Source organism: Diadema antillarum, unplaced genomic scaffold (genome assembly GCF_040938485.1).
Source record: "Diadema antillarum isolate AM-2024a unplaced genomic scaffold, OU_Dant_1.0 scf00000136, whole genome shotgun sequence".
Lineage (NCBI taxonomy): Eukaryota > Metazoa > Echinodermata > Echinoidea > Diadematoida > Diadematidae > Diadema > Diadema antillarum.
The window spans coordinates 680,048-957,787 of NW_027271025.1; the positions used below are offsets into that span (position 1 = coordinate 680,048).

At 39.2% G+C, this 277,740-nt stretch overlaps 5 protein-coding genes across 8 annotated transcripts; 4 read left to right on the plus strand and 1 right to left on the minus strand.

Moving 5' to 3' along the window:
* The first annotated feature begins 26,183 nt into the window (after positions 1–26,183).
* On the plus strand, positions 26,184–103,763 carry LOC139721022 (transcriptional regulator Erg-like). 3 transcript variants are annotated; one of them, XM_071632351.1, is made up of 10 exons: positions 26,184–26,757; positions 35,938–36,138; positions 42,017–42,094; positions 43,122–43,211; positions 43,991–44,062; positions 74,556–74,630; positions 87,502–87,597; positions 92,724–92,771; positions 93,762–93,821; positions 100,366–103,763. In XM_071632351.1, the coding sequence occupies exons 1-10, from the start codon at positions 26,208–26,210 to the stop codon at positions 100,887–100,889; spliced, it is 1,794 nt and encodes a 597-aa protein (XP_071488452.1). In that variant the 5' UTR covers positions 26,184–26,207; the 3' UTR covers positions 100,890–103,763. The 3 variants fall into 3 exon arrangements, with proteins under 3 accessions (XP_071488452.1, XP_071488453.1, XP_071488454.1); XM_071632352.1 differs by lacking the exon at positions 93,762–93,821; XM_071632353.1 differs by lacking the exon at positions 42,017–42,094.
* Positions 103,764–125,536: 21,773 nt separating this feature from the next.
* LOC139720978 (uncharacterized) lies at positions 125,537–146,163 on the minus strand. Its single transcript, XM_071632309.1, has 11 exons — positions 145,992–146,163; positions 143,846–143,953; positions 141,216–141,311; positions 140,252–140,675; positions 139,129–139,266; positions 136,189–136,307; positions 134,740–134,944; positions 133,691–133,852; positions 132,513–132,636; positions 129,906–130,018; positions 125,537–128,105 (listed from the first exon to the last, which is right to left on the minus strand). Exons 1-11 carry the CDS (start codon positions 146,027–146,029, stop codon positions 128,013–128,015), a joined length of 1,620 nt encoding a protein of 539 aa, XP_071488410.1. The 5' UTR covers positions 146,030–146,163; the 3' UTR covers positions 125,537–128,012.
* A 20,091-nt stretch (positions 146,164–166,254) lies between these two features.
* On the plus strand, positions 166,255–169,455 carry LOC139720993 (uncharacterized). The gene is made up of 2 exons (XM_071632324.1): positions 166,255–166,629; positions 166,900–169,455. The coding sequence occupies exons 1-2, from the start codon at positions 166,255–166,257 to the stop codon at positions 169,453–169,455; spliced, it is 2,931 nt and encodes a 976-aa protein (XP_071488425.1).
* A 13,755-nt stretch (positions 169,456–183,210) lies between these two features.
* LOC139721024 (PR domain zinc finger protein 10-like) lies at positions 183,211–200,771 on the plus strand. Its single transcript, XM_071632354.1, has 8 exons — positions 183,211–183,348; positions 186,991–187,132; positions 188,800–188,991; positions 189,390–189,581; positions 190,280–190,426; positions 195,007–195,110; positions 195,696–195,948; positions 197,269–200,771. Exons 1-8 carry the CDS (start codon positions 183,211–183,213, stop codon positions 200,334–200,336), a joined length of 4,236 nt encoding a protein of 1,411 aa, XP_071488455.1. The 3' UTR covers positions 200,337–200,771.
* Positions 200,772–208,383: 7,612 nt separating this feature from the next.
* Positions 208,384–251,408, plus strand: LOC139721025 (uncharacterized). Of its 2 annotated transcripts, none has more exons than XM_071632355.1 (7): positions 208,384–208,492; positions 226,501–226,627; positions 238,110–238,400; positions 244,705–244,785; positions 245,145–245,410; positions 246,172–246,424; positions 248,756–251,408. In XM_071632355.1, exons 2-7 carry the CDS (start codon positions 226,525–226,527, stop codon positions 251,203–251,205), a joined length of 3,444 nt encoding a protein of 1,147 aa, XP_071488456.1. In that variant the 5' UTR covers positions 208,384–208,492; positions 226,501–226,524; the 3' UTR covers positions 251,206–251,408. The 2 variants fall into 2 exon arrangements, with proteins under 2 accessions (XP_071488456.1, XP_071488457.1); XM_071632356.1 differs by having other exon boundaries at positions 208,434–208,472.
* Positions 251,409–277,740: the final 26,332 nt, after the last annotated feature.

Consider the following 277,740-nt stretch of genomic DNA (forward strand, 5'->3'; position numbering starts at 1 on the left):
AATTGTCATTTTGCAAAAATTCTGATAGATCACCTCTTAAAAGAAATTGTGGGATCATTTCGAAACCGTCTAACGGTTGATCACAGTGGCTAGTATTTTCGTCAAATTTTCTATGTGCTTGTAAATATCTGTAAATAAATTGTATTATATTGTAAATAGCACCAGTCTGCAAGAATCTTCAGTCTATTGAAGGAGGCAGACTTAATCAGAAGAAGAAGAAGAAGTTGTATCTCATTTAAGTGTTCTAAAAGATCGAGTTGTTTTGGGGGATAATGCACATGTATTGGAAACAGAAAATAACCCAACATCTCTTTTACCTTGGAAATACCCATCTGTAAGATCTGTCACATATAATTGTCTGTCACCAATCTGACCTTATTCAACCCCTTACCAAATTGACCAACCTTTATTTCATCATTTCTTTAACAATCCTCTGTATTTTCCATGCCTATAAATATCGGCTCATATTTGTAGTCACCACTGTAGTATTTTGATCAACCGTAGGGCCTTGTCACATTAAAAGCATAATGAGCCAACAAATGCCCAACAAATGTAAAAATTTCAATATATGTTTGCATTTGTTGCTCATGTTAGAAAAGTTTGTAACATGTTCTAAGATCTTACATGTAATTTATTAGCTATTCAGAAGGATTCACAGAGATACACTGGATCAGATTTTTTTGTACATGTCCAAATGTTATTTGTTTTACTAATTCACAACGTGTACAACATTCATTTGTCTTTTGCTTACTTTTTGCTTAGATTGAAGCAGGCATCATATTTGTTTTATTCAGTCCTAAACTGGATATGCCAGCAGTTAAGCATCGTTCTTTGATAGCAAACTAGTAATTACAATCAGAAGAATATAAAAAGTAAATAGAAAGGAGTCCAGATGTTCCAATGAAAATCAGGTTTGTTCATTCTTATGACATTTTGGTTGACAAAAATTGTATTTTGTAACCCTGGGAATCACTGTCTGGTAGATCTTATTTGATGTAGGTTTGATTTCTGCATATTTTCAAACCAACAAATATCCTCACAATCATGATAGAAAAATATGGTTCAGTTCAGTGGCATGAAAGATAAATAATTGTGTGAGGCTGAGCATAGATTAATAAATTTGTACAAAACCTACTCCAATCTTGAAAAAGCGGGAACTATAATTCATTGACAAAGTTTTAAAAAATGTAGGAGACTTCTATTCATAACTTCAACTTGATATGAATGGGGGCTGCATTGATACACTAACAAGTGAGATAATGGATGAGTGCTACTGTATCTAAACTAGGAAAGATACACCCGAGAAAGTAGTGGAATAGTTTTAGAGAATAGTTAATGAAAATGAATTGTGATTGGTTTAATGGGAAAATCAAATGCAACATGTGATTGATTGCAAGTGAGAATTACGAAAATACCCAAGTTGGATTTACCCAAGTCATTTGATCCAATTTCTGATGCCTCACTTGCCATTTCTGCAAATGAAAGGCGTTTCTGCTATAAACCTGATGCAGTAGTGGATATCTGATGGGAACTCTTTATTCAGCTTACAATACAGAACAGTTCTTACTACAAGCAATGACAGAAATGATTAATGAGTAGTCACAGTCTCTTTAAAAGAGAAATATAATTTTTATGAATGTGTAATCTTTCTTTCTCTTGTTTACTGGTATTTAGGCTTGAGGGTGCTCTCACAGCCTAACACAGTGCTGACCACGGTTGATGGGGCAAGAGATTTTGAGATGTCCTGCCCTGTGGCAGATGTAGCAGGACAAGTCATCTTCACTTGGAAGTATTCACCTGCCAAGCACCTCACACCTGGAAATACAGTAGGTTATTAACAATGGTTTGCAACAAGAATGAGAGGACTGTTGTCACCTTCAACTACTATTATGCATTTCATTGTCATGGTCCTATAGGGACATCTATAGATCTATAGTTGTTGGTACCTTCATCTGTCAGGTTATCTGTGTGTACCTGTCTGTCATTGCACAGAGATCAGAAATATGTGTACCGAAAAAATTAGAAATATTTGAGGCATGAATTTTTTGTGAATTGCCAATGGCATACCAGTTACCATAGCAACATTTCTAGTTCATGGATGTTTGCTTTTGTCTTTCAGATTACCGAGTCTCTTAAATACAGTCTGAGGTCAGATGTACTTGTCATCAATAAAGTGGATAAAACTGATGCTGGTCTCTACACAGCCAGCGTCACAGATACCTCCAGAAGGATTGTCAGGTGCACATTTGAAGTTACTGTGGAGTGTAAGTTGTCTGTGATACTATTTGCATTTTGAATTATTAAAGAATATAGTATTAGCAGCCAAAGCCCTTCATAGTTCATGCTGTTTCTCAATTACTACGGCATTAGTGGAGATGGTTGCCTGCTTCCAAAAATGACCCTGAACCTAGTCATCCCAAATTGGACATTTTGTCTTTTCAGTGGGCTTATTTGTCGGAAATTAGTGATTAGTGTTAAAGGGGCATTCCAGATGATTTTCACAATTTCACATCATGTAGTACATAAATCAACAGCTTCATGTATAGATTCGTAATTATATTTATTGTGGTCCTTGAGCAGAGAAACCAATAAACTGAAAATCTTAAACAAATTACACTGAACAGTGTTGATGACATGGAGCCTCACATATTTCAGAAATGTTGCAGTGTAATTCTATTACAATACTACTTGCTCAACAAGTTCACCTGTGAAGAATTTATGCATGCCTTCTTTTGTTCTGCTTCCTTGAGCCGCCAACTCATGCATTCCTATGGTGAGGCTGCCATGTCATTATCCTTGTTCATTGCAATTTGTTATAGATTTTTGAAAACATTCTCATTCCTCATCCTAATCACTATAAATTCTGAAAGTCTCTACTCAGTTTAACTGATATATAGTTGTTCAAATGTAAAAGTCTGAAAATCATCCGGAGGTCCCCTTTAAGAACACTACCCAAAACAGGAAACTTTTTTGAACACCATAACTGAGTGGTAACGCTTTTGCTCAGGAATGCTACACACAGCAATGGACTGGGTGAGGAGGGCTCATTATAACTGCATTGCTGTGGTATACTTGTCTTTCTTGGTTCCTCTATACAGGTTAGCACTGTATTAACTTCTTGAGTTTACTAAACTGTGCATTATATTTTGTCACTTTCATGGAGTTCCCAACAGGAGGAGATGATCAATCTGATGTTTATTGCAGTCCCCCTCAGAAAAATGCTGAGATGATTGATACTTAAATGTGGAAGATCAAGAATTGTTCATACTTTCTGACAATAAACCACCTTGGAGTTTGTACACAGAGGGCATGGTGCTGCTCGACACTTCATAATGCTGCATTTCAAGCCAGTAAACTTGTTTTACCTCTGGTTTTCAAAATATCAAGAACGTCAGCATGTCAGACAAACGTAAGTGGCAAATACAGAGGCCTCTTTAATAAAGGCAAGTTGTTAGTATTCAAATGATGTACCATGGTACAATACACAGGGTATTAATAGATGGATGAATTCACTGAAGCCGGACCATGTAATGTGCAGTATTTGTTTCAGAAAATGGTTTCATTATTTAAGATATGTGGCAGGTACTTTAGTAAGATTTCCAGGCCAGCTCAAGCTCCAAGCTAAAGGAACTACACACACAAAGAGTTGCTATGGGCAATTCCGCGGTTAGTAACGTTACATTTGAACAAATTTAGATATTTGTTTTTACTACTAAATTACCATTTATTCATTTCAAGCCAAAATTATGTCAAAAACATGTTCACCACTCCCAGGTGTATGATACAGAAAAGAATAAATACAATCCAAGAAATAATAGCATTGCTATGGCAACTTAAAGGGCTGGTTAGTAACGTTACGAAAAAAGGACATGACAAAAAAATCAATGTCTTGTAACAAAAAGTGTGCAAAAATTCAAGTTACTTCAAACAAAGTGTTGCATTAATTTTAATTATTGCATCATGACAAATGTTCACACAATGTTTTTTAGCAGTTCGACCAATAATTTCTTAGCTAGACCCCCAAAAGCATGGTTAGTAACGTTACGGTTAGTAACGTTACATTTGTCCAGAGTAATTCCGCAGGTCATTTCACCCTTTTGTAATTGACAAAATGTCACATGACTTCTGGAGTATTTAAATGTATATATCTTTTACCCTTTAGCAAAACTTTGAGGAAAAGATTTCAAAGGAACCCACTGCAATTTGCATTTAAGTGAATTTCAGCATCCCCAGTCCCACATGTACATTTTAAATGATGGTTTTAGATCTCGCGAAATCAATCAATAAGAAAGATAAAATCTACTGAATTTGAAAGACCTTAATGATTGGTGAACATCCATGGCATTAGTTGATACCTAGATTAAAGAGTAAGATAAAGAGGCACATTTCTTTTATCCATGTCATGTCCACCTAACTGCGGAATTGCCCCTATGCATTTTTAATTCACAGGCAGTGCAGCTGAGTACAGATGATTATTCATGATTAGTGCCAGTCATTAATTAAACTGTGGGAAAAATTGATTATAAGATTAAGGGTTTTATGTAAATAATAAAGTGTGTGTTGTAGTAGTGAAGGTCAGAAGGTTAACATAAAATCACAACTTCAATCACACAAACAAAAGGCGTGCTCAATCAATCTCCCTTTTTTTTTTATGATCCACCTGGAGAGCAGTTCACACAAATGATTGAAATGAGTCAAGTATTCCCTTTTCTGTTTTTATTACAAACTATTTAGCTCTGGTAGGTATGTTCACATCAAAATTAGAGGTCTATTGCACAAATCAAAAGAGTGTAATTTGACATTGTGAAAACACTCAAAATCAAGAAATGTGAAAGTTCACACGTACGACATGCATGATGTAGAATGTAGTATTATGTAGTGCTACAGAGTACAATACACAATCAATATAAAAATGGGGACATACCAACTAAATGAAAGTCAGCGTACATGAAGTCCAGATAAAAACAAGTGTGTGGCGGATTAGTGTCCACAGTTCACGGTCTATACAAACAAAGCGATTTAAGCGTGCCTACTGGTTAAGGTAAGCGAATCGCTGTAGCAGAAGACCAAAATGCAGAACTGGAACGGTGACAGACAAAGGGGCTCGACGAACGGGATCCTGCGGAGCTGAGCGGACGCGATGCGATGAAGAGCTCGATGCGGGGATCGTTCGGAGACTTGATGCGACACTCCGTCGTACGGGGCTGAAGAGCCAAACGGAGGTTGAGATGGAATGCTGCTCTCTACCAGCGCGGTGAGTCGGGCGTCGGCAGGAGGCTGAAGAAAACAGTTCGACAGGACAGTGAGTCGCCTGGAACGATGGTAGACATAAATGATGGTGCTCAGCCGGACAGCGGGTCGTCCATGGCGGGAGCGATATCTGGTGTGCGGTCACTCGACGACAATATCAATGAAACGTGTCGGAGGACGAATAATGAAAGTTCTGTGTCGGAGGCAACAAAATTGCGAAGCTCCATCCCCGAATCTCTGGTACGGTGCGCAGAGAGGACAGCGGCCGGGTAGAAACTTTAAACAGCCAGCGGGCCCATAAAACATAGAAGGTGGAAGGTGACTCTACCGCAGGACAGGTCCGGAGGTCGTTCCTCAACGGCGGTTGAAGCGGGAGTGTCTCGATGCCGCGAAGGATCGTGTGACATCTCGCACATGCAATGGGTGACGCGCGAAGAAAGGTCGTGATTGGTCAAAAGTAGCGTTAATGATAATAATTACGCACTTAATACGCACTAAAATCTACAGTGATTGGATTAACACTACATCATGAATAATTAATCTACGTAACGTGTGCTACATCATTGCGACACGACATGACCGTGAACCGGTCTGAACCAGATTGGAAGGTCATGGAGCTACATGCATGGAAATTTCCACTAGCTATGCTAGGCTGGGGAAATCTTACCGACATTCATAATAAACAGTGACAAATTAAACTAGCCAAAACACAGGGTAGCTACACACAAAATAATGAGCGGCTAATCGAGCCACTACAAAACTATTTTAAAAGAAAAAAAAGCCTGGTTAAAAGTAAATTTTGACCTACAGGCAAAATAGAAGACTGGGCACATGATAGCTCACAACTAATCTTTTTTTCTAAAGTGCATAGTTCAACATTCTATAAAGTACAGTGTGCTGGGCAGTATTTTTACCAGCGTGATGGAATATTCAAATGGCACCATGCCCCCAGCTCTCAAAGTTGCCCCCGCCCCTAGTTTCCAACGTTCTCAGAAGAGTCTGCAAGAATGCATGGAAGGTGAACTTGCGATACTCGGGTGAGCCCGAGACCCCTGGGTCTCTTGTGTAATTCTTTATGTCAGTGGCATTTCCTCCAGCATCACAACAGCAACTAATATGCAGCAAATAAAACACTATGGCCCGAATTCACGAAGGTGGTACAAATGAAACCATGGTTTAAACCATGGACAAAAACCATGGAGCGCCAAGTGTCGCATGGAATATTTCGTTACAAAATCTGTCATTTCATCGATGAAATGATTATTTTGTAACGAAATGACAACATTTTGTAACTAAATGAACATTTCCTCCACGAAATTATAATTTGGTTAACAAAACGGTAATTTTGTCAACGAAATGACCAATTTCGTAACGAAATATTCCGTGCGACACTTGGCGCTCCATGGTTTTTGTCCATGGTTTCATTTGTACCACCTTCGTGAATACGGGCCATTGTTTGTACATGAAGAAAAAAAAATGCACAGGTGGGTGGGTGTGTGCAAATTGCCTATAGCCACAGTACAGTAAAAGCGTTTCGACTCAATTCCTATCACGTATTGCTTGCATTTTATATGGTGATTGACTTGTATCAGGGCAATTAGCCCCCAAGGACAATTACCTCCCAACAAAATACTGGTTAGTGATAAGGTTAGAGTAAAGATTAGGATTAGGGTGAGATTTAGGGATAGAGTTTGGGTTAGGGTTAGGATAAGCTTCAGGATTAGGATTAGGGGCCAGGGGAAGGGTCCAGGGTAATTGCTCAGGGGGTAATTTCCCTTGACCTGATTGACTATCAAGTGTTATTCCCTACTGGGCTTTCGAGTAAATTTAAAATCATGTTGTTGTTTTGTGTTCAAAAGTCTTGCCTCTACAATAATGTGGCTACTGATCATTTAATAGAAAAACAATCATCGATTTGTCGTACAATTTACATCATAGCAAAGCCTAACATTTTCTCTACAACTTTTGTTTATTACATGTCAAGGATTACAAAAATATACAAAAGTTAGATTTGAGAAACAAAATGCTTTCCCCCTTTGAAGCATGGATACGTTGCTGTCTCACCAGAATAATGTGGCACACAGAGGGTTTACACCATGGCACGTCTAGAGTTAAAGATGTGGAACATAAAGATGTTTTATGGTAGAGGTGGGCCACAAGAGACCAAACTTTGTAAATTGTTCATCTCCAGATCCAATACTATGCAGCCACATCATATAGCTATATACTACTTGACATCTTAAATCTACTTTTTAAAGCACATTTAGGAGCAGCAAAGTGAAATGAGTTTTTGTATGTCATATAAAATGAATGCATGATCTGATTGTTTGTTGATGGCAAGAAAGTGAATCTAAAAATCTAAAAACAGGGAGGTTTTTAATCCAAAGCCTGAAGAATTCCCTGCACCTTTTTGTTGTGAGCAGATTTTGTTTTGTGTTTAGTGTGAAATTCAGCATCTCCATATTGAGGCTTTTGATTGATAGACGCAATAAGCACCATGCATCCAGATACTCTGAATGCCAGACACTTTAAATGCCATCAGAATTTCCCAAGAGGAAGAAGTCTGCTCTTGTAGGAAGAATATGGATCCCTGGGACGGAAGGCGTGGTCCAAGTCTGGGATTCAGCCAAGGGGGGCTTTAGATATGAAAGGACAAGTCACTGCCCCATTTAAATGTCTCTCACCATGGGGTCTGTAGGCTGGTTTGGATTGATGCTTACTGGCCAAGTGGGGGATGGGGGGTTGATTGTTGGATTGATTCAAATTCCATTTATATACAATAAAACCAGGTATAGATACCACAATGTAATGTATTGTAAAAGTATACATTTTTTGCATGATTTTTTTTTTTTTTTTTGCACTCAGGTAAAATGAAAAGCACATGTATTTAATTCCATGTAATCAAAGACATTCAGATATTATTACGTATAACAAGCAAAACTATTCATGCACTCTTTAAAATATCACATTGGTCCATTATAAGTAATCTTAGGGCAAGTCATGGAAAGTTCAATAACAGTAGAAACATCCTCACAACATCAGCTAGTGGGCCTTCATAACACAGTTTCATTGAGGTATTGGGTGAGCTTGATCCCAAGTAAGGCCCTTTGAGCATAGAATAATGTCCAGCAGTAACCCCCCCCCCCCCAAAAAAAAAAAAAAAAAAAAAAGAACACAAAAACACAAACACAAAAACAATAAACACAAAACAAGCACCCCAAGTGCACTCACATTGCAGGCAGCAGGGCTGACTTACATGATAAGAATACTTGTTCTTTTGGTCTGTTAACTTTTGATGAAGCAGGAGAAAATGCCAATGGCAGTTTGTTGAACTAAGAGTGAGCAGTGGCATTGTGAAGGGTTGCTGCTATAAGAATCACTATCAATGTTATCCATAGCTTTACCTGCCATGATGACTACTGATACAATGGCCCCAACTTGCTGGGGAGGGATTAGGAAACAAGTTTTTCACCTGTTTAAGTGGGCATCGTGCTTATGCCATATCCGCAGGTCGCATAATGCAGTTTGTAAGCTGTTGGTGCAGGAGTCTACTAGTATATTATGCACATTCACTCAGCTGTGCTCTCTCATCTTTTTAAATTGATGTCACTAACTTATGAGAAGAAAAGTATAGAAACTTGCAAGTATACATATATTGATTAAAAGAAAAAGTAATGGCCTTTAATATGAGATGTAAACTATAGTCCACTGATGAATTATGTTATGTGATTTGATATAAATATTTACTTATGAAATTTCTGAAACTTAGGAAACTTATGAAACAGTTTTTTAAGGGATGGACTATCATTGAAATTGTCACAGTGAAAGCTTTCCCATATATGTGCACAAATTTCCACTTATACAGTACTCATAGGGTTCAATACCTGCAAATATGAAAATTACATTGAATGGAAACTGATAGATACAATGTAGCTGTGGACTAGTGTGGTTTAACTCATAAAACTATGGATGGGACTATGGACAGTAAAGTATGTATGGGTACGACATTGTTCTATCTCACATAGATATTATAAACCTATTCTGTTTGCTGTAAATTTCAAAAGTGAATGCCAATCCACATCACTGATATCTCTAGTGACAGGAAGCAAAGCAAGAGACTATATAAATATGTTAGGTCAGAGTACACCGGCTATAAAAAGCTCTGTAGATGATGTCATCATCCAGGTCAATTTCTGCTATGGATTGTTCCATAGATAGATGATTACAGCATTCGTGCTACGAGATATCCCGTAGATCGGCAGATATGGGTTAAACGGTAGCTTACTTAGTATATTGACTCGTACAAATCACCCCACACAAAACCAAGTATACATGTTACACTAACCATACTTCTCAACCTTTTTCAACATGAGGCCCACTTTGGCTCCTACAAATTCGTTCATGGTATAGTCCAGTAGACCAAGTATAATTTGGTTTTTGTTTGTTTGTTGGTGTTTTTTGCTGTCATCATGGCCCACCAGTTGAGAAGCATGGCACTAAACCATGCACTGAAAACTAATGGCAACAGATACACAAGTGCTACAGCACCAACAGACTGACAGACAATAAGAAATGAAGTTCATTTTTAAGTGGAAGCTGATGGTGCTTGATATCACCACCAGCGCAGTGCCACTCCATTGTTTAGTAGGATTGTTTTGGAAAATAAATATTTTGGTGAGGAAATTATTTGTGACTATTTATTTTGATTTCATTGCCATATTTAGACATTAATGATGAACAATGAAATTGTTTCAACCAAAATTAAGCAGGTTGTGTGTTGTTGTTTTTTTTATATACCATGAAAACAACACTTTGCAATGTTGATTATTAACATTGAATTTCACTGCCATTTCACTGCATGTGAATAATTACAGTGTCAAATTCATCTTGATAATCACAGTTGTCCCCAAAGTATTTCATCATATTTTTTGGGAGCATTGTTGTGCCTCTGCCATGAAGTGTCGCCGGAGGCATTATGTTTTTTGGTTGTCCATCCTTTCGTCCGTCGGTAATGAATTTTGTGGACAGCTTAACTAAAAAACCGGTTGAGATATCCTAATGAGATTTGATATTCATATATGCATTGGTGGGGGAACTTGTGCCTAGATATCAACTTTTGGGTGCACATGCTCAAGGTCAAAGGTCAAGTTCAAATGCTCAAAATTTCACTATTTCACCTATATCTATGCTATGACTGAAGCTATTTTCTTGAAAGTTAGTGCATACATGTACGTATAACCCAAGAAAGATTCTTTCGAGAAAGTTTTAGGATGTAAGGTCAAAGGTCATGTGAAAGTGCTAAAATTTCACTTTTTCTGCATATGTGGGAAATGGTCCAAGGTATCCTCATGGAATTTAGAACATGTGCATGTACTTCCTGATAATGATTTTCTTGGGAATTTTGGGGTCACGGGTCAAAGGTCAAGGTCAACTCCTTAAAATTCACTATTTCCCTCATAAACATGCAATGCCTGGAGGATTTTCAGTGTATACATGTATTACCAAATAGAAATTCTCTGGGAAAGTTTTTTGCTAAAAGGTCAAAGGTCAAAAGGTTAAAGGTCTAGTGAAAAGGCTACATTTACTTCTTCCTCCATATCTCGGAAGTTGCTCAAAGGTAGCGTCATGAAACTTCATACATAGCTATGCATGTGCTGCCTGTTGGTGATTCCCTGGGTAATTTTAGGGTCATGGGGTCAAAGTTCAAGGGTCAAAGGCCAGGTTAAAATGCTGATTTTTTTTACTATTTGATGCTAAAATTACATTTAAAATGTCTGGGAGGGAGCCTAGCTTACTTTTCAGTCTCGTCCCGTCACTCCTAATCACATCAATTAGGCTCGTTCGTTAAAAGGCATTTGGGAGGTCAGCTGTAAGAGAAGTCGCGTTATTACCGAGTTAGTCGCTCGCGCTGAATGATATTTAATCGCGCAAACAACACAAATCTAGAATATTATCCGGCCGTGGGCGATCGAGTGAATCAAAACATCGTCAAACTTTAGATGAGTGCAAAGATACAAACTGTTGCAATCAAATTCCAGTGAATGTAGGCAAACATGTAGAATAAAGCGTAAGAAAAGTGAGAGATATATTTATGAAAATGTCACTACACTTTCAAGGTAGAAACACAATAAATTAACAAGAAAACGGCTATGGGAATAGAGCTGACGCTTTACCTGTTAGATAATTAGGTTTAAATCATTTTAGCTTACTAGTTCAAACATTATCTACATGCTCCTCTTGTAATGATATTTGTCATCTATTTCAAACGACTTTTGAAATCCAACCCTTCATATACTGGCGTATTGCGATGGAAGTATGTCGGATTTCACAACCGGGATTATGGGGATGTTATTTTTCAGCTATTATCGTCACTTTCCCTAATCCATGCTTCTCATCACCGATGGAGGAATAGCAAAAAATTGCTGAGCAAGAGTGGTGGAAATAATGATTTAATACCCCGATTTGGGAGTCTGTTGACTGAGGGTGAGTAACGGGAGAGGGCTGGGGTCGTTGACGTAGATTCCGCTGGATGTTGTTCGGCAGTATTCTGCGACGACCCGCAGCAAACTCTACTCACCGGAATTTGACGTCCTCGAGCCGCCGAAGTCTAAGGGAGGGGAAAATACACGATACGGTTTCAATCAAAGCAGCGCTAGACTTACCAGTGCGCTGATGAATGTACGGGCAGTAAAAACATTACTTTAGTGTTAAGAGTTTTTCCTGAGGGAAGAGACACTCTACAAAATATTTGCCGAAATCAAAGTTTTTCATCGTCGATTAAAAGAGAATGAGGAAGATTAATTCTTAGACGTTGTGCTTATAATCTTCATTGTATGGCAGGTAATGTTGACGCTCAGTTTAAACGTGTGTTTGTAATTATTGCTGCTGCTCTGTAAGTCGCATCGTTCAGCAATAAGCAAAAGATGTACAAATCTTGGGGTTACAAGCCCTCCAAATTCTTTTTGCCAGAAAACATAGCGCGATAGGAATCAGAAAGATCTCAAATGTTAATACAGAATTTCAAAGGCAAGTCAGAACACTCAAATATCTTCACACCCTGCTTGAAACATATATGTAAAATCTAATGACACTAATACATGGTTTGTTTTGTTGTTGTTTTTTATGCACCGGGGGTTATGTTCCTCATTTTATCATTGCCCCCCCCCCCCCCAAAAAAAAAGAAAAATATATATACCTATTATACATATAATAGTCGTGTATTATTCATGTCATTAGTATCTTTAAATATTAGAAATAATTAAATGTTATTTAGATTTTTTAGATATTAGTAGTACTCTCAAATCTGGAATTTTGAATCTAGATGTCAATTTCTCAATATTTCGCGATAACTTTGACAGGCCAGAAAACAGTGAAGAGTACATTATCTTTCTGTCATTATTTGGGGCGTATGTTACCGTATTTCTATATTCGTGATAAAATGGAGTATAATTTGGTAATAATTTTATGTAGAATGGAAAATATGCCAAGTTTAGACAAACTATGAGGTGAGGATCAATAATCTGCTCTAATTATGTCCCTGCCTGGAGGAAAAGGAGGACTTTCTCTTCCACTCTTTTTTAGAGGTGAAACTTAGTCGGAAATTTAGCTAAGCTGAACATCCTGGCTTAGAGAGACGGTGAGCTTCGTCTTAAGACGGGGTTAGTACCCGGCTCCACTGGCTTACAGGTGCAGGTGTGAGGAGAGGTGCTGGCTTCGTAGACTCTGCCTTTTCTGCTGTTCCTTTCTCTCTTCAGCATCTCTTTAACTCGCCTTTTAACTCCTCAAACTCGCAAAGAAAGATAAAAATCGGTTACAGTTGATCCATGCATTGACCGAATCGGTACAAGCTATTATGTCTGAACGTGGAGTTACGCTCCGTCGTCTGAACAATCCTACATGCTACGCATTCCTGAAGACGAATGATTTAATTCTTGTTTTCTGCAGTTGTCATGTAAGAAACCTGATAACACTTTGTCCGCCATATCAAATTGCACCATAGTCCACTGATGTAAACATCTAAATTGCAATAATTTGAAGCGATTTTGATTTGCGTTTCAAGAAGAATGATCCAGTGATAAATTCGGTTTCACTTTATTTACATTCCCGTTTAGGTATCCCTTGACCAATGATTAACCAGGTCAACGTCTCTTGTCATTTGATGGTCCTATGAAGCTTTAGATCCTACATAATTAAGGATCATTGTTACAGTAAACGCGCTGCATTACAGAATATACGAATCATTTATTTACAAACTTCACCTTCCCTGACATCCACGCTTTCCAGACACAAATCTAAGAATGACAACATCTCATTCCAACAAACAACTCAGCTGTGAATGCTTCTCTTGATCACATAGAAACTGATGTTAAATGTATGCAACACTCGGAGAAAATGTTGATGAACTAGTGTAATTCAGTAACAATAACTGCAGCGATTTTGCCGCTTTGCCATTACATTTAATGCACTGAAACGATGTGTACTTGTTTGTCCGCTGTGGTAGGTTTTAAAAAGTTCTTTCGTACGGAGGGTTGACATTTTCTCCCAGTATGTCATTGCTATATAAAAACCTGAATATGTGCATCCAAAAAATAAGATGACACTGTCTGTCCACTCTCTCTTTAATTTGTCAGTCGGGAATCCGCAAGTTTGCCTTGCCGTTTTCACCTGCCCGCCTTTTGTTTGGCGCGCAAATCGGGATGAATAGCGCGCCAGCAATGCACCTGCGTCGTGGGCGAGTTGTTGGGAGAAACGAACTATATTTGTTAACGAACTGTACTTCATATTCATGGCGAAGCCAAATTTAGAGAGGTTTGCCGTGCTAGGCCTTAAAGGGAATGGTCAGAACTGTCAGAACTGGCCGCTTGCATGCACACGAATTGAAAATTTATTTGGACAGATCTTAAATCTAGATGAGTTAAGCGGACTTACTCACTAAAGACTTTTGCCAATCTATTACCTGTAAAAAAAATGAGATACTAGTAAGCGTTTGAGTAGGTCGTGAGAAAAATACCAATGCAGTGCACCTATGCAGTGCACCTATATCCACTTTTATTTGCTTTGTTTCACCTGAAAAACAAAAATGTACAAGCATAGATGACGCGTCATTAGAAAAAGCAGAAAGAAGGAAAGAAAGAAATGAAGAGGAAGGAAGAGGAAGGAAAAGGATGCAACTTACAACTGACGATAATCTATAGGATTTCACGACATTATACAAACTGCTATGGAACGATGAAGTTTCTTATATCAAACTTTGTCTTCTCTAGTGTGGTATTATTCGATCATAATCTATCCTCCCGGTTTTTCCTTTTGTACTTTCTGTGATTTTGAGTTCAAAGGAACCTTCCTCTTTCATTTGCTAACATCGCTCTTTGAATCATGGACTGCACACACCACATATAGCTTGAAATAAAACAAGCGAATGTAAAGCTAAACAACAGTGAATTCAGTTTATCATCCACGACAGAAACGTCGTTACATCATTCCTTTTCAATCTGAGTTCGCCCCCCCCCCCTCTCTCTCTCTCTTTCTCTCTCTCTCAATCTTGCCCTTGCCAAAAACTTCAGACACTTTTGCACATTTTGTCCATCTCGTCACACTGGTCAAACTGGTCGAGGTATCGATACTTTTTATCGATAAGTTTCTCGATTCTTCAGTCCGAAAGATCTTCTTTACCCAAGATCTCTTACCCCCATCCCCCTCCCCCTCCTCCTCCTCACTCCACTTACCCCCCTTCTCCTCCCCCCCCCCCCCCCCCGTGTACACCTAAACAGGGATAATACGTCATTTGCCATGTAGCTTCCTGTTGCAGTCGAGAAACGCTGCTCGCCCTGATAAGAAGTGACGATTTCCGCCGTTGTCCCTCCGCGGTCCAGAGTCAGGGCGACCCAAAAAGGGGGAAAACGACAACAACGGATAGCAAGGAAAACCAGCAGAGACTCTTTCCTTGAAAAGGAGGGGCAGGGACAAAAATTCGAGAGACGTCAAGGAGAGAATGAAAAACAGTGAATGAGCAGCAGAGAAAGAAGAAAAAGAAAGAAGAATGGTATGGAAGGGCTTAGGGTACTCGACAGTGGCGGTAGACAGTGTCAAATTTGAACTTCGACTTAACAACTTGTTGCAGTCAGTGTCCTTTTTAGAAACGTGTGACAAGCTTTTATCTGTGCGCACGCCGTTGTGAGAACTTCACTTCGCACGCGCGCTTATTTTAAGACAACCGGGGACGCTACACACCCCGCCGTCCACTTAAGGCGCGTCCGGTCAAAATACACCGAGAGAGGTAACGCGTTTCTTTCTTTTTTGTTTCTTTTGTTTTGAGTGACTGCTTGATTGTGAACTTCGGACTTGGTTCAAACTTTCCCGTCGTAAACGGTTTGTCCGTTGGAGGGGGTTCCCGTCTGTGGAGGTCGAATCGGCTGTCATACGTGTGGCCGCCGGGGTGTGTGCAATATTTCGTCTACAAGCTGCGTGGGCTGTCCGTCAGAGTAGTGCCTTGTGATTACTTATGCAATATTTATGGATTTTTTATGCGTCTGCATTGGAGCATTCACAAAGGAGGGGTGAGTGGAAACCTGTTTCTTCATGTGCCATGGAATCAGTAGCCGTTCACTTACGATGGTGTAAGCACGCGATCAAATGTGTGTTTGTACATAGTACACCTTTTGCTTGTTTTCATTTTCGAATGGCATCATATCGCACCATATCTTTTTTCGATACGATCAGGATTTGGATAACACAAGAGCCAACAATTACCTCATTAAGTACTAAAGTACTAAATCTTATTTTGTTCATAAAGAAAATTAGATGTCTTAAGCTAAGATCCGTTGATCTGATGTTTCTGTGGATAAATTAAGAACAAAATAATGGCACAATATTGCCACTGTTTTAGCAAGCTCTTCCAAAATACTCATTTTTTTATCTCCCCCATCCTTACTTAAGATCTTCGATCTTACTCCAGCATTTGCTTTATTCTCGTTCAGGTAAGACAAAAGAATCTCTGCGCATTTAATGTATAATTACTTGCTTCAATTCTAATCACAAGTGGAAGGATAACGGCGTCTCTATTCGAGTTCATTTTCCATGGAAACCGAATGCGCTAACTGAACGTGCACGGAGCAGGTGTATTAGTGTGCCATTTACTTTGCGTGTGTCGCACAGCGAGCCTAAGTATTGTATACCTCCCATGCGTGCCCTACGATATCGGCTATAGTTTATAATCATTTCAGGTTACTGCCTCGAGAATTTTGCTTACTGACTGTTACACCCTGTGGAATTTTAGGGAAACTGTAACGGATTACTTAACAAGCAAAACACACATACCCATACATATACAATCGGCATCAGAAGAGAATGGGTGTGCATAGAATTAAGACATTATCATGTAATTAGTCTGCGTGTTTGACGTTAGCACGTCGATGCATATTCCCCATGATCATAGTACAATGGTATTGAATATTGGTCTTGACCAGATTTAATCAGAATCTTTCATCAGCAGTTCTGTCAAGATTTGACGCTTTAGTTGGTTCCATGACATTTGCTCCTGCGACAATTGCTCCCATGAAATATCTGCACGCTAAGCCAAACATAAGTTCTACCCACAGACAAAACTCTAACCTTAGTTCTAATCCTCACATCAAACTAAACCTAAAACCCTCTCACAGCCCTAACCCTAAGTCCTTGGAGAAAATAAGAGCAATTGTCGCGAGAGTGAATGGTCACCCTTTAGCTATGTATACTGAAAGCGTTGACCATTATAGGGCCACTTATCCGTCCTTATCAAGGTTAGTCAACTCATAGTGAAAATTATATTGTGGTTTTATCCACAATCGATCGTTGAGATTACAGTTACTATTTCAGTCATGAAGTCAAACATAAAGAAGAGAAAATTACAAAGATTTTAACTAGGGTGAATCGCAACGTTAAGAAAACTCGTTACTTCTTAATTTACCGTAATATATGTTTTGATAAACATGGTAACTGAATACCGATAGATACACTATTATAATCAGCACGCAAGTTGCTGCAGGGATGTATTTCGAAAAATTACATTTGTGTGTGTATCTGTTTCCAGTATTTAACACAAAATAACTTGTTGCTTGGTAACGAGATGTCACAAAGAACTACAAGTGTATTTGATTACGCTGATTTGAATTCAAAATATTACATTCGCTGGTCCTTATATAGTTTACAATCATAATAATCATACATAAGTAAACACAGAGTGCGCAATGTATACCGAGTGAAACATGTTCTTTTTTCCTCTCACTTTTTTCGATTTGAATTTCCGATTGTGTTTTAAAAGAATAAGTCATCTGGCTCGGAGTATGTGAGCAGGGTTTTGTTACTTAAAATTGTTGTTTGCACCATCCTGGCAAATACCTACTTCCTTTGTTTCTCATTCCCCTAAAACTGAGACATCCGGGCCGGACTTATTAATTGAGTATAAATGACCGGAAGTGCCATTTTCAGGTGTCAATTATCAGGTTGAAGGTCTACGAGCGAGGCAACATTCCTCGCACACTCGTAGCGTCGTCAAGTCACGCAGGTGATGACGTGCTGCACTAAGCTATAGTCTGCGTACCGTGCACAGTTTACTGGGACCTGTGCTGTAGAAACTCATCCAGTGCGGAGAAGTAATCAGCCTCTACCCTATCACGGTCTTGCGTGCTGTGGAATGCATAAATGATGGCACATGAAATTGAAATGATTACAGGATCATACTATTATATCAATGGAATCAAAGTCCAAGGCGTTTGGCGGTAAATATTCCAATCTTCTAGCAAGGGGAAAATGAGGGGGCACCTTCCCGAATAGAAATGGGGAGGGATTAGATTGATGTTAACATGGTACCATGATGACAATAGGAAGTTGTGTGTATATATGAACAAATTAATAAACAAAATCATTGAACTAGATAGAATTATAAAACTATAACACGGATGCATCACTGACGTCACTTTCTCTCAGAGCATCTTCCAGTTAGCATCGATACACAGTGTTTGCAGAGTATAGGAATCCAAATGACATTCAAATAACATGATACATTACGGAATTTATAACAGATTTCAATTCATTTATATTTCATTTCCATCCGACAAAAGGTAATGCATAATATAAGGTATACATTTGACAACTTGTATTGTTTTAACAATTTGTAAGAAGTACACGTCATAAAGTATAATACAAAATATATGTAGCCTCGTGGTAGTGTCGCTGCCCGGAAAGCAGTAGGCCCTAGATGACAGGTTCGATTCTCGCTTGCTCCTTTTTCTGACAAGTTCGCTAAAATGTCGATCAGCAGTTGCGATCTTACAGATTTCATTTGTACAGAGGGAGACAAATTGAAGAAAGTAATATAATATCTTCGCCCCTCTGATTAGTTATTTCTTACTTTCATAAAATGTATGTGCAAATGAATGCATCATGGGAGAAACAATGTATACATTGCAAGGATGACAGCAAAGTTGATATAGCGGTGGAAAAGAGTTATCCGAAAAGTGGAGCTTGTAAGATGCGGAAGATGAGTATGTTAATATTCAAATAACGTACAAATGAAGTTGAAATGATTTCGTGCTAGATCCTTTGAAACAGAGCAGATGATTACGTATCTTTTTGGTAACTATCATTTCAGCAGGCATGTAAGAAGCGTTATTGTGCGAGCATTAAAACCAACGAGTATTTAATCTCCCAAAAGATTTAATTTTGATTACAAATTCAAATAAAACAAAGCATCAAAACGGACGTATTAGACCCAGAGTGCGCTGTCACATTTAGATGATTCGTAACCTGTTAATAATTGAGTATATGAATACAAGAACGACCCAAGTCCATGGAAGATCATTTCGAGTAAACTAAAAAAAATCTTCATATCTTTTTTATTTGTCCAATAATATTCTATTTAACTGTGATGGGAAGGCAACATTGTATATACAAATTAGAACATATATTATTATGACAATTAACATTTACATTAATTGTGGAGAGGCCATTTTGTGTGGTGGACTTGGGTCGTTCTTTGATTCATATGGACTTGGGTCGTTCTTTGATTCATATACATGATATTCTGCTATAGAGATGGGAGAAGGATGAGAGAGGGCGCTATTATATGAATGTAAGAATGACCCAAGTCCTTCATTCTTACATTAATATAAGATTCAACTCATTCATTTCAGGCACTTCCGGGGGTAATTAGGATTTATCATTTACACACAAGATGAGTCCATGCATAAGCTACAATTTCCCATGTCAAACTGAATTTGGCCAAAAATTGGACTTGGGTCGTTCTTATATTCATATACTCAATTCCCTCTGACTCACGACACGGGTTACACAATCTATTTGTACACCACGAACAGTCAATAATTTCTGACATACATGGTTGTATCATTTTATGCAAGTATTATCATTTTACCATTTGTTGAAATGCGTTCATTATTGTACCAGCTCATGCAATAATCCACAAAATAGTATTCACGAACTTCGACATGATAATTATCTTGCATTACCTGTATTTTTCCAAGACTCCTGGTGGATTAAATGAACTCCAAGAATATTTGATTATTTTTCTCATTGTCATGGCTAAAATCACTGGAAAGTTTAAGACCACAAAACCACCAAGACAAAGCAAATTACATCTACAATGAACATAGATAAGATTTGCATTTGATCTACGTGTGAAACACGTGATGGCGATACATTTGACTCCTGTCCTTGATGATATTAAAGCGATCATCGAGAAAAGTGATATGATGGAAAAATTACACTTTGATACATTCATTTAATTCCCATCTCCAAAAGAAACAAGTAAATGTGATTTTGCTACTGAAAATAAGTATTATATATAATATAATAGATATATGTCATATACATTTACTTTTACAGAAAATAATTGTATACAACTTCGTTCCCGTACGATCCCTGTATTATAGGAGTACCTGCTAAACGAGACCAGTGTATCCTGGAATTGATGAGGAATTATCAATTTCTCACGTTGATAATAACATATACGTATTGTGTTTATAAATCTAAGATGAGTGTGATGGGGTAGTGTCTGGCTAACTCAAGATTTGTTCGTCATTCGGACGTGTTACTTTTACTTGTCTGAAATGTCTATCATTATTGTAAAAATTGCGTGATATCGTTTCATTCATTATCTTGTAGATGAAAGCCATCAATCTTCTGGCAAGGTGGGATTTATAAAAAAAAAACTTATAAGCAGTTCAACGTCTTTTGTTAGTATCTTTCCAGCACATGTAAATAATGAGTTAAGATTCGTTTCCAGTAATTCTGACGACTGGTTAAGGACAACTCGACGTGAGTTGTGTTTATTGCTAGAAGGTAGCCGCACTCTACCATACCACAAGCTGTCTGATACGATGTCATGGCTGTGCTAAATACAGCATGTCTGTATGGCTGGCCGAGGGAGACAATAGGAACGGAAACAAAGACATCAATCAGAGGCCGTACCATCAATCCGTACTGACGTGGACAGGTGCGATGATCGCGCCTGTTGCAAACCAGTCGTCTAATTCGAACTGTTACCCGCTAATCCTCAAACATCCTCCGGGCGTTGATCTGGATTAAGGGGATCAATCTATCCGCAACTGCTTATCTGTACCCTTTACTTTATCCACGTTCTGCTCGTAATTGATAGACTCTGATATTCAAACAATTGCTGATAATACAGAGGCTACGAGTCTTCTGACAGACAGGTTGACTAAATGTATTCTCAAATGCCAGGCTTTTTGCTGGCTAGTCGCCTAACCAATGAATGAAAAGATAGATAAATAATAATCGATTTAAATTGGCCCGCAAAATATCAATGAAAAGAAAACAAGAAAAAACAAAGAAAGTGAAGAGAAGCCGATTGACGTTTGTAGGGGTGAAACAACTCTACTTTTGGAAATCACTATTAGTGAAAAATAGAACCGGAAGGATGGTAGACATGAATAGATAGCTTTCTCAAAGGCAGAATTGGTTTTCTGAAACTTAAGTTTAGTCACAGGTATAAAATTCATACCTTTATTGTCTTGTACAAGACCAGTCATGCGTTTATGTGAAATTATTGCACCGAATCCTCATTGATCAGATTCCTCAATATACTGTAAGTTTTCATGTATTCTGTAAACTTAAGATACTTTCGAAGAATTTTATTCATGATTTTTACATGATATCTTTCCATCACTTGTTCAAAACATTTAGTAGGCCTATATCAAGGTTTCGCATTTCCCATTTTTATATCGCGCATATCACCAAAGGAAAAAAATGTTTGAACGTCTCTTTACACATTAAAGGAGGGAAATATAAAAGTAAAGGAATAAGGGAGAGAAGAGGAGACAAGTTGAGAATAAAAGTGACGAAATTTTGACATACAGCGCAAAGCTTAATCCACTGACATGTTACAGAAATACGTTTTCAAAAGATTCTTAAATTCATTTACCGTATAGTGAAGGAGAGACGATTACCAGAAAACCCATACGTGCACACACAAATTACAGAAAAGTCAAGTTTTCTTGGATTAGATTCAACCTCACTACGTCATAAATTCCCCTTTTCCTGACCACAGCTCACAAAAGACATTTACCACCCAAGGGGATCTAAGCTTGGAGTAATTCTTGAGACGGATGTTACAGTTTTTAATACTAGAAGCAGAATGTTTCTATACAACAACAGCATGACGGTTTCAGCAACAATGAGATTACATCCACTGAGTCTTAATGGCGACATGAAAACAGTGACGATGGTTTTCCTAGTAATGATAAGAAAATAATATAACTATGATTCTACTACGAATAGTGGTAATGATAATGATAATGATGATAATAACCATAACAATAATTAGTTGTAATTGAAACACTAATGATAATGATGATAGTAATGATAATAATGATAATTATTATCATAACAATAATAATAAGAATGATGATAACAACTATCATTTTTATTATTGTTGTTGTTATTATCATGTTGTTGTTGTTACTATCATTATTAGCATAGAAGTAACAAGAAGAACAATACAATAATAATAATTTCATAAGCATGTTTAAGGAATATAACAAAATAAACAATTAGAAAGGAAGAAGTTTTACTGAAGTCGAAATAAGGAAGAGACTGCAGAAAATGGAAGTTCAGCAGATTTCATGAGACAGCCGACATTGGTCAAACTCACTTCTCACTTAATATAAGATGAGATGAGATGATGACGTCACTGCCTCACAAGTTTCTCTTTTCCTGCATTCAAATCTCGCAAAACTGTCTCTCTTCTGTAGTCCCTTCAAATACGAGAACACACATTGTACCCTTCTCTTCAAATCATTTTAATGTTACAAAGTTTTCGTGATGATATTCTTGATAGCAAACAGCAATTAAGTTAAAGCAACTGTCATCTACAGAAACATTCAAATCCAAACTTAAAAAGTATTTGTTTCTTTCACACTGAGGACTATAACTGCACTCTATAATCTTCGGAACAATTGTCTTCTTTATCTGGTATGTGTTTTTTTTTTTTTTTGCCATTTTCTTCTCTGTTGTCATGTTTGTACATTTACACTGTATGTATATATCTATCTTTTCATTTTGTTGAAGTGCCATGAGCACCGAAAGGTGGACCTGTGCGCTACACGAGTAGCCACTGTTTTTATTATTATCATCATTATTATTACCAGGTATTGTTATCAATATTATTATTATTATTATTATTATTATTATTACTATTATTATTATTATTATCATCATTATTATTATTATTATTGTTATTATTGTTATCATTATTATTATTATTATTATTATTATTATTATTATTATTATTATTATTATCATCATCATTGTTATCATTACTATTATTATCATTATCATCATCTTCATCATCATCGTCATCATCATCATCATTTAAACGGTCTTCTTAATCCAGGGTGGCCTCTTCAGTGTTGCTACTGCTCTACCAGAGAGCCCTGCCGTTGTCATTACCCTGTATAGCGTTGTCAGATACCCAGTGGCGGATCCAGAGGGGGCGCATCGGGCGCGCACCCCCTCTTTATCTTTTGTTAAAACAAAAGCTATAAAACAAAAGAAATAAAAAGAAAAATGGGGGAAAGCGTGCGCCCCCCTTTAATTTTGTAAAGGCGCCTCCCCTTTACGGAATTCCTGGATCCGTTCCTGCATTTACCCATTTATACACCTTGCCCAAGGATTCAGGCACTTCACAGGATTCGAACTGGGGACCTCCAGATGAAAGTTGAGAATCTTATCCACTATACCTTAGTGCCCCCACTGATTACGATTTTCATACGGGCCTTGTTGCTAGATATTTGTATCAAGCAAAGGGAGAATAGGGAGGTAATTCACTTTAAGTCTATATGGTGATGACACATCACTCACCAGAACGTTACTATGTGTCGAGTTCCACTATTCGTTTATTATATTCAGATTGTCGAAACCATTGCCAACAATGGGTCTGAAGCTGCCCATAAGTCTCCTCGATGTTTCTCGCCCAAAATAAAGTAAAAAAGTCTCCTGTCTGATGCATCTTAAGGTTTATTGAGGAGACGAATGTGGGCTTTGACATGACAGTAATGGCTGGCATGAATTTTAGCCGAATTCGGTAATGTTAAACACTGCGCGTCAAACAGGAAAAGTAAACCAGAAAGAACATGAGAGAGATAGAGACAGAAAGGGGGAGAACTAGGAGAGAGAAAAAAAAATCGAGTCTGCCACGGAATGTTAGACTCCCCTTTGATTTTATTTCTTTCTTTTTTTTCTGAGGTTCGTCTTGGCCTCGCTCTGTACACCAATTCCCAGGTCGCGTGCCGACTTTATGATAGTTTTCCGGCCTGATTTGTTTTCGCGAAATCTGCTATGGTTTGCGGGACCTCTGTCATCGATTCCACGGACTAAAGCTTTAGCAGAACTCAAATGGTACACGTTGATTCTATCCAACCATATGGAACTTTGAACCAGTGTTTTGGCATCTCCCTCCCCCCCCCCCCCCCAAAAAAAAAAGGCGCATATTTTTTTCATCATGTTCATGAAATGTATCCCGTGTTTCGTTTACTTGTTAACGATTTTAGGGTTTCACGTAAACTCTGAATTTGCTATAGTTTGAGAATGATATGATGGTTTATGGTAGGCTACTTACAGACTTATTGAAACTAACGAGGGAAATTGTTTTGTGTCATCGCATACATTCTATAAAGATTGCTTGAAAGGATTCAGAAAGAGTGCGAGTAGAAAAAAAAAACAGCGAAAAGCTCAAAATGAAATATGAAATTAACATATCAAAATATTTAATAGACTTCGAATAGACTGACATTTCGTTGTCTTGAAGCTGTTTTATTTCTTTATTTCTGAGATTACATGATAGCTTTGATAGTTTGATATTTTGATGTCTTTCTTATCATAAATACTTTAGATATTGTATTTTGATATGGTAAAACCCAATACGTAATAGTGTACTACTATTTTCCTGTTGAAGGTTATGTAAGCTATATTTTTTTTCCGAGCGTATAATCAGCATTCGAGATAAGGAGCAAAAGTTATAATGATCTAGGGGAAAAGGCCAAACGTATATTAATAGGGTTGTATATAGACAAGTCTATTTTATCGTTTTCATGTACAATGATTCAGAAGAGAAAATAATGGATATAATATCAATCGCATCAAATGAAACAAAAGGAAAAGTAATGACACAGATGACTACATACAGACACGTTTTGGGGTTTGTTTTTTCTTGGGCTTATGCGGTTTTCCTCTCTACCGAGAAATGGAGAATAAAGTTTGTTGGGTACTAAAGGAAAACTCGACCAACTTTCTGTGATAAATAATGTGATATTAGGAGGAAGAGATTGCACAGATCGATAAAAATGCAATTATCTATCTTTACACGCCCCTTCGAAGGAGGAACTTTTGCCTCTAACACAGATTATGGTAGCAGGCAGCGGAGTGTGGAGGAAATAAAGTGACATGTTTAACTTCCGTCTAGCGGCATATCTCCAGTATCGTGGTCTGTGTATATGCACCATTGAACACAGTCATGTGGATGTTTGGCACACATTCACACACACACACACGCAAAAAGATGCGTATTAAAGGGTGGAATCAGTTGATTGGGCCCATTATAAATGGGAAATTCAAACTGCAAACAACTTAACTCGTTTCATATAGGCCACAGGCCGGATCCTTACGCGACTCAATATCTTTTCGAGAATCCCTTGTGGTAGCAGGACGTCACGGTTTTCTGGAGCATTGTGATTTGAAATTACCTTGACATTAGTCATTTGTGGATTTTTACGGAAAACATGCTGTCTTTACTATTTGGTCATCCCAACAGCATAGCAGACTGCTGCAACAGCGAGACTTGTTTTATTGTAAGCCTTGCTTTAGGTGTTGAACGAGTAGATGTGTTTTCTATAATGGCATAACCTGAAGCATTGAAATATTTCTATACATTTCAATACTGTTCAACATGCCATTGTAGTGTCTTTCCTCGGAAGCCAAAACTGAATAACCATCATGACCACAGGGCCCTATCCTTCCACTGTTTGCCATGCGCACAAACCAAAATGGTTTTACCTAAATTCATTCTATGCGCATGTTGCACTGCACAAAACTATTTTCATCGAGCTATGCATTCAGCCAGTCACCAAGAAAGTTTGATAATTTTGGTGCCGAAAGATCTAGCACATGATTTTGTGTGAGATTCACTGTCGGTTGCTGCGGTGCAAGGTAGCCCACTTATGTCTGACGTCACGTCTCAAGTCGAGCTAATTTAACCCGGAAGCGGTTACTGCAGTCTCGCCTTGCCTTACTCCGCGAGGAATTAGTGGGGTCATTTGGATCAAGTATACAAAGGTTGCATTCACAAGAACAATTTGGAAATCAGTCTTATTTTACAATTCTTTGGAAACAGGGATTATTCGCCGAATAATTAGATTTCGTTTGTGATTTCTGGTCTTTATCTTGACACCATGCAAATATTAATGTTTTCTTTTTGTTTGTGTTTATGTATGCAGGAAGCACTCAACGTAGTCTCGGATGACCAGTCGATGTTTGATAACACGTACGTGACAAAGACAAACACAATCGTTGCTTCACCGCCGACCAGCAGCATCCTCGTAACGTCTGGTCAGAAGCCTAAACACGCCGTCATCGCGTCTCCGACCAACGAGGCCCCCATCTGGAGTTCGTGTGTGCAGGAACAGAGAATGAAGCAGGAGATCGAGCAGCCATCGGCAGGCGGCCACGACGGGCTGCCCGCACCACAGGTCACCCGGGGTGAGCCCGAATCCCCTTTGGACTGTAGTGTGGCCAAGCCACGCCAACCACCTCACGGTGGTGCAGCTGGCGCCATCAATGCAGAACCATCTCAGGCTGCTCCGCCGTACCCATGTCCTCCTCAACCATATATTGGTACCACGGGTTCCACACCTGAGGAACGGTCGGCGTCGGCGGGTACCACGGGACGCTCCCCGCCACCAAACGTCACCACCAGTGAAAAAAGAGTAATCGTACCTGCAGGTGAGCCGGAAAAAAAAACACGCCTTGTCTCATTGACCCCTGTGTGTTCTCATAAATACCAGCATCATAAATGATTTGACACAAGAGTTTTTTGTCCTTAATTCCTCACGCCAGCTGCCAAGATCCAAGGTGACCAGCTGGCTGTGGAATTGGTAATGACAACCAGTAAAATCCTGCCATTGCCCATGATAATTTGTTAGTCGCAGACACAAATTCTGGGAGGGTATAGAAGTTGTCATGGATACATCGCTCCACGGACAATCAACTCTTGGTGGGAAAAGATTAGGAAAGTCGAATCGACAGAGGGCAGAACGGTTTTATTGTAGGAGTGAGACAGAGACTACACGGCTACTAGGAATGTTGACAACACGCTATCGTAACAAGGTGACAAACTATCATGCTGACCATTTCATAAAGAGAAGACTGTAAGATACAAAGAGGACGAGTTATTGAACCATTTCCAAATCCATGCCCCAGACATAATTATCATAATTATTATCTTATTTTCATGGTTAATAGTGTTGTTACTTCATGATATTTACTTACTTACTTCCACTTCATCTACTTCTACTATCATTATTATCATATTATTATTACTACTATTACTACTACTACTACTACTACTGACAGTAGTAATTATGTTAGTGAAATCTTTTTTGTTTCATAATTTTTTTGGATATCATTATTACTATTATCATTACTATTCATTATTTTACTATCTACTAGTATTATAAACGCCATAGCTGGTTCTGGTAAAGCATGTTTCCACTGTTAATACGGGGTAGTTAGCTCTTTACAACATCTTTATTACGTCAGTTGTTAGAATCAAAGCTGCAAAGGCTGCAACTTTAGTCCACTTCCAGTTATTTACAATTAACCTGACGGACTGATCAAGACTCGCAATGGATCTTTTTGTTGGTAGTCGATTGCTTTAATCTCACTTAGCTCAGGAAATACAGTGTTCTAGCCATAAGAAAATGATCAAACATTGACTTGCGCCTTTGTCTCTCAACCGATTGTCCGTGTTAGAAGTTTTTGACATTCTATCCCAGTCAATGCTTTGGGATGTTTGCTTCTCAGTATGTTATCATCATGTAGACCCTTAGAATTACATAGTGTTATGTCGACTTTCGTCTTTTAATAACATGGCGCGCTCGATCAGGATCGATCAATGATGAACGACGCTTGAATGGTCGTCTTCCTTTACAGATTGCCGATTTGACATCACGCCATAATCATGTCACTCAAATGCATCTCTCTTCAAAACCGCAAAAAGCCCGCCTGATCTCGGAATGAGCGTTCCACGACATACTCTCATTACAGCATCGCTTAATACCACGGTCTATGAATGATAAGGGGGAAGGGAAATGTTTAATTAGCTCATCGCTACCTGATAGAAGACCAGAAACCCTTCTCGGCATCCTTCGCCGGCAGCAAGGGACTCTTGAAGGAGGAGAGAGGACAGACTAGGGAGAGAAGAGGAAGATTCATTCATCGACTAATTAGATGAAATCGCATCACCTTCAAATTAAACCATCAATGATAACAATGGTGTCAATTAGTTAGGCAGATCGCGATGTTATTCGATTATCTCCGAATACCACTCTCAAGAATGATATCATAGTCAGACGCTTGGAGGAAGATATGAGAAAAGATCTAGACTTATTCAGCGTGAGGCACTTCATGCCATGTAAACAGATACGACTGTTCGGCATAAGCATTTCACATTACTGGCTGGAATGCCGTAATGTCAAGTTGAATAGACTGTGATTTAATCAAACTGCATGTTTGCATGTAACTGAAAGCACTAAAAAAAAATCGTTCTCATTTGGTTTTCAGTCAATAATGTATATCAAAAAGTTTAGGTGGCTTGACGAAAGATTATGTTATATATTCATTTGCATGCCCGTGGGACTGCAGGAATTTAATAGTCAGAAAGTAACGAGTGAGTTGGACATTGTTTGGGGATTCTCAGCTATATTGACACGCCGTCTAATATTTTCAAATACTGAATAATGAAAACTCATAACTTACTGTGCAGACTGAATGTCCTGCTATGTGAGTGATATTACCTGATGTCTCAGTCGACTTAATGTCTTCTTATTCAAAAGTTCAAACACTATACAAACTTTGTAAGTATGTCCGTAACGTCCGGGCTGCACTTTGTCGCCTCTTTTGTTAAATAAGAATAGATAGAAGAATTTCAAGTACAGATGAGCTTCTACCCTAAGAATTGATAAAAAAAATTTTAAAACCTTGATATCCTACTAAATATATTATTGCACTTCAGTGGCATGTGTATCGATTTAGGAATCGTTACTTTAAAACAAACGAAAAAGTTACTCAATTAATTGATCATTATATTAAAAGACCGGGTAGGGGAGGTGTCAGCTGGGTTTACCTGACAATGATTAGCAACATCGTGCCAGGGTGACTGAGGAGTAGATGACGACTAATGATTTAATGTCACAGAGTATCGTAAGTATCAAGTTTTTTATATATGTATTTTCAAACATAAATGAGCAAGTACTCTCTCATCATTTATGTAAAATGTCAACCTGCGCAAGAAATGATCTCGCCACATTATTATTTCTTTACATTAGTATTTGTTTGCTTTACTTTTTTCCAAGTAAATGACACTGAAATATCTTCAGTGAGTACTTTTATCGCACTATGATTACCGTTAAATAACTTTTAACGACAGACATCATGTACAGAAGCTAAACGCGCAACAGAAAGCAGGTTGACAAAATTAACAAATTTGATTTCATTTTATTTTTTGCGTCAATTTTGTACAACAGGAGTCAGATATACATACTGTACACAGTCTGCCGCTAGAGTAGATTGTACTAACTTCGAACAGAGACTTAACTTGACAATGAGGGTGGAGAGAAGCATGTTGTGTTGCCAGGAGACACAGCCTTTCTCATAACACTTGGAAATTTAGCCAGAGACACACCCATATCTCCTAAACAGCTTGTCTACAAAGTGATAGGACTTCCATCCCAGCAGGGCGTAAATCATATCCTCGTGCCACAGCTGCAAAGACTAACACAATCAGCATTTTTGAATCTTTCTCCTGAGTATGATCTCTTAGGCAGTAGTTAATCATGTTTGTCGTTTGATGCAGAGAAAATACAATAGGGAAAGAAAGCAAATAGCGCTCTGTAACTTACTGAGTACATGCAGAAAGTATGATCTAAATCTGGAGACCATGCATGAGAACTTTCGAGATGATTAATCAATTTCGGAAACTTTCCGGGTAGCGAAATGGCGTTGAGATGGTCCCGATATAATCTCGCCAAACAGTTGATTGTCTTGGGATGGTCTTTTAATAGCCACCTCCCACTCATATAAACCTCCATAGCGTCATTACAGTCTGACGGGAATTTTAGAACACACAATAATGTGCTGGTCATCTAGCTGGTGTCCACTTAACTTAAATACAAATCGAAGTGGGGCTAGCGGAATATCTGCAACGTAAATGTCCGTGCTTATTACTATTTTCAATCTTATTCTTTCATTACTATCTGTAATCTATGACGTGAGTCTATTCTCTCTTTTCCTGTTACTGTATACATGTAGACTCATTATGTGTATGATTCACGTCAGTCGTCAGTTTTTCCTCCAGAACTTTGTATATCCACTAACCCGAGGTTTATTGTAGCAATGTACGTATGAGCATATTATATGTAAATATGAATATGTCTACATAATCATATTATTCGTTAATATATACTTGAAATTCATTTCACAGTTATTCAACAGCTTTTAGTGCTTTAAAAAGATGTAACACTTGAAGAGATTTAGGACAGCTTTACATTGTGCACGTAATATTGTCATTTTTACGCGACAGAATGTGATTTTTAATAAAGAATAATGTTGGGGAGACATATACTGTACAGTATTCCCTGCTGGCTCTATATAGGCACTTCTTATAGTCGATCCGATGGCTCAGCAGCGGCTGTGGAGGGAGAGTGTTACTCTCTTTCCACCAAGTTATAGCACGGCATCGATTGGAAATCTGTCAGATTTGACTCGTGGAGAAACGAACAAAGGGAAAGGATCGTTAGCTTGGGAGACGGTGGCGTAGAGAGATGAAGTCACGTGACACGAGGGTGTTGGTATGTCGGGTAAAACACCTGCTCCGTGTAAAGTATTATTGTTGCTGGGTTGGGAGAAAGTGGCGCCTCCGAGAACGTCAAGCTCGCTCGACACACGCTGTGTACTTTACGCACAATATGAGACACATTGCAGTGTGACCATGTCTTCATCCTGGGTATTTTTGTACTCACAATATTCCTGCGGTTGTTGTAAACACGTGGCGTTCAATGCAGTCAAATTAACACTGTTAACACATCGCGTCACCGTTTTTGTTTCTTTACATTACGCTTAATCATTCCTACCTGTCTCCCGCAAATCTGTCAAATTTTTCTACTCGCTCTGTCCTCCTGACAGAGGAGCTAAAACTAAATTCTCTCATCTGGTACAGTATATCCGTCATAGTACCGAATAGTTTGTTTCTTTCCTCAATACAATGTGTCATGACACTTTGGTTCTTCAATTATTGTTAACGAAGGAATTAAGATCAATACAAAAGTTGCAGATTATGTTCGTGTATCCTTTTTTCGAATTGGCTCTGAACCATAGCCTTTAAAACATATAAAGTAAACTTTAGAAGGGAAAATGTTGAACATAACTGCTTTGTAGGTTTGATCTTTTGGGAGGAGTGCTGACAAGCCAACCAGTATTGAGTGTATTGCACTCTGACTGAATCAAAACATACAGTGTGACGTCTGATGGAGAATGATGTAGACTCCCACGGGTTACTGTTCGTAGCTCCTTCTGTTTAGTGTTAATGGGGTCTTGTCATGATCACCATGTACTAATTCGTCTTCTCTCTCCCCGCACGTATCAGTTTGTTCTCTCTTTTTGTGTCAAGAGAAAGTCGTTTACCTCCCTAATAAAATGGCCTTTGCCAGATTCTGCCGGGCCAGGGCTGGCCCGTATGTCTGGGCGCTGAGGCCTATTCGATGTGACGCGAACGGGAAACGGCTAGCCCCCAGTCGCTTAGATAAGCATCAGGCCCGAGAAGAGGGAGCTCGCCAGCGGAAACCCACTAATAAGATATATGAAATACTATCTTCCTTCGAAGCCGCGACGAGGTGCCTGCGCTAGCCAGGCCGCTGGAGCACGGTCAAAGGGATTGACGAGAGTAACTCTGAGAGCCCCGTATTCACGGTGGCTTTAAAGTTGTACGAGAAAGAAAGAGTTCGCCGGTGATGTACATCAAAAGTCGAAATACTTTACTCTGTTTGGGCAGACGTCTAAACAAACCCTAACACCCCCGTCCTTAGTGCCTAAGTGCTAAGCCCAATCGGTGTTTTGCCTAATACTTGGCCTTGGGGATTTGTCTCAATAATTTAGAGACGAGTTAAGTACAGATTTATCCAGCACAGCTTTATATCGCTTTTGGATTGATCTTCGCTGTCCTCGTTATCATTTCAACTTGAAGTTTTCCATTTTTGGGGATGAAAGAAAAAATGACCAACACTTTTTTCATCCGATATACGGGTTGAAATGGCAGCGACCTAACAGCCAAGTTTCATTGCCACAGAGTCGAAACCAACATTTAAACGTATTAATAAGTTCACAATCTGTTTTCTCTTTCTTGGTTCCATGGATGTTTTTTTTTTTCCTCTCTCTCACTCACTTTCCGCCTGGGGCCCGGTTTTCTGGTCGGGGAAATAGGAAATGGAGCATCCAGTTCGGTGCCTAGACGTATTCTGCGATGTGATAAAACGAGATGAAATAGAATTGAGGATTGACGCAACGAGCAGATGCATTAGAAGCAATGCTGGTACTTTTGCGAGAAGATGAAGATGAATTATCACTTTTTCATTATACGCTGCAATGGTTTAGGCAATACTTAATTCCGTTCCCTTTCTAGTGTCTCCGTTAATCCGTCCTGAAATTAACTTGACTCCTGGTATTTGATACCCACCACACTGACCTAGGTAACCTGAGGTAACGACAAACATGATTTAAAACACTACACCTGCGTTTGATTTCCAAGACTATCACGATGGACAGACCTCAGAAAAAGCAACTCACGAACAAACAAACAACAGCTACGCTCAAGCTCGTACAATGCAATATATAGATCTGAAGCGTCACTTCATCAAGACTTTTTTTGAGTTTGCTTCCTTCATCGTCTGACCGGTTCGGCTCTGTTTCTTTATCCTTTTCATGTCTTTCGAAAGTTATTTTTTATCTAATAAATTTAGGACTACACACGTGAATAATTCTAAATCCATAGTACACCACCCAATAAGAGTAGCGACACAACTTTATTTCATTGATAAAAAGATACTGTCAGATATGTCAGATATGTAATCGGACTGCACTTTTTCACGAAGTCTACAAGTTGTTATCATCCACTAAATCAAAGAAGAAAAAAAGTTTGTTTGTCTTCTTCTCTTCTTTTTTTTTTTTGACTCTCAGCCTAACTTGAAATTCTATTGCCATTCGTGTATCTCACTATGAAAAAGAAATCGCGTAGTGCAGTAGGCAGACTATGTTTGTCACAGCCGAGTTTCCAGGGGGCGACGTGCCCTATCAAACAGGGTAACTCCCCCGGGCCGTCACGGGTTATAAATAGGATGTCAGCGTCAGCCCCGAAAAGACAAAATGTAAACACGGAGGCTGAGCTCGCAACCTATTCTCGGCAGTTCAATCTCACTCCCTCTCTCCCTCTCCCTCACTTTCTATCAATCCCTGCCTATCTGCATAATCTATCTATCTTATATATACTATCCCATTTATTCATTTATTTATCAATCTATCTTTCTACCATTATCTAGCGATCAATGTATTTATTTATCTACCTATTAATCTATCAATCTACATGTGTCATTTCCGATTTATAGATACAGTTTAGTATTTTTTGAGTTAAAGTCTGTCTGCTATGCATCTTACAGATAACATTAAATCAGATTTTGAATTCACACCAGCAATCAAATCAATATAGAACGCACAATGATTTTGCTCACAATTTGTATCCTATAGTATCAATGTTTCATAATTGTCGCGCCGATATTGCTTTATACGCCTTTTTCATTTTCTCAAGTTATATCTGTTGTATGAATAATTCAAAACTTGCGTCACAGACATGGGAAATGTATGTCTTTACTCCAAAATCTTTGGACAGTATACAAGCCTTGCAAGATGTAGAGCTCAGCTAGGACTTACTCCAGGGACTCATTCACAAATTAGCTCGAAAATTAGTCGTGGCAGAGAATTATCATGTGACAGACTCGGGCGATGAATGATTTATGCTGTTTCCATGGCTACCAGGTGGTTCTACACTGTCACGTGACCACGTCAGCTAAATCAGCTTCGTCCGTTTCTACTCAATATTGATTGAAGAACCCGAAGCGTACCTTTTGATATCGTAGTGAATAAGAGCAGACAACATATTTTTTGAATCAGGGGAATTAGATCGAATTATGAAATTCGGCAATAAAATTAGGAGCGGGTATCGGGTTACATGTTGGCCAGTCTTCTCTTGGGAGGCGCGGTATAATTCTTAATAGGACTATCATTCGTGAACTCGAGAAGCATGACTTGGGTAATGAAGTCTGCCTAAATTAGACTGTTTTTGTGCGTACATGGCATGTATGACCACAAACCAATAACGTATATGTTATTGTAGCCAAGGCTTGAGTAGGACAATAACAACCGTTTCCTCCGTCGCATTCTAAAGACATTCTTTGTTTACTTCTGAATTCATTTATTTTTGTGGCTACGTAGATATACTGAGCTGACGATGGGAGATAATAATCAAGCATATTATCATCTGCTCTCCTAAAAGTGTCTGTATGATGAGTGTCAACAAGGACCGTGTGTATGACGCAGCAGTTTACCATTATTATGTCTTTTCCAAATAGGACACACACATACTAACATAAATTTTATCTTCAGAACTTAACACTCATGATGACGAAAGCAAAGAAATATGTTACAGCAAACTAATTAATTAACAAGCTGAGAGATAATAAAGATCGAACAAACGAATACTATAGAACGTGATATTAATTACAAAGCGATCAGCTGGTAGGGACTATTGATATTAGATGGTAACACGATACACATTAATGAGTTTCTACATTTGATATGCTTTTCACTCTAACTGCTGTAACGGTAAAAGTTTAAAAAAGAAGAAGCACGTTAATTGGCGTTGTGTGTCGCAGAGTCGAGTCCACTTGCGTCGTTAATCACTATAGAAATAGCAAAAACATTAACATCACGAAGAGTATATTAATAACCAATAGCCAATAACTACGATAACACACCATCATGAACAAGGACTTTCAAGAATGACGAAAGAGGTTCTCTTCTTTATCTGTAATATCATCACAAGATGGTCGTTTTAAACTCTTCCAATCTAAATACACTGCGACCTGTGTCCTGATGAGCGACAAGCGTTCGACGGAAATCAGAATCAATTGTTGAGCATGTCTTCTTTGTGTGCCGAGTTGGGAGTTGTGTGCACGGGCGAACATTATGAGGGTAGCCTCGCACGATGCCCTGCGTGCACTTCTCAACGGAGGAATACCGACGCCTTGCCGGTGCGATAGTAACTCGTGTTGCAAGAATGTGCTCTTTCGCATCACTTGCTTTCCAACCACCTTGATAGCTCTTAGAATCAAATTGCTCGTCATGTTTGTTGACATTGATATTTTCCCCTGGTATTAGAATAGCAAAGAGTTCTGGTGAAGATCCGACACGGTTTTATCGCTGATTTTGTTTCTTCTTTGTAAATGCTGTAGAATCGGCGCAAAGGAATACGCTGCGATATGTCGCGGAATTGCTCATTTAGAAACAATGTATGGTTATAATCTTTTTTTTACAAAGCAAGTTTTTCAGCGGTTGCGAAGGGATACAGTCGTACGAGTAGTTAAACTGGGTAAACATGATAAACCTTTCCGTGTTAATAGTTGTCATAATTTTATTTTGTCTTCCGTTCAGTCAAATAACGTCATGCTTAATTCATATATTTGTGCATGAATGTCTTAAACTTTCATTAACTGTGTTAAATCATTGTAAAGTGACATAACTGACGATAAATGTAGATGGACCACAGTTAATTTTGGGGTTTGGTACATCTTTCCTCATCAGATCCTAACATGTGGACAGCGGAACATGTTCAACAGTGGGTGCAGTGGGCAGTGCGGGAATACAACCTTCAAGATGTCCAGGTCTCTCGCTTCAACATGGACGGCAAGCACCTCTGTAAGATGACGCGGGAAGATTTCGGTCGGCTGACCAACAACTTCAACGTGGATGTACTCATCTCTCACCTCAACTTCCTCAAACAATGTGAGAAACGATGACATTTGTTTCCTTTCTCTCTCTCTCTATCTCTCTCTAGTGACAAACATAGGTCTTGCAAACATGGCACCTAGTGCAAGGTGTAGGCTGTTTGAGTTTGTTTCAGTCATCTGAAGTGGAAATTTCCAAACTTAGATCAGGAAAATGTTAATGTACGGTATGATATTAAGTCAAAAAATGATAAACGAAAATTAAGGCAGATTATAACTAATGGTAACAAATCCAACGGCATTACGTTGTAAGCCTTTATTCTCAGGTAGCTTGGGGCATTTATCTCCAAGGATAAAAGACAGTTCAAGATGCACTCCAGAATCTACCAGGACTGCTTCCTTCCCCTTGATGCTATCAAATCATCGCAGCGCATTAATAAGCTTTCTTACACATTATACTAAGAACTAAAAATCCAAGAAACCAAGCGTTGTCGGTTGAGTACTATTACGTAACAATCGTAATACTTAGTGCATCCTCACAGAGTCCCTCATGAAAAAGGAGGTCAAAAGATATTTGATGCTTCTACAAATTTCCGTAGTCAGTCTGGAAATGAATTCAATAGGATTTTGGAGAGCTAATAATATAGCTTAGTGAATTAGACAACGGACTCTCAATCTTGAGTTTCTAAGTCATATTCCGTTGACAGCAATTAGGTGAGCCCTCCGGCAAAACACGTGCTCCTATTTGACTAAGTTCATCAGTAGGGGGACGTAAAACATTAGTCCCGTGGTTGCTTTCTTCTTCGAAATTGTCTCTTTTCTAGTTTCCAAAGGAAGCAAATACCAACTCCAAGTCAAAGTCCAAAAGTGTTGATAAATCGGGATATCGAGGATCTTTACTCCTACGCGGGGACAAGCACTGAGGTGATAACGCCCTCTATTGTTCCCCTCAGAGAAGGATAAATGGTTGCTACGTCGTTACCAAAATTTGCGAGGCAGTGATAATATGTCACTCATTGTGGTTTTGTCTCAATATCGACGGTATTTAATGCCAGCATATTCATATTTTTTTTAAAATCGCTATTCATACGTTTGCCTCTTAAATATCTGATAAGTTGAGCTTTGAAGTAAATGCGATATTGATTACAAGTGATTAGAGCTAAAACTGAATGGGAATGGTAAGAAGTATACGGACAAGTCCTGATCTACCCTTAAAGACCTTCTGTCGTCCAAAATAGGGGAAAATGTAATGATTATCAATGTTACAGAGTCGGGGGGATGAATGCATTGGTGACAAAAAGTCATGCCCATTGTATAAACGTGGTCATCCGGTACAAAGGATTTACCGTAAAGTTTTGTCATGTTTTTGATTTGCTTTCTTTTTTCGTATTTTGGCCTGTATATAGATTTATCTCCTCTTGAATAAAATTTTTGCACCACGCATACCAATTGTAGGCAGTATGGTTATAACAAGAAAGAAAAAAGTCTTCTATTAACTTATCTAAATATTGCCAAGTAATTAGTCAACATAGATCATACTGCGCTATATAAATTTTTCATATTGTTATCATCATTATCATTTGTACATGTATATTATGATATCGAGGTACCTATAAGCCACAAAATGGCTACCAACTTAAACTGGCTCATTACTATTCCCCTAATCTGCCTCACACGACTGCCTTTCGAGGCTTGATATGATGGCAATGAGGGGGGAGGGAATCTCATTGAGGGGAACGCGAGGGGGATCCGGGACCTGTTTTTCACCTGTTCGCTCTTTCAAAGTTACAAGAGCCGTATAATTGGGGCGATAGCTTGTGAATGGTTAATTAGGAAGTCGCTAATCGGAAAGCACGTAATTGCCCTGAAACCCGTTGGACGTGTCTCAAGAACACGAAGAAAAGTGGAACGGATCTTCGCCTCACTCCATGCGTCTTTGTTTTCCTCTATTCCTCCTCTATTCCTGTCTATTTTCTCTCTTACCCAATATAAACCCCAAACCAACCACTGATCCCCTCTTATCTAACCTAATATCGTGTTAAGTATTAAATACTAAGATTTGTAGTTAACCCGTTTGGTACCTCTAAGTTTTTCAGTCCCAGCTATTCCGGTCATCACGAAGTTTGTTCACTTTCACGGAAGTCAAACTTTAGCTCTCCTTTCCGTTGTTTTATATAAACGATTTTCTAGATCTTATGCCGTCGAACATTTTCGATATAGCATAGACTCTTTTAATTCATTGTACTTTGGACACAAGAACATTAATGATTGATAATATCTTCCAATCTCTTCACTTTATTCATTTTTTTTATATACTGAGGATACTTACTTCCCCCACACTTTGCTTCAGACTTTCTTCTTAAACCATTCCTGTTTTCGTTTTCGTTTTCGTTTTCTATTTTCCTTTCCTCGTTGTACCCAAGAACCGTTCGTATGTTTCCTGTTTTTCGTACTTTTAATGACCTACTTAAGATTTATAAACTAATGCGTTAAACTTTGGTGAATTTTGGTTCTGAAGATTGATTTAATTCTATCATTTCCTTGTAGAAGGTCAAAATTATTAATTTTCCGTTACAACGTAATCATAAATGATCTTTATATCTGCTATATCTTTATTCTTCGTAACGTCAAATAATTACAGACGTGATTCAAGTTTAACTATTAGAGTGCATGTCCCGAAGTACCAGAATGTCAGCGTTGCATCAAATAAAATCGTAGGCAAAATAGATGTGCGTCTGTACTAAAATACTAGAAACGGGCGTGAAAGTTGTATTTGTATTCTACTGTGGAAAGTTAAGGAGGTTTAAGACATACGCGTTGTAACATGACTTCAGAATAAAGTAGAAAAATGAAAACAAGATGGCAGCATCCGGAAGTACATTATCTATCGACATTTACGTCTGAGCCGAATCCCCCGGCCTAACACTGAGTGCCAGTACCGCAGTACAGGCAGGGATACAACCCAGTTACATACATAGAGAAACCATGCTAACGAGGCACTTCCCTTGAGTCTCTGACGAGAGATGCTCGTTCGATAGCTTGAGATCTTCCACTGACATACTTTGAGCTCCACATCGACTTTGGTTTACTCTTCAAAGAACCATCATGTAGTGATCGCGCTATGCATAATTCTTTGCTCGAAGCATTCTCATTCCAGCGAATGTCTACATAGTGCAGTGCCACTACTTCTTGAAATTGAAGTAAATAAAGAGAGTAACATCAAACAAGCCACGCAAGTTTCATTCAAATAAGAATTTAGAATTGCCAAATTGTGAAATGTCATATCTTTACCTGTTTCGTGGAACAGAGACTTCGTTCGGAATCTCATATGTCAATATCAAGACCCACTTTCTCCCACTTCCCAGTTCCCATGACAGTACCACTGAGCATTGTTGGCTTGTTATAGAACAAAAGAGGGCGCAAGTACATTTTTAAATTCCAGTGTACCAGACGTTCCATGTACACGCCTCCGTAAACGTAGTCTGGTTTCCAGACCCTTTACCAACTGGACTCCGCGGCGACGAAGTCGCCGCCTTTGCCGAAGGCAAACAAAACTATACCAGTTTTCGACGTTGAGGGCGTTAATATCCTGAATAGCGAAAATAGTACGAGCAGAGGGTCTGGAAGCCAGACTACCGTAAATGTGGCTTTTCCTTTACATTCATGAATAGATTAAGTTTGGTCGCTTAAACGCAATCATGCTTCAGTCTCAAATATTGGACATCTGACTTCTCTTTATTTCAGAGTTACTCAGCCAATAACATTACGTTTTACACTTTTTAAATAGAAGAACTGAAATTCAGCACATTGTTTAGTACACGATCAACGAAAAATTGTGGGATGATGACATCACCAGCACACTCAATTGCACAGTCATTAATCATCAACTCTTCGAGAACTGTTTTGCAAAGATTAGCAAATCTTTGAATGTCATAACTTCCTAACTTTTTATCCGATTTTGACCAAATTTTCACTATTGTGCTTGTAAAATGCTACTATCAAAATGTTACTCCATAGGTATTTCAAATTAGATAATTTTTCACTGGTCTATAATTCTCGTTCAACGAGTCATAATTGTCATTTTAAAAAAAGTCAATTTCGAAACACCTTTGCTGAGGTTAAAGAATAAACGGTACACTAGAAATAAACTTCTTGTAAGAAGTATATTGATCTATCAAAACTGCCTTAATTCATCCTGTTTCGCGAGAAATTGGGTGGGTTCCTATTGACTCCTGAATGCACTTGCCAATATCGAGGAATAGTAACAGGTGTGATGGTTTTTACTTTTAAAGCAAAGTTCCACCGATAAATAGGTAGATCAAGTAATTGATAGTAATGAGAAGAGATGTTACAAAATCTGTTTTCTCTCATCAGCTCTTTGCCTCCGTTCTTGGTTGGGATAAGGTTGAGAAGGTATATGCCCTTTCCATTTCCATGTACTTTGATGCACAGTCGTGCGTTTTGGTATAGTCATTCTGACCACTAGAGGGCAGTGCTTCCCTATACGAGCGAGATCAATATTCACGGATTTGGACTACATGTAGCACGAAAATACACACACACACAGGAGGTTACATTGAAACACAGACAAGCCGGCTCTGGGAATTATGTTGTGGTACATTTTTTTTATAATGTTTTTATTGATTAATCACAAGAATTAAAAACATCTGTCATATCATAGTAAAGTGGTCAATTATATTCCTTCGAGCTTCACTTAAGATAATGCACTCATTACAAACATGACCAGGCGAGTTATATCAGCAATTCATTAACAGAGTGAGGTTCTGTTAACAAGATAACTTCTCTCAATGTGGATAGTTAAATAAGCATGGTAAGCCGTCGTTGTCCCTGGCTCTTGGAATTGAAGAATTTGCAACATGCTGCATCGTCTGCGTGGAAGAAAGAACACGCCGTATTGTGATGCCGACAAGTGGCAATGGTCATTAGAGCGGGACTTTGCCCCCAATCTCCGCCTATGCCAGCCGACCGGCACTTGGCGAAGTGACGGTGATTTCAGGCGTTACGTATTAATCATGATCATAGAGAAGTACTTGAGTCGGGCAGCAATCGACGACTTTCTGCTGCTCTACGTGGTTAGAAATTAATTGATATTACTTTCATCAGAATCTCCTCTCTACCCCAATAAAACTGGGCTGAGTAAATCTGGGAGGACGAAAGTCGAGAACTCGCGGAATAATCCATCTCAAGCGAACCTAAACTTGGCTCATGTCGGCCTCGTTATTCTAGTTATTCTTGATTCCGTGTCGTTGAAGGAACACGCAATCTATGTTTTGAGAGTCGTAAGAGTGCAATTTCCTCTGCTTTCGAGGAGCAAAGATGTCACGCTGCCTGTGTTGTAATATCGTACAGCAGCGAAATGACATGCGCTATGTTCTAATTTATCAAACACTGCTTGAATGTTAACGGCCGATACTCTTCGGCAGCTGGGCACCGCAGCATTACTGGGAGAAAAGAGAAAGATGGACCCCATCAGGGAAAAAAGGTGCTAACTCTCATGAAAGAATTCTTTGCCGCTGCAAGGATGGATGGGGGAGGGAGGGGTTGAAGAAATTGTAGGCCGGAGAAGACAAAAACTAAAGATAATGAATTTCAAAGGTTTGCAATATGAATATCACCATATTAGATTGTTGCGAACAATATCCACTAACAGACACTGTTTTTTTACTTTCATTCTGTTTACAACAAAAGCGTTGATACGTCTTGCATAAGTATAACGTCGATACAAAAAGCAGGCTCGTAAGCTCCCCTGGGGTGTTAGAGTCCACTTTGTCATACGGGATGATAGGATGGTCATCACATTATACTGAGCATGTAAAGATAGAAAGTTCCTTTGCAAATGACGCTGCTCTCACCAAAGGAAGTTACGTAGGCATAACTAAACCCGAGTGAATTTTCTCCGTTTGAATTTTCTGCAGCTCCACTGCCCAACCTAACCTCCGATGATATAGACAAAGCTCTGCAGCCATCACCTCGGCACCCACCCTCCTCGCAAGGTACGTAGGTCATTGCACATGCGCAGTAGCGGACTTTTCATAATCGGGAGGGGGAGAGAAAAGGTGACATTTGCAATAGGAAATAGCTATCATACATGTAAACGCATGATCGTTCCACAACATACCTTGAGCAACAAGAATACATACGTGTCTTCCAATAGGAAACGTCATATTTTGGATCTGTTTTATTAGCCCTTGGATCGCTTCTCTCTTTTCTTCCTGTCTCTGGTTCAATTTTGCACCTTGATCTCGTCTTTGTCCTTGTTGCCTCAGATGCTGTCAACAGAGTCAGTTTGAATCTGTACAAAATCTTTCGTGGTTGTACTCTCCAAGCGCGGGACATTCTTTTTTATCATATAGCGGTTAAAAAATATCGAAATAAAACAAAATTTGCAATTGCAAAGTTCATTATCAACGGCTGACAAATAGATATGATATATCATTTCCTCACATGTTATGATTTGGAGTGCAGACTAACATACATACCAAGAGAAGGACCTATGCCAGTGGTTAGATTTTTGTACCTTTTCAGCAGTCATACCACCTCGGTTTATCATCCTCGTTAATAAAAGTTTGGTAACTTGTTTTCTTATTCTATAGATACTATCAACCATTATCTACGCCAGTCTAACTATAACATTGTATCACCTTCTTTTTGTCTCCCCCCCCCCTCTCTGTCTATCTCTTTATCTTATACATACACACATAAATACATACATACATACACACACACACAACCAATCCTGTTCATTGTTTAACTCGACAACTTATCAAAAACCCATCCAAATTGTTATAAACACATTCCCATCTGACCTCGAATAATATCATTGGACCATGCCTTCCTGATGATCCATTACATATTCTAATGTCACACATACACCTCTCTACCATAAAAACTTGAAATTCCCACTCATCTTGCCCACCTGCTATGTTAACTCTTCCTTACACTCGTGAATATAAACACTTAACACCTCCAAACCGTCCCCAAATCCTCTAATCACATTTCCACCCCCTACACACTATGCAGGCTACACACCCGGTGCGAAAAGCAACCTCGGAGATAGCGGGAAATACAACACGGCTGAACACCAGACGACACTGGATTCCAGCCAATCAGGTATGACAGGCGCCCTCTTGAGTTCACAATTATACATTGGTGATCTCCCCGAACAACGCCACACTGCAGTTACTCCCCGCTGAGAAGTGATTGAATATGATATAAAAAATACATTATGAAATGGCCATAATGAAGTATAACTTATCCGGTTTATTACGTCTTTTTTTTCCGAAATTCATACAATAAAGAGGTCTGTCTACAAACAATGTACAACATAACCGGCGGAGTGACATATATTATTGCGTGTTTATCTGTCGTTCGCCTGCCATTTTCTAAATGTGAATTTTATGGTAATAATTTGTCATGTCGCCTTAATCACTTGTCGATGACCTTGATGTTAGCAATATTTATATTCGTTCTGATGAATAATGGGACTTCTTCCAACGGAGAAATTAGTTTTGATACCTGTAAAATTAATGATTGATAAATTACACTTTCATCATGATAATGATGATCATTATCCCCATGTCAGATGACTTTCCCTTGATAAAAAATGCAAAGAGACAGTCGCAAGAAAAATAAAAAAAAATCAGAGATTTGATGTAAAATGACAAAAAGAATTTGTCAAGTTATCAACCGTTCCTTTCTTCATTGATCTTGTGTGCACGTGTATGTGTGTGTGTGTGTGTGTGTGTGTGTGTACTATGGAAGACGTCATCTTATCGGGTGTCAAACAAGGTAACAATGAAACACTGTGCACGCTGATTGAAAGCATAGGTACTAGCATGACCTCGATTGTCAGTCACTCATATAGTTGTCATGGCTACCATTCTCCACAGGTGGATCTGCCTTCCCGTACCCTCCATCAACTACTTCCGCTGTCGACAGCGCTCCCAGAATGCCCCGCACGGGTATGTGATCTAAAATATCATTTTTGATTCTTTGAGCTCTAGGTGAGATTTGTTTGCTAACTGTCACAGGAATTGTCTAAACACGTCCTTGGCCATCGTGACCTTCTCTTGTTTGGAAATGAGGACCGCAAATGGAAAGGTCTTCCTAAGAAAAATCAGAATCATATTGTCCGGAAAAAAAAAAAGTCTTTTTAGCTCTTGTACCACACTCTTCGTCATTGTTGTGACATTGCTGATTGGCTGCTGTGTGTACTCAGTATGTATCATGATGAGATTTTCTCCACATCCAGGCGTGATTGCAGGAGAGCGTGAAGGGGAAAGAGTGAGCGACTCGACGTCAATTAAAAGAAATTATCCCGCTACTCCTGAAAGTCTACCCTTTTAAAACTTCAGACAGGAAACTAATAAGAATGAACTCTTTAGTTTAGATTGGACTGTGTGGATAGCTCGCTCTGTCCTCAGTGCTTTAGTCTCACTCATGACACGTGCGCCATCCATGTTTGTTGTGATTATTAAAAGTTTGGCGAGTCGGAAGTAAGTCGTTTCAGTGGCTTTGCGTTGAGAGAAAAGAAGAGGAAAAGAGAAGGCGAGCTTGTGAATAGGATTGAAGAGTTTTAGCTTTGTCGATCGAGGTGGGGATTTGGCCACTATTATGTTTTTGTAGGGCCAAACAGCGCTTGGTATTGTAGCGGCCACGCGCCGCGTTAATTGGCCGGCGTAGTCCCGTGCGTTTCCACGAGCCCTCCGCGCTGGAGAGAGAACGCAGTGCAAATACTAATAAAGGCGACAACTCGGGCACGATCATGCCCAGAGAGGCGTAGAAATGGGTTTCAGTTAATATCGGCTCGTGACAAGGAAGCCGGTAGAATCGCAGCTACTTCATTAGCTGACCGTCACACTCCATACTATATTCATAGCATCACTGAAGCTAACACTATGTAAGCCTATGTCACTCGCAGAAAACAAGAGGCAGGGAATGAGAGGGAGGGAGAGAGAGATGGGGGGGGGGGGGTTGTTGTTGTTGTTGTTGTCCATTTTCCATCTGTGAAGATGGCTGGATAGCCCATATTCAGCTACACTAAGCTGGTCTTCCATGGGGTCCAGTTGGATGTGGGGTGGGACCACTTCACCGGGTTAGACACCCTGCTCTTTGCGATGAATGAATGAAGCGGGATCTTTTACGTGCATGAGCTGTGACTCTCTCAACGAGGAGAGAGGGGAAAGCTAAAAAACAAACAAAATCAAGCCTGATTTCTGAAGCTGACGAACCGAATGCAAGGTGAGCGATCATTTAATATTAGTAGATCCGGGCTGACCCTGCATGGGCCCTGGCTTGTCACTCGGAGGAAAAAAAAAAGTTCATTTCTATAATTATTGAATTTGAGTGAAGTTATACATTCCCGTATATATATATATCGATTCGTCGGTCTAGAAGCAAAATGGCTTTAAAACTAATCAAATCTTTGAAGCTGAGTATTTTCTGCTCCTCAGCCGATGTTAATGTATTATGCTACTATTGAAATCTTTATATTAGGTAATACTGAGGATATCATTCAAGAACAGAGTCTGGTTCTCTCAAACCTATAATCCCCTCCTTCACTTCAGCGAACACTGAAGAGTGTGATGATGCTGACTCATATTTTTTTCAGTACTCATTTTTGGGAAAATACACCAAATTTACGCACTGTCAGATGAGAATCGTAGAGTGTTTGTGTTTATTCCGAATGCCTCTTGAAACGTTTTGAGGAGGAGCCAATCTTTTAGACGAACTTCTTGTTTTACCACAACATGTAGCTCATCTATGCCCAAATGAGTAGAATGAAAAAGCAAACAAAGTAGGCACGTTCGATTTCAATTTTGTCAACAAATTTCCTCTTTGAGGGTCAGTCTATGTAGTAGTTTATATGCGGAAATGACGGAAAGTGATTAAAAAATCAGAGAAGTCTCTATACACATCTAAATTGTATCTGCGATGAAATCCAAAAGAACTGGGGTTAATTCTCCAGTGACAGGTAAACCATGTAATTATAACTACTTCTACTTTAAAAGTTCTGATGAAAACATAACATTTAAAATGGAAGCTCTGATCCAAATACACTAAAGGCACTCCGATGCAGAATGTTAGACAAGGCTGAAAAATCTCATCGACTATTGCCGGCATTTGACAGACTATATCATAGTCTTAGGCCTGCCTGAATATAAAGAAACAATTAAAAGTGGCACGGATATAGAGTAGGAAGGGGTGGCTGACTGCTTGGGATGCATCGCTCTGCTGACAATGGGTATCTCCTTCCAGAGGAGACCAGGAGAGGGAGATTGGTGCGACAAAAATCTATTATGAAGTGTGCGACGGTGTCTAGGGTTACGCAGAAGACGTACCGCCGGAAATAGCCGCGATTTGGCGGGGCGATGCGATGTCCATAGTTCCCTCTACTTCTTTTAGTGAAGTCAAAGAAAGAAAGTGAAAAGAGAAAATTATGATATATATATACATATATATATATATATATATATATATATATATATATGCTGATATTTTATGCTTGGATCTTGATTAGCGATTTTCGTTTCGAAGTCGATCTTCTCGTTTGAAAATATGACTTTGGTTTGTGAATGTTAGACATTTATTAACCACAATGAATTGTACACTCAATTATGCCAGGATGATTAAAGCTCCATTGATTCGCTGAAGACACGATTGACATAGACTCTTTCCCCAATGTGTCGTCACGAGTTCGATATCCCGACGTCAGAGTGTCATGAATACATCCTACTACCGTGAGGTGACAGCGGCTTCCCAAGACGCTCCGCGCCGAGTTGCCGGGGTAAATCGAAGAGGATGAAGAAGTGGTGTTCAGGGGACGACTTCGGGGACAAGATTTGAGGAAGGAAACTCCCCTTTAAGAATTGATTGCGGAAAATTTGAGCACTTTCAAGTTCCTTCCCTTTTGCCGGTTCGATATAATGAGAGAACTAATTTGACTTCGGGCGGACGGGGTAGGGGTGGGGCAGGATGGAGTGCATGGATTAAAACTCGCAGCGTGCAATCGCGCAATGGCTATGGGCAAGTGAGAGAAAGGCAGGCGCGGAAAACAATGTCGAGATATTACAGCATTGATTGAAAATGATTGAACAACGCGCTATGGGAAATATGCAAGAAAAAAAGGTGGAAAAGGCGCATAAAAAGGTGGAATCTAAAGACAAAGAGGCAAAGATCAGAATGGAAAGATAAAAGGGGAGAGTAGGAGAGGACGAGATTGAGATGGGTAAGGGGGAGAAAAAAAGTGTCGGGCGTATATTTCGATCGGGTGGTGTTTGTACTGCGATAGAGTTACCGAAGAGACGTAGTTTGCGCGCGTCTTGTCGAGTATTTGTCGTGTTGTTCGGGCACGGCTAATAGCTGTACTAATGGAAAACTAGACGGTCCGCTAGACGACCTAGTCAGACAAACTGCCTTGATGTCGAATTTGCAAGTCAAAATTGAGTCCCGTAAGTAGACGGGGGTCGGCCTTAAGACCTCAGAACAAATAGAGGGTATTGGATGAAGAGAACTGGGTGAAACACAGAGGCAGGGAGAACGAGAGAGATCGAGAGAGAACGAAAAAACGGGAGAGGGAAAAGAGGAGGTTTATTGATTGCCGCGCCGAACTGAAGTCCCGCAGCGGGAGCCGTGCGCGTAAGCGTTACTCACCGCCCAACTTACGTGCCTTTTAAGGTTTCATGAACGCTCTTAAAAATAAAAACAAGTATAAAGGGGAAAGGGATGGAGAGGGGAAAAGGAGAGAAGAAGGAACCTACGTGTTGACATGGCAAGACACTGCATCATGACAGTCAATGATTACTTTGTTGTCCCTTTCCAAAACGGCGATGGGCGAGGGACAGTGTGTGTGTGTGTCGGGGGGGGGGGGGGGGGGGGTGAAGATAGACTTCGGCTCGGTCGGGGAGGAAAGGAGGGGGTTGGTGGGAGAAAAACAAAGCGAGAGATTGGACTGTCATTGCGACGTGAGATCTTGTGATGGATGACAAAATACACTGAGTTTAGATATGTGTGAGAGACCGAGTTGTTTCACAGTGGAGGCGAATGATGAATTAGCTAAATACGTGACCTGCTACGAGACTTAAAAACAGTTTAATGAGCACGGTAGATACCTCTTTTACGAGTAAGGCAGTGGCTCTTTTTCTGAGGAAAATACTTGTCTTTAAAAATTGTAAAACGTGATATTCGACAGATGTCAGTATCATCGCGTAACTGTCCGTTCGTGGCAGCACACACAGAAGAAGTTAGGTTTAAGACAATCCACTAGTAAGATATACATCATTTAATATATCAATGGAAATCTGCCGTTTTGTGCTCAGAATTTGCAAAAAAAAAGAATTAACAAATTATATCACGAGCGGAAGAGTTTCAGACAGCATGTAAATATAATTACAGAAATTTACCTTAGAGAAAGATTGTTACGACTAAAACCAACAGGAAAAAAATAGTTCGTCAAGTCTTGAACAAAAATAATGGCGTCATTTTGAAATCGGAATCCTTTGGCGACATGGGAAAGCTGTCTTAGTCACGTGACAATGTCGTCACTACAATAAATTCCACATTCTGTACCAAACAAAAATATCACTTGTTGTTTTTCCTTGTTCTGGTGCATCCATCTCTCAACAGATTTTTTAACCAATGAAAAGACAGAAACATGCGGAGTTGTGTAACAAGAATATCTGTCGAGAGAAAATAGTTTCAAAATATTTTCAGGACAGAACAAACGTTTAGTATCAAACTATTCTCATGTGACCAAAATTAATAATTCCCTCAAAAAGTCCGTCTGATAGTAATTTTGCGTGTCAGAAATATCTTAAAGGCATAATTTACCATTTGCAGATGAAACAAAAACCCAGCATTAGTGCTTAAAAATAGTTCTAAAATGTGAGTTAGGGATAGAAACAACCAATGTAAAAATTTGAACCAGTATAATCAATGTTAAGTATTGTTAAATATACAAAATGTGAACAATCGTTATAATAAAAATGTTTTCAGACTAAACAGTCTACAGTTATGGTTTAATGAGAAAAATAGTGTTATCTCCTTATATTTTAGGCTTTATTGCAAAAATTTCATATGGTTGGAAGTTTTGTGATACAACTGACCTACACATGCATCAAAATGTGATGTATCTTGAAAATTTTTAAAATCACTGCTCCCAAAGGTAGTTGTTCAGTTTCAGTTCTTGTGATACATTACTTTAATGTCGCCTATAGACTCTTCCTTGGATGCACCGCCGTTCACAGAAAATACATTTCTCATCGGGACACAATGTTTCTCCTTTCATGTTCGAATCATGCTTGTTGTGCAGGCCAGTCATATCAGTAGAAAATCAAAGAACAGATAAACACATGTCGATAGGTAGGTCTATCGTTGACTGTAACCAGGAAGAATTAGATGGAACTTCCTGATTTACTACTTTATCAGCCTAGTCACTATTTTTAGTCAACATGGCTACCTCCAAGGGCTCCCGTCTGAACGTAACTATTAGTTACGTTCAGACGGGAGCCCTTAACCTCGAAGTTTCCTAACTTCGAGGTTAGAGCTTGTAGTTAGGGACCGTGAAGACGCACTCGTAGTTAGCAAACCTCGAGGTTTGCTCGATGTTTCGAGCCACGAGAAATCTTATGGTTAGCGCTCTAACCACGAGCCGCGGGGGGTCTCCACTCGTAGTTAAGCACCGTGTGGACACAAAAAACAACGAACTCGAAGTTAAGAGTGACCTCGCCGTAAACTCCAGCCCACCACAATTTCCCTCTGCTTCCGGGTCAACCTCCCAAACGTACACCACAAATACACTACACGTGAAAAACCTATGACGCACGACACAACAACATCATCTTTTCTTCCCATGCGCTTGATCTCTGAAATTGAACACGTCGAACTCGCTACTGTATTCTATATTCTTCTCCGACGCTAAAAAAGAAATGTTTTCTACGAATATCTTCATAAAGGCATAAAGTCATCAGTGCAGTGCTATCTCTGCATATTATGACAGAGAAAAAGAGTACCGGTACCTGTAAGCGAGTCCGACAGGGTTGGACTAAGGAATAAATAGACGCCTTGTTAGCAGTGTGGGCTTAAACTTCCGGTTTTGTGGTTTTAACATCGAGTGGGACCCATTCGTAGTTACGGGGGGCAGAAGCTTAACCTCGAAGTTTCGTAACCTCGAGGTTACGATTCGTCGTGTGGACACACGTCGTAGTTAGGGGGCAAGAGCTAAACCTCGAGGTTTCCTAACCTCGAGGTTAGGGCCTGCCGTCTGAACGTAACTTATGTAACCTCTCTCTTTATCTTTTATTTTATCAGCTTCACCACAAACGATTGTCGCAGACTTTATCAAACTATGCTGATATTCTAGATAGACTCTAATAAAAGAACGGGACAAATGCACTGACGTTTAGAAGAGTTCATGCTGGTATATTTTTTTGAAGATGTTGAAGATAAGATAAACAGCACTTGAAATGAAAGGGGCTGATATAAACAGCAAATAACACTGCAAACATATGATACAACATTATCATTAGCTGTGTGGGCGTGGACTTATGGGGGACTACCTTAAGAAATGAAAGATGTAATGCAAAACAAAATAATGTAAAAGAAAACATAAATACGACAGTAGGAGAACGCTAGATTTGACAGCAGATATTAGCAATCGCGGGGCCATGCCAGGAAATACAAGACGGGGAACATGGATACTTGGGCTATGCTTCTAATATTGGAAATCTAGGTAACCTAAATACTTGTTCACCTGATATAGGACTGGCCTAGCTTTATTCGAGTTATGAGAAGGCGGTGGATAGCCAGCTGTCATGATTATGGCTTATTGTTGTCTTAACCCTTCACATACCACCACACTCTCTGGCTTTGACTTAGCTTGTCTCAAAATCGTTTTGACGGAACGATGATTTGTACATTAAATGTGCCAGTAAGTCGGTAAAGTCGTTGCCCACAGGACTGTCATAGATGCGACCATTCGACAGAAGTGAGCTGTCTATTCCTCCCCTGCTGGCTAGTCGACATGCCTCCCCTCCCTATTACCTGTTCATTTAACATTCATAACCATTCATTTATCTCTATGATGCCGGGATGCAACCAACTGCCCACATATTATATGGCACGTTGGAACTCTTAGCCGTCTGTTCATCAATTTGTCCCTCTGCCGCGTTTCCCAGCCTCGGTCGCGAGCCCCAGATTCTCGGGCCCGCCGATCTGGCGGTTACCCCTCAACCCCAATTGTTAGTCATAGCTCTCATTAGCCGGGCGTTTCCCCGATACGGTCTATGGCTTGAGCTAACATGGGAACGCGTGGTGCAAGCTCCAGCTCGCGAGTTATGACGGCGAAGACTTGCCCACTTCTCCCCGAGTCGCAAGGGAGATCCCAAACCATCGCCTCGCTGGAGTCCTCTCCTTCTCTCCGGCCTGCCGTAAGCGGCTAATGTAATGCTATCCCATTCTCCCAGTCAGGCAGTCGTTACTCAGCATATGTTGGCAATCTTGTCCCGCTGACAGGGCGGATGGCACTAGAGCAGGCGACAGCGACTGGGGGTAGAAGGAGCCTGATAACCGCTAGACGATGAGGCTGAATCTCAAGTACCATGTTTATCGTGTATTAAGCAAACATAAAATCGACCCCTCACCATATGGGAAGGTCTTTCCATCAATCGCGCTCATTATTTTTTTATCTTACTCACTGTACACAATTTATGAACCACTTCCTGATTTATTGTAAATTACAATTTTAGCTAGACAAAACTTGCATCAGTCATAACGATGATTACGACGTTATGAACAAAAACCTCAGTGTTCATTTCAACGTTTAAGTGCTGATCATAATGTCAAATAATATTGAGAGATTTCATCCCTTTTTTAAGAGGAAAAGAAAAAAAATCCTTTGTAAATTGCTGCTGTGTTTTAAAGGAAGAAGAAAGAGAGAAAAAATGGGGGCCTATACAAAAGGAATTTATTGTAAATAAATGTGGAATTTATTGTAAATTGGTGGCTATACAAAACAAACAAACCCCAGAAAGAGACGATGTCCCTTATGTCTTGTGAAATGAAGATGCTAAGGCTAACTGATACCGGTATCACAACCACAATAACTCTGTCAAACAATTTTATTATGGATAACGTCAAAAAGTCACCATCAGCTACCAGACACCTCTGTTAACGTGTGTGACATGTACATTAAGATTCAACATATATAACGAATCGGTGCAACTCCTTGGTAAATAATATGGCACTTTGCAGAGGTGCAACGCTTTAAATGTTCGAAAGTCACATGACCTCCCACAACCAAGTCTAACTGACCCCCTGATGGTCCTTGAAGTGGCTTATTTCCAGTCCTACATGCACAAATCGCATTAGAGGCGTGGCGCCGTGGGACGGCATACGTCAATAGTGTAGCCAGGGTTTCGGAGATTATCCATGTGACTGAATCAAAATTAATAAAGAACATCACCAATTATTTTCTAGTCGCACACTGTAGGCAATATTACCATGTCTATTGACACCATTTCAGGCACATATTCAACTTTTATGATTGATATTTGAGCTATAGATGCCTGTTGGACTGTGTTCCGTAGGGAGCGGTACATTGGGAAGTTAGGTATCTTAATGATCTCCTGAAATATAAGGCATCAGTAGGATAACCACTCAACATGGCCTGTAATGAGTCCTTTAACGTATCTATGGACTCCTTACTGTGTAGAGTTAGACACGTTCACGAGATCAGCTTTCGTAGATAGCCAGACACGGTGCTATTCTAGAGATTGTTGAAGTGATACAAACAATCGCCGCTCGAGTACACAGAGCTTAATCTTATTCAATGAAGGCATGACATGGATCAATGGGTAAATTCATAAAGAATTCTCCAAGATATCCTAGTGATATCTTTAGGATAAAACTTGTAAGCGAGTGGAACGAGAGAGTCACGTTTTTTTTTTCCGAGTGATCTGCCATGTTGTTAGAGCTGCATGGTTTTACTATTATTTTAGGTCTGAAACGCCCTTCATAACTGCCCACAGGGTGAGAAAATATGCTGTATATACTTCATCAAACAATAATATGCTTACATGTACAACTATGCCAAATTCTAGGAACAATTACATTGAAGAGTAACTATTACCTGGCTGTCATGAAAATGATAGCAACTGTAACCCGAACACAGCGAAGTGAAAAGTAATGGAAAAATCGTACTTGTAATGTCCATTTCGTTCGTTCACTCATTCACAAGACATAGGTAGGTTACTAATCTGGACTTTTTTTTTCTTGATTTAGTTGGTTTGATCCTGATTACGCTTTTGGCCAGCTTGATCCAACTTTTGGGCAGTGGTCTAAAAGCAGTTCACCAGGCCGAAGCCAAAGAATTGCTTCTTTGTCGCGGTGGCTTCCCAAAATGTCAGGTCGCTTCCTTTCACTCTTTTCACTGTTACAAGTCTCTTCGCACAGATTTAGGACCTCGCGCTCCTCCACCAGTTCAAGAAAAATGTTGCACTGTTTTGTTTTGTTTTTTGTTTTTATAATATTACATTTTTCAAAGTCGTCTGGCACGATACGTCGCAGAACGTACGTACATCTAATATCAAGTACAGATAAAGAAAGCTCTCTTAAACACGCGCACACAGACATAAACATAACAGTGAAGATCTTACCATTTTACCTCACGAAAATGTCTCACTTATTGACATTGTCCAACGCACATGCTCACATAAGTCATAATTGTAAATGATGTAAGGAGTATACTAGTACCTGGTTTTCAAGAATTCTTTTCTAATATATATACATATATATATATATATATATATATATATATATATATATATATATATATATATAGAGAGAGAGAGAGAGAGAGAGAGAGAGAGAGAGAGGGAGGGAAGGAGATATCACTCTTTCCACACTTTTGTCAGATTTGTGTCTTTCTGTTTCACTACTGATTTTATTGTATTTGTTTTAATTTGATTTCGTTTGATTTATTGTCTGCATGGCATTGTTTCGCAATTGTATCAATCTTTAGCAATTTCATTAACAGTGTAGGCTATGTGCGAATATGACATTACACAGTATGGCTATTCAGTACAATTTCAACAATTTTTGTTACACACATACACACATACACACACACACGCACACATGCATACACACATGTGTATAATCACATGCGTTCTATCTTAGTTTTTCATAAAGAACGATTGCGTAGAATAAGCACAAAGTTTAACTGTTTGGCAACCGATAATGCATAACATTAGTACAATGGAACAATGGAGTCCAACATATTTAATATTCGTGGAAGAGAGGGGGGGGAGAAAAGATGACATTTCGACATTTCTCCTATTTCATGTGATCTGGATGGATTTTATCATTTAGAATACACTTTATAGTCCATACATTTCCAGTAGGCCAGTCCACCTGTTGTTGGTATTGACACCTGCTCAAGCCGGTGTTTATCACGCACCACACGACTCTCACTCATTTTTTATTACACAGGGACGACACTGACCTGTCTAGTGGGACTCCTTTCAATAGGACAGTCCCTGCATGATGTGATATACGGTTGGGAGAAGCGCCACGCATGCGGAACATTGCTTTCCAACAATCGCAAAACTTCTCGCTCTGGTAACTTCTAACAAGTTTGAGCGCCCACCTAAAATCTCCCTTGTCCATCACATTCATCTCTATTATTTCCTCTCCATTTTTTATTTCGCTATCCAAACTCCACGGTGCATTTATCAAGCGCGTCACTGTCATGTTAAAGGGGCAGGTATATGGAAAGCCATTCTGGAATAGAATACGCTCTACTCGTTTCTTGTTTGCCTTTTTTTCTGTCCTTTTGAGTTCACTGATTTCATTGTCAACAGCGATTAATTTTTTTTTTTCTTATGAACTCGGTGCGCGCGCTGTTCATTGTTCGAGCGGGCGCGTGGCGGCCATGCCTGAGTGACTAATCGCATCTTTTGTCTTTAAATCTATGTTGAGCCGGTCCGGCGCGTGCCTTCATAACTGTTCGTGAATTTAGATGAGTGGCCTCTATTGTACAAGCGTACGTTGCGGCCCATGATAAATAAGAAGGAAAAAGTAATATACTTATATATCCTCTCTCACTCACTAGCTCGCTCTTTTATATTCCCTCTCCCACTGTAAGTATCTCCCTCAACTCCTGCAGAGACTTTGAAATGAATGATTTTTCTCCGAAAGTTACCATGTCAATATGCATACTACATGGGAGAGGAATGTAGTTGTACCCTCGCAGAGTCTATATACACTGGTAACACGACATCCTCTTTGTGCACTTGTCATTACTTAGTGTGGAATGTCATGTATTGCAATGGCGTTGGTCATTCTTCATTCCCAAAGCCCCAGAGATCTCAGCCCCCTTTGCCTTACCCTAAGTTCTGCCAACAGATAATGGGTAAAAATGTTCGTTGTCAATGTGACATTAGTAAATACATTCAGCGAAAGGAAATCAATATACAGTTGTTGTTTTTTAATGCTTTTCTTCCCACCACCCGGAGACACATACTTTACACACTAATTTTGTCTTGTCTTTTATATCATTAACTAAAAAACTTACAAATTCAGATGAATCTAAATTATTCTTTAAAATATTAGCGCTACAATATTTTGTTTTAATCTTTATTTCGCATGTTGAATGTGAAATTATTATACAAGCATCTTAACACTACGGTTCACCAAGACGCCATCCTTCAAATCCAGTGGACAGACTCTACTGTAGCACACTGTACACCTGACATCGTACTAAGACAGCCCATAAAGCCCCTTCATTTTACCCAGTCCCTCTGTACCTCAATACCCTTGTCTACTGGAGGTCAGGGGTACTTTCTCCCTCTCCCTATTCATAAAATCACCTGCTACCTTACTCTCTTCATGATCGAGTGCCCTGGCTCGCCCGGCCGCCCGCCTCATTCTCTTCAAGCTCGTATTCCACGGCTCTGGCGAAACTCGGGACTATCTGTTTTTGCTCCTCAACTGCAATTTACCCTCATCGACTTTTGCTTCCCCATTCACGTACTTTGTCTTTTCACCTTCGATACTCTCTCGCCCCACCCCTCCCCCATCTCTCTCCCTCTCTCTCTCTCTCTCTCTCTCTCTCTCTCTCTCTCTCTGCATTTCTCTAATTAAGTCTCGGTATTTTAATGGTAACTGCGCCTCTGATGCATCTGATACTATACGTAGTTCCCCCTTTCATCTGCACACTCCATCTAATATAGTAGTGTATATACACGTGTCTCCGTCGTGGAGTTGGTGCTATTTGATTTGTTTGATTAATAATATTTGTCTATTTTCTTGAAACTATCTAGCTCTGCCTTAAAAGCCAGTATCAGTATGCTTTATAAATTGAGACCAACTAAAGACCTCCTGAAAATCATTGGTACCCTCAGCAATGTGCAGTGCTGTTACTTTGCATTCCTCTTCATCACTTTCAAAACAAATAAAATGCATCATTCTTTCGGGATTTTTGCTTTTTCTGGAAAGTTTTGTCCGGTCATCTCTTCCTGACACTCTCCATTCCCCTCTCACCCGATGGTCCTGTCTAATTTGATCTTTTGTTAAGTGTGTACAGATATTAATACTGTATGTCTCATAGTTCATCCATTGAATGTATGCTGGTGATGACGTCAGCGGAAGTTGTGTCGTTCATCTCAATGCCATTGACAGCTCCACAGTGAATATTGTTCGCTGCTTCCGCTCTCACAAAGATGAAGCTACCTTTGTTTAAGGAGAGAGAGAGTGAGGGGGGGGGGGAGTAGAGCATCACCCCATATCTATGGATATGTCCCTTTTAATTACCAACGCTACCCGTGGTCACAAAATAAGAAAGAACAGTCAGCGGTACTCTTACAAACCTGGCGTTTCATTCTGCGCAGAATAATGAGTACTTTTTAATGAACCATAAAAATAGTCTTGAACAAGATGTCCCCGTCAACATTTGCGTCATATCTGATGTATGGTTGCAGACTTCTCCCGACGTTGATCGATTTGATGATGTGAATATCATTTCAGAATGAATTATGATCTATTTCCTTTTCAAGGTGTGGGGATGGTTTTGTATCATTGGTGCTTGCACATGTACTTTGTAATATAGAGACAAGTTTTCAGAATTAAGGGTTTCCTTTAGTTTGCTAGGTGGATGGGCTACAAGCTATATAGTGGCAACCAGTTTCATTGGGAAGAAATGCTACCACGAGTCTATTCTCGAATATTATCCTAACCACAGTGGTGTCGATTTTGGGCAAGATTTATATGTTTTCAATGATGCAAACTTTTTTGTGAAATCCAAAAATTGCTTTCATCGTTTAATCTTGTCAGAAGTGATTTTCATGTAATTAAGATTGTTGGATACTGGAAAGAATGAGTTGACATTGATCTGGTAGAAGACGATAGTTGATGTAATTTGGTAGATAAGAATGTCGACGTATAAAAAGAAGTAGGGCCTTGTGTCTTCTGTACTAGGTTTGCGATGACGTTCGAAGGGAACACGAAGACAGTGTGGTATAATCACGTGATATGCAATTTCTATTGATACAAAGAATCCATCCGCTCTCAACCAGTCGCTTCGTCAGAAGAGCTATTCCGCTTATTACTGCTAAATTTTCCAAACTACTAAACCTAAACCTCTCATCAGGTACATCGATTTTCTTTTCATCACATTGTATAGGTTTCTCACGTGACCTTGGAATGAGCGCACAGAGTAGAGAGTGATCTTTGCTTCTCCCATCTATAACGCTTCATTTCTCTCAGTATGCGGCCATGCGCGTTAAAGACCATCATTCCGCGTCATTATTGCCGTGCATAATACGAGCGGTCGTGATTTCATCTCAGTTCGATTCTTGCAAGCAGGCACCACAAAGGTCATCGTTCCACATTGCACGACATCAAGATAGCAGATGTTTATATCTTTCCTGTTCATGGGTTGGATTACATTGCACATACAGTACTGTTTATATGCACAAATTATATTGATATTGGCAATTTTCCTCTTACATCAATCAGAACCGCTCCTAGGAAATGACATTGAACAGTTTACTTTTAACAGGGCAAAGTGTATCACTGTGATCAAAGCTAGCTGGCAGCAACACACCAAGAATTTCGACAAGGGAATACTCTCATGGGAGCAACATTGGAACTGGTGTCACTTTGCTCCAAAGTTAATTATACCAAGGGTCGGTGGTGACCCTTTAAATCAAAGTACGCTCTCTACGGTATGTTGGAGAGGCAGGTGCGATTACGATACACTGAGGTCTTATCGATTTATTGATCGGAATCACAGGACGTCTCTGGAAGAATTACACGGCGGCATGCCGCGCATGTTCCGTTGCTATTCTTCTGAATCTCTCTCTCCCCCTCTCTCTCTCTTTGGAGAGCGTGTTTTTTCATTTCTTTATATACCTCTCCGTCTTTCCCATCTTTCTCTTTCTCACTTTCTCTTAAATGAAAAAAAAAATCCAGTTGCTTGCAGTCAGTTAATTTCCGTTTACCTTTTGTATTCCGTAATATATATCGCGACCCCAGTTGTGTCACATTTCCAGAGCGTGTTTTTCATCTTGAGCAGTTTATTTGAATGCCAGCAATGCTCTTTAGAGAGAGTAAGAAGAAGAAGAAGAGAGAGAAGGAGAGAGAGAGAGGAAGAGAAGAGAGAGGATTACGAGAGAAAAGATTTAAAATGCGATCGATAGCTGTCTGGTAAACATCACCCAGGGAAACATGCGCCATTCGTAATACCGCCCGCCTTTAAATGGGTCTCGAGAGTTAATAGTAATGACGTTGTTCGTCACTACGATTTACATGTCTCCCACAATCCTATGAACACAATGGAATTTTTCATATCATCCAGTTAACGTGACAGAAAATATACAATCCAAGACCTCAGAATAAATGACACCGTAACTCCCTATCACAAAACAGGGAAGGAAGGCGTTCCTCGATGTATTTTATACGATGTAAAAGGGCTTAGATAATTAGATATATTAGAACTACGCGAAAGTCATATTTTTGTCCTGATCATATTACTTTTGGTTTAAATGATACGAATTTTCCCATGAAATACAGCGTAAAAAAACAATGATAATCTTTGTCTATATACTTGCTAATGATTTGTTAACTATATCTATAATTTCTCCCATTAACAACTGCTATATCTATATGTAAGTTATAAAAGAAATATATTACCTGCTAATGATATATTAACTATATAGTTTCCCCTTTAACAACTGCAATATGTAGTGTAAGTAATAGAAGAAATATATATTATAACACGGTGCTCCACAGTGTGCAGCACAATGTGACACACAGTGCGAACACATTGTGAACACATTGTGAACACAGTGTGAAATCTCGTCACACTGTCAAATTCGAGCGTTTTAACATTGGGAACACGTTGTAAATCGTCATTTCACAGTGTGAAACAGAACATTACTATATTATGTGAACTCTCTGTGAAAAAAAAAAAAAACACATCACAGTGTGAAATCATCTTCACTCTGTTGAATTCGAGCGTTTTCACAAAGTCGACTATGTAAACACATTGTAAACACACTGTGGGACACTGTGTTCTTTCCAGCTGGGCGATTTACTTATTGCTCATAGAATAAGCTATTACAACACACAATTGACACTTTACAGCTGATACCAACCATCGTGTGGAGAGTAACACAGACATAATGTGAAGACTGCTATACTCTTACCCTGCAGTTTCAAGCGGGATCTACTTGCTCTGTCATTAAGTCTACAACGCATAGATTACTGTTCCGGAGCTGTATTATATCATCATAGAAAACATCGGCTTTTGTCGGCATCTCGTGTGAATATCCGAGAGGGGGAGAGCTTTGAAAACAATCAGTTATCATTAATAGGTTGCACATTATTGACTAAAACAAGCACTACACATTTGTTTATACGTAATATCATCGCCTCGTCAGGTAAAGTTTCATAGCTTTCATTTGAAAGCTTTACCGCAACTAGAATGCTGAATCCCATGCATTTCAGGTGTAATTAACTAAAACCCAGAAAGGATATCTACGTGGCACAGAAAAGCGACTTCAGTCTTACACCGGTGCTGTTTACTGCTCAGACATGTGATTTCTGTATCATGAAGAATATTATGTACGTCTCTAAATTGAGCTCTCTTTCATCCATACTCTTCCCTTTAAGCCCAATTCTGTTAAGGCATCATTCAGCATGGATTTCCAGAAATTCTGCGTGACGTTTTCTTCCGTTCCGATGCCATTAGAGAATCTCTTGTCATTTCAAGCTTAAGGTCTCTGTATGAGTGACTCTCAGTCTTACGTGGAAAATAAGATGGACGGTCCTGGGCATTTTTCAAATTAGTGAGTTCATGATCCCCTCTCTCCACCCTTCTCTCCTTCATCCCTCTGTGTTTCACCTGCTCTGTTTTCTCCTCTCCATCTCACAGCCTTAGTGAAAAGGAAACTATCAAACTGGTTGCAGTGATGCAGTCGTTCCCAGGAAAGACCATAGCTTCACATTTTCAGCTTCATTCTCTGTATTCCGTTTTCCTTTGGTAGCGTCCGCAAATTTTAAACTTTCCTTTTGTAAATAGTTCATCTTTCATTGTCTTATCAGCTCATTATTCTGTCTCTGTCTTCGTCTGTCTGTTTCTCCCTCTCTCTCTCTTTCTCTTTCTTTCTTTCTCTTTGGCCTCTTTCTCTTTATTCTTCATTTCTCACACATCATGCACGCAAGGCAAGTCCAATGACTAAAGGCTAAAAGGTCCATCCAAGAATCAAGTCGTTGGAAGACATGGATGATGCCTGACCATCGGGGTTGATTTAGCTCGATGTTTGGCAGCCTTTGTCTCCTTCCCATCCTCCTCATCCTCCTCCTCCTCCCTCATCCCCCCATTAGGCGCATCTCCTCTCGTTAGATCAATCTCGTGCGCATCGCGTTCAGCTGACAACCCTGGTTATCTCGCCTTGTTTACTCGCCCGCTTGCCTCCTTCCATCACCTACCCAGTTACCGCCTCTTCCTCCTCCCTTCCCTCCTCTTTCTCCTCATCCTCCGCAAATATCAGCCTAGGGCCATCGTCTCCTCATCCCTCTAGCCATCTTTCTAATTAAGCTCACATCCCCACTCGCTGTATGTGGAAGTCGATACCATGTTACTGTCTTAATGCGCACGGTGACCCAAAATCATTGAGGTTCTCGTGGTTGTGCTCTAAATTCACAAATTTAAGTCATCAAAGCAAAACAACACACAGCACAAGTGTGTCTCAGTTTACCGTCTAATAATGTTATTTGAAATTCTTGTGTTCGTAAATTATCGCAGGTTTAACTCAGTAAAAAGGAGGGAGATAATCGTAATAATTCTTGATTTGACGGTCTTGGTCTATTTATATGGGATTGATGTTAGTTATATCTTCACATCATTAATATTATCAGTCTGTCGCTGTCTGTCCATCAATTTAGTGAAACGCTTGGTGAACCTAAAAACAATTAAGATTACTCCAAGGTTCAAATTTTATACTTTGAAACACAAACCAAAACAAAACAAAACTATGCTCGGCTCTACTATTGTATTAAAGATATATGTCATAAATCAAAGCAGCGTCCATTCGTTCCGCAATGATAGACACAGCTACTTGTCTACAAAGAATTATAAGGCAGCATGATACCAATACTCGTGATATTATCGATATCACCATGAGAATTCAAGGCGATAGTGAAGGGGAAAAAAGAAGGAAGAAAAGCAACCGAAGGCAAAATCAAAATTGTCCAGCGCGGAAAATCGACCTCATTTGCGAAGCACGTTTACAATGTTTATTTCTCTTCCTCAATAGACTTGACAATAAAGACTGGGTAGAAGAGATATTTCTACAAAGGATCCCAGCCCAGGCCTGCTTACAACAATGCCATTATTAGTTTCGTTAATTGAACGTTAAAGGTCACGTGATTAGAGCTTCATTAAAAGACGACCATCTTTTCTCTTCGTGTGTGTGTGTGTGTGTGTGCGTGTGTATGTATGTGTGTGATTGAGTGAGTACACAAGACGTTGGTCTGAGGCATGCAGGGTTTAGAAGTTATTGGCTGCTTGCTTTTCGATCTTAATGAATCCTCGCCCAACCATCAGGGCCGCCACAACCACGGGTTGATGAAAATATGCACTCTGCATTGTTGGTAATAAATGGCTTCTTACCCTGAAACATCTTTGATTGTTGTCTCGTGTACTTCTAATGGTATCTCTTTTCAACCACTTTGTACGTAGAATTCTTTCCCTTGTTTCTTAAAACGTTAATAATCATAGTCACAACATAATCATCCCTCCCTCTTTTCAATCTCTCAGCAGAAAACTTTGTTTCTCATATTAACCCTTATAGTGCTGTATTTTCCTATTTAAACAGTTCTTTATAGCGTCTTTCGCATATTGATATGTGAATACATTTATCATATTTCTCTTCATTTCCTCTTCAACAAGACTTTTTTTCGAGTGCTCATCTCAGGGCAAGGTAATATCATATTTGACCTTTGGTCACGTCTCTCATTTCGTTGCTTTCGTGCCAAACTCCACTCTACTCAGTCATGCTAAACAGGTTACAGTAGATGTTAAGCTTGGTCTGATCACTCTTATATCTTCTGGGTCTCCACTGGGTCGTACTCAACACGTCTTGACATAGACGCCATGGCCTTATTCCAACCATACCCTTCTTTCCGTTACTGCACGCTTCATTTCGTAATACATACACGACCCTTCTGCGGTAGCTTACGAGAGGAGGGAAAAATCCATCAAATCGTGAGCGAGATTATTACCAATTTCCAAATATCACTGATTTTGTGCCAAGTCGCTCGAATCAGCCTACATGAGGGGATACAATTTTTATCCTTTTATTAGCAAGAACGCGGCGGATAATGCTTGCTTGAACCTCGAGTCGTAAAGCTTCCAGCGACTTAATAAAGAGCTCTTCAAAAGCGCGGGGAATAAAATCAATCAGGCCCCTTCTTACTCACTCATTTTCATCTCGATTTTGTGTTTGATTTATCTCTGCTGTTTTATTAACTCTAGCCCACTTTATTGGCGCGCTGCGCTGACATTTTCCTTGCAAAGTGGATGATAATAGATTGCCTGTCTTCGTCATCGCCAAACCCAATTTCTTCTCCACCAAAAGATCTCCCTATTTTCTCTCCATCTCTCGCCTCCGGCCTGTACTTTCATGCTAGGAGAGTGCGTGTTAGGGACGAATCCCGCCAATAAGGACCCATTTTAACAGCAGACGAGAAAGGAGTGAAAAGGCAAAAGACAAATATAAAATGGCTGCTGGCGAACTATTAGAGGAAGGAAATTCTTTGAAATGATCGATTTCCTCAGCTTCTTTTTCCCGCGCGCGGGAAACTTCCTGGGGTATTAAATAAGTCTTCGTCAAGCACGAACCATTAAGGATATCCTCCGCGACAAAGGCGTTTTCCTCTTCTTGTTTCCGAGACGGAAAGTTACGTAATGTCATTTTCAAGACGTTAATTGAGTGTAGAGGAGAGGCGATAGAGAGAGAGATGAAGCTGTCCTGACATTTCCCACCGGCCTAAGCGAGATATTTTTTTAAATTCCTTTTTTTATATATAAATATACTGTTTTGAGAAACTTTGCCCTCATTTCGATATATTCAGGCGCCACAAAGTATGTTGTTTATGATGTATATTCCTTTAAACATTGCTACAAGAGAGGAGTGAAAAATCTGTTGTGTTCAGAAATATGGCGATCAAGCTCTTTTCAGTTTAATGCTAGACAGGATTCCTTTTTAAAATCTCAAATGTTCATCATTCAGCAAGTGCTCGCAATGGCTGTCTTCACTGAGCGCACGTATACATATATATGATATATATGTATATGTATATATGTATGTATATATATATATATATATATATATATATATTCCTTCCATGAAAGTAGTAATAACGTAAAACATATTTATTTACTCTCCCTCTCCCCCCCCCCCCTCTCTCTCTCTCCTTAAAAAGCTATCTCCCCATTACGCTTGGAAATAGTGCCATTAAGTTATGAGTTTGCTTACAAATACCCATATCTGAGGTTTTTTAATTCCTTTACCTCCCTGAAGTTGAAAATTATTTTTGTACCATACGGCATCGATAGAGATATTTAGACTATGGCCTAGTTTTCTTGCAGAAATTGGCACATAGCTCTGTTATAATGAAAAATAAAGCAGCCCCAATGTTTTGACTCAGTGTGTGGGGCGTATTAGTTCCATCTCTTCGTGTAAGCTGAACGTCCCGTGCGGGAATCTCCTTCAATGCGCCGCAACTCTCACGTAAAGTTTTCTCAAATAAAGCGCCGCACGTGCGCAGGGAAGCCGTGTCATTGAGACTAATACTGCGGCTGTCCTCCGGGAGCGAAGAGTGCGGTGAACCGGCGAAATCCTACACGCCCACCGTGGGACTCCAACCACGACAAGCCTCTTTCATTGACTCGCAAAGACTGCTCATGATCCATAAAGCGGCCATTTACAGGCAGGAGCGACTTCCTGTGCTGCCGGCCTAGCAAACCATACGCAATATGAGGGCTTGAAAGACCAACGTTGTCACGGGACATTTGTCCCATGCAAGGTGTGCATTGTTTTCCTTACAACCGGCTACAGCAAAAAGAAGAAAAAAGAAAAGAAAAAAGAAGATGGTTATGTGCTTTACGCGCGCGTCTTTAATATTGAGCGGATCCGTGCGTCTCTAGTAACCCCGCGAGATTTGACGCTGTGAGGTACGAGTAGCTATCGGGCGAGATGGCCACGACTCCCTTTTATTTGTTGGTGCGTATGCAAATGTGATGTTTTGTTGGCTGGCGACTCAAAGCCGCTATCGAGACATCCAAGCTGTAACCCTGCAGCAGTCCGGCGGGAGAGTAGCCCGGTTGGTGTCGCTTGAAATCAGGCATACTGTCATCAATACTCCTAATCTTGCTCACAGTTCGTCAGGCCGAGCCAGCTAGGAGAAGAAGAAACCGTCTTCGTCTCGCTAATTGAGGCGAAAGTCATGAAATACGTATATCAGGCAGTCTTTCAATAACAGCTAATAACTGCGAAGTGATTGCCAGATAAAGAGAGATATGAAGAGAGATGTAGAGCGGCCGTTCGACCGATCAATTAATTTTGACGCGCTTTAAGCTACCATACTATATACATAATGATAAATGCTTGAATGGCCTCATCCATTTCAGCCTATTTAGAGACACCATCACTTCGCAGTCAACATTTCAGATCTGTTTTCAAGTATCATCCATTCCGCTCATGCCACGTGCCCCCCCCCCCCCCCCCTCCACCACCGCCACCTACTTCACTCTGACGTAATGAAGAAAGAAACAGGAAGGATGATGAGGGAAAATATGACGGATTCGCGCTGCCTGCTAATTTTTTTGGTAGTAGATGACTTTGAGCGAAACATTTTAGCATCCATTCGTCTTCTCCACCTTCAGCCATTTTGGATTCCTTAATGCAGCGAGATTTCTCTGTGGGTAGGACTCACCTTTTCAACTCAAAGATCGTCTTTTATCAATATCTTGTTTCTGGCTCGTATGTATTCGATTTCTATCATCCGAAACAGCCCGGAATGGTTATTCGATGGTGTTTTTTTCTTTTTTATTCAACCACAAGGACGACGATAGAAAGGTCCAGAATAGCATATATAGATAAGAGAGAGTACAGTATTTTTTTTTCACTATAGATCTCATGTCGGAACATTACCAGTGACATTGTACTGTGTGCAGTGTATCATATTAGATACCCTTATAAGGACGGTAAACAGCTTCTTAAACAAAGTATTGGTGGTAATAACAGTATAGTGGTGGTCTTTAACAATAATCCCTGCAACAACGATACAAGCAAATATATCAGATGTGTATAGGAGACATAGCCTATACACATTTAGACATAATAATGTGGTGATCCACATTAAATGGTTCCTTTTAACACTGTTTATCTAACTGGTATGTGTTTCATGATGTATAATCACTGCCTTTTTCAGTCCCCTTCTCTCTCTCTCCTCATCTCTCTCTCTCTCTCTCTCCTTTCACTCTTTCATTCTTATCTTTTCATTTCCTAGAATAGAATGCAAACCTCATACACACATGGAATAAAAATATGATTGTATAGCGTGTTGATTCCATTCTTTTTAATGTGATGTATTTAAGAGATAAGTTGCTTGAAAAAGACAAATAAAATGATGAGAAAATCTTAAATTTTCGAATCATAACTTCACGAATAATTCCTTGTTATAACATGTGCGGTATCTTTGGAAAGATGTTATTTCGCTCTCTCCGACAGTGGACTACTTCGCTTTCTCTCTGACAGTGGACTACTAGAGTACTTCAAAATGTTTACAAATGAGGCTTAACTCGTTTTGATTCCTGCTTATTTCTTTATTCCCTTTGTCCTTCTCCTCCTCAAGGTTCCTCTTGTAAATACCCTTGATTTCCTAGTTTCAATCATTTTGTTTTATTTTGTACCAAATAAGAGAGGGTTCGCTCTATTGCACTTAATTTCTTTCATTCTCTCATTCCTCTGAGTTCTCTCCCTCTTTCCTTCTTTTTTCACTCTTTCTTTTCTCCGTATTCTCTGATTATTACTGGAAGGTGGAATTGCTACTTTTATAACACACTATTCTGATGATAAATCGGGAGGGGAAAAATCAAAAGGATAGAAAGAGGAACCTATATTTTGACAGCGACATCGTACTTTTCTCCTTCACTCCCTGACCCGACCATGCCCGTGAATCGATCAGGGAGTCGTTGCTGGAATGTAATAAAGCGATGTTTGCAAGTCGCGAGTGCCGCTACAGGAGGCAAAATTGAAATGAGTCTTCAATTTTATCATTCTAGACACTGGCCTTCGACGACATTTCGCATTTTTTAAGTCAAATTGCCGAAGAGGGGGAGATTGGTTTCAAACCTCTTCTCCTCGGTTTCCAAGTCAGAGAATTGTCCCTTTCTCTGCGCTGAGGGACTTTGTGTCAAGGCAAACCTGAGTGTGTTGCGATGCTGGACATAGTTGCTTCATGCTTTAGGTTGGATATTAATGTTTATCATGACATGAGTTATCAATTAATATCTTGTGTGTTTTGAGGCTACGTCGCTGTTTTTGAAATCTTTTACGTACTTTGTAGATATGTTTTCCTTGCACGATGCATGTAGATTAATTCATCGATTGAATGATTGTCTAAATCTTGTTTGTCCAAGCTTCAAATACAGCTCCGCGTTTCATTAAAAAAAAAAAAAAAACTTCACAAGTGCAACGTGGAAAAGCAAGCAACCTGCACCGATCTCTCAGTATCTAGAGAGCATTATCTTTGTGGCTGAAATGACTGCCGTTATTCGGACTTACAGTGTTTGCAAATCTCTTAATGAAAAGGGTCTGACATGAAAAATTCTGGTTTCTAGTATTTGTGTGTAGCCTGTCGCTATATTTTTTCTGTTTGTGAGAAATTCACTCTTAGTCATAAATTTTCATCCTGAAAAGTTGCATTTTGCGAAATGTAAAAGAACAACAAAATTCATGATGAATCAGTGTAAGCGCGAAAGTGGCGTCAGAAAGCACAAGGGATAGAGAGTTCGAAAGAAAGAGAATGAAACATCGAATGACGGCAGAAAATGGAACAAAAAATAACAACAAAAGCTGTGGTAAAGGAGACAGCGCAAATGAAATACAAAAATATAGAACTTTACAAATACGTTTATCCATATTCTGAGACAATATATTGTTATATCCTTTACTCATATATAAACACAGTTATGGTGTTTCATTTTAAGCAATACTTATTTATTCCTATCCCTCCATTCCTGGGGACGATGCCGCATCTACAGTAATGATACATTATTGTCGGATCAGATTGAAGGCTTTTTAACGACACCGAAACTAAAATGGAAATTCCCAGCGAACAATGTTGGGGAGCAAAATGTAATAATATCTGCATTAGGGAGCATTATCACGTTTGGAGCATTTTTTTCTCTTCTCTCCGGCGCTGTGACCTCAGAGAGCGCAGGAAAAGTGCATTTACACCATCAGACAAAAATTGTTGTAAATTGAATAAAAGTCCGGGGGATTTTGATCTACTTTGCATCATAATGACTCTAATAGTATGCATGCCTGTTGGAGCTAGATTTGTGCGCAGGGGAGGCGAAGTTTATCTATGCATGTGTACTACGCTAATTACTGTATCCAAAATAGAGAGACAGGGAAAAAAAATGGGTTTATCTACGTGCTGCTGAATTCATTACAGAGACACAAAGAATGATAAATTTGCATGTTAAATCAAATGTGTCATTTAGAAGGCAATTTCCACCATAGTTTCACTTGTTTAAGGCTGAGACTCTTGTAGCTACTTCAAAGTGTGTTCAGACTACAAGTAGGTACATTCTTGCGAAGTAATGCAAATGCTTTCCTAGACAGACGACGTTTCCTTTGTATTGTTTCAAGCCTTTAACACTCTTCAATGAAAATTTCTCTCGTTTCGTCCTCACTGCAAATTGTATACGCCTGGAAGAGGTGTACATACTGCAACATGAATTTGTTATCTTGAAGCTCTGATGATGATATGAAATATGATGAAGAGATATGTGAATTATCATATTGATGATAGGCCTATTACGAAGTATCAAACACCCTGTCAGAGGATTTTGTTTCAACTCAACACTTGCGAAATTTACTGTCTTAGCTAGATGCTGATTGAATTTGCACCAAGAGCAAAGCACAGTTGCAAATAAAATGACTCAATAAAACTACTAACACACATCTCAACGTTTGCGTGTTTTTTTTATTCCAGCAAATAACTTCATGCCTCGATTCTTTTTCCAATTTATCTGTCATTTTCTATTTCTTATGACATTCTTCTCTTTATTCGTCTCCTCTGATCCTCCTTCCCATGACAGTTTGCACTGTGCAGCTTTCCGCGCTAAAAATTTCATCACCGAGGAATGTTTCTTTCTTTCAGTGTAATACCTCGCAAGTGTCAAATGGCAAGTTCTTGTCGACTAGATTTTTAAATTCTTTCAGTTGCATTTTTGGACATTCTCCATCCTTTTTCTCCATTGTCTTACAATCATCCAATACGTCTCCTTTTCGCCCATGTCGTCTCCTCATGGATTTCTGTTTAATGATGTTCATCACCTTCATGATTACCTACCCATTCCTGTAAAAGATTTGGCGAGAAATCGTTATCCAGATAAATATGCGAAATTCTGGTAAAAGTCTTTAGAAGTTCTTGATTCATCAAAAGACAAAGATTACTCCAATTCTTCTCCTTTTATTCAGACGTTATTCTTAATTCGTGTGGTTTCTCTGGTGTAATTCAAACTTCCTTTTGTTGAAATAGTCACTCCAATCTCGATGTTCTTATAGTTCCCGCTCCATACCTACCCCCCCCCCCATCTCTCTCCCTCCCCTTCATCTCTCCCCTCCCTCTCTCCATTCCTCTCTCCCTCTCCCCCTCATTCTTCCCTTCCCACTTTTTTATTCCCAGTTGGGCACAGCAATCATCAGGGTTCTCCTGGCCTCCAAGTTCCCCTTCGCTCTGATACTCCGTTGTTTGGTTACGGAAACGCAGAAATGTCGCTTCTATTTCCACCTCTCTTTCTCGCCAGAAATCGCAATTTACATTCACATTTCCAGCCATTATGATGTCAAAATGAAGCTTTCGTGATATTAAAAAGTTCGCCCCACGAGATTTATTTTCCTTTGTATACATCTCTCTGGTGTTTGTTTAAGCCGTTTCTATATCTCTATTGATTGGTGTTGTCCAATCTTCCACAGCAAGGGGCTGTCTGTTTCACTGCTTGTTCATTTCAATGGCGAGCAAGCACGGGTCGCCTCATGTCATTTATATGCCATTGGTGATAATGTTACAGCACTCATCCATCCACTTATTACTAAAACTCGTCTACAGTAATTAGAATCCTCCTATCACAAAACTAACCCGTGCTTTCCCTCGCCCTTCTACGAAAGGGACGCGAATTGATGATGGAAATCCAAAGCCTAAATTTGGAAGCAAACAGCATTGCTCTCCCCGTACTATCACTGATTTCATTGTTTAAACTCCTGCAGGCTTACCTCGAAGGTATTTTCATCGCCTGGCTGGAGGCAAGAAAGCGTCATATACAGTGTGCGGACGACTTGTCCAATGCGTTCCTAAACGATCTCGCGCCCGCGTTATGTCTCGAGTTGGGGGTATTCACCAACCCATATGCCCGCCCCACAGCCTGGGGGCAAAACTTAGTAAGCCCTGCACTAGACCCTGACGCGCTGTTCATGACACAGTATATTGGCATGTCAAGAAGAATAATACTGCCATCTCAACTAAATAAAAGGAGGACGAAAATCACTTTCTCCGCTCATCATTCCGTCTCCCTCCTTTTCTTATTCTATATTTATTTTTTACTCTTCGAAGCGAGACTCAGCATGATTATCAGTGCATGAACGACTCACTTAGCTGGCAGGCAATTGTCTTGTCTGTGTAAGCTTCCAACAAGTTGAATTAATTGCATTTCTAAGCTCTGCTCTGCGCCCTTCGAGCGATGCATTGACTTATGAAATGATAACACAAGTCGCATGTCAGTGGTGTATTAAGTTACCCGTGATTTCCCCTTGGAGTCTGCTCGACAAGGCTCGCGCTTTAAATGATGTCGTGGATGACGACCATCATGACTTCGAGCACGCTCTGTGATGACGTCGTTCATGCCACTATTATGATGATATATATCTACATGAAATCTCAGTCATTTGGTTTCTTTAGGACTATTTTAAGTTCGCGACACAGCGAGCAATTAATCGGCCGACAAATATAACACGCTGTACCAAGAATCCTTGATCGGTTACCATGGCAACTCCTGCATCATGCATCTTGCCTTGACTGTTTACCGTTCTTATTAAAGAAGTGAACACCTGTTAGATTATCTGAGGAAGCAGAACTTTATGTTGAATACGACGCTGATTTACTCCTTTGCTGGCCTGCTGGAGGAATACATCAGTTTTTATTTTCAGCATAAGATGTCACCTAGAGTTTCAGACATCGACAAGGAAATACCACATACCACGGGGCTTTCTCTCTCCTGACCCGCTCAAACATCAAACATAAATGGACAGTAAATGAGATTTGCTGCTATTGCATTACACTTTAATGTAAGACTAAAGATTAGGGTCGAATTAAGTTAAGATATGCATGATTTCAATCGCAAACGCACAATGTTTCGGCTAAATTATGCTACGCTATTGTAATTTGGCTATTTCACGCCAGGCTAAAAAAAAAAATTAAAGAATGGAAGGATCTTATTGACACGTAGTGTTGACACGTAGTGTAACAAAATAAGAATTTAAGATTCAATGCTGGGAGAAAGGGAACAAAAGAACAATTATAAAAATGAACGCAACAGAAAGTGACAGAGAAAAAAACTGCGACTACATACATTTTTTTTCGTGAAGATGCTTGGAGTAGGCATGAAATCAAAATTATTGCTTATGACGTCATGATCTAAACAAGATGTTTACTTGGTAAGTATTGTGTGTCTCTTCTGAGGTAAATATACAATCAATACAAAAGGAAGGAAGGTATTTCAGTGAGTTTGGAGGAAATAGCCAAAGTGTGCTCAGAGTAGATTCGGATCAAGAGGTTGCTAAGGAGGAACTGTGAGAGACAATCCTATCAACCCGTTTCCCCTGTTCGCGTGTCTGTGGTAGCATTCCGCACGCCATTATTTGCATAAGAAAAGAAAGTTACTCCTGCGTGAAAAAGGCAAGGGTTGGCTACGCGTGCGCACCCGATTCACGGAACGTGAATGGCTAGCGAGGCCATGGAAGCGCCGCGCTCACTGCAAGTAAACGTTACTAGAGAGAAACAGAAAAAGAAGCGAAAATGGCTTCATGACTTCAGCCCTGCCATGATTGGCTGGATCCCCTCATCAAAATTCATTCTCACTTCTGTCTTTCCCTCTCTCTTTTTTTTTTTCATCACGAAAAGGGGGAACCATTAAGACCAAGGAACCAATGGGAAATGAAATCAAAGATGAAGGATCTTTTAAGGGGATGTAAACAGAGCTAAGTTTGACACCCTTGATAACAGTCGCGTAGTATCGTCCATGGTTGCAGTCACCAGGCTCGGAGGAAAGACAAGTGAGAAAGTGAGAGAAAGAGCGAGGGAGGAAGAGTAAAGACAAGCCGGGGTGCTGGAAGAGAGCCTAATATATGAACGTGTTGCCAATGAAGTTTGATTCATCTAGCGATTCATTCACCGGGCGAACGTTCATTTCTTAAAACTTCCTTTGCTCACATGGCCCGGATCCTTAGCTAACGAGACAGCGAGAGGTGATGTCAAGTGGTCGACGGCACGACTCCCGAAAGCTCGCCTCACTAGCCGCGCTTGGTGAAGAGATCGCGAGGCTGAATAATTAGCTCCGCCAAGCACTGATTTGCCGCTCTTCCGGACTTACTTTGAAAGTATACACTGGCCTTCATCACGGTAATCACAGCGCGCCATTTTTAAGGAAACGGCCCTCCGCTGATTTCATCATGTTTTTAACTGGTACGTATGTCCTCTCTACTCTCTAAAAAGCCTCTTTCCCAAAATGCCATTCCAAATCAGCGCCCACTAAGCATAATTTTCCTTGCTCAGGAAAAATAGGGGGTATTTGTGAGTTTCCCCGAGCAAATTGGTTTTGTTATTCGTCTTTTCCTTTCCCCGACGAGGGTAATTTCCGTGATCGGGGGCCCAGGCGTTTAGGTCGGTTTCCTGCCGCGACCTAATCGCGAGGTCTCGCTGGTCGTCTGGCGAGCCACGCACCAACCGAGCGGAAGGAAGGAAGGAAAGGGGGAGCGTCTTCATGCCTTTTCAAGTGGCTCTCCCTTAGTCCCGTGCACAAGAATGAAGAGGGGATTCAGTGGCTAAACCTCTCTTCTCTCTTTTGCCATCAAGGGATTCCGCTATCACTAGCTTGAGAGACGTGGCGTGACGGTGTTTGACTTATTACTAATGGATAAAATGAACTCATTGACACCGATTCCGTGGCAGGTTGTGATGCATTAATGTTGTTTCGGCTAGTCATGTTTGTGCTCAGACTGGATTGGAACCAGGAGAGTGACTGGGAGTATACCAAAGGACTATAGTGGTCTTGAGGTTTCTTTGTCTTGTTCTCATGTTACGCAGACGATGCATACCTGTGGTCTATAACGCAACTGAATGGTTTTTGCATCCTTATCTTGTGTGTGGAAACAAGGAGCAGCAAGCGTTTTGCCGTATTTTCTTCCTTGTGATTTAAAATGCTTTTTTAACTATGGCATCATAGCTTGCATTATCCACCTTGGTGTATGGACGAAGTTGAAACAACATGTATCTTTTTTCTCATTACTGCACAATGTATTTATATTTTTTTGAGATATTTAACAAGTGTTATCAGTCATGAAAGCACCAAGTTAATTCTGTTTGTTATGAAAATGACGCAATTCAAACCACGATTGTCTTTCATCTGTGACGTTATATCTATGACTGCAAGTGTGTAGATGCATGTTATTGTGTATTTTGATAACGAAGTCGCCCTTTCTTCTTCTCTTGTTGTGATATCAATAACCTACTACGCCAGTCCTCCACCATTCCGAAGATTTTTGTTGCCATTGTAATATGTGACAATAATCAGTCTGCAGACGATGAGACCCACGGACCCCCTTTTGCTACCCCATTTGGTTCGCTTTTCACCTTGCAAGGGATAGGAGGATTCCGGCAAACCAAAAGATGTTACCAGCAGTCTGTAGCCCATTACCTTACAGAGAATCTCTCGGGGTTTTATTCACCTTTCCTTGTGTCACATGATCATGTAATGTCATGCTTCTTGTGCTGATATGAATGATAACGTCAAAATCCCGCTGTCATCTCATTTTAACACATGTGAAAACCGTTGTCAAAAAACATTGACAATTCACTTCTGTTTTGGCGGCTCCCGTTTTTATGTCTTAGCTTGCTTCCTAGAATAACTGTTTTCAAAACTCAAAACTCAGAAATGTAGAGTTTATTGCTGATATTACTATCGCAGCCTTTGCCTGTCATTTCACCTGTATTCATAATATACGAAATACAAGCGTTGGACTTTTTGTTTTACTTTGATATTTATCTTTTGTGGAGAATTGAAGGAATTTGAGGGTAAATTGATATAATAACATGAAACGTGAGTGGTTGGCATTGATATTTCTTATCTCAATCATATTTTCTTAGACCCGTCAAACGGAAGGAGATCACAAAACACTCATTTCTTTACAAGGCCTACAGGCCATTACTTTAGAAGAATTCCTTTATAGTTTCACCTGTGCTATTTCCTATCACACTTTCCCCCAGTAATTTTGAACACCACATGAATCTATGATCGACTTATGTATCCTATATTGATTTACAAGCTAGCAGTAGGAAGTTGTCCGGCTGACACACAGTCTAAATGTGTTTTCTTTTCGCTCCTAGAACCATCTTGCGAGAGTCTGGTCCGTGGGAGACCCAATGCCTGGACTACGCCCGTCCCCTCCGCCGTTGCTAAGGGTAAGCATTCCCCTCTATTTCCTCTTGTTGTCATCCACGTACAAATTATACTCGTGAGGCGGGAACCTTTGGACGTCCATAAGATAGGTGTCGGTGTGAAGAGATTCCACCTTGTACGCCATATTCTCATCGGCGCGCCCGCCATTTTACCACACAGCTACTACACTGGTTTTTATCTCGCTTTTGTTGTTCTCTTTCACACACATACCAACTTACCTGAAGACAATGCATATATGCACAAAAATATGGGCACATAGTCACAAACACTATAATATCGGCACTTGTGCAATGTATAGGGTATTTTAGATACTTACAAACACAATACGTCTCTTGGTTTAGAATAATCTTTTCATCTCTTCATGACTGCTACTGTTTCTTCAATTTCCTGGTCTCCTACACGTCTTAATTCCCCTTTCTCTTCCTCCCCTTTCTCTCTTTCTTTCTTCACAATAAATACTTCCGTTCTCTTTGTATCTTCTTTGTCATTAATTCATTAATCCACTCTTTGTTGTCACTGGTTGCCAACCAACATCCTAATGTAACACCATGCTTCTAAAGCAATATAGATATGACAGCAGGCCGTGTTTTACACTTATATATTTCATTTGGTGTCCGATGTCTAATACGCATTTTATTACAAAACAGAACCAAACCCAGACAGAATATGATGTTTCAGATAATCAGAAAGATATTTTTGTGTACTTAAGATTTAACCAGAAGAATTCCACGTTTACAATTTTGACACTGAAGACTCTGACATCTCCTGGAATGAGAAACACGAAGATAGATGATCCTGTAATAGTTTTATATTTGATAAGATTTCTAGATCACTGAATTCTGGGTGTTGCTATATCTGTAAATGTAATATACACCTTAAAAGAAACTGGGGCTGTAATTGTAAGAATATCATATACATTTCCATCTCACTAGCAGAAAGTATGCTTCTAGAGTTATTATACAAAGTGAAAGTCTTACATACTATTGTCTAAATGTGATTGAATGCATCTTCATCCTGGGTATAGTTTTGATTACTGTTCTGATTAATGTTTTCAGCATGTCGGTAGCAAGAAATACCGGAGTGATGTGATATACAGGCAAGATAAACGGCCTGCGGCGGAGGGGAAATAATCAGTTTTGATCGCAAAACATTGGCCTCTCACAGAAGAGAAGATGCAACAGTTATTACCATTATTTCATTGTGAAAGCAAACGAAAACGGCGGGAAAAAATCCAATAAGATTTCCCAGCGCGTAGGCGCACTCGTGTTTCGCACGGAGATTAGCCGGCAAGCAGGCCCACTGTGTTTCTCAGGGCGAGCTGGAGCGCCACAGGACACGCGACCGAGTACTTACCCTGCGCTCAATCACTGCTTGCATTTTCTTTCATTGGGCGCCATTATAGCGGGCAAAGTAATCAACGATGACTCTCAACACGTAGAAACCACGACACTGAGGTAAACTGTATTTGCAAACATAATCTGCGATAAAGGGATTTATTCGACCTAAGAGTGAAACATGCATATTGGAGGCAGAAATGGGTATGTGTTTCAAGGAGATATGTCACCTTGACATAACGGTCTTCTTCTCTAAAGAGCTGTCTTCATAAAATTTGAAGAAATAGAGAGAAGAGGAGAGGAGAGAGAGAAGGAGAGAGAGAGAGAGAGAAGGAGACAGAGCAGTCGCTTTGTAACCAATTACTGTCAAACCAGCAATCAGTCCATGGTTTGACTGTGTACCAAGCAATATGGTCGCTAGGCTAGGCAAACATGGATTTTTTTTTCTCGAGCTAATTTCATTATCACTGAATTACACGGTGGAGGAATCAACTCAGATTCGCCATTTATCATGTCGCATTACGCACGCCACTCTGCAAGCATGAATTAGGAAGGTGGCATTTTTCCGTCTCCCAGGAAAGGTGTTGCGTGCGGAAACCGCCCCGTAAGCCTCGTCATCCGATCCACCGATGCCTATGCATTCGTTAAGCCATCCCCAAAACCTAGGGCGTGCCCCACCGCAAAACCCGCCAATATTCAGCCCACCACAGGCCTAGCACTCTCTCGTAATGACTGATCAAATATCACATTACAGGAAGGTGACAATATCGGCAATGATAATAGATTCTAACAGCAAAGTTGAATAAAGATCACTTTTTTTCTTGTACTCTCGAATGAGGTAATGGATTTATATTTACTGAGGGCCTTGAATAAAGATTAAGAAGACATGATTTACGACGCCAAATTTCTTTCAAAATACCAGTTTATTAGTTTGTTAGGAAAAAGCTAATCTCTCAAAATCTTTAATTTGACATGGTTGATGTCTTCTCTCTCTCGAAATAACTTAGCAGATGACAGTGAATAGGTCTGTTGCTGTTTATAAGTAAAAAGGAATTTGTTTGTTGTTGTTGTTATTATCAATTTGAGAGTTGCTGTTAACCGAAGCAAATATGTACATTGGTAGGTAATAAAACACATCCTTCTATTCGTAGGGAAGTATGCCTTTGTGTAATCCACGAAGTGGGGAAAATTTTTGTCTTTTCATGATAAACGTATTATGGGAGTGATCGATTGACTATGAAAGTGAATACCCGAGTTGCATTCATGCGTAGTGAGGAGACTAACACTTGATGATGCGTCTTCTTTGAGAGACTGTAGCCGTGTAAACGAGTTTAGAACAGATAAAACGCCAATTCTGAGATCGGTTTTGGGATAGGTAATCAGGGAAAATTTCATGTATCTGAATGTTGTCGACAAAATCTTGTAAAATGTAACTAATTTTCTCATCTCTGTATCACTCATTATTAATTAAATAAAAACAAATCACGATCAGGCTACCATAGATGGGAGAGCGGTAGTTTTGATTACCAGGAATAACAACGTTATATCCTGTACATCAGGAATGAATCTATTTTTACCAACCTATTATATCACTTTTTACCAACACGAAATGCATGTGTGCGTGCTTCAGGTAGTCAAATTTGAGAAATGTCTACCTTCGTTACAATGTTTACCTGGGTATTTATAATAAGTATCTTTCTGGAAACATTTTAATACCTTAGAGGAGTACATCCGATCGAAGAATTTACATGCAGAAGAGACATGAATTAATGAATTGATGTCTTTGTGTGTTTTGCTTATAAAGATATTCATGAAGACTGCTCATATATTTCTGCAAAAGCCTCCTTTTCAGCCATTGAGAACGATGGCATAATATCAAACACTAATAGGTGGTGTGTCTACAAAAACACTCATTTTTCATTAAGTCATTAATTCGTCAGTCAGTGCTGAAATTTGAAGTCCCTCTTTACCGTTATCGAAAACACGGCATAGCGGAAGCCAAAATCATGTAAGTGGGTGATATATTATGTAGTACAATGAAATGCGGTATTTATGGGGTTGAGCGTTCTTTTAATCAGAGAGCAGCGCAGATATTGGGACGTACAATGAGCGAAGGAAACTCGCTTCTAATGACGGATAACCATGGGCGTAAAAACAGGCCCGGTTTCCAATGTCAAAACAGAAGCTAAAACCGTGTAATTGTAGGGGCTTGTGTCTCGCCGTTAGATCATCTCTTGATGCTATCTACGGGACATCAGACACCGGCCAGGTTTGTTTCCCACGGGGCCTACAGCCGCGATTATTTTCATTACGTCGTGACGAGTCTGACATTGATCATATCAATGTCCCTTCTAATTCCCAAAACGAACCTAACCTCCTCCGTCAAAGGCTTTGCACGCATAGAACCAGACAGGGATAATTAAGTCCCGAATAACATAGCGCGGCTGCTTAAAGAGCGACTTCAATATGAAAACATGGAGAAAGGAGACACTACTCTACAGTGGCTGTGTTGGACACACTGGGAGAAAAGAATAAAAAGAGTCTGCACTACATTTATCCACCATTTGCCTGCAAGGAAGAAGTAGTGGGGTGACGTATAATCTTTGACTTTTGATACTACTGGTCACCATGAATTATATTGTACGAAACGCAAAGCACAACACGGATAATGTCGAATCCTCCTCTTCTGCTGCATACAGTTTCAGTTCACATGGACAACGCACGCGTTGATTTCATTCTGAACTGTAATAATTGATCGCCAGTCCCCATCCTAATTTGCCGGTGACCGTCTTACAAAAAGGCACATCGTCCATTCCATGGCCTCTTGTCCCTCAGGGACAGAGTGAGCAGCTAACTCGGTCTTTCCAGTGTTTACTCTACCAATTCAAGCCGTATTCCTCACGTGCATACACGATGCGGGTTTAGACGTACATCCAAGTAATACATCTCACTCAAACGTGAACGTACGCATTTGATCCCTTAACAAACTTTAAAGTATCAAGTCATGAAGTGTCAAGTGTTGTGTCGCGGTAACACCGTCTTTTCATCTATGAGTCCACGGGCTTACATAGAACACAGTCAGGGTGTGAGCTCTTTCGATTCGCGAGTTTTCTACCATGTCTTGTCATTGATATGGTTACATAATGTCACTAAAAATACTGAATGTATACACATAGGATACTGATGCGATTCAGAGAGCTGAAAAGAATTTGACTCTGAAAAGAGAAACACATCAGAATGGATCAGATATTAGTCTTACTTCACTACCTGGTGATGTCGTTACGCATTTTTAGCGGCAAAATCGAGCACATGTCATTAACATACGTACTAGTACTTGTGACCAAATAATGGACACTTTAACATAAATTACAAGTTTGTATTGGTAATCTTTCTTCATTTACGGGATATTGCGAAAGTATACATTCAAAGCACCCAGTGGTAAAAGATTCTTGATGTTTGAAAAAAAAAGAACTTAAACAATCAATCAGAATAGCATAAGTTTATACAAAATAATTTGCAATATATGTGATTGTCAATCATTTTAGGGGAATATTCTTAGTTTCACACGAATGTTATTAACCGGATTCGAGATTTTGATGCCGTTTCAGAAATGGAGAGACATGGTGTAGAATGTTAATATACCATATCTCTGTTTATCAAAGCAGCAGCAAAATCATGTTTACCACCGGTATTCGTGTTGCGAGTTCAATTAGACCATAACAGTTGTGGCTTTTATTGGAGTCAATGAGTGGTTGGTAAACTTTCCTTAGAGGGCGCCCCGTTTCATGAATACAATAAGTTGGTCATGTGGTCTATACTCTTCAAGCCTTGTTTACGGATGGCAATAGAAATACTAACGAAGATATTACCGAAATCATTACTGTAGATACAGAATGATCCAGATGATGCGTAAACTTCCAATTGTGGACAACAGAGACGTATTATGTTAACTACTGCAATAGTAGGCCTATATGATTTAACTTCTTATAGTCCAAGTGACTTATGCATTTTTTTCTTTCTTTTTGCTTCAGCTATGTACGGTATATACTTTCAGATCACCTTGTGTCTGTTGTTGTTGTTTTTTTTTTGGTAATATTCTCTGGGATTATCTCCACTTCGTTGCCAGGTTTACAGAAAGATTTCCAAGTTTGCAAACGTTGGCGTCATCTTGTAACTTGTCATTCTTGACGGTTTTCACTTTGATTTGTTTCAGTGGATGACGTGATATTCGAAAACTCGTGTTTGGAAACATTCTTTCAGAGATTCCAAGAAAGCTAGCTTCCTATGATTCGTGGACGTTCATTAGAGGCATTTATCTCTCTCCCTTCACATAAGATTTTAATTTCCATTGTCAGTTAGAAAAGCCGAGTAGTGGCATTCAAAGGGCTTCATGTCCTATGACCCTAGTAACAGAGCAGTCCTGCCTATGTAATTTCGAAAGTTTGCTACGACAAGAAGACATTGTGAAGCAACAGGTGGGTAATTTCAACTCACAACAAATCTACTAACTATCATAGTGCATTTCTTGTGATAACATGTCACTTTTTTGTATTGAGGTTGAGAAGTGGGGTTAAAAGATATAATGACTGTTCCTGAGGGGAAACCGATATGTTCAGATGTATGGTATTATTTGCAGCTTAAAGTCATCATTAGAAATAAGAATATCTTTAGAACACTTTGACTCGGTGAATTTCTATTTCAAGAATTATCAGCAAATCACATGGACATAATTTTCTTTTTGTGGCATAACAACATTTGAGCTACCTATATTTCCGATGGAAACTTATGAAAACAGATAAGAGCTATACAAGGAGTTGAAATATCGTTCTGTTTATATTTTTCTCTTGGTGTATTTGTGTACGATTATTGTTTTTCTTCTGTATTCAAAGACTATACTTAAAAATAGATAAAAAACTAAATTTCTCTCTAAAAGAACATAACAAAGAGCATAATCATCCTCCTACGTGGAAAATGTATACAGGGAGATATATCTAACGTTCTGATTTGTTTTATTTCTTTTTTGTATAGTCATTAATCTTTTTACTCAAATTATTGTAGTACTCGAGGATTGGCATTTCCCTTGGGTAAAAAGTTAGCTTTTTTCCTTTACCCAAGAATGACATTTTGCAATGTTGATGGTATGATATTACACATAAGAAAGGTCCCAATTTGACTTCCCATTAATAATCACAACATCTTCAGTTTTTCGCGGTAGAGAATATTGCGAATCGCAACAAGACTTTTCCTCCTTTCCTAGTTCTCCTGTCTCTTTCACCTCTCAGCCAACTTCTCAGTGTGACATGAGATAGCCTCTTCTGCTTCGAGTTGGCAAAATATTATCTTAGCAAATGGCCGCGTTTAGCATCTACTGAGGAGCACTCCCCGGCGAATAGGCGAGGACTCGCCGCCGAACGACGTCAACCACGCCATGTGACGAATGGAAAACTTCTTGCTCCCCTGAACAGTGATTCATTTCAGTAAATGTTTTATTCAGCCCAATTTAGCAGACAGAAGATCCGACCTTTTATGGCGGTCTTTAGCCGAGCGAGGTAGGGATTACACATACCGGCACTCAGGCTGTCTGCTTTCAGCAGTCCAACGAATTTGACAGTGCCACTTAACAACGACATGCCCTTGTCTCACGCACGGGACCGTGCTGATCAAATCAAAATGTATTCCCCTATCGAAGATTAATTTCACATATGTTCTCTTCTCATTTGTTTTCATTTATGCACTTGCTAATTCACGCGGTAAATTTGTAATGAAATGTCAGTTATGAAGGGAAAAAATCACATTTCCCCTGGAGATGTTTTTTAACGGACAGGAAAATTCGACAACAAATATCGGCATTAAGCTTTGCTTTTTGATACAACATTGAGTGTTATCAAAGTTTGGTTGTTTTTTATGAAAGAAAAATGATACGTCTGGTCTACGAAGCACATATTTATGAAAACGTTTCCATAAATGTAAAGGCATACAAAACATACGTCTTTATGTATATAATGTTGCCGGATATCACTGTCTATCGGGGGTAATAATACTGGAAAACTAACATCTTGCTCATAGTTGAAATAAAACAAACCTTCAGGCATGTCAGGACATTTATATCGCCACATTGAACTTAACAATTACTCCAAGGTAGATTGGCCTTTGTCAGTTACAAGCATTTCACATAGAAAGAGTGAACATATTTTACACACAGTGTAAAACAGTATCAGATGTTGGAAGAAAACGATATACCGGGGATAGTATTCAGTCTTTATCAATATATCTGTGTTATCGATGATATAATTATGTATTCTAGCACGGTGGAAAGCGTTGGGCCCATTGACCTGTACAACTAAGAAGAGCAGAGCGTTCAAAGAGCCACTGCAAGCAGTAAATAAGGCGAAGACCGTAAATGAGATGTACAGCCGAGCCAGTGACTCTTAACGATTTCTAATCCCAGAATGCGACACGTGACATGGTGGAAAGGGGGGGGGGGGGGGGGGTGAGGGGATTGCATGAGGCGGCGAATGCTGACAATGGGAGTGTGTATTAAGACATCTAATATTCTGCATCCCAACGCTTCATGCGCCACGAATTAGCATTGAAACGATATTCAGAGCACGATCGCCTACATCCGGGAGTTTAAAATGGAGACATCATTCATCGAAGCGAGTGGTCGCTCTGAAAGCACCTGGTCAATATTGAGATTTGCGGTTTAAAGAGGGAGAACTGGAGTATACACTGACTTTCTGGACAGAATTGGGCAGAGTCAGGAGGGGACAGTGAAATGGCTATAGCAGAGAGTCTATAGTTTATTGTGGGATTTATACAAATTTACAATATAAAGGACTCAGGTGGGATTTAGACAGGAAAGGGTTTACAAAATGATGTCAACTATAGATAGAAAAGTTGACACCATTGATAAGAAAAATAGGATCAGAAGTCATTGGCATTGCTCAAAATTCACCTAGAGCATTTATTTGTACCATCTACCCGAAAGGAGTATGTGTTTTCATATAGAATTATATTATCTGATGTAAATGCAGACAACGAGACTGAATTGTCTAGTCATTATTCATGTATTAGAGAGTAAGATAAAAGTCGGCTTGCCGACTATTTCATAATATCTTCCTTGTCTAATCGCTTTAACATCTGCAAGACATTCGATTACGCACTAAAGATCAGTAAATTAGAAAATAGACAAATCTGCATAAAATGTTTGATTCGAAATATCGTTGATAGAATGTGTCCATATCATGCAGATACATTGATATAATTGATATAATGGCATCATGACGTATAGCTTGTTTATCTTTTCAATGGACTAATCAATCTTTAGCCAAATTTGGATGTGACATTTTGGACGATGGAAGTAAATTAATTAATAAATCAACGATATCATGAGTCTAAGCAAGAAACTTGGTTTGATATAACATTCATTCGTGACATACGTGAATTTGCAAGATCCATTCATAAGACTGATGAAGTGTGTCGTACCGCCATACATGCACTTTTTGCCATTCATCCACAGCGTGTACGCGTACTTTTCATTCACACAATACGGCAAAGTTAGCATTAGTGAGTATTAATACGCGCAAATCGGACGGTGCATTGTAGCGAAAGGGGAGAGTGATTGGAGTCATATTACCTACGCATCCACGGTGAATAACCAGCTAGATCAGGCTTAATGCCAAGGTTAACGAGCCAGCCTCTGCCATTCCATTACCCAAATCATGTCCCGATTTCCTCTCTGATTAGCGAAACACAGATTTGCACTATCCACTGTGTGGTATACTCCCTCTTTTCGCCTCCTTTGCGCACATAGGTAAACCCATTTTACATATACCGTGTGAGCAATCATGTTGTGGAACCTCTAAGTCAACACAGACGTCAAGACGAGGACGGCATCAGCTTGTTGCTTTTGTTGTTTCGGGAAGTCGGTGTCCTTTTTTGTTCTAATTATAATCGGAGAGATTATACGTACAGATCGAGCCATACCCGCTCTTAATCAAATTAGATTGTCATCGTACTGGAAAAAGGGCACCCCTTTGACTGCTTGTATGTTATTTTTTCCAGGATTATCTTTTCGATAAACATTAAATGTTGCTACGTTTGTATTCTTTGGGGTGATAAGGTACGTGCTGCCCCACTGTTTTTTTTTTTCAAGAAACTGTATAACAGAATGGGAAAATAATGAAAATAACATCTCTTATGTGTCGAGTCCATACCTATATCCTACATTGCTGACTTCGAAAAAGAAATTCACTGGCGCTTCCGTTCATCAACCCCTCCTGAAGTCGGAATTCACAGCTTGGTATCACTGTCTGTCATCTAGTCGTGAAACCATCGAGAACATCGCGGTGAGCACAGAGGCTTCCTTCGGCCACGAAGATCCTCATATCTCGGCATCATGCTCGAGGACCGGGAATCTGGAATGCATGTGAAGAAACCAATGTATTAGAGAAAGATAAAAAAAAGGAGAGAAATCAGATAACGAGCATTAAAGCTGGCATTATCGTGGAGAGATGTGTAACAAGAAAACTTGGATATGAGTGTGTCATGTAGCTGACAATATTTAGATAATCATGCAATTTATGGGAATGATAAGGAGAAACACGCATCAGAAATCTATAGCATCGTAAAAGTAGGAAAGCTTTATCTGTTTTTCTTTTCAATGGAAGGTTGGTCTATCAGCAATAGCTTGCTGGCAATTAATCATTTTCCTTGCAAGAAGGACAGGATGATTTCTGCTTTTGTGTCATTGACTTCAAATTGACATCAGTTGTAGCAATGTCATTGCTATCAAGAACAGCTAGCAGTATGATCTAAAATTTACGCGAGGATGATGCCTAATAATATATAATTATAAAAACTTAGTAGAAAGAGAAAAGCTCGAAAATGAATATAACGCTTTGTGGAGTTAATGATTCCCGGAAAACGTCTCTGCTGTACTTGATTTTCCCTGTACGACCCAGAGCTTCGACAATCAAAGATTGGAAGATTGATTTATTCTTACCTTCACGACATAAGTGTAGGTGACAGTTGTGAAGATCGATCAAACGTGAAAACACTAAATAAAACTTGAAGTGAAGGTCCGTAACGCGTCTACAGAAGTTTTTTTTTTGTCTATGTTTTATTTTCTTGCGCTACAGGACATCCATCGTCCATCCGCAGATCTCGTGGGATATTTCGTTCTCTCCAAATTGCGTTCACATTTTATTATATCTAGTTTTAAGAGGGTGAGGGGATGGGAAAAAAAATCACCTCATGAACGAATACCTTTCGAATTTTGGGTTTATTTCCCCTTTCAGCTTTGAGAGGCTGGCAATAAAGAGGGACAAAAGAGAAGGAGTCAAGAATGAAATGACGCTCGCCGCGATGTTTCATATATCTGCCAAGCTCAATTTCGCCTTTGATGGGAGCTGGCAAAAGGCCCATGTTGTATATCAGTGGCGGAGACGCGCTGTTTTCATAAAGCTTCTCATCATTTGCCTGTTAGTATTCCATGGGGACGGGCTCGGCTGTTCGGACTAGTATAATGTTGCCTTGATTAAATCACTGCCTTTATTAGGTCGTGTATTTACACTTCGCTGCTGCGTTTAGCGGACTGGGGTTAACATCGTTCCCGCGCATTCCCGAGGGTATTCGGTGCTTCCTGACAAAAACCAACTGCCATTTTGCCACGCTCTTGCCCCTGACGCATATTTGGCCCAATGTGGGAGTGTGGGTTTTTGCCTTTCTGGCAACGAATGCCGCGCTTCACAATAAGCCTAAGCAGTACCTTTCAATCCGATACAACTCATCATTCAACTCCAGCGGCGCTGGGGAATTGGCAGCGATTTGACGCCGCAATAAGCAGTCTCTCGCACCGTTACTCCGTATTCTACAAAGTCGAGCTGAAGTAGCGAAGCATCACCAATATTGCTTTTTGTTAACAAACATGCCGTGCGCCTCGGGGAATTCATGAGTCTTATAAACTAAATCTAAGCACCTAATTGAGACATTCTTTTGTCTCTGTAGCTCACGAACACTCCTACAGTGTTTCCTTTTTCTGAAGAAAGAAACGACTCTTTCAAATTTATCTCTTTTTTGATACAAGCAAAGCGTTGTTATATGGTGCCGTGTTTTCAATCATCTCAGACATAAAATGAAATACAAAAACACGAATAGGAATAAATACCCGTTTCAACATTCATTTATTGGCCAAAAAAGTAAAGTTTTTCCGTTGTTTTTTTCTGCCTGTCCGAAAATTGAGACTGTCGGGAGGGAGCAAGAGAGATATTTCATACTGTCGAGACAAGAATTGTTCACGTCTGTAGTCTCTTATACTCTGGAATCTCTTCAGAGAGGTTGAATAGTGGTAGCATGAGAAAAAAAGAAGAAGGATGAGGAGACACAAAATGACTCCTGACTCAACGTAATATCTCTCCTCCATATAATGGCAGCTACGTTTGTTGGTTTTAGATGTTGATTGTAAATTTCACGTCTATTAAATTGACCAAGGGACAAACAACTGACATATAAAAAACAACAACGAGGCACACCAATATAAATATTCACATACACTCACGTGTATTACATATTACACATATTATGTATGTATGAATGTATATACGCACTCACACACACACACAATATATATATATATATATATATATATATATATATATATATATATATGTTTGTGTGTGTGTGTGTATTTGCTTGTTTATGTAAAGATTTGAAGTATCTTTTGCACGTTAAACTTGATTATTGAGTACGTATTGCAATATTAAGATAGACTGTTTCTACATCTACCGTAGATCAGACAAAAATGTTTCTTTCAATACGTGTAGTTAGTAGTTATAGAATACGTAGAGCAAATTGCACCATTCTTATTTATAGTTCTTTCTCGATGAATATGACTTGTCAAATATGACGATGTCTGTATTTAAAAAGTGAACTGAATATTTGACAACAAAGTCTGTATTTGCAAAAACATAGATCATTTTTCAGAAATGTTGAATATTGTCTCATTTGTTCCGTCATCATGTAAGTTACACACACACACACGCGGCGCGCGCGCACTCCATAATTGTATGTTTATCTATATATATGTGTGTGTGTGTGTGTTTGTTTGTTTGTTTGTGTCTGTGTATATGTACAAATACATTGATATATATATATACATGTATATATATATATAATATATATATAATATATATATGAAGAGCTTGCAACCAAAAGGCGCTAAATCCATTGAAAAATGTTTTTTTTTTTATCATTAATGGTATCTTTATTCAACAAATCACTGATCGCAGCCAGAGGCTGAATTACAAATGATTTTACGAAAATGAAAAATATACATACACAGTATTACATAAATATAAAAATGTAAATTTTCAAAATCAAGATAACACGCAGGCTCATACAAAATGATGGATTTAGCGCCTTTCGGAAGCAAGTTCTTGATATGTAGACATATGCTAATTCATCTATTTTGCATGATTCTTGCTTAACGCGTCATGATGACGTCATGCCTCTTCTAATAATACTGTTTTACGTGTCGCAGGTTTTACACAAACGTCTCCCACATTACCCAAGCCGGGTATTGACTCCTCGCAAATACGATCTTCGGGAAGAACACCATACGGACCCAGTGAATTCGGTAAGCTGCACCTTTACCAACTGCTTTCCCCGTGCTCTCTTCTTTTCATCCATTTAGTTCTCACCTTATGCATGACTAGTTTGACATGAATAATTCTCACATATTACGACGGACTTAGATTTAAAAGAATTAGTCATTTAAGGTTCATTATATTTCTTGGCCCATTTAGGAACAGCCAGTCGAATGACGACCGAATGACAATAAAAAACATTCTTTACTTATTTTGAATGAACGATTAGGTCGTTTTCTAACAAACAAAAATATGATTAGATGGTTAGATTACGGAATACTAGGTAATGACAGATCCTGACTACTTTGTGTGAAATCGTCACAACTTAAGTGATTGATTACAATCCTTTCTTCTCTTATGCCTAACTCTCCTTTACATGTCATATTCAACCTGACCAATGACCTCCCACTGAGTGTAATCTCAGAGACCTGATTGGCCAGAGATTGATACAGTGTTCATGTTTTTCCGCCTTTTGAATTCATCGATTCATGAAGATGTCGTTATTTCCGGTAGACACAATACAAGGCTTAAACACTCACATTATCACGCATGTCAAACAAGGAAAAGAATATTCAGAGGCAAGGTGGACTGGGCGTTGGAATGCCCCCCCCCCCCCCACTTCTGTTTGAGTTTGTACGTAGAAAACACGCTTTGTAGACGGGATGTAAGTTACTTGCTATCGTTATCAATTGGGGATGTAAAGTTTGTGAAAATAGCTCGTCACGGATTGTATGAAGGAGAAGAAAAAAGAAATAGAAGAGTTATTTTAATGAACCACTAAGTCTTGATTACGTATTAAACACATGTTTCTCTGTTTTATCGATCTTTATGATAATGTTGTCTTTATTAGATGCATACGGTAATTTCTACTCAAGTTAATCCACATCAAATCTAATAATTTTCAGCAATGGACCATCATGATCTAAGATGTCAGGTTTTTTTTCAATCTGAATATCTGAAAAAAATCCTTAAATTCAATCAGAAGCGGTAATGTTTTAAAAGGCATGTCAAAATCCTCTATTTGAAGGCTCTTTTCCCTCACAATTTTGTACAGGTATTTAGATTCATCATAGGAGGCAAGACATCATATGCAAATAATGTCATCATATTTCACTGATAGGAGTAAAATGTTTTACCACAAACTCTTTGATCAGCACGATTGGAAAGAGGTACTGACCAACCGTCAAGTATCATTACAGCTTCAATCCGTTTTCATCACTTGCTATATCCGAAAATCTGCGCTGATCCCAATGTGCAGTACACCGACTGCATTTGAGAGGAGAGATCAATGCAGACACACCGGGTTTAATTGCGAGTCTCGTTATAAAATGCGAGCTAGACTGACCCGACAATGTACAAGGCGGTTGTATGCTCTTAATTATTCGGAAATGCGCTTTAATTAAAGTCAAACCCGTCGCATTGTGTGCAGGTGGTTACTGACTGTTCGCTTTTGTTCGCTCGAGAGGCATCCCTGCCCGGTCCGGATGGGATGAAAATAGCATTGACTCGGAAGCGACCTCAACACCATCACACTTTATGAGGGAGAGATCTAATGAGTGGCGACATGGTGGTGAAATGATGATGATGGCTTAATGTTCGATGATGTAGTATTATTCTCTCGCAGGATAAAAAGAGTCAGATCCTGTATCATGACACGAACATGTTTGCAAACGAGATGAGTAATGTTATGAGTGCAAGTTGGAGAGCGGTTCTCATTGTCTTTCAAAACTGCATGCTCCTTGTGGTCTTTAAGACGTAGAATACTGCCGCACTCGAACCGAGGTTGACCCTTCTAGATCGTGACAGCAAATCACAAGTACATAGCAATACAGTTAAATCGTCTTGGATGGCACGTTCCAAAATTCCTACTTGACATGGGTGTCTGAAGAGTAAATGATTATTTGAAAAGAACTACTTTTACACGAGTGCGTGTCTTGGTATCCTGCACTTCACAGAGTGATTTCAGGGCGAATTACGCAACTTTTCCCCAAAGACCTTCCATTAGAAGATAACTATTCTTTTTGAATGAACCTGTGAGATATACGTGTTTATAAGTTGTTTTTTTAATGACTGGTTGAATTATGAACCTTCGTAACTTGAGCTAAAAGGCACGTTCATTGGTTATAATGTGTGTATATCAAGTGAATGATTTCGGCAAAAGTACAAAAAGGGTAAACAGCAGCAAAATGTGAAAGCACAGCCAACTGCCATGAGGTGCATACGTTGTTAAAATGGAAATTTTATCAACTTGTGTATAACATGTATAATATTCATGACAATTAGTCGCTTATCAACTGTATTAACGGCTGGTATCAAACCTTTAAAAGAAGAGTTGCAAGTTTTACGGCTAGTTTATCTTTTTTATCATTACGATATACTATTAACATGACTAGTGCTTCATTAAAAATTTCAATGTACTTGCATTTCGTTCATTGGGAAGGTTAAATGCAGGATTATAAGGCGACAATCATTTCAAGTAAATAGTAATGCTCTTTACCAAACTGCGATCATCTCTATTAATTGGATGTACGATGTGTTTATCTTAAAGCAATTTACAAGCTTAAAAGTAACTTACAAGCTCAAAAGTAACATTTCACATGTATTCTTTTGGGTTCAAAGTGACGTCAGAATGACATTTTCAGTTTTCATACAGCCTATGCAGACATTGATTATGGAGGAATCAAATTATTTCTTTTCACCAAACTTCAGCAGATATTGATAAGATATCAAAGATTGCCATATGATAGGTATAGTCTTATATCACTGAGAAGCGATGGTGTCAAGATTTCAAATCAAAACTGACACGGTAATACCTTGTTAAGTTTCAAGGGGGCCGTACGTTGGCTATCACAGTGAAAGAGATAGAGGGAGAGATAGAGAGGGGAGAGAGAGAGAGGGAGAGAGAGAATGAGAGAGAGAGAGAATGCACCAAGTTTTTTGGATGTTGCACGATATGATAAGGAAGCTGTCAAGATCGTTGTTTAGGCGTCACTGCTCACGGGTATGCATGGATCTCGTACTGAAATGCCGGGTCGCTGTTATTTTCTTTCGTCTCGACGCCATCTCCCTGCTTTCACTATTCACTAAAACACCTGCCTGGGAAATGAACCAAATAACAAGCACAAGAGGCCTAGATGGCATCGTAGCCAACAGGATTTGTAATCGTATTAAGGTTTTCTTTCCCCTTTCACCTTCAAGATGTGGTATGGAGAGGAGAGAAAACAGTGGGGTATCTGTACACTGTGGAGTCGCTGCTGTAAAAAGGCGCTTTCCTGGCTCACGATCGATAACTAAATCTTTTTTCCGATGTCAGCGAGAATTATCTCTCGCGTTTGTTCAAGCGATTAAGGGAGAGAGCGCGAAAGAGAGAGAGGGAAGGAAAAGAGGGAGGGAGAGCCAGAATAGAGGGGAAAGAACACTCGCTTAGCCCTTTGAGCGAGATCACAATCTTTGCCTATTTATGACCACCGTATTGTCTAGCGCTAAATTGTCCCCGGCTTTTCCACACGCGCACAATAATTAGCCCTAGTCCATATTTATTAGGCAACCATGGCTTATTCGCGTTTGGCTTTCCAGCCGGCGCGGACCAATCAGCGAGCGCTGTTTCACCGGGCTGCCGTCAAACCATTTCAACAAGAACAACACTCCCGAGTCCGACCCGCAGCTCTGGCCTACAGATCCGGGTCGACAAAATCGATACACAATAAGACGGGGACGGACAAAAAAAAATGTCTCAAAACGATATCATACTTTCTTTACAAATGCAATCTAGCATGAAATAGCAGAAAAACTAACATTTTCTGTCGTTTTTAACTTTTCATAAGTACAACAGATATATGCAAAGTCTGGAGTAATCATACAATATTCTCAGGGAGTGAAGAAGCAAGGATAATTATGGTTAACAACATTAAATACCGCATCGAAACGAGTACATTTTTTAGCAGGACTTTCATGATAAATTTATTTCATCACAGTCATCAACTCAGATTTAAAAGCTTAATTGAGGATATGTTTTAGCGCAAAATGCAAAAGTTGAAAGTGAAGGCTGCAAAAGCATTATATAGTTTGTATTAGATGCCATGAGATTTTCCATTTCGATCCATTTCTACAGTTTCCCTTTCATGCACAAGGCATCATCAGAAATTGTTAATGTCCTCATTAAGAAAATCTATTCGAAATGGGAACATAGCATGTTAATGATCAAAGCACAGAGAAAATAACGAAACACGATGATTTATAGTACAGATCTCTACTCCGTCTCCGAGAGTAATTCCCAAACGAGCGGCATTTTCATGCAGTTTGACATTGTCAATGAATAACAGTTCCCCCATAGTGTTTTTAGTAAATTAGCAATATTAGGGCCTTTCTTGCTCCCTACATTCGATCATTTTCTTTTTAATTAGCCTTACAAATTCAGGTAAAATATTGAAGCTCTGCGTAGATTTGAATTCTTGTGTGATTATTGGAAATGCGCAAAAACGGGAAGTAAATTTATTGGCAGAATAGTTGAAATGAAATAGATCAAACTTTATAGGAAAGCGACAGGTAAAACGGGTAATTCAAATATTACTATATGAAAATGAAAGCATCACAATGAATACATAGAAAAAAAACCCCAATGTTTTCATTATTTGATTGAAAATCCATACCCCTTCCCTCCTGTGACATTCAGGCTCGCTCTGTTAGTGAATCAGTTTGTACCAATATACAGTGTGGGCGCTGCAGACACCGTGAAATTATGTCTTGTTTTGGAACACATTCTACCCCTCTGAGCATCATTTAAGGGTACCACGGAGTAATATCTTTGCATCAATTCCCGATTAATAACCATCATTGAGCGGCATTCCGATCAAAGGGCGAGTCCTAAATGGCGAACCGACGCTTTTCCAAGATGACATTAAGTCGGACTTCGCAGTACACACGGGTGGTATCCACCCCGACATTGTATTAGAACGCAGCATCCGCCAGTACAGTCATTCGGTATTCATTTTCACTGAGCCGCCGGACGGGTAATAGCGAAGTTGTTGCTAGGTTTGCTGCAGATGTCTAAGAGTCGCTCTCAACATGGTGTCTGTCATAAATCCACACTGTTCTTTTCTCTCACATCCTAACCCAGATCCCTACCAAGTCTTCGGTGCTACGAGTAGGACCCTAGCAAATCCTGGTAAGTTATCAATTCAAACACTTTTTTTTTCCAACACCATGATTTTTCTCTTTTCCAACAATCGCAATAGATGTATCGTATTATATGGATGTGTCATAGTTTTAGTAGTTAATTCATGAGAAGAACCGAGTAGAAAATATATAATCATCCTGTTTCTTTTAGACACATATTGCATGATTCTAACATCTTAAAGTTTCAGTTGTTTCCGTTTAAGGTCAAAATTAAAGAAAAATGGCGGCCCCCATTTAGGAAGAGTCATGCTGGACGTACGCTTTAAACTACTCATTGTCAAAATATTCCACTAACAATGTTCCTGCGTAGTCCACGATGACAAGATAAGTAAATCATTTGACAGAACCACACTTTATGCATATTGTTTGTTAGGTTCAACTGAATACAGTAGTTCAAACATGTTGTGATGTTGGTTAGCTACTCTTGTTGTGTGTCTGGCTCTATTCGCGTTTCTTTATGCTACCATCGCACATCGCTTTCGCATCCATTTCTCCCCTTCCTTCACCCAGCGCGATGCCATGAGAATAGGTCTACTTCTCCATTCCGCCCTGCGTTACACTTTCCATTTAAAATACTAGCAAACACCACTCATGTAACTTTAACAGAAAACATAAATGTATCACCGAAATAAAGTTAGCTATTGGGTTTCGCTTTCGAGCATTTCATTTGAACTCTCTCTAAACTAACAATCGATATTGACCATGCTATATAACGGGTATGATTATTATGTCCTAATATTATACGCGGAAGAAAATACCATTTCAGTGCATTTACCCATGCAACCTCATGTTATGTACTTTACATATCACGGTAAAGATAATGTTTGCAAATCATTCCATGAAATCATTCCTCGTTCATTTTCATCCTTTCATGATTTTATTTTTCCGAAGCTTGCGAAATTATTTTGGTTTTCCTTACTCCATCGATTTGCAACAGATTTCTCACATTGGTACCTCTCTGTTGTCATTTTCTCGCCAGTTATTCCCAGTGATTGGCAAAACCTGCAATCCGTGATATTAGCACTGAGGCATAACAAAGGTACGACCTCATTCCAATTCTATCCTTATGATCCAGAGAATTAAGCATCTGCCTTGTGCTAGTTTTGTTTTGTCGTTGATTTTGACTTGAGCCCGGCTGCATTGGTGCACCTGATATACCGTAATAATTGATAGAAAGCATTCATAAGATGAGTTTGCATGGAGTATTGGAATTTAATCAATGTTCAGTTCTTGCTCGAAGCATATGAATTTAGAAATGAAGAACAGATAAATGCCCGAAGATTGTTTGAGTGCATGGTTTGTGCATTGTCCCATGCTATGTCTTGCATGTGTCCTGTCAGTCCAAAATGCCTGCTAAGTGACGGTTCTCATTTTACCAATACGCAACACAGCAATGTGTTGTAAGGAATGTTTCGCATCCTGGTGGAAAATTGTAAAACATCGAGGCAATGCTGTCATTTTAGTATTAGGCCTACACTGTTTGAAGAAGGAAATAAAGACAAACGAGGGGAAAAGATTTTGAAGTCGTTTTGTCATCTCAGGATGAGGGCTGATTTGTGTTTTTTTTTTTCTTATTGTCCATTACACGATGTCAGAGATACTAGGTTTAATAGTTTTCGTCTTTTTTATGCGCGTGCGTTTGGTATGAAGAACAAAAATGCATAAAGTTCTATTTTCATCTCTTTCTTTGAGGGAGAAGGACTGGGTAAGATTTTGCGTCGTCATTTGCACTTAGTAAATTGAACAATGAATGGCTATAGATTTCTTCGCCCATGAAAGTCTGTAGATATTAAGCTGGAAATAAAAATGAGAATGGGAAAATCCGATCCTTCTCTGTCTCGGTCTTTCTTGGCTTTTCGACTTTTCACCCCTTCAATTTCCCGAGAGCGTGGCGGCCGATCCGGCGTCGCCGCGTCTCCCTGCTATCGTCGGGAAAGTTCCCCGCGTGTCTCAAGTTACCACTCCGTAGATCATTCAGCTACTTATGGCATCGGTGCGTGACGCGTAAGAGATGCGCTCGCGACCCGCCAGCGCTCTCTCGTCCCCAGCCAGCGCAGCCCCGTAGCCTGAGGCGGCAATACAAGCCTATCTCCGGTAAGCGTAGAAGACAATTCGGCCGAGTTCGCTGGATATCAGAAAACATGGGCAGAAAGAAAAAAGGGGAGGACTTGAGGATAAGAAGAGAGAAAAAGGCAGAAATCACTTTGGGTGTAGGGCAGCGACTGGAGCGCACAAAGTTCTGTGTAGGGTTTTTCTGGATGGAGAGGCCGATCCAGTTCCGCGGCAAAGAGGCCTTCGAGGAGCCTCTTCACTCTGGAGTTTGTCGTCCCGGAGAAAGAAGATGCAGATTTGTCGATGTCGATACCTTGAGGCTGTACTGGCTTTACACCGACTCCACATTATCTCTCATTGCTTTCTAATTATACAGAGAGGGTCAGATTCGAGCGCGTATTACTCGAGCTCGACGCGGAGGAAGATTGTTTTCGGCTCTTTCACGGCGGTTTTGCTGTTACCACACGAGTGCTACATGGCAGCTATACTTCCCTTCCCTCTTTCCTGTTAGTTTTGCGCGAAATCTCAGCACAAGGCGGTAAACACACCAGTGACGTAACCCAGATTGTGACGTCATCTCCAAGTTCTATTTTCAGAAAATACTTCACAAGCACGTTATATAGCGAATATATGATCTTTGATATTATCTATGTACATTGATATTGTTATCTTATTTAGCTCTCTCGCCTTACTGGTCTATTTATAACTGTGTTTGTCAGACGGTGTTAAGTGGGGAATCTTTTGCAGTCTGAAAGCATTTTGTGACACGATTCACTGAAATACTTGGTAGGGCGGAGTATAACTTTAAGAAGAATGGTTGATTCGTATCATGGATTGCATGATCCTGCTGCATGTCAGTCTTCTTAATGAAAAAACATTGCATTTTTTTTTTGTTCAGAAAATCATGGTAAAAAGTAGAAAACTAGCTTTGTGCTGTGCATGACGTTAATCAGAAGAAAAGTTATAAAGTGGTCAATAAATAGCTGGAGGCTGTTTACAAACAAAAAAGGGGATCTCACCTTATGCTCATCAAACTTTTTTCTCCTTCTTACTATGTGCTGAAAACTAATGTATGGTTAAAACAGTAAATAAAAGAATAGCAAATAATATGTTTATCAAAACGAGCATGCCGATGGTAGGGTGTAATTGACAAAATGACGATGTGCGAGGATACCACAATGCCAAATGCACAAGCGTATACTCGTTTATAAAAGAAGGTGAATCGGGTTGTTTGATTATCCACTACTAGTATACTGCCAGTGCGGCAGAGTTGTAGAAGCGATATCATGATGACGTCACCATTCACTTATTAAACAGAAAAGAGAAAGGATAAAACTTCATCGGCGGCCACAGCCGGCGACTGTATCGCGCATGCGCAATGACTGCTGGCGTTGAAAGCGCGCGGGAAGACAGGGAGAGGAAGCTAGCGGAAAGCATAGTAATCAGACGTGTTTAAGCAGATGTGGCTGACCAAATAGCCAGCCGTCCTAATCGTGCAGCTGAATTTACCGTCGATCACCCGATGGCTGGCAGCTGAGTCGCACTGTGGACAACGATAGGAGATGCAACAGGTTTTCGTCTTGCAGACAGGGCGAGAAGACGGAAATAGACATTAAAATCTCTATTCATATCATTAAAACAGAATTATACAAATCGCGTTGATAATTTCAGAAAAAAGGAGTCAGATACGAAGAATTTAATTGGAACGCTCGATTAATTAAAGGAGGCAGTTGAATATCCTGAATTATGTTGAATCAAGACCGAATAACAACAAGGATACATCAACTGGAATACTAGAGCGGCCATGATGAGGGGAAAAAGGAGCACCTCGCGAAGTGATATAAAAAGCATCAGTGATCAGGTCAAGTAGTGACAGGTATAGACTATAAGCCTAAACAAAATACTGTATCAACAATCAAACTCTGTAAACCATAACTTATCTACATCAGGGCTTAACTGAATCTTCCACTGGAAATATGAATATATAAAAAAGAAATCAACTATCAAAATCTCGGCTTAAACTGAAAAAAATGCCAGAAACACACACAAACCATAATGACACAGAGGATATTCCAGGAGCGTTACTGAAAAAAAAGTGTTCAATTCAGCGATATATTGCAGCGAACTTAAACCCAGATAAGACAAAGAGTGTCAACGTATTTAGTGATCTCAAACCTTAAAGATAGTATAAAAATGAATCTAGTGGCTGGCATGATTTCAGCTTTTGGTCGACCAGAAGGGAAAAACACACAAAACATGAGGGTGGGTGGAGGAAGGAGAGAGACGGAAGGAGACAGACAGTGGAGGTTGATGGGAGAAACTCGACGGGTGTGGTTTAGCTCTTTAATGAGTATGAGCTTTTATTGGCGCGTGAATAAACTCGGGCCGTCTGATTTCGGTTGTCATTAGTTTGCTTTCCTAACGGCCTCATCGACTTTCTGTCACAAGATTAGATCCGGCATCTTCTGAGTGCCAATCATTGTCGTGTCCTCTCAGAACTCAGCTAAGATCGAAATTTTGCCCACGTGTTTGTCGACATTTTCATTTCAGGGAAGAACTAAAGACTTTCAATATTTCGAGTGAAGGTCCACCGCGAACCAAATATTTTCAAACAAGCTGCAATCTTTGGAAATAAGACTACAGATTATACCTTTATAAAGCATTTCCCAAGAATCACCGGACGCAACATAAACATGAAGCTTTATAAATGTTGAAATAAATTCTCGAAATTACTTATTTTTATTTTGATAAAAATGGTTTCAATACGTTTCTAAAATCGACATTCTATTTTATTAAGCTCTAAAAAGCCCCAGCTCTGGGTCTTTCTTGCTTTTATATTAGAAGAATTACTTTAGGTGTACTGATGCAACTTGAATCCCAAATAGACATCTAATCTACATTTCATGAAACACTGTTATGTGAGAACGTTATGTTACAAAGGTCCCAAAACTTTTGCACCACAATATTGTTGTGTATCTCGGAATGTATTTTCTCAAATTGAAGGGTTTTTTTTTTTCTTCAAACAAACCGATTCTAACATTTTGAAGGGAAGGGGTTTCCGCGTAAAATACCGATGATTTCAACTCATCGTGTCTGAATCGAGATAGAATTGTCGACATAATGAAGAGATTACACGTCATGAAACAGCTATGTGTATACCACAGATAGGGAGAAAACACACACACATACACACACACAAGCACATTATGTACTTATTCGAGACTCAGAAAATCATTGCCAACACGACCACGAACGGTGGCTCGCTAGAAAAGACTCGTGTTAGATTTTATTGACTTTCCGAATCAGTGAAACAGTACGGCGGGAAAAATCCCAAGAAACGAGTACGTTCTCTTGGCAGGCTTTCTTCACTGCTATCCTTTACCTCAACAACAGTTTCCATCTCTGACTGTGCTTGTCTAAGCAGGGAATCACTGACTTCGAGAAGCAAAGCCTTTCCATTCTCTCTCTTCTCTACATCCTACATAGCAAATATAGATAGTGCCGGGTTTTGATTACCAAAATCTTTTTTAAAAGTCCATACTTCTACAGCTATACAGCATCCAACGAACTTCTTAGCAGAAGTGGTACGAAAGTTTGCTATTCTATGTTATTTAGAATTATTTTTAATTCTATAGGTTGACAAGCGATAGCGCAATCTAAATATCAACACAGTCAATGTCAAGTATTTTACTATTCCCATTACTTTAAGAATAATAAAATCATCTCAGTTCATTTTCTACACTCGGACAGGCATTGCATTATTTCCCTTTTGTGTGTGTCATACGTTCCCTTTAAATTCTTTGCGAGACACCTTTCTAACGCAGGATGAGATATAATAAACCAACTCAGGACAAACCACAGACATTGGCATTGCAAAGAATCTTCGTTTCTGGTCCGCGAAGGACGGTATACCACTGAGATGTTCACAAACAAATATTTTGGACACGAGAAAATAAAGAGACACACGGAGCGAGCATGTAAGTATGCGTGTGTGTAAGTGATTGTGTAGGGGAGTGGAATGGGCAAAAAACAAAATATTGGTTGATCTTGATTTTTGGCGCCATTGCAAATATCGCGAATGATTCAGGCTGATCGTCTGAGAATACCCTCTCCTAAGAACACGCTTGTGTGCTTCCTCAAGGCCCACTCCTTTCCATCGAGCGCTGCGGGGCACGCAGCGCCGACAATGGCTGCTTCCAGCTTAGCACAACATCCCAACATATTCACGCTACGTCTCAACAATCCTGTTAATAAACGGGGATGCGAGCAAAATCACGCTTCCTTAAATCATTCAGAAATGTCATGAGAGAGCTGCATTATGCTTATGAATGAACTCAGGTATTTAATAACGCCTTGCGAGTGACGACGAGCCGACAATCAGGCCAGAGTTTGTGCAGAGTTGTAGCGCGAGCAGTTGCCAAGAGGGAGGAAGGTCAACTGATTCAACTGAATTCCTTGAATCGGCTTTTCTCAGTCCATTTGATTCCAAGCCTGGAAGGAAGGGGGGGGGGGGGTGGTGGGTGCAAGAAATTGTCGCAGCGAAAGGAATCACGTTCCGTGGTGAATAATTCTTCCGTGTGTACATCTACTCAAAAAACGTCAACATCGTCGCTTGAAAGATTCTTTTAGGCCGCAAAGGCGAAGCAGGCAAAATAGTTTTTCAAGGACTTGAGGTTTATTTCAATGACAAGCCTAGCCTTGCAAATCTACCTACGAGCTGCTTCAGCTAAAGGGGGACCTCAGGAGCAATTCAAAGCCTTTTGTCTTTTCACGGCTCCTAGCGCGGCACGGTTGAGCTTCAATTTTTTCCTAGCTCAAAGATATAGAATTCACACTGTCTTAGTTTAAAACGGGCTTTGTAGAATGATCTTGACGCCGAGAGGATAGAATGGAAATGGAAAACTGTCATAGCGACCACGCAGCCTTATTATCGACGTTATTCCATTAACTCTCCTTATTAAGAGAGTAGCTTTGTCTTGGCTTTCTGTATCCTGCGTGCTAGCATCCGGTACACATCCCAAGTCGCGGGGCGAGAGGCGCATGACAGTGCGAGAGTGTATAAAAGAACAAAATAATAATGTGCACGTGAAGAAGTAAAACTCAGAATTGCAACAAAAATTGAATTAGTTACTTCGGAAAGTTTGTGTGTTTGTCGAACCTAACATCTGTCAAAATACCAATGAAGGACGCTTCCTGGGGTGATGAAATACTTAATTCCATTTGACTAAAAAATGACGTCCAATTGCTAGGGAAAGTATTATGACAGACACAGATAATAAATGACTTGTGAAAATACCATAGATTGCTATTATCACTATATTCTAAATGCAGTGCTCCAAATGACTAAACTGATTTTCTTTCATTCTCTCACTTTTCTCCCACTTGTCCCTTCTCGTCATCTTTTCATTCTTCACTCTTTATGATTTTTCCTTTCTTATCCTCTTTCTAAACTTATCCTCACGTGAAACACACTGCTTTATTTCCCCTCCTCTCCTTCCCTTTCTTCATCTTCTTTCATTCTGTCTCTCCAGGGAGTGGTCAGATCCAGCTGTGGCAGTTCCTATTGGAACTCCTGTCTGACAGCTCCAATGCAAACTGCATCACTTGGGAAGGGACGAACGGCGAGTTTAAGATGACCGACCCGGATGAAGTGGCGCGGAGATGGGGTGAGAGGAAGAGCAAGCCTAACATGAACTACGACAAACTTAGCAGAGCGCTGAGATATTACTATGACAAGAACATCATGACCAAAGTTCACGGTAAACGCTACGCCTACAAGTTCGACTTCGCAGGGTTGGCGCAGGCGATGCAACCCGTCCAGGCTGATCCAAGCATGTATCGGTACCAGTCGGACCTATCGTATCTCCAGGGCTACCATCATCCAACAAAGCTTAATTTCGTGGGCACACCCATCCCGTCAACCAATGCTAGCCTCTTCAGCCCGCACAGTTCTTACTGGTCATCCCCGAGTGCGGCCAACATCTACCCAAGTGGCCACGTGACACACCCCCATGCTGGTCACATGTCTTCACACATAGGGACTTACTACGGATAACATTAAGTGTCCTTCGATCCCACATCGAACTCTTGTACAACATAGACTCTTTTTATGAAGTGCCATCTCTTGTTTTGTATTGTGTAAGGGAAATCCGACAAAACATGATGATCCTCTATTGATCGCGATCTTATTAAAAAAAATACACACACAAGAAACTGAAAAGATCGACACAGTGATTACCTCTGCACCGAGTGGTGAGTGATCCGATCGCCATCTATCGATCATCAAAGACTTACAACGCGAGGATTGCTAAAGACAGTGAATCTCTCCTTATCGTAGCCTTGAAAGAAATCCAAAATACTAAGAAATTGTATCGACGTGGACCGTCACCGGGTGAATGACCTTTGTTAGACAGTGCAGCAGTGCTCCTCTAGAGCAGGGTCAACACTAGAGGGCGTATTTCATTATAGCAGAAGATATCTATCATGGAATAAAGAAATTCTGAATATATCGTTGATTTATATAATGCTTGAATCAAGTGAATTAGTTTTAGCCCATCCATTGACTTAGTTAGCTGCATGATACTCAGAAACTATATTACATGTTTTAAGATGTCTTTCGTTTTTCTTGTTTGAATATGTACACGAAACTTATTTCTCAAGGACTCTTTGCAATTGCATTTTATGATTTTGTAAAAATCGTTATTTCATTTTGTATATGTATTTACTTGATGTCTTATTTTAGGATCGTCTCCTAATTTGATCCACTACTCTGAAGATAAAATATTTACTGAGTCCTGTAGCTCACATGACAATTACGGTGATATGTCCATACGTTCTATATCCGCAGTATTATATACGTAGTTGTTTCGGTCAAAATACAGGCATGTCCTCCAGCACTCCAATGAGACAAACGGACACCATTGCTGACGGTGTAGTGACACATTATCACGTCATGACTGAACTATGCTTTTGTTCCACCGTGTAAACCATTAATGAATTGGCAAATCCTGATGAGCAAACAGTCATCAGATTTTTGCTTTTTTTAGAGTAATTCACAGTCATCAATATCAATTGACCACTGAGACAGTGCAATGTCAGTACTTCGATTTATTTTCCTTTTTCAGTTCGTTTCATTGACTGTTCCAGACTTTCGTTCTTTGGTACGGGTATGATACAGCAGCAGATATATGATCTAGATCTTATCTTTTATGTTCAGTAGTGTTTTCGATATTTTGCTCATAGAATGATCCCAATAAATTAACTACAAACGTTGCCTATATTTTCTTACGTACTTTCTTACGTATTTCTTGTCTTCAAGAAGACATTCCACTCTCCTGTGTTGTTCCAAACCCATAAACGTTAGCCGCTCTATGCTCGCAGCGTGGATTAGCTTTTTTGAAAAGATAATAACATTTCTCTGTGCCATCTAATCGATGTCAACATTTCAAATTGACGAATAAATTACCGTACTTGAAAAAGCTTAAAAGCGCCCTCTACACAATTATCCTCTATTTGAATCCACTGCCAATTTGGGAAATGAAAGTCTGTTCAGCAATATTCTCTGTAAAGAGAACGTTCCGAGAAGAAGGGTTTTGTGTGTAATGTCACAGTCTACCTTATTTTGACAAATGTCATTTTGCAGTTTGTATCAGAGATCAAACTCAATTCATTAACTGGCATTTAATGTTCATGTCCGTGTTTTCAGTTTGCTTCAAAGCTTGTGATTTGTAAACCACGAGCTTTAATTCATTCTGTTAGTTGCAGCATGTTTAGGTAACAACCGTTTCGCAGCGCCTCGTTTTGTTCTAATAATTTAAAGGAGGTTGTCTTCGGACATAGTCCTATTCATTTAACACAATATTTGGTTTATGCCATTACTTGCTTATTGCTTGATACTGTGAAAACATTTGTTTTTTTTTTCTGTTTGCTTTTGGGTAGGTTTGGATAGTATACAGGCTTGTCGTAAATCTTGTCTCTGTCTAAAGCTTGCCAAGAGACGTGTTGCAATCTAAGTGTGTATAATGCAGCTTATTGCATCTCATCTTGCTCAGTTATCAGTGGACTGTGAAAACACCAACTCCATGCCTGACTGAAGACACCATCAGTCGTAGGCCAAGGTTTGGTGGTTTCTAAGCAATACGAAGGTGCGTGCTCGGAGATAAAACACAAGTTTCCTTTAGCTCTGAATGTGCTCTACTCTAAAGGTGGTTATAAAACGTGCAATAAAGAGTGTTGCAAATCATTTTATTTTCTGTTTTAAAAGCAGGCTCAAAGCATTTGTGATAACTTATGTTCGACGCACATTCCATTTCTTTTCTTTTTACTTTGCAATTATGGTCAGGAATTTTCCTTCTGCTATTTTACTTTGTTCTCGCTGCAATCTACAAGTCTTGATTTTATATTTGATGAACTTGCGTAGTGCAGTGCAAGCTTTGTTGGGATTGTTTGATAGTCTCCTGTCAGTGTAATGTATACACTATATAAAAAAAAAATCTTTACTGATGTTTATTTCACAACTCATGATGTAGAGCAAGCTTCTACTTAATTCTTTTCTCTTGTCGATCCGATTACTCTTCCTTCTATTAAAAAAAAAGATAGATATCACACCTTCAGTGAAGCGGTGAGTTTTATTTTGTCCACAAATATCGAAAGAGAGCAGGGAAATCCGTTTTCACATTCTGAAACGATCTTGCCAACATTTCAGTGTGTTTATAAACTAAAAGAATGTTTATAAACAATATGTGCACAATTGATTATATGTATGATATTATGACCAGAAATCCAAGTAGTATTATGTACTTAAATGTAGAATATACCGCGCAATACAAAGTTGAAACTATAAATGACTTTTAATGAATTTTATGTTGATAATGTATATGTTTTTACTGACGTTGACGTAATAAAAGTTTGTATTTTGCGCATGTACAAAAGCAAGGAAAATAAAGATCAGTTTTTGATTTATTAACATCTGACTGCCAATATTTTCCTTGACAGAATGATAACTGCACTACACATCTAATGTGAGAGAGGAAGAGGCTTCGAAGCAAAATATGCCGAACATCGTAACAAATGAGAAGACAGATCAAACAGAATGAAAACGTATGGTGTTAATTATAACAGTAACAAATGGCTATGAAAACATGAGCAAGTTTATGATGATGTCCTTCGCAAACTCAGTAATATCTTTCAGAAATGTGTCAGGAAGGTCACAGAGCGGGAAAGACTGGCATCGTTGTAAACACAACAATAAGACATAACGACCTCTAAATAACACTGAATTCATCAAATCTGTGATTACATAAGATTACGATATGGTACACAAAAAGACTGTCGCTTACCTTGGAACGCAACTCTATATTCTTAGCAATTTTTATGTTCATAATTGTATTTCAAAACGACCAATGTTCAATCAATTTGATTCAAGTATATTTCAAAGAATCGTAAATTATGGCAGCCTACTTGTTTGCATATTATATTATGTAAATGTGTGAGGCCTATAGTAGGTACTATGGTAGCTTTCACACATACGAAATGTAGAAGACATTTCGATAGACAGTGTGAAGAGCATTCCAGTGTATGCCGTTACTTTAAAGGAAAATATATTCCTTTATTTTCTTTAGATTAAAAACAGTGATAATTGAAGAAGACACAGAGGTCACATTAGTAGAAAGCAGAGATAGACGGACAAATAAGAAAAAATGAAAAGCAAGACAGAAAAGTAAAAGGAAGAGAAAGAGGAAAGATCATTGTATGCCTTCGTGTGTGTATAATATGTGTGTATGTGTGTGGGTGTGTATGTGTATGTGTATGTGTGTGCATGCGTTCATGTTGGAGTCTGGATTAGTATTTGTGTTTATGCCTTCGCATTTACTTTGTCTGCACCACTATTACATACATCACACAAGTAGGTCTTCCACGCTCCTCCCCTAAAAACAAAAAAAACAAAACAAAAAAAACAAAACAATAGATTTTCTTATGGTGTCATTCGAATTGTTTCCCCTTTGGTTGTTTGCGAGATCACAGCCAAAAGCTAGCATGTTAGTTACCACTGGACAATGCATATAGGGAGTCATATAGGTGTCCCTTTCACACTGTGCCACTGCACGACATTTGCCCCCATGTGTGATGTGTCGAGGGTCGGTTTGTCCACGTATTTCCATCGCGCTTATACAAACAATCAAGCGGACATCGAACTATCTTCAGACTCTTTCGTATGACAATATTCGGCATGTTTGTGGCTTTTGTTGGTTTTAAGGAGGAAATTGCTATGTTTCTGCCCAGAATAAACACTGCACAACATGAGAGGTTCATTTCCCAGGAGCATAATGGAAGAGGGCGGCAATCCCGAGGCTATGGGCGAAAATGACGAGATGCCTTGAATTGCAAACTTGATGAAGAGAAAAGGTCCATTTCCGTCTCCTCGAGTCGTGTGCCCGAGCCCGTCAGGTAACTGTGACGTGTACACGATCTGTATGAGTACACGCGAGAGCGCGGCACGCGTCACCACGTGCAAATGCGCTAGCTTGCGGGCGGAGAAAGAAGGAGCAGGGTTAATGAAAAAAAAAAAAAATCTTGGATGCCTCTCTCTCTCTCTCTATTCAGAGGTAAATCAGTGGGGAACAATAGGCAGCTATACAGAGTTGGGAAAATTCTTCGAATGGATTTTTCACACCCCGCAGGGAAGTACAGCCCGTCAAACAATGGCAGGGAAAGTTGTAGCACCGGACCTTCCCCCATCCTGTTAGTCTTATGTCTGCCTTTGTTTTATGGTGTGTGTACACGAGTGGAGAGGGGAGAGAGAGTGAAATGTGTGCATGGAATTAGGATGAAAAGATGTGTTATTTGTTCTGTGAACGAGCTGACTACACGTGCTGCAGACCTTGTACGAGCTAGCTGTGAGCGCCATGCGTGCCCACGAGCTGGAGCGTGGATGCGCTGCCTCGACCAACCCTCCCGGGGCGATGGCGCAAAGCGTGCCGCTAAGCTTGACAACTCCTAATCGAACGTTCTGATTTTTGCACGTGCAAAATGACTTTTCTGCCAACCTTAAATCTCCTCTCTCCACTTCTACTTTTTTGAATACTTGACTCAACGTCTATCTCCCTCTCTCCCTTCCTCCCTCTCCCTCTCCCTCTCTCTCTCAATTTTTCTTTCGTCTGCTCTCTATAATTCTCGATAAAGCCCATTTCCCCGTCTGAATTGAGTCTGAATTGGTGACCAACCGAGCGAATGTTTATACCATTTATTATGTAATATTGACACTTTCTTTTGACTTTACTAAAGGCGTATTTACTTTTCCTTCTTCTTCAAAGAACAACGTTTTGCGACTTTCATGTTTTCAGTATCTTTGATCTCTTATTACACGAGGGTTCCTAGTTTACAATTAGTTTTCACTTCCCTTTGTTCATCCTTTTCATCTCAATCTATAGTTTCAACCTCTGCTGGTTTTTTCGTCTTCCTCTAATCCACATACCGGAGATGCTAATATGGGCCAGCATGGGGGCCAGTTTCACGTTTTTCATCCGGTCTATCTGTCTGATTTTACACCAGCAACGATAACCTAATTATTTTACTGTCTACTTAATCCATTCCTGCACTTTGAATACATTGTTTATGTGTGATATATCTTTATCCTCGTCTTAACTCCTCTCCCTTTTTCATCCTCCCATATCAGTGAACATTCATCCTTCCATCTCTGATATATCTTTTCCTTCCTTGTCCCTCCTTCCTCTCCTCCTCCTCCTCCTCCTCCTCCTCTTCCTCCTCCTCCTCCTACCACCGTGTCCTCAGTCCTCCCAGCTGCCTCCATCCCTGTTCCCATTTCTCATCTATTTGGGGCGTGTCTGGACGCCGCACAAGCCCGAGACCGTGTTTCCAGACCAAGGCCACCTCTCAACCGCCGGAAATGTTTTGTCCTCCACCTGATTTCCTTAGTTTTCCCCCGAAAGTTCCAGTTCTCTAGGAGGTCATCGTGAAAAGCATCCCCCTTTCTCATTAGCGCCATCGATTTCAAACCGCCTTGGTCATTCAGGACGAAAGAGGATGGGGTACTTTGCACGATGGCGAACTTGCGAAGTGAAATGTAACTTGAATTCCACTGGACAATGCGCTAAATATGGAACGAAAATTAAAATGGAGTAAGATGATCGACGGGTGAAGGACTAATTATGTAACAGCTTTTGTCCCGATTTCGATTCCGTGCGCATACCCCCCCCCCCCCAGTCATTGTGACCATTTAGCTCCAGTCATACCCAAATGTACACATGATATAATATAATATGATATAATATAATATAATATAATATAATATGATAAGATATAATATGATATAATATGATATGATGTAATATAATATAATATAGTATGATATAATATAATATGATATAATATAATATAATATCATATAATATCATATCATATAATATGATATGATATAATACAATATAATACAATATGATATAATATACACTTTGTGAAGTACAGTGTTCGATGTAACATCAATTAATGTGTGATATTGCTGTTACGCTAAAAAGCTCATTACACTGCACCGTTGTATTACAAATGTTATCAATTGCCTGATGATTGCACCTCCTGTTGGTTGCATAAAACTCGGACTAGCAATAAAGAACTGATGAACCTCTCGTCAACTACCTGTGTGAATACAGGTATATACGTACATACATACATACAACATATGGCATACATCTATACACACATACGTACACACATATATACACACATACATGCTTACAAACATACATATTTATGATCCATGAAAGGGAAGCTTTTCCTGATGCGGTAAAAACTTTCTCTCTTGTTTTGTCTTGTGATTTCTTTCCTTCTTCAGGCAATAGGAAAGAATGATACCATTCAAAAGAACAATTTAGTCTTTGCTTTGTGGCCTGCATGTTCACGTCATCTTCAAAGGTTACAGACCTCGTTTATGTGCCGACGTCAGGATCTCGAAATGTGGGGTACCATGGCAAATATTCATCTTTTATATTGATATGATATTCAAGTCATGCTCTTCCTATAATGATCCCACTAACATTTAAGCGTTTTTTTTTTTTTTTTTTTGGCCTTAAGGCTACTGCATTATTCCATATGTGTTGAAAGAAAAATGAAAAAGATTTGCTTGGAGAAGAAAAAAACTCTTCCTTTTTTATATTATCCAAAGTTACGGTCAATAGTTCTTTCTTATTGGGTTGTCAACTCTATGTAGAATTTTGAGTACACGCACCGAAATCAGATAAATTGCATTTAACTGTTCCTTGCAATGAAAAATGTCATATTTTATGGTTTCTCCTTGTGTGACAGACAAGATCGTAAACTTGGCTATTATTTTTCCAATATATGCGTCATGTACTCCAACGCACAAGCGTTTATCCACTCACCGACGAAGAATCATAAGTGATTTTCCCTCTACAAGAAAAGCACCATAAAGTCCGTTTTGCGGAAAAATTATTCACTTGATTTGAAATTTGAATTGGATATGCAAGCCAGGGTGATCACCGTCCATGATTCGCATCATAAAGAGAGACATTGGCCGGGAACAATGGAGGTTCAGCGAAGGTAATTACGGCTTGATGCACGTGTGGAAATCGAGTGGGCATTTGATTCTAGCGGACCGGTGCCATTGCTATCATTCAATTAGACGGCTAGGCCCGGCCAATGAGTCTATCAATCATCCGACATCGCACTGGGCGAAACGATGACACGCACCGTGGCAGGGAATCACAAGACTGAAAGTGAATAAGAGAGAAAGAGAGGGAAAGAGAAAGGGAGAGAGGAGAGGACGGATAAAGGGGGAGGGGGGATGGAGATAGTGGATTAATGATAGACCTCGTTGAATGCGAGGAAATATCATTGAACTGGAGGAAGGCGGAGTGAAAATGATAACTGGCGGGGGGGGGGGGGGGGGGACAAACCGAAAACTATATCAATACAGTGAAGACAATTTGAAATGAGAGAAATGGTTCGAGAAAGAGAGAGAGAGAAAAAAGAGAGAGATGAAGGACTGTGAATTCTTTGCAAAGATTGCAATACAGGGATTGAACATTAATGTTACATGAAATAGGAGGAATGCAGATAATCATGCAATAGAAAAAATGTTTCAAATAAATGGAAACTGTGCAAACTTCAAATTCGGAGACGAATGGAGGCCAGGAGAGAAAGAGATATTTGAGGTCGATTAAGTCGTCCTGCTTCATTTCAAGCAACATGGAGTTCATAAACTCAAAGTAAAGAACTCATTTCAAAGCAATGAGCACACCCTCGCTGGAAATGTGGGGTATAGGTTATGTTTCGATGGATGTGAAGTCGAATACCAAACAACGGTAGCTCCATATAAACGGAAATGCTATAACATATCGTTCCCACTCTTCGATGGAAATCAAACATCTATATACCTCCTTTCTGACAGCATCACATTGAATGATTGATGACAACATTGTAAGCGAATCTAACATGGCTGGTGAAATTGAGCATGCTCTCCTAGCAGCGCTCCATTGGCAATAATAGAATGGTAAAAATTCTGTTCCTTTTAGAAAGATTACGTTTTGTATTATTTGAACATACTATAACTTAATTTAATCAAGTTATAGATGTTCAAATAATCTAGTAATAATTCCTTAAACAATCAAAATGCGAGCAGAAAGGATAACAATGGATTAGATTCATATCTCACACTTGTCAAGAGTCACATTACCCTGATTACATACCGCGATGGAGAGTGTGGTCGGTGGAAAATAAAGACATTGCCCGGTATAGTTTCTGAGATATGATGGGGAAATATAGGGAGATTGTACAATGTTGCGCGCCTTACACATCAAGGGAAGATTGGAGGAGCTAATTTTGAACGAAGGGAAACATACACAAATGCATACCAACATAGGCTTACGAGTGGTGTCGATCATGAAGGTAAGTCGTCCCAAAACTCAGAAACAACTGCGATCCCTGTTAGGGATTACTAATTCATAGGCCTACCACCGAAAAATTCAACCAGAGTTATGTGGCCATAGCGGCACCTATTACGGACAAGACGACAAAGGGTGTAGCCAAGCAAATTGGGTAGGGGATCCCCTCAAGAAGGTTTCTTTCGATGTTTTGTTTTTTGTTTTGTTTTGTTTTGTTTTTAAGTTTGATACACATTAGCGGACCAATCCTCCAACTATACCAGACCTGAGGCTTTTGTTTGTGCTAGGAACAGACGCCTCGGATATCGATGTGGGTGTGGTCCTGGTCTAGGTCATCACGGCCAAGTTTCCTGTGACTTACACTGCACTAGTAGGGAACTCCTAATCAGGGAAAGGAACTACTCAACTATCAAGACCAATGTCTAGATTGTTCGGGCGGAGAGGAAACCAGAACCACAACTATTATGGCAATGGATTTGTGCGGGAAACTGACCACCACTCTCTAACCTATACATGCAGAGCGAAACGGTAATCAATGAACGAATCAATGGACGGACTTTTGCGCAACACAACCTTAAAGATTCAGAATGGAAGCAATCAAGGATAGTGATAATGATGGGGGCGGATTTCCAGAGTTGATAACAGTCTCTATGAAGAAGTAAACAAGAGACTAGGCTTGAAATATGAGTGCGTCTCTTGGTGGGGGACTAAAATGTCACAGTGGAAATATGTTTTGCTTTTATGCTGTTTAGAGCTTTGAGGCCCTCCTTTTTTTTTCTTTAGTTAAGCAATGATGTTTTCAGGGGAGCGGCGGCTGTGTGTGTAGAAAACAAAACAACCAAAAGGGAAAGGAAAACGGTTGCATTTGCTGGTAGCAGGACTCGATGTCCTACAAAATAAAGAGTACACCGTTATGTATTTTCTTCCCGATGCAGATAGCTGCTGGAAGGAATGCCAATAGGGAGCATGAATAAGATTCCACAGGTGCCAGATTCCACGAGTGAGCCATCTATGATATGCTGTCGTACCAGGGAGGTGACCTCCCTGGTAGTACTAGTTTTATCAAGGAGGTTTTATACATGAAGTTCCAACTGGCTGTAATTTATTCAAACAGTTGTCAGATTTCTATTGATGTACACAAAAAAAATTCCACAGGTGCAATTGTGCCTTTGATGAACGATGTTCCGAGCCGCCGGCTTGCTGAGCAATCTGAAGATTCATTTTGAACGTTATCATAATGTTGGCGATATTTTGCTTATCTATTTATCAAATGAAGTGAAATTTCACTTAATAATAAAGCATGTAAAACAAAAGTCAATTCCGTTAAGAAATTTGCGCAAAAGTGTAAATCAGAGCTGTATCATGTGAAAATGTTTAAAACTGTACCATCCTGGAAAGCTGGTTTTATCACTTTTCGACTTAATTTCCCCAAATGAAACTAACATGTAATAATCTTCAAGTATAATTCTTTATTAATAGATATATCAGATTAGTGCCCGCGTATGTCCAGTCGAGTAATTTTCATTTTCATTTCAGCATTTTTCCTCAATTTCTGTTCGCGCATCCTCGTGTCTGTACCACCTAGCTTTTATAAGAAGGGATATCGAAAAGTAATTACCATCACAAAGACATATCTTCCTTTGAAAAGCCATGTTCAGACGTATTTCTAGTCGGAGTAAAGTTTTATGGCGCAGCAGTTAAAATTAAAATTTATACTTATCTTACCACGACCCTGTGTCCATACGACGGTCGTGGGAAGAAACTCCGACCAATTTACCACGACCTTCTCGGGGATCAACGTGGAGGGTCGGTGTAACTTCCGGAAGTGATAGCGCCGCGAACGTCAACCATACAACTGAGTATCTGAATATAAGAACGACCCAAGTCCATGGAACACCATTTTGAGTAAACTTAAAAAAAACTTCATATCTTTTTTATTTGTCCAATGATATTCTATTTAACTGTGATGGGAAGGCAACAATGTATATACAAATTAGAACATATATCATGACAATTAACATTTACATTAATTGTGGAGAGGTCATTTTGTGTGATGGACTTGGGTCGTTCTTTGAATCATATGGAATTGGGTCGTTCTTTGATTCATATACATGATATTCTGCTATAGAGATGAGAGAAGGATGAGAGAGGGCACTATAATATGAATGTAAGAATGACCCAAGTCCTTCATTCCTACATTCATATAAGATTTAAGTCATTCATTTCAGGCACTTCCGGGGGTAATTAGGATTTATCATTTATACACAAGATGAGTCCATGCATAAGCTACAATTTCCCATGTCAAACTGAATTTGGCCAAAAATTGGACTTGGGTCGTTCTTATATTCAGGTCTTCAATTGTTGTTACCAGCGACATTTGTCATCTCCTTTCTTGTTGATGGAAATTTCTGAGCAATAGCTTCTTTGTCGCGATCGACTAGGTTAGAATTGCACTACACGCGCACGTGTACTCGCAAAATGTCAACATTTCGATTTAACCCGGAAGTTTTACCTAGGTCGTAGGGTATGTAAGTTCAGAGATACTCCGAGGGCTTGTCCGCACGGGCAATTTACTCCGACCGGCTAGTCGTGGTAGCGAGATACTCCTGAGAAAACTCAGGAGTATCTTGGTCGGAGGAAGAGGTCGTGGTTAAGTTCCTCCGACCGGAGGAAGTTACCACGACCTTGTTCAGACGGGCACTACTCCGACCTTTCCTCCGAAGTTACTCCGACCAAGCTTCCTTCGACCCTTCCTCCGAAGTTACTCCGACCAAAACTGCCCCGTCTAAACACAGCTATGTGGCTGGTGATTATGCAATGAGATACGAGTGAATTATCTTCGTATCGGCCTGTTTGGCACATGCTTCAAATATTTTTGAGCGGCGGCTTCGAACATAGATCAAAGGGAATAACTCTGTTGTTACTCCATCTCTTCAACCTCCTTGGTTTTATATAGTGTACACGTTTAGGTGTGACATACTGAGCGGGTATAATATAGCAGATGTAGGAGCTAAACACCTCTCCACCCAGTATTTTGGAAGCCGGCCTGTGCCAAGCTTTCGGTGCCATTTGAAGCAAAGCTTTCTTCCCTTTCACGGAGGTACATGCTCTCCCACCACTGCAGTAAGTAGGCCTACTCTTGTCTCTTTCAAAATGTTTCATGTGGTTGACCATGATAATCTTATGTAGTGGGTCTCGTTGCTTTTCGCCTCCAGTGTGAGATGGGATATCGGCGTGAGGCTGTTGAGACATCGTGACTATGTTAATGTGATAATTTTGAATCATTAGTGTACAATACTGATACAATACCTCCTTTCGTTTGGATTGAATATCATATTTCATTGTTGAAATTGGTGTGTGTGTGTGTGTGTGTGCGGGTGTGTGTGTGTGTGTGTGTATGAAGCGAAAGCTGTGTAGACGTCTTGCTAGTTTGTAAGTCATTATTGTGTGAATAATTAGTAGTAAATAGGTCTATACAGGGATGTCACGCTCATGTCAATGGTACCGAAACTTGGACGTCTGGCATGCTCGTTGAGCCATGCACCGGGCCATGAGTGAACTCTTATTGCAGTAAACCTATGTGTAAAAGTCCGTCCTCGGGAGATGCATGCAGTAAGACCTAGAAACCGACTCACACCAGCTCGATTAACAACGTGAATACTTCCTGAGTATTGGTGATGTGTACAGTAAACGTTACCAGCATTTCCTGATTTAAACAATGGATGGCACTCACAAAAAACGCGCATAAGTACAAGGGAGCTGTCACGGGGGAGCGGATTAGACCACGCAGAAGACCTCGCTCCCTCCCATGCACGTACGAGGTTCGAATCCCAGCTCGACTGTAGTGCCTTTTGGCGAGGCACTTCATCATTATTGCCAAGTCTTTTGGAGGAGATGTAAAGTCTCCGACCCCGTATGTAGGGGAGATATATACCTCGCCAACCTTACCTTACCTCACCCTCTGTGTTATAAGCTATGTTCTGTTTTGTTCATGATTTGAATTTCTCAACCACGTAAGGTGTGAGATATGTTGTGTTTTTTGATTATATAATGATAATGATAATGAATAACATTTATATAGCGCTTAATACTGATGTTTCTAAGCGCGTCAAATCGGGGAAAAATTATATAACGTAAAAACAAAATACAGCATATATACCCGCAAATACGCCATGTGCATGTTATTACAAGGGACTATCCGTGCATCGATGTGTTTGCAACAATAGATTAAAAAAACGTTCAATGTATCGTACAAACTCGAGCTGCTGCGAACAAAGTCAAGTTGAAGGCAATGGTGACACAACCTCAAGACAAGTGTAGACCATATACAATAAACATTACATTTTAACCTTTCTGCCAAAGATATGGACCCAATACAACAGCAAGAAAATCATGACATAAAGAAGGCTATGGTCAATATGCGACTGAATATCGACCAACTTCCAGAGAAATTTGCTTGGAATATCTGTGACTATCCCTTAAAGGGATGGTACAGTATTGGTGGAGATGAGAATTGGGCTTTTAACTTTTTGCTAGATACCAAGAATACACATATGATATAGTACAGAGCATACCGTTTTAAGAGGAATTCAAAGTTTATTTGATGAAAATCGGGTTTGGAATGACTAAAACATCCAAAAACAAAGTAAAACAAAGGGATCGTAATAAAGTGTGGGTCCCACACTTTATTAGAATCGCTCTTTTTTGGATATCTCAGCCATTTCAAAACCAATTTTCATCAAATGAATGTTGAATTCCTCATAGAATTACATGCTCTTTCATATTTCTTAAGAGGTTTCTCATTATCTCACCAAAAATTGTTAGAAAACTGAAATTAGGTCTCAACCAAAACTATACGATCCCTTTAACATCTGTAATAATATCCTTTACTGCAAGACACAGGATAATCTCGGTATAGGCTTCAAGCGGAGGTTCTACAACCACTAGTCCCTAAGCTCTGGAAACAGGTGCATGAAAGTCATTCTGGTTATTTGTGCATCACGACGTTGTGAATTTCTGTGAGACGTTTCAGCCCTATGAGTCAATGCGACTATCAAACCTCGTAGGCCCAAAGCACCATATGGCATACCATCACAGGCACCTTTCCTGTTTCCGAGCTTATAATGCAGAACAGGGAGTTATCACTACATCTTAGTCGTCATTGATCACTTCAGAATACCAACATTCACCCAATGAAGAATCACACGGCATGGCGGTGGTTAATTTTTTTTCGATGATTACATCAAGGAGGTTCGAGAAATGGAGTCACAACAGTCTTATTCGCTTTGATCCCATGCTCGAAGCCGCCACTCAAAAATATTTGAAGTATGTGTCAAACTGGATCTGCCGCTCAGATGCGAAGACAATTGACTCGTGTCTCATTGCATAATCACCAGCCACTTTCCAAGGAAGATATGTCTTTGTGATGGTAATTACTTTTCGCTATCCCTACTTACAAACGATGGGCGGTAGACAATGGTAAAGGCACGGGGGTGCGCGAATAGAAATTGCTCAAATATTGCTGAAATAGATATCAAAATTACTCGACTGTACGTGTCTGTACGCTAATCTGACATATCACTTTATGAAGAACTATACTTGAAGATGATACCATATTACTTTCATTTGGCGGAAATAAGGAGAAATGTGATAAAACCGGCTTTCCATGAGGGTACAATTTCAAACACTTTCACAAAATACAGCTCAAATTTACACTTTTGCACATATTTTCGAACGGAATTGACTTATGTTTTATGTGCTTTATCATTAGGTGAAATTTAATTGCGTTTGATAATGTAAACGAGCAGCATATACCCGATATTATGTTAGCGTTAAAAATGAATCTTCAGATTGCTCAGAAAGATGGCGGCTTCAAGCATCGAACATCAAAGGCACAAATGCACCTGTGAAATTCTTTTGTCCATCCATAGAAAACTGACAGCTGATTGAATAATTATAGTCAGTTGTAACACCATCTCTCGAACCTCCTTGATTACATCAAGGGATACCTGAATTCTCTATACTGATCAGGTTCAATAGTTTAAGAAACGAAGAGTTTGAGACTTGCGTAGATATCTTTGAATCCTTGAATATTTGAACTAAAGATCATCTCAATATAACTCACGGAGTCGGCACAAATGAGAGGGATTATAGACTTCAAGGAAGATCTGGCTATGCAATTTGCTGACATGGGAGCTGGGACTCGCTTATATCCCAAGTTCGGATGGTGTAGAATTCACTCAAACACAGGGTGACACCGTAATTCACCTCCAGTGATAGAGTGATAGAGACGTAAGGCTGGAAAAAAAGTAACATGTCCTGTACCTCCTCCGTTGTATCATTGGGGAGTCTAAGAAACATCATTGTGCACACATCAGTGTACGCCAGCCTAGAAACAACAGGAAGATAAAAGTTACTATTACCTAAGTTCCAAGAAAGTGAACCAATATTTTTCCATGATCCGTTTAACATATATATTTATGAAAACTGCCAATCATCACAACCTACCGCCATCGAATACCATGGGCACTTTTTGAAGCAGTGCATATTTTATTTCTGGTGCCTATTCTAGATCAAACTGTTATAAGAGGGATAATAGCGCATTCGACCAACTGCAAAGGTCAAATCAGTTTGTTATGTTGCAGTGTCGAAGTCGTCGACATCCTCGCCCTCATTGCCAACCAGACCATTTCACCGCACGTCATCGAGGTCTTTCCAGTCTTCTTCTGGTTCAGTCTGCCTCCTTCAATCTTAAAGATTCTTGAGATTCATGTACGTGTGAGTGAACCACAGTGGTTGAAGTGCATGGTGCAGAGTATATACATAGTGCGAGTAAAACAGTCCAGGGACTTATCCACTGCCTTCCGTCAGTCGATGGCGGAAGGCTTCCAGGGATGGTGCGTTTATAGTGCTCAGTGGGGATGTTTCATTATGTTCTCAGTGCTCTGGGAAAGAACATTTTCTGGTGTTCTGTTCTGGGGCGTGGTATTATCTCTGTGCGTGGAGAATTCTTGTAGACGCGGTAACTGTAGTGATGTATGGCTGGGTTGGTACATTTCACAGTGATCGTGGAGTTTGTACATCCCTGTGAGTTTGAAATTTTTCTTTTTTACGTTGCTGAAGGGAGGGCGGTTCCGGGAGCCGTTCAAGTTCTTCCAGCATGGACTATATGCACCTTGACGTGCTGTGGTATATACCTCTTTAGTGTGAATCCAGCTGTTCGTCTGTGGCCCATTTCAAGATGGTGGCTGTCCCCGGGTGGCTGCTCCTGCTTGTGGAAGGGTCTCACACTGTAGCTCCATATTCCACAAGAGGACCAAAGAGAGTTTTGTAGGCTATGACTTTCAGTTCTGGGGAGTTGATGCGCAGTCTGACCAAACTCTGACGCTAAACAGACTCCTTCTGTGACCCCAGGCTCAGCCCAATGCCCCATCCCGGTAGGACCCATGCAGTTACTGTAGAACACAATTGTTCTTGCATCACTTCGGCGACTGACATCCCAGTCAAGGGCATATAGAAAAGGTATATCAGGCGCCATCTCGACAGCCATCTCCGTGGACACACTAGTTTGAAGTCTGAGGTACCAGAAGTGCGACATTTCCCCCCTATGATATATGGGCCCTATGTGAGCCAATTTGTCATAACCTTATTACTGTGTAACTACTGTCAACCAATTTTGTAATACAACTTCTTCCTCCTTATCTGGAAACACACCAGAGTGGATGGGAAACAGGCACAGTAGTTCAATAATTTGATATGCACGAACATGTAGACATGTTTGTGCAGGAAAGTACTGAGATATAGGTATTTTAGCATCATTGGTGATGGACAGCTAAATTTAAACGAAAAAATAGATGATCAGCAGTAACGTTTGTTCATACATTCCAAGCATATATATCAAAATGAGAAGCCCTGGTTCGAACATTCTAAATTGGATCTTTGTGTTTGAACAAGATAGTCGAACTCAAGTTGTGAGCGAAATGGACAATAAGTACAAGATTCACGCTGAAAGCCACCCACACGAGTGACATAACATTTCATCTTTTCTAGTCATGTTTCAAGGTCTGCAGGGAAAAGCGAAGCAAACACCCGAGATCGTAATACATCATGTGTATACATAGCACCATATTCGACATTCTACTTGTGGACATTTGTATTGCACGTATTTCCGTGTAATATACCACATTAAGTGTGTAAACCTGAATAATGTGCGTAAGATTTGGTTGTCTAAATTTTGTTCGATCGCAGGAAAATAGTTTGGCAACCTCGGCCGACACGCAAGATTTATGATTCCCTGTATCATCAGATTGTAAAATTTTCATCATGCTTTCGGATTCTAATGAAGCGTGGGTGTAAATTACAGCCAACAGTCCACTATTTCGTCGGTATTATATCTATCTCCTGCTTTGATATGTGATAAAAACCTAAATGGCATAAAAACGCTTCATCCCTGCCAGGGAAGCGCATGTTTTAGAAGCAAAGCACCAAGCAGGTTACTCATCGCATTCTTCATCAGCGACCAGGATGCGATGTGACGTTAGAATAAAATCCGTTTATGAAGCAGACATACACACAAGGTTATACGTTTGCTCCTGGTCCATAGTCTCCGATTTTAGTACACCTTGCTAACTTGCTATTTTCTGAAAGTTTGTCATTGTAATTCTTACATTTACTAAGGTGGAGGAGAGGAGGCAGAGTTTCCGTTCATGCTGCACTGAAAAAGTGTCAAGAACAACAAATGAGTCTGTAGATATTCTTATTGTGCTTGTCGGTATCTGAAAACCGGCTCTGAGATGTAAGGATAAACATATGTGTATGTATGTCTGTGTGTTCGCCAGTGTAAAAGCAAGGCTGGAAACAAACAGTAGGCTTGACTTTGATGTTGTAATTTTTTTCTTCCATGTACAAAAAAGTAAAAAAATTTCAATAGATATCAAACAATATGCAAGGAAACGTTTAATAATAATGATGATGACGATGATGATGATGATGATAATTATAATAATAATAATAATAATAATAACAATAATAATAATGATAATGATAATAATAATAATAATAATAACAATAATAATAACAATAATAATAATAATGATAATAATAATAATACTAATAATAATAATAATAATAATAATAATAATAACAATGATAATAATAATGATAATAATAATAATAATAATAATAACAATAATAATAATAATGATAATGATAATAACAATAATAATAATAATAATAATAATAATAATAATAATAATAATGATAATTTGTAATAGATATTTCGAGAGTGCCATCCCTGGTCACGTTTAAGGCAATTCTGAATATATAACAACTGAAAATTGTGGATATAAAATGATATGAGCCCAACAGCTGTCAATGGAGCATGTATAATCAGAATTGGCATTCACTTGACCTAGTAAAATTGACACTAGGCAATATGCAAACAGTCTAAACCCTTTCAGTTACAAACTGTTGTCTAACACACAGTGGGAATGGCAAAGTGGTATACAAGGAGAGTGTTCCTTATTGCATTCTTCCTTTAAAGCTTTCTTCTTGTTTATCATACTGCATCAGCAGATGGCTTGTTGTAGCTTGGCAACTTGCTGTCTTAAGGCTGTAATAATGGTGGATAGACACTAGTTTGAGTTTACCTGGTGAGTGAACAGCTGACTATTTCCATGGCAATATTAAATTGTATCAAGTAAAAGAGGAGTAGCAGATATTTCACAAAGGAACAAAATCTTGCATACTGTTTGTTTTTGCTGCGGTACACTGTAAATCCTAATGATATATGTAGTTTAAGCTCCTTCAAACCTTTGCCCACTCCTGTAAACTTTCCCAAGCAATTTGATTATCTAAACGGGTTTCTGCTGTCTCGATAAGACTGAGGCAAATATTTATGACTGTAACCAGTATCCCTATTCACTGAAGGGTTAAATATAGCCTGTAGTTCAGTACATCTATCTGAGGACAAAGGGAATTAATACTTCAGTCCTTACTAATCCCAAATACCACTACAAATTAATGTAAAGTAAGAAATATTCACGGCATGACATTGTTGCAAACTGGATTGCTGACGGCCTTTTTTTTTGTGTGTGGCAAATTGACACTGTCATTCAATGCATACAGTGTAAACAAAGACTTTTGCATGCATTTTATTTTCATAAATCTTGGTTCTCATGAACTTCGTGAGATTAAAATGCACACAAAAATTTCTGGTTTTACAGTTGTACAGACAGTCAAACAAACCAGTTAACAATGTACATGTACTCTATTATACAGTACTTCTCAACAAGTGGGCTGTGAAGCTCTTGCAGCTGGGCAGTGATGTCTTTCCCAAAATAAATAATAAAGATTTGTATTCGATCTACATGTAACTGGGCCTTACAAAACCTTGTAGGAGCAATAGTGGGCCTCGGGTTAAACAAGGTTAAGAAATGCAGTTCTAATACACATATCAATTTGGAACTTTGTACTTGTGTGTTGCCCTATCCTCACTTTTGTGAAATTCAGCAAACAATGGCAACCAATAACAACATCTTACTCAGAAGCAATACATAAGACATGATAAAAAGAGATATAAAGTCATCATTAGCAATTTGTGTGCTAAATTCACATGCTTTATTTATTGCACATAAAAAAGAGGAGACAGACTGAATACACAGTACAAACTGTCAATATCGTTACATGTGAGGGTGATGGGGGCAGTAGAACTGGCAATAGGAAATATCTAAAACAAACTGCTTTGTTCTCCCTATAGTAACAGTGCAGTTGTAGTTCAGATGAAATATGTATCATGTGAATCTGACAACTTCAGAAAAATACCAGTTTTTTTACCTATGATATGGGAAACAATGCTTCATTTGTCAATAAATGGGAAACTGTAATCCCAGTTTGTCAAATCTAAAGTGAAATATACAGTACTAGTAGTTTACATGTTATTACTTCTTTCTCTATTGTGAATGTGCAAGCAGATGATTTAAAGTTTCAGCTGAATGGTCGAGGTCATTTTCAACCTAAAAAATGTGAAATGTGACATGGCATTTGGAGCCATATTATCGCATTGCAGTCCTAATGAACTCTCGAAAAAAGATGCGCACGGACATATGCAACAGCAGTCCTTAATTTGGGTGGAATTTATACAAGTTTAAACATCATATCGTCTATCATTTTCAAGTGGAAAAGGCACTATAATCTAATATTTTGGAATGATTTACACTGCTTAAAAAAGTAGACTTTCCTATCTTAAACACAATCACTCTGCTCTATCACACTGAGACACAAAATCTGCCTTTTTCTGCAGTTTGCTGCTCACACATGCAGCAATTTGCTTTGTATCCATCAAGTTTACATCTCTTGATCTCTTAAATGTAGACTGGTGCTACAATTGTATTAATTACCTTTGGAGGTGACAAATACAGCATTTCTTTTTTTTTTCAGATTTGATTTCAGTTAGGTAAAATTCCTGCAGCATCTTCAAGTCCTCAAGCCATAATATTCTTTATCTGCTAGCATTCCTGACTTTCACAGAATGACATTTTGTACACTGTATCTGCCTTGTACACTGTATCTGCCTTGCACACAATTGTACACACATATATACACACACATTTTATACTGTAACTATTATTATTACGTATAGCGCTTTTCAGCTTGAATTTTCGATAATCTCACACAGAGTTATCACGAAGACATTTACATGTATTTGTGGACATTGAATTGGTATGAGTGGTAAGAAGTTCTATACATGCCATTACATCAACATGATCTTGATGCTATATTTCAGCTGCCAATGAAACGTATGTGAGAACAGACACTCAAACAGTCATAAACTCAACTTATGACTGTGGCACCATTTTACAAGCCTTCAAGGTTGCACTACTTCAGTCCGAAGATGGTATTTGTTGTCAGACAACTACTGTATCATCCTTATTTAGATGGAATAATCAATGAGATATCAAAGCATTCTCTCATTTTAAAGTGGATCTATGTCATTAAAACTCCCAATTATTATACACATCTTTACAGACATATACAGTGCACTCCCGTTAAAATGAACATGGTTATAACAAAATTTCATTATAATGAAGTAGAAATTCCGGTCCCAAAATTATCACCATTAGAGTCTACGGTACAAAATTCACTTATAACAAACACGGTTAGAGTGAAATTTTTGTTCGCCATTCCTGGGATCCCGGGAATGGCGAACCTTTGGAATATTTACGGAGCCTTCGGAATAACAAACTTTAATAGTAACGACAAAACTTTGAAATAATGAACTGTAACCAAATCCTAAACCATCATTTTCTATACACGTCTTTTCCAACTAGGCATGAAAGTTCAAACAACTTTATGCTCTCTCTTAGATTAAACAAAATCAATTACTGTATACATGGAATATTTTGTGAGGTTTTTAATTTCGTGAATTTCACGAGTCAAGTGCTATTCGCGAAATTAAAAACACTTAAAAATGTTGACTCTGATCCCGATTTGTCGATGTGACGTACGCGTGTACTTCCCCGTTCAGTACACAACTCCACCATCGCGAATTTAACCACTCGCGAAATCGTCAGGAATTTCCGGTTCGCGAAAATTTAGACTCGCGAAATATTTGGCGTATACAGTAGATAGCAGCCCTTTTGACATACAAAATGTAGCTTTCCCGTGTATGAAGAGTAATTTACGTGTTTTCATCATATATTTGTTTGGTTATAACGAAAGAGAACTGCTGGTCCCAAGGATTTCGTTATAATGGGAGTGCACTGTATAATAAGGGTTACTACAGTAGTCAAATACCACCTGGTGATTGGATACACATGGTCATGTCATAGTGGACCATTCATAATATTTTCCTACGAGAGAACATTTTCCCATAAATAAAAGGCAAAATGAGAGAAGTAGCATGTAATAAAATCAGGGCCGAACTTTTGGTACATTCTGTGTTCATATGAGACACAAACAAACATATACATCACAATTGTGTATCAGTGAATATGTTGGCAATCACTATCACAGGGAATTCAAGTTGGATACATTACTCTTGAGTACTTCGACTGACACATAATAAAAGATGGTGAGTTTTGATGCTGGAAATATACAGAAAGTTCTATCCTTGGGGTTTAATATGTTATTTCTGAGAGGTTTCAATTCCACAGACTGACTCTAAGTGTGACGTCATATGCCATCTTAACACTTGCACACATTTGGGTTTATGCATGCTTGCATTGGTACATTGTATGTAGATTTTTGTGCCAATCTGAGAAACATTCATGGCAACGTGCAGGAGGATGCTGGTAAATGCAGTCAAAGCACACTGAAATGCACGACAACATTCTTAACACGTTCAAAATTTTGCCATGACTAAAATTTTGGGAAACTTTCATGAACACTTCATGAAATATGGGGAACTCTGTATAACCTTTCAGCAAACTAGCTGTTCCTGCGCATGCTATAATGTGGGGCAGCATGAAGTAAGTGAAGCATTTAAAACAAGTCGCATGACAACAAAAAGAGTGACCACTACAAGTTTGTCTTGGCGATTAATACCAAAGGATGAAAACTGCCTAAGCAAGGCTCAAGCATGGCTTAAACATGACGTGAAAAGCGCGTCCTGAACGATTTGAAATTCAACATAACCAAATAGCATGCATTGGCACACCATGATGCGGGGGCAGTGCGGAAACCAAATTGTGCAAGTGTCAGTATGGCTAAACCCTTTATATATATATATATATATATATTTTTTTTTTTTTTTTTTTTTTTTTTTAAAATTCATGTTCCATATTCCACATTTCGTAAAAGTTTTATATTCCATTTGATTTGAAACAGAAATGATTTTTCACACAATGGTCAGTTTGAACCAATAATGCATAAATGTATAAGGACATATAATTAACGTGTAATATGAGGAACCCACTAAAAAGCAAAGCTTGTAGGATGTGGGCTCCAAAAATATAATATATAATTATATGGACCATTCTGTGTGTTTCCTCCCATGCAATCACCCTCTACATGTCACACTGGGTGATTTCAAGTTTGATGCTACATGTTTGTATTGCTGGTGTTAGTGTTATCTCAACAACTAGCACAAATGGAAATCCTGCTAATTGTGCATTTGGAGTATACCACAATGCAGATAAGTGTATAGCAGACCATGATTAATTTATTGCAAGATATAAAGTGCATTTGCAACATGAACATCCCCTGCAAATATTCATGCATTCATGCATAACTAAGCAATATTATGAACTTGGATATACATGTGTAGATCTACGTGAAAATTTTGTGAACAACATGGCTATTCAAGAAAACAAAGAAGCAGTATCAATGATATCTGAATAAGTATGGGGAGGAGTTCCCATGTTTAGGACCCAGCAGAGTTAGTGAATATTATGCCCATTGTTCCATTTGTGGTGTTGATTTTGTCATTAGTCATGTTGGAAGTGGTGACTGTATGAAATACATCAACTCAGCTAAGCAGTGAAAAACAGTTACAACTGTACAGGGAATACCGAAGTTGACTTCATTTTCAAACTTTTCTCAGACTCAGGATTTCAGTGTCATTAATGCTGAAGTATTGTTTCCAAACTTTGTTGGAGAACATAATTTGCCTTTTACTGTAGCTGACCACATTGGCCCCTTGCTTCGTAAGATGTTTCCCACAACCCAATAGCTAAAGATTTCCATTCAGGACAGACAATGACAAAATCCATCATCCAAATCTAGCCAGAGACAGTTAAAAGGAGATCACAGGAGCTATGCAAAATGGGCCATTACAGTTTAGCAACCGATGAAAGCAGTGATATGGATGATGTAAAACTTTACCTTCTTGTTGTGCTATATTTTGACAACTCCCAGGGCGTAGTGTCTACTAATTTACTTTGTATGCCAGAGTGCAGAGAGTCAACTGCAGTGCAGATTTTTCAAGTGCCAGATGAAGAGCTCAAGAAGAGAAGTATCTCATAAATGGGAAAACTGTCTGTCATTTGGGGCAGATAATGCAAATGTTATGCAGGGTCTTAAATCTGGCATGGCCTGACATCTTCTGAAAGTAAACCCAGATATGTATATCATTGGATGTGCCTGCCACCTGTTGCACTTGGCTGCCGAGAAGACTGAACGAGAGCTACCCGTCCATGTGGAAGAAACTTTGATAGACATAATACTTCTATCCAGACAAAAGCAGCAAACAAAGGCCATCCTGAAGGACTTTCCGAGTGTGCATAACACAGAAATCTGAAAAATCCCGAAACATGTCAGCACAAGATGACTATCTCTGAAGATTTGCATTGACAGGTTTCTTATGATGTGACCAGCATTAACTGCTTTCTTCAAGAGTGAATTGCAGCAGGGTGGTGAAAAGCAAACAACAAAGAAGAGGAAGGCTTGTAAAGATACTCAGTGTCTAGTCATGACGAAATGCATGAAAATGGGACAGACTTCCATTACCACAACATCATCCAAGCCAAAATCAGCAGAAGTAGCTGTCCTGAAGCCATCGGTCACACAGTCTGCTCACCCAGTATCATCAGCAGCAGGACAGAAACACATTGGCTCCACCACAGAAGTATCACAGAAAAGTGTTTCAACAAGTTCTTGGCCGGCTCATCCATCTAAGACTACACAAAACCTGTTGTTGAGTGGATCTTCAACATCTCCCAGCTTCTTCAAACAGTTTAAAATCCCAACTTTGAAGTTTACCCAAGAGAAGGTTGGTACTCAGGTAGCATCATCTAAACTGAAATCAGCAGCAGCAGATGTCCAAAAACCATCAGTCTTGCAGCCTGCTCAGCAAAAATCATCACTAGCAGGACAGAATCCCCAATCCTCTACCTAAAGAGTTTCAGCAAATTCTTAACCAGCCCTTTCATCCAAAACAAAACCAAAGCCTTTGAGTGGGTCTTCCCCTTGTCAAAGGCTCTTCAAAGAGGTCAACTTCAAAACCTACCCATCAGAAGACTGCTGTAGGCAGTTACTGGCCAATCAAGACTTGAAAAAAAATGTCTAGTTTTGAATGATGAATCAACCACATTGTACTGCTTGTTTCTAAGTGCTGTCCTGCCTGTATTTGATGAAGCAAATCTCCTCCTGCAGAACTGTGAGCCATGTATCCACATTCTTCACCAAATACTGTGGTCCACTGTAAGAACATTCACGGCTTAATTTGTAAAGCCTGCATCAACCATGGAGTATCCTCTGCTTCAAGTGCCATATACAAGTAATGATCACCAGAGAGCAGATGATGAACTGTTTATTGGTCATTCTGCCAGAGAATTTCTCATAGACCACTAAGAAATAGACAGAGTCCTGTTTTTCTGCAAGGTCAGGGCCTTCTACATCCGTGCATTAGAGTACATGATTTCAAAGTTTCCCCTGTCAGATTATCTCTCGCAGCATGCTGAAGTAGCTGATATTAGGAAGAGAGAAATGATGAAATTTTCATCTGTGAAGTATTTTGCACAGAGAATGCAGTGCCTTGGCCTCAACACAGCTGACAATATAGATGAACTGGAGAAGGAGTTCATTTCCTACCAATTGGAGAAGTTTCCACAGGAAATCTCAAATTGTCAGAGAGTGGACAAACAGTGGAATCTCACAGGGAACATGGTGGACTCATCCCTGAAGAAGAAATACCCTCATCTCACAACACTCATGAAAGCAGTCCTTGGTGTCTTTCACAGTAACGCAGATCGTGAAAGGATATTCAGTTTGGTCACCAAGACTAAAACCCAAATGAGGTCCAGCACGACAACAAAAACTCTAAGTGACTTAATTGTGCAGAAGCAATTCATGCTCCCAAAGAACACTGTGTGCTATGAATAAAAGTACTCAGTGCTATGAATAAAAGTACTCAACTGCACTTTTGCAAAAGTGCAAAAGCAGGCTGTATCAGAAGCACAAACAGGGGAAAGTGCAGGTGATGAGGGTGCAGGTGGTTCAGCTGAATAGGCCATTACACAGCAGACTTCAGTGACAAGCTACATTTAAAGGTGGGTATGATTTACTTTTATAGTCAATGTGCATACAAATATAACACGAGAACTTGAATTTCCATGTTCTCAGGTCGATATTTTGACTAAAATAATGTCGCACACCATATTCTGAATTTTTATTAAAAATTCTGAATTTTTCGGGAAAGTATACTGAATTTTGAACATCAAATGTTTGGAGGTCTGGTTGCAATACTGCTGTCTCCATCAGCACAAGGACCTCTCATTGGTTGGGAGAGTCATGGCCTACAGATCATTACTGCCACACTCAGGACAACAAGCTGCAGGATCATCATGAACATTGTACAATGTTATGCTCCAAGAAACAATGGAGAGGATGCAGAAAAGGAGTTTTATCAGAAGCTAGATAGTGAAGGACAGAAGAATAGATGAAAAGAGCACTTTGAAGAGCCACTGAGCAGGGTTGTTAGACAAGATACAACTGATATTTCACCAGCTGATAATTTCATTATTTTATAACAAGAAAATTCTCAAAGTCCTGCCTATCTCATTTTAATACAGTTTACACATAGCAAGAGGCAAGGACAACTTTAGAAGATTCTGGAAAACCCAACTCCTGGTTAAGTTGTTTCATATTTAGCATGAGTGAACATGAGCTGCAAAAGACAAACAACGGTACTGTAATGTGAGTTGCTAGGATGCTATGTACACGTATTGAACACTAACAAGTTCAGAGATTCTCAAGATGGAGTTGGTGTGAGTTGTGAACATGACAGCAATACTGTTTTTATGGATCTCTATAATGTATTCTTCTATATCCCTACACCCGTTCTGATTATAAACAGATGATGCATGATAGTGACTTAATTCCAAGATTGGTTTTTGGCTACACTGATGTAAGGCATACACTGCAAACATTTCTACATGAGGTAAGTCAGAAAGGCTTTGGCTCACAGTCAAGCCTCTATAATTACGTCAATAATAAAGCTTTTATTCACTCCCACTTTCATTAGCTGGTGAATACATCTACTTCATGGAGCTCACCTCTGTTACATGATAAAGAGCTTTGTATCACTCTGCCCTCAACACAGATGACAGCCATGTAAAGTCATGATTAGAGCTGCCACAATAGAACCAAGCTACGTGGGAGCATTTCTGATGTCACAGCATTCTGTAGAAGTGGTCATAGGCTTGCATGAAGACCCTGGTGAGGTCTGGATGCCGTCCCTTCCAGATGTGTAGAAAGTTTCATTTATCCTCCAGAGAAATCAGTTGGAATTGAGGCCTTTGTGAGTACGTCCCAACTTGCATGGTCAGTCAGATGTGGTCAAGCTGGACTTCATACTCATCCACTTCAGCCATGTCCTGGTCAAGGTGTGCAGTCAGTTCATCTAACACCACATCTATAGCCTGTATGGTAAAACAAACATACAGTGGGTCACAGCATCTATTATCATCCACATAGTGAAACATCTGTAAACATTCTCTTATCAAAACAGTCTTGACCTCTCCTTTCAAAACTCTGGGAGGCTACTCCATCGACCTATTTCCTACCAGAACCAAAAGTTGATTCCAGTCAAAATATATAACGTTCACCAAATGAAAATCCATGATAATTGTATGAAGACTTTATGATCTGTGGTTATTCTTTTAATACCTTGATTTAAACAATCAGCTGGCACTACCTTGATACAAAACTTAACATGCCATATTCACAACTCTTCAATTTGTGATCAGAATTTGTTCTCTCTTTTCTTCTTTTGATTCACATGTTACTGGCTAAGTAATGTGACTGAATTCAGAAATCTGAATATTGGTTAAAAGTATGTGACAATGGTGCAGGAGTGGACTTCTGGAATTTTTTCACAGAAGATAAATACCATGCTGAACCTCTGAAAATTTTTCACATTTTTGGCTCAAAGTTGAGTAGTATACAAATGTTGACTGCTCATGAGGATGATGGTGGAAATTATCATTCCCAAGGTGCTTTTCATACACACCCTTCTATCACCCCGAGGCGTTAGCCGAGGGGGGATAGAAGGGTCAGTATGAAAAGCACCGAGGGAGTGATAATTTCCACCACCATCTGAATACAGAGCAGTTGATATTTGTTTTATATACCTCATCATTTAAGACTAGGTCTAACTAGTAACTAGCTTTGTCAAGATCTGGGGCTAGTCAAATTATGAGGTACAGTAGTCGATTCTAGGCCTAGCCCCAGTTACAGGCCACAGCGCTCGCTTGCATGGTTTTCATACATTTCGTAGACTACCCAGTACTCACACGGCCTTCTGCGAGCTCCTGCATAATATCTTGAAAGAAGATTACAGTACTAGTATGTTATTATCCAGCTTCCCGTCGCTCATTTTTTAATTTCTAACATTGTATGTTGTCTCTGCTTCGGGATCCTATGAATCCTAAAGACAAGTAGACTGTCTACTAGTAACTGCTCCAAATCCTCCGGTTCCGCGCATTCAACTCACTTCAAATTACGGAGCTCGGAGTCGGAGGAGCACTCGCCATGCCATGTTAAAACATGCCTGCTGTGCGCTAACTAGCTAGTGTGATGATTGTGCATGTGTTGTATATAAGTATACGATGTGCGTATTACAGTGAACATCCTTGGGGGGGGGGGTGCGGAACCCTCGCGCAAAGTCTATGTGTACTTGTTATGTGTGCAAAAGTTGCGGAGGGTTTACAAATTCTATCACGAGGGTTTTGACTTTTTATCACGAGGGTTTTGCCTTACTATCACGAGGGTTTATTACGACGGAACTACACCTTGTCACATGATATACTTTTGACCAATCAGTTGTAAGAATCTCACTTATGAGGTATATAAAATGTTTTGTAAGGAGAACATTAATGTCAAACACTTTAAGCTAAAAATACTAACACTCATACATCACTATATAAAGTGACACTTCCAAGGTAATTGGGGCAGTGAGAGTTTTATGTACAACTAGTTGATCATAATCTATACAATGATATAAAAAGGTGTCATTATACAAACAGAATCATTTTGTAATCAAAGACAACATTAATAATATTTCATTGCTTCCATTCAGACAGGCATTCCTGCGGTAAAAGAAAACAACAACAAGAATAAGATCAAACCCTAAACTTGCATAAAGTTTTGCCCACAACATGTTTAAAAATATTTCCTTTAGTTTAATGACAGGCTGAGTGAAGTAGTTGAGCGAATCTTACCACATTGGTGCAGATCTTCTCATGGAAGCGTTTGAGTGGCAGACACTCCTCCGTCACATTTCTTCTCTTGACCAGCTCTAGCTGCAGACCCAGGACTTGGTCTAAGAGGAGAGCTGGGGTGGAGAGATGAACAACAACTGGCTTAGTGTTCTCAACTTGAGATTCCTTGGTGAGATAAGAATCCACAAAGACATTCCTCTGCTTAAATTCAGAGTTGAGTGTTTGAACTTACACCTTGCAACATGTACATGTTCACACACACATAAACACAAACACAAACAATAGATGATTAGAGCAAAGTACTATAACCTGGCATTCAAACGTCAATCATCCAAAACAAATGTTGTCTCTTTTGATAACCAACTTCTCGAAAGCCTTTGACCACATCGACTATACAATCGCAGTCAAACACTTACTAAAAATGAGAGTCCCTCCGTATTATGTGTTACTGGATCAGTGACTTCCTCGTAAACAGAAAAGCAGGCGGTTTGATACAGCGGAATGCTCTCTGATTGGTCCTTCATACATGCCAGCAACCGGAAGGGAACCAAACTTGGACTAATCATCTTTCCAGCAGTGATCAACTCTGCCCTGGCCACTAATGATGAAAACATCTGGCGAATTCAAATACATTGATGGTCTTACCATAACAGATCTTACTTATCAACGAACCATCGACACTTCCAAATGCTTTGCATGAACTTCACACGTGGGCTACAAACAACATGTGTTTAAACCAAAAAATTATGCATGCATGAACGTCTGCTTTTCAAGACAAAATCCTGATCGTCTCCCACTTTCTTGTTGACCAATATCACCATCAATCAGTGTACCACAGTCAAACTCCTTGGTGTGTTCATACAGGCAGATCTGAAGTGGGATACGCATATTACTTCCAATGATGAAACATGCAAACAGTCATCTATTCATGACTCTGAAACTGAAATAACATTCTTTGGCAAATGATGACCTAGTAACCATTTCAAATCCTTCGTCCACCCGATCACCAAGTACGTCACTCCAGTCTGGACTGGAAGCATCACCAAACAGCAGTGCAACGATTTAGAACACATCCAGAAGCAGGTGTGTCACAAAACTTTCCGACCCGACTATACTTGTTACAGTGAAGCCCTGCAGCAATGCAAACTGGACTTGCTGGAAAGCAGGCGAACTGAACTCTGTGTATCCTTCACAAAGAATATACAGTCCTCTGTTCTCTGTGACCTGCTACCTACATGTATGTGTAAAGAGACAACTAATAGGTATAACCCCAGAAATTCAAGGAGACCAGAATTAAAATGTAAAACTGAACGATTCAGGAAAAGTCCCTTGCCATACCTAACAAGACTCATGAATACACATTATTTTTTAATGGTGACAATACATTGTATTTATGAAAAGAACTCTGGATAGTGAATTATGTATTCCAAATTCAAATGGATGAACACTGTTCTTAATTGCCGTCAATATGTTATCTTAATTGTGTCCATATCATGCCAAGTTTTATCTATTTATGCGCAACTTTTTTAAATTCTTCTATATTATCTATCTAAATTGCTTTTAGTGGTAATGTAGACATCTGTGGTTATGATTATTTTGGGGAACTGAGGAAACTCCCTCTTTTTTCTTGTTTTTTGGTTTTGTTTTAATGAGCAGCTCATGCACTGGCCATGTTTACGGTTGCCAAGCTGAATGTGTATGTATAAAAGTATGACCCCGTGAATGCACATCTGTGTGTGTGTGTGTGTGTGCTAGTGTGTGTACATGCTTGTACACATACACATGTGCGTGTGTGTAAAGCCCCCTATTATGTGTTCATGTGCACACGCCCACATTATGTGTGTGTACTCCATTAGAGCTAAATGATTATAAAGAGATGGTGCACGCGTCATGTCAGCTTGCGTGTACGCGAGTTATAAATACTTATTTGTATATAATAACACCCTTTCGTGAATGTCTGGGTTATGCAATGCAATGCAGAGTGTATAAATGCATATTAATTATGTTTGTTAGAGTGTATGTAAATATGTGATGCATGTGCCAAGTGTATGTCAATATGCAGGTGTATGCTGTGTGTGAGGGGGAAAAGTGTTGAGTGTCTTCATGTGTATAATCATATCTGTATACAATTTGTATTATATGAATCTATTAATGTCCTTCGCTTTTAGATGTTATATCTGTATTTTGCAAATTGAGCTGTAAAATTTACATGTTATCATATGTAAGTTATGTTGTTTTACAATGTTAGTTATTTTATAAGCAAATTTTATGTGATACTGATATGTTGTGTCCCTATGTAAACTACTTCAATTCAGCCTGCCGGCGACTACAGTGGTTGATTTTAAACCATTAATGAAATAAAATGACATAAATTCAAATGACATTTTTGTGAATTTAGAGAGGAGCCATGATTCTTAGAAGCAAGCTGCATGTGAAAGTTTTTGTCTACACACTCCAGTACATGTAGTATACACACAATTTTCTCATGGTCAACAATTTCATTCACAAAAGTTTCATGTTGTGAATATTTTTGGTTTTACAGTATATCATCTTCAAGTTGGAAATTGATAACTTTTCGAAATGAGATAGGAGTAGACCACTACTTACAGTCAAGGAAGAGGTCAAGGTACTCCTCACTGCTCCAGACTTGCTGGTTTGGAAGTACTCTGGATGACATCAGATTCTCAAAGAGCATCAAGTCAAGGAGAAAGTCATCTGCTAGCTTCCACACCTGTTGTCAGGATCAAATACAATATGCACAGCATTATGGGTAGCTGACACACATGTTGCCTGGGTCAAATTGCACTATAGCATTATAAGTAGCTGTCATTGTATGTAGCTTTCATGGAGCTGTTAGCCCATATATACGTTTACACCATGTTCCTGACAGCCACAGCAGATCCATTTGCCTGAAACAAAGTGCACCATGGGCAGGTGGGATATTCTCCTTTTTCTCTCTCTCTCTCTGTATTCTAATATTGTTACAAGGGTATCCTCACAGACGCTGTTCTCACAGCATCTGGTCAGGACAGATTACACGTAATTCTCATTGTGTCCCACAATGGACCACTTCCAAGTGTTATGTTTTGTTGTCATGTTTTCTTGCATTCACCCAGTTTTTTTACTACTAGGTTTCTCATCAGCGCCCTGTCTGCTATGCATCTATGACAATCACGGCATGTCACATTTGCCCATCCTGTCCCCCTGCGTTGTTTCACGTCCATCCCATATTGTCCATGGTGGTTTGAAACATGATTGCTGTGCCTGCCAGGAACAAGGTGTAAACGTGGCATGACAAAAATCAAACCACAGCAGACAGGCTGCCACAGTAATTAATCATGCAAGATGTTTGCACTTTGCAGGGTGTTGTCGCAATCATATTCATTTGAGTGATATAAAGGCACTCTGTATCATAACTTGGCATGGAATACTGGGCATAGTTAAAAGATAATGAGATAAACAAACAATGCACCCATGACTTGTGATAATTGTCTAGTACATGTAGGTAGCTCTTTGTGAATCATCACAACTAAATAATGTAAATTACATCCTGTACATCAAAAAGTTATGGTGATAACATGATGATATAACTTGTATGAAATTGAAGTTGTTAAACTTTATGAATATATCAAACTGTGATTTCCAAGGAACACTCTCTATAATGATGGTGACAATGACACTTGTAATCTTCATTATCATCCGTCTCCTTCATTTCACCATCCTTGCATCCACTCTCACTATCTAACCTGTGGAAGATAGTGTTGAATTAAGGAATAGCAGCAAACCTGTTCTTCATCACGCAGCCTCTCCTCTGGGCTCCTGGGTAGCATTGATCTGCCAGCTGTGAAGCTATCCTCCATGAAGTCACTGGCTACATGCTCTATCTCCTCATCAATCAATTCTTCGAACACAGATAGCACACTTTCTTCGTACACAGCTTCGTCAATCTGAAAAGTAATTATCAGGTAAATGACATCAGAGGAATTAATAAATCTTAATTAGTTAGTGTGATAGCATGCACATTGTCTTAAAATGAAAAGGATCAAAACTACCTTTGCTGACATATGTGACAGTTTTCAATATACATTAAATGTAAAACTAAAGGTTAGAAGGGGGAAGGTCTCACTTAAGATCCTGGCTACATTATTTATCACAAGCTGGCATCAGTCTATTTTGCACCATATGCAATTATCTGAAGTACATAGCAGATGACAACTAGGGTGAGATGGAGTGTATTTCCATTCCACAATCTTATTAAAACATGTATACATTGAAAACCATACAAATCCAAAATCATGGAGTCAAAAGGGGCCAGAGTTTTGATCCCAGCAGAATTTTGTCAGGGGCAAAGTAACAAACTTAAAGGGTAAGCAGACACATATACACGTATGAACTACAGACATAGAACAAAATAATATGCCCCATCAAATTCAATAGAAAATGAACACAAATTTATGAGCCATTCAAAATTCCTATTTTCTACCCAACATAAATCTGAGAATTCATTGTTTGTGCCTGCCCTTGGGCCTGCAGCACTGAATATAAGGATGTGCTGTGGTGTAGTGGCAAAGACCACAGGTTCTTAATTAAGATTCAAGTCTGTTGGAAGTGAGAGTATCATCCTTTGACAGGGCATTTAATCTTCATCAGCTGGTCCTTTGGAGGAGACACTTCAGCCACTTTAAAGCATTTAATTGTTCTTGTAGTGTCCATGAAAGCTAATCTTGTTTTCCAGTCATATAGCATCTTTGGTGGTACATTTGTTTGGCTGAAATTTGAGTTCTATCTGACCATTTTATATGACTAGAATGCAAACAAAAAACTTGCTACATACAATATCTGGGAGGAGTTCTGAGATGATGGCACTGCATATCTCATTGAAGCCTGCCACCACGTCTTTCTGGATGAAGTACTCTGATACCAGCTCAGAAATGCATTCTGGGACCACGAGGGCAATCTCTTCCTGAACAACATCTCTCAGGAGTTCCCTAGCAACTGGCTTGTACAGTGAAGGTGTTGACGAAACCATCCCCCAGAAACTAGAAATCATACAAACACAGAATACTTCATCTCTAGCATAAATGTCCTGGTTAAATAGCACTCGCATTTGTGTGATATGCAATACAGTAACAGAGTCGGCACCGTGATGCAATTAGTTCTGTTTCGATAAGGCATGCTCTGTTTATATAAAGGATTGCACCAGTTAGCAAGCAAATTATATGTGAGACCAAATACACAGACAAAATATTGTAAACTCCTAGTCTTATTCTAATTGTTGAAAGGCCCTATGTCCTTTCCTTTACTAAAGAAGGAATATTTCAAATTGCTGAACAATTAGTAATTCTTGTTTTTAAGTGAAGTTGCAAAATGGAAAGAAAGGAGTATTGTGAATGCCACCCCCTAAAACATCTACAGCTATGATATTTTTAACATTGTTGCACAATTATGAAGATCTGAAGGGACTGAATGTCCATTCATTCTTTCACAAAGCACCCACTAAGCACTTTATGAAGACCTAATTGAGTATTTCTCTTTTATATGTCAACAAGTAGCATGGAATGCAGTTCCTTTATGCCTTTACCAAAAAAAAAAAACTTTTAGCCAACCATGTTATTCGTCCTTAAAGAAATCACCTTTGACGTAGCTCATCACCAGCAGTTTTGTTTTGTGAGTCAAAATGTGTTTGTGTGTGTGTATTTACACATAATAAATACGTTGCAGGTGACATTGTGGACATGAGTAATACAACATGTATAAAAATGACTGCTGTTTTCAGGTGTTTATTGGGTGCGAATTTGGATGACTGGTTGACACTGTTGGAGTAATATGTTTCACATCTTTGGAACAATTTCACTCACCTTTACAGTGGTATGTTAATTTCATATCTTAACATCTTTCTATGTGGGGTCAACACTCCACCAACACTCAGTATGGCATGCATTGAACCCTTTCTGTGACACACTGATTTAAGACAGAATAAATGAGCCAATACCTTCAAGGAAGTCTATCAAATAGGCAATGAATTTATGCACCAACTTAGTAAAAACACATAACAGTACAGTTGTAGAATGCTTTATATGCTTTCTAGATGATGCAAATTTCATGTTATACTAGCGGTCATATTTACTAGTACAGTATGCACATTGTATTTTTTTTAATCACATTTTATCATAAGCAAAAACAATGCAGTCAGATTCAATGTGTCATGTTGACAAACCATTTAGTGAAAATGACAGAAATATCAAATATCATTATCACAAGTGTAGAATAGAAAACTGCTTACTCTTTACTTGCTGCTCTGAGCTCTATATAGGAGATGTCTACAAGATGTTCATGTACAACTTCTTCCAGGATCTCTCTTCCTGCATCCAGGACTGGTATGGACAGCTGCCTCTCAATATCCTACAAATCAAATGCACATGTAGGAAAATTATCAGATTAATTCACTGCTTCATGCACATTTCACCTAAATTTAGCATCTTCGGGTACTATTTCTTCTGAGATTTTTCCTATTTCTGCTTGCCCTTGAAAAGTTACATTTGAAAACTATTGGGGGAGAGAGTTTGTGTCATTGAAACAAATAAATTAAACAAATTTGAATACCAAACAGCATTTACTAATTGGACAATCACGAGACTGTTTAAACACAGAACTCACACCTAAATCAGTCATTACCGGTACCTGATGCTCTGGGACAATTTAATGAAGTTCTTGCAGTAATGATAACTTATATGATACCAAAGCATGAATACCTTTTCAAAGAAAAGTGACTTGGTACAGTACAATAAGTTGAATTGCTGGTGTGCAACATTTGATACATTATCTGTCACACTTTCTGTACTCATACTTGAGTGTGTTTTTATTCACTAACATGTCACATATGTTGACCATCAAGATTACATCCAAGACGGCACATTGTGACTGCAAGAATCCAACAATACAGCATGCCACAGAAATGACAAAATGAATACAAGAGTGAGTTATGGGGAATCAGTGTAAATGAGTATGAATAAATCAAGAAACATGCACATACACACAAAAAACGTACACTGGCGGCAATACCACTTTCTGTACAAACTAAGATCCCTTCGTCCCATTGCTGATTCCTGCCATATTTTGTCAAAATCAAATACTGTATACGCCAATATTTTCGCGTACAGATATTTTCGCGAATCACAGTATCAGTGGCATTTTCGCGTGTTGTTAAATTCGCGATTGATAGTAGTAGTAGGGTCTACTGCCAAGCCCGAGAAACACGTTCAAACACTTGCCAACGTACTCGTAACGTTTTTCCATTTGCATTGTGACTTTCCAAACATGAAAATAGAAACGACATAGTAGAAGATTGATAAAATGAAACAATTACGGCATTCACAAGTACTCAGTACCTACCAAATGTTGTAACAAATAGACGACAAAGTTTCAGAGCTGCGCTAGCGCTAGCAAAAATTTTACATGCAACCTGTGTGTATCGCTGTACACAAGTGTCGCGCTAACTACACCTAGCTGCGCACACAGCGTCTGGTCGGGCTACATGCATCCCTAGGCCTCACCCGTGTACCCAACCACGTCGAGCCGGTGTTCGTTTGCGTAGGGTAATGAAGCATGGAGATTGCACATTTTAATGCACGTTTAGCATACTGCACTTCCACAATCGGTCGCACTGTAGCGTACGTACTAGTAATATAGTATGTGTACGTACTGGCCGATGTAACAGCCGCGTTCTGGTCCGGCCAGCGTTGGATGCATTTTGTCATAAATTTGCACATAAGGTATGACGGGGTAATATTTTCGCGTGTCTTTAATTTCGCGATCAGCCCGAAGCTCGCGAAATTCGCGAAAATAAAACCCTCGCGAAAATAACAGCGTATACAGTAACCAGTTTTCAAGAGGAAGATGAAAAGCAGAAAAGTTTACATGTGATGGAGGAAGAGACAACTTATTAGGCACCTCACATGATGATACCAGACGGTGAATAACTGCATTAGCTCAATTGAGCCACTCTGTTCAAGTGAGCTAAAAATCATAAGATTCAGACATGCATACATGAAAAAAATAGAAATGTCGCTATGGTGACTGGTATGCCTCCGCCATAATGCATGGTTCTCCTAACAGGTCTATAGTACATGTGGACAATGTGTGATTACATTTTCACAAAATTGGCAAAATATTAAAATGACAAGTTTGCCACAAATGTGTTAATGTTCACCTTCCTTGACCTAGGTTTAATTGGATGAGTAGGAGAGCATGTATTTGGAGATTTAAAAACTTTAACTTGACTTTGATCCATTCATAAGTTTATGCACTGAGTAATTTTCAAGGTATGGAGAAAAAGTGCAATATCTGTATTGAATTGTAAATTGTTGCCATTTTCATCTGGCCTTTGACCCTAAAATTCATATTAAGATAATCAATGTCAGGCAGAACATGCAAAAATATGTAGTAAGTTTCAAGATAACTTGAACCCTTTCCTAGATATGGAGGAAGCAGTTAGTTGAGCACTTTCACTTTGACCTTTTGACCATTGAGGCAAAAAAAAAGGAGAAAAAAATCTTAACAGAGAATCTCTATTGGGTTATACATGCATACACCAAGTGTAAAAAAAAAATAATCCTGCTGGCATTGCATAAATATGAGGGAAATAGTAAAATTTTGAAGTGTTGCCCTTGACCTTTGACCCCTGACCTTTGACCCCATGAACCCTAAATTCTCTAGATAATCACTGCCAGTCAGTACATGTATATATACTATGTTCCATGAAGATACCTTGAACAATTTCCAAGGTACAGAGAAAAAAGTGAAATGTTAACATTTTTACTTGACCTTTGACCTTTGACTTCATGACCCCAACTTTCACCAGAGAATTTTAATTGGGTAATACATGTCTACATTAAGTTTCAATAAAATATCTTCAGGCAATGCATAGATATGGAGGAAATAGTGAAATTTTACATATTTGACCTTGACCTTTTGACCTTTGACCTTGAGCATGTGCACCCAAAAGTTGATAGGCACATCTTTACCCCCTAATACACATACATGCCAAGTTTTATTAGGATACCTCAAAAGGTTTTTTAGTTACGCTTGCCACAAAATTCATTACGGACGGACGGACAACCCGAATACATAATGCCTCCGGCACCACTTCGTGGCAGAGGCATAGAAAATTGATAAAGATATAACTAAACAGAGCAAATCCTACGTAGTGGCCAAGGCTTCATACCCTCTCCTCCCTAAGCTGTGTCAGTACATCTAGAGCCACCTCTAAAACCAGGTCATCCTGAAGACAGCTGGTCAGGAAGTATTCTAGGAATGTCCTGGCTGACAGCTCATCCTGCATGAAGGCAACAACACTTGATACCTGCAAAACAAAGGGAAATAACTCTTGATTGTTGTTGCTGTTGTGTTTAAGAGGCACATCATTCACATTTGAAATTTGACTCATCTTCATCGCATCAAATATTTTACATAAGAATAATATAGGACTGATGATAAGTCTCTCATCAAACTTGATAGAGAGAGAGAGAGAGTAATTGAGACAAGGTAGCTATATGACAGAAACCTGGAAATCACTGTTCATTTGTCATATACAATCACATTGGCGCATGACCTGTTTTGCTGTCATGTACATATAAGTCTGAATATCCACCATCCTTTGTATCTTCCAAGATTTTTTATGTGTTAATTTAAGAAAAAAGTGGGGGGGGGGCAACAAAAATCTTTATTTTCACCTTTAAAACTAAATAGATTTGGCTTACTGGTTTATCTGGGTTCACACCAACACACAAACACACCAACACACACACACACACACACACACACACACACACACACACACACACACACACACACACAATGTTGTATTACAAATCTGTCTACATTTGCTCAGCTTTCATATAATCACATCTAGATTAGCAGGTATGTGTTTGTTTTGTTTCAAACCAACCGTGACTACATTAAAGGGACTGTACAGTACTGGTTGAGGTGAGGATTCAGGTTTATAACATTTTTTGGTGAGATAATGAGAAACCTCTCACAAAGTATGAAAGAGCATGTAATTTCAAGAAGGATTCAACATCTATTTGATGAAAATTGGCCTTGAAATGGCTGGGACATCCAAAAAAGCGATCCTTATAAAATTGACGGGCCACAACTTTTATTAGGATCTCTTTGTTTTACCTTGTTTTTAGATATCTCAGTCATTTCAAAACTGATTTCATTCAATAAACTTTTGATTCCCCTTAGAATTGTGCGCTCTTTATATGTTGCAAAACGGTACAAGCTGAATCCTCACTTCTGCCAGTACTGTACAGTGCCTTTAAAGTCCAAACATTTAATTATTTTACCTGAGCAGTTTGCACAGGGACCCTGACCAATTCTCTGCCACCAAAGACATTGTCATACTCCACCAGTCTAGGCCCATCTCTGAGACTATCATGGTCTTGGTATCGCTCTCTTTCTATCCCCATGATCTTCATATGATTTGCATGGATCACACTTTGTATATCAGTCTCAAGGTTGGCACTTCCCATCCTCACATAGTACTTCTTCCCTCTCTTCTGGACTTCTCTACCCTCAGGGTTAACTTGTCGCCCAGTGTACTGGTCCCACGCTGGCACATAAGTATTTGGTGAGGTGAGGGTTCGGTGGATTGTTCCATTTCTGATCTCATACGGTGAGGCTGGTTGTGATTGAGTGAGTTGTGGCTCTTGAGTCCCAGGTAAGTCAGAATTGAAGCTGTCCAGGCTGAGTGTATCATCTGAGGGCGGTCTGAAACCAATGGGACACATTCAAGTGCATGGTTATGACAGTGAGAGCCAGTGTGTAAGGCTATGAGCATTTGGATGGATGTCCACATCATTTTATGGATGCCCTTATCTTTTATAGATGTTAAGATCATTTCCAAGTGAGAGACAACAATGAAAAATGAAAGCATTTCCACCTATGGTAATGAGACTAGTCTGAGAATCAATGTTTTGCAAGCACATACCATTCATTCATTCACTGAACAAGCAGATTCTGGTTATGCAAATTTATCAAAAAGCTGGGAAATAGCACAAAGGATGAATAACAATCACATTGTAATTGTGCATCCTTTCTAACAATAAAACAACACATTAAATTTCACATGACCTTTTCCTTCATCACTTTAACTCTTGACTCCGTTTGATGGATGGAATACAATTGAACAAAGGGAGGAATGGATGCATACACAATCACTCTATTTCTTATGCCTCTGCATTAGTGATCTTCACGTCACAGAAATGATGTATAAATAGAGACGGGCTTTGGGCATACATGTACTCTAACCTGTGTGATGACAGTGGTGGGACCCTTGAGAAGTGACTTCCTCTCAGTTCTGGAGATGACCATGGCTGATGACTTGTCCCTTGAGGGCTGTCCAGTCTGCATTGGTCAGAAGAAATGATACTGCTGGTATTGTTGCAAATAATGGTCGTGGCAACACACAAATTATCCCCCCCCAAAAAAAATCCTTTTCATCATTACCATTATCATAATCATCAGCAGCATCACCGTAATCAATTTTGAGGCATTACTTTTATATGATAGCACCAATTCACAGGATTCCTAAAGGGGTATCTCACTGAGCGGCGAACGTTTGCGAACGTAGCGAATTTGGGAATTCGCCAGGGTTCGTAAACGGTTGCAAAAGGTTCGTTAACATTCGCAAGAAAGTTCGCAAACGGTTTTTATTGTCGCAAACAGTTTTTCTTGTCGCAAAGAAATTTTGAACATGTTCAAAATTTCTTTGCGAACCTTTGCGAATTTGTATTTTCGCTAACAGTTGCAAACATTCGCAAACATTCGCAAAACACTCGTAAGAATTCGCAAACGGTCGTAATACGGTGTCGATAACATTTTTATATGATTCGCCACTGCTAGCGAACAAGTAACCACATGGTTCCTATATAAAAGCTTCTGAAACAGACAAGGTTCCACTCTAAGAAAGTTCTTGAAGCTCTTGACATCTCCATCATGATTGTAATTGCTTCAAAAGCTTTTCATATTGACTAAAGTCTGTCCTCTGCAACAAGCACTCTCTGACTCTCTTTCTTTTCTTCTTCCTTTCTTGTTTTTCTTTATTTTATTTCTCTTATGCTGCACAACTCTCTAAAAAAGAAAGAGTGAAAATGTTCATTCTTGAAGGAGTGAATTACAGAAAAGAGTGAGTTTTGAGTGGAATTGGAGTGAATTTTGAGTGAAAATATCTATTTTCACTCATTTTGGAGTGACCTCAGGGATCACTCGAAAATCTTGGAGTGATCCCTGAGGTCACTCAAAAATGAGTGAAAATGAACATTTTCACTCCAAAATCACTCTAATTTCACTTGAAACTCACTCTTTTCTGTTATTCACTTCTTCAAGAGTGAACATTTTCACTCTTTCTTTTTTAGAGAGAATAGCTGTAGCAGCAGCCTGACAAAGCAGCTCTTCAAGGATAGCAACACCTTGAGCCTCTTCTTGGCAGAAATTTATTTCCATATCCTGGAAATCCATCTTGAACGGTTGTCACAAGAGATCTGAATTCAGTGGAAGGTTTTATGTCGTTTTATGGGTCTTACTATACACAATCGCCTGGTACTTTTCTAGGTCCAAGAACATTCGCAAAATTGTCGCAAAGGATTTGCAAACAGTTGCTAATATTTGCAGCTAACATTTGCAAAATTGTCGCTAACATTTGCAAAATTGTCGCTAACATTTGCTAACATTCGCTAATAGTCGCCACCTGTGTTCGCAAACACTTTCGCAAACATTCGCTAAAGTGTTGCTAATTGTCGCTAAACATCGCTAAAAGTCGCTAACTGTCGCTAATGGCAGAAGCGAACTTTGATTTTTCGCAAACATTCTTCAGAAAAGTTGGCGAATCTCAAATTCGCTACGTTCGCAAACGTTCGCCGCTCAGTGAGATACCAGCTTTAGGAGCTAATTTTCAGATACATGAGTAACTTACATTGTATACCATGTGATATCTCATACAATGGATGCGATGAGGAGGACAATGCTTCTTATTAAATCTTTAATTAACTTATCTCAGCAAAGCCAAGTTGGAAGTTTGGCCAGACAGCCAACAACACAAAACATATAATTTCATAACCAAATAGACATTGATCATGGCACTACAGTTTATGTCATACAAACGTAGGGCTTGGGAATCCCTGAATTGGTCAGTTATTTAAGAGTTTGGTCAGAATCCACATTCGTGCATAATTTAAATGTCTCCTTCTTGGAGACCAAAAAAAAAATAGAAAAAAAAAAGGAAATCATACCGAAAGTTATCATTTTTCTTGAGCACTAGAATTAGAATGGATCTTGTCGTCATTTGTCCCCTTCATTTCAATATTGATGGGACCAATTGTCCTTTGAGACTCGATTGTTTATCTTCTTGATTTCTTTTTGCTTTTATTCCTGTATTTGTGAGGTAATGAACCAGAACTTTATGATGGCATATGAAAGAATCTACTTTATTAGGTCTGGATTTGTTTGTAAATTCTCACAGATGATCAATGCAATCAGCAACTTCTAAATCATAATAATACAAATTATTCTGATATTGTTACATGCTACATTAATGTTTTTCATATCAGTTCCCAAAATCACTTCAAATGAACAGTTGAATGGCTGCTAATCAAAGAAAATACAAACTACAGTGAGATGATTTGAACAACTGTACACACACTTTTACTTTACTGTTGAAAGGCCACACTGACATTTGACTTACAAATATACCATTGTTTGAAGTACAGATCTTTAAAGCACTGACCTCTGCATTCAAGGTCCACACATAATTGTTCCTTCACATACATGTACAACTACATGTATGAAAAAAAAACCTGTTCAGCTGCTACTGCTTCTGATATATGTATCCTCTTTTATTACGGCTCATACCATGTCAATCATTGCAGATAATACAGTCTCACCTTGGTAATGGATTGGGGGGCACAGTCCTCCTTCTGCTTGAGATGTCACCTTCCTTTTCTTTCTCTTTTCTACCTGTTAGTGACTGTCTCTCACGGGCTCTCCGCAATCTGTATGAAATCACAAAAGTGGAAAGAATTTCTTTTCATTAACACATATATATGTATGTTTAACTCTCTCATTAGTAACATCAATTTACAATTAACACTGCTAACACTTCATTGACACATAGACAACTAGTTTTAAGAACATGTAATTTATCTTTTGTTCTCTTAGAAATACATTACACACTCATTTCACTGTCAGAACAAGGTGAAGAAAATTACTGACAGATTCTATGGACTATGGTTTCTAATAAAATATGCACAATAGTCTAGAACCTATGTACATGTACACTGATTGTGATCAGACAACACGTAAAGTTCATGGCACTAATGTCCTTTTGTATATATGTACTTATTTTCAATTACTCACTTAAGTTTGAACCAAATCGGTCTCTGGGAAGCGTCAATATCATCATTAAATTTCATGTCTTTGCTTAAAACAAGTCACTCTTGGTGAGCAAATTTGTGGTGTATGCTGCCTGCACAATCTGAAAGAGAAGCCAGCCATCTAATATTATGTGACAAATCTTTTAAGGAACCGGGAGCAAAGGATCAATTTCAAATGATTCATAGCAAGTCGAAGAAAGTCAGCTGAGAAATGCAGATTCCTAGATCACACAAGACCACATACAAATGATAGGCAGGGTACAGCAGCGTCACTGCCATGGAATGTGAGCTGGGCTGGGAAATGCTGCAACTGCGACACAGGGCAGGACCCATCAATACATTCTGTGCTCAAGGCACTTGCGGGATGCCTATCTGTCCCAGCACAAAAACCCCTACGTCCAGTCCAAAAGGGTTCTCTGGAAGTCACCTTCTACAAGCTTCATCCCAATCGCCACAAATAAAAACTGCTACAAGTACCAGTACTCATTTATACCAAGGACCATCACAGAGTAGAATGCACTGTCATCAGCAGTCACAGACATCGCAAACAAGGATACTTTCGAAACAGCTGTCCTCTACCACATTCAAGAGCAAAACAATTAGCTTCTGACTTCTAACATCAGCGCATCTCCTGTCCCAGTTGGCCCCTGCATAGGGGTGTTGGACAGTACCCCTGAAGAAGAAGACAGACACACATTACAAACATGTGTGCAATTCTCATTCTATGCCTTCTCATGACAATAACCGACTTCTTACAACTTGCCACAATCGTTGCACATTGCTTTTTAGCTCAGTGGCGAGTTCCTTTTTGCATAATATTAGACAACTTACTAACCTGCTAACTTCAGTTCTAGATTGTGCATGCAGCATCCACTACACTGTCACTGGCATTTCTCATAAAGAGCGAGTTTGTTTTGAGCGAAGACTTGAAAGCCAACATCGATATTGGGTTCAATTCTAACTGGACTTGGAAAAGGCTTTTTAAGTATATTTGGTGCAGTTTGGTTCAGTGGAATTTGATTTTGAGATACCATAGTTACGGGTAAACTTGGCCTAGCGGGTAAAGTCAGCCCCCAGCGCGCGCATTACAAGTAGTTGAACTGCGCGCTGGGGGCCGACTTTACCCATAACTATGGACAATGGTACTTGTAATGTATAACGTTAGACGATACAAGCTCATTGCCTCAGTAGAACACGTCTAGAATCTTGGCCTACTTCAAGTAGATACTCTAAACTTAGTTAATTTGATAACTTACTGCTATCTACTAGTACTAGGCATTGCTAGGCTAGAGGGTCTAGATAATCTATGACATTTAAAATGCATAGCTGCACCTAACCCCGGCTCCTTGTACACAGCTTTCGAGTTCGGCGTTCGGGCCGGGCTGATAGTGATGATGGTCACACTACTAAAGTCACAGTTAAGCTGCACCAAACAAAATCTAATTCCTAGCTAACAAATTGCTGCCTCCAAATAACTTACACAAGTACAAACTTATATTCCTTGAATCGGAATTTAATGGACCATCCACATTCTTTTTCGTTTTCTTGCTATTTTGCAAGTCTTCACACTTAACGTTTGTCGTTAGTTCAACTCTAGTCTACAAACATTAACCTGATAACATCAAAATGTACGAATGGGACTGAAAATAGTAAATACCTCTCTTGAAGTTGTGCCCATGTTTGCTCCTGTGACATGTCTGCAGTCGGATTGGACGTGAAAACTACGAGATAAATAATGTCACGGATATCATATATAACACGTGACAGGTGATGCAAGTCGTGAACAACACAGAATAGACCTAGATTCTACGCTACACCTGTTTCTCCAGCCAGGTCGACCTCGCCTCGGCACAGTAGCAGCTAACATGAGCAGCGCTTTACCGTATATGAGAGTCATAATTTGCGTTGCGTCGGAGCGATGTCGCCAAGACCACCAACCTCTTATCTGTCAACCTCACTGGTCAACCCGCTAGCTGTGCATGTCGCACACTGAATAATGTGCACCAGCTCCACACTGTCAGCAGTAGTACGTCTTCTACGGTGTCGTCACTCATTGATCTGACAGGCAATCAGACTCTGATAAATATCGAGAAAGGGACTGGTTGGTATATTGAAGATAAGCAGATTTTCACCGAAGTCGAAAGAGATTGCATTTTTATTGCATGCCAATCAGTTTTCTTTTACAATATGAATTGAAAATAGGAAGTAACATTTACTAGTATAAAATGTACTTTTAATGTTCGCGTTTTTAATTATATGATACTCGTACAAAGTTGAGGGGACTTGGCTACCCACATGTGAAGAAGAAGAAGATTGATTAAGAACAGGACTGATGAAATCTTAAGCCTACCAATTTCATCTCGTGAAAATGAATTTGAGATTCCTAATGATGACACGTGCAAATTGTTCATACCATCACCTTGGTGCCAGGAGTGATGCGATATATAGGGGTAAGTAAGAACACAGCGACAATCCACCTACTGCTTAATTACTTACGTTTGCGGGTAATTTTCGTTTCATTTCGGTTATTTGTTTCCATATCAAAACAATACAAAATAATTGCAAAGTAGCATAACCGATTTGTAAGAAGGTGAAATGTCATGAAGCAAATATACAAATGCAAACTATAATGTTACAAAAGTACACTATGTTTATGCACACACTCGGTTGAGGGCCTCTAGGAGATGATCAGTGCACATGGTTAGCACTGGAGGTCAAGGTTCTTTGGCGAAACTTTTACAGTGCAAAAGTTTCGCCAAAGAAACTTGAAATCTGAGAAAAATAGTTGCCCCTATAGTTGACACAGTTTGTGTCAATCGCCACCTGACATACATGCCTGGCTGTATAGTTGTTGTTGTGTTTAGAGAAAAAATTGGGGCCCTATACAACAAATATTTTGCCCCAGACAATACTGGCATAAATCGAACATAATAAATCTTAAAGATATCAAACAAGATTACAATTTATATTAGATATACCATAGATTCCATGAGGGAGTTCATAAAATCTCCACGAGGGAGCTCATATTGGAAGTCTCCGCAAGGGAGCTCATACAAAATAACTCCTCAAATATTGATTATCAGAGTGATATTATACAGTACCAGAAGTAATACATGTAGTAATGTCTCAGAAAAGAGATCATAAGATAAGAATACTATAAATAAGGTGACAATATCTATGTTGATGAATTACCTCACTATACTTTCACTCAAACTCGAAAAAATATATACAATACACGCGCGCGTGTACCGCACACTAACTCACCCACGCACATACACTCAAACACACACACACACACACACACACACACACACACACACACACACACACACAACTACGCACACACATACTGATATCAAGGGTCAACCCAAAAATATATACAGTATTTGGAATGAGGCATACACACAGTTGTATGTAATACAAAATAGAAAAAAAGTACTATAGCTATCATTGTTTCGAGGGAAAGAAAAATATAAATAAATTATTATAGAATTCATATAACACAGGGGTTCAAGCATCATAACATTGATTCGGGGAAAAACCAGAGGCGTTGATACAGCAAAGTATAGTTTTGCAGCATTACATTGGAGAAATAGTGTACAAAATATAGGGGTGGTTTCAATGATGTGTGAGTATCTGCGGGCTTCAAGCCGAGGGAGAAAGTGGCAAATCAGTGCCAGAAACCCTGGATGTATAGGGAAATATGCCTACACACAATTAAAGAGAAATTAAATACATGTATAAAGTGTATGCATACAGGCACCTGGTATATAACATTTGCGCTGTGAACGATGTGATAAAGCGCTTTGAAACAACTATCAATACACAAATTTAATTTCTTAATTCTAAAAATATCTTTGAGTATAGGCAGATAGGCCTTATAGTGCAATTACGCATTAACAAAACAGTGCCATGCGAGCCAACACGAGGAATCATCACTTCACAACTAAATTAGGGAAAATGTTTGCAAGATTTTTGCCTCTTTTACAGCATTCACATGACCGGAATGAGATAATATGAGTTTTGAAGTTGTCCATCAGTATATAATGTACTCTGACTCTTAAATTGTCGTTTGATAATTAATGTGAGGGCTTACTGTGAGCACCCTTTCGTCAGTGCATCATATAAAGTTCAAAGTCAATATACAATGTATAGAGCCTGACCATCATAAACACTATAACCATTTCGAGTTGAAGTTCGTCATCGTATCAAAATCACAATAAAGTTTACCTGTAATATTTTTACCCATCACACAATCCGAACTTCTCCTCATCTTTTCGAAGGTATTGCATGGGATGAGATCTAATTTCATCGGTTTGCACTTTATACTCCCATGTTGTTTACAGTACAGAAGATCTGTTTATGTTGCGAGAGAACATTACTTATTAGGCCTATATTCATTAAACTAATCGCTTTAAATAAAATTGTTATATAATTATGTAGACCTATATGGACGATCAAGCTTGGTATGAGTTGCGATGATCAATGCACGGCTTGTACCGACCTTCCAAAGATCTCGTAAAAGCTTTGTACGAGTTTGATACGATCAAAGGTGTAGAAAATGCAACACTTTTGGCGCTCTCCAAATAGTCGGTGATTTGGCTCAGTCGGCAGTGCGTCATGCCTCCAGAACAAAAGGACCCGGGTTCGATTCCCAAGTATTAAATCGCATGCACGTATCTCATTTTAATTCAATAATTCAATTCAAGACATGTGAACCAGATACGGTTGTTATTTGTATGGTAGATGTGCAAAAACATGAAAACATTATTGCATACGATATACGAAAGAAGATCAATGCGTTAAATTTGTAATTAGTTCTTATACGCACACGTCTACTCATACACTGAATATATAGTACGTATATACACCTGTGTTTATGTGCCTATTGAAGTTACCGTTGTTGATTATTTCTTTAATCATACGGCATCGTTTTTAAGAGGGGTCCAACATTGTTTATATGTCGTGAGTCATCACATTACCCACAATAAGACCAGTGGCGATCATAAGAGGAAGAAAAACACGTGTAAAGCAGACTTCGGCAATATAACCTTTACAATTTTCTATTTTTTAATTCTTAAAAAAAAAAGACCACACACCTAATAATGTTGACATGAAGTAGGACAAGTCATAAATCAATTTAAAACTTGGCATCTGACAAAATCATATCTGCCAAAAATCAACACATTATTTTTCCGACATTGTGTACGTATTTTGTGATGACGTATCACATAATTATGATAAATGAAGCCATTGAATTTGAGAAAAATGTGAGATCTACATTCTAGAATTGTTTCCAAAAAAACTAGGAGGGTTTAGATTCATTTTGAATTATCTGAATACATTTTCCAGCAACTTCCCCTCAATAGCGTCTTTAAAGGACACTTTCAAGGTTGTACCCGTGATCTTGTGTAAAAAAAAAGGAAGAATAAATAAATTAATAAATAAAAATCTTCCACATCTGGGTTCTAGCATGAAGATATTTCTGGCAAAACAAAAATGAAAAACGAACGAATCGAAAATCGCTACATTTTACAGGTCAGCTGACAAGTACGCTCGCCCTGCACTCTGAATACTCAGTATAGTAGGCTCATGCGAAACTCGCTGTATCTCTCGGGAAAAGCTCAAACTTGCTGTAAGTCGCCGTACTCGTTGTAAGCTCGTACTTACTAGTATCTCAAATTGGGAGTCAGGTTGAGTTACCATGGGCAAGTCAACCTGACTCGCAACACAGTCGTATAGTGTTTGTACTCCACACTTGAAAACTCGTACAGCACTCGGATAATTCCTGAACATGATACACTAATGAGCGATCAGGTTCCTTTATATAAAGTGACATTGGTTGATTCATTTTTTTTTTCAAAATCTGACAAATTTATAAGTTTCTTTTCGGAGCTTAACTTTCTAAACTGGGAGTAATGCTGTCACAAAAAAAAAAATCTAGAAAATGTTAAGTAGAATTCTGATGCCTATTATTACTATAAATTGCATGAGGAGTGTCAGACCTTCCAACCTATCAAAAGAAATGAGTCACACCAATAAATGCCTTTATGAAAACACAAGTTTCAACAGTGCACTCGAAATTGCTTGCATGAATACGAGATCATTCATCTGTATCGAACAACTTATAATCCGAAACTTGAATATTCCCAGGCACTTCCACAAAGTTGTTATGGGATATGCAAATTTGGGACCTTTTTTGACCTGTAATAAGTTATCATGCCAAGTCGATTTCCCTGAAACTGTGTGGCGACTATAGACAGAAAAATCCGTCTGTCCGGGGTAACGTGATACCAGGGAGGTGAGACTTTCCTCTCACCTCCCTGGTGAGACGGAGTCTCCGCGCGCGGAACATCTCGACGACAAGATCGGCCGATGTTTTGGTCAACGCAAGGAGGTTCAAGAGAGAGGAGTCACAACTGTCGTATTTCCTTTGAAGTCACGTTCGATGCCGCCACTCGAAAGTATTTGAAGCATGTGGCAAACTGGATCTGCCGCGCAGATAGGAAGATAATTTACTCATGTCTTATTGCATAATCATCAGCCACTTTCTAAAGAAATATGTCTTTGTGATGATAATTACTTTTCGCCATCCCTACTTATAAAAGATATATAGGTGGCGTATACAATGGTAAAGACACGGGGATGCGCGAATATAGAAATTGCGCTAAAAATAATGAAATGAAAATGAAAATTACTCGACTGGCCGTGCCCGGCCACTAATCTGATATATCTATTAATATAGAATTATGCTCGAAGATTATTCCATATCAGTTTTATTTGGAGGAATTAAGTGGAAAAGTGACAAAACCGGCTTTCCGGGAGGGTACAGTTTTAAACACTTTCACATGATACCGCTCTGATTTACACTTTTGCACATATTTCTTGAAGGGATTGGCCTTTGTTTAATGAGCTTTATCATTGAGTGAGATTTCGTTTAGATAAACAAGCAAAATATAGCCAACAATAGGCGTTTTCACATCAGCCCGATGTCTCGAAATAGCGCGCTATTTTTTGACTTGGGAAATTGGAAAATATCTCGAGCTTGGATTTTTATCGAGCTGATGTGAAAACGCCTCAGTGAACATTCAAAATGAATCTTCAGATTGCTCAGCAAGACGGCGGCATCAAACCCCGTCACCAAAGGCACAGATGCACCTGTGGAATTCTTTTGTACATCAATACAAAAGTGACGACTGTTTGAATAATTACAGCCAGTTGGAACTCCATCTCTTAAACCTCCTTGGTCAACGTGGCGACATGCATGCTTCTCATGTCTTTCGATTTCACGTGGCTTGACTACACACGTAGGGCCTCTAGTCTAGTTCGTCATTATCAAGTCGACATCCCCTCCCTCCCCCACGCCCCCCCCCCCCTTTTTTTGTTTTTTTGTTTTTTGCAAAGCACCTGTTCACACGTGCGACCCGCGTACCGCCGCGCGTCAGCTACTCTGAAAAGTTCTTCTTGGCGCTTTTATGTATGAAGTATGCACAGTTGTGTATGCACCTATGCATGTATTGACCGGCCGCCGTCAGTTAGCGAGACGCCGCGCCGGAGACCTCGCGAAAGAGAGGGACGGTGTATCGTTGGTAAGAGTCCTTTATTTATTTGCTTTAACCATACTTGGCTTCACAGATCGGTGATGCACATGTCATGCATTGATAATACTGAACGATTTAATGAGGTTAAGGAGACCTGTTGATTCCGCTAAAGTTATTTACTGACTCTGTAGATGATTATTTTAGTGCGTTCCGCATCTAACCGCTAGTATCCGTATCGCAGACCGCGTGGTGGTGGTAGATTACCGATGCCTTGACCACGCTGTGATCTTCATCTCGCCTTGCACGTCACAGATACCGCACCAGGTGGCAGGATGTACTGTCATGTCACACACGGCATCCCCGCCTGGTCCTACCAATTGGTCTGGTATTATATTGGTTTGTAGTGTGACAGGGAATAGTGCATATGGATGCTATGATAACTGTATATCCTACCTCCAATGTAAGTTCACAAACTATTGTTGGATGCTGAAGAATGACAAACGTCAATAGATGTGGGAGCTTTGTAAAACATGGCATGGGATGTGAAACACTGCCGGTCAGCCCGAACGCCGCACGCGAAGCGTTCCAAGGAGCGCCCCACCAGAGTTAGGATGCAGTGACCAGTGTGCCCGGCACTCACACAGCACAGATCGAGTTACCCATTGTTGGGTGCTAAAGAAATTTCAATAGATCTAGGAGTCATACAATGGGATGCAGTGTGTATTGCACTTGTTAGACTGTAGATATCCCACTGCCAGCTGCCCTGCCTGCTATGTACGGGTACATGACCGCCCCCCCCCCCCCCCCCCCCCCCGGGGCGCTGCAACTCGGGGCCAGCGGAGCATTTTCAAAAGTGTGGGGGCCCACTTCCGGGTTTCATGAGCTAACAAGCAAAACAAAACAAAAAAATGAAAAATAAAGGTCTCCACTGGAAAAACAAATAACCTTACCGCGCTCACACTTCAAGATCTCTATCTATTTCTATTTAGTGCCACTTACGTACTTCCGGGTTTAGGAAAAGTGTGGGGGCCCAAAGTGATGACACCTTATGTATTCCTTTGTATGGTGCACAAAAAAGTGTGGGGGCCCGAGCCCGGCCTTACTGCCCCCACGGTTCCGCCGGCCATGTAACTAGTAATGTGTTGGGGTTGCTGAGTGTGGTTACCCCTAAGAAATGAACCTTTGGAATACAATAGCGAACTTAACTTGAATCCTAAACCATCATTTTTTATACATGTTTGACAATACAACTTTATGCTCTCTTTTAAATGTAATATTTAAACAAAATTAAAAAGGTACCATCCCATTTCACATACAGAGCTTTCCAGGGTACGATGAGTATTCAACAAACATTATATATAATACTGTGCTATGCATGGTTTCCTCGTTTTTGTTATACTTTTCATTGCATTCAGGGCGCTGCTCCTCAGTATAACATTGACTTACTCCATAATTACATCCCTGCTAGATCTTTACGCTCATCCAACTCCGGTTCTCTGATAATTCCAAGATTCACTACAATATGGGGCACACGTGCCTTTGGCCATACTTTTCATTGCATTCAGGGCGCTGCTCCTCAGTATAACATTGACTTACTCCATAATTACATCCCTGCTAGATCTTTACGCTCATCCAACTCCGGTTCTCTGATAATTCCAAGATTCACTACAATATGGGGCACACGTGCCTTTGGCCATGCTGCTCCCACCTTATGGAATAACTTGCCTTCAGCCGTAAAAAATTGTTCTTCATCAGACTCCTTTAAAAGCAGTCTAAAAACTCACTTGTTTAAAGCCTCAATTTGACTACTCATTACATGTACTTGATATTTGTATGTCCTTTATCTCCTTCACTTTCTCTTCCTTCCGCGCCTAGAGCACTCTGCAGAGTGGATTTGGCGCTATATAAATCATATCAATTATTATTATTATTATTTCGTAATAACGGTAGTGCACTGTACATACATGTATGCAATTCTGTAACTGAAGTAAGGAGTGGGGAGACATGAGCACAGAAACCAATTTTGCCGGTGATCAGTTATCGCCAAAGAGTATACCCTGTGGTTATCGTGTTACATTGTATGGTGCCGTGTAATTAGTATGTAAAGGAACAGGTAGCTGTGCCTCTCTCTATCGGAGTGGAGTTGTATCTGAATGAAAAAGGTATTTTTTATTTGGCAACATCTCTAGCAGCCCGCAGGCTGAATTACAAACATTTTACATGAGTAAATTTGAGAACATAGGAATATGAAGAAAAAATAAAAGATACAATGAACGAAAAAATATCAGGGATACAATATTGCACATTGAAATTGAACTTCACAAAAATGGTCATGTCATGTACAATGTACCTCTCTAAAAAAAAAAAACACCAAAAGACATCTTACTATACTTGATTACGAAAACATGCCAAAAAACAAAACAAATCAAATCAAACCAACGCCAGTACTGAAATCAGATGCATAACAATTTTGCTCACTGTATATAATGCACGTAAAACCCATGAAAGTTGCAAGGCCTATATTGTGAAGTTGGAGAAAAGTGAGATAGAGAGAAACTAGAAATGTCGCTATGGCGACTGGTATGCCTCCGCCATAATGCATGATTTTAGCAATAGGTCTAGATAGTACATGTGGACAATGTGTGATTACATTTTCACAAAATTGGCAAAATATTGAAATGACAAGTTTGTCACAAATGTGTTGAATGTTCACCTTCCTTGACCTAGGGTTAATTGGATGAATAGGAGAGCATGTATCTAGGGATTTAAGGACTTTAACTTGACTTTGCCCCATTCATACATTTAGGCATTGAGTAATTTTCAAGGTACAGGTGTGGAGAAAACGTGCAATTTCTGAATTGAATAGTAAATTGTTACCATTTTCATCTGGCCCTTGACCCTAAAATTCAAAAGATAATCACTTTCAGGTAGAACATGAATAATATGTACTAAGTTTCAAGATAACTTTAGCCACTTCCGAGATATGGAGGAAAAAGTTAATTCAGCACTTTCACTTGATCTTTGACCTTTTGACCTTTGAGGCAAAAAAAGAAGAAAAAAAATTTTTCCAGAGAATGTCTATTAGGTTACACATGCATACACCAAGTGTAAAAAAAAAAAAAAAACCCTGCTGGCATTGCATAAATATGAGGGAAATAGTAAAATTTTGAAGTGTTGCACTTGACCTTTGACCCCTGACCTTTGACCCCATGAACTCTACATTCTCTAGATAATCACTTCCAGTCAGTACATGTATATACTATGTTCCATGAAGATACCTTGAACAATTTTCCAAGGTACGGAGAAAAAAAAGAAGTTTTAATATTTTTACTTGACCTTTTGACCTTTGACCTTTGACCTCATGACCCAAACTTTCACCAGAGAATCTTAATTGGGTAATACATGTATACACTAAGTTTCAAGAAAATATCTTCAGACATTCAATAGATATGGTGGAAATAGTGAAATTTTATGTATTTGACCCTTACCTTTTGACCTTTGACCTTTGACCTCATGACCCAAACTTTCACCAGAGAATATCAATTGGGTAATACATGTATACACTAAGTTTCAAGAAAATATCTTTAGGCATTCAATAGATATGGTGGAAATAGTGAAATTTGATGTATTTGACCCTGACCTTTTGACCTTTGACCTTTGACCTCATGACCCAAACTTTCACCAGAGAATCTTAATTGGGTAATACATGTATACACTAAGTTTCAAGAAAATATCTTCAGGCATTCAGTAGATATGAAGGAAATAGTGAAATTTTATGTATTTGACCTTGACCTTTTGACCTTTGACCTTGAGCATGTGCACCCAAAAGTTGATAGGCACAACTTCACCCCCTAATACACATACATGCCAAGTTTCATTAGGATACCTCAACAGGTTTTGATAGTTACCTTGTCCACAAAATTCATTACGGACGGACGGAAGGACGGACGGACGGACGGACGGACGGACGGACGGACGGACGGACGGACGGACGGAAGGACGGACGGACGGAAGGACGGACGGACGGACAACCCGAAAACATAATGCCTCCGGCACCACTTCGTGGCGGAGGCATAAAAAGAAAAGTGAGATAGAGAGGGAGGGGAGAGGGAGGGGGTGGAGAAAGGAAAACTTTTCATAGCGTGTTTCAGAACTGTTAATTGAGACCTAACACAAACTTCTGAATGAGATGCAGAATTATGTATATCAATAATTATTACACTGAGAATAATACTATACACTTCATTTACATTTTAAAATAAATTACAATGTTATAAATATATTAATATACATACATACAACCATTTATCATAAAACATATGAAGAACTGTATCTTAACTTGCTTGTTCTAAATTAGGGAATATAGTACCTCTGTTTTTATGCCTCCGCCACGAAGTGGTGCCGGAGGCATTATGTTTTCGGGTTGTCCGTCCGTCCGTCCTTCCGTCCGTCCGTCCTTCCGTCCGTCCGTCCGTCCTTCCGTCCGTCCGTCCTTCCGTCCGTCCGTAATGAATTTTGTGGACAGGGTAACTATAAAAACCTTTTGAGGTATCCTAATGAAACTTGGCATGTATGTGTATTAGGGGGTGAAGTTGTGCCTATCAACTTTCTGGTGCACATGCTCAAGGTCAAAGGTCAAGGTCAAATACATAAAATTTCACTATTTCCACCATATCTATGCAATGCCTGAAGATATTTTCTTGAAACTTAGTGTATACATGTATTACCCAATTAAGATTCTCTGGTGAAAGTTTGGGTCATGAGGTCAAAGGTCAAAAGGTCAAAAGGTCAAGTAAAAATATTAAAATTTCACCTTTTTTCTTTGTACCTTGGAAATTGTTCAAGGTATCTTCATGGAACATAGTATATATACATGTACTGACTGGCAGTGATTATCTAGAACATTTAGGGTTCATGGGGTCAAAGGTCAGGGGTCAAAGGTCAAGGGAAACACTTCAAAATTTTACTATTTCCGTCATGTTTATGCAATGCTGGCAGGATTATTATATTTTTTACACTTGGTGTATGCATGCATAACCTAATAGAGATTCTTTGGAAAGTTTTTTTTTTTCTTTTGTTTTTGCCTCAAAGGTCAAAGGGTCAAAGATCAAGTGAAAGTGCTGAACTAAGCTTTTCCTCCATATCTCGGAAGTGGCTCAAGTTATCTTGAAACATACTACATATTTATGCATGTTCTGCCTGACAGTGATTATTTTATGAATTTTAGGGTCAAAGGCCAGATGAAAATGGTAACAATTTACTATTCAATATAGAAATTGCACTTTTTCTCCGTACCTTGAAAATAACTCAGATGCATAAACATATGAATGGGTCAAAGTCAAGTCAAAGTCCTTAACTCCCAAATACATGCTCTCCTACAGTTGTATTCATCCAATTAAACCTAGGTCAAGGAAGGTGAACATTTAACACATTTGTGACAAACTTGTCGTTTTAATATTTTGCCACTTTTGTGAAAATGTAATCACACATTGTCCACATGTACTATCTGTACCTATTAGGAGAATCATGCATTATGGCGGAGGCATACCAGTCGCCATAGCGACATTTCTAGTTCTTCCTGAATTTATGGGGAAAATATTGTTAAAATATTAATAAAGTCTTCCAGTTTATTTTTCACGCTCTAGAGACAAGCTGAGGAAATGTAGAGGGGACAAAATATGAAGTGTAGTAACTGTACTTTCCTGCCAACACAACTATACAGCACATTGAAATCAGTTTCAATTTTTTTTAGTAAAGAAAAGTACACATTCTATTGAATTTGTTACTAGAAAATTATCCCTCTCTTGAAGGATGTATTTCATCCGATTTGCCATTAAAATATTAGCAAAATAAACAAAAAATTGAATATATGGACAATTATTTTCTTAAATATTGCTGCTCTAATAGGGTCTGCTGCGACATCATAAACTTACAATTTGTACAATCTCCCTATCCAGTTATGAGGGCACGTGGATTGAAGTAAAACTTTAAAAATCATAACTTTTGAACAGACTGTCCAATTTTTCTCACTTCAGTGACGGATACTACCATTTTTTTTATTCACTGAATTAAATGTTTACTAGACTTGGGATTTGTCAACACTGACAAATTAGGTGATCCGATCTGTTCTGAAATCAATTATTTGAGTCCTGATCCCAATAGGCATGACCATACAGGTTTCATCTGTGTTGACGGGACATTGGCCATGTGATGTTTGGATTCTCATTTAGAAAAGGGAGTTAGACCTGCCATCTATGGTACACAATTACGTATACACTAACGAAGATACAGAATGGAGTATATTTGACCTTTGATCCCACTTTACACAGCCAAGATGGTATCTGAGCAAAAAGTTATTTTGTGAAATGATTCTTGCAACATGTTCCTTACGTGTGCAGAATGTGGGAAAGATAGGACGTCTATTTACCAAGATACAGGATTAAATACTTGTGACCTTTGACCCTAATTTACCTACCCAAGATGGTGTCGGAGGAAGTAGTTGTTATTTTGTTAAATGATGTTCGTGACATGAACTAAACATACGTGCAAAATATGGGGGGGGGATAGGGGCTGTTTTTCTTGAGTTATTGCAAAGAAAGTTGCAAAAAGAAAGAAATATGAAAATACATCGAAGCTAAGCTTTAATTTTAGCCAAGTTTTTCGATGTGATTTCGATGTCGTATGAAAAAACAGGAAAAATCATCGATAGCATAAAGTCTCAGCTACAGCATACTAAAATCTGGGAGAAATTCACAGAAGGGTAAGTGAGCTAGTGCTCGATTAAGACAATCATGTCAATTTTCACATCTGGAAAAATTCCCTCCCATATAGATAACACGTCATAACGAAGATACAGAAAGGAGTACGGTATGACCTTTGACCCCACTTTGCACAGACAAGATGGCATCTGAGCAAAAAGTGGTTATTTTGTGAAAATGATTCTTGTAACATGGTCTTTGCGTGTGCAAAAGATAGGACATGTATTTACCAAGATACAGGATGAAACATTTATGACCTTTGACCCTAATTTACATACCCAAGATGGTGTTCGATCAAGTAGTTGTTATTTTATAAAATAATGTACGTGACATGAACTTAATATGTGCAAAATATGGGGGTGATAGGGGCTGTTTTTCCTGAGTTAGTGCAAATAAAGTTGCAAAAAGAAAGAAATATGAAAATACATCGAAGATAATCTTTAATTTCAACCATGTTTTTTTACTTGATACCGACATCGTATGAAAAAAAACGAGGGGCACAATAACGATAGCCCAAAGTCTCAGCTACAACATACAGTGCACTCCCGTTACAACGAACACGGTTATAACGAAATTTCGTTATAACGAAGTAAATCTTCTAGTCCCAAAATTATCACCATCAAAGTCTATGGTACAAAGTTCGCTTATAACGAACACGGTTATAGCGAAATTTCCGTTATAACGAAGTCTTTTCCGAGCGCCACAGACAAAGAAAAACAAAAGAAATGTGTTCCGTTATAACAAAATGTGAATTGCTTTCGAAAATACGTAGCGGAACAAGCATTTATAGCGTCTCTGCATGTGTGAACGCTTCACACAACTGTGTGTCCGCTCCTTGTGTCACGCACAGTTTCTGAGGGGACCTTGCGTTTATTATTGTAACACAGTTATCCCATCACATTTCACATAGCTTTCCAGTGTATGATGAGTATTCAGCAAACATGATATGATATGTAAACGTGGTTTCCTTGTTTTCGTTATATATTGTATTTGTTCGGTTATAACGAAATTTCGTTATAACGAAAGAAAACTGCCAGTCCCGAGCATTTCGTTATAACGGGAGTGCACTGTATTAAAATCTGGGAGAAATTCACCAAAGGGTAAGTGAGGTAGTGCTCAATAAAGACAATCATGTCAATTTTAACATCTAGAAAAATTCCCTCCCATACAGATAAGAAGTACATGTGACCTTTGACCCCACTTTGCACAGACAAGATGGCATCTGAGCAAAAAGTGGTTATTTTGTGAAATGATCCTTGTAAGTTGTAACATGGTCTTTACGTGTGCAAAATATGGGAAGATAGGACATGTATATACCAAGATACAGGATGAAACATTTATGACTTTTGACCCTAATTTACATACCAAAGATGGTGTCTGATCAAGTAATTGTTATTTTATGAAATAATGTACGTGACGTGAACTAAACATGTGCAAAATGTGGGGGTGATAGGGTATGTTTTTCTTGAGTTATTGCAAAGAAAATTGCAGAAAGAAAGAAATATCTCAATACATCGAAGATAAACTTTAATTTCAACCACGTTTTTTGACGTGATCCCGACACCATATGAAAAACAAAGTTCCACACTAACGATAGCCCAAAGTCTCAGCTACAACATATTAAAATCTTGGAGAAATTCACCAAAGCATAAGTGAGCTAGTGCTCGAAAAAGATAGTCATGTCAATTTTCACATCTAGAAAAATTCCCTCCCATAGAGATAACACGTGAAAGCGAAGATAAAGAAAGAAGTACATATGACCTTTGACCCCACTTTGCAAAGACAAGATGGCATCTGAGCAAAAAAGTGGTTATTTTGTGAAATAATCCTTGTAACATGGTCTTTACGTGTGCAAAATATGGGAAAGATAGGACATGTATTCACCAAGATACAGGATGAAACATTTATGACCTTTGACCCTAATTTACATACCCAAGATGGCGTCTGATCAAGTAGTTGTTATTTTATGAAATAATGTACGTGACATGAACTTAACATGTGCAAATTATGGTGGTGATAGGGTATGTTTTTCTTGAGTTATTGCAAAGAAAGGTGCAGAAAGAAAGAAATATCTCAGTACATCGAAGATAAACTTTAATTTCAACCACGTTTTTTGACGTGATTCCGACGAAAAACAAAGTTCCACACTAACGATAGCCCAAAGTCTCAGCTACAACATATTAAAATCTTGGAGAAATTCACCAAAGCATAAGTGAGCTAGTGCTCGAAAAAGATAGTCATGTCAATTTTCATTTCCAGAAAAACTGCACTCCCATAGAGATAACACGTAAACTGGTCAAATTTGACAAAGTTACTTTCAATCCATTTTTACGAGGTAATGCCGTCATCCAATCAAAATTTTGTTATTACATTTATGAAAGAGCATTTAATAAGCTACAACATACTGAACTTTGGGTGAAAATCGGCAGCAGATAAGTGAGATACGCTCGAGTGAACTTGAAATTTGATGACATCATTTTGAAAATTTACTTTTTATACCCCCGCCAAACAAAGTTTGAAGGGGGTATATAGGAATCAGCGGACGGTCGGGCGGTCGGGCGGGCGGTCGGGCGGTCGGTCGGGCGGTCGGGCGGTCGGTCCGTTGCAAATCTTGCGTCGCGAACTACTTCCTCAGTTTTCAACCGATTCCCATAAAACTTGGCACAGATGTGTGCCTTGGGTTGTAGATGTGCAAGACGTATTTTTTGACAGTACCCAAAAGTACGTTGCCATGGTAACGGCATATTATGGGCAAAAATGGGTACAAATCTTGCGTCGCGAACTCCTCCCACAGTTTTTGATCAATTTTTATGAAATTAGGTACAGATGTTCATCTGAATATGTTAATGTGCAAGACACATATTTCCGCAGTGGCAAAAAGTGCGTTGCCATGGTAACGGCATGTTATTGGTAAAATATAGGGCAAAATGCTTCATGGCAAAACTGCTTCATCAGTGTTCTTCCAATTCTCATGGAATTCATATTGAATGTTTGTCTTAGGATATAGGTCAGCATGACACATTTCTTGACAGTGACAAAAAGTATGTTGCCATGGTAACAGCTCACATATTATGAGCCAAAATGATGGAAAATTTTGTGTTGCAAACTACTTCCTCAGTTTTTGCCCAATTTCCATGAAACTTGGTACAGATGTGTGACTTTGGTTGTAGATTGCAAGAGGCATTTTTTGACAGTACCCGAAAGTACGTTGCCATGGTAACGGCATATTAATGGCAGAAGATCAAGGAAAGATCTTGCGGATTTAACTACTTCCTCAGTTTTTTGACGAAAGCTTATGAAATGTGGCACACACCTTGATCTTGGTGGGAAGATGTGGAAGACATATTTTTCGGACGTGTCGGAAGCTGCGTTGCCATGGTAATGGCATATAAATGGCAGAAGATCAAGGAAAGATCTTGCGGATTGAACTACTTCCTCTGTGTTCGACTGAAGCTCATGAAATGTGGCACACACATTGGTCTTGGTGGGAAGATGTGCAAGACATATTTTTTGGACGTGTCGGAAGCTGCGTTGCCATGGTAACGGCATATTAATGGCGGAAGATCTAGGAAAGATCTTGTGGATTGAACTACGTGTACTTCCTCAGTTTTTGACAAAAGCTTATGAAATTTGGCACACACAATAGTCTTGGTGGGAAGATGTGCAAGACATATTTTTCGGACGTGTCGGAAGCTGCGTTGCCATGGTAACGGCATTTAAATGGCAGAAGATCAAGGAAAGATCATTCCTTGGGTAAGACTGTCGTCATGGGGCGGGGGTATTAATCACCTTAAGTGATATTTCTAGTTTTACTTTACTAAGAAATTTGATATCTTTTAATCATTTTTTCAGTATCGCCAACCCGTGAAATGACATGTATAACTCATCAGCTTTCCAAATATGAAAGAAAATGGGGGGTCACCGTCCATCCTGACGAGTAAAATCGGATTTAAAATTGGTGGTTTTTTGGCATAGTTGCACTGTATATCGCCATTGACGCGCGCGCGGAATTTCAACTTTGACGGGCCCATATGATGTCATAATGAGTGGGATTGACTTGAAACTTGATAGAAATATTCCTTGACATTTCAGACATCCGATCAAAGTGAAAAAACAGGAAATTTCTATTGCATATGAGCTGTGCGTGCGTACGCGTCCGTCTGATTTTTTCAATTTTTCAAAAAATGCTCCAAATGGTCTGAAACGTGTGCAAAAATTTTTGAGCTCGATTGGAGCATACAAATATTTCAACGTGCGCGCGCACGTTTTAAGGGTATAGATGAATTTTGAAAACATGAGTAGAATCAGCTTGATTTGAACTATATGTGATGTAAATTTCATTGAAAAATTCCATTCCATTAGTGAGATATGAATGAGAATGTGTTTTCATATAATGATGTCATAGTGACGTCACGGTCAACTGATCACTGTGATTTTATTAGATCTGTCGTCTTTGGGACATGATACATACAATGTATCTGGTATAATTTTGAAATTGATAGGAAGAGGACTTTCTGAGCTAACCGCTGCACAACTTTTGAGGAGAAATAAGAAAAAGAAGAAGAAAGAATCCGTACAGAAACAGAAGGTGATCCGAGAGGATACTCGGATCACCTAATTTATCTTCCTTAATAATGAATTATTCAAGTTGATGATTAGATGACAGAAGCCTACACATACAATGTATTCTTTGGGGGGGGGGAGATAAAATTAATTGTGATATTTACAGAGCTGAGTATCAAAAAGGACAGAAAAGTATTCTTTAATCAACACTTTTATAAGAAGAAAGATCAAACAAAGAAAGAATTGATATACCCTCACACTTTGAATTATAAATGATTCATAATGATGTGTTATGTGCAGCAAGGCTCCACACAAACTGAACAGAAAATTATATATAATATGTCTGGTGGCTTGTTTGGGCCAAATTTGTTATATTTCATTTGTTTGGTTTGTGTGTGTGTGTGTGAGTTTTGGTGGCCCATTAATGAAATACGATATCTTCTCAAAGGAAAAAGAAGGAACAATTGTAATCATTTGATAGAACATTAAAATCATACCATTAATCATGTTAATTAATGCAAAAATTGGTTGGTATGACAAAGTGTTTCATCTACACTGTGGCTGCGGAGGATTGCATGCTAACAGAATTTTAATGAATTATTAGTGGAAGAATGCTTTCAGTTGAGCCAGTGAGAGGGTCGATAAGAATGCCTTCTGAATTATTTTAGCTCCCCCTTTTCTAATATGTTTTGCTGTCTGGCTCATGTGAAGATACACTGTGTATACGCTATATATTTTAATAGCGAGTCTAAATTTTTGCTGATCGGAACTTCCTGACAATTTCGCAAGTGGTTAAATTCGCGATTGTGGAGTCCTGTACTGAATGGAGAAATACATATGTATGTAATACACATACATCACATTTTATAAGCTTTGTCAATATTTTCGTGTGTCTGTAATTTCCCGAATACATAATGTAGCACCTGACTCATGAAATTTGTGAAAATGAAAACCTCGCGAATTATTCAGTGTACACAGTGCTCAGATGCAAAGGGGCCACCACGTATGTTGAGCCTTGTAAATAGGCATGAAATGATAATATTTGTACACTAATTCATTTTATTTTGTAGGACTTCAGCCCATGTCTAAAAGGTGGTATATGTAATAAGGCCTCATCATGCACACCTTATACATGTACAACATGTGTAAGTACCTGATAAATATGGGGGACCCAAACATCTGATACATAGTAGATGGAAATCTGTAGTGGATACTTGGTGGATACAGAAATGTTATGCTGCCACTGCATCAGACTTCTTTTGTGTACTGTATATGAGACTATTTTCTCAAAATCTCCCACTCTCCTGTGTGAGTTTGAATTTCTTTCCGCCCAAGCTATACGTCTCTCACTTAGGATATTTTCCCCCCTTCAGATTTTATATTCTCCTGCCCAACATTACTTTTGTCATTATATACAGTATGTTTGAAAATAAAGCTTAGATATCACCAGAGAGCATCTGCAGCATACAACCCTAGAGCTTCCAGGACCGTGGCCATGAGGAACGTTTGGCTTTGCACACAATAAGAGTCTCCCGTTTGCCAAGGGGTTCAGGCAGGAGAGTGGGTTGGAGTGTCTGTGAGGTGTGTCATGGGACAGACTAGATGCATACTGTAAAACAAGGAATGTTCGTGTGCATTTTAATTTCGCGAGAGCCAAGATTCACAAAATTAAGATGCACCCTAAAGTTCTTGTCTACACTACACTGTATATGCATTGAATGTTGGAGGCAACTCACGAAAATTTCATGCCGCGGAAAAGGCCGTCAGCTCCAATTTGCGAAAATTTCACCCCGTGACATGCCGCAAAAATATCATGTTTTACAGTACTTTTCTTGTTGTTGATGGTTGTAATTACAGTGCTCTACATTAATGGATCAGTGTTTCAACTTGACAAGCAAAGATATGAATTATCATGGGGGTGTGTGCACTCTTCCAGCTACGTCATTGAATTATTGAAGCTTTTCTCTAAATATTGTGCAGAGTTCTTTTGTAGGTAACAGAAGAGGTTTAAATGGTGCTGCCCTCATTGAGCCATCTTGTGCAGGGTCAAGGATCACCCCGAAAGCTGTTCAAACATGTGACAATGCACAAACTGGATCCTTTCTCAGTGGGTTTCATGTAAACTTGGTTTAAGTGATGTCGATAAAGTGTTGTGATTTCCAGAGTATATGGATCAACAACACAAAAACCAGAGAAATTTTCAAACACATTCTAAATTTCTAAATTTCCTGCTGCATTTCCATTTCGTTCCTGAACATCGAACTGGAATTTAGATACAGTGCACTCGCATTATAACAAAATCCTCGGAACCAGCAATTTTTTTCATTATAACGAAAAATTTTGTTATAACCAAACAAATACCGCAGATTAAAACATGCAAACCATACTCATCATACGCTGGATAGCTATGTCAAATGGGATGCTATCTCATTAATTTCATTTAAATGCTACATTTAAGAGAGAGCATATGCCATTTGTTGACATGTGAACGTCGACTTGCACAAAAATTTCATAAATAATATCAGCAAAGAGTCGTGACTTTTTTATTGTGTCAATCCACTTCATTTGTCGACTTGAACAATGCCAACTAAATACAGCCTCCACTGTATTAGATGTGCGTGTTATCTGCTACTATATTAGGACAGAAATTGCAATATTTTATCCTCAATCAATGAGTGTCTTCAGCAGAGAAAATGTTCCAACATTTAACTGTGTAGAGAGACTAGTGTGCTTGAACTTCTCATACCCACACACACACAGACACATATTAATTGTACATAGCGAATGCACACATACATTTACTTGTATGTGTATGTTTACTATGAAATATAATGGAATCCACTCATGCTTTTCTTCATTCTTCCACTTGTTTGATTCTATTCTACAGGCACCTGCTGTAGTCTCAGCTCTGATCCACTCTGTGAGCAAAGTTCATGCTGATCTCTCACCTTGACCTTTCACCTACACCGTTCCCACATGACTTTTGCCATTTACTGTACACAGTGACCAAGAAGCACTGACATTTGCATCATTTAAGATTGTCTGAAGCCTTGCAAAGATGCTGCCAAATATGCAAACCACCTATGCCTGCAGCACATGTGGTAAATCTTTCATGCGGTTGGCTGCCAAGGAGAACCATGAAAGAATTGCTCATCCTGCGGATGCAGCCATCATAAGGGCAAGCTGCCAGCAGAGGATGTCATCTAGTAGAAAGGATAAACCAAAGAAATCTAAAAGAAAGGACCAGGGTGAGGAGAAGGGGATGACAAGCAGCATTAAAATCAAGTGTCAGCAACACCTGAAGCAAGCATCTTTAGTGAAAGATGCTAATTGTGATAATGGTATAGCCCAGATGTCAAAGCCAGCAGAGAACTGTGGCCCAAGTCCAATGCCAATGGGAATCAGAGCAACAAAGTCTGCCCATGGAAGCCAGGTGGGAGACGCCAAAGGACATTGTACAAAGTTGCATAAAGCTGTAGGAACACCAATGCATTGCAAGAGACTTCGCATTTTGCAAAACAAGAATGATGGATATTTCCGTTGCTGTGATTGCTATTGTATCATTGAAAGGATGGAACAGTTGTTTGGACATGAATGCTCAGATGTGCTCTCTCCATCTAAGCTGCTTTGTAGCTTTTGTGGACGTTATGGTCCAGAGTGCTCATGTCAATATCGTTTCATCACGATGTTTATGAATGAAAAGTTAGTGAAAGGCCTTTCATGTCAGGAGCTGATCGATGATGGAGTTAGAAACGTGGAGAAGCAACCAGTTCAATCAAACACTGGAACCACTGCTGTGAATGAAGCAGGCTTACCAATGACAGATGTCTCAAACATAGTAGCCAGACACACCATTAAAGTTGAAGAAATTACCTCTGAAGATCATCATAAACAAGCAATATGTCCACACTGCCAAAAAGTATTCAAAAATGACTTGTACCTCAACAATCACCTTCTAACACATGATGAACTCAAACAGTTTGACTGCTATTTTTGTCGTCTTGTATTTCACTCAGGAGCAAGTCTTAAGCACCATCTTGAGGCAGTGCATAATCACCTGACAGAAGCAAATTGCAAAAGACCTTATGGTGATGTCATTAAGACAGCGGTTGGGTTGAGGTTCAGGTGTTCCATGTGTCCAAAGACTTTCACCTGTAGGAGTAACAGAAAAAGACATGAGCGCTGGCACTTTGGCATCAGACCATACTCATGTGAAGTGTGTGGTGTTGCTTTCAGACAGAGGTGGAATTTGATCACTCATTGGAAATCGAAAAAGTGTGAGAAGAATAGGGTAACAGGTGTAGATGAACCCAAAGCCAAGACTCCTTCTTATGAAGAGACATGTAATCCTGGTTCTGAATGCCTTAAATCACAAACGACAGCACCCGTGATGCTGAGAAAGATAGAGTCAGAACAATTTGAATGTAGCACATCAGAAAATCCTTGGGAAGAAGAAAAACAGACAAGTGTTTCCTCATCATCAAATGCCAGACCTGCCTCTGCTGCTGTTGACAAGCTTGGCACATCACCATCTGAAAGTTTTTCAACGGACACCTCCCAAATTGTAGATCTTACCCTTCGCCATGGTGAAAAATTTCAGATTGTCAATGCTCTCCCTGAAGAGAATCCATTGGACCTGTCCAAACTCACAGGCCTGCTTATGAAGAAAAAAACTATAAAGAAGAACAGCACAATATTTGTTTGTCAGATTTGTGGGAAAGCTTGCAAGACAAATCGTAACTTAGTGATTCACACTCGCATTCACACTGGTGAGCGTCCATATTCCTGCACCATATGTGGCTTTACTTTCCGTCAGTCACATCATCGCAAAGCTCATATGCTGTCAAAGCATGGTTTGTTCACACCAAGTCCCAAACCAGCGACCAAAGAGGAAATTGTGATTGTTACAAAGGAAGGAATCAGATATCAGTGTCATTACTGTAAAAAATTGTTGATGTCAAGATCAGGGCGAAGAAAACATGAGAGGTGGCATCTAGGACTGAGACCACACCGATGCAACACCTGTGGAAGTACATTCAAACAGCGTCAGCATTTGAAGAAGCACCAACGGTCAACAAAATGTAAGCCGTCTCAAGGTTTGTTAAGATCTCAACTGGTGAGTGTGCCATGCAAGGAAAATCAAGGATCACATGCTACCATTACACCCTTGACCCCTTTGCATCTGGTAAACCAGGCAAAGAAAGCAAAGACTTACCAACAAGAACTTTTGGATGCTAATGACAACTTGGCTACATTGCCAGTGACTAATACACCTCAACTGTTGGACATGCCAAGTGCTCTAGGACTCATAAGCACAGAGAAGCTGAAAGCAATATCCAAGGAACAATCAAGTGATGCAGAAAACTCAACATCCCGTGCTGAACCAGGACATACACAGAGTGTAGAATATAGCAGAATAGCCACAGCCGGCAACAAAACTGAGAATGTATTTCCAGATGAACCTAGAAGCACCAAAGTAGTCGAGAAGTATGCAAATAGAACAGATCACACCGATGAAGGAAGTCAAGAAAAGAGAGAATGTCTAGCAAGCAGCACTTTGGCAGAAATTAGTGAACTTAGGCCTGAAAAGCATATGGGGGTTAGTGACAGTGCGCAGTGTGTGGGCCCTATAGAGGAGATATCAGATGTTGAGGATGGTGAAGTCTTTGATATGACCAAGCTCATGACTCGTTATCATTCTGATTCAAATGAGGGTGACATCATAGAGAGTTCTGTATCAGATGAAAATCTAAGACCACTTGACTTTTCTTGTACTAGTAGTGTGACTCAAAGCAATTTGCAGTCTAAAGATGGCTATAACCAGGCAAGTCCTGTACAGTGTGAAGTGTGTGGCCAGTTCTACAAAAGCAAGCAGAACTTGGCTATCCACATGCGCCTGCATACTGGGATGCAACCCTTCTCCTGTACTCATTGTCCCAAGAGTTTCATCCACCCCCATCCTCTGGAGGTCCACATGAAATCAAAACACAACATTTTCATGACTAACATGACCAAGTCATCCCATGCCGAAGAAGTTATTATGACACCTGAGGGTCCGCGCTACAAGTGTCAGCACTGTCCCAAGCTCCTTGCCTCTAAGAATGGACGGCGTAAGCATGAGCGATGGCACCTTGGCCTCCGCCCTTACAGGTGTGATGTCTGTGGCAAGGCTTTCAAGCAGAGCCACCACATGAAGCGACACAAGGGAGGCAAAGGGTGCATACAGGCTGTACTCAACCACTGGGATCCAATCACTTAACTTTTCCCTGAAAATCCACCTAAACGTTATTGACTCTTTATCCTGAAGCACTGGGTTTGTTGTACATGTACTAGCAGGTCTTGAAAAAAAAACAACCTCTAATTACAGATAACAAAACTCACTGTGTATGGCCAATAGGAATTGTTATCTGTCTGAACTGCATGCACAGCCAATAACTGGAAATGACTTCAAAATCTGAGAATGAGTACTACTTAATAATTCTGTGTGACATGCAGGTCCTTCCAAAGCTGTGATCACATTTCTGTTTGACTCTTGGTATATATAATTTATACCTTTGTCAGCTTTTATACCCATGAATTGAAATAATGTCAGAAGTTTGTTATTTTTCATTCATTATTTGACCCCTTGATTATGAAGCTGAATGTCATGTGAAAGCAATGTCTTTTTCTTTTTACAATAAACATTTTATTCTGTGGGGAATCAGGGGAGACCCAATTCACTTGCCCACCAGGAAACATTTAAAAACCACAAATAACTTCGGTCAGCAAATATGTGCATCGAAGCGTACACTTATCAAAGTAGACTCCAGTTGAGTATTTCATTAATGTTAATGTCGAGCATATCAGTATTTTTATCAACTTTGATATTTGAAAGTACTGTGCTGATGATGTTCAGTTGCATTCTATACATGTGTGATGTATTTTCCCCATTGTATTACGTAGGTACTGGATGTACAGCAAGATACTTTCGCAACATGAAATTTTCAGGAATTAAGATTGGACGGTCATTTTTGTGAATTGCCACTGGCATTCAATGCATATTAGTGTAGACAAGAACTTTCGTGTGCATTTTAATCGGGAATTTTGGCTGTTGCGGAAATCACGAAATTAGAATAGCAAACATTTCTGGTTTTACAGTATACAGTGTACTGTGTCTCATACTTTCTTAATGTCTGAATAGTGTATATGATGATGATTCCAGCCCTGGCCAAATCTATCGACAGACCAGGAGATCAGATTTGTTATTATGTGTGCTCATGTTTGTTTGTCTCATAAAAGAAGAAAAAAGTGTTCAGTATATAGATTGATATACAATGTATTTATGAAAATTTGTGTGAACATATGTGAAGCTGGAGGATGTGGGACTCGGTAAGAAATAATATTGAATGAAATACAGTGTATGTACCTCAGTAGTGTCTTCCCCCTTCACTCCAGACTTCAGGCTTTCTTTCCGTACCTTTGCATTAACCCGTTGAAGACAAGTCCCAAGTATACTCGGGCAGGTAGACACCTGCGTATTGTAGCAAAATCAGCCTGTCCTCAATGGGTTAAAGTCATGTATAAGTTTTTGTGTTTGTTTTGTGCAGATTTACCAAGTGTTTGGAGATTACAATAAAATCTAGTGGTAAAATATTTTAGTGCAGGAAATCCATTTCTAATTTGAACCAGGTTAAGAAATATAGTGAAGTAAGCCATGCATTAGGAGATCTATACAATGTTAAAGCTACCTGGTATTAGTATAGCCTCAGTTAGAAGGAGCCTGCGGTCACTAAACAATGTGGGGAAAGGGGCAGTTAATCAAGCCTATTGAGTATGGGATCACATACAGTTGAATTTTTAAGGTACCCGTTATAGAACAGAAAGGTTCTGTTGATTCCCATTGTAGTACAGGCGAAACTATTATAGCGAACGCTGATTTAATGAGATTTTGTTTTTGCGAGAAGATCTTGTGTGATACAGTTTTTTCTAACCCGCATGTCAATGGCACTGCTCATATGATATAGCGAGTTAATTTGAGAGACTTGTGAGATTGGGCTCTAGCCCACAGAGTATTGCTACACTGCAACAATTATGATACAATTCAACCATATCTATAAAGGCAGCTGCAAATGGAGTGTTTTATTATGTATTTTCCTTCTCTACTTCTATGGTATTTTTATGCCTCCACTACAAAGTGGTGCCAGAGGCGTTATATTTTCGGGTTGTCCGTCCTTCCGTCTGTCCGTCCGTCCTTTCGTCCGTCTGTCCGTAATGAATTTTGTGGACAGCGTAACTAAAAAACCTTTTGAGGTATCCTACTAGAACTTGGCATGTCTGTGTATAAGGGGGTGAAGTTGTGCCTATCAACTTTTGGGTGCACATACTCAAGGTTAAAGGTCAAAAGGTCAAGGTCAAATGCTCAAAAATTTCACTATTTCTCCCATATCTATGCAATACCTGAAGATATTTTTTTGAAACTTAGTGTATACATGTATTACCCAATTAAAATTCTCTTGTGAAAGTTTGGGGTCATGAGGTCAAAGGTCGAAAGGTCAAGTAAAAATGATAAAATTTCACTTTTTTCTCCATATCTTGGAAATGGTTCAAGGTATATTTGTGGAACGTAGTATATATGCATGCACTGACTGGCAATGTTTTATCTAGAGAATTTTGGGTTTATGGGGTCAAAGGTCAGAGGTCAAAGGACAAGGGCAACAATATTTACTATTTCCCTCATATTTATGCAGTGCCTGCAGGATTATTTTTTTTTTACTTGGTATATGCATGTATAACCCAATAGAGATTCTTTGGGAAGTTTTTTTTTTTTTTTTTTTTTTCCAAAAAGGTCAAAGGTCAAAAGGTCAAAGATCAAGTAAAAGTGCTGAACTTTACTTCTTCCTCCATATCCTGGAAGTGGCTCAAGTTATCTTGAAACTTAGTACATATTTATGCATGTTCTGCCTGACAGTGATTCTCTTATGAATTTTAAGGTCAAAGGTCAAGTAAAAGTCCTCCCATTCATCCAATTAAACATAGGTCAAGGAAGGTGAACATTCAGCACATTTGTGACAAACATGTCATTTTGATATTTTGTGAAAATGAATCACACATTGTCCACATGTACTATAGACCTATGAAGAGAATCATGCATTATGGTGGAGGCATACCAGTCGCCATAGCGACATTTCTAGTCTCTACCTCATTTGGTGCTCATCTGTTTTAGGTCAATGAATTTTGTATGATGTGTGTACCTCACAGTTTGCTTCCATGCCATGTAATTATTCAGTTTCTAGCCAACAATACAATTTTTCTGCACTTGTCTGCTGATACGACACATTTAAAAAGAAGAAGTATTATACATATGAAAACTGTAAGTAATGTTGCAAAGTGTCTCAGCTTCTTGCATGCCAAACACCTGATTCATGCCATGGTTATCTGTGAATATTGTTCTTGTCAGTGATATTGGTGTTTCAGTCCTACACTGTACCATTGTTATATTGTACTTGGACAGTTACTTTGTGATACCTTATCTAGTGGCGGATCGAGGGGGGTGCACCGGGTGTGCGCCCCTCTTTATTTTTTGTTAAAACAAAATAAATGAAAAGAAATAAATGGGGGGGGGGGCATGTGCCCCCCCCCCCCCTTTAAATTTGTAAGGGCGCCTCCCCTTTACAGAATTCCTAGATCCGCCCCTGTTACCATTAGCTCTGTTACTCTGTGCAGATAGAGATTATTTCAATTTATCGAATTCTAAGCAACTTCCGAATTCATGTGATATAATTGAGGCACTGGGGACTCCAAGAAGTTTTTTGTTTTGTTTGTTTGTTTGTTTGTTTGTTTGTTTTTTTGTAGTTGTAAGAACTGTCTTCCATCCTGGCATGACCTAGAAGCAAGTGTTTTGATCATTTTGTGATAAAGACTGTTGAGAAAAAATAGAGATAAAAGAATTCTAGTCCACCAATAGGGAAACTGCAATGCAGCGATGTTTTGTTTTGTGTGGTTTTTTTTTTTTTTTTGGGGGGGGGGTCATTTATTTTTTACAGTAGATCATCGAAAATCTGAGTGGTTTTGAAATTATGTAAAATATCAATGACTACAACAGATTTAATTTTGACTTAGATGTGTCTACCTAGAGCAGTATTATAAAAAGTGCTAAATTTTCTTGTTACATTACATATATTTATATAGCTCATATTATTCATATCACTTGTAAGAAACCTTGCCTTTCTCACTACATAGCGAGTTACAAGAGGTTAAATGAAAGATCCATACAATTTTTCTTCTGTTTTATGTTCAAAATCCAAAGATATTAGAGCTCATTGAGATTTTGAATGAAATTTTATAAAGAAACCATTGATGTACATCTATTTTATCAGTACACTTGTATTTGAAGTTTTTACAAAACTGAATTAAAATTACGCACATTAACCATAGTCCTAATGATGGGACAATGCAGGCTCACTCTATCCTAGGCCTGCATGGAACTGAACATTGCAACCATTTTTTTATGCCTCCGCCTGAAGGGTGCCAGTGGCATTTTTTTCTTGTCAAATATGAGATCTTGTAGAATATAAAATTTTTATTCATTCATGAATTTTGTTTGTTATAAAAATATGTTAAGGATTTGAATGATATTTTGCATGAGTCAAGACTTTACCATGTTGCGTGTTATGTCAGCTGAGCATGCTAAATCAGAGGGCACAAAAATGCATTGCACAATGTCGGCGCTGAAACTGCAAAGTGCTTTTAAAGTGTGAGTACATGTATTTTTTCTAACAATTCAATATTTTTTCCATAGTCTGTTGTTGTTTTGCTTTTATGAATAAGTCTTCTCAAATACAGTGTATGCAGTCTTCCTCATGGAGACAATGTTATTGTTTCTACTGAAAAGGATAACTTGAGTGCCGTGTTTGTACAGTAGTTGGGCACACAAATTGCCATGTATGTAAATTCATTTGTGTTGAAATGGTACAACTTTAGTGATAAATGTAATGACAAACCAGGCAAGCATAATATTTGGGCCAGGTGATGTTGTTCAGAACCAGTTTCCATGGCAATGAATGGCTATGATATCACACTTTGGTAATCCATAGTTAGTGCCTGTTACTTAACACCAAAATTTGCCTAGCTACATATTCCGCTAAATTTAATATCTATGTAGATGCAAGAGGAATACAAGCTTCAATTTACATCACAATACATCAACAGTACACTATTAGTCTCAGCACCAGTCAAGTGACAAACATCTTAAACTTGAGTGTTTGTACCTTTATTGATCCATGCATGTGACTTGGTACAACAGATCGTTCAACTTGCTCAATAGAGCTCTGTGCTTCCTTTACAGCTTAGCTCTGACCAATATAAGCCTGCTACGTCTTGGACCATATGTGCTTATGTGGCAATAATTCAAGCTTTAACTTGTTTAATGAACGATACTTTCTACAGTTTTCAAAATACACCAGACTTTTTTCTAGATATTTGCCTTGTGTTTCTGTTTTGATAAAATTACATAGTTTTCATGACTTTTGTTAAAGTTCCTAGAGCAAGAAAGCAAGGGAGGAGTAGAACACGTGATGTGATAATCTGAGGACTCGGATGGCATATTGTTTTACCTTCAGTTGAAATCTGCTAAACATTTGTTTATGGACCATGTGATATTTTGAAATGATCTGCATTAATGCATTGACAGGTTAAAGTCATCATTCCTCACTATTCGTTTTGAAGCCCAGCATTTTGTGGAATATGAAAATAGTGCCTTCATGTGTGTGCCAATGTGAAATTTTGTATCAATTTATTTTGACTGACTTAGTAGATTCCTAAAGATGATGGTGTTTTTTGTTGTTGTTGTTTTTTTTTCACAGAACTGTGTATAACTGTGCCTATCAAGTGTATGAGTTGCCAGTCAATATTTGTTTCCAAATATATGTACTGAATGTTAGAGAACTGGTATTTTGTATGCCAGTATTTTCTCATACAGTGTGTTAGGGCCAATGCAAAATACGTACAAACGTATTCGAGTACAATGTTATTATGCAGGAGACTGGTCTTGTTACCATCTTCCGAATGATGTGAATGATCAGTCAATTTGTACATTGGTGAGAGTTCTCCTGCGTGGTTTACAGGTTTGTTGGTCTGTTAACTTGCCACACATTTGACAGCGGCAATCTCGTACAGTCGGAGAGACTGCTAATGTATGTAGGCTCAAGACTGTATTTTCAGTCAATTAAATTGCGCCTTCAACAATCTATTGTGTACCCTCATTTTCTCTGAATATGAATTGCATCTCTCTCTCTCTCTCTCTCTCTCTCTCTCTCATTGTGTAATCTACTTTGGGAATTGCTGCTGTTTCTAGCAAGAATTGAGTCGTAATTGTATGATTGCCATGTACTGGAGACATAGACACTAACGGTAGCTTACAAAAGATTATTTAATTCCCGCCCCCCCCCCCCCCCCACCATTTGGGGCCATCTAAAAATGTGCTCGTCCCAATGTATGTTTCTTGCTGATTGTCAGATCTTTTCATCTCAAAGAATATATTGTCATTACAGTGTACACTGTTACAAAATGAAGAAATTTACTGATGAATATTAAAGATTTGTGAAAGTCTTTTTTTTTTAATTACTTAGATGAACCATGTAAAGGGTCTTTGACTCGGGTATTTATTGCCATTATAATGTATGCACAGCACTGAACTTGTATTTTGAGCCATTTTATGAATGAATGTTTTTAAGAATGTGTAAAAAAAAAAGAGTAATCCACCAATACTGCAAACTATCAATTACAATCTTCCAGCCTGATGTTAAGGCAGCCTTTCTACTTCAAATACTGTGTAAGTATTTTATAGTGTGTGTGACATAGCTGTTTTTCTGAAATTGAACATTACCAGGTACATGTATTGTGTAACTACTAGATTATTCAGGTACAAATGTACAGTTTGTAATTGTACATCTAGTTATTGTATTTGACACTGCATGTTTTCTACATGATGCAGAGTATACCATACAACAAACTTTGTACTTTTATAATAAATTATTCTTTCCAAATGATATCCCACTGAGTTTGTGTGTACTGTATTTCTTTGTGGTGTACAGAGTTGCCAAGTCTCCCTGTTATCAGGGAGGTGGAAGAACAACCTGGTCCATGCTGTAATATTTCGCGGGAGGCTGCATTTATTAGGAACTTTATAATTCTTAAATTCCAGGCGAGAGATGTGAACCTCCCTGGGAATTACTTGTACTGTACTTCAGATATTGAAATACATGTACTTGGACACATGTGTCCCCCTTACTCCATGGCTCCCTGATTGCTCTCAGGGCTGCATTTTGATGTGACTATTTTGTATGCAGCATTTGCGTGTGCATGTGTGTGTGTGTGTGTGAGCATAGTACCATGTATAAAGATATGGATTATGCATATACAATTGTATATGTAGTACAGTCAACCTTGCCTATGTTGAATCTATTTGGACTGAAGAAATAGCTTTGACTTGGAGAAAATTTGACCTAAGAGGGATTAAAATCGACAGAATGTAAAGAGAAGAGGACTTGAAAAGACCTATGACTTGGGTGATTACAGTGCACTCTTGTCATAACCAACCTATTTATAAGAAAATTCTTGTTACAACAAAGTGAAAATTGGGCTGCAACATTATCCACTCTTTGTTTTTATTTGCTGTTTTTTTTTTGTTCGGTTATAACAAAATTTCGATGTAACGAAATAAAGCTTTCAGTCCTGAGGACTTAGTTACAGCAGGAGTCCACTGTATTGACTTGTGCGATTTTTTTAATTGAACAGGTTTTATTAAAAATCGTGTGTGGTAGCCAAAGGCTGAATTTCACATGTTTACACAATCATAATCATAAAAACAGATGTTATGTCAGTACTCTAAAATAAACAATTATATATAGACATTATGACAACAAACAAATCTAACTTTCTTGGCAAAGCTAAAAAGTAAAAAAAAAAAAGTACATGCACAATAATGCCTTTTAGTCATATTAAAAACATTTCGTTGGTCATGTACCAAATCTCAAAACAAATCAGTGAGGGTACCAGTCCCAGCCATACTAAGGTTGCTTTATCAAAAACATAAAGTAAGATAAGAAGTATGCTGTCAACATGGCAACACACTGTTTGACACTGAGAAAAGAAAAAGAATACCATTACAACTAATAATCAAAATTTCACATAAGTAAAATTTACACACTTGCACATCCAGAGCTACCAAGTCTCACGCATTCTGAGTGAGACTCGAGCATTTAGGGGTCGTCTCACGATCTCACGGATGGCACCCATTTTTCTCACGCGTCTGGCAAAGTCTGCAATTTGGGCCCATAATAAGGAGCATGTATATCTCAAAGGATTAAAGTGATAGTTACAATTGAAAGTAGGCCTATTTTCCTTATGTATTTCAAAATGAGTAAAAATTAGATCTAGTCACTTAAGTATGCACAAGCTCCCTACCGTGAGAGGCACATTCGCTCGCCAAGATGGCGAGTCATGAAAATCTCACTCATAAAAATTTTTTTAACTTGGCATCCCTGCACATTACATCAGTCAAATGTGCCAATTTTCAAATGAAATACATGTACATGTACACAATAAGTTGACTCTATCCACAACTTAGAGAGAGAGCAAGAAGAGACTAGGAATGTTTTGTATGTTTTTACAAACCTGACAAAGATTGTCACACACCACCTCATAATTTCAATTTTGAACCATTAGTGTGAGCAATAACCTAGTGCTGTACACTAGAGTACGGTACAATACTTTTTGTGAAAGCGTCCGTCTCAACTACATGTACATACATGTACTTTTTATTGCACAATCTGACAACATATTGTGGGTACATAAAGCCCCGGAGAATTGTCATTCACATGTACAACTCTGTCGCCACGATGGTCTAAAGTAATGTAGTATACACTGTACAGTGTTGTATCTACTAGTAATTTTGTTCATCCAACGAGCTTGAAGCGTCTTCGTGAAACTTTTGTATAAGGTAGATCACTGAAGAGCTGGAGGCCCCACTGTATAAACAATGTGTAGAAATTATACACTTCTGGGATTGACCAAAATGCCAAAACAAAGGAAAAAATGGGAAACTTACTAGAATTTCTTAAACTTGTATATACTATTGTAATAACTATTTGCAGAAATGACATTGAACAGAAGCCAATGAGAGTGAAAATGTCATGAAGCTAGTATACTTCATAAGTACCCTGCAGGTGTCATACACTGTAAAACTAAATGACACGATAATACTAGTATGTGTGCAGATGAAAGTCCAAGGAATTTACAGTAAGGGCATATTATACATTAGTCATTGGTTAATCTTATTCCTTATCAGAATGCAATCGAAGTCGTCAGAAACGTGTAAAAAAAAGAGAAAAGACCTCCATGGCTGTCGAAATGGTTAAATCACAACTTTTATTCTCTGAAGATAACTAAATTAAAAAGCGACAAGTCTACTACGTAGATAACAGTAAATACAATCTTCAGCGATACACGCCAAACAAAACCAAAACCCAAACAACAAGACATTTACGAAGCACCCATTTCACACTTCGCACGGTTGTGTCCGCGCTATCAAGAGTGACTCGTACTCCCTATTAATATTCATGAGCAGTTTGGAGCAACCCAACCGATGTCAGCCCTGAGAAACCTGCATTGTGATTGGCTGAATAATGGGACCTGATAAAGCGTGATTCCAAGCTAATTTTGACTAAAACAATCAAATCATATGAATTCACCTGTAGAATAACGTGTGATATTAGTATTTTTGAAACGAAAATTGTTGTCAAAGCTAGCAGTACTGAAGATGCTCTTCAGTAATTACTTCTTCTATGAATAAATTTGCAAGATAAACGCGAACTGTTGTGCCATGATACAACCAATAATCTAAGCGGTATCACAGAGAGCCGAACAACTGCATATCTGGCGCAACTGCCCAAGAGAGAGGTGACGGGTAAGCAGAATATTACGAAATTCATGATATCTTGTGAAATGACTCGGTTTGTGTGGCCTTTCACTGGATAGGAGTGATTTAATACCACTGTATCGGTGTCTTTTTATAACCATTCGTGCTGTGGTTGAAGTGAAAAAGTCGTATCTGGCACGTAATTTAACGCTCAGGTAAAATGTATTGACCCTCCCAAAATATATTTTTCGACCCGTGTCGCAGCTTTGTCTGCACGTTAATTTTAGCAAATATCGGCCTTGTGTAGGACATATTAGTTGAAAGATTGTTATTAAAAGTATTTAAGGATCAATCTCTTTAAATACAGAGCTCCAGTACTTCGTAAATACCTGTCAGTTTGTGCCTTTTTAGACATATCATTTTTCGTTGTGGGGGAGTTTTGTTTATTTCAAAATGGCGAGCTTGAACGTGCGCGAAAATCGCTCAATGTTGTTATGTTATTTGTTCATGCAATGGGCCGTCGTTGATGTAGATTCTCATTTTTTGCAGAAACAGTCTCGATGTAATCGTGATTACAATTATTTGAATATTGCAACTTCATGAAAGAGCTAAGGTGTTTTCGTCTTGCCCCTCAATGTTCGGTTTACTTCGACCATGTAGTGTCCAAAGCAATAGCGTTGTACAAGGGCCATAGCGGGTCAGCGCATCACGAGAGCGAGAGCCCCCTATTCCGCACAGTGGTAGCAGTTGTTGGTTTCCGTAATCGTGTAGCGCTTGATTAGGCTGTTGAAGGGGTGCGACTAGATCATAGGGGTGCTAAAATGGACCGCCCCGGATAATATCCATTCGAATGGCAGGGGTGCGGGTCAAATTCGTTTGTAGTTCCATGGTTTTAGCAAGCAAGTAAGATAGTGTGGAAACCTCTTCAAAGTTTTTCCACCAACGCCGCAAGGTTGTCAAACTTCATCCCCACTAATCTGCTAGCACCCTGCCAGCTCCACAAGGAGACGGATCGCGGAGCGGACCCGTCGTTTCTTGTCTGCAGGTGGGAGGTGCAGGTGCAGGGGCATCATACACAGCAACGTTGCCAGATTTGGCATTTAAATCATTTGTGATTATTTTTTGTGAATTTTATTGACTCTTTCGACCCCCTCTCGAAGCTCGGGGTATGAGAGTACAAACAAGGAATATAAATAACAATATGACAAACCAGTGAATACAATACTTGAAGATTATTTGAACGACATAAAAGATCTATACAAGTAATACCAGGTATGCATTTTGGCGTAATTTGTGATGCTTCAGCATCTAGATCTAGCATAATTTAGCTCTCTTTAGCGTATTTCTAGCATAATTGCACAGAAACTGAATCTATGTAAGGTGTGTGTATTAGAGTGGTACACTTTGTTTGTTTGCTTGCTTTTCAACCGATTTGGCGAGATAATTGGGAGCCAAGAAAATGTGAAATTTTTTTTTAATGTTTTGTGTGTTTTTTTTATTTTTTTTTTGTTTTGTTTTGTTTGTTTGTTTGTTTGTTTGCTTGCTTGTCAGTCAATTTGGCGAGATATACTGGAGCAAAAAAAACTGACCTTTTTTTTTAAAAAATTATTTATTTTGCCAGCCCAATTGCCGGAAAAATTTTTGTTTTTTCCTTTTCCTTCCTTATATGATGTAGCAGAATTTCATGGAAATTTAGCATGATTTAGGGCTGCCTCAACCCTGAAGTACAATCTTGTACTTCCCTAGATGTCATGTTTGTAGGCCTACATGCAAGCCCTATATTTTCTTTTCTTTTCTGAAGTGCCATATGAGCTGATGAGCACCGAAAGGTGGACCAGGGCTTGTGCACTATACAAATATAGCCACTCAACATATTTTCATGAGTTACAATCCCATTTTTCATGCTGGCCACACTACTACACAGACAGACCCCAACAAGAATGACTTTAAGATTTTGTGTTGCTTCAAAAAAATAAAAATCACTGGTCATTAAAACTCTTTATGAAGGTGTTGACCGATGTATGTTGGTGGGGGGGGGGACAAATTACTCGTAAGCATCACCACCACTAGCTAGTATAGGCCTATGTTTCTGGGCCAGCTGCGAGTATTCAGATTTTACCACAAATAGACTTGGCTAATGCATGCACTAACTGTAGGAGCGTGTCCATTATTTCTGTCAACAACAGGAGTGAGTATCTGCATTGAGCGAAGCGCGGGGGGGGGGGGGGGGGGGGGGGGGGGGGGGGTCCATGCCTAGTGTTTATTACACAATTTTGATTGCATCAAGACTACACTATGTAATCCCCATTCAATTTGTTATGGGAAGATGTTCCTGAAAGATCAGTCATTGTAAGCATTTTTTCCCAACAGATTTTAAACAAGGGGGAATAAGAAAGTCAAGAATATGACAAATGTGGCTATATTGTAGAGTTTCCACAATTTTAAGAGACTCTTAGCTTATAGTAGAGCCTATTCAAATGTATATAAAATAGTAAATAGCTCTAAATTGTAAGATACAGCCATGGTATCATGTGACCAGCAAAAAGAAAATGAGGAAAACATTTGCATATCATAGCGGGCTTTCCATACAGTGTTTATTATTGGGTGTTTTTTTTTCTCTCTCTCTCTCTCTCCTTTTCTGGGAGGCTTGAGAAAATAATTGCTGGGCAGAGTGTGAGATGGGTTACTAGGGTGTGATGCTCGTACTGTAGGCATGAGACATTTATGTTACAATGTAGGTTGCGCCCTATTTAGGAGAGAAACGGTTGTATTGGTTCCCAACTGCAGGAACAGAAAATTATTCTATTACCACCCTTCCCCCCATTAAGAAACAAGAAGAAACAAACAAAACAATGAAAAAAAAAAAACCCAATGAAACAGTTTAATACAGAGAGTACTGATGTGCACTCCAGGGGATAAGTGATATGGACATACAGTATAACATAGCCAACGAGCAAGTGATTGAGATGAAACAAGGATAGAATCTCCTGGTAGTCATGAAATTTAGGACTTTAAAACAGCAATATCAGTCAAAGATTGTAAAGATGTTTCATGAGTTTCATCAAGAACAGAACCTAATAGAGTTATGGAATTTCACATTTTCATTTGAGCGATGATACGAGTAGTAACCACACATACACACACCATACATACATCATTTCATAGAGTTAAATATGAAATGATGATACATATTCAAGAGTCTCCCATTGATCTACACGCAAGTTTTCAGTGTGTGGTCCTTTTGATCTCTTTGATACTCAAAATGAGAAAGAAGTATAGGCCTACTTGTACGATAAGTTCAAACGTGCAGCAATCATTACTTTCATGCCAAAGGGCTGGTAACTTATCAACCAACAACATTGCCTTTTTTTAATGTACAGATGAATGGGAGAGTGGTATAGGCTCCTATTTATGAGATCATCACTCACTGTTATAAATATACATTGCCGAAGTAGTTCATGAGGGAACGACATGTCAATTTCAGAATGCATTTGGATGCCATGAATGTAGTAGTACCAATATTTAACATTCAGTTTAATGGTTGTAATCCTCGTGTGAGAATTTGTCCAAATTGATGAATTTTGAGCGTAATATACAAGAGCAATAATCTTTTAGTCTAATAAATCTGCTAACTTTGGTGTTGATCGTCACTGCATTGTAAACCCTCATTCAGATAGAATTTCACATGATACGAAAAACCTGCATTGAAATAACATGGGGGATAGTAGTCACATTATAGTAGGGTTATATTTAGTAGTGATTGTTGCCTACAAGTTGTAACTGTGCAGCAACACTGCGCCATGCCTACTGACACCTTTTCAACATTTTGTGTCAATCTTTTGTGTTGATTAGATAGTTTAGGGTCTATAGAAAGAAAAGACAAAACACTGCATTTACTTTTCCTGTGTTAGTTTTAAAATGAGGCCCATTGCCTTCTCTTTAATCCCATCACATTTTTTTTTTCTCTGTCACTTTGTCGTGTCATAGTTGTTCATATCATTGTCACATTACATGCATGTTGTTATACAATGTTGGTATATTCATTGAGTCAAAATAAACGAAATAATCAAATAATGTGTCCTAGGTAAATCCAAAGCATTCTGCAGTGGTCTTCAGAAGATGGAGGCTGATGGGAGAGAGCTTGTATGGCCACCACATGCCGGAGAAAACCAACGGCAAGACCAGAACCATGTCCAACAGCCAGTCCTTAGCCCCATGCAGCATGATGGTGTATCCAGCTCCAACAATGTCCTTGGGGTAAGGGCAATGCTTACTTTTAACCTTTTGAAGAAACCAGGGCCTATAATACAAGTTATCTACAGTATCTTAATCTTGATGTATACATTCAACTTAACACACACACATACACACAATCCCCTTTTGCTGTTTCCTTTTTTGTTGTTGATAGATTAGATTATCTTTTATTATTATGCAGTGTTTATGATAGTTACTTTCAGTCAGAATTACTTTGAGATTGATGTTGAATTCCTAACATTTTACCAGTTGATCAATACATGTTCATTTCAGAAGTTTAAAAACCAAGACTAAAACCGAAATTGTCCGTAAATATCATTGTCTTCAAACTAGCTTTCATTTGGAAGTTTCCCTTCAAAGAGGAGATGATAAAAGAAGAATATCCTTTTCTGTGTGAATACTGCACATGTGTATGTCATGTCAGTGCATGATGTATTGTAGGGGCAGTCAGAAATATGTCTGTCTTGCAATCAAGTGGCTTGGGTTTGAGTTCTAGTGAGTCTAGCTGAGCAATTTCATGTGTTATGATGCTGTCCATTAAAGTAAGACACAAAAGACCCCTTTTCCTGAAAAAGAAAAGAATTCAAGAAAAAAAAAAAAAAAAAACGAGAAAGTCAAAGTGAGAAAGAGTCACAACCTGCTCATAAAAGATTGCATTTTAATTTACCTGAAGAGTAGAATGCAAACCCGATTGATGGTTAATTGCCACTTGGTCTAATGTTAGGTGGTCTACTTCCCAGTTTGTCTAACACCACTATGGCTAAACTTATATGGTCCACTATCTATTTTGTCTAAATCCCGTTTGGTGTCGTCTTCACTTGGTCTAATGCCCGCACTTGCCAATTGTCCTTTCATTTAATGGCCAGATGGTCTAATTGCCATTTTTCTCTTGTTGTTTTTCCCCATTTTGTCTAGATATCATTTGGTCTATAATTACCAGTTCATTCAAATTTCATTTAGTTTATTTTTCATGTGGTGTATAGACAATTTTTTTAATTACTGTTTGGTCTACTACCCATTTGGTCTGTATTTCACTTGGCCTAATATTCAATTGAGTGCATTTCCGTCCTGTGTAATTGCGATAGGTCTAATTTCCATCTGGTCCACAAGCCAATCCGTCTAATATGCCATTTCGTCAAAATACTATTTTGGCTAATTACCATTTAGTCTAATTCTTATTTGGTCTAATTACTAATAGGGCTACTTTTGTTTCATCTATAGTTTCATTTCAATTAAGTTTTATTTCATTTCATTGTCAATGCAATATAAAAAAATCTAACAAAGTGTCAGCATAATTCCATAAATTATTTTTATGTATCACACATTATTTTAGGCCTACTATCATAGGAGAAACATACTACAGATGTAAGTAAAGGGAGCTCGAGAAAAAAGGACATGAAGCAATGGATGTCAAATTGAAGATACACGAAAAGCAGAGGGAATACTTTAAATACAGTTTTGGAAAATCAGTTGGAAATGCAGGGGACCATCTTCATATGCATGGCTCCAGATGGCCGCAGGTTCCAAGCAGTGCTATTGTGATAGGTAGATTTCAAACGAGTGAGGATGGCTCATTCTTTTGCAATAATATGTGTCTTCTTGTCATGATAACAGTGTAGATGCATGCAGATTGTAATTCACAGGGAGGACATGGATCGAAATCCACATGTTGATTTGAAGGCTAGCTAACAGGGGGTAGCGTGGTATATGATAAGGTACCGTACATAGGCTGTTGTAATGATTGTGTGAAAACCAAATAATCATGACCATATATGTATATCAGTTAAACTCAGTGGCCTTAGTACACCCTCTAATGAACAAGTCTTAGCGATACCCCTGCTAGATACTCTCACCAGCATAACTAGCTGTATTAAAGGGGGTGGGAGGGAAGGCACCCAAAATGAATTGAGAAAATTAACCAATAATTAAGGTTTCATTTATTTTACAGGGCTGTAACTGATATGATGAGGGCAGTAATGATAATGTCAACAGTAACAATCATTCTGATTGATTCTTTTGCCATCAAATTTAACACAATCATTAGTTATCTTGCAACATGAAATTTAAATTACCGGTATTTAAACTATGTGCGCGAGCAAGGGTATTGAGCGATGCACCATCCCCAGAATACAAAGGTTTTCTGATATAAGCCCACAAAGCTTGTAGCCCTATTTACTATTTACTATTGCAGTATTTGTAACTGTTGCCAACCACTAATGTTATAAATACTTACATGAAACATATACCAGGGTAAGCATATGTGACCCGCTACAACAAAAGGATCCGAAAGTCGGGGGAGGACAATTTTCTGAAACTGGCATGATATTATTCCCTTACACTTCTTCTTTAATTTCATATATAGCACAACTCATAAAAGTACTCGGTCGCGGAGATATTGATGGTCTTATTGGCGCATGTCAAGTGGTTGAGGAAATCAGAGTATCAAGAAAAACGCCTTCAAAGTTTGCCTTCCGACGCTATCATGATCAAGGGGAGGCCAGACAGTTTTCACCGCTTGACAATAGAAGGCACGGTCCTAGCGATTCTGCGATGTTCATTCAAGCTTAGCGCCAGCGGTCTACGCACGACCAATCAGTAATCAGGATGCCACGCACTGACCAATAAGATCACTCCCTCTCTTGCTAGGGGAGGAGTCTAGCTGCAGCGCTAAATCCAAATCTTCGGACATGTTTCTGTTTCGTATAAATTCGGAAAATCATGGCTTAGAAAAACGCTGATCTCTTGCCTTTCCCTTGATCATTTAGCTTCAAAATTTCGGCAGATGATAGACAAAACATTAGACTACAAAATTGTGCAAAAAACAGAAATTCACTGGTTTTGACCAATTTTGATGATGTTACTTCAAACTCGACTTTCTCGGCTCAGCCTTCAGCGACTTCAGGATCCTTTTGTTGTAGCGGGTCACATATATTTTATGCCATGCGCCATTGTTTCAGAATCAATTACTTTCAGTGCTTTGTAATTGTTTTGTTTTTGTTTTTTGTGTTTTTTATGTGGTTGTGAAACACGTTCCTATGAAAATAACCCCCGTATGTATGATAATTTTCTTCAAAAACAACAATTCTGACAGTCTGAATAATTTCATTTTGTTTAACCTGTCAACACTGTACCAAGACCGGGACTTGGATTTAAATGGTAGACAACAAACAACTAAATTAGAGAGAGTTAAAATTAAGACAAAGTGTGCTGTAGACCAAATGGTAATTAGAGCATTTGTGCATTAGACTACAAAGGTGTACATGGCCACTAGACCAACTTATCAGTAGACTAATTGACAAGTAGCCCAACTGGTTATTAGCATAATGAAACTTTGCCAAAATGGTAATTAGACTAAGATTGTGATATTGCTTATGTGGATATTAGCCAAAGTGGGTGGAGCCCAAGTGCATATCAGTCTAATTTTTTTACTGTATATCTTGCAAGAAGGTAAACAAACTTGTACACACTTTCTGCACAGCTGCCTAAGCTTAAAACTCTTGTCAGGTACTTGGATTTGTTAGACTTGTAATTAGGGGCTCAGAACTAGAGAAATGAAGCCTTAAGCATCCCTTCATTTACTATTAATTAATGACACACCATTGATGCAAAGCACAGGGTTCTGAAAGTGTGCTCTCTCTTTCTCAGGCTTCAACAGATCATGGTTCAGACAGTGACAACTCCATGCATGGAGCAGACAATGAGGCAGAATCAACTGTCCAAGGGCTGAGCTGTGAAGTAACTAATGAAGCAGCTTCTAGTAGCAGATCTGGTCAAACCATCCACTCGGGTAAGTGCAACATTCTCTAGCATGTACCTTGTATATTATTCTTACTTTGCCATTTTTTTTTTTTTGGGGGGGGGGGGTGCTGAAATAGGCAACCTCAATGTTTGTCATGATAATTTTTTTTTTAAACACAAAGGGTGCATGCTAGTGCTCTAAGGCGAACCAAAGTTAACTGAACTAAAGCGTACCATACTGAACTGTGCCAAATCTGGAGCGTTCGAGCGCTCTGTTGAGAAAGGATACCTCATGAGTTATTTTTCACGCATGTAGCAAGAGGGTCATTCACCTGGCGCGCTTTAACTACTTACAGATGTCCCGAACAAAGAGAATGAGCTCTTTGCATTATTACGTATGTTCATGTTACGCACATTCTCACATGCGAACTTCTGGTATGCTGTTGGTACCCTTTTGGTACCCTTTTGGAACACATCGCGAAGTGATCCATTTTTGGCTCGGTACCGTATGGTACCGTAGGCCTACACTTTAGGAGCTTTTGAGCGCTCCTCTGGCGCAGGTACAGTATTGTATTGTACGGTTCATCCTAAGAGAGTGCTCGAACGCACCCAAAGAGATCTCACGCTTAAGTTTCATCATGACTTTTTCTTTCACATCTCACACACATCATAGGGCCCTATTTACAAAAAATCTAGGGGTATCTGGTTTCATAGATATTATAGCACAGTGTCTATCCGTGACCAATGGCACAAAAAAGTGTCAGTTTCAAGTGATATTTGTGTGTACATTGTATGGGTTTTAAGAGGAGTGTTGTCCAAATAATTTTTTTTTTTGGTCTGTTTTTCCTCACATGAAAACATCCCTTTTGACTATCACAGATTTAACAAAACAATGACAATGAAAAGATTTGTCAACCAAGAAATACTATTTTGTGGAAAGTATGTGAGATTTTTCATGCCCTTTGAGCACTCAGACTGAGTGGTAAAGCTGAATTATCGGCTCGGCTATGGCTCCATGTGGGTCTGTAGCTGCTATAGACAGGTTAAAATCTACCGTGGGAAACAAAATTTGTGGCCGCTGACCGCGTTAGACAGGTGGCCGCTATACACAGTCTTTAACAGGGCTTTTCTCTCGGGGGGAATTTTCAGTTGTTGCATATGGCAGGTGGTCGCTATAGACAGGTGGCCGCAAAGGCAGGTTTGACTGTATTAGCATATATCAGTACTTAACCAGTGATTGACAGATGATGTCACTGACAATCTTTGTTTGGAAGGCTTTTAGCTGTACCAAATAATTGGGGGGGGGGGGGGGGGAGAAAAAAATCATAAAATAGATGGTATATATTTATATGTTCTTCTGGCCATATTAGTTATAGTCAGGGCATTATGAATCAGTTGAAAGCAATATGCATTTGCTCTGCATAATTCCTTTATCAGGTAATTGCAAAATTTGGTAGCAAGTTGACACCATCTTTAAATCACTTATGTGCATTAATGAGAATGGTTGGAAATATTATATTTTTCATCATTTACCAAACCAACAGGCTGCTTTTCAGTTATACATACTTAACAAATGACAGTCACATGTTTGCTTTTATTTTTAAAGTAAAGTTACTTATCATCATAAACTATATTTTATGTACTCATTTGTTGTATCCCTGGCATGACTTCTTGTCACCAGACTCTATAACAAACATATTTTTCTCTGTTTCCTAGACAATGAGGCAGTCCCTGTGGCTGTCACCATTTTGCCAGACTCAAGCCTTTCAAACCCTGGAAGTCATATCATTGCCATAGCAACAGAGCCTTCAGAAGACCGATCTGAACTGGGAGACCAGCAGGAGCTGTTGGGGGTACCATCCAACCAGCTGACTGTTAGCCTTAATCCACCCACTCAGATTATTACAAGTGAGTATCTGTCTGGCACTATCAATTTTATGTCAAATCTCTCTATTCTATCACCATCACCATCACTTTCAACTTACTATCACTCATATATGTCATTATCTTATATAGAGGATTTTGTAGAAGAGATTGTGGTTGTGTGTGTGCATAATTAGGCTATAATGCCAAGAGAACAAGAATGTAATATTGATATAACACTGAGAATTGCCTGTCCAGTGTCAAGAACATCTTAATGCATTGCAGATGGCTATGTGACATGCATGATCTGTGTGGGTTTGTGTATGAAAATTTGGCTCCTTATATATCTGCTGTAAGTTATACATGTTCCTTGCCTATTCTGTGTTTGATATGAACAAAAGAAATGTTAGTTTACTTGTTTGCTCCTTGCTAAACATATACAGCTGATGTGAATCCATCTATGGTTACCATGCCACCTATGGAGACCATGAGACCAGAGGATGTAGCAGGGCCTTCAGGGCTTAACCACTCCAGAGAAGTGTCAAGGAATGTCCGCCCAGAGCGACGTGCCTCTAGAGGTCTGCACCAGCTTCTGGCAGACTCACAGGATGAAGAGGAGGAGGATGCCATCATAGGTGAGACTCGATCACTCTTAACCAAACAGAGATCCATGCCATGCATTTGTTAGCATTACTCCTTTTATTTTCATGCCAGGTGAAATCATCACATTTAGAAACGTGAGATTGTTGCTCTAAGGCCGTTTTAAAAATAGTTTCAGTTTATACCATCCTGTACAAGTTTAAATATATTTGTATAAATATACATATATACCTATATCTCACTATTGATGACAATACATGGAATTAACATAGCATGTTTTCTTAACCTGATCTTATGACTCCAGAGTATATTTTACCATTACTGATAGCTCATTCAGTCATGAAATACTATGCACTGCATTGCACAGTATAACTTGAGGATGTGAGATGTGGTATGTTTGTTTCTATCCTTGAGAGAAGGTGAATGTGATGTTTTGTAAATCAATCAAGGAGACCTATGAATGACAATGTGTCCAAATTGATCCTATGAGCAAAAAATGAAACCCCATGTCCGAAAAACAAAGATTAAAGTAAAAGCAATGACAAATAAAATGACAAGCAAGCCAAGAAAGCAACCATATAACATTCAACAAGTTTCAGGTACTGAAAATTTATAGTAACACTAGACCAAGCAATAGAAAAATCTGCTCTCTGTGTATGCACAGGTATCATTCTTTTGGGATATTCGAAAGCAGTCCACTGCTAACATTTTCTCTCAAAACATGACATGCCAGCCACTGATGACAGAGACCCAGTGGATGAGGAGGAGTTCCTGCGCCAGGGAGCCATCCAGCGTATTGCAGACAAACCCATCATCTCCAGGGCCAGGGCCAGTCTACCTCTTGTTCTCCAGATATTCAAAGTGGAAAATGATCAGATAGGTATGTAGGCAGCCCAACTAGTCTGTGCGGGATTAATCAACTATCCTTGGGTTTTAGAATTTATCACTGTAATTGAAAACCTGATGCAGTTAAGTCACCAATGGTGATAGCATTTGATTGCAAAACATCATTGACATATATCTTAGAGATTGATATGTTCCATTAACGTATAATTATGATACTTAGCTTGTTAGAACATTAAAAACACAGACCTTGTAAATATTGAGCGTGAATAGATCCTTTTGTCTTAAAGGGATGGTACAGTATTGGTGGAGAGGAGAATTGGGCTGTAAACCTTTTGCGAGATACCAAGAAAACAGTTATGAAATAGTACAGAGCATGCCATTTTAAGAGGAATTCAAAGTTCGTTTGATGAAAATCAGGTTTGGAATGACTGAAACATCCAAAAACAAAGTAAAACAAAGCAGTCGTAATAAAATGTGGGTCCTACACTTTATTAGAATTGCTCTTTTTTGGATATCTCAGCCATTTCAAAACCAATTTTCATCAAATAAACATTGAATTCCTCATGGAATTACATGCTCTTTCATATTTCATAAGGGGTTTCTCATTATCTCACCAAAAAATGTAAAAAACCTGAAATTAGGTCTCAACCAAAACTATACGATCCCTATTAGATAAGGAAGAAGTTACATCCATGTTCTAATTTTTAACCACTTGTATTGTGTGTAAATTTCTATGTGGCTTCCTTGTCAACGAAACTTGGCATTAGAAAGGATTTCGCTAATGCCAAGCCCCTTCAGGATTGTTTTCATCACCAAAATTGTTGTTGCTTCCTTCATCCAATTATTCATATTTTTACTCATTATCACTATTATTAGAGATAATATTACCTCCCCCAAGGAGGCTATGTATTTGTAAGCATTTGTTTGTTTGTTCTCTGTCTGTCTGTTTGCAAAATAACTCAGAAAGTTATGAACGGATTTGCACAAAATTTTCAAGAAAAGTTGATAATGACACAGGAACAGATGATAAAATTTTGGTATTGATCTGAATCACCATCTGGTTCAAGGAATTTTTTTTTTTGAATTTTTAAAAGGATTCTAAGGGCCAAAGCCGATTGAATTCAAGCTGCGCATATTTGAGGTGCACATGTACTGAGCACATGCTTGAGGTGCAGCAAGAAGCTAAGGCAGAAGTAGAGACACTGTACTAGAAAGGATTCTTTGTCATTGGGAAAAAGGACCATTTTTATCATATATTTGTATATGGGTGGAAATGAGCGGCTTGTCAGAGGTCTGTGTTTTTCTAGTTATTATCTGTAATATAAGTAATCCCTCTAATCTCTCCCCGTCTTAGTGACCATTAGTTATCCTTTATCTCCCACAAAACATTCAATGTGCACCGAATTTTGCAAATTTCAAATCCATTCTGGCATAAAACCCACCTTTTCCATCTTCCTTGATTGAGTCTTCGAGCATTTAGCTAGAAATTTGGCACACATGACCACTGTGGTACGTAGATGTGTAAACATAATCTTTCGTCAGTGGTGATCATTGTGTTGCCATGGTAATGGCATATTTTGAATGAAAATCATACAAAAATATTGTGGATTCAGTTAACTCCCTCACTCTTTGAGCATTTGGCTTGAAATTTGGCACATGCAACCACTATAGCATATAGATGTGCAAACTTAATCTTTCATCAGTGGAGAACAATGCGTTGCCATGGTAACAGCATATTTTCACTAAAATGCATACAAAAATATTCTGGATTCAGGTAACTACCTCAGTCTTTGAGCATTTAGCTTGAAATTTGGCACATGTGACCACTATAGTACGTAAATGAGCATACATAGTCTTTCGTCATTGTTGATCAATGTGTTGCCATGGTAACAGCATATTTTGAATGAAAATCATGCAAAAATATTTTGGATTCAGTTAACTCCCTCAGTCTTTGAGCATTTGGCTTGAAATTTGGCACATATGTGACCACTATAGCATATAGATGTTCAAACTTAATCTGTCATTGTTGTTAAACAATGCGTTGCCATGGTAAAAACATTTTTTCACAAAAAAGTATGTGGATTCAGCCGACTCCCTCAGTCTTTGAGCATTTAGCTTGAAATTTGGCACACCTGACCACTATGGTACAAGTATGTAGATGTGCAAATTTAAAGGGAGTGTACAGTACTGGTCGAGGTGGGGATTCATGTTTTGAACATTCTCAAGTGAGATAACGAGAAACCTCTTATGAAATATGAAAGAGCATGTAATTTTAAAGGACAAGTTCACCTTCATAAACATAAGGATTGAGAGAATGTAGCAGTATTAGTAGAACACATCATTGAAAGTTTGAGGAAAATCAGACAATCCGTTCAAAAGTTATGAATTTTTGAAGTTTTTGTGCAGTACCCGCTGGATGAGAAGACTACTGCAGTGTATGAGTAACTTAGATGTCACATGTGTACAACAATATAAGGAAAATATAAAGAGAATTTCACAAAATTCCATCTTTTGAAAAAAGTACACATTCCCCTGACTCGTTACCGATAAATGTTATGGGTAATATTATTCCCCCTGCCTTTAGAAAGAGGCAAGTCAATTGCTCTTTTATTATGCGAAAAAAGTGAAAATATGTTGAATTTTCTTTTATATTTTCTTTATACTGTTGTACGCATATGACTCACAAGCTATAGTAGTCTCCTCATCCAGCGGTTCCAACACAAAAAAATTAAAAAAATTCATAACTTTTACATCGATTGTCCAATTTTCCTCAAACTTTCACTGATGTGTTCTACTAATATTGTTGCATTTTCTCAATCCTTATGTTTATGAAGGTGAACTTGTCCTTTAAGAAGGATCCAACATTTATTTGATGAAAATCGGTTTTCAAATGGCTGAGATATCCAAAAAAAGTGATAGTAATAAAAGGCGACAGGCCACAACTTTATTAGGATCTCTTTGTTCCACCATGTTTTTGGATATCTCATTTATTTGTTTAAATTGTTTTAATTTATTTATTATTCATTGATTTTCATCAAATAAACATTTGATACCCCTTAGAATTGCATGCTCTTTGACATCTCATAGAGTGGTTACTGGATATCTTGCAAAGTGTTAAAAGCTAAATTCTCACCTCGACCAGAACTGTACACACCCTTTAACCTTTCGTCATTGTTGATCATTGTGTTGCCATGGTAACAGCATAGTTTGAATGAAAATCATATAAAAATATTGTGGATTCAGGTAACTCCCCCAGTCTTTGAGCATTTGGCTTGAAATTTGGCACATGCAACCATTATAGTACAGAGATATGCAAACTTCATATTTCATCATTGTTGAACAATGTGTTGCCATGGTAACAGTGCATTTTAAATGAAAATCATACAAACATTTTGATTAGATCCTAACTCTGTTAAGAGCATTTTGGCTTCAAATTTGGCACATGTTACCAGTACATTACCTAGATGTGCGAAAAATCTTTTGTCAGTGTGTAAAATGTGTTGCCATGGTAACAGTATATTTTGAATTAAAATGATACGCTGATATTGTGAATTCAACTAAGCCCCTCATCCTTTTAGCATTTGGCTTGAAATTTGGCACACGTGACAGCTATGATATATAGTTGTGCGACCTTCATTATTTTCTTAATGTCCAACATTGTGTTGCCATGGTTACACAATTTTTAATAAAAACCATAGAAATTGTCAGTTTATTTATCTTGCTCACTCAATTTTTGAGCACTTGACTTGAGATGTGGGACATTTGACTAACAGTGAGCAATACATTTGTTCACTGTTGAACAGTGCATTGCCATGGTAATTTTTTTTCATTAAAAAGTAAAAAAAAAAAACAATCCTAGTTGAGCTAATTCCCTCAGTTGTGGGTGGGGGTATATTAATCACAGTGAGTGATCGTTCTAGTTGTATCAATTTTGTTGATTGTTATACTTGTTAGTTGTTTGTTTGTTTGTATTTTGTACAGTGCACTCCCGTTACAACAAACACGGTTATAACAAAATTTCGTTATAACGAAGTACATCTTCTGGTCCCAAAATTATCAACATTAAACTCTATGGTACAAAATTCGCTTATGACGAACACGGTTATAGCGAAATTTCCATTATAACGAAGTCTTTTCTGAGTACCACAGACAAAGAAAAACAAAAGAAATGTGCTCCGTTATAACGAAATGCGAATTGCTTTCGAGAATACGTAGCGGAACAAGCATTTATAGCGTCTCTGCATGGATGAACGCTTCACACCATTGTGTGTTTGCTCCTTTTGTCACGCACAGTTTCTGAGGGGAACTTGCTTTTATTATTGTAATACAGTTATCCCATCACATTTCACATAGCTTTCAAATGTATGATGAGTATTCAGCAAACAGGATCATACATGTACGTGGTTTCCTTGTTTTCTTTATATATTGTATTTGTTCGGTTGTAACGAAATTTCGTTATAACGAAAGAAAACTGCCGGTCCCGAGCATTTCGTTATAACGGGAGTGCACTGTATTAGAATTGTACAGCGCATAGAGAAGCATGTGCTTATTATGCACTTTATAAATGTACATATTATTATTGTTATTATCAAACTTTTTGTATACTTTCTGTAGGTGTGTTTGCAAAACGAACAATTGCAAAGAGAACTCAGTTTGGACCACTTGAGGGAAGGACTGTGTCAAGGCAAAACTTACCATCTGGACATCTGAAGTGGCAGGTAAGATAAGACCAACTTTGTTATGTACTACACAAATAGTAATGTTTGTTAGCTCATGAGTGATGTATGAGGGCCAGACAGGTTTTTGAATTCCATGATATTTGACCAGAAAACAACTTTCACATTCTCTTGTATAATTCATTGATGATAAAGTCCTATATAAGATTTTATTTGACCTACCAAATGAGTTTCATCTGGCCTGGTTGCACAACTGTACTTGACATGAGTTACGATAAAGGTCACAAATATGTGACTATAAATACATGTAGATATATGAAAATATATACATATGTATGTGAGTGTTTGGGTCAAATATGTGTGAAATATTATTTTCTGATGTATACACATATTCTCTGAGGTTGTTCAAAGTTAATTTCTGGCAAGCTCAAAGACACAGCATCAGATATGATAGATAGGTTCATTGCCTGTGATATTCAAATTTCAAGGAATGATAGATTTGGGAACATTCTCTTTATATCTGTTATTGCATCTTGTTGACCACAGGAAAACAAAGAAAATTGTATTTTAAAGAGAGACAAACTATGTGAATTCTTACTTCCTGTGAACAAATATGATTTTCTTCAGATTAAACAAGGCTCAGACCTCGTGTACATTGACTGCTCTGATGAGTACGAATCAAATTGGATGAGTTTCATACGGCCTGCAACATGCTACACTGAGCAGAACCTGATAGCATTTCAGATGAACAACAATGAGATCTACTTTGCTACCATCAAGAACATTCCTCCACGCACTGAGCTGCGAGTGTGGTATGCTAAAGCCTATGCAGAGACCATTGGAGAACACATCCTGGAAATCACACCTGAAGAGGCAGCAGGTAAGGTTCAATGTCCTGTTCACTTGCGTGTTACATAAAGACTTACCTATTGTGTAAAAAGGGGTTTGACCAGGAGCTTGATTTGTCAAAATTACAAAAGTTAGTACCCATTAGCAAAGAAAATCAAAAATATAAGATAACTTTGCAGTTGAGTTGTACAATCCATATTAGAAAGCCCATATGAATGGGTGATCACATTGGGGGCCAATTTTCATATTTTCATCTTCCTTCTTGAAAATGCATAGTCACATTTTCACTTACCCTGGCAGACATTATAGCTACGATGATAGAATTGTGCAAATGGGCACCATGCCCTACATTGCGGGTCCTAAGGGAGCTTAGAACCTGCAAATCAGAGAATCTTTAAAATTCTTCTATATACATTGTAAACAGAAATGATTGAGCTAAAATGTATAAGTTTGTGTACTTGTGAGTGCAGTAATAAGTTTATTCATCTCAGATCCAGTGGTTGCCCTTAGGGCTCCAGGGAGGGGGGGGGGGGGAAGCAAAGGGATTGTCAGTTTCACATTTTCAGCTTTTTTTTTTGAAATAAATGATCAAGTTTGTTACCAAATTTATCACTCGGGTAATAGAATATCTATTTGTACAAATGGGGGCCTTTTGCTTTGAGTAAATACAATAGTGAATGGTAGTTTCAAGTAAATCCAGGGTTTGCCCTGTGAGGCCAGTATCAATTTTTGAAGTGATTTTCACAATTTGATCCTCTTTTGAAAATGCACTGTTAAATTGTCTACAAACTTGGCAGGTATTTTCACTAGTGTGATAGAAAATACAGCTGGACACCATGCCCTCCCCCCCCCCCCCCCAACTCAAGATCCCAAAGCCCCAAGTTTGCTGTGTTCTTCTTCTTAGGTATTAGATTGCAAGATTTGGTGTAAGGTGAACTTGCAGTACTCAATTGAGCAATAGATATACCTGTGTAAATTACAAAGTGTATACACAAGGTCCATTCTAAAGGAGTTGGGGCTCACTAGTGAGATATTTGCAAGGCAACAAACTGGTGTGCAAAGATGGATGTTGTCATTGAACAAGACTCTTGTAAATATGACATTTTCTTGAATTAGAAAGAACTGATGCAAGGCAGTGGCTTTTCCGTTACTTTGCGTAGTTGGTAACTTGAGGCTTTGAATGGTTCTCCCATTTCCAGGCAAAGTAATTAAGATGGATCACCTATCTACTGTACATGTAATTCATTTGAGTACACATTCTATTTTCTTGCTGTGGCACATTATAACTTGTGTTATCCTTTGCAATTGTTGTAATTGATTAGCTGGATCTTGTTCTCATATTGTTTTCTAGAAATGCAAGAGAAAGAGAATACGTGGCCCTGCTTTGAGTGCACTCGAAAGTTTAGGACATCTGAACTGTTGCAGAAGCACCTTTCATCTCATGATGGTCCCACTGTCAAAAGCCGCACAAGAAATAAACGGGGTAGACCACGTAAATACCCTGAAGGTTACCGTCAGCGACAACGCAAACTGGCACAGGCCAAGTTAGAACACATGCGATCAGGCCAAAAGGAGGAATACAACTGTGATTACTGCAATAAGCGTTTCCCTCGCTTCTACAGCTTGCAGCGCCACTTGGTGATGCACTCTGGAGAAAAGAATTTTACCTGTGATGTATGCAATAAGTCTTTTGCGCACATATACAATCGTACAAGGCACATGAGACGGCACAAAGAGAGGGGTGAGTTTTCTGGTCCACTGCCACCTCTCAGGCGGCGCAGAACTGGCCAGGCACAGCCCGCAGATGGTACTTCCACATATGCTTGTGACCACTGTGACCTGGAGTTTGAAAGTGAGCGTATGTTAAAACTCCATGTCAGTCTCCACTATGATGAGAATCCTGAGGAAATGGGAGATGATGAAGGTGAGATGGAGGATGGAGAGGTCGGGGAGGATGAGGAGGAAGATGAAGAAGAGGATGAAGAGCAGATGGACAAGCAAGATAATGCTAAAGTAGACATGGAGGTAGAATCAGGCACTACAAGTCAAGGAGTTGAGCCAGAAGGCGGGGTTGAACCAAGTCTGGTCACCCCACTTACAGAAGCTGCTCCTGGGTCAGGCAGTGCTCAAGTGAGTGGGCAAGGTAATGCTGCCATGGAAGGGACTGATCAGGCAACAGCTGGTGGTGATGAGGAAAGTGGGGATAGAGGTGAAGATGATGTGAAAGGTGTCTTTACATGCCCTACGTGCACAGAGGTGTTTCCATCAAAGAAGGAGCTTGCTCTCCATGCCACTGACCATGGCAGAAGGCAAGGATCAAATGCAGATTTTGTGCTTCGCTCTCGTACCAGACCTTCATATCGGTGCAGGGAATGCTTCAAAGTATTTCGAATTAAGGTGCGATATGAACGACACATGGAACTTCACAGGCGTGAAAACAAGAAAACGATACAGTGTGAGTTTTGCAACAAATGCTTCCTGAATAACTCAGCTTTGTCAGTTCACATGAAGACACACAGTGGACAGAAGTATTACACATGTCCATTCTGTGAAGAAGACTTTGATCGTAATGAGCACCTCAAGCAGCATGTGCAGACTCATGCCTTCAATGGTTACTTCTCATGTCCTCATTGTATGAAGGCTTTCACTGAGTACACCCATGTACGCAAACATATTCGCAGTTTCCATTCCACCAAAGAATTTCCTTGTCCACATTGTGACAAGGTATTCCCACGGCCTGACAAGCTGAAACTGCACATGTTGCGTCATTCAGACAAGAAGGATTTCCTTTGTGCTAACTGTGGTAAACAGTTCAAGAGAAAAGATAAATTGAAGGAACACATGGCCAGGATGCACAACCCAGAGAGAGAAGCAAAGAACAAGCTCTTAGCTGGGAAACCAAAAAAGGCTCCATTCAAACCCAAGATTTCCCCATCAGATGTTAATGCTTTTACATTCAAGTGTCGGATTTGTTCTCTGGGATTTAAGCGTCGTGGGATGCTGGTAAATCATCTTGCAAAACGTCACCCAGAAATAGCCCCAGACACTGTTCCTGAACTCAATCTTCCAATTGTCAAACCCAATAGGAACTACTTTTGTGCCTATTGTGAAAAAGTGTACAAAAGTAGCAGCAAAAGGAAAATTCATATCTTGAAGAATCACCCAGGGGGCGCTGTTCCTCCTAGTTTGCGAAAGACTAAGGGGGATCCTAACAGTCCTTTTGGTAATCCACACACTGCACCTGCTGGTACAACAACAACACACTATTTTGCATGTGCACATTGCCCAAGGCAGTACAGCACCAAGGCCAAAATGATGGATCATGTGCGCAAAAAGCACATGGAGCCAGTACAACAGGCAGCCATGATGACCAATTCCCAGCAGTTGACTGTTGTCCAAGAGCCACAACAAATACAGGCAGAAGGACATCTTCCTGGTTCAATTACTGTGGTGGCCCAGGTACCTGAAAACATCCAGCAAGCAGTCCAGGATGCTATGGCTCAGAACCCAACTCAGATTCAGGCCAGTGATCTGCAGAACATCCAGATAGCTACTGTTAATCCTGATGGAACCACCACCTTGCAACCCATCATCCAGCACCTCACAGGACTCTCAGGTCAGCCCAGCTTGCAAGTTGTCGTTGCCCAACCTGGCCAGCAAGATGTTACTAACGTTAACCCTGAGCGCAATGACAATCAACCAACCATAAGGTACATTGAAACTAGCCAGGTGCCAGTTGTTCAAACTGAAGCTGTCCAAGCAGCAGACCTTTTGACCCAAGCTATGTCTGAACTCTCCCAAACAATCAATGAGTTTCGCCAAACTCCAAACACTGACTATCAGAACTTGGCTCAGAGGATCATTCACACAGCACAGTCCCATCCTGGGCTTCTAGGCCAACAGACCTTTCAAATTACTGGCCAGCCCCAAACCATTTCTGTCCCAGTGTCTCAGATCCAGAATTCCCAGGTGGTGGTGTCCCAGGCTCAAATTCCACAGCTGACAGTGACACAGGCAGCCCTTGCTGTCAGCCAGGCAGCCCTAGGAATCAGCCAGCCAGTGGGACAGGTTGCCACAACTGTCTCTTCAAGTCAACCAAGCACCTCAGATGGAACGCAGGTGGAAGCAGGACCACCAACCATTGATGTCAGTCACCTGCGGCAGTCCCCTACCCAATTCCAGCAGGCCACTCAGCTTCTCCAGTTGCAATCAACAGCTCAGAATGTTGTCCCTATCTCCTCTGCAATTATCCAAGCTCAACCACAGGTACAAGGCCAGGCAGCAGGCCAGTCCCAGCAAACAGTCCAAGTCCAACCCAGTCACGTGGAGATCCAGGTCCAGAATCAGCAAGGACAGACCCAGACCCAACAGTTATTCTTCGCCAGAAATTTTAACAATTACAATCAGACATTTCGGTAGTCAAGTTTGAACTGTTTTGACCTCTACCTGATATGTACTAGTATAAGCAGGAGTGCCATGTAGATTGGAAAATTGGAAGACAAAGAGTGACAAACAATCCTGGAATCATGTGATAGGGGACCAGAGTGATACAGTTGACTCCCATTATAACGAGGTCCTCGGGACCAGCAGTTTTCTTTTGTTATATTGAAATTTCATTATAACCAATCAAATAAACAATAAAAAACATAGAGCCGATAGTGTTGCAGCCTGACTTTTTATTTTGTTGTAACCAGAATTTTGTTATAACCGTGTTTGTTATAACGGGAGTGCACTGTGTTCACTTTCTATCAAGCGTGTATTGCCAGTACGTAAAGGAGGTTATCCTTCACACACAAATAGCACATAAATTAAGGAATAAATAATATTTTGATTTTTCACATATTATTTCACCACATACAGTACTAAATTTTGGTTGCAACTACACATGCAAATTGCAATAGAATCTGGTGTGGCCACCTCACAACACTCCTATTGGTTTGTACACAGGCATTAAAAAAAATAATAAAAATCATGTCTTTGATTTATAGTTAGCAAGAAATGCCCAATCGGGACCACTGAATTCATCTCTTCACCTAAGAGCAGTACCTCGACAGGGTTGCATTCTGCAAGTTGCAATAGAAACTGTTGTGACCACCTCACAACACTCCATTCGTTTTTGTAAAAAATTTAAAAAAATCATGTTTTTAGTCATAGCTAGCGACAAAGACTCAATCGGGACCACTGAATTTTCCTTGTTAAGAGAGGTACCTCAGAAGCAAGCTCATTGCAAGAGGTTTGGGTAGACAACATAGTGACATTTTCTCACTTCTTCATTGTCAGCCTCACTATTAGAAACTCTTAAACCATCAGAAGGATATACAATGTACATGTTTATTTCATTGGTAAGAAACAGCTTAGATTTGTGTGTGACAGCAGGTCTACTGAATAATTTAGCAGGTGTGTCCTGTTCCTGGTTGTATGGTCAGTCCACTTATAGCCTGGTCTAGTGATGTACATTATGTACTCTGTCTATATAGACAAATACAGAGAAAAGGAGAAAGTTATTTTATTTTAATACACCGTACTACAACATGTAGTCATTTTCATGGTACACTGTAACTGGAACAGTCAAAGGAAGATAAAATATGAAAGGATTTCATGCTGTCATTTGATTTTATTTACAGTCAATTGTGCTTTAGCGGCCACCTGCCGTATGCGCCCACTGAAAAATTCCCTAGAGAGAAAAACCCTGTTAAAGACCCTGTGTATAGTGGCCACCTGTCTAACACAGCCAGCGGCCATGAATTTTGTTTCCTGCTGTAGATTTTAAGCTGTCTATAGTGGCCACAGACTCACATGGAGCCGTAGCCGAGCCGATAATGCAGCATGTTTTTCTGCTTTGTAGCTGTGCCTGGCATTCATGGGTAACATTAAGTGATCGCCACCGCTGCATTTATCACTCATTCAGTCATAATAATGCACTATTGTAAAGCTTTCTTCATGACTGTACACATCCTACTGTGCAACAACTTGATAAATGCCAGCAATGTCCAATGCACAAAACATGTGCTTATGTATGCGTGTACACACACAGTTGTACATGTACATGTAAGTACTTATAGATGTATACAACGATGATGTACATGTGGGCAATGCACACAAAAGTCGGATAACCTGTCTATAGTGGCCACCTGTCTATAACGGCCACTCTTTTTATCTCCCTTAGGTGGCCACTATAGACAGGTTTGACTACATGTATATGATTTGTACAACAATATTTGATACATTGTAAGGGCATCATTAGGAAGGATATTCCTTTTGTGTGGGAAAATGGTGATGATATTCATTAATTTAGATTAAACATACATGTTCATACAGTCAACCTCGCCTAAGATGAATCCAAAGGGACCGGAGAAAATCCTTCAACTTATATGAATTTTGACTTACAAATACACCATGGAATTAACATACAATGTATGTTTACATCCATTTGGAGTGGATTTTTTTCTATGACTTAGCATGTACAAGTGTTCAGATTATATACATATACAATGTACCACTCTCAATCATTTATTAGTGATGGAAAGTGTTACATGTTTTACTTCAAACCAGATGGAGCAGAAACAGTGTTCTAATTGTTCTGTCTTCAATGCATTGTCTTTTTGTTCTTTTGAATTGTCATGTCTAAATTTACATTACTGTATCAGGGTGTTTTTTAATAGGATTGTGACTTACTTTCAAATAATTATTCAAATCCTTGCTTGAAGACCAATAGATTTTGTAATGCTTCAAAGAAATTATAACTCATATGTTGCTCATACCTTGAAGTTAGAATTTATATCAATGTACATAATATTACGCTTGAAATGTTTTTAGAATGGTTTTAAAAAATTGGGATGATAAGTCAATATACAGTAGTAGTATAATTTAAGGCAATTATAAATGTTTTGGTTAGTATAAGGCCATCTGTCATACTTGATTGTGACTATCATGCTGTGTATAGACTATGATATGTAACTGTGTGCTGGAAGAGTACATAAAGAATACATTTGTACATAACATAAAGAATACATAAAGAGTGATTTGACAAATTTGACTATTGTCTGCACTGTAAAGACTGTTGAGAAATTGCATTTCACCACACTACAAGTATTAGAGTGTATGTTTAAATTGTAATGATGATACATATGAACAATATAATGGTACCTGGCATGGACATAAAGAAAAAAATAACAAAATATGTGTCATGTGTCAGTTTGTGGTTTTGTTTGTTTGATTTTTTTTTAAAGCAAACAATCAGTTTCTACAGCATAATAGTACTACATGTATTATCACTTTTTGATTTTTTTGCAAACAGTGTGGTTTGGGTTTATAAATATGAAAGGAAATTATATAGAGAATGGTAATACAATTGTACACCAAATTTGATTTTTGTTGTCGTACGTCGGAAATGAAGGTACATGTACAGTGTATTTATGTACAGTTATTTTGTGATTGTACATTTTGTACAAATAAATTGTATATACATGTGCTTGTTTCAGAGTGTACACATTGTTCTAATAAAACTAATGTACTGTACAAGAATGACAGATACACTTTGCTCATTCTGAAATTCATGTTTCAATTTAAGTTTAGGACTTTCTTTCAGTAGTTTTTAAACTGTCATGTTAGTATACATGAAGTGTACTATGTTAAGTGAGTGAATTCTTATGATATGCAGCTAATTCTTTTCATTTTAGTTATCGTGAACCTAATGAACCGGATGATAAACTTCATTTCATTTTTGGATTAATGAACCTTCAGAATAACCATTATTTCATTTTCAGAATTATGTACAAACCTTTTGAATAATGCCACAAATGTTTGAATTAAACTCTTTTCCATTTTTGGATTAAGGGACATCTAGGTATATAGAACTTTGTGTGTTTTGGAATGACAAACCTTCGTTATAACAAACCTTATTTCATTTTCGGATTAACAAACCTTTAATAGTAACAAAGAAATGTCACCTAATTCTAAATATGGGCATGACAAAACTTATAGGACAAATGATATATGTCCATGATTTATCAAAGTGTCATTTAAACTTTGCAACAAGTAACATTATATTGCTTTTTTAACATGAACTCAGAAAATAATGCACTTTTACTTCATGTGATTAGAATGTTTTTCACATTCTGTACTGTGGACTATTTTTTGTGATGTTCCAAACGACATGTTATTTTCATGGTAAACACATGTCTATACACTGTAGCACATTCTGTTTGAGGTGATCAATTTAGAATGCCCATGTTTTTGTTTTGTTTTTTCTTTTGAGGCTAGTACAGTGTAACTACAACAGTCCCACCTCTGTTTGCTCTCAATCATTTAAAGGCCAAATATAATACATAACTCAGGCCAAATACATGTATACGCAAATCCCGCAGAAGCCTCTTTTGTGATCCGAAGAGTCTCAAGTTAGATGTTTACTTCAAGCTTTTGTTTGTTTGTTTGTTTGTGTGTGTGTGTGTGTTTATGATAAGTCTGGTAAAGATTCAATTATACTGATGCTAGTTTATTTAAATTCTGATAATTTGAACTACAGGCTGTACTTCATTTCCAAAACCCACCAAAGGTGCAGTAATTAATCTGATCACCAGGTAAACAATAACACAGCCTGATTGAATCAACTCTGAAGTCAGTCTCACTCAACCTCAGTCCTTAATCAATGGAGTAGCACGCTTCACAACAACAACAAAAAATACATATTTTTTGCAAATTTGAATATATCAGTACATTCTTCAGCTCTAGAATATGACACCTACATGTACCTCATTTTTATATGTACATTATGAAATATATAGGCCTAATTTGAGTGAAAGTTGCGCATAATTATATGACTGTGACCTGCACACAATTGTTTATTTGGTAGCAGACCAACAGACAACTCAACAGACAACTGTGTGTGTATTGAGGGAGAAAGGTTTGCAGTGACACCATGTGTATGTAGTCCTTAACCGGGTCGTTGCTTAGCAGAAGAAGAGCCTAGAGAGGAGAATTGAAGAGGAAGCGACATATGGGGGTTGTAAGGAGGGCAAAAAGTGAAGAGTGGGGGACAGTACTATTTGTAATTGGCTGGAAGTTAAAGTTGCACTAGTGGAGACGGTATAGAGAAAGGAACAGAGAGAGTGGTAAGGAAGAATAGAGAATCAAGTAAGATGTTCGGACATTGTTAGGAGGAGAAAGATGAAATGGAAGGGAAGAGGAAGAGGGAGGAGTTGAAGGTTGGAAAATCATGGATATAGGAGAGAGAAATGAAGATTCATGAAACCAAGAGAAGAACGAAGTCGGCGAACAATGTGGACTATGGAATGCGGAATCAATGGAGAAAAGATGAATAATCCCGCAAAGGAAAGGTAAGCCGAGAAGAGATAAGACTATGTTGAGAGAAGGGAGAGAGAGAGAGAGAGAGGGGGGGGGGGGTGGGGGAGAGAAAACAAAGAGAAGAAAAAAAAGAATGAAAGTTAAGAAAATAAAGTAGAGGGGACTTCGGTGAATCCTAGAAATAGATGCTGCAGAGGAGAGAAAAAAAAAGTGTGGAGAGGAAAATTAATGACAGTTAATTGGTTAAATCCTGAGAAGGTTCCTGTGGGAGAAAGGCAAAATGGGAGATTAAATAAGGTTAAAGTGTAGTCCTGAGGGGAGAAGGCAAGAAAAGTAACATGTGAAGAAAACTGTAAATTAATACGATGGTCCTGAAAAGGACCGTTGGGTTGTATGGAAGCAAGAAATAAAAAAAGAAAAGATAAGTAGCGTAGAAACAGATAATAGTGTAGTAGATAGAGGAAAGAGAATTGGATACTGAATAAAAGGTGCTAGTGAAGGTAGAGCAAGATAACTAGTTATAAGAATAACTAGGGGAACTGAGGAACTTGACGTTTCGAGCAGGTTGACTGTCCTTCGTCAGAAATGAAGCGTGACTGTTGTTGTTATAATTTTTGACGTTGCATTCAAAACTCGAATATTTCACGCCAAACAATTCATTATTTTATTTTTAGACACCTTGTTAAATGTTTTGTCGCACTTATCATAAACAAAATGTTTTTCAAAATATATATAAAATAAACATAAAAAACTGTCCTTTGCACTGGTCCACTCAACCTGCCAACCGCTGTCTAATGGTATAATCTTGCCAACCCAGCTATGTACATTTAGCACAAAGGCCTAGGCCACTCATATACACGGAAAGCAGGCGGGGGCGCAAAGGTGTCAGAAATGTTAAGAAACAATTTGAATAATAATGAAGCGTGACCTAAGAAGAGGCGGACTATATATGGAGATTGCGGACCTAGATGGAGGTGGTCGGTTGAGGCGGGCTGAGCGTCGGCTGTTGGCGTGCGAGGTGGAGTGTTGCAGTCGTTGATGCGTTCTATTGTTCTCGGAGTGTGTTGATGTCTGTGTATTGACCTTCATCCCCCCTTCATCCCCCAGTAAAGAAATCATTGGCATGTACATAAATATGCACACAGACGAGATGACCTGTGTTGATGCTCCATTGCAGCAAGTTTCACACTTGGGTAATATCACATGTACGCCATCGAATTAATTTTTTAATACATGTACATTTCTTTCTCACTGTGTATGAAAGATGAAAATACATAACACGATGTTACATGAACCAATTCATGCACATCTTCCACTATTGTTGGTTTGTACTAGGTTGATTCATTCAAAATGAAGCTAAGACATAATAATTGAGTCAACATATCTCATCTCTGGTTTAAAAGAGACAGGAGAGATATTATATATACCAGTTGGTTGTTTGTACGGTCATTTGTTTTGTTCTTGCTCTCTGTATTCACTTCTTTTCAAATACAGTAGCACTTTATTCATCAATTTACTGAAATATGCATGATAAATGAATATCTTTGGTCACTGAAAGTAACAAACATGCCCACAGTCAGTAGGCCTGTATAGTTCTTCCCTGGATCTACCTAGGTATCTCTGTCCATGCTGTCTTGCTCAAGATGATACTACACGTATACCTTTCGTGTTTTTTTTTTATTCAAGATGAACTTTAACCTCTTACACCTGACCCTTATACTCCATCCTGTTTGATCAGGTTTACTATACATCCTTCATTATCACTCCCCTCATCAAGTTCACGCCTCCCTGTACTTCTGTTCCTTTCTGGCCCTGTCTGCTGGAAGAATTGATTGTTTGCACATTCTTCATCTCTTCTACTCAAATATTCTTTGTGTATGAGTGTTTAATGGACCATTCACCCTCCCACACACACTCAAGATCAATATTACAGAAACTTGTCAATCTATTCTCTCACCATCTACAAAATGGTTACTATCTTTGTTTAAAGGTTTTCTGAAATAAAAATGCATGTTGGTTTGTGTTGATTTATGATACTGCACCCTTAACATCACTTTTGCGGTGAAACAAATATCTAGAAACATTCCATATAATTATTTTTAACTGTTTTTCTTCTATTTTTCTTCAGATTACTTGGATACGCCCACAAAAAAAAAAAAAAAATCCTTCCAAACCAATATTCATGTTGTGACCTCATCTGTCAATCATTGCTAAAGTACTGGTATGTTCAACAAAAGACATCGGAATGCACCTTCCCCTCGACTCAGCATAACTTGCATGTTTCTGTGATATAATTTGACTAACAAAAGACATGGCAAGGGAACATGCAAGTTATGCTGAGTCGAGGAGAAGGTGCATTCCAGTGTCTTTTGTTAAACATATCAGTACTTTTAGCAATGATTGACAGATGAGGTCACAACAGGAATATTGGTTTGGAAGGATTTTTTGTGGGCGTGTCCAAGTAATTGAAGAAAAAATAGAAGAAAAATTAGTTTAAAATACATGGAATGTTTCTAGATATTTGTTTCACCGCAAAAGTGATGTTAAGGGTACAGTATCATAAATCAACACAAATCAACATGCATTTTTATTTCAGGGAACCTTTAATGCAAATTCGCAAGTAAGAAGCATTTAATGCATCATGGATGAATTACAAAGGATGGCATGCTTTACAGATTAGCAAACAGAGTCAGTGTCATGTAGACAAGATCAGGTTTCATCAGATATGTCTGGAAGAAAATGACTCCTCGTTCACCCACGAGTGCAGAAAGTCGGTCACAACCATACCCCCCCCCCCCCCCCCCCCCACCACCACCACCACCACCACCACATTTCTACGCGGTGTACATTCGGCGAATGGTAAGTGACGATGCATGATTACCATACTGTACTGGTACTCTGTCCTGGCCGTATCTACCTACATCTCGTTTCTGACCGCGGATGCGCGAAGGGCATCTAGCCCACTTTGTGATTGGTCAAAAGTTTTGTATGAATTCTCAGTGATAGCGAATTACGTGACTGCGTGCTTCGCGAGCGAACATATCCCCGGAGGAAGATTGTTCCCCTTCTCTCCTCCACCACCCCCCACCCCCACCCCCGAGGTCATCCACAAGGCACGACCCGGAAAGTGACTCGGAAAGGGGTCAGATTTCGCTAAATGTAATGTAAACTTGACGGGGCCGCTGCGAACGGGAAAATGGAGAGAAACGCGAACAAAGGCCGACCTTACCGCCCAATTTCGGAAGTTTCTGCGTAGGTGTAGGTAGTAAAAGGTTGTTATACACATTTTCATTTCTTTTATGTGTCAGTTTCAGTAGTTAAAATGCATGCTAAGTTCTGTATGATGAATGGGTTGCTTGAGAAAGCGTGTGCGAGAGTTGCAGGATTAGTTCGGTGGATGACTTGCGTTGAACGTCCGCCGTGATCACATTCACTGCGAACGGGAAATGGCATCATTGACATAATGTGTAGACTGTAGTAGATCTATGTAGAACAACGAAGGGTCAATTGCATGTAAAGTCGAACGTTAGACCTCTCTTGTGAGAACGTTATGTATAGTTTGCATGTAGGCAATTCTTTTGATATTAAGTTCCAGTTGGGTTGTTGCTTTATGAAGAGAGTGCTTTATGATTGTCATAATATCTGCAAGATTTTTTATAGAACACAATACTGTGACAGGCCTGCTGGCTGCAGCTGTTCTATTTCATGCCATATGACCCATGGCATGGATGGGCATGGGTGGTTAAACTTATGATCCATATAGACTCTATTAGCATTGGTCTAGATCTAGATCTAGGGGTCTACTCATAACTCGGTAATCATAGACCCGAAATACTGTAATAGATAGATCTATCTAGAGTCTAGTCCCATATTCATGTCATCGAATCAGCGTGTCGGGTATGGCCGAAGTCCTGAACCCTAAATGAAGTGGATCGTGGATGGTTATGACTATGACTCTGAGTGAAAGTGTTAGAATCTAACAGTAACACAAATAGCACATTACACGTATCTTGATCTTGATGGTGTACGTTGATCAGCCCTGGTAGAGCAACACTCAACTTTGGTTCATAGGTCATGGTAGGAGGGACATTACTCAAAATGTTTGAATAATGTATTTTTAAATGAACGTGGATCAGCTATATTGGTTATTGCTTGTGGTAAGGAATTCCAGTATCTGGTGGTTCTTGGGAAGAATGAGTGTAGATGGAGATCAGTTCTGGAAGTAGGGAGCTTGATTTGAAGAGGCTTCCAACTCCTGGTCCTTCTAAGTATAACAACACATGCTGTCATATAACTATATACACAGCCCAGTCACTGTATAAATAGCGACAGGGCTATACTAACTGCGACCAGCCCCAAAGCAACGCAAAGCGTTGGGGCTGCGCATTGTAGGATTTTGGATCTGGAAAGGCCTAGTATCGCGGTTAAATATCACCTTAAATACTACAAAATGCGTCAATTTTAATACTTAGCGATCGATGTATTCCAATTTTTGACAAGAGGATATGCGGAACGTAATAGTCCGCTAATAGCAGGGCTGCCAACTCTCATGCATTGAGCATGAGACTCGCGCATTTTGGTCCTTTCTCACTCTAAAACTTTATTTCATTTGCATGCATTTCTATTGATATCACACATTTTGACTCCTAATAGCATTGGCCTATGGGAGTCTCACTCTCAACTAGTTTCCAGTGTTGGCAGCCCTTTAATAGTCCATTTCTGTCCAAATCGATGTTAAATGATTCGGTCAGGAGGGATCTGCGAGATCGACAGCTGCACAGATAAATGAGATTTGAAACCTCTGTGCTTGCGTGAGCAGAGACTCCAACTCTCCCGTTTTCGACGGGAGATCTCCCGCCGAAAGCCCATTTTTGCACAATCTCCCGTCCTCCCGTTTGAGATTTGATTTCTCCCGCCCTGGCTCTGTGTCTCCCGGTGGAAAGGATTTCTTACTTATTTCTATCGTATGTTGAAAAAATAAGCCTAAGATAGCACCAGAGAACATCTAGAATCCTAGGAATTTCGCACTTCGCACACATCAACTTGGAGTCTCCCATTTGCTAAGGGTTTCGGGCGGGGGAATCTCCCGATCAGAAGGTGCTTGGGGTTGGAGTCTCTGCGTGAGTCGGTAGCAGTGTAGCCTTTTTGACCTGGCACTCTTGCTGCGCGACATCGTGTGTGCCCGATTGCTCTCTGCTGGTGTGTGCGCGTTTCACTCGAACCCTTTCACTCGCCACAACGCAGCGCACAGCTAAAGGGCCTTGTTCAAAGGCTAAAATCATTGCGACTCTCATGCACATTCATATCGCCATTGCGCAAAGTGCCACGCAAAGGTTGCATCTGTCGAAAGCCAAAGAATGAACGGGAGGGATGGATATGAACTCGTAGAAAAACGTCTTTTCAAGACTTATATTACATGGGATTAAAGGGACTGTACAGTAGTGGTTGAGGTGGGGATTCATGTTTTGAACATTCCTAAGTGAGATAATGAGAAACCTCTTATGAAATATGAAAGAGCATGTGATTTGTGAAGGATTCAACGTTTATTTGATGAAAATTGGTTTTCAAATGGCTGAGATATCCCCAAAAGTGATAATAATAAAAGGCGACATGCCCCACCTTTATTAGGATCTCTTTGTTTCACCTTGTTTTTGGATATCTCAGCCATTTCAAAACCGCTTTTCATCAAATAAACTGTTGATACCCCTTAGAATTGCATGCTCTTTGACATCTCATAGAGTGGTTTCTGAATATCTCGCAAAACGTTAAAAGCTAAATCCTCACCCCGACCAGAACTGTACACACCCTTTAATGTGGAAATTAACAAGTGAACATATCGTATTAATAAAGTAAGAAACGTATATATATTATAAAAGTAAGCCTTTTGCTGGTAAAATACGAAACTTATAGTGGCGCGAAAATTTGTGTGTCTTTTACAACATACAGAGATAGCACTCTTTTGACTCGGGGCGCTGGCTCTCACAGCATAAGGCCAAAAAACAAAAATGTTGCATTGGCGTAACCTGCCTGACCCTAAAAATTCCGCTGACCCTATGTTTGTTTGTTTTTTGTTTTTTGCTACATCGATATCAAGTATCTTGTTGATTGCGATCGTGATCGCAAAAACCCAGAAGTGTTTTGGACAGAACCTGCTGCACGCTGCGCTATGTCGTACGTATGTGTAGCTAGCTCGCTGCGTGTGTGTGTGTGTGTACGAAACGGCTCTGTACGAGGGAGAGATTTAGCACCTCGCTCAATCAGTACGTTGTCTGTTTCCAACATGGTCGCGTACTCTATCAAGATTACTGGCATGCTTGGACCTAAAAAACTGTTCAGCATCCTACGAAAACGCGGCAGAGATGCCAGGCTTGGATATGTCATTCAGGGAATAGCTGATGTAAATTGTGACACTGCTCCAATACTTTCCTCCGTGCAAACATCTAGCAGTGATGGAGGGTCCTTTTCGGACGTTTTGGCGGCAGAAAAGGTGTCTATCTTGGACGACTTCGGTTATCGCTTCGTTGTGGGTTTAATGCAAGTTCAATTTAGGCAAGGTTCACTGTGCTAGTTTTTTTAGGGGGGCGGTCGCTGACAAAAAGGGGGGTACTCGAGCAGGGGGAGATTTTGGAAGGGATTTATTTGAAAAAAAAAAAAAATCCCTCCCTACCTACCCTATTTTTCAGTGAGCCGTTACTCCACCATTTTTCTTTTGGCCTAACTGTGTACAAGGAGTGCCCCGGGTTAGGGCTGTACCAGAGCGGCCCACAACACGAGCAAGCTTAGCGCGAATTTTACGATCACACTGAGTTCTGATACTTGACATCACTTTTTGTCACCTCAAACTCATTGAATGTAATCTTCATTAATGACACTACAGGGCTATGTTATTGATATTGACATACACGTTTCACAACTTGCCGAAAATGAAGATTATATGCAGCATGTGTGAACGGTACATCTGATAGTCTAATCAGGAGTTCACGCAATCTGAATGCACTTTTAAAGGTCACGCTGTCGACCGTGCTGCTACCAAAGAGCGCATGCACGCAAGAGATCGTTGTACTTCCAGCCATGCACGGGCATGCATAATTTGCAGAGTGGTCAATGCGCCATTTTGAATTCTGCAACAATGAACCCCGACGATCAGGGATTGCGCTAGAAAGTGCCATTTTTTTTGTTCCATGGACTTATCGTGAGGGCTCTCTATGGACTTATGTACCTTCTGTAATATAAGCATGCACTTTACGTGAGTAATGTATGAATTTTTATAAGTAACGTATGAATTTTTATAAGTTTTGTAGTTGTGTTGTGGTTCCCCGATGTGATGGCAAGGCCTCGCTCGTCTGATGCTGTGCTCCGCACGGCATCTGGTTGGGCTAGCTGTGATAGTGATACTTAGATCTATATTGATTTGTACATTTTGATTAGATCCTCCCCAAACAGTGACATTTGTAGAGTGTAGGTCAAAAGTTGGCAATCATGCAATAGGGCCCTGTATTTACATATTGGTACAAAATTTTACCCTAATCAAGCAGTGCATGTGAATTCAAGTTCCTATCAGGCACCACTGATTTGACAGCATGTGTTCGTTACTGTGTGCATTTGTGTTGAATTTTGCGTTGGGATGCAGTGTGTGTATGTGTCAATGTACCGAAAGTGTCCATAATGAAAGCACTTGTGGTACACCATGCCGTTTGCCCTTCCGTGCGCTATGTGAGCAGAGACCATCGACCGCGTGCTGCATGTGGCACACAACGCAACTCATCAGTGGCAAAGCCTCAGCCTTCGTATGAGTTTAAATGAATGGATACTGTGCTTTTATATCTGATTGAGCTATTGTAGAGGACATATGTCCAGCTGTCCTTTGCAAAATTATTCAGGTTATTCTGTGAAATGATGACCCCAAAAAATCTACCAAGACCTTATTCTGATCTGTCTGTTACTATCAACACAGTTACTGATTTATGGGCAGCCACGACATGTGCACACATACACACACGTCTCGCTTGCACAAGGACATGTTTGTAGTCTGTGCGAATTGTGGCGGTGGTGGATAGGATATGAAGGGGGCATAAAAATATACCCAACTGTTGTGGCTGGCTAGGATGTTCAAAAATCGGAGGCTGTTGTATCACAGACTTCCCAGAGACTCCAACCCAATCACCTTCTGATCTGGAGATTCTCCCGCCCGAGACCCCTAGCAACGGCGGGAGACTCCAAGTTGATGTGTGCGAAGCGCGAAGTTCCTAGGGTTCTAGATGTTCTGTGGTGCTATCTAAGGCTTATTTTTTTCAACATACGATATAGCAATAAGTAAGAAATCCTTTCCACCGGAAGACACAGACCCAGGGCGGGAGAAATCGAATCTCAAGCGGGAAAACGGGAGATTTTGCAAAAATGGGCTTTCGGCGGGAGATCTCCCGTCGAAAACGGGAGAGTTGGAGTCACTGACTTCCTCACACTAGATGATCCTGCAGCGGAGAGCTGAAAAGAATGGTGCAGCATTGGCTCTTTGCCCTCACTTTAATGTGAAGGGACAGTAGGGGATTCTGCAGTTTAAAACATGATATTTTCCATTTTCCACTTAAAATGGCTGCGACTAGTATTTGATAGAAGATTCAAAGGGGACATCTTTACTAGACTGTCTATGACTACACACAGCCCTGTGACATCCTGTACCAACTTGGTGACTCAACATAATATGTAGATCTATTTTGTATTTCAAGCGGGTTCCCACTATCGTACGATCTAGTACGAATACCACGATTGGACATTCGTAACTGATCGTGGAAGTTTCGTTGAACTCGTCTGAAATTTCACGTTTGGATACGAGGTTATGCGAGGCAATACGTGTTGGTTCGCTTGGATGCGATGTGGTCACGATTGGTCTATTTCAAGCAATACGATCTGTCACGATCTGGTCTCCCGTTTCAATATGATCCGATAGGAAGGTCCCGATTGAGTCCATGATTGGTTCCGATCTACCACGATCATTACGATCGGGATCCCTGATTTGGTGGGTGCAGCTACGTTCTGATACGTTCCAATACGAATACCACGAACCAATGCGGGCTGTTGAGATAAGATACGATATCTTTCATGATCGGGATCAAAAGCGACCCCCATTTAAGGTGCGATTGGACCCGAATGGGAATATCATAGTCCGACTGACAATGGATTTCATTGTTTTCTTAACTTCTGCAGAGTGATTAGGCCTACTATCCACAACCATTAATGATGGCAAGGGTTGACAGATTGGGGATGATGACAACGTGACCTTTGCAGTATTGTGAATGACGATTACATTGTCATCAGAGAGAAAGCATTTATATACTGTACTAAAGCCTATGTTATATTTTTGGAGCCCACATCCTACAAGCTTTGCTTTTTAGTGGGTTCCTCATATTACACGTCAATTATTTGTCCTTATACATTTGTACAATATTGGTTCAAACTGACCATTGTGTTAAAAACATTTCTTTTTCAAAATCAAAAGGAATACAAAACTTGTATGAAATGTGGAATATGGAACATGAATAATAAAAAAAAGCATCACCTAGGCCAGCCACAACCTCAGATAGTCCCTCCTCTAATTTAACGTAAAGAAATTAATAGATTATTGAATCGACGTGCTCACCCAAAAAAGATCAAGACAAAATAAATGTTTCACCTTCCTTAGAAATACGTGAAGAAAATATGAAATTGAAGCTAAAAAAAAAAAGAGGAAGGGATCTTTTTGAATGCTAACATAATTATGTGTTGTATACGCTCATTATAAGAAAGTTGGCCAAACTGAAAACATTGCATGTGTGTTTGATTTCATATTCGCATAGTATATATCATAGTGCATTTTTATTTCAAAATGTCGTTATCTCATGGGGTATCGAAAGTTTGGTTGGCTTGGCTTGATTTATTGTTTTATTTCACAGTGTTTAACAAAACCGACATACACGCACAACAGAAAGGTCTCTTTGTAACAAACCAAAAAAAAAAAGTCTTAAGCAAAATTATTTCGCAGGGGTATTGCTACACTTCTTAATTAAGAAAAATAATGACAGTAATCTTTATGTTCTTGTTGTTTTAAAGAAAGAAAGAAAAATGATCTTTATAGTCATGCGCGAGTGACATTACATCCACGACAATGGTCACTTTTCAAAAGTCACATAAGTTAATTAGTGGGGTATGTGAAGCATTCTGCTTCTGGTGGATGTTTCAGTGATGTTGTTATTTTATAGTTCATTGTGCCACCCCTCCCTTATTCAACCTCGCGGAATACAAAATATATACGATTTGAGATTAAAATAAGGACAAATGTGCCAAAAAAAAAAAACAGAAGGAAAGTGAAAAAGTCGATCCAGATCAACACGACTACGGAGCACGATTAGATAAGATTTGCTATGTTTTGATACGATCCAAGACAATCTGATGCGATGATCACGATCAAAAATTAATCATGTTAATCGTAGAAATTTTTTGAACCGTCCAAAAATTTTCTACGATTAATGCGATTGCCACGATTTACCTCAAGATCTGATACAATCTGATGCGATTTAATGAGATTACCACGATTGCTTCACGAACACGACCACGATTTCAATCGTGGCGCCAATCGTGATAGTGGGAACCCCGCTTTAGGAAACCCAAACCCAAAGAGTAATGTGGATTGAGTGAAAGCAGCAACATTAGTAGAACACATCAGTGAAAGTTTGAGGAAAATTGCACAATCGATGCAAAAGTTATGAATTTTTAAACTTTTGGTGTTGGAACCGCTGGATGAGGAGACTGCTAGACATTATGACATATGTGTCGACAACAATGTAGGGAATTCCACAAAAATTCATTTTTCATGAGAATTACGCATTCCATCAACTTGATACTGACATAGATATGTTAAGGGTAGCAATTATTCCCCCTAATTTCTGAAAGTGGTTAGTCAAGTGCTCTTTCATTATGCTAGAAAAGTTAATTTTTGAAGAATTCCCTTTATATTTTCTTGCAAAAATTGCAAAAACAATATCTCGCGAAAATGTCTGTGACCTCCTTATGCGTGAAAATAACAGCTTATACAGGTAAAAACCCACTGAAGTAGCCCGACCCAGATACCCCAATGTGTACACTAGCCTACCTGCCTGGTTCGTTCTGTGTAGAGGAGTGGGCAGTATTCCAGAAGAAGATGAGAGTTCAAGGTTTAATTCTGAAAATCACTTTAACTCAACGAGAATGATGTCATTGACCTTTATACATGTTTGAAGTATGAATTATGAAAGGGCGCTCAGTTACATTTTTTGTGAAATATTGTGTTACAAAAAATTGGCAATACAGTTAAACCCGCAGAAGTCGATCTTCTCGGGACTGAGCAAAACACATCGACTTAGGCGATTTTCGACTTGTGCGTAAGTCGAAAAAAAATCGACTTAAAGTTACACCACACGTACATATGTATAATGTATGGACAAAACATTATGAATGTTGTCTACTCTGGAGCCGAGAGCTGGAGCGGTGTGCCCGATATTTGCCCTTCAGCAAGACACTTTATCCACATTGATGCAGGCCAGGTCTCCACACTAACTTTTATTTTGGTGGCCTGATCGGGCCACCAAAATGATTGATATTTACTTTTTGGTGGCCCGCCGCCCGAAAAAAAAACAAAAACAAGCAAAACTAAATCGGTCCTACTAAACATAAAAAAATAAATAGTAAGTATTACTGAAGTGATACAGGACGGTACCCACGTCTAAAATAAATAAATAGAAAATTTAATCATTTTATACCGTTATTCTGAATTCTAAGATTTAGCAAATAGGCTTATAGATTATTATAAAAGTTGATGCCTATTTAGGTGGTCAAAATTTACGTTTGAAATGGAAATGAGAAAGTGGGAGCATTTGCAGACATTTGTAAACATATGACGTTTGTTTTAGCATTGTAAAGAGCCGAAAGTTGCCGTTATTTATTTTTGATTGTAAAAGCAATCATCCACCATTTACAAGTATTTTAACACCATCCGGAGCCGAATGTTACCGTTAATAATTTTCAAATGTAAGAACAAGCAACCGTCATTCATTCTAGGATCTTACGGAGATGAATATCATCCTTATTCATTTCCGAACGTGAAAGCAAACATCCGCTTTTTATTTTATCATCTAACTGAGCGGATTGATACCGTTAATCATTTCCAAATGTAAAAGAAACAATCTGTTACTTATTTTAGCATCGTACAGAGCAGAATATTACCGTTATTCGATCTGCAAATTCAAAAGCAAACACCCGACATTTATTTTATGATCGTAAGGAGCCGAATGTTACTGCTGTCCACTTCCGAAAGTGAAATGAATCATCTGACAATTATTTCAGCATCGTAAGGAGCCGAATGTTATACTGTTTTTCATATTCGAACGTCAAGGCAGACGCCCGACATTTACTTTACCATCAAACGCAGCTGAATGTTATTGTTATTCATTTCGAAATGTTAATAGCAAATGTCTGATATTTATTTTAGCATCTTGATTATGGAGCAGAATGTTACTGCTATTCACTTCCGAACGTAAAAGCAATCATCTGACATTCATTTTGGCATCTTCTGGAGCCGAATGTTACATGCTATTTACTTTCGAACGTAAAAAAAAGGGAACATTTGGCATTTATTTCATCATCGTACGGAGTTGAATATTATTGTTATTCATTTCAGAACGTCAAAGGGATCATTCGACATATATTTTAGCATCTTCCGGAGCTGAATGCTATTGTCATTTACTTTCGAACGTAAAAGTGAACATCCGGCATTTATTTCATCACCATACTGAGTTGAATACTATTGTTATTCATTTTCGAATGCCAAAGCAAACATTCAACATTTATTTTAGCATCTTCCAGAGCTGAATGTTATTGCTATTTACTTTCGAACATAAAAGCAAACATCAGACATTTATTTTATCATCGGACGGAGTTGAATTGTTATTCATTTCCAAACGTCAAAGCAAATATCAAACATTAACTTTGCCATTAAACGCAGCTAAATGTTACTGTTATTCATTTCGAAATTTAAAAGCAAACATCCGACAGTTATATAGCATCGTATGGAGAAGAATATTACTGCTACATGTATTCACTTCCGAACGTAAAAACAATCATCTGACATTTATTTCAGCATCTTCGGGAGGCGAATGTTATTGCTATTTACTTTCGAAAGTAAAAGCAAACATCCAACATTTATCTCATCGTCGTACGAAGTTGATTATTATTGTTATTCATTTCCGAACGTCAAAGGGATAATTCGACATTTACTTTAGCATCTTCCGGAGCTAAATGTTATTGTTATTTACTTTCAAACGTAAAAGTAAACATCCGGCATTTATTTTATCATCTTACGAAGTTGATTATTATTGTTATTCATTTCCGAACGTCAAAGGGATAATTCAACATTTACTTTAGCATCTTCCGGAGATGAATGTTATTGTTATTTACTTTCGAACGTAGAAGTAAACATCCGGCATTTATTTTATCATCGTATGGAGTTGAATATCATTATCATTCATATCCGAACATCAAAGCAAACATTCGACATTTATTTCAGCATCTTCCGGAGCCGTATTTTATCCTTATTCATTTCCGAACGCAAAATCAAATATCTGACATTAATGTCAGCACCGTATGGAACTGAATCTTACCATTATTCATTTCCAAAAGTATAAGCAAACATTCGACATTTATTTTAGTATTATACGGAGTCGAATATTACTGTTATTCATTTCCAAAATTAAGAGCAAACATCTGACATTTATTCTAGCATCTTATGGAGCCGATTGTTACTGCTGTTCATTTCCAAAACTAAAGGCAAACATCCGGCTTTTTTGGTGGCCCGGCGTGTGTTTTTGGTGACCCCAGTCACAAATTAACCATTTGCGAAATCGTGATTCGATTCGCGAAAAGACTCCGCTAAATATAAGGTATAGATCGCTCCACTCGGCAGGGGCTACGTCGTCCTTTCACCAGGTCTCGTTACAACTGAAACCAAAATCTCGTTAATTTGCGCTAGGGATCGTTACTCATCATTACTACAAACGTTAATTTTCCCGATTGTTAGTTTGCGTTACTAACGATTCAGGTGAAACCGCTTGCGTTAATGAAATGTTAATGTTTATTAACGCAAAGTTTCTTTTGGTTTATACTGTATGTAAACAAAAACTGGCATCTCGTGATTTTGACAGTGATTTATTACACAATAAAATCTTATTCGACTTAGCCACAGTGAATTCAATGGTTTTTCCGTGAAAGTGTTCTTGGAATTTCATCGACTTAGGCGAGTATTCGACTTTAAAAATTCGACTTGTGAGTGAATTAATACACGTAAGTCAATGGGGAAAAATCAGGACTTTCTAAAATCATCGACTTGCGCGATTATTCGACATCCATGCGACGTCGACTTAGGCGAGTTTAACTGTATTCTCAAATCTTGGCTTTTAATGAGTATTTCAGGAAATAATTGGTGGTTCTCATGAAATGTTTAGTAATAAAGTGTTGGTAGAAAAAAATTGCAGGAAATATATAGTGATGGTTCTCACTTTGAAATGCCTGGATGATAAATACAAAATAGTATGGAGATTCATATCAGTTGATTCTGTGATGTCAATACATTTGTTATTTCCTCATCTTGCTATCCCCTACTGAAAGTACTGCACCCAATCCTACAGTTTTTATTTACATCACATAGAGTATACTTCATTACATGTATAATGTATAGTACACAAGACACACACTCTCCCTTAAAAATTGTCAGCTACTCCTCTGCATGCTGAAATTGCTGATAATAAAACAAACAAGGACTTACATATAATGCAGTTACCTGGGACATCATCCCTGGATTTCTTTGCTAATCCAGATAGTTTGAGTCTACCATTGGATGTACATTAGTAAGAAGCTGGGAAGCTGAACTACACTCATTTTTTTCCCTGTTGAATAAATTGCTTTTGAAAAAAGGAGAGAGAAACATCTGAAATATAACCTGTAGTTTCTCTCATATGGCAACACTCACAAATATTTATGAAGTTCGAAAATTCAGTTATAACCTTTAATGATTTAAACCATGAAAGAACATCACCTCTAACACCATTTGCAAGGATCAACACATTAATTTAGGGTGAAGCAGTCTTACGTTAACTGAAATAAGGTGCAAGAAGACATAGTCAAAACCAAGGTAAAATGAGTGACTGTGTAATTGTAAATGCTCCCTTTGCAGTTTTGACATGCATTGGTTCTGTAAATCAAGTTCCAGAATACAGTAAAATGCACACAGTATATAAAGCCAGACAATGATAGATAATAGAGCACGCTTTTAGAACCTTCTAGAATTGTTGCCGTCTGGCAATTATTCTGTAATGTACAGAAGGTTTCATGCTCTGAGATCCAAATCTTATTCAAATCTTGATAAGTAGTTATGCCATATCATTTGCACCATTACTGTTTTAGCTGGTTTCTAATTTAGTATGTTTACAAGGAGGTACCAGGTATAACGAGGTAAAATTGGCAGCCCCCATGACCTTGTTATCAGGGTTTTCCTGTAATTGCAAGAAAAATTAATAGAGAGTTGTTTGAGACAGAGTTGAGCTGTTATCAGTGGGAGGCAATCCCCAGCTACAAACTCTTGAGACCCATCCCTACAAGTTCTTAACTTTTACTTTTGAATTATTAAATCTTGTTCATGGTGTTTTGTCACGGTTGCAGAGCTTTGTTTGAAGAGGCTTACATAATGCATTTCACACTGACAGTCATGGGACAAATCTAGTGATTTTTTTTTTCATCTAAGTGACTAATTTAATTGTTCCATAGGAGATAGTTAAAGATTTTTTTTCCTCACTCATTAAGATTGTTACATTTGCAGATCTCCAAAAGCCCTTATGTTTATCAATGCTCTTCACTTAACAATTATCCGTGCTAAGATGGCATAGAGGCCTTTGAATACTTGAAGGCTGCTTTTGATTTAGACCCTGTTTACACATGGGCAAGCTTCATAGTGACTCTTTAAACTCTGCCTGTAGAGTTCCAAACAGTTTTTGTTGTGGCTTCAAGTTTAAATATATTAATATGACTGGTATAGACAAGGGGATTTAGATCTAGATTGAGCATACACGGCCCAATAATTTATCATCTTTTTTGTCTTCTTTCTACTGTCAATTTTTTTTTGATGTCAGTATTATTGTCAGAATTGTTTATATCAATAATAGTAGTAGTTTCATGATGATGTTGATTGTTGTTGTATCTCCTGGTTCATGAACTGGAGGATACTTGGATTCAGCAGTGTTATGCTGCCACCACTGCCGTTTGTGTATGCAATATTGTGTGCACAATACTGGCCATGTTTCCTCTGTTAACAATTGTTTGTTTGTTTTTTAATTCAGTGTGGAGGCATATCATTTTTAAGATCTAGATGCCTTTACATACAAAAAGATTGATTTCTAATCTGAGTCTTATAATGTGCACTCTAAATAACAGCTACATTTCTGAACAGATTTGTTTAGGTTTTGTACAGAGGTTTATCACAGTCAAATATGAACCCCTGTAAGCTTTGATGATGCTGCCTTCAATGTTCACCTTTTATGGGGTCAAAAGCAAATACCATGTTATATCTCTCGTGTGCATTCTTTCATGCACATTTGTAGGTTGAATGTTTAGGGTCTCCTTGTCACTACTTTACTGGCCAAATTTCTAAACAGATTTTGTTGTTCAAGTTTTGTACAGAGGCTTCAAATCTTTACCTGTACTAGTTGTGGTTGTGCTCAGCTGCCCCCAATGTTTGCACTTTTTGTTATGTGTGCTCTACCATCCACATTTCTTGATTAATTTTTTTTAGCTCACCTACGCAGAAGGCTTGTGAGAGCTATCGCAATCACTGTCTGTCCGTCATCTGTCATATGTTGTGTGTTATGTGTAAGCGTTTTATCATCTTTTATATTCATCTTCTTCTTGAAAACCCCATAACAGATTTTCACCAAACTGGCAGATAGCATCCCCAGGGATAGGATCTCAATCTTAACCACTTTACCCCCAAATTAAAAAAATCTTTAATATCTCCCCGAGAACTAGAAGTAATAGAGCTAAGTTGATATTATGAGTACATTGAGTGCATTGATGACTATAGTTCCACATTTGTTCATAGCAGATCCAGGGGTGCCTCCCTTGGAGCAGGGGGGGGGGGGGTAATTTAGGGCCTAAATTGTACATTTTCATCCTCTTTTAGAGAATGCATAGTCAAATTTTTACCAAACATGGCAGGTATTGTCACTTGGGCGATAGAATATATATTTGTACAAGTATGCACCATTCCCCACCTGGGGGAGGGGAACAGACAAACCCCTAAATAAAGGAATCTATTGAATGACCTTCTCTCAAATCATAAGTGATAAGGGATCATAAGGGATCGAAGGGGTGGGGACAATTTCTTTAAAGCAGCACTCAGCAGTGGAAACGTGCATTATCAGTACACAGACAAAAATGAAAAGTCATAGGCTTGAGTTTGTCGGTTCATTTATTAATTTTTTTATTTCCAACAGAAACATATAAATATTTAACAGAAATTGAATACTGTACATAAATAACATCACAATACATAAGTTAACATAATATTTTAAGTATACAGAAATGCTGAAAACAGGAGGAATGCTAAAAAGCAGTGCTTGTAGAGTGCATTACCCCCACATGTAATACAACAAATCACATGATTGATAAGCTGTTATGCATAAAGAGCAGACATTTTAAAAAAAAAATAAAAAACTAAGGAAAAAAACAGTTAAAATGATCTCTTTGTGTGTTTGCTCTCCAAAATAGTAACATTTTGGGGGGAAATGATAAAGTTTTGTTTTTATTGCAAAAAAAAAGAAAGATCTTAATCGCAGCATACCAGGGATAAGTTGGCATTTGGATCACTATTTCTGATTGCTAAAATTTGGCCTCTATGGTAGCAGTGTGTATCTGTACAGCGTCAGAACACAAGATGGCGCTACCCCTGCCAGTACCCCAGGTTATGGTGTGCGGAGTCATTTTTATATTGACTACAGCTGGCAGCATTCATAAGTTCTGGTTGCTGTTCTCATCTGTTAGGTAGGTAGTAATTGTGATTAGGGTATTTACAGAAGCAGCAGAATTGATGCTATATGATTGGATAGTGCTTATGTCTGTAGCCTGGGGAATGAATACACACCAGATTATCAATTCTCTCCCCTTAAAAGAAAACCAAAACATGTCTGGTAATGGTAGATTATTTTTAGACTCTCAAACATTGCACAATCCCAATTGCTTAAAAATAAAACTTCCACCTTATCTGATTTCATCACACATAGTCATATGTTTATTTCAGGGTGGGAAAGTTGCTCAATGTGGAGAAATGACTGTTCTCATGTTCTTCAAACATGCCTGTCATGTGACATACCTTTGCTGACACAATTTACACAAATTTTCAATCCCACAGTCATTAGCAAGTATTCTGTCATTTCCTGTCACTTTTGCATCACATTTGGTGGCCATGACTTGTGGTTGTACTACATAGATGAGCATGGGAGAATTTTTCCTCCAAAAAGTGTTTGTTTCATAAAGTGACCAAATATATTAGTCCATTTACATCTGCCTTACTGCTAAGGAATAGTTAGCTGATTACTCATGTGCAAAGTATTATCTAGTACAGATGAGCCACGACATGCCACAAGAGTTTCATATTTGTATGTATGCTCACCTGGATAGGGTAAAAATTACAATACATTTACTAATCTCTGATAACAAATTAAAAGTTTTATTAACCCGTTGAGGACGAGTCCCGAGTATACTCGGGCAAGCGTCTATGGGAAATGTGTGTTGTAGCAAAATCAAGCCATCCCCAACGGGTTAAGTTTACATAGCATATGTGGAGAGAGGGTGATATGTTATCAAAAGAGTGATTGTCACTTTTCCGGCTCTAATGTGGGCATTGATGTAATGTGCAACATAAGCACATACGGGGTTGTATGTAATGTCATGGGAAACACAGGTTACAGGCATGCAAGCTGACTATTACCACAATTTATAATTTATTGTAGGTATTTGACTTACTGCATGGGTAGAAATAATTATTTTTGTTTGTCAAGATATCTTTTGACTTGTAGTTTCCTCCAAAGCATGTCAAACCTCATGAACGTCACATGGCTTTGACATTTCTCTTTCCCACAAGTCAGCCCAGAGAAGTACTATGCAAGTTGCACTTAGTGTAGTTGACAGTGAAAATCTGTAGCTGATCGGATTTGCTACATTCTTGATGTTTTTAGCTTACTTGAGCCAAAGGCTCAATCGAGATATTGTGATCGGTTATCGTCCAGTGTCTGTCCTCTGTCCTCTGTCATCCTTTGTGCTAAACTTTTTACATTTTCATCTTCTACGTAAAAACCCCATGACGGATTTCCATCAAACTTGGCAGGTAGCATCCCTAGGGCAATAGAATCTCAAGATGTTCAGATAAGAACCATGCCCCCTCCCAAAAACAAACGAACAAATAAACAACAATAACAACAAATGAAAAAATAAAAAATAGGGGATCTAGAACAAGAAGTGATAGAGCTAAGTTGATACTTTGAGTTGATGCATTGATGACTGCAGTTTCAAATTTGCTAATGGTGGATCCAGGGACACCCACCCCCCCCCCCCCCCCCCCCCCCGGTCCAATTTTGGGCCTAAATTGTACATAATTTTCATCTTCTTGAAAACCCCATGATGAATTTTCACTAAACTTGGCAGGTAGCATCCCTTGGGGGATGGGATCTCAATTTGTTCAAATGGGTGCCATGCTCCATCCCCACTCCCAACCCCCCCCCCCAAAAAAAAAAAAAAAAAAAATTATGGAGGTATTACATCAAGACTTAAAGGGCTAGACTGAAGGTAGTGGGAGGCATATTGCCTTCTCATGCAATCATGGTTTATGCATTGCAGTTATAGCTGGGTACAGTAAAATCTCACAGGGAATTACAAGTTCCTTGATTGCGGCTGGAATATGTACATAAACGGTAATAGGTGCTTTTCATATATTATATCCAAAATATCTCCCTGCATTGTTCAGTACAAATAAGCTATTTACTTTGTGTGTGTGTGTGCATGTGTGGCCATCTATTGTGAGTCTGTCTTTATCCTACAAAATTTGGGGAGTCTTTTCAACATTCTGTCCTGCAAAGAAATATTTTCACCTGTTTTATTCAAACCCTCTGCTTAACGGCCCTTGACAATGCAGTTTCAGTAGTTGGGTATTATTGTGTCCCTGAATAGAAGGTTGCCGGCATGGTTGAATGAACTGTATCAAGTGTAAAATAGTAGGGTAGACGTATGTATTCCACATAGGGATATAGAACTAATGCCTAGAACGTTAATGCATTCATGCAAGTGCATAGAAATATGTTTGCGGGTCGATTGCCTACGGGAAATCATAGCCCTTGTCGTAATTGTTGAACACGAGAGGTGATTGGATGTTGAAGTGGCGACCCTCTAGGAATCTAGGGCAATAATGGTGGGAAGGCATTGAATCGAATCCACTGGATTTTTGATAGACTGTATATTTTGAATAAACATCCCTCCAATAATATGATACTACAAAATGTAGGTTGTAGCAGACTGCTATAAAAGAGAGAAAAAAAGAGAGGAGAGGATAGATTGAGAGAAGGGTACTTTTCCGTGCTAGCAGGAAATTAATTTTCAAGGTTAGTACATGTACATTCGATTTCCAACAAAATGAGGGTATGCTTGAAATGTTGATATTGTAGCTTTTTGAGAATATGGTTGTTTTTCTGAGGAGATAGTGAGTATTATATTAAGGGTGGATCTTGTCTCTCTTCACAAGCGCAGTTTTATGTCCACATTATGATATTCATTCTATTGTCTATGCTGGGTTAATTGTTCACAATTTAATGTTTCGATAATGAGAATACAAGTAAAGTTAATGTGATATTTCTGTGCAATCTATTGTCTGAGTCATTCTTTTTTGTAAATTTTGATGTATTAAGACAAGGAGCCATATACATTGTATTATTTAATGTTCATATCTCTGTTGTGTCACTGATACAAGGTAATGCACTATGTATGTTTGTATTCTCATAGTTGATAATAGAGCCTTTATAATAGTCTCCATGTGGATTCGTAAGTGCCAAGATCATTTTGTTACAATGCGTTCAGCACATGGCTTCTATTTCCCAAAAGTCACAATTTGATATTGCTCTCGAGTGGAAATGCCAGTTGATTATCATCTTGTTGTTTTTGCTGCTGTTTTACCACCCTTCAGGTTGTAATCCATGAGTGCCATGCAATGGAAATGTCTGGTCGTCGAAAACAAAAATCACCACGCCGATTATCAGAAGATGTTGAGCCCTTATCTGACGACATGAACCCTGACGAAAAATCATCTCCAGGTGAGTAAACACCTACACTCTGGGATCTTGAAGGATATCAGAATGAAAGAAGATGATTAGTGGTGGCGGTTGACAGATGATTTGAAATAATGAGCTAGGGGACAGACATCAATGGAGTATCAGTTTTTCTGCATATATATTCCTTCAGAATATGTTGTGTTTGAATATGTCTGTGTGTGCATGTTTTGATATTAGTTTCCAGAACTGTATGTAATATTTGCTGTCATATGTTGCAAATGATAGATTTTTAAAAATGATTCATTCTTGAATTATGCAAAATCAATCATGTTTTGTATCCATATTTCTGTTCTTTTTTGTTATTAGTACTGCAGATATTTTAGTATTTCTCTTTTGGATATCACTGATGAACATTATTTGAAGAAAAGTAGCAGTTCTAAGTAGTAATTAGAGTAATATTTTTGATAGTGATGACATACATAACAAGTAGTGCTGTTATTACTACTAATACTGTTACTATTTCCTAGCAATAATGACAGAAGTGGAGAGATTAGGATGAAGTGAAACGAAGTGATGATGAAAGTGCATTTTAATTACAAAATCACCTATTGTACACTTTTTCTTCCATATGGTCACACTTAGGAGTTTAGAATCATCTGTTCATATCAGAAAGTGAAATGTTTTGGTTTCATTGTTACCTTTGTACATGATATTTCATTATAAACTTAATCCTTGACTTCACGGTAAAGACAGTTCTGATTTTGCAAATGTGTCACTACCTTGTATGATCACATTTTTTTGTAGTTCACAGGAGCACCACAGTCACGTATGATATGATAGATAAACAAATGCATGTGGTATTACTCGGATTCAGTTTGTTTAAAACTATGCAGCTTATGTTTTGCTTAGAAGCAGAAGACAGGAAGGTGATTTTCCATTTCCGATATAAGGCATTGATAACCTGTTGAACAACAACTCTATTAACTCTTTATGTGCCACGTTCACACACCCGACTCAGTCGACAGCATGCCAACTTCGCATATGCTGCTCAAATGCACAAACCCACCCAAACCGATCTATTCATCGCCAAACGCCACAATACAATGAAAGCATTTCTCTCAGTTCCATTTCTGTCACATGTTGCTTGCATTTTATGTTGTGATTTACTATGAAGTGTGTTACGACCAAAATCACTCCGAGAATGATCGCACAAAAGAAACAATCAACTGATGTTCAGGTGGTTTATTAACAGTAATATTGTGGGTACAGACTGGTAATCGGCGTCATATCAGTACAACAATGATCAATAGAAACAATTACAAATCGGTAATGGAATCACTTACATGCATCCAAACTATCACAAAGTCGCTACAGTTCCCTGATAGTGTCCAGATACGATGTTCGATGCACAGACGAATGATCCTTGATGCACCGATGAATGATTCCTCTGACGTAACTCCAGAGGCGCAGGTTACGATAGTCCACGGTATAGATCCGGGGTAAAATCCACGATATATGTCCACGGGGAAACGTGCAGAATCCAAACGTTGTGACGACCACGTCCAGTTGAGGCGTTGAATGATGATTCACATAATAATGTCCAGCTAAGAATCCAGCCCACCACAGCTTTGCCGTAGCAATGTCCATTGACATAAAAATGGAGTCTCTCTCCAATGTAGGCAAATTAATTATCTGCAGGCAAAATGTCTCCCAGGCCTTATCTCCACAAACATAACAGGTCAGCAGGTAACACAGGACTGACTATAACAAGTCGCTTCAGAGCCAGAAGTGACGTAACTCTCAGAGCAGAGGTGTTGGGTACTCTGCCTACTGCAGAATTTCTCTGGCTTATATACTATCCATTCACCCCCTTCTAGCACATTCTATAACTCTCTCCAACCTACTAGCCAGTCCAAGTTCCAGGAAACCTGGATGACTCACTGCCTAACTATGTACAAAACACCATTACCAAAATTAACTACCAATCACATTGGGCTACAGGGACAGTGCCTCACTCAGCCAAATATGTTAGCACTTCCCAGAACATTCTGGAAATGGGTGAAATCATTCTAGATTGAGTGAGCTATAATGTTTTTCCTATTCCATGCATGTACTGTATAGCTACATTGTATACCACCTAGAAAATTCTCCACTGATCTGGTCAGCCTGTATGTACTATATGTATACCACATAGAATGTTCTCCATTAATCTGGTCCACCTGTGTACATGGGTAATTCCGTGAAGTTGGGGCACAAAGTGTTACATTTTAGCATAACTCAATACTAATTATGCTATACATATATTGTTTATAGGCTTTACATTTGTATTGAGACCATACATTTTCCTGGAAATTTTGTGCCATTCAGACTCAATTTTGATGAAGTTATCTTAAAAAAATGTAACGGTGTCCTGTAGCATCGTGACGTGTCCATGTAGCATCGTGATAGTTAAAATCTGGTCCTAAAAGACAAATTAATGCAATTAGCTTGACCAAAATTTGATATAATATGCATAATTACTAGATTAGTCAGATAGCTAAATATCTTAACTTTCCTTTCCACAGTTTTACTTTTACAAGAAAATTTACACAATGTGTCACTATGCTACGCGGTGTCCACCAAATGTAACAAAAAAGGACACCGCGTAGCATCGTGATACATTTTGTAATTTTCTTTTAAAATTAAAACTGTGAACAGGAAATTTGAGATATTTAGCTATCTGACTAATCTAGTAAATATGCATATTGCATCAAATTTTGGTCAAGCTAATTGCCATAATTTGTCTCTTAGGACCAAATTTTAAAATATCACGATGCTACATGGACACGTCCCGATGCTACAGGACACCGTTACATATTGTTTAATAACTTCATCAAAATTGAGTCTGAATGGCACAAAATTTCCAGGAAAATGTGTGGCCTCAATGCAAATGTAAAGCCTACAAACAATAAATGTATAGCATCATTAATATTGAGTTATGCTGAAATGTATTTTTCAAATATCACGATGCTACATGGACACTGCCCCAACTTCATGGAATTACCCACATACACATTAAAACAGCCAGGCATACAGTACATCATACATGTACGTGTACATAACTACTAGTGTGTACATTTGTGACACCATCCCCCATGGGAAAAAGAAAGCCTTGCTGTAGCAAGGGTTTCTTTTACCTTCACAATTTCTCATTGTTATTTGCAACGAATGTGAAGTAAAGTCCAAGTCAAGCAACAATAATCACATACTATCACATGCCTTTTGGATAGCTGTATTAATTCCATGTTCTCTTTTCATGGATACTATTTACAATGATATTGCTTGGATTCTCGGAGCTTATATAATCATATCAAACTGTTTTGCACACATTAATGAATATGCTAAACACATACACTGGAAATAATATGCGGTGAAAACTTTTCACCTTTGATACTCTCTTCATGTTACACTCTTGACAGAGCGTCGGCAATTACATTGTTTTTGCCTGCCACATGTTTGATTTTGAGTGCATATGGCTGCGTCATCATGCTCCATCTGAACAATCTGTTGTTCTTCATTTTGAACCGGTTTAAAAAGACCAAGGGGTTGTGGTCAGTATAGACTGTGATCTCCCCTTTGCTATTTGTCAAGTACACTTCGTATTGCTGGAGGGCAAGGATGAGACTGAGAGCCTCCTTCTCAATTGTGGAGTACTTCTTCTGGTATGTGTTCAATTTTTTGGAGAAGTAGCTAACTGGTCGTTCAGTGCCTTCTTCATCTTCTTGGAGCAAAACCGCTCCCACTCCCACATCGCTAGCATCTATTGCCACCTTGAATGGCTTTGCGAAGTCAGGAGCTGCCAAAACAGGCTCATTAGCAAGGACTGCCTTTAGTTTCTCGAAGGCTCTTTGACACTCATCAGTCCAGGTGTACTTTGCCTTGCCCTTCAGCAGGTTTGTTAGGGGGGTGACTACAGTGCTGAAATTTGGTACAAATTTCCTGTAGAAACCAGCCATGCCCAGAAATCTGAGCAACTCCTTCTTGGATTGGGGGATGGGAAAGCCTAGTATAGCCTCTACCTTTGCTTCTCTTGGCAATACTTGTCCCTGACCGACTACATGCCCGAGATACACCACTTTGGCCTTTGCAAATTCACTCTTTGCCAGATTAATCACCAATCCGGCCTCCCTGAGTCGATCAAAAAGTTGCCGCAAGTGTGTAATGTGCTCCTCCCACGTGTCACTATACACAAGGATGTCATCAATGTATACTACACAGTGGTCAAGTCCGGCAATGATTTGGTTTGTCAGCCGTTGGAAGGTGGCTGGAGCATTTTTCATGCCGAATGGCATTACTTTGCATTGGAACAAGCCATCTGGTGTAGCAAAGGCAGAAATTTCTCTGGCTTTGTCGGTCAAGGGCACCTGCCAGTATCCCTTTAGAAGGTCTATTTTACTGACATATGCAGAATTTCCGACCCTGTCAATGCAGTCTTCTAGTCTGGGAATGGGGAAAGAATCTGTTTTCGTCACGGCATTTACCTTGCGGTAATCAATACAGAATCTTTGAGACCCATCCGGTTTGGGCACCATGACGATTGGGGAGCTCCAACTGCTTTTACTAGGTTCTATTATGTCATTGTCTAGCATGTATTGAACCTCTTCCCTTACTTTTTGCAATTTGCTTGGGTTTAGTCTGTAAGGGTTTTGCTTGATAGGGTCAGCATCTCCTACATCAACATCATGTACAGCCAGAGGGGTGCAGCCTGGTTTGTCTTTACACAGTTCTTTGTACTCATGTAACAGACTAGTCACATCTTTCCTCTGATTTTCAGGTAGGTAGTTCAGTGCCTCATCTACTTTCCCTAACATCTCTGAGTTAGACAACCTGGCACTAGAGGGCTCACTTCCATTCTCATCTTGAGCTTCTCCCTCTTCATCTACTTCTTCTACTACCACCTGAGCTACGCCTACCGGCTGACTAGCCTTTCTCTCGTAGTACTCTTTCAGCATGTTTATGTGACACACCCTCTGATCTTTTCGTCTATCTGGCGTACTGATCACATAGTTCACATCATTGAGTTTCTTTTTGACACTGTACGGGCCACTGAACTTGGCTTTCAGTGGTTCACCTTGTATGGGCAGCAGTACAAGAACTTTGTCACCTGGGTTGAAAGTTCGGGCTTTGGCATTTTTGTCTGCCTTTCTCTTCATAGAGTCTTGTGACACTTTCAAGTGTTCCCTAGCTACCTCACAAGCCTTTGAAAGCCTTTCACGGAACTTTGACACATAGTCAAGTAGGTGGACCTCATCATCCTCAGTCATGAATTTCTCTTTGATGAGCTTCAGTGGGCCCCTAACTTCATGACCGTACACCAACTCAAATGGGCTGAAACCCGTCGACTCATTTGGGGAGTCCCTCGTTGCGAACAGCAGGAAAGGGATGCCCTTATCCCAATCCTCGGGATACTCCTCACAGAACGCCCTAATCATTGTCTTTAGGGTCTGGTGGTAGCGCTCCAACGCACCTTGGGACTGGGGATGATAAGCTGACGACTTCAGCTGCTTCACACCCAAACGATACATCACCTCTTGAAATATGCCTGACATGAAATTTGACCCTTGGTCAGACTGCACTTCCTTGGGCAACCCATACCTAGTGAAAAACTGCACTAGAGCATCTACCACAGTCTTAGCAGTAATGTTTCGCAATGGGATAGCCTCTGGAAACCGTGTAGACATATCCATGATTGTCAAGAGGTACTTGTGACCCGACCTAGTCCTAGGCAAAGGTTCAACACAGTCAACTAGAACCCGACTGAATGGTTCTTCAAACGCAGGTATCGGAATCAATGGTGCCGGCTTCACTGAATGCTGTGGTTTACCAGCCACCTGACATGTGTGACAAGTCTTGCAAAACTCAGCCACATCCACATTCAACCCTGGCCAATAAAAATGCCTCATGATCCGATCCTTTGTCTTTCTGACGCCTAAATGGCCGCCAACAGGTAACTCGTGAGCAATCCTCAAGATCTCACCGCGGTAACTAGGAGGGACAACAACTTGACGGACCACCGTCCAATCCTCATCAGCTGGCCTATGGGGAGGTCTCCACTTCCTCATCAAAATGCCATCTTTGACATAATAGCACTCAGGGACCTTTTCAGCCTCAGCCTCAGAACACGCCGTCTGAGACAAGCCTTTCAACTCAGAGTCTGCCTGCTGTGCTTCAACCAAGGAAGACTTGCTAAACAGCCCATCGCTGTTAGCCTCGGAGCCTAATACAGCAACCCCATCATTCAAATCCTTGAAAAAGGTTTCTGCCAACCAAACAGCGGAATTCTCCTCCACATCAACAGAATCCGCATCATCTTGAATAGCTCTACGAGCCTGAGACCTAGTCACAACACAATCTGGGAAAATCCCAGGAAACTCCTCCTGCAACTGCTCAGTTTCAGCAACCACCACTGGTTTATCCGAAACAACTGGAGACGCAACCACCTTGTCCCCAGCCAAGTCATTCCCCAACAGGAAGTCAATGCCTGCCATAGGCAACTCAGGAACAACTCCAACAGTAACAGGACCAGAAACTAGGTCACACTTCAAATCCACTCTATACAGTGGCACTGACATATAACTGCCATCAACAGTCTGAATCAAGACTTTTGCATTCACTGCACTATCTGGTGGAAAAGTCATACCACCATCCACCATCAACGACTGAGAGGCCCCCGTATCCCGCAGGATGACTACTGGCTTACCTGCCTCACCAGAAGTACATGGGGTCACCTCACCATCAAACAAAAAGCTACGATAGCTCTCATCCACCTGCTTCATCCTATCTTTGAATTTGGGAGATTGACTTTCAATGGCCTGTGTTTCTCTGAACGGGACACTGTTTTCGGGTAGGACACTTTTTGACATAACAAATCCCAAGTCCTTCTTTGTTTTGTTTTGCAACTTCCAACACTGTGACTTTACATGCCCTGTCTTGTTACAGTGAAAACATTTGATGACATTTGCACTTGTACTGGACCCTTTGTCAGATTGAGGCTTTGGTGCCGATGAAGTTTCAGAACTCGTGCCTTTTTCAGGACCAGCATTCTTTGGATTGCTCGACTGATTTTTGTCTCTCTTATTTCCAGAGAAATTCCTGAAAGGTGGTCTGTTGTCATTTCTGTGGGTCAGCTCATACTCATCAGCCATCAAGGCTGCTTTATGCAAACTTGTCACTTTGTGATCATCCAAATGTGACCTCACACTGAAAGCAACACTCTTTTTGAATTCTTCCAAGAGAACAACCTCACGTAGGTTATCAAAATCCTGATCCACTTTCAGGGACCTGTACCACCTATCAAACATCATTTCTTTTTCACGAGCAAACTCAACATGTGTCTGGCCTGGTCTGCGGTACGAATTTCTGAACTTGTGTCTGTACGCCTCTGGCACCAACTCATAAGCATTCAACACTGCTTTCTTGACTGTAGCATAGTCACGTGATTGCTCTTCAGAGAGAGATGAGTACACATCGGCTGCTTTGCCGACAAACACACTTTGAAGGAGCAAGGGCCAAAATTCCTGTGGCCAGTTCAAACTGTTAGCCACCTTCTCAAATGACACAAAATATGCATCAACTCTGTTTTCTTCAAACTTGGGCACCAATCGAATGTTCTTTGCCAAATCAAAATCAGAAGGAGCCCTTTCACGATTTCCAACAGCGTGTGCATGAGTCAATTCCATCTCACGCAATTTCATTTGCTGCTCCATTTCGAATTTCTTCATTTCCATTTCTCTTTGTTTTTCCCTTTCCAGCATTTCCATTTCCCTAGCCTTTTGCTCTCTTTCCGATCTCATCTTCTCTTTCTCTATTTCCAATCTAGCTAGCTCAAGCCGTGTTTGATCTGAAATGTGAGCTTGATCTGAAGTGTCAATTTCTTCTTTGAGCTCCATGTGACCAGCTACTAAGTCAAGAATCTCTGCCTTTCTAGCACCTTGTGGAACATCCACATTTAAATGCTGTGCAACAGCAGTCAAATCACATTTGCGTAACCTTTGCAAATCTTTGAGGGACAAATCTGTCCTCTGAACAAATGCCTGAACATCCATTGTACTGATTGACATTGTCACACTGTAATACACACAATATACAATTGAACAATCAACTCAACTGATATTTTGTCTGTACCAATATTCTGGCTTCCGGAACGTTCCAAATTCTAAGTTTTGGCTTTAAATTCAATTCTCGGACACAAGCCCCCAATTTTGTTACGACCAAAATCACTCCGAGAATGATCGCACAAAAGAAACAATCAACTGATGTTCAGGTGGTTTATTAACAGTAATATTGTGGGTACAGACTGGTAATCGGCGTCATATCAGTACAACAATGATCAATAGAAACAATTACAAATCGGTAATGGAATCACTTACATGCATCCAAACTATCACAAAGTCGCTACAGTTCCCTGATAGTGTCCAGATACGATGTTCGATGCACAGACGAATGATCCTTGATGCACCGATGAATGATTCCTCTGACGTAACTCCAGAGGTGCAGGTTACGATAGTCCACGGTATAGATCCGGGGTAAAATCCACGATATATGTCCACGGGGAAACGTGCAGAATCCAAACGTTGTGACGACCACGTCCAGTTGAGGCGTTGAATGATGATTCACATAATAATGTCCAGCTAAGAATCCAGCCCACCACAGCTTTGCCGTAGCAATGTCCATTGACATAAAAATGGAGTCTCTCTCCAATGTAGGCAAATTAATTATCTGCAGGCAAAATGTCTCCCAGGCCTTATCTCCACAAACATAACAGGTCAGCAGGTAACACAGGACTGACTATAACAAGTCGCTTCAGAGCCAGAAGTGACGTAACTCTCAGAGCAGAGGTGTTGGGTACTCTGCCTACTGCAGAATTTCTCTGGCTTATATACTATCCATTCACCCCCTTCTAGCACATTCTATAACTCTCTCCAACCTACTAGCCAGTCCAAGTTCCAGGAAACCTGGATGACTCACTGCCTAACTATGTACAAAACACCATTACCAAAATTAACTACCAATCACATTGGGCTACAGGGACAGTGCCTCACTCAGCCAAATATGTTAGCACTTCCCAGAACATTCTGGAAATGGGTGAAATCATTCTAGATTGAGTGAGCTATAATGTTTTTCCTATTCCATGCATGTACTGTATAGCTACATTGTATACCACCTAGAAAATTCTCCACTGATCTGGTCAGCCTGTATGTACTATATGTATACCACATAGAATGTTCTCCATTAATCTGGTCCACCTGTGTACATACACATTAAAACAGCCAGGCATACAGTACATCATACATGTACGTGTACATAACTACTAGTGTGTACATTTGTGACAAGTGGTGTTTGCTACTGAATTTGCGAGTAAATCTTATGTTTCTGCCATTGTTTTGTGTGCAAAAGTCATGCCTCTACAATAATGCCGCAGCTGGTCATATGAAAGAAACGCAATCATAGATTAGTCATTCAATTCATATCAAAGTAATGCTTGGCATTTTCTCTACATCTTTCCTCATTACATATCCAGGGTAACAAAAATGTATAGAAGTTACATAGATTTGAAAAACAGAATGTTTTCCCAGAGCATGAAAACGTTGCTCTCTCAGAATAATGTGGAACACACTAGGTTTACACGAAGGCACATGAAGAGTTGATGCAACATCTCAGAAAATCTTTGATATGATACACAGAGTGTCCTGACTGCAAATACCTGTCATACTCAAGCTTGAGCACTGAAACTTTATTTGTGATCAAGCATGCATGAAAGCTGATAAACGTAGTGTTCATTGTCTTTGCTTGATGTCAAATGTTTTTGAATTGACATTGATTATGTCGTAGATGGGACCTGCCTTTCATTACTATGTTAATGAATTTTCACATAGCCTGCACATCATGTAGCATCTCATTAACACTATATTACAACATAGCACTGTAAAGGCACAAAGTAATGATAATTAAAGAAAACAAGGTAGTAAATTGAACAGTCACACACAAAAAAATCCTCACAGACCTGTGAGCGCAGTGATTTCTCAGAAGTGCACAGCAGTCTTGGCAATCACTGTACCTAAAGAGTTTTCATCTATCATTCTTTTTATAGTGCCAAGTACATCACTTGTAGCAAGGCTCTGTTGTTCCATTTCTGAAGCTGTAGGATTATGGGGGGATAAAAAACAACAGCAAACAAGGTTTACGAAGATAGCATGATTTTTAAGTATATATTGCAGGGGCACAAACTCTAAGTGAACAAATCTTGAAGAAAAACAATCAGTGTCCCTCATTTGATAACATCGTTTGCACAAGTCCAGGAATGACACGCATTGATGACATCCATATGTACATGGACAATGCATCACTTTTCTCATTTTATACAACAGTAGTGGGCTGGTTGTGCCTGTTGTAGAATTCTTTGCCACAGTTTTTCCTTCTTTTTTTTTGACCGCACAAATTCTTCTTTCCTTTTCTTTGTTTTTTCGGCAAAAAAAAAAATCATCTGGCAATAACAGAAACATCAAATTCCCATAGGTTAACATATTAAGGTTAGATGGGACCCAACATTATTACCTCCCTAAAAATAGAAAGTGTCATATTACTATGTTAATTTTTCATCAATGTTATGGTAATATCACGGTATGTAATAGCAGCTTGTAGTATACTGCTTCTTATACTTCTGCTGGTAACGCTGCAATGATGAAACAGTAATCACAAAAGCTATGTATGCAGCAGCATTATCATCAGTCATAAATTGAATATGAATTTTTCACTTTTTGTGATCTAGATTGCCTTACTCACGTCATGCTATATTAGTTAGGCACACATAACATTTCTAATCTTTACAAGGTAAGATTAACTTGAAGTTTTAAACACCAGTGATTAGCTTGTAGATTTGAATTACAAAACGCTTCCACAGGTCACCTAATCTTTACTATATCGTATTAAACTTTCAAGCAATAGTACCCCATAATGATTAAACCACAGAACTGGAAGAAACACATAACACACATTGCTAGTGTAAAGCAGATAATGTGCAATGGTCCAGTAGTGTACAACATTCACTGGAGGTTGACCCAGAAGCTAAGGGGGAATAGGGTTCTTGGACAGTCATGCTAACTTTCCACTCTATTGACAATCCTGTCCATGTGAGGCTAAACTATGAGTGGAGACCCCCTGCCGCTCATGGATAGAGGGTAAACCCTTAGATGTTTTGTGGTTCATCAACTAACCTTCAAGATTGCTATCTGGTAAACCTTCAAGTGCATCCACACAGTGCTACACTACATACTACATTGTAGCTAGTCGTCAAAGTTTGAAACTTACGCAAATCTTTAGGATTGGAATATACTGTAGTTATGTGAACCTAATTTCTGTAATCTGCAAGCAATGTTCTTTGACTGCAGCTGTCCATTTCTCAAATATTTTGTAAGAAAATTGTATTCAAAGGGAAGTGTGTACACATTCCAATTGAATACTTGTGATTGGTTTTCCACTATGCCAGACAAATCTTCCTACCTGTGCCACCTATGCAAATATGAGTTTTCTGGGCCAGGCCAGCTAGCCATCCACTTGCGCTATGTCCACCAGCAAATTGCAGAGCTTCAGCCCAAGAATAAACGAGGGCCGAGTGAGGCGGCTGGTTCACAGGGGTCTTCTTCTGGAGATCAGGACACCCCGACGGGAGAAGATACGACAACCACAGCAGCAACATCAGCCTCGTCATCACTAGGAGGAGGAGGAGGAGTAGATGCTTGCTTCAGTCCCCGGGAAAAAGATTCCTGTAATTTTGAAGGTCAGACTTCCTTTCTGTTTTCCTGGCAGTTGCGTCCACAGTGTCATGTTGTTGTGGTTCAGTCATGAGAGCCATTGAAAGTGACGGTGAAAGTAATGATATTTAACCCTAATCAGGCCAGGCTTTTTGGCTATGCTAAAACCGGCTATGCTAACCCCCCTCCCCCCCCCCCCCCCCGATCTCTCGATTATTTGTGGTGCGATCGCAATGCAAATTAAGCTCAAGATCACATTTTAGCCTAATTAAAAGCATTGAGGGTCTACTTTTTTGTCTGTAAATCTGTTTTAGCATATTCAACAATTGTACATCACAAAATCTTCCAAAACTCATTTCAATTCTTATGTATTCCGTTATTTTCAGAATTTCTTATGTATTTCATTGTTTTTCATCTTTTTTTTTATTGGAAATTGTCACTGACCACTTTTCTACCATAATTTGCATAAAATCAATCAATGAAAATGATTGATTGTAAAATAATCAGTTTTTTATGACTTTCATGACAGAGCACTGTTTTCCATAGGAAATGTACACAAAATCACAGAATTGTGCCTGTTTTGGGGCGATATGCCGTTACAAAAATGGGCATGGCTTCGAAAAAGTATGTGCGGACGTTGCAAATTTGGTCTCAAAAGTTGCGCGAGACTTGAACGAAGAAAGTCAAGAAGCCTCGCGACGAGGCCTTCTCGTGTTATAGAATTATAGCGCGAAACGTCAAGGGGGGGCGGATTCCACCCCCCCCCCCCAGCCCCTTAAGGATTAAACAAGGAGATGTGTAATGACTGTAAATAGACAACTGGCTTTTTAGCTCACCTGAGCCAAAGGCTCAAGTGAGCTATTGCGATCGCCCTTCGTCCGGCGTCCGTCGTGCGTAAACTTTTTACATTTTCATCTTCTTCTTGAAAACCCCAAGACCGATTTTCATCAAACTTGGCAGGTAGCATCCCTAGGGGTTTAGGAACTCACTTTGTTAAAATGGGCACCATGCCCCACCCAGGGGGCCCCCAAGGGGGCCCAAACCCCCCCCAAAATTAAGGAATCTGTAAAAATCTTCTTCTCTAGAACCAGAAGTGATAGAGCTAAGTTAATACTATGAGTTAGTACATTGATGACTATAGTTTCAAGTTTGTTCATGGCAGAATCAGGGGTGCCCCCCTTGGGACCCAGGGGAGGGGGGTGGGGAGGGGTCCTAATGGGGCCTAAATTGTACATTTTCATCTTCTTCTTGAGAACCCCATGACCCATTTTCACCAAACTTGGCAGGTAGCATCCCTAGGGGGTTAGGATCTCATTTTGTTAAAATGGGCACCATGCCCCACCCAGGGGGCCCCCAGGGGGCCCAAACCCCCCCCCCCCCAAAAAAAAAAAATGAAGGAATCTTTAAAAATCTTCTCTAAGATAAGCTAAGATAATACTATGAGTGAGTACATTAATGACTGTAGTTTCAAGTTTGTTCATGGCAGATCCAGGGGTGCCCCTCTTGGGGGCGGGGGGGGGGGGGGGGGGGGGGTTGGGAAGGTCCAAATGGGGGCCTGAATTGTACATTTTCATCTTCTTCCTGAAAACCTCATGATGGATTTTCATCAAACTTGGCAGGTAGCATCCCTAGGAGGTCAGGATCTCAATTTATCAAAGTGGGCACCATGCCCCACCCAGTGGGCCCCAGGGGGCCCAAACCCCCCCCCCCCCAAAATGAAGGAATCTTTAAAAATCTTCTCTAAGATAAGCTAAGATAATACTATTAGTGAGTACATTAATGACTGTAGTTTCAAGTTTGTTCATAGCAGATCCAGGGGTGCCCCTCTTGGGGGCAGGGGGGGGGGGGGGGGTTGGGAAGGTCCAAATGGGGGCCTGAATTGTACATTTTCATCTTCTTCCTGAAACCCTCATGATGGATTTTCGTCAAACTTGGCAGGTAGCATCCCTAGGGGGTCAGGATCTCAATTTATCAAAGTGGGCACCATGCCCCACCCAGTGGGCCCCAGGGGGCCCCAATGCCCCCAAATTAAGGAATCTTTAAAAATTTTGGCCCTTATTGTACATTTTCATGTTCTACTTGAGAATGCCTGGTCAAATTTTAGTAAAGCTGTGAATAATTTAGATTAGTGACTGCGTGAAAGGTGAACTTGCGATGCTCAGGTGAGCGCTAGACCCGCGGGTCTCTTGTTAACTTTTCCTGAAATTTGCTGTTATAAAACCCTAGTTGCACAAGACTCACAATATTAGTCATGTACATGGTAAACTTCTTCTTGATGTTAAGCTTTCACCTGTAAAATGTGCTTGTATCTGGTTAGGCTATTGTTATGTATGCCATATGATATGGCATACCGCTAGGCCTGTTGTACTTGTGCATAGCAATGGCAAAATCATAACAGTTTTCTTTTGTGTGATAAGTTTGCAATTTTTTCTTTGAGATATGAATGTAAGTCTGTGCTTCTGTGCATAACCTGTAATGATTTATCATTCGGCACTATGAATCATAATATATTGCTTTATAAGTTGTCCCACTATGGTATACGTGGGAAGGCCTTGGAGTGGTTCAGGAGTTATCTAACTGATCGTAAACAATATGTTTCAATAAACAATTATAACTCTGATATGAGAGAACTAATGTGTGGCGTGCCACAAGGTAGTATATTGGGGCCGTTGTTGTTTATTGTTTATATTAATGATTTATGTGCTTCCTCCCAAGTGTTATCATTCATACTTTTCGCCGATGACTCAAATGTGTTTTATTCACATGAAGATCCAAATATTCTTGTGCACACAGTAAATGCGGAGTTACAAAATTTACGAAATTGGATACGAGCTAATAAGCTGTCCCTGAATATCAATAAAACCAAGTATATGTTTTTTAGTAACACTTTAGATAATTTGAATATGGATATTTATTTTGATGATACTGTTTTAGAAAGTGTTTCATATATAAAATTTCTTGGAATCACAGTAGATAATAAACTTTCTTGGAAATTTCATGTAGATTATGTTTGTAAAATTATTTCACGCAATATAGGCATCATTAACAGGTTCAAATTGTTTCTTCCCCAACATTCATTATTCATACTGTATTCATCTTTGATATTACCTTATTTAGATTACGGAATCTTGGCATGGGGAAACACGCATCAAACATTATTAGATAGGGTTTTATTGTTACAAAAGAAGGCACTTCGAATCATTTGTAATGCCGCTCCTTGCTCTCATACAGCTTCTTTGTTTTCTGAAAATAAGATTTTGAAAGTTAAGGATTTGTTTTTACAGTTGAACCTCTATTATCCGGCCTCCCTTTATCCGGATCTCTCTATTATCCGGACGCAATCTCGCCGTGATTTTTTTTAATAATTACGGGAAGAAAGGGGGATTCCCAACTCCTTGAGAACTCCTACCCAAACACACATGAATTACATATTACTTCCAATATGATTAACATACATTGCATCAAATTTCCTTCCAAATTGCTTACCTTCAGACATTTCAACATCCCGAAACATCCCCAAATACAAATGAAAAGGTTGCAGTATACACATTACTACATGATAGCACTAGCACTAACGCTAGCACCGAACTTGAAATCACCCAATGGGCTACATCAGTACATGTACATAAAGCATTGAGTCTCCCGTATCCGGCCAAATCCCTTATCCGGATGAGCCCGGGTCCCGACTTGTCCGGATACGAGAGGTTCAACTGTATTTCATTTAGGACAATTTATGTATAGTTATAATAATAACTGTCTTCCGCTTATATTTATACCCCCGCCAAACGAAGTTTGAAGGGGGTATATAGGAATCAGCGGACGGTCCATTGCAAATCTTGCGTCGCAAACTACTTCCTCAGTTTTCAACCGATTCCCATAAAACTTGGCACAGATGTGTGCCTTGGGTTGTAGATGTGCAAGACGTATTTTTTGACGGTACCCAAAAGTACGTTGCCATGGTAACGGCATATTATGGGCAAAAATAGGTACAAATCTTGCGTCGCGAACTCCTCCCACAGTTTTTGATCAATTTTTATGAAATTAGGTACAGATGTTCATCTTCATATGTTAATGTGCAAGACACATATTTCCGCAGTGGCAAAAAGTGCGTTGCGATGGTAACGGCATGCTATTGGTAAAATATAGGGCAAAATGCTTCATGGCAAAACTGCTTCATCATATTGAATGTTTGTCTTAGGATATAGGTCAGCTTGACACATTTCTTGACAGTGACAAAAAGTATGTTGCCATGGTAACAGCTCACATATTATGAGCCAAAATGATGGAAAATTTTGTGTTGCAAACTACTTCCTCAGTTTTTGCCCAATTTCCATGAAACTTGGTACAGATGTGTGCCTTTGGTTGTAGATGTGCAAGACGCATTTTTCGACAGTACCCGAAAGTACGTTGCCATGGTAACGGCATATTAATGGCAGAAGATCAAGGAAAGATCTTGCGGATTTAACTACTTCCTCAGTTTTTTGACCAAAGCTTATGAAATGTTGTTTGGCGGGGGTATAACCAGTCGCTGTAGCGACATTTCTAGTTGATTCTATGTTTCCTCGTAACCTGACATACCATAGTTACCCAACAAGACAGTCTTATGAATTTCATTTGCCCCTGCTTAGAACTGTGTTAGTTCAGCAGACATTTATATATACAGGCCCAAGATTCTGGAACTCCCTTAGTCCAGACATAAAAAATGCTCCTTCTTTGTTTTCATTTAAAAAAAGATTGAAATCATTCCTTCTTAAGTCTTATAATGTAACAAAAAGAAATTAATTTTGTTTGTTTATCTTTTTCAGTAAGTAAGTTTTGTAAACACCAGGATGCTATTGATTTTTCATAGGCTGGTTAGGTCGCGTCTTTGCGGAATTCCGCATCGCATCCCCTGTTTTTCCTATTGCAAACTTACATGCCTTCACAGAACAGATAATGTGTTCTGCTATCAGCAATTCCATACAATGATATATAATCACTTTCTCGTCGCTTTCAACGCTCTACACTTCTAATATGGCTAATAGTCTCTGTTGGTTTGATCTTGAATGTACCGATTGATCTAGGCTTTTTGTTCTTAGTTGTCTCGTCTCTTTACTTGTATTTCTGCTTCTTCCCTTTCCCTTTTTCCACTTCTTTTTTCATCCCGCACACTTGTAGTTAAGTTTTCACCTTTTTTTTTCTTCCTGTGAGGTGCCCATGTTGTACAAGCATAGTCTTTTGAGTGGGTACCTCCACTTTTTTTCGCAGAATGTATAAATATGTCTGTATGCATAGGCCTAATTTTGTAATGATTATTGACAAATGTTATTCTTTGCTATCTATGTATCATTCCTTCAAACGCATGTCGAATCTATATTTTTTGTACATTCTGTTGAAAGAAGTGAAAATAAAACCTTTGAATTGAATTGAATTAGATTTTAGAGTTTATCTTGTGAAATGTAATATCTTCATCAGTGATGTGTTTACTCACAAAACAAATTGAATTGGCATTTATCCACCGATATGCACAAAGTATCAGATCTAGTCTGTAGTAACAATCTTCTTTAGCCATGAAATTGTGAGGGATAATGAAAGTCATTCAGGTGCCTTATTTTAGCAAGTCTTGGCTAGTTTTACTGTGAGGGATGTGTCAATGAGTACCAAAGTATGAAATAGGTCAAGCCTCTTCCTGATCTGATGTGATTTCATGTGACATTGCAAGCAAGACCTATAGTGTGTGAGAGAGAAGACAGTGTCTTCTCTCTTTTTATATGAGTTGTCAAGTATTGGATGTACAGTTCTACACTTTGCAAGGCTATTGCAAAGTAAGGGCTTCATCTTCCATTGCTGGTGTAACACTCAATATATTTTTGCCCGGATTAGACATGTTATTGTTAGTAGCTCTTAAAGAGATGGTATAGTTTTGGTTGAGACCTGGCTTCAGGTTTCTGACTTTTTATGGTAAGGTAATAAAAAACCTCTCATGGAATATGAAAGAGCTTGTAATTCCATTAAGGAATTCAATGTTTATTCTATAAAAATTGGTTTTGAAATGGCTGAGATACCCAAAACGAGCAATGCTAATAATAGGTGTGACCCACCTTTTAACATGATCGCTTTGTTTTACTTTGTGTTTAGAAATCTCAGCCATTTCAAAACAGATTTTCATCAATAAACTTTCCTGTTAGAATTCCTGTTAGAATGGTATGCTCTGTAATATTTCATAAGTGGTTTCTCAGTATCTTGCCAAACATTAAAAGCTCAAACCTCATCCCAACCAATACTATACCATCCCTTTATGCAGATTGGCTTGTGGTGATGGAAGCTCATTTTAACTTTTTGTGATATCAGATCATGTGACATACAATCAGCAGCAGCTGGCAAGACGACGAACATACATCCAGTCCAGCATGCCTGATGACCGGTACATCTGTAAGTTCCAGTTTATTCATGTCAAATGCTACTTATTATATTGTTCCTCAGCATTGTGAATTCTTTTTGCTTTGTTTATATGTTGAAAGTTTAAATCCAATGGCTATACTGTTATTTATATCTATTTGACTGTTTGACTGATACTAGTATGTGGTTATATTATCTTGTGTCACTATTGGTTGGCTTATGATCAGGCAAGATCTGCTGTCTTTTTGCTAATGATATCTTATGACAGTTGTGATTATGTTTTCATGGTCAAATGTGCATTTACATTGTTGTGACAAGAAATAATGCAAAACATGATATAAACAACAAAGCATAATGATTTGGAGTGTCTTTTTGTTGTCATTTCACTCCAGATTGTGAGGAATGTAAAGAACGTTATGAGGGGGAGTGCCCCCTGCACCCTTTCACCATCATAGAGGACAAACGAGTACCAGCAGAATGTGACAATAGGGCACGCCTCACCCTGCCTGATTTTCTCTCTATTGCCACCTCTAGCATAGAGGGGGTTGGAGAAGGGGTGTGGGCAGAGAAGTTCATCCCTAAAGGTGTGCGATTTGGACCATATGCTGGTGAAATTGTTGGAAATGATGCTGGCTACAGGAGTGGCTATGCTTGGGAGGTAAGTGTGTGAGCAAATCACCAGAAGTTTTCAGTGCATTTTGGAGTGACTGACTATATCTGACGTTGCACTGAATGTTTTCAAACTGACAATACATAGAAGCTTCTCTATCTCATTATCATGATGTTTGTTTGTTTGTTTGTTTGTTTTTTCTCTACAAGAGACATGGAATCATAATGTGCTAACTGCTAATACAAATGTATCAAACACTCTTTGATTTCACATGCTTAGCATAATGTGTGCAGGCTTCAAAGTGATAAACCTATCGGTAGTAATACTATGTGCATATTGTAGAACGTGTTAGGAGACTTTTTTGCAGAGGTGCATGACTGTTTTGAACTGAGTTGTGATGAAGCTTTGTCATGAATCTAATATTCCTGCAATGTCCGTGACATTATCAAGGGTAAAGGATTTAAGCTGAATTTTCTGTAATTGGATTTTCAAAATGCCTGTGTTGATATTGGTTTAGATGCTGATGATCTTACCTTTGCCTGACTTGAGTCATACTGAGGGTCATCTGTTTTGAACCTAGTCTTGTTTGGAGCTTTGAACCTACCCAGATTGGGGTGTAAATTTGTGTGTAGATATTGCTCATTAATATTGGAATATTTTGTCTCACCTTACATCAGCTGGTGTCAAAATGAAGGCAGTGAATGGAATAATTTGTAGATACCCTTGCTGCATGTGTCATGCTGTCTGGAATATCATATGAAGCTTGTCACAGCCAGATCTAAGATGGAGCCTATCCTACTATTTACTAGATTTGTGTGCAGGGCAGAGTGTTACACTGCATCGATGGCAAGGATGAACGCAAGGGCAACTGGCTGCGCTATGTCAATTGCGCCCGCAGCGAATCTGAGCAGAATCTTGTGGCCTTCCAATACCTTGGTCAGATCTACTACCACTCCTGCAAGGCCATTGAGCCAGGAACTGAACTCCTGGTATACTATGGCGAAGAGTTTGCAAAGAAGCTTGATGTCATATCTGAGCTTACCAGCCTCATGTTTGATTCCAGTGAGTATTCTGCTTATCATTTTTTTTTTAATGTAGATGATGCTAAGGGAGGGGGGGATATACTTCTGAGATGTTTTTGTTTTTGCTCAAATTTAGATTTAGTCATCAGTTGACTGCATTCAAATTAAATCAGTACCAATTGAACAACATGTCATATTCATGGTATCTGTTTAGATATTGATTATGGGGAGGATGAATACAGTGTATTATGATAATTGTAGACACATGTTAATGTACAATTGGAATGCTGGTCCCAAAATGATTGCATTGTTCTGGGAGGTGATCAGAGTAGATTAGTTGGTACTGCAGCCCCCACACAGTGGCTAGAAGTATCCACATTCTGTAGCAGTGCACTATGGCAATGCACAATGCACTAAAGGTAGAAGTATTCTGTGGGAATAATGCAGATTTTATGTTCACCTTGTGCAACAGATACAACCCATATTCTGGGTTTCAAGTTAAGAACAATAAGGAAGTGCTTTGTCTACTGTAGTGATTGCATTTTTAGCTCACCTGAGCCAAAGGCTCAAGTGAGCTATTGCGATCGCCCTTCGTCCGGCGTCCGTCGTCCGTCGTCCGTCGTCCGTCGTCCGTCGTCCGTCGTCCGTCGTCCGTCGTGCGTCGTGCGTAAACTTTTTACATTTTCATCTTCTTCTTGAAAACCCCATGACCGATTTTCATCAAACTTGGCAGGTAGCATCCCTAGGGGGTTAGGAACTCAATTTGTTAAAATGGGCACCATGCCCCACCCAGGGGGCCCCCAGGGGGGCCCAAACCCCCCCAAAATTAAGGAATCTGTAAAAATCTTCTTCTCTAGAACCAGAAGTGATAGAGCGAAGTTAATACTATGAGTTAGTACATTGATGACTGTAGTTTCAAGTTTGTTCATGGCAGAATCAGGGGTGCCCCCCTTGGGACCCAGGGGAGGGGGGTGGGGAAGGGTTCTAATGGGGCCTAAATTGTACATTTTCATCTTCTTCTTGAGAACTCCATGACCCATTTTCACCAAACTTGGCAGGTAGCATCCCTAGGGGGTTAGGAACTCCATTTGTTAAAATGGGCACTATGACCCACCCAGGGGGCCCCCAGGGGGCCCAAACCCCCCAAAATTAAGGAATCCGCAAAAACCTTCTTCTCTAGAACCAGAAGTGATAGAGCTAGGTTAATACTATGAGTTAGCACATTGATGACTGTAGTTTCAAGTTTGTTCATGGCAGAATCGGGGGTGCCCCCCTTGGGACCCAGGGGGGGGGGGGGGGGGGTGAGGAGGGGTCCTAATGGGGCCTAAATTGTACATTTTTATCTTCTTCTTGAGAACCCCATGACCCATTTTCACCAAACTTGGCAGGTAGCATTCCTAGGGGGTTAGGTTCTCAATTTGTTAAAATGGGCACCATGCCCCGCCCAGGGGGCCCAAACCCCCCAAATGAAGGAATCTTTAAAAATCTTCTCTAGAATCAGAAGTTATAGAGCTGAGATAATACTATGAGTGAGTACATTAATGACTGTAGTTTCAAGTTTGTTCATAGGAGATCCAGGGGTGCCCCTCTTGGGGGTAGGGGGGAGGGGGGGTGGTTGGAAGGGTCCAAATGGGGGCCTGAATTGTACATTTTCATCTTCTTCCTGAAAACCTCATGATGGATTTTTGTCAAACTTGGCAGGTAGCATCCCTAGGTGGTCAGGATCTCAATTTATCAAACTGGGCACCATGCCCCACCCAGAGGGCCCCAGGGGGCCCCAATTCCCCCAAATTAAGGAATCTTGAAAAAATTGGGCCCTTATTGTACATTTTCATCTTCCACTTGAGAATGCCTCGTCAAATTTTGGTAGAGCTGTGAATAATTTAGATTAGTGACTGCGTGAAAGGTGAACTTGCGATACTCAGGTGAGCGCTAGACCCGCGGGTCTCTTGTTAGTTACACCTTGTTAAGCCTGACATTGGACTTATTGGAGTAGACAACATGAGGAGGAAATACTGAACACACTGTAAAAGTACAATTTCGTCTTATGTCCCATTGACAAGAGTGTATTTATTACTATGCTACTTGTCAATGTTGTGAAAAACATGATTCTCATGTACAGAATGTGAAGATGAAGCAATGTAGGTATGTCCCATATACTCCTTACCACTGTTACCTATATGTAATTAACGTACAGCGGTAATATCAGATGCACAAACAAAGCACAAACAGAAATTGTGTTCTCAGCAGTGTGAAGTAGGTATGTTCTGTGATGGAATAAGATGGGAACTTAGTTGATGTTATACATGGGGTGGGGTGAACTGTTTTAATTTGTTCCTTTTATGTCCCCATTCCCCTTGCCTGTTATTAGAGTCCAGCACCTACAAGTGTGAGTTCTGTGGAAGAATGTACACCATTGCTATCTACTTAGCCCGCCATCTGCGATATTCCCACAACAAGGTTATCAAGTCCTCCTCGGCTGTTCACCAAGCTGTAAAGAGTATCGACAGAGAGAGCATAGCTGCTATGGTGGCTGAGAGTTGTCAGAGATCCACACCAGAGCCTACAGAGAGAGAGAGTTCTACCAAAGAAAATGGAGAAAGCCATAGTCAGTATCCAAGCTTTGAGCAAAGATCTAGTCACACAAATGAGAGTCAAGGTTCCAATGTCTTTGATACCCAATGCCATAGGCTATCACAAGGTGAGGGCTTCATCTTGAGTAGTGGTGAACCAATGCTAGACCTGGGTTTGACAGGGTCACAAGAATTAAGGCGAGATGATGTAGGTGATGGTAGGAATCCTGGGGAGGATAGACAAGGGGAGAATGAAGGGAAGGAGTATGAGTGTGGAGTGTGTGGGCAGCAGTTTGCCTTAGAGCTTGTATACAATGCCCATATGATAACACACAGTGTTGTAGATGGTCACAGGTGTGACATGTGTGGTGATCTATTCCCCACCAGAGAAGACCTTGATGCACATGCATGCATCCAAGGGGGAAGGGTGGAAGAGAATGGAAACAGCCAGGCTTCAGAGGACAAACACAAACCCTTCCAATGCAGTGTGTGTGCCAAACGTTTTGGTCAGAAGGAATACCTCCGAACCCACATGCGAATCCATACAGGGGAGAAACCCTATCATTGCCGGTTTTGTGACAAAGCGTTTGCACAAGGCAGCGCACGCAATACACATGAGAGGACCCACACCAAGATGAGGCCATTTGTGTGCGACGTGCCTTCATGCGGGATGCGTTTCCGTGACGGCAGCCACCTTCGCACCCACAAACGCATTCACATGGATGCCAAACCTTTCCAGTGCCGCTTTTGTGGCAAGTGTTTCCTCTTTGCCAGTCAGCTCACACAACACGAGCTCACCCACAGCACTCTGAAACCGTATGTTTGTGGGGTGTGCAACCGTGGCTTCAATCAGAAAGCATACCTTCGTGTTCATGAGCGCCTTCACACAGGGGAGCGGCCTTATGCATGCAGGATGTGTGGCAAGCGATTCAATCAAATGACATCTAGAAATGTTCATGAGCAGAAGCATGGAAATTGGGGCATGTACAACTGTCACAAGTGTGGCTTGAGCTTTAAGAGAAGCCGAGATCTCCTGGGGCATGAGTGTTTTGGGGTGACCATGCTTAATGGTACTCCTCCCCCTATGCCACAACCTGTACAGACGGCTCAGCCGTTACAGCGCCAGATTTTCCCCTGTAAGCAGTGCCCACTGCTCTTTGCTTCCTCATCTGAGTTACACAAACATCAAAAGACTCATGTATTGCGCCCTTTTTCTTGCAACATATGCAGCAAGCGCTTCACACACAGAAGCTACCTTGAGATCCATGTCCGTATCCATACAGGTGAGAAACCTTACTCCTGTAAGTATTGTGGCAAGACATTCAGCCAAACAAGCTCCAGAAATGCTCATGAGCGAATTCATGAGCGTATCAAGGCAGCCAAACAGGCAGAACAAAGTGCCACCGAGCAACAGGAAGCTGTACGGAAAACAAATGAAAATGTTGCCATGCCCAATCTTCCAATGCAGCCAGCAATACAGACTTGTCGCTTCTGCAATAAGACTTTCACTGATGTAGCACTCCTTATTAGCCATGAGCAGTCCCATATGCGCCCCCGAGATCACATTTGTGGTTTCTGTGGCAAGGCATTCAGCAAGGGGCGCTACCTCCAAATTCATGAGCGAACTCACACAGGTGAGAAGCCATATCAATGCCGCTACTGCACAAAGCGTTTCACACAAGGCAGCTCCCGCAATGTGCATGAACGAATTCATGTCAGGAATGGTGACTATAAGATGAGTCCTTTGTCTCCAATGAACCAACTCCCTCCACCAAGCCCAACACATGTTCCACTTCAACAGACCATTCCCCCATTCAGTGCACAGAGCCAACAGCAGGGGAACCAGTCAGTAGCACAGACATTCAACTGCCGCTACTGTGGTTTGCAATTCACCGATGCTGCATCGGTTGAGCATCACGAGAAAGTGCATGGCATTCGCCCCTTCATATGCAACATTTGTGGCAGGACGTTCACTCAGAGTCGCTACCTGCAGATCCACGTTCGCACCCATGTAGGTGAGCAGCCCTACCCCTGCCGCTTTTGCAACAAGCGCTTTTCTCAGTGCAGTGCCAGAAATATGCATGAGCGTGTCCACACTGAATTCAGGCCCCATGAGTGCCCCATCTGTGGAAAGAGCTTTATTGTGAACAGTGCCTTGCAAAAGCATCTGCAGAAGCACCAGTTCATGGCCAACATTCAGATTCCTGGCAACACACCCACCACCCAACACAGTCTGATATCCCTCTAGTGGCAGTCCTTACCACCAAAATGAACACCCACCATGTCATTTGGTGGATTTACAACTCTGTGCACACTTACACAGCTATGAATGCCAAATCTTACCAATGTCAATTTGATTTTACAGGGATTGTGTCATACAGAGAAGACTCTTTTTTAGTACATATCAGTTGTGCATAATCACTATGATGTGATTTTTATAGGGTGGTTTTTTTTTTTCTTTGTCAAACTGAAAAGAAAGCCTTCATTTGACTTTCAAAAAGGGTCATTGAAAACAATGTTAAGATCATTCCAACTGCCATCTCACCAGCACATACCTGTTTTTCCACTTTATTTTTGACTGGAGAAAGAATGGGAGTGTTGTAGAAATTCCACAGTGCCAAACTATAGTGTCATGTAACAGGATTGACTGGACACAATTCTCATCCAGTTAAGCCATTCTTTGTCTACCAAAATTGTGAACAAGAAATTGAGATGACTCCATGCTCTGTAATATGGTCAAATTTGGCCTGCTGCAAGAAGTGTCATGCTGAGTTGTGAATCCACTAAATAGAACCTGCAATTTTCACTTCAGAGTCATAGGATTTTGAAATGGAAATGGATGTTGGTGTTGTTTGAAAAGCATGTAATGCTTGTAACAGAGTTTGTAGCATGCTGTTAAGAAATTCTTGCAGCCATTGCTTCATAGACATTGAAACAGAAAATCACATAAACCTTGAATTGTCTATAGGTTTTATGATCTCTGGATTATTATATTAGGAAGAATGCTTTGGAAATTCTGAAGTAATTCTGGTTTATGTATTCTTGTCCAGAACAAGAAACAGATTCTTGCCATATTATGAAACTTGGGAGAGGGAAATGAAATTGCATGAAGTGTTGATATTACAGTTGAGAGAGAGAGAAAGAGAGAAGAAGCTCAGAGAAGAATAAACTTAGACTTAGATAAATTGAATGGTATTACCATGTAATTGGGGGAGAGAGGGAGAGAGAGAGAGAGAGAGAGAATGGAAGAAATGCAGGCACAATCAAGCATGCTATGTGTGGGATACAGCCAGGGGCAATGCATGGAAATGTGAATAATGCCAAAAGTATTATGTGCCATCTGTCATGCATCATAGCAGCCATTAATAGTGACTTGTCAAAGGGATCTTTTGGCGGGTACAACTCAGATATTTTGCAATAAACACATCAGCATTATAACCACGTTGATGGGGCCACAGTGAATGGTGATGTTGGGTCAACCTGTAGCTTGATGTGCTTGTCTACCTTATTAGTACATTATGTTCTACACTCTGTAGCTGACATTTAATGATATTTTATTTTCTTAAAGCTATATCAATTTCTACTCATTATTTTGCCTTATCAGCTGATTTGTAAAGGATTGCTACCTAATGCCAAAACACACCTTTTTTTGAAAAAAAAAATCTAAGTTATAACGTTTTTTTTTAATCATAGTAGAAGTTTAGTGGCAGCTGTAATGCTGCTTTTGTAATGTATATTTTAAGTTACAAAGGTGGAAGAATTGAAAGAGGTATTGGCTCTGAAAACTTGCAGTCAACTTTATACATTTATCTTGCCTCCTTGCTATGGGAAAATTTGTTTGTTTAGAATTGTCATGTTTGTACTTTGCACAGCCATTCAGCCGTGGCGACACTAGTATTTGAAAACACCTTTCAGTTAAAGGTAAAAAAATATATTATATGGGAGTTTGTGAAAAACTGAGGAACTGTCTCATATTATACAACACCTAAAAAGAATGTAGCTATCCGATTGGTCGATTGCCCATCACGTGACATTCAGTTAAAAGTACCATCGCATGCTGTGGCTGTCAGCCGTGCAGTTTTGTTTGAGCAAAAATGGATAGCGCATGGCTGACGTCACCCATTTCCACTGATTCCTGTGTTAAACTCATGATTGACTCATAAGTTTTTGTTCCATTGCACGGCTCTGATGTCACAACAAAGAAACATTTGCCACGCGCACTCAACAATTACAAGCGCGTACTTTTGTCACTCATTTTTATGAACAACTTTATCTGTCGATTTTGCGTGCATACGTACACAGCTGAATGTTACTTTGCAGCTACTCATGCGCCTTTCACAGAAAATGGTTGCCATTTCTGTGCTGAATTCAAGAATCTGTGCGGACCACGTCTGTAGACGTTTGAGGTGTTGTATGAAACAAATAGTGTATGGTCATTACTTGTGCAATAGAATAAGATTTCGCACTTGGTGAAAGATGAGGCGCACTATTCAACTCGGCTTTGCCTCGTTGAATAGAGCGCCTCTATCTTTCACCTCTTGTGAAATCTTGTACCATTGCACTTGTGACCATTCGCTATTTGTATATTATACTAGTTGAGCATTACCTTGGCTAGGTCTGTTTCTATGTGCTGATATGTTACACAGTGTGTGCACTTATTGGTAGGGTTAATATTAAGATTGACCATAAAGTAAGGAGGACAGAAGAGTAAAAGAGAACTGAAGCAGAAAAGATAATGACAACTCATCAGCCAGCTTTGCCATATTACAGTTATTAGAACTAGTTTGACAATTACCTTTGGATGTATGTCCCACAGCCAATGTCATAGTATTGTGTCTGCAATGTCATAATGAAAAACTGTAGCTAAAAGACTTTCATGTTGACTCCCATGCTACTACATACTCAAGGCAAAGTCATTGAATTCCAAATGTACCTGTTGTTTTATAGTTGCAGTAGCTATGTGCAGAGTGATTGGGAAGAGGAGCTTGGACACATTCTGATGCACAATTGTTCCTTTACTTGCATTAGTACAAACTATGTTCAATCAGCAGTTGCAATATTCTATATTATGTATGGACATCATGTCTGCTTTTTGAGGTTGAGAGAACAATTTTGATTTGTTGTTTATGCTTATCAAGATATGGCTGGGCAAAGAAAGTCTTGCCAACAGGTCTTCATTACTGTCCATACACACTGCTACATGTAGCTATTAAACCATCCTTGAGTATTTTGTTCTTCAAGATTCTCTTTCCTGGTTGAAATGGAACTGAAGAAAACTAACCTTGTAGCTGTCTGAGCTTGTAGGCAATATGGTTGTCTTCACCCCTCACCACATTTCAAGTTCTTTACATGCAAACAAAAATATCAATTTTCCTCTTGAAACAGATATAATGGCTGCAAGGTTGCTAAATCTGTGACAAGTGCACAAGATACCTAGTACCCTGGATTACATTTAAAGACTAGACGCTAGTCTTCTGAAATTACATTTACTAATGAAAATGGGGGCTATCAAGCACACTTAGTTTGTAAATTATGTAACTATTTATGTTAGCATTCTTGCAGAGTTCTTTACTATGTGAATGAACCACCGATTTTGTGTATGATATATGAACACACTACTTATTATAGTTTGCCTTCTTTTCAGTCATCAGGAAACTATCGCTGACTCTAGTGTAGGATCTCTTTCCTGCGTTCACTCTAGCTGTTTATCTGTAAACAATTTAGATATGACAGTATTGTGAACATCTCTATTAAAGGATGAGGGTGTCTCAGTTTTAGGTTTTGGTAAGGATTTAGGGCCTGTGTACTTCTCCACAGAAATTTTATAAACTGTCTTGTCCAGTAACTGTATTGATTGATGGTAATGATTGGTAAATACAGTTCAGCCAGCGATTAAGTTCCCCCTAGATTGCGATCACGGGCGATCAGTGATCGCATACGCGATCAGTGATTGTATGCAATTCGGCATACAATCAATTGATTGTGACATATCGCGTATGCGATCACTGATCGCCTGTGATCGCGATCTAGGGGGAACTTAATCGCTGGCTGAACTGTACAAGCATGTCTGTTGTAGACTTTCTGGTATTAAAAAGTTCTTAAATCACCCACACACACACACACACACACACACACACACACACACACATTGCAACAAAACTGAAAGTGGCAAGAGTCTGATAGTTCTTTCATGACATGTTACTTTCATAAATCCCATTTCACTTTGTTTATTAGTGCCATTGTGAATATTAACAAGTTTTGGTAAATATTTCAGTGTGTAAAACTAATGAAGCCAGCAAAAGTTGAAGATATTATCACTCTGGCGGGCGAATGTTCCTTCCTTTTTCTTTAACTGGCATCAAAGCTACCTGAAATAATTACCATGTTGTAACAATTTAATGATTACAAACACAAGAGAAACAAATTAATTAAGCTTTAAGGCTGAAGAATACAGTGTGATATGATATGTCAGACTTTGTATAAAATACTAGTCAATATCTCATGAGGATTTTTTTTTTTTTTGGTTGTGGCCAGATTACTTTTTGTCTGAGAGCCAGTACTCCTATGTACTTTGCACACACCAGAATCCACTAATGACCTTGTTTATTTTCTGCTGATGCTAGGATTGTCAGCTCTATCATATATGTTTTCATTCTTAAGACTTGTAGGTGAAATGCTTTTGCAATATTTTCTTCTTTTTTAACGTAGGCAAAACAGTGTATTTGTAGTATAGCAATATATGTTTCTTTCTTTCTTTCGCAATGGTGACAATCTCAACTTTCCTCGTGCTTGCTTTCCAAATGCAATTTTTAACTATTTAAAAAGAAAATGTGAGGAAGCTTTGTGGTTCAGTATTATAACTATTAGATATGGATTTTACAGCTGATTAGCCAAGGGAAGAGGTTTATGTGTTATGAATGTTTACTGACATTGTTTGTACAGGTATAGTTGTGACCATCATGTTATATTGTAAACATATGTTTATGTCTATGTTTTTTATGTACAATGTAAAATGTTCATTGGTGCTTGGTTTGAGGTTTTGCATAGTGTTCTGGAAAGTACCAATCTGTAATATCATTATGTAGAGATATTCATTCCAGTAAGACATGGTGTTGACTCAGTGGTCTCCGATTGCCACTGGTAGGTGGAGTAAAAGTATGATTGCATTGTTACACCATTGCTATTGATTATTAGTTTACTTTTGCAGAACTATGGATGTATGGAGTCAAATGGATGGGTATTTCACCTGGCACAGAGATGAATAAGGAATCTTAAACAGTGTGCACATGTGTGCTTTAGGGCCATATTGAGAAGTGACAGTTGAATGTGATGATACAATGTAAGTGTATGCATTGTAGTTGTGAATATCATTTTTTTCACTGCCATAAGATAATGATGATTTGCATCTGTTACATTAGTGTTGTGCCCATCACCAAAACTAAAACCGTGCCTACTTGTGACTGTGAGTTGCAAATGATATTACTGCAATCCCAATCTACTGTGGAAGACTCACTATGTAAATGGGATACACCTTTAATCCTGTGAGATTAGGCCCATACCCCACTTAAGACAGGATCAAAAACCCCTCAAACTGGGGAGCAGCATTGATCAAATGCAGTGAGAGAATATCATATGTAGAAACCAAAGTCATGAAGTCAGTGTTACTAACCATAGTGCATGCTACTTGATTGGTTTGTGTAGGTTTTAATTGTCTTCATGACAACATTAAAGTTGCAAGTGAAGTTGATTATTTGTACCAATTTAACCATTCTTACAGAAATTATAAAGAGAGTTTCGTTACTATTCTCACCACTCCCTTCCCTGAATGATGTCAAAAATGATCCATATTCTCACTTTTCTCAGTCAGAGAGAAGGACTGAAAGATACAACTCTACAGTGAAGACCTCTGCATGAGGCATCATGTTTTCTACAGCAATAAGACCACAATAGATCATTTGGAGTTTTCATAAGTCATAACATCTCAACAGCATTAAGTTTACAATCAGAATTGCACCTTGACTGTCTGGCTATTGTTCAGTAGGTTGAATGTGCATTTTACCCATTCTGAAGCGACATTCAAAGTTATCTGATTACTTCAGAGTTATGACACAGGGTAATTTAAGGTAGTTATAGTTGTAGACTTAATGTTGAAGAACAAGCTCTCTGTGACATGCTAAGATAAAACGAGACATTTTCCTTCATCTCTCCTTCTCTTGCATTAGTGCCAAAGTGAAAGAAATGTCTTTCTACATTAAAAATCTGTTGTATTCACATTTGTATATTATGACTTTCCTGTACAGCTAGAAAAATCTGCATGTATGGTAGGTACCATGGGCTGCCTGTGTTACCCCTTATCTCTAGTGCTCTGTGTCAAAAAGCATATCGTACCCTACTGTATCTACTCTATTTCGTAATCTTATAACATATATACCAAATGAAACTAACACCAAATGATTATCATTTTTTCTTTTTCTTTTTTTTTTTGTATGGTAGACTTAATTGTGCAAGGAGCATTTTTGGGAGGTGGACTTGGTGATGAATGATTTAAGGATGTTGATTAATGTGGTGATATTGGCTGATTTCAGGTGTTGAATTAAGACCAGATTGATCCCTGTGTGGGTGTTGTGCTCCTCAGGGGCACATCCCACCAGTTACTGCTATTGGTAAATTGACTGGCACTTTGCTGAAGTCTACATACCTTGGCTGGGTCACACCACTCCTCAGTCTATAAGGGCAGAGACAAGGGGCTTTTATTGACCAGCTTTGTTTTGCCAAAGTTGCATGGTGCATTGAATTAGCCTGCAGATGACAAGCACAAAGCAGTGACTTCAGACCAGAAGTCACTCTGGTAATAGAGAGAACTGACACCCAGTGCCTAGTGCTCAAGCCTAAATCATTGATTCATGTGCAAGTGAATACCATGGCATATAGTGTTAGAGGCATGAGGCATACTAGTATATTTAGGCTACTAATAAATCTTGTGAGCCAGCTATTTGGACCACATGGGCAGATGATATAGTGTATCATATTTTAAGTTTATGTAGAATAGGGCCAGTGACCAGAATTCATTTAGGCCAGTGAGATTTGGGATGGACAAAGGTGATATTGTAAATGTGGATTGAGAGGGCATTAGCTCTCATAGAGTGAAATATGGAATGCTTATTAGGGAGGGCTTTTGTCTCTTATTTCAAATGTAATGCTTGGCTGTAAATTGTGCTATTGAAAGTGTGTTGAATTGTTAACTTTGCTACACTTTTGTGTATTTAGGAGTCAAAGTTTGCTATGATGATAAATGTTACATGACTGTGGACTGAGGATGTTTTATCTTGGGTTTGTTGAGAGTAAGTAAGGATTGTACTTCAGAAGTTGAGGACAGAGAATTCTCGAAAAAGCTTTCTAATTAGATTTCATGCATGGAAATAAGTATTGCAATGCTAATCCAGTGCTCAACAATAGCTGCTCCTACAATGTTCGTAGAGACTCGATGTTTAATGGCTCTTAACCTAGAATGTAGAATATCCTTGTTTTGTTGTTCTACTTATTGCAACTCCTCCATAATGATCCAAGCATGTTAATGCAGCATGGTTGAACCCATGCACAGGAAGTTGATAGGGCTCAGTTTAGTGAAGGTTGTCAACTATCGGTAAGTAGTATATCAAGACATTGGAATCATATAGAAACTTAAGAATGATATTGCCAATCAGATGTAGCAGTTGTGGTCAGGGTACTGAATCTCCCTGTACTAGACCACATTGTGGGAGGACAGTTGTCATTAGGTAACTTTTACTTGACATCTCCTTCTACCATGTATGTGTGATAACTCATGACTTATGTTTTTACTGCAGTACAAACACAGGTCTGTACATCTCTTTCTACCATGTATGTGTGATAACTCGTGAAACCGCAGTACAACACAGGTCTGTACATCTTCTTCTACCATGTATGTGTGATAACTCATGACTTATGTTTTTACTGCAGTACAAACACAGGTCTGTACATCTCCTTCTACCATGTATGTGTGATAACTCGTGAATTGTGTTTTTACCGCAGTACAACACGGGTCTGCAAATTCTTGATGACATTGAAGACTCATTGCAGGAGATAGAATGTAGCAAACAATACATTATAGGTACAGCTCTGTTCCTTAAGTTGTACCACTGAAATCTTTAGTCATTCATTATGATATCTGTAATTATACAATACTACGTTTGCACCCAACCTGCCAATCTGGACAAGTGTGCCAGCAGGGACAGGAGCAAAAGTGCATAATGTGTCAAAGCAGCTAGTCATTTCTACCTTCCACTACATGTCCCTGGTTCCTTTGACTAGCTCTTTGCTTTCTCACTCTCTGTCTCCACTTCTCTCACATCAGTGTATCTTTTCTCTTCTCAGTTTTCTCTTTCAGTCTGTGTGCAACTGTAATTGAGTCCTATACTTTGTGCATTCCTCCAAAGGTTCCGTGTACATGTTCATGGTAAAGTACCAAAGTAGTGTGAAAAAGTACCTGTGCAAAATGCAAGTTAGAAATATATTAATGTCAGTATAACGATGAGAAAATGGAGAGTTTGGCCAAACTAAGGATTAAGAAATTGTTGAAAAAAAGAAAAACTTTGAGTGAGTGAAAAATGAGCGAGATTTAAAGAATTTGCAACGTTCAGAAAATACCAAAGAAATAGAGCCATCTTGCATTCAAAATGCAGATGAATTTTTAAAGGGACCACTTTAATGTCTTTAAATGTTGTGTTTTTTGTTACTTGAAAAGTAACTCTATAGTCGTGAGACCAGATTTGTGCGTGTGTTTGTAGTATGTGGTAGTTCAACTGGACACAGTTTGCTATCATGGTGGAAATTTGTAATGAATGTGTTGACTTCATAATCTTTGAGATAATACATAAGGTAAATTCATGGTCATGTTTTACATGTGTAGAGTCAAACTCAATACATAGTTCTTTGTTGTAGTTTATGTCTCATTTTTAGTGTAATGTATGAAGTAATTTATATTTTTGCCTAGCAAGTGTGTATGTTGTTTCTGTTCTCCATTTTTATCTGTGATAGATGCAGTATATGTGTAGTGCATGTGATCAATGGGCAGTGTATACAGCAGCCAACTCATACAATAGCATGGCAGCCTTTGTCCAAAATCAAGAGAATCTTCCTGCAGTATCTGAATACTGAACATGAATTATTTGTAAAGAGTCATTTTATGGATAGGCACATCACTATTCTCAGGAGTTTATGATCGGGTATGCAACAAAAGTGACAAACCAGGGAAGCATTGAAATCTTCTTTCCCAATCCAGGTTTGGTGTCAACCGTTATCCCTACAGCACAGAGAATCTAAGAAATATCTGAGAATAGTAAGGCGTGACATCAGTGACATTACAGGCAAACTTTCATTTATCCCATTTCATTCTGCATTCAAATCAAGCATGTCATGTGATAGGGAAAAATACATATATGTCACTCTGTTTTCAGTAACATGGATCGCCCAAAAACAGTTTCCATTGCACAACTGCACATCAACTGTGCTTAAGAACTAGACATGTGGGGGGGGGGGGGGGGGGGGAGAAAGAAAATGAAATGGACCAAGTATACCCTAGGCCAGGGGCACTCTGTCTCCTGTAGTCTGTGCTATACATTGTGTGCTTGGCAGGGTCTCTTGTGGTATTCCTATTGTGTGACCTGGGCAAGCCTGAGAAATGTCTGCCACAGAGATTGACTGCTGTATGCACTTTCCTATTTAATGCCTCATGTGTAGGCCTGTCTCTTATATGATCAATTCTTGAACCTTGAACAACTCCACATGCATGAAAAGTTTGGTAAAATGGAAAAAAAAAAGAGGAACAACTACATTCACAACTGGTGTATATGTATTCATTGTTGCGCTTCAAACCTGCCATAAAAAAGGGAAGAAAATGAGTATGCATTAAATGTGCTTGAAAACGGCTTTACATTTGTCTGCCTCATCTTTTATCATTGATTTATGGTAGAGGGCACTTGATGAAAAGGAAAGAGGGCCTATGGGGAGTGAGTTTTACCTGGCTTTCATGCCGGGAGGCCTCTTTCCCCTTTTATACTCCCCTGTCTTTGTGCTTTAACTTGTCGGCGAGTTGATAAGTGCAATGTACTCGAAGAACCTTGATGAAAAAAGCAAATGCAACTCTTGGTGTGTGTGCGTGTATGGTATGTGAGTGTGTGCTTGCATGATTGCCTGTAAGCTAAAACTGTAAAGAGAATACCTACAGTAGTTTACCATGAAATGGACCAAGATTCAGAATTGTCTCCATTCCATTTATGGAGTCCATTCAGCACATCGTTGATCAGATCAAAATGCTGATGCTGATACACAAATAAAGCAGCAGTACTTTTCCAGAGTTTTGTGTTTTCAGATAATGGTGCATGTAAATCATGTCAAGCATGAAATGGAGAAGTTATACAATTGACCCAGAAAGCAGGTAACTTCATAGAGACCAAAATTCTATAGGATGACTTTATGTTGAAGGTAATCAAAGTATAAATGAACTCAAATAATTGCGTAATACCCTTTTCAGTAACTCATGCATTTTTGGACTTGGCCCACTCCTGGTCCGAGCCAAGTGGGTTACTCAAGCCAAGAGGGTTACTCAAGCCAAGAGGGTTACTCAAGCCAAGAGGGTTACTCAAGCCAAGAGGGTTACTCAAGCCAAGAGGGTTACTCAAGCCAAGAGGGTTACTCAAGCCAAGAGGGTTACTCAAGCCAAGAGGGTTACTGAAAGGGGCATCTGTCTCAGAGAATTCAAGTTATCTATTTCATACATAATAAATGAATAAACCAAAGCCACATACGAAGGCCTACATACATGTACTTAGAGACACTCCAGCAAGTATGGAAGTTGTGACCAGTTTCAAAGTTAAGTTATCTACACTATACACAGACCTCACTATCATAGTCTCATTGTTGAATGATACTTTGACATTATGGTGACTTATTAACAAAAATTGTTCAACTTTGCTTACCACATTGTGTCATGATGCTTAAATGCATTCAAAAACACTAGATGATATAATCAGTTTTAATACTGCAGAGGCCACAGAACTGAGGGATTGACCCATGACCCAACCAACTACAAGCACTACCCCCTCCCCCCCCCCCCCCCAAGAACACAACATGCATGAACACGCACACACACACAGACACACAAAGAAAAATTGTTCAAAGAGCTAGTCTCATGACCCCTCCCGATTAAAGCCAAGGCCGCACAGCATTCACAAGCATGCTATGACACAGCTCACTTCATGTACCGTCTGATTTTAGAAACTCACAAGATTTCATTGATACGAGAAGATTTTTGCTTGCAAAGATGTTATTCCCCTTCCTTCATTGCCTTTAAGTGAGCTATTGCGATCGCCCTTCGTCCGGCGTGCGTCGTGCGTCGTGCGTCGTGCGTCGTGCGTCGTCCGTCGTCCGTCGTCCGTCGTGCGTCGTCCGTCGTGCGTCGTGCGTAAACTTTTTACATTTTCATCTTCTTCTTGAAAACCCCAAGACCGATTTTCATCAAACTTGGCAGGTAGCATCCCTAGGGGGTTAGGAACTCAATTTGTTAAAATGGGCACCATGCCCCACCCAGGGGGCCCCCAGGGGGGCCCAAACCCCCAAAATTAAGGAATCTGTAAAAATCTTCTTCTCTAGAACCAGAAGTGATAGAGCTAAGTTAATAATATGAGTTAGTACATTGATGACTGTAGTTTCAAGTTTGTTCATGGCAGAGTCAGGGGTGCCCCCCTTGGGACCCAGGGGAGGGGGGTGGGGAAGGGTTCTAATGGGGCCTAAATTGTACATTTTCATCTTCTTCTTGAGAACTCCATGACCCATTTTCACCAAACTTGGCAAGTAGCATCCCTAGGGGGTTAGGAACTCCATTTGTTAAAATGGGCACCATGACCCACCCAGGGGGCCCCCAGGGGGCCCAAACCCCCCAAAATTAAGGAATCCGCAAAAATCTTCTTCTCTAGAACCAGAAGTGATAGAGCTAGGTTAATACTATGAGTTAGCACATTGATGACTGTAGTTTCAAGTTTGTTCATGGCAGAATCAGGGGTGCCCCCCTTTGGACCCAGGGGGGGGGGGGGGTGAGGAGGGGTCCTAATGGGGCCTAAATTGTACATTTTTATCTTCTTCTTGAGAACCCCAAGACCGATTTTCATCAAACTTGGCAGGTAGCATCCCTAGGGGGTTAGGAACTCAATTTGTTAAAATGGGCACCATGCCCCACCCAGGGGGCCCCCAGGGGGGCCCAAACCCCCAAAAATTAAGGAATCTGTAAAAATCTTCTTCTCTAGAACCAGAAGTGATAGAGCTAAGTTAATAATATGAGTTAGTACATTGATGACTGTAGTTTCAAGTTTGTTCATGGCAGAATCAGGGGTGCCCCCCTTGGGACCCAGGGGAGGGGGGTGGGGAAGGGTTCTAATGGGGCCTAAATTGTACATTTTCATCTTCTTCTTGAGAACTCCATGACCCATTTTCACCAAACTTGGCAGGTAGCATCCCTAGGGGGTTAGGAACTCCATTTGTTAAAATGGGCACCATGACCCACCCAGGGGGCCCCCAGGGGGCCCAAACCCCCCCAAAATTAAGGAATCCGCAAAAATCTTCTTCTCTAGAACCAGAAGTGATAGAGCTAGGTTAATACTATGAGTTAGCACATTGATGACTGTAGTTTCAAGTTTGTTCATGGCAGAATCAGGGGTGCCCCCCTTTGGACCCAGGGGGGGGGGGGGTGAGGAGGGGTCCTAATGGGGCCTAAATTGTACATTTTTATCTTCTTCTTGAGAACCCCATGACCCATTTTCACCAAACTTGGCAGGTAGCATCCCTAGGGGGTTAGGATCTCAATTTGTTAAAATGGGCACCATGCCCCGCCCAGGGGGCCCCCAGGGGGCCCAAACCCCCCAAATGAAGGAATCTTTAAAAATCTTCTCTAGAATCAGAAGTTATAGAGCTGAGATAATACTATGAGTGAGTACAGTAATGACTGTAGTTTCAAGTTTGTTCATAGGAGATCCAGGGGTGCCCCTCTTGGGGGTGGGGGGGGGGGGTGGTTGGAAGGGTCCAAATGGAGGCCTGAATTGTACATTTTCATCTTCTTCCTGAAAACCTCATGATGGATTTTTGTCAAACTTGGCAGGTAGCATCCCTAGGTGGTCAGGATCTCAATTTATCAAACTGGGCACCATGCCCCACCCAGAGGGCCCCAGGGGGCCCCAATTCCCCCAAATTAAGGAATCTTGAAAAAATTGGGCCCTTATTGTACATTTTCATCTTCCACTTGAGAATGCCTCGTCAAATTTTGGTAGAGCTGTGAATAATTTAGATTAGTGACTGCGTGCTTGTCTTTTAAAAGATATTGAAAAAAGGAGGGGAGTGCTCGACTTTCACATACTGCGAGGATCAAAAGAACAATTATAGGCCCGTACTTCTCATCTCGTAACAAATAATGGCACACAAACCCAGTTTGCAGTTTTTGTAGTTTGATGCTGCCATCAAGGAGAATACTTATGTATAAGATTTTATGGATGAAAAAATGATATACAGAATACATAAAGAATGTTCAACATATTTCAGCTGTTTTAGCATAGTATTAAATGAAAGAGCACTTACCTCTTTCAGATAGCAGGCAGAATATTATCATTAACAATACAGTTAACTTTGCCTATGTCGAATCTAAAAGGACCTTAAAAAGGGATGGTATAGTATTGTTGGAGATGAGAATTGGGCCTTTAACTTTTTGCAAGATACCAAGAAACCACTTATGAAAGAGTAAACAGACCATACCATTCTAAGAGGAATTCAATGTTTATTTGATGAAAATCAGTTTTGGAATGGCCGAGACATCCAACAACAGAGGCAATCGTAATAAAAGGTGGGTCCCACCTTTTATTAGGATTCCTCTGTTTTAGATATCTCAGCTATTTAAAACCTGTTTTCACCAAATAAATCTTGAATTCCTTTTGGAATTACATGTTCTTTCATAATTCATTAAAAGGTTTCTCATTATCACAAGTGATAGTTGATTGTATTTTACCTTTTTTTGTTTGAGGGCTCCAGCTACAAGCACACACATGTAATTACTTCTTAGGAGTCCTGGCATGTATTTGTTCCTTTGCAATGACTTGTATATATATATATATATTTTTTTTTTTTTTTTTTTTAAATTCAAGTTCCATATTCCACATTCCATATTCAGGTTTCATATTCCATTTGATTTCGGAGTAAAATATGTATAACACAACATTCAATTTTAGACATAATTTCACAAATGTATAAGGACATGTAATAAAATTATGTGTAAATATGAGGAACCTACTAAAAAGCAATGCTTGAAGGATGTAGGTTCCAAAGAAATAATATAAGTGTTTAGTACTACATGCTAATTATGAAAGATGACGAAACACAAGCGAAAATCAGTATGTCGAGATTATAATAAACTCTACGGAATGTACAAAATAGTTTATGATGTTCAAGGTAAAACTCAGGGATTCAATGCTACATAAAATTGCACTGTTGGTCAAAGATATGTGGTCAAATGATATCACCCGAGCGAGGCATCATTGCGAATAAGAACACATATATCAAAATGGTCACAGCAAGTAACTATACATAAGAATTTTAAAAATTGGCTTTTAGATTTTGCTTAAAGGAACTTAGAGAACTTGATTGCAGCCGAACAGAATCTAACTCGTTCCAGAAAGAAGGACCGGTAGAAGTAATTGTCTTAAGGGCTAAAACTGTACGAACGGGGGAAAAGTGATATGATCCACTTTGTCTTGTAGGGTAACTATGAATTTCACTGTTTTTAACAAACATGGAGGAAAATAAACTAGGAAGATCGCCAATGCTCAACTTATACATAAAGATTCCAACATGATACAAATACAAATCAGAAACCTTTAGTAATTTACTGGAAACAAACAATTCATCTGTATGATCCAAAAAATGTGCACGATTTATAATCCGCAAGGCCTTTTTCTGAATCAAAAATAACGAATCGATTTTAGTCATAGAGCAATTCCCCCAGGCCAATATTCCGTAATTTAAGTAAGGTAATAATAGAGTTGAATAGAGGGAATGCAATATTGGCTTGGGGAAAAGGTACTTCAATTTGTGAATAACTCCAACGTTTTTACACAACAACTTACATAAAAAGTCAACATGAACCTTCCAAGAAAGATTACTATCAATATAGATACCTAAAAATTTTGTTGAATCTATTTGATTTAACTGCAAACCATTCACTAATACTGGACCTGAAAGAAACTTTATTGTATTACTAAAGACCATATAATTAGTCTTGTTTATATTGAGCGATAATTTATTTGCCTGTATCCATTCAAATACCAGTTGCAGCTCGTTATTCACAGAATCAAGCAACACATAAGGATCTGAGTGAGAATAAAAAAGACTTGTGTCATCTGCAAACAGAAGAAAAGACAGCAGAGAGGATGAGTTGCGGAAGTCATTGAGCGTGTTTATACAGAGAAGCAAAATACGCGCTCATGCCGGCTCATGCCGGCTCATGCCGGCTCATGCGAGAGGACCTCTCGAATTTTGCTCTGTATAAACACGGCGTATGCCGGCATACGCCACCAAATGCAGGCTCATGCGAGAGGTTCCATCCGCCACCTTTTGAGGTGGCCGATGCGAGAGGAGCCTCGCGTATTTTGCTGTGTGTTTATACAGACGACCGAAATTCGAGAGGTAACCGGAAAGCGCGTATTTTAATATCTGTCATGATCGAACCACGTCTTCTCCTTCTTACTGAAAAACTGGATTTCAATTTATCATTTGGCCGGGTGGTTGTCAAGAGTAACATTACAAGAATGACCTTCAAGCTTGGTGGTCCTGATGACTTTGCCGGTGCCGTCTTGATTTTTTTCATTTTTTCCCATCATGCAATAAACTGCACTGCGAACGTGACCTATGCTTGACCCCCAAATTCGAGAGGTCCGGTTCAGCTGAGGTCCGCTCGCATCGGCTCGCATCGGCTCGCATGAGCCGGTATTTTGACTTCTGTATAAACACGAGAAATAAGCGCTCATGCGGGAGGTAAAATACCGGCTCATGCGCGCCGATGCGAGGGGCTCCTGTATAAACACGCACATTAATATAAAGAATAAATAAAAGAGGACCTAAGAGGGAGCCCTGTGGAACGCCACAGCAAATCGAACCTATTTCTGAGTCATGGTTATTCACAGTAACAAACTGAGTTCTTTCGGTAAGATAACTTCTGAACCACTCCAAGGCCTTTCCACGAATGCCGTAATGATTTCATTTGTACAGAAGAGTATTTCGTGGTCTTTTGTGTCAAAGGCCTTGGAGTAGTCCAGAAACAAGCCGACTGTATGCGACTTTGAGTCTATTGCTTTCACAACTTTCTCTACAAGTAATAATATAGCATGAGTGGTTGCATGTTTTTTCCAGAATCCGAATTGATTATCAGCTAAAATATCACATTCATTCAAAAATTTAAGTAAATGATTATAAACCACCTTCTCAAGTATTTTAGAAAAAGAAGATAATGATATTGGTCGATAATTTCCGAACTCATCCTCTCTACCCTTCTTATAGATTGGTAGAACTTTGGCAATTTTCATTTGAGTGGGCACAATGCCAGTAAGTAAAGACAGATTCAAAATATGGACTAATGGTGAAAGAATTTCATTTATAATACATTTTATGAGATGATTAGAAAATCCATCGAGACCTGCACTCTTCTTGGGGGAAAGGGAATTAACAATATCTAAGACCTCTGCTTCAAGTACAGGGAGAAAAAATAGAGACTGAGGATTGGAATTTAGTAGATATGAGTGGAAAGGTCTGTGTGCAGATGAAATGTTGTGTGCCGAATTTGGACCAATATTAACAAAAAAAGAATTGAATACTTCCGCAATTTCTCCATCATCTGTTATATTCTTGCCTTCACAGACAATCTTATCAATCACACTTTTATTTTCATGTTTATGAATTACATTATTAATTATACACCAAGTAGATTTTACATCTGACTTATGCTGTTCAAACAAGGAACAAAAATAATCCTTTTTCGCTTTACGTAACAGGGATGTAAGGGTATTCCGATACTTGATGTACTTTGATTTATTCAAAGCTGTGTCATGTGATTTGTATCTGTAAAACAGATGTATATTAAGTGAAATGAATGAAATGAGTGGAAATAAAAAACTATTTAAAAAAATGTTAGAAACCTGAAGTTGGTCTCCACCAAAACTATATGATCCCTTTAAAAAATTCTTTGACTAGCATGGATTTTTACTTACACATACGATTTAACATGTGTTTATACCCATCTTGGTCGATTTTAAAAAAAAAACTTTAAATACTACAGTGGACTCTCATTATAACGAAGTCTTCGACCAGCAGTTTTCTTTCGTTATAACTGAACAAATAAGCAATAAAAGAAAATAGAGCAGATAATTTTGCGACCTGGATTTTCAATTTCATAGTAACTGGAATTTTGATATAACCATGTTCGTTATAACGGGAGAGCACTGTAATAGCCAATTTTTTGACTTGTGCGAGGTCGACTTCGCTAAGGTCAACTGTATGTCGGTAACAAGTCGAGGGAATGTGTACTTATTAGAAATTTACATTTTGGGGAATTCTCTGTGTATTTTCAAGACAATCATTTTCCATATGTGACTTCAAAAACCGTGATGGTTTTTCTCTTCTATGGCTGCAGCAAATCTTTAAAATTTCATAATCTCTCAACCCAATGTCCGATTTTCCTCACTTTCACTGAAGCATCAACTAATAATGTAGCATTCACTCTATCCACATTATATTTAGGTGTCATTCCTCTTTAATAGTGGTAACTATCGCTTCACTATTCAAATAGGCCTTTATAGTGTATAGGCGTAATGACGTGTTGCAGTCATATTTATGTTTTCGCCAATCTGTACATGTGTATACATGCATATAAAGTGCACTCCCGTTATAACAAACACTGTTGAAATGAAATTCTGGTTATAATGAAGTAAAAAATTTAGGCTGCAACATTATCAGCTATATGTTCTTTGTTCTGTTATAACGAAATCGTCGTGCGCATGGCAGATTGTCGTTAGGGTGTGGGAGTGCGCATAGGGTTAACAACACTCTGCCATGCGCACGGAAGTGCGCTAACGACAATCTGCCATGCGCATGACGAAATTTCAATATAACAACAGAAAACTGCCAGTCCCAAGCACTTTGCTATATATGTAACGGGAGTTTCATTCATTCATTCATTCATTTATTTGGCAAAATATAAAACAATATACAACTTACAGGTCATTACAAAGAAACAAATACATGCCAGGACTCCTTAGAAGCAATTGTGTGCTTGTGGCTTGTGGCTGGAGTCCTCAAACCCCCCCCCCCCAAAAAAAAAAAAAAAAGATAAAATACTGTACATACAATCAACCAACACTTATTGTGACATGGATCAATACATACAGAAGATTAGTCCAAATTGAAAGAACACACAAGTGTACTTAAATCATCTGTTATTGAACACAATCTTAGCTTTAATTTGTTGGCACACACACACACACACTCACACATCCATCCTTAGTGTACAGAGAAAACTAGAATTATCACTGAAGGTGATTAATACCCCCGCCCCTAGTGTTGCTTTATAGGATGTGATGTCGTGAGGGCAATGACGTTAATACCAAAGACCATCATACACACCAAATTTGACCTTCACAGCTTGAATGGTTTATTTTGATACAAAAATGAGTGGTTACCATGGCAACACATTTTCCTTAAACTAACACATTGGTGTCTTGCAAAACTACACTTCTAGATCATGATCACATACTAAATTTGACTTTAATTGCTTGAATGATGGAAAAGTTATTCGATCTGCAAGGTTTTGGTAAAATTGTGGTTATCATGGCAACGGTTTGTGTGACAAACATAAAAACTATGTGTTCCACATCTATACCTCAGGGCCATAATGCCTACCAAATTTGGTTTCAATTGCTTGAAAACTGTGGAAGAAGTTCACTCGATCCACAGGATTTAAAAAAAAACATGCGGTTACCATGGCAACGCATTGTCCGATACAAATACAAAGGACATTTTGCAAAACTACACTTAAAGAGCATCATACACATCAAATTTCACCTTCATAGATTAAACGGTTCAATTTGATAGAAAAATGAGTGGTTACCATGGCAACACATTTTTCTTATATTAACACATTGGTGTCTTGCATAACTACACCTCCTGATCATCATACATACTAAATTTGACCTTAATTGCTTCAATGATGTGGGAGTTATTCAATCCACAAGGTTTTGGTAAAATTATGGTTACCATGGCAATGCTTTGTCCGACAAACACAAAAATTATGTGTTTCACATCTATGCCTCAAGGCCATAATGCCTACCAAATTTGATTTCAATTCAAAACTGGAAGTTGTTCACTCCACAAGATTTTGAAGAAAACATGCAGTTACCATGGCAATGCTTTGTCAAGTACAAACACAAAGAGTGTCTTGCATAACTACACCTATAGATCATCATAGATACCAATTTTGAAATTGATTGCTCAAATACTTTGGAAGTTATTCAATCCACAAGGTTTTGGTAAAATTATGGTTACCATGGCAACACATTGTCCGACAAACACAAAAAACATGTCTTGCACATCTATACCTCAATATTATCATTTCCCCTAAGTTTCATTTAAACTGCTTCAAAACAGTAGGAGGAGTTCGCGACGCAAGATTTTGCAACAGACCGACCGACCGCCCGCCTGACCGACATCACGCTGATTCCCTTCACACACTGTGTGGCGGGGGTATAAAGAGATGAGAAAAAGAAAGAAAGAGGAAGAAAGGAAGTCTAGTCAGTCATGGATACCATCTGTCTAAATACACTCTGTCACTCTGTTTATACAGTTTACTGTATAGAGAGAGAGACAGATAGAGAGCGACACACATGTGTGTGTATGTGTGTATGCATCCATGTGTAGTCAATTCTGTATTAATTGAATCTACATCAGAACTTCAGAAAAGCTTACAAGACAATGAAATTTGTACACTGTATATCAACAGTCAACCTTGCTTAATAGTCCAGGCTAGAAGGCACCCAACCTTGTTTTTTGATATATACAATGTTTTTTGATGGTTTCTTGTCAATTCGAGGGTGCTGATTCCAAATCCGATTGATGCCACTCGCGTAACCTTGAGCATTTTCGGCAAAATGCAAAAATCCAAAATGGCCGCCAGATATGCTAATTCGGCCGTGATAAACACAATAATGTGCATTATATGACCAATTATTCCACCAAACTTTGTACATTTCTGTTCCTAGAGTTACTCCATCTGCATTTGCAAGCGAATTTTCATTTCATATAGGTTCATTTAACATTTAAAGCTCATTTTTTTATTCAAAATGGCCGCCATTCCTATGCTTATGTACTATATGAATGGCAAAACATATGCATGGAAATATAGAACAAATTTACTGTATTTCCAGTCCCGTATAACCTACGATATCATGAAGTGTTGCATGTGCAATATGTTGGGTGTCACTTACAATATACAGGGGGCCTACATATATGAGCATTTGATATTCATAAACCTTACGATGTTGAACACAATTTCTTATATATTTCATTTTGTCTCAACAAAAGTCTTAACAATATAAGTTCAGTAAACGTCTCGCAAGGAATCAATATACCATCATATTCTACATGCCGGTTGAGTAAAAAAATGTAATACTAACACAATATATTAAGGAGCCTAGATACATGGTATTTATCAAATAATGTTGAAAATGGAGGGGAAGCTAGAAAGCTTGTAATATATGCATTCCCCTAAAATCATACAGAAAAATCCTATACAGTAAGTGCAGAGATACATAGTTGCAGACAAAAACACGTCGGACATTAATGACACAACTAAAAACCCTTTACATCGTAGATTTTTTTTTTTCCAGCAAGGAGTTGGGGGGGGGGGGGGGGGGGGGAGCAGTCCTGAGGCGAGTTCGAAATGGATCATAACCTCCATCATTTTGATATGATTTAATTTAGAAGTGCCGCCTTGATATTATCGAGCAAACCTGATTTTCTTCTTGAATTAAAACAATAAAAACTGTTGAAGGCATAAACGGAACTGTCCTAATGCAATACCGTACAAACTGTTCATTAAACATCAACCAAGGAGCAATGTGAGATACCTCTTTTAGTTCTCTCACAGTTCCCAAGTGTTGATAATATAAACTTTGAAATCATGATCTCATTCAGTCTTGTCTTAAAACTAAAACTGTTATTTTATTGTCTTTAAAGAACCCTTTAATTGTATGTTTAGCAGCAGGCGACATTGGCCCCAAATTTGCAGAATTCTCAGGCTAAAGATGCGTATTAGTCCTGCAATTGTTTTAATTGCAACCACATCTGGTGGTGTTCAGCACTTCCTCAGGGGTCAGAGGGCGATTACTTGTCATTGAAACAGGATGAAAACATGAAGACTTGCTTGATCACCACCCGTTGAAGCCCTGTGGCTTTGTTGCCAGGCCAGAGACAGTGTTGTAGGTAACTTGGGTGGTATCAGAGATGACATCAGACCAGCATCTGCCCCAATCTGTTTTGGGGTCAAAGCTTTCAAGTTACAGTAGGGAAATCTAGGCTTGTGGGATTTCAGGCGCATTGATGGCAGGTTGTTCAAGGGGGCATTTCATGAAGTGTTTTGTCAGATCTTTTCTTTTTGACAAACTGTTATAAGCTATTAAATCCTTGCATCTGATTGGCTGAGAGCAAATTTGTCAGACAAATTTGTCAGACAAAACGCTTCATGAAATGCCCCCCCCCCCCCCCCCCCCCCATGCTATCGTGTTTGGAAGGTCAGGGTATGCGTTGATGGCACTGGTGACACTGGTCATCCTTTCCTTCCAGTATGAGGGAGAGTGATCGAGTGCCAGTGAAGGAGGGTGGACTTCCTCAGCCTATGCTTGGAAGGCTTGCCAGAGAGGGCTACCTTGAACATAGCGTTGGCAAGATGGTTACTAAGATGGAAGGCATGGGTCTGATGATAATCTAATAAAGGTTGGGGCAAAGTCTCCAGAAGATGAAGTACTCCACTATTGTCTTGAGATGGGTCAGTACTCGGCTCATGTCATCCAAGGACTTTCTATGAGACGTATAGGCAAGATCATCTGCAAACTTCCTACGTGAAGTGAATGTAATGTCACCACATACGTTAAAAAGACCTCTAGTGGAGTTAGTTTGCAGCCACCATTAAGGAGGCCATCATTCAGAGTCCTAACACAGCTGGTCTGGTTACCGAGAGCAATCCTGAATCTGCAAATGCTGAAGATTAAAGACAAGCAGTGTGAAGTTGTTAGAACACTGCTTTCAGAGTGAGGAAGCACTGTACAGATCTCAGAGTCTCCCTCGACATCATAGGCCTATACTCAAACACATTCACTCCGAAAAAAACTGTGGTAAAATTCATCGACCATATATAATTCATCTGGGTTAACATTAAAAATTTTGGGGCATTGTTTTCATTTCAGAGATTTGACAACAGGAAGTGAGGTGGTCCCTTTTTCCACTTTCCCCTGCCTCATGTTCTTTCTCGGATGAGGGGACTGAAAAATTTGTATAATATCGCTTTTAGATAATGTAGAACAGGGCAGTTAATTGGAAATTTAATTTTTGTCATCATCTAGGATTCAGCCTTTTAATTCAGTAAATCAGAATGAATATTTTGATGTTGAACATCTCAAGGCAAGTAAGTATCAAATGTTCATGTCTAATAATTCCTGATAAACGATCTTGATCTTGGCGTCAATTCAAGTTTTGGTGGATTTTTCCAAATACCTATAGGGAAAAATTCAGATTGAGGTAGAAAATTTGGATGTTTGCATCAAAAAAATAAAACAGCCTTTGTTAGTAACAACCTTCTGATTTATAATCAGCACACAAATTGGTAAACAGAGTACCTGAGTGACAGAAAAAAAAAAATTATTTCACACGCTCTGCCGTTCATATTGTGCAGGGGTATATGAGTGGCATCCATTTTGAAATTTTGTATTAAAAAGAATATAATAAGCCTAAAGACAATAAACTTTCAGTTTGTTTCCTTGTTTGCTTGCTTGTTTTTGCTAGTGGCACTCATCAAATTTGTATTGCACATGCAAAACTTGATAAAAGCGTAGGTATGTGACTGAAAATTCGTCTTCTGTTTCTATGCATACTTTTTGCCATTCATATAGTACATGAGTATAGGAGTGGCGGCCATTTTGAATTGAAAATAAGCTTAAAATACTAAATGTACCCCTTCAAATGAAAAATTTCTTGTATGTGCAAGTAGAATTACTCAAGGAACAAGAATTTAAAAAACTTTGATGGAATAATTTGTCATAAAATTGACATAACTGGGATTATCATGGCCAAATTAGCATATCTGGCGGCCATTTTGGATTTTTGCGTTTTGCCGAAAATGCTCAAGGTTACGCGAGTGGCATCAATCGGATTTGGAATCAGCACCCTCGAATTGACAAGAAACCATCAAAAAACATTGTATATATCAAAAAACAAGGTTAGGTGCACTTTCTATGGAGCCTAGCCTGGACTATAAGTAATAATAATAATAATAATAGTGGCTACTTGTAGACCTAGTAGACCTCGCATAAGTCGAAAAATCGTCGTCGTTGAAAAATTGCCTAAGTCAATCGTCTTCAAGTCCTCTTTTCTTCTTATTCTATTCATTCTAATCCCTCGTAAGTCAATTTTTTTTTCTAAGTAAAAGCTATTTCTTCAGTCAAAATTGTACAGTGGACTCCCTTTATAACGAAGTCCTCGGGACCGGCAGTTTTCTTTCGTTATATCGGAATTTCGTTATAACCGAACAAATAAACAATATAAATACATAGAGTGGATGTTATTGCAGCCCAAATTTTTACTTCGTTATAACCGGAATTTCGTTATAACCGTGTTCGTTATAACGGGAGTGCACTGTATATATATTTGACTTGGGCTAGGTTGACTGTATATACAAAACTCAACAGCAGTGATTTAAAGCAGTTGACTGCATGTAACATATACAATGTGCCAATGTGTGTGTGTGTGTCTCATCACAAAAACCCAAGAAAACTACAATGTACCTGTCATCTCTTTCTTCCTAGATTTCCTCCTTCCTCTTCCTATAGATACTGGTACTTCATGTCTACTACGGACCTCCCTGGTACAGGTTCTCAGCATGTGTGGAGCTTTTTGAAGGCAAATAGCTCCATATCTTCAAATAGCTCCATACATGCTGAGGCTAGTCATCATCTATCATGTGCAGAATATGTTTTTATACAACACCTAATTGGAATGTAGCTATCCGATTGGTCGATAGCCCATCATGTGACATTTAGTAAAAGTTCCATCGCACGCTTTGGCTGTCAGCTGTGCAATTTTGTTTGAGCAAAAATGGATAGCGCATGGCTGACGTCATCCATTTCCTTTGACTCCTGTGTTAAACTCTTGATTGACTCAAAGTTTTTGTTCCATCGCACGGCTCTTATAAAATGTCACAATAAACATACATTTGCCACGCGCACTCAACAATTACAAGCGCTCTTACAAGCGCATACTTTTGTCACGCATTTTTGTAAACAACTTCAACCGATCGGCTTCGCGTATGTAAGTACACGGTGACTGTGGCTGTCCGGCTACTCATTCCTCTTTCACAGAAAATGGTAGCCATTTCTGTGCTAAATTCTAGAATCTGTGTGGACCACATCTGTTGACGTTCGAGGTGTTGTATAAAACAAATAGTGTACATGTATGGTCTTTACTCGTGCAATGGAACAAAATTTCGCACTCGGTGAAAGATGAGGTCCACTATTCAACTCGACTTCACTTCGTTGAATAGAGCGCCTCTATCTTTCATCTCGTGCGAAATCTTGTACCATCGCACTCGTGACCATTCACTATTTGTATAAAAATGTATATATATAATTGTTTAAGATGCAATGATCTGGCAGTCAAAGGTGTTGTCAATCTGGATGAAACTTTATTGGCAGAAACAAATCAATTGCAATATTCAGTACTACAAACAATATTATATGTATGTCCCACAAAGGCAATGAAATATGTGTATAGAGAAGAGTCACACTGCATGAATTGATGCTGTACACCATACATGGTATGGTTGAAGGTTGCAGGGACACTATACAGACATCACATCAACAAGTGAATTAGGCCTACGGAACAAGATTGTACACAATCACCATACATATGTACTATCAATGACTATACAGCTGCTGTGCTTGAATTGTAGAAGGCTACATGTCATTACTGAATTTTAAAAAAAATCTGATGCATTGTAAATTATAAAGTCAAATGTTGGGCTTGGTACAAGAGACTTCTCGTACGTAAGCTGCTAACATGCTTTCTGCAGTTTTCCTTTCCTTGCGATTCAAAACAATCTTGTCATAGTTGCTATGAAGTATACGTACTTGGTGAAAAACTCATAGCCATATGGAGGTACATAGTTTGTGAAGATCGCTGAAACATTTCTTGATTAGGTAAATTTCAATAGTAGCAGTTGCTAAAGAGGGACATGTAACACACAGGCATTTCTTCATTCCCTTTGCCCGCTCTGTCATGTCTTCAATCAACCACTTTGTAACGTACAGCTCAACATAAAAGTAAACTACAAACGTATTACATTTTATCTTGATGAACTGATGCTCCGAATCTCTCACAGCTTTTTACAGTATGTGCATACGTTATATTTACATAGTAAGCACTGAAAATGTGCACACCATCATAACATAAACATAGACAAGGGTTGAAAACTCTACGCATTGGCTGATAAGAACTTCACTATTTGATTATTTTTGTAATTGTTTCCTGTTGCCCTGGTTGCTTGCTAGAAATAATACATTACAAGGTCATATGGTCTGGTTAGATTATTGGTTATCCTTGGACCCTACTTGCACACTCACAAATGTACACTGTGTGAACATGCTCTGCTATGATAGGGTTACGAACATACAGATTAGGACGGCACAATACTGATGAACAGGAAATGCAATGGGAAAGTGCTATGAGCATTTTCTACAAAATAAACATATATCCTCGACACATGCTGTCAAGTGTTTTAGATTTGACAACAATCATTTCGCAGACAGGACCTGTCTCTGCTTACTTCTTATCCACTAAGACAATTAGAGCTGATACTATATGGAGCATCTATATGTACAGCAGTATGTAGCACTTGTCACTGGGGGTAGTCACTAACTGGAAGCATGCAACAATGACACAGACAAGCATAGAGAGTGGTTATTCAACAGCTGACTGCTGGATTTGACACAGCGCATGATTTGCCCACTGCCAGGTTCAGAACCCAAAATTTTCCTTGTTATCTGATGCAAAAATTCTTCTTTAATTTTCTTTGTTCTTGGTTCAAAATTTAACTTGCAATATAAGAAATTTGAATTCAATATGTTTACATGTAAAAGCTATTTGGTATCCAATGATTTACCTAGCTTTTAAACAGCAGATCCTCGTATCTGACCTTGCTATGATGGGACTTCAGTGTACAATGCAGTAGGCAATTTCAACAGTAAATTAAAAAGATTAAAATCATACAAATGAATAGCTGGTTCACAGGTAAAAAAAAAATGATAGTGACATCCTTTAAATTGTTCTGTGCAAGAGCTATGCACAGGAATTGATGTCATCTTGTATGAATACAACAGATACATATGCAAATAGTACATGCAGTCACAGAGGCATTCCTCAG

Bases quoted from the DNA above. Each gene is read 5' to 3' on its own strand.
- LOC139721022 (XM_071632351.1), top strand. From the start codon at position 26,208: ATGCAAATATTAATGTTTTCTTTTTGTTTGTGTTTATGTATGCAGGAA. The intron at 36,139-42,016 runs GTGAGAAACGAT...AATTTTCTGCAG, and splicing joins CCTCAACTTCCTCAAACAAT to CTCCACTGCCCAACCTAACC. The intron at 92,772-93,761 runs GTAAGTTATCAA...TTTTCTCGCCAG, and splicing joins TAGGACCCTAGCAAATCCTG to TTATTCCCAGTGATTGGCAA.
- LOC139720978 (XM_071632309.1), bottom strand. From the start codon at position 146,029: ATGTCACAGGAGCAAACATGGGCACAACTTCAAGAGAG. The intron at 140,676-141,215 runs GTTAGAGTACAT...CATTGGTTTCAG, and splicing joins CCACCACTGTCATCACACAG to ACCGCCCTCAGATGATACAC. The intron at 136,308-139,128 runs GTATGAAGCCTT...TTTGATTTGTAG, and splicing joins CACAGCTTAGGGAGGAGAGG to GATATTGAGAGGCAGCTGTC.
- LOC139720993 (XM_071632324.1), top strand. From the start codon at position 166,255: ATGCTGCCAAATATGCAAACCACCTATGCCTGCAGCACATGTGGTAAA. The intron at 166,630-166,899 runs GTGGGAGACGCC...ATGAATGAAAAG, and splicing joins AGTCTGCCCATGGAAGCCAG to TTAGTGAAAGGCCTTTCATG.
- LOC139721024 (XM_071632354.1), top strand. From the start codon at position 183,211: ATGGAGGCTGATGGGAGAGAGCTTGTATGGCCACCACATGCCGGAGAA. The intron at 188,992-189,389 runs GTGAGTATCTGT...AAACATATACAG, and splicing joins ACCCACTCAGATTATTACAA to CTGATGTGAATCCATCTATG. The intron at 190,427-195,006 runs GTATGTAGGCAG...TACTTTCTGTAG, and splicing joins AGTGGAAAATGATCAGATAG to GTGTGTTTGCAAAACGAACA.
- LOC139721025 (XM_071632355.1), top strand. From the start codon at position 226,525: ATGGAAATGTCTGGTCGTCGAAAACAAAAATCACCACGCCGATTATCA. The intron at 226,628-238,109 runs GTGAGTAAACAC...CCACTATGCCAG, and splicing joins TGACGAAAAATCATCTCCAG to ACAAATCTTCCTACCTGTGC. The intron at 246,425-248,755 runs GTGAGTATTCTG...GCCTGTTATTAG, and splicing joins CAGCCTCATGTTTGATTCCA to AGTCCAGCACCTACAAGTGT.